Source organism: Vulpes vulpes, chromosome 2 (genome assembly GCF_048418805.1).
Source record: "Vulpes vulpes isolate BD-2025 chromosome 2, VulVul3, whole genome shotgun sequence".
In the NCBI taxonomy this organism is placed as follows: Eukaryota; Metazoa; Chordata; class Mammalia; order Carnivora; family Canidae; genus Vulpes; species Vulpes vulpes.
In genome coordinates, this window is record NC_132781.1 from 56,588,826 (window position 1) to 56,877,183 (window position 288,358).

Sequence of the window (288,358 nt, forward strand, 5' to 3'; positions counted from 1 at the left end):
TCATATAACAATACACTGAGATAACAGACAGATTTAATTAAAAAGAACACACATCCTCCTCTGCAGGGCAGCTACAGCCAGGGTGTGGGGCTCGCAATTAAAACTTAGCTCTATAAAGTCAGCGCATAGGCATGGGTGCCTGGAGCTGCCGTGTTTTCTAAAAAGAACACCCCACCCCCACATGCCCACATTATTTATCGAGTTAATTTTGTTCTGTGGCCACAGGGTGAACCAACTCTGAGCCCCGACCCTGACTTGCCTCCCGTTCCTTGTCTGTGCCAGGCCAGGACTTGCCTTCTTTGGGGAGGAGTCAGGCTGAGATGGCTAGCTTTAAAGGAGGAAGTCCCCGGTGGGACTCTCCCTGGCTTTGTGATACCGGGCAAGTGACTCACTCTTCCATCAAGAAATAGAGTCGGCCTCCTGAGGTTGGGTGAGGCCCAAATGAGCACACAGTGGACACTCGGAAAGTGTGAGTTCTTAGTATTGTTGGTATCATGACCACTGGTGGAAAGAGCTTCTGGAAGGAGACCAGGAGGCCTTGGCAAGGGGGAGGCTGGGATAGTCGAGGAGGCCCAGGCTGGGCACTCAAAGTTGTAGATGTAGCCAATGAGTGGAGCCTTTTGCGTCTGAAGGATCCAGGTTTGAATCCTGGTTCTGCCACTTTCTAGCTGTGTGGACCTGGGTGAGTGACTTCCCCTTCTGGGGCTCTGTTTTCTTTTCTGTAAAATGGAAATGATAACAGAATCTTCCTTTTGGGTTGCAGCCTGAGGAATCCACAAACTGGGTACCATACCTAGCACCGAGTAAAAGCTCAAGAGATGTGAGCTTGGGCACTGTGTCCCAGGGAGGTGACTTTGAAGGCCGAGAGGAGGGGTCAGAGATGCCTGGTTTCTTGCCTGGCTCAGAACAGTTTCTCTGGAGTCCAAGTAGCTCATAGGCAGAGAGGACCCTTCCACATTTACTCTCCAGGTGCCCGCCACTGTCAGGCTGGGGATGGAGGGGGGTGCCTGCTTTGCGACCAGATAGGTGGCCTGATAGCGGAGTCTGTGAGACAAAGCTATCGGAGACGTCAACAGGATACTGAATGGGCTTCTCTGAGCGGCGGGTACAGGATTGCATTTGGCTCAGATTTAATTAAAAAGACTCAAATCTTTCTGATAATCCTCCCAGCAACGGCTGGAGCAGGGTCTGAGGCAGGCTCCCTGGCAACGGCGCATCCTGCTGATAAAGAACTTTGTGGGGAGGCTACAGTGAGCCCCCCAGCTGGCCCAATGTTGTTGCTATCAGCCCTGCCCATCGCCCAGCCAGAGGGGGACAGCAGCTGCAGCCCCCTCCACCCCCACCCACCCCTCACCCCTGCAGTGCACATTGCTGGGCTGCTCCGTTTGTGGGTCTGAGCCCTCTGCCCAGCCTTCACACCTACTCCCCCAGTCCAGCTGCTGAGGTCGTTTTTCTCCTGCTCCTCCCCTCGTGCTCCAACATTGAGCCTGGGGTGTCCAGTTTTGGGTGTTAATGGAATGGGCAGGTGTCCAGCTCTACTTGGAGGCTGGGCCAACAGTGGAAAGGTGAGGCTGGGCACCCATGTCTGCATCCTGGTGGTACTGTTCCCCTCTCACCTACCAGGCTTTGCTTGTACTCTGCCCTCTGCCTGGTTTCCCATTCACGGATCCTGACTAGTCCTTCGAATCCCAGTCCTCGGTGTCTCTCCTAGCCCTCCTCTGATTTACATGCAAGCCCCCAGAATCCAATGCAGAGCCTGGCAGAGAGCAGGGGCTCAAGAGTTGTCTGATAAGTGAATGAATGAATGAATGAATGAATGAATGGAGTGAAGCATGTGAGCAAGTCTGAGCTTGGTACAGGAGTTCTTATACCAACTTCTCCTCATTACCAGGCCAGCGACCTGGCAGGCAAATGACTTGCCTCCCTTGCACATCAGGGGCACCCATCAGAAAGGTAGGCTGCCCTGTGGGAGGAAGATGTGTGATCCCTGCCAGTTCACTACCTCCTGCTGCTGCCCCAGTCACCCCTCAGTGGGGGCCTGAGGGGTGTTCTTGTGACACATCCAGCAACACATAGTCCCAGCCTTGCCTCCCCTAGGCCAGATAGCAGGGCTGAGCCAAATCTTTCTCTTCACCATCTCTTGCCTGGATCCCGCCTCACCCTGGAATCCATTACAAAATATTTTAAATTTAATTATTTTGATATGCAACAATCCACGCAGCTCAAAGTTATTTGTAGACAGCAGGGTGAAGCCCCTACTTCCTGCCTCCACCTGCCACAGAGAGCTACTGCTGTCAGCTTCTTGGGTGCCCTTCTCAGGCTTCTTCAGGCACACAGACAGTCGATGGGATCATAAGATGCGAACAGAACAAAGCTCTGTGTTGTGGTCTCTGCCTTACTCTTTTCACTTTTTGGGTCCTAGAGATCTTTCCATGTCGCTGTGGAAGGGTGGTCATCTTTTTGCAGCTGCATAGCATTCTGCTGAGCAGATGGCCTTGATGTATTTAACCAGCCTGCTGTGACAGACATTTTGATTGTGGTCTATCTTTTGTTATTATTAACAAAATAATAACTGCTGTGTGGGAGAACCTTGTACACTCCTCATTGGGTTGTCTGTCTGTAGAGCAAGTCTCAGAATGGAACCTGTTGGGTTGAAGGTGTAATCCATTTCAATGTGGCAACTCAGGCAGTCTGTTACTCATTTATCCATCAATAGTGTGCCTACTATGTGCCAGGCACTGAGCCAGGTGCAGAGGGCTGAATGGTTGAATGAGCCAGGTCTGATCTTTGTCCTCTTAGAGTATAAACTTCTGCTCTATGGACATGGTGCCCTCCACCCACCCTGCCCACTGATGCTGGAGGGCTCCTCTCACTCAAGAACCTGCTTTGGCTCCCTATGGCTATTGGCTCACATTCAGATTCCTAGACCAAAGGGCGAGGTTCTCTGTCCTTTCTCATCTGGCCTGTTGTGTCCTTATTTTTCCAGCCAAAGCCTTCACCAAAGCTTCCTTACTGACTTCACCTCTAGGCAACCCCAGAGAATAAGCCCCAAGCTGGGTGGGTATCTTTACTACTGGAACACCTGTGGTGTGCTGGGCTGCTGGGCTGTGTTTGGGAGCCCTGGCTCTGGGGTCAGACCATTTGGGTTCAAAGCCCATCCCATCACCTTTGAACCCTGTGGCCCTGGGCAAACCACCTAAGCTTTCTGGCCTTGGCTTCCTCATCTGAAAAATGGGGACAGTAATCTGACCTGCTTCCAGGCTCGTGGTGAGAAGGAGGTGATCTTAGGCCACTATAGCAAGCACCAAACAGGAGCATCATAAGCTGCTTAATCCCCCCAAATACCTTCTAGGGTGGGCTATTGGCCCCACTCACTTTGCAGATGAGCAAGTGGAGGCAGGGTCTGGTTTGGAGTCCAGAGTGTTGGGATCTGTGATCCTTACCTTCCATCCGTCATCAGCCTCTTCAGCCACCTGCAGGTCCCTATCTGCATAGGGATGCCCCCTCTGCCCGCCACAATGGCCTTTCCTTTCCTATACCACAATGGCCTTTGCGGCCCTCTCAATCCCTTTCCCTTCTGCTGGGCTCTGGCTTCTCTCTGTTTATTTATTCAGTTGTGCCAGGCACACTCTACGAGGAACAACATGGATGTTGCGCCCGATGACCTGAGAGTGGTGGGGGTGCAGGGTGTGGAGGGAGAGATTGGCCAAGAGAGAAGGAAGAGTCTCAAAGGAAGGCTGGGTCAAGAAGCTGGGGCAGGACAGAGACACACCTGGAAATGGGGGGTGGCTTTGGTGAGTAAGGGGAGCTGGGTGGAGGTGAGGAGCAGGGGTGCTAAGGAGTTTGCCTGCACAGGGGTCAGTAATGAGAGGGCCCAGATGCTGGTAGGGAGAGTCCAAGGATTTTTCTTTTAAGCATGGAGACCAGGGCAGTGTTAGGGCCACAGGAATAGGAAAGATAAGGAGCTTCCGATAAAGAGGCTGGAGGCAGAGCCCAGCAGGAGAGGCTGGCCCCAGGCTAAGTGGGCCCTGTGGTGGGGGATCTTCTGTTTGAAGCCCTAAGAAGTCAAGAGTACATCCCACCTGGATCCCCAACTGCCTTAGGAAGAGGAGCTTTTTGGGGGCTGGCTGGCAGGTCAGGGCCTGGTGGGGGGGCCCAAGGAGAGGACCAGATGGCCCCTGCGACATCTCCCCATCACCAGGTGAGTGCTCACTCGGAGCCTGTGCTGAGCTGAGGGCATTTACATGGACATTCTCGTTTCATCCATGTGGCAACCCAGTGATGAGGCATGACCATGATGCCCATTTACCAGAGGAGGAATCTGAGGTTAGAGAGGATGGGAGTTTGCCCGAAGCCACGCAGCTGAGGAGCCAGCCACAGGTAGTGGTGGGATTTGATGTCCAGAGGCCAGGTTGTGGACAGGGTCCCTTTCACCCACGACAGAGTCCTGGAGGACCCTACTGCTCTGCATGGGCCTTGGCACCTGCTCTCTCAGCCTTCTGCTCTCTCTTAGCCTGTGTTCGGTGGGGGCGGGCACTGGAGGTGCAGAGGGGATCAGACCCAGGCTCACCCAGGGGCTCATTGTGCTCCTCTGATGTGGAGTGCATCATAGGGGATGCCAGCCTGGCTTCCCTGCCCACTCTGGCCCTGCCGGATGCTGAGGTCTGGTTTCTAGCATGCCAAGTGCTCTGGGATGCTCTTCCACCCCTCACCTGGGGCCACGGACTCACTGACATCCAAACCAGAGGGACGGTGAGCAGAGCTGGAGCTCCAGGGACAGGACCTGTGTCACCTGGTTTACCTCACCCCATCCTCAGCATCCAGAGGCCCATCGTAATGTGGGAGTGGGGAGTTTGATAAAGACAGGGAATGAAGGGCGCTATGAGAAATGGGGTGTGCAAATGTGTGTGCCTGGGATGAGCCCACGCAGACTCTAGGGGCCTTCAGTCTCCTCTCCCAACAAATGTCACACTTTACTCCAGTCCTCCTGCACCAGGACATCCAGGGCTCAGCCCCCACCTGCTGGGAGTGAGGTGTGGGGAAGAGGACACAAGGAATCTTGTGGGGTTATGAGGCCTGGCAGAGGTGCCAGGTACTGAGCCCAGCTGGAGAAGCTTGGGTTGGTGTTGGGTTGGGTGAGGGGCCAGGGAGGAGAGCCAGAAGCTCCCCCTCTCAGTTCCAAGATGAGATTCCTGAGCCATTGGTGATTCTGTGCCAGTAGGGAAGCCCTTACTCTATGTGCTGATTGGAAGATTAGCATTTTCTAATGGGGTGTTGGACTGTTTATTGATGATTAAGAATTGTTTATGAGCCAGCAGATGAGGGGATGGTCAGGATACTACCAGCCTCCCTGGGCATCTGTAAGAGAGGAAGGTTCTAGAGCATTCTGCTTGAGCATCCTGTCTCCAGGGTGGATGTGGCATGCCAGCCACAGTTTCAGGGCTGCAGGCCATCTGCCCAGAATGGGGTTGGGCGGGATGATCAGAGTCCAGGGAAGGTGAGTTGTTCTGAAGACCCTGGGACTCCGGGCACAGGGTGGCTGCTGGCTGTTTCCAGACCCTATTTGTTGGTGGGGGTGACTCTGAATATGCATTCAGGATTGGCTCCCATGGGAAACAGTGTGCCAAGAGGCAAAGTGGGCACCACATCCCAGATTGGGAAGTTGTACAGGTGAAGGTGTGAAGGGCGAGGTGTATTTCAGGAAGAATGACAAGTTTAGTGGTGGTGAAGGGGAATGTGGTTCAAGAAAAATGGGGAGTATGACTTTGGAGTGGTAAACAGGCCTTGGATGTTTTGGGATGTCAAGGAAGCAGTAGCAGCCAGCCCTGGTCGGCGGGCTACCCTGGTACTACACCAGGCTCTGGAGGCTCCAGACCACAGTGTCCTCAGCCACCTCTGGGCCGGGGCTTGGCAATGTGGCTGATTTTATAAACTTCCAGGTGAGTGTGATGCTTGTTTGGGATGGACATCAGGACGGTGGGGAAAGGATCTTTACTGGGAGTGTGCCCTGGACAGATTATGCCTGCATGTCTGGCCTTTCCACCCCCCTCTTCCACCATGTCCCCAGACCTCAACTACTTGGCCCATTAACCAGCCTGTTAGTCACCAATTTTCTAGAGAAATGATTAAGTTCGTTTATGTTATTTTTTTAAAGATTTTATTTATTTATTCATGAGAGAGACAGAGAGAGGGAGAGACACAGGCAGAGGGAGAAGCAGGGTCCGTGCAGGGAGCCAGACGCGGGACTCAATCCCGGGTCTAACAGGATCAGGCCTTGGGCCAGAGGTCGCGCTAAACCACTGAGCCACCCGAGCTGCCCTAATTTTTTAATCAAAGTTTTGAAAGTAATGCACACAATACCTGTTAAAGTTCAGGGGAAAATGACAGAAGAAAATAAAAACTATTTGTAGTCCTATCACCTAGAAACCAGCACCATTTAAGATATTAACATATATCTTCCAGGAATATACATCTTAATTTATTCAGCAAATGTTTATGTCTCATTTTGTTGTTTTTTTGAGAGAGAGTGAGGGAGAGTGCACATGAGGGGGGTAAGGGACAGGGACAGAGGGGGAGAGAGAATCTTAAGCAGGTTCCATGCTGTGTGTGTGGAGCCCAACTGAGGACTCAATCTCCCGACCCTGGGATCATGACCTGAGCTGAAATCAAGAAACAGTTTCTTAACCAACTGAGCCACCCAGGTGCCCCTCAGCAAATGTTTGTTAAGCCCCAATTTTGTGTCCAACAAGTGAGATGAAGTAATGAATAAGCAAGATAATACAACACACACACACACATTCTTTTTTTTTTTTTTTTTTTTAAGATGGGATCATGCTATTTGTGCTATTCAGTAAACTGATAATTTTTGACAGCTTTCCCGTGTGGAAATATACACACATATTTGGCATAACTTTGTTTTATTTTTTATATTAAAACATCACAAGATAAAAAATTTGGAAGTCTAAATGGCTTATATTCCATCCCCCGTCACCATCCACTGTTAACAATTTAGGGGGAAGCATCTTTTTAGAATTTTTGTGCCTAAGCATGTAAATATACATATTTTTCCACAACTACAAATATCCTATACATACTGTTTGGCATTTGCCTTTCATATTTAACCATAGTCTTGCAGGTGGTTCCACATTAGCACACAGAGGTCTCCCTCATTCTTTTTTTTTTTTCCCTCTCATTTTTGCTGCTTAGGATGGGGGTGTAACAATTTTTTTAACCTTTTCTCTAAACATTTAGTTTGTATCCAATTTTACACATATTTACAAACAGTGCTTCACTGAATACTCTTGTGCGTGGAATTTGTTTAGTACTGTATCCTTTTTAAAAAAAAAAAAAAAAAGATTTTTATGGGACACCTGGGTGGCTCAGGGCGAGATCCTGGAGTCCCAGGATCGAGTCCTGCATCGGGCTCCCTGCATGGAGCCTGCTTTTTCCTCTGCCTGTGTCTCTGCCTCTCTCTCTCTCTTTGTGTCTCTCATGAATAAATAAAATCTTAAAAGATTTTATTTGAGAGAGGAGAGAAAGAGAGAGAGAGAGAGAGAGCACAAAAGCGAGGGGAGAGGGAGAACCAGACTCCCTGCTGAGCAGGGAACCTGATGCAGGACTCAATCCCAGGACCATGGGATCATCAGGACCTGAGCTGAAAGCAGATTCTTTTTTTTTTTTAAGATTTTATTCATTTATTCATGAGAGACAAAGACAGAGCTCTGGAGAAGTAGGCTCCATGCAGGGAGCCCGAGGTGGGACTTGATCCCAGGTCCCCAGGTTCACACCCTGGGCTGAAGGCGGCGCTAAACTGCTGAGCCACTGGGGCTGCCCCCACCCTCACCCCAAGGCAGATTTTTTTTTTTTTTTATGATAGTCACACACACAGAGAGAGGCAGAGACACCGGCAAAAGCAGGCTCCATGCATGGGGAGCCCACGTGGGACTTGATCCCGGGTCTCCAGGATCGCGCCCCAGGCCAAAGGCAGGAGCCCAACCGCTGCGCCACCCAGGGATCCCCCCAAGGCAGATTCTTAACTGGCCAATGGGATGCGCAGAAAGTTGCACAGTCATGCTGGTCCGCTGAGCCAGATTTCCGGTTAGGGTGTGTCCTGGTCATTGACGAGGGCGGGGCAGTGCCCTAAGTAATAAGGTCAGCACGAGGCAGGTGCAGCCCAAAATAGAGTAAGTCCTGCTCTGCTTGTCCAGGGGTAGGGGATTTTGTTCAATTTCCTGGGTCCCACATTCCCTCCTTTTTCAGAGGATCCTATGCAGGACCCAATCATGGGTCCAGGTTGCTCTCAGAGTGAGCCCGGGGAATGATTAAACCAGGATTCTCACCAACCTTGTTGCTGTTCTCTCTCTTATTTACATTAAAGGCAGCACATAACCCCCCCCCCCCTTTGCTGTAGGAAGACTAATTCTAATCTACTATTTTGAAGGACAACCTCGGACTAGGGAGTCTTGGAGGTGGGAAATAAGTGAGAACGGCACAGTCTTAGCTTTAGGGGATTGTCCTTGCCCGGTTGGCTTTTCCATTCTGGAACAAAGTCCGTGAGAACGGCATGTGGGTCCGCTGGCCGGACGTGGGTGTAGTGGACCCAGGGAGTAATCCCGTCGACCTTGAGAGCGGTGGGAGGGGTCAGGGTCAGGATGTAAGGTCCCTTCCAGCGAGGTTGAAGTGTCTGGTGTTGGTATCTCCGCACGTACACCCAGTCACCTGGCCGATATCGATGGGGGTCCGTGGGTGGCCCAGTCTCGTAGAGGGCCCTCAGCTTAGGCCACACCTGCTCATGGGTTCATTGTAACATTTGGAGGGAGAAAAGAAGTTGGTGATCATCAAATTCAGCAAGCACCTCAGGTTTTAAATTGGGGATAACAGGTGGAGGAAGACTGAACATGATCTCGTAGGGAGTCAGTCCCATCTTATATGGGGAGTTCCTCACCCTATATAGGGTGAAGGGGAGGAGAGTCACTCAGTCCCCGCCAGTCTCCGGGGCTAATTTAGTTAAGGTCTCCTTTAATGTTCTGTTCATCCTCTCTACCTGTCCTGAGCTCTGGGGCCTATATGCACAATGTAATTTTCAATCTGCCCCAAGTACTAGTGCCACTCCCTGTGTTACCTTAGAGACGAATCCTGGGCCGTTGTCTGATCCAATCCTTTTTTTTTTTTTAAGTCTGATCCAATCCTAACAGGAAAACCATACCTCGGTAAGATGTCTTCCAGCAGTTTCTTGGTCACGGTCTGTGCCGTTTCATGTTTGATGGGAAATGCCTCTGTCCATCCTGAAAAAGTATCTACAAACACTAAGAAAAACCTGTATCCGTATTTTCCAGGTTTCACCTCAGTGAAATCCACTTCCCAGTAGGCTCCTGGGCGGTTCCCTCGGAGCCGGGTGCTTGGGTTAGATCCATAGGCGGTGGCATTAGTTAACTGGCATGCGTGGCAGCTTGCCACAATCTGCTCGATCTTTGCTCGAGAGTCTTTAATAGTGATCTTTGCATGTCGTATGAGGTCTTCCATCTTCCTTGTCCCCATGTGAGTACTCCGATGTATTTTGGATAGGACTCACCGTCCTAGTTCCTCTGGCAAGATGATGCTGGAGTCTGTGGCCCTCCACCAGCCACACAAGCACTGGGTCATAGGCAAGTATTTGATCTAGTGTAAGTCAGCATCAGTATAGTTCGGGGTGTCAGGCAGGGTCGGTGCCCCTGGATTAGGTCGCGTGGTTGCTAAGACCTGGGTCACCAAAAGGGCTGCCTCCTTTGCTTTTAAATCAGCTAGCTGGTTTCCCCTGGCTACCGGCGTGTCTGCCTTTTGGTGCTCTGGACAGTGGATGATGGCTAGGGCCTTGGGCAGCCAGAGGGCCCTGAGGAGTTCAAGAATCTCCATTTTGTTTTTAACAGTCTTTCCCTCTGCTGTCAGGAGCCCTTTCTCCCTGTAAAGGGCTCCGTGGATGTGAGCAGTGGCGAAGGCGGACCCGCTGTCGGTGTAGATGTTTATTCGTTTACCTTCCCCCATGGTCAGCGCCTTGGCCAGTGCGATCAGTTCTGCAGTTCTGCCCGTTGGGCTGACGTTCCAGCTGCCAGGGACTCTGCCCAGACAGTCTCTGTCTCCGTGGTTACAGCTGCCCCCGCATATCTGACTCCTTCTCGGACAAAACTGCTGCCGTCCGTGTACCAGGTGGCATCCGGATTCGGCAGTGGCTGGTCCTGGAGATCAGCTCTGATTCCGTGCACCTGTGCCAAAATTTCTTGACAGTCATGCAGAGGGGGGTTCCGGTCTGGGTTAGGGAGTAGCGTTGCCAGATTCAGGGTTGTCGGTGGCTTAAATAAAACTCTGGTGGGGTTTAGCAGCAGGCCCTGATAATGGGTCAGACGGGCATTGCTGATCCAGCGGTCTGGGGGCTGTTTGAGTACCCCTTCAATAGCATGTGGGGTGGTAACATGCAGTTCTTGCCCCATGGCCAGTTTGTCTGCATCCTTGACCATAGTGGCCACTGCAGCAATAATTTTTAAGCATGGGGGCCATCCAGCAGCCACTGGGTCCAACTTTTTGGAGAGATAAGCTATGGGTCTCTTCCAGGGACCTAAGTACTAGACAAGGACCCCTTTTGCCACCCCGTCTTTCTCGTCCACTTACAGGTAGAAGGGCTTGGCTAGATCGGGCAACCCAAGAGCCAGGGCAGACAGTAAGGCCTGTTTAAGGTCATTTAAGGCTCTGTTCATGGCCTCTGTCCATTCAAAATTTTGCTGATGCCTGGTGGTCTCATAGAAGGGTCTGGCCATCTCAGCAAAACCCGGAATCCATAAGCGACAGAACCCTGCTGACCCCAAGAATTCACGTACCTGGCGGACGGTTTGTGGCTGTGGGGATTCTTAAGACAGTTTCCTTCTGTGCATCCGTCAACCATCTTTGTCCATCTTTTAATTTGTACCCAAGGTAGCTCACCTCTGCTCTGCATATCTGGGCTTTTTTAGCTGAGGCCCGGTATCCTAGGGCCGCTATGGTCTGGAGCAAGTCCCTGGTGCCTCACAGGCATGTGGCCTGGTCCTCCGCCGCCAATAGGATATCATCTACATATTGTAATAAAGTCAAATGAGGGTGCTCGGAATGGAACTCACCCAAGTCTTCGTGTAAGGCCTCATCGAAGATGGTCAGTGAATTTTTTAATCCTTGTGGTAGTCGAGTCCAGGTGAGCTGGCCATTGATGCCTTTCTCAGGGTCCATCCATTCAAAGGCGAAGAGGTCTTGGCTCTTGGGCGCTAAAGGCAGGCTGAAAAAGGCATCTTTTAAATCTAATACCGTATACCAAGTTTTGTCTGGAGGCAGGGTGGAGAGGAGGGTGTATGGGTTTGGGACCGTAGGGTGCATATCCTCTACTCGCCGGTTGACTTCCCTCAAGTCCTGGACTGGCCTGTAATCGTTAGAGTGCAGTTTCTGAACCAGCAGCAAGGGAGTGTTCCATGCCGATTGGCAGGGCCTTAGTATGCCCGAGTCCAGTAGTCGCCGTATGTGGGGTGTGATTCCCTCTCGTGCTACTAGAGGCATGGGGTATTGGCGGACCCTGACAGGGTCTGCCCTGGCTTTAGTTCTATGTATATGGCCAGTCGATGCTGGGCCAGCCTGACTCCCCCAGTTTCTGCCCACGCTTGGGGGAATTCCCGCAGCCAACGTCAATGTCAGTCATTGGGGCTGAGGGCATTTGGTGGAGATGATATTCGTCTTCTAAACTCAGGACAAGTACCTGAATCGGGTGCCCCTTCTTGTTTAGGACTTTTGCCCCTTCAGGGTGGAAGCAAATTTGTGCCCCCATCTTGGTGAGCAAATCCCGACCTAACAATGGGTTGGGACACTCAGAGATGACCATGAAGGAGTGGGATACCCGGCCCATGCCGAGATCCACAGTTCTTCGGGTAGTTCATGAGTATTGTTTGGTGCCCGTGGCCCCTTGCACCCATGAAGTTTTGTTTGCCAATTTCCCTTGGGGTTGTAATAAAACCGAATGTTGTGCCCCAGTGTCCACTAGGAATTCAACAGGTTGCCCCTCCACTTTAAGAGTTACCCTGGGCTCGGGGAGGGGTGCCGAACCCTGACTCCCCTAATTGTCCAGGTCCTCCATTTCCAAGATCTTGGAAGGGACCTTAGATCTTTTGTTAGGGCAGCTTTTTACCCAATGGCCCTCCTCTTTGCAATAGGCACATTGGTTTTTGTTCATCTTAGGGCACTCCCAAGGGGGACCAGGGCCATCCTCCTTACCGGTCCCTGAAGCCAGCTTCTTGAGATACCTCTGTCTTTCCTGTGGGTCATCCATGGTTGTGGCCAGTAGGATCTTGGCCAGGTTTCGGGTCTGCCGGTCACTTAGTTTGGTTTGTTGTTCTTCCGGAGCCCCCAGATGTTGTGCCCAAGATTGTGAATCCGAGAAACCACCAAGGAGCCGAGAAACCACCAAGGAGCCGACACCGATGCAACCACACGAGGGTTTATTTACAAGCTCGAGCTTGGGTCCAAGTGTACCCGACACAGCAGAGCAGGGACTTGGACCCCAAGACTAAGAGGCGTAGCAGCTTTATAGGGGCCAGTGGCCCATGGGATACACAGAAAGTTGCACAGTCATGTCGGTCCACACGCAGGTGGCCAATTGAATTACACCTTACCCTATAGTATCCATTTGAGCTGCCCTATTACTTTGGTCAGAATGGCGCACAGTTTTGGCGGGCACAAAGCAGGGTTACATTCTTTCCCAGTGTTTTTCTACTTCCCATCAGCTTCCTGATATGTCGTGATTATTTGAAGGGGTGGTTTACATCTGTGGACTGAGAATCATGAATAACCTCAGGTGTGGCTTCGTAAGCTGAGCACCACTTTTAACACCTGCGGGTGGCCAAGAAGAGAAGGGTATGTGAGCGTATGTCTGTGTAGTGAAGACAAAATGAGGACACCTGAGCCAGGAAAGCCGGGATGATGTGGCAACATGTTGCCATCACAGCTGTCCTTGTCAGCAACCTGTGCTGCTTGCATTGTGTGCTGCTGGCATTTCATTTTTAGGTATGTAGTGTGCACAATATTTAAATTGAGAATGGGCGTTGAATGCAATGGACAATATAAGTAGCTTTTCCTCATGTTGACCATGCATTCTGGGACCTGCATTCCTAGAATGAGTGCCCTTTTTAAAAAAGATTTTATTTATCTATTCATGAGACACACACACAAACACACACACACAGAGGCAGAGACACAGGCAGAGGGAGAAGCAGGCTCCATGCAGGGAGCCGGACAAGGGACTCAACCCCGGGTCTCCAGGATCACGCCCTGGGCCAAAGGCAGCGCCAAACTGCCGAGCCACCCGGGCTGCCCTAATGAGTGCCATTTAATCATGGTGTATTATACTCTTAATGTTCTACTAGATTCTCTTTGATAGTGTTTGATTTCATATTTCCCCATCAATATTTCAGAAGAGACTGATCTACAGAGCTTAGGGCACTGTCTTTGTTGGATTGCGGCATGAGATTTATACTAGCTTCACAGGATTATAAATGAAACTTTCCATCCTTTCTTATTCTCTGGAAAATATTAATTGCATGTGAATAATCTATTCTTTGTGAGAGCTCGTAAAGCCATGTGGGACTGATGCCATTTTAGGGTCATCTTTCCAAAACTGAAATTTGGCTAGGGTACATGTTTTCAACAGCTTCTCATTGATCACAGGATAAAGTGCAAATTCTTCAGCCTGACATTCAAGATGCAGTATGATTTAACTCTGCATTGGCTCTTATCATTTCTCCTCCCTCTCTTATACTCCGGTACAACTAACTTCTGGAAATTCCCCAGACCCTACGGTGGGAGATTCAAGAGGGTAGGAACATGTTTGTTTTGTTCAATGCAAGATCTCTGACACCCTGTAGAAGCTTCCTTTTAAAAAATATTCTTTGAGGTCTTACTGAGTGGCATTCACTCTCTTAATATTGCTGTATCTTTTAGTTTATGTCAATACGTGTCTACTAAGCATCAACCTTGTGCCGGGTTTATATGTTGGCCCTGAGAAGAAAGAATCCCAGTCGCTGTACTCAAGTTCCCATTTGGCTGTTGGGGAAACAGGTGAGTAGAAAGACCTTACACACAGTGAGGTAACTGCAGTGAGGGGGACGTGAATGGGCATCTAGGGAGAATTGGGAAGGGCTACCTGACCCAGCCTGGGGAGAGAAATCAAAGAGGCTTTCTGGAGGAGGTAGCTTTGGATTTAGACTTACCTGATAAGGAGAAGCAGAGACAGGCTGTTACAGGTCAATAGGATACCATGAGTCAAGGACGAGAAGGAAGAGCCAGCACAGCCCACATCATCTCCTTGTGACAATAGCACTTGTCTGCTAGGATATCCTATCCTTCCCCCTGCTGAAAATCTGCTAATGTCTTCTTAGCTTACTCCAGATGAATTCTAAGTCCTTGGCACAAACAAGGCCCCCATGCTTCTCCGAATTTACCAGATCATTCTATTCTAACCACTCCTGTTCCTTGCATAGCCCCAACAGTCCTAGCCCTTTGTGTGTTTGTACTATCTGCCTAATGACTCACACCTTCACTTTGTCTAGGTCTCTGCCCAAATGTCACCAACTGGTGAGGCTGTCCTCTAACCCTATGGAAAACAACCCCTCAATTACTCTCTGTCCTTATCCTGCTTTATTTTCCTCCATACTAGCAGAGCCACCTGATATTACACATACACATACATATGTTTACATATGCACACACATATACACACACCTATATGTATGTATATATCATAACCTGTGATATGTATATAATTTTTTTAAAAAATATTTTATTTATTCATGAGAGACACATGGAGAGAGGCAGAGACACAGGCAGAGGGAGAATCAGGCTCCCCATGGGGAACCCACTGTGGGACTCGATCCCAGGACCTCAGGATCACGACCTGAGCCAAAGGCAGACTCTCAACCACTGAGCCACCCAGGTGTCCCTGATATGTGTATAGTTTTTAACTTTTTTTGCCTGCTAGAATGAGAGTTTCAGTAGAACAGGGATTTTCTTTGCTCAGTCTTCTAGCCCCAGTACCCAGAACACCATCTAGAAGAATGTTCTCAGTAAACATAAGCAGTTTGGCATTGCTGGAGCAATGAGGGAGGAAGTGGGAGGTGAGGACCAGTAGCTAGCAGCAGGAGGCTGAGGCAAGCCTCAAATGATAGTGAGGAGCTTTGACCTTCTCCTGGAGGTAACTGGGAACTAGGAAAGGGTAACAGGATGAGGCATGTGCCCATTGGAAGGGAGGGACTGGAGGGAGTGAATTGGCAGACACTGAGGGCTGGTTATCCCAGTGTAGGCAAGAGGTAGTGCTAAAGGGCTGGTGGTGAGGATGGCAGACAGGGAGGGGGCAGGAGAAATGGATGGCCTGGCTGCTGGGGGCGGGGGTGGAGATGCCACTTGCTGAGCTGGGGAGTCCCAGGGGTGGGGCAGAGATTCCATTCTTGGTGTGTCACATCCAAGGGGTTCCTGGGCATGCTAGTGGGGGTATTCAGGAAACTGGGGTCAGGTGGGTCTAGAGCTCACAGAGTAGCCTGGACTGAGAGAGGTTTGGGGATTGGAGCATGGGGAGCATGATGTCACTGGCCTGGCTGCCATCACCACCACTTACACTCTTCAAAGCAACTTCTAATTGGGTGCCTAGTATGTACCAGACCCTGTGCTCAGGGCTCTAGGTAGATTCTTTGTTGATTTTCCCCTAGAATCTGGTGGTATGCTGGCACAGGTCTTTCCACCAGCTCTCTGGAGAACAAACCAACCAACCCTGATTTGTAGGGTCCACCAGTTTTCGTGGTATAAACGCTCCCACCATGGCTGATTTCAAGCTACCAACATGATGTCACCAGACAGGGAGTTGGGAAGGGATGTGCAGTGGCTCACCATCATACAGTATTTTTACAACACAGAGACAACCTCAAGAGCATTGGTGAGAGTAAAATGAAATAAATTTATAGAAATCGATGACTTTGGAGTATTTATTACCTTTGATTTTAATATCACTTATTGAATTGTAAGTTTGTATAATTTAATTTCTAATAGTGGCTGTTTTTAACAACCGGCTCACAAAATGGATTCCTGAAAATTAACAAGCAGTGCTTTCAGGCAAGTATCAATCAATGCCAGCACATTGCTGCTACAGTCTCATGATGGATCAGGGAGACGAAGTGAGGTCTGGTAAAGGAGAGAGCTGAGTATCCGTGGGCAAGTAACTTCTTGTCCTAGAGCTTCTTTGGTTTCTTAACCTGTAAAATGGGGACAAATAATGTGTCTCCTAAGAAACTATGCAGTCTCAATGTAACTAATAATGCTTGTAAAGCACCTGGCACTTGGTAAACAGCGGACAAGTAGAAATCACCAGACGTTATATAGTTATTTTGATAATAATCAACATGGATCCTACCCTTAAGATATTTATGGTTTAGTGGAAGGAGGGGGCCAATGATAAGACCTACACTTGTTCATAGGATTCTGATTCAGGCAGAAAAGGAAGTCTTCCTGGAAGAGGCTGCATTTGAACGGAGTCTGGCAGATTGGGTTCAGAAGGGGAGGCATTCCTGATTGATGATTCACCACAAGCAGAGGATGGACCCAGGATGCAGGGAGAGTGCCAGATGAGGCTGGGGGTGACAAAAGGAACATATATGCCAAGACAAAGTCTGAACTTTCCCCTGAGGGCAGTGGGGAGCCCCAGTGGCTCTTCAGCAGGGCCTGAGGGAATCTGATTGGCCTCTTGGAATATCAGTGTGACTGCAGTGGGGAGGAGGGCCGGGAGGGGGCAGGAAGGAAGGTGGCATTGACCATGGGTGGGATAGGGTGGTGGGAATGGAAGCTCACCCATCTGGGCTCCTTCTCTGTGCCTGGGTGGGGCTTGGGAGGGGGGGGTCCAAAGACACAGGCTCACTTGACCCCTCCTCTCCCATAGCTCCTGGAAGTGAGCAGCAGGGTTCCCTCCCTCAACCACTATCATCCCCAGCCCTGCCCAGGCCCAGGTCCAGCTCCAGCAGCTAATCCTGGTCACACTGGGTCCCAAGGCCGGGGCGGGGCAGCTGGGCAGCTGGCCTCAATTAGCTGGGGAGCTGGGTCTGGACAGTGTCATTAGGAGAAAACCAGAGCCCGGCCATAAACTCTAATGAATGCATTAATGGAAGACTTGTGCGCCTCAAAGGGAAAAAAAAAAGCGGGTCTAAATAAAGTTATTAACACAGCCCACCTGTGTTCGGCTCTTGGCCTATATTGTTCAAATAGCCCATTAACTCCTGAAGCATCCAGTCTTGAAAGCAAGCCCTGCCTCTCTGAAGCAGACGTTTAACTGCGTTCATATAATTCAATTAGATTCCACAGTCATGGTCCAAAGGCATTCTCTGGGCTTTCATCTCGGTAATGGCCTGCAGGCCGGAGTGGGAAACAGGGGGTTAAAAAGAGGGGCTTGGAACCTGCCTTTTGGCCTGACTCACCCCATCACCTGGAGGGGCCTCTCAAATGAGTTTCCTGGGGTAGAATTCATTCCTCATGCACCCGCCTCTCAGATGGTCTTTGGTGCCTGGAATTTGAACCCAGACCCTTCCCGCGAGTTCTGTCCAGCATCCAGGCGTGCCCCCCCCCAATTTGGCTCCATCCCTCTTGTCCAGCGGTCCAGCAGTCCAAGGACTCTGACTCCACTCAGCTGACCCTATTAATAAAGAGTTAAGAAAATTCATTAGGAAGTGGGCCTTTTATAGATTCCGTTAAAGCCTTCTTCCTACTTCTGTCACCGAGAAAGGATAAAAATCCTTTTATCACTGTACAACTTGTTAATGTTCCACCCCGGGAGCACTTCATCTGTAATAAACATCTTCACAAAATATGCATCCCCAGGGAGGAGCCGTTAATTTCCTCAAGGCCTCACACATGTAAGGGGTTTTACTGCCTGCAGGTGCTTCATGATATTGCGTGGGCTTCTAATAAACGTCCAGTAAACCGCAGGTAGCGCCTCGGAGAGGGATGGGCCCGTGCACCTGTCCGCGAAGGGCCTCCGCACGCCGCACCTCCACCTTCGGTCGCCCAGCCCTGGCACGGCCAGCTTCGGAGACGAGCCTGCCCCTCGGGACGCCTGCAGGTAGGTTCCTAGGGCTCTGAACTCCATCCAACCCCATCAGCTTGCAGAGTCTGGGGGTGGGTAGGACCGGGGAGGGGGAGCCGGGGACTCGCTGCCATGTGGCACCAGGAAAATTCTGCCCTGGAACTGACACACCTTGGCGGGAATGGCAAACACCCAGAGACAGTGAAGGCATGTTCCTTGGTTTCCTTTTCTTGGTGGCGGTGGGGGCGTCACCCCCAACAGGATCTGTTGCGGGTAATGTGATGATCGACAAATTTGACTTCCCATTTTCTTAATAACGGAGCTGGAGGGAAAAGAGAACTTGTCTCTCTTAAGTGCGATTCATACGAAATGTGTTTTGCATATCTTCAGGGCAATTTGGGGGGGGTGTTAAAAATAATTGCTAGAAAAATACGTTGCAGCTCAGTTGCTAGAAAAAAAGATTACTTAAGGAGCATTCCGCGAAGTAATTAGAAGTTTGCATTTAATAAATATCACTCTAGTCTCTGGGATTCTTTCCAAGTTGTGATCACCAAATTAATCGTGAGGTATGTGCTAGGTACGGATCTGTGCCTGCAGATATGATGACATGTGGCAGGGTAGCTGGGGACGCTGCCAGTGGCTCTTTCCCAACCTCGGTGTGAGCTGGAGAGCAAGCCCCAGGCTCCCGGGGGTCCACAGAGGCCCACGGGGTGTAGGGGGAGACAGAGGGGTAGGGCATGGCTCTGCAGTCCTGTCCAGGACGAACCACCTCTGAGGACCAGAGGGCTTGTTTCTAAATCTGACAGTTTATGCTGCTTCTGGACACTGAACAACTGGCATTTGTGGGACACGTGGTGGGTCTCTGAAGTATATGACCCAACATCTGTATGGTGTCCCGAAACTTTTGTGAGCTTGTATTTTGTTCAAGTTTGTAAATGCTGAGCGTTGGTGTTCAGCTGCACTGGACTTGCTGGCTTGGGGCACACACTTTGCCCCAGGGAAGCTGCCCAAGCGAGGGAGGGCAGGAAGAGGACCACCAGATTCAGCCCTCCTGTGACCCCTCACGCCTGTAGAAGCACCTCACTGGGGCCATAGAGGCTTTAGGAAAGGGGAGATTCTTCGAATCTTTCTGGAAGCGCTGAGGTGGAAAGCCTAACTCCACTGTGTGTAGACCCCCTCCTTCCCAGCCAGGGGACGACAGCAGAATCCCTCAGGCCCGGGACCCAGGACTGGGAGGTGAGGCAGAGCCAGGCCTTTGGGATGTGCACGTTCTTGGTCTGGGATGACAAATAATAACGATGCTGTCGTTGCCCACAGTGCCCACCGACGATACCCGTCCTAACACTCCTGAGCTCCGGAGGTGGGCCAGGACCAGGCACGTTAGGGGCATCTTCCTAACTGCTCCTTTATGGGTGAGGAAGCTCAGGTGTAAGAGGTGAGGTTAGTGGCTCAAAGTCCCCCAACAGAGGAAGAGGAGGAGTTCAGGAAGGCCTGGAACAGAAGTGGAGGGCTCTACCCATATCCCCTCCTGAAGTCCTCCCACCAAACCTTCAGGGGAGGTCCTAGAGTCCCCAATTTCTAGATGAAAAAATGTGGCTCACCTGGTGGTGGGGGAACCTGGCATAGCCCTGACATCTGCCTCCTTCCCCTGGACATGGCTGCCCCTACCACTCCTCTGGGCTGGGAAGAGAGTGGGGTCATTCACCCCCTGACCCTCCCCTTGCCGGTCAGCCTGCCCTGGCCCAGCAGAAGCCATAGGAGGGCTAAGGAACCTGGAGGGGCATCAGAGGCCACACTGGACATGATGAAAGCCCTGGAGCGCGGGACCCAGCCGAAAGGTTAGAGGAAGCAGGATTATTCCGCCTGGGGAGCGGAAGGCCCAGGGGGCAGGGGCCCTGGCTAATGGAGAGCACCAGATGCTGACCAGCTGTGCTCTGTCTCCTTGGAGGCCCAGCAGGACCAGAAGGGCTTATACAGCAGGAGGGAATTAGGGGGGATAGGAGAAAGAACTGGCCAGGGGATGGTTGGGCTGAAGGCGGCAGGCGGTCCTCTGAGGAGCTCTAAGAAGAAAACTGGATGGCCAGAGAACAAGTGGAGAGAACGTGGAAATTTAGCCTTGAGGAGCTGCACCCTCTTCCTCTACGGACAGGATTTGAGTTAATCCCCCAGCAGTGTTGGCATTCTGAGATCTCAGGCCTCAGGAGCCTCTGAGGCCATTTCCCGAAGCTCAGTGAGCAGTCAGGGGTTCTGGGGAACCCTGTGTTGGGGGCCTGGACCCACACAGGTCAGAGACAGCCAGACCCAGAAGTCAAGATCTTCAGCTGTCAAAGCCCCTAAACTGTCATGATGCCCCCACCCCCACATTGTTTACAGTTTAGTGCCATTTATTTTAATAAAATAAAGTGTTAGGAAGATCCACAGTGTCTCAGTTCTTCCCGCAGTGAATACATTGGTGCTTTAAAACAATTTGGCTAAAATTTCCAAGTGTCTCCATTTAGCTGGTGCCCTAAGCAAAGGCTCCAACTGCTTACTGGTGATCTAGCCTGGCGCTTCCTCCCTCTGATCAGGAACAGGGTCACTGGCCTGGGGGTGCTGGTGTAGGGAGGATTGGGTGAGACCCTTGAAGTCTTGCCGAGGGCTGCTGGAGAGATGATCGCTTCCCTCCTGCAGACCTCAGACCTCACCCCAACTCCCAACTCCTGGATGGGAAAGGCAGGGTACTGAGAGAGGGTAGGAGAGGCCCCTGGGGGTCACCCCAGCGGGATGATGGCAGCCAGGCATCGTTCCCGGTGCAACCTGAGGCAGTGTTTTCTTGATGGACTTGATGCTGTTTCTGGATGGGAAAACTCGGATGTCCCTGCTCAGCTTCCTCTACCCTGATTTGGAACTCAGGGCTGGCTAGGGCTATCACATAAGATACAGGGCGCTCCTTTCAAATGGAATTTCAAATAACGAGGAATAATTTTTCAGTATAATACATCCAATGCAATATTTGGGACACATACTAAAACAATTATTCCTTATTTGAAATTTCAACTGGATGATGCATTGTGTGTGTGTGTGTATATATATATATATACATATACCCCCCCCCCCACATATATATATATAACTTTTTTTTGTATTGTACTTGCATCTTTCTAAATCTGAAAATTCTACCCAGGACTCCCCCTCCATTTGGGTGCCTGTTTCCTCCTACGTGAGAACCTTCCAGGGCCTTCTCTGGCAACAGGAACCCGGGTTGAAAGCAGTTGCTCTTAACATTTAGAAACGCCAGAGACCGTAATCACCCCTTTACTGTTGCAAAGAGTAGAAAATGCATTTCCTTGTGTTCCTTTTCTTGCAATGTATATTTTTGCAAGGGAGGTTTTGGGGAGCTCCCTCACAATGAGAATGATTTGTCCCTGAAATGAAGCATTTTTGAGTTCGTTGTTTGCAGAGAATACAGCAGTGCCGGCGGCGGGCTGGCTCTGTGCTTTCTGGTTTCTCTGCGAGAATATGGAAAACAGCCGCTGTACGGGAAACTTTTCCCTCTGATGCTCTGGGAGCTTATCTCCTCGATTTTAAAACTTGCTAGGACACAGGTGGATTTTTAAAGAGGTAAAATGGAAGGAAAGAAAAAGGCAAAGTACCGGCACAAGTTCTCGGGGGCAGCTCTTGGAATGCAATTCCTTGGATCAGTGGTATTTCATTTTTCAAATTATTGAGGGCTTGTTTTAAAAAAAATTATTTACAAAAGGGCCATTGTATTTGCCAACGAATAGATTTAAGTCTCGTTCTTTTTCCCTTAAGCTAAGACAAAATGTTAAAGACAAATTGTTTGGACTTAGCAATCAGGGGAAAAAATTTTGCAGAGTCAAGACTGACAGATGTGGAAAGAAGAAATAGATAAAAAGGAAATAAAAGACATGCTAAAGGTTTTCTTTAAAAATTTTTAATATTTGACTTTATATCTTTGCATAGTACCCTAATCATATTATTTGGAGCGCCAAAACTAAAATTTCAAGTCTTGATGAGTTTTGCTCACTTTTTCAAAATATTTGGCTTTCTTTCTTTTCTTTCTTTTCTTTTCTTTTTTTTTTTTTTAACTTCTTCCTGGACCAGAAGAAATACCCCATGCGGGAAAATAATGTATTTGGTGTATTTCCTTTCTAGAATGGTATTTAAAGGCAGGCACTCGGGCCCTGGTCTTAGATGGCAGAATTGTGCAAAGACAAAAATCCTAGCTCCAGTTCACACCAGAATGGGAGCAGGGGAGTGTTTACCAACGTTCAGCCAAGCCTGAATAATGGGGAGAGTCCTTCATCATGGAGTGAAGGTTGCAGGAAGGCTCTAAGGGACCCAAACCTCAGCCTTTATCCCCTTTCTATCTCCCATCCACCCTCTTCCCTCTGGGAGCATAGATTCCAAATCAGAACCGTGGTCCCCAGTCTGGAGCCTGGAGGTGCAGCTTGATGTCAATTATGGGCCAATTCCAGAGGTGCCATCAAAGAGTTAACTAGGATGTCCCAGTGCGCAAATGTGGGATAATTGGGAAACAAATTCTACAAACATCCTGAAAGGGGCAAAAGACCTTTGATCTTTCTATAGAAAGGCAGACCTTACAGACGTTACTGCCTTTTGGGGCCTGCACACATCTCATACCAGTTTAGAGGATGGCATCTTTCGGAGAAATCAGCCGACACCTAATTCCATCGTACCTTAATTATCCTAACTGGTTTCGTATGTCTCCGGGCATTTTCCCCAAAGATTAGAGGAGAAAGAGGGACTGACAAAATAATTAAATATGCAATTTGCCAAGCGTGGGCAATATGGCTTTGAAATCACCTTTTCAGGAAGTTTTACCGCTTGTTCATGGACATGTATATTGCAGGCTTCAGACTTTTATTTAAGCTCTTTTGATTGCCTTAATGGATTAATACCTGAGTGCCATCAGCGAGGGGCTGAGACCCAAGGCTGTTTCTAATTTTGCAAATATTGTGCCTGCTTCCTCTGGTGTTATGACAAAAACAAGTATCTAGAATTTGCCTTCTCACTTAAAGCAACATGCCGGTCCCCTCAAATAATTGCCTGATGTCAGAACCTGCATCTCACAAGCGGTGTCGTCGGTTACAGGAAACTTCCATGGTGCCAGGGGCCTGGGCTGTGGGCGGCAGCATTGGCAGGACTGGGCAGGCCCGTGTCGCGCATGGGGCCTGGATCCATTTTGGGGGGGCATTCCTGAAACGAGCCCGTGTCTCCGGCCTGCGCGACGCCTCTCAAACTAAGGCCCCGGCAGCATCCAGGGGTGCGGAGGAATGTGTTACAGTCCCTGCTTATGACTCCTGACGTGGGTAAGAAACATTCCACAGGGAAGGGGCGGGGGAGGTGCTCCTCGGGATTTGGAGAAGAATCTCGGCTAAGGCTGCTGCATCGGAGGGAGGCATCCGGAAACCAGAGCCGGGAGTTTGCTCTGGGGGAATAGTTTGCATTCTGTACTCATGATGGGGGAGCTGGAGTTCAGAAGGAACTGGCTAGAGTGATGGCACCATTCCCATCTTTTGGCCGAGCTGGGTGTTCTCAGGGTGGTGTCCTGGGGCCCGTTCCAAGGGCAGGCAGGCAGGCACACCCTCCCCGACAAGTTTGGTCTGGTCTGGGACATCTGGGGGTGCCCTGGGGGCCAAAGATGGAGCTTTAGGGACACACACGGTAGCTGTTGCCCAGAGGGGTGAAAACAGGAGGAAAAACAGCCCCACAAGACAAAAGGATAGAGGGAAGATGACCCCTGCATCCAGGCTTGCTCGTGCACACACGCTCACGCACATGGAGATTGCCTTTGGAGGCCGAGGGCCCCGCCTGATTGTCCAGGGGCCGCGTGGTGGGCCAGGCCGTTTCATGGTTCCCAGAACTCTAATAAGGCCACTGTCTGTGGCCTTTCTCAGTGGGGACCCTGATCCTTGGAATCAGCTTTGATAAAGCAGATGGACCCGTCTGGGATGAGTTACCAGGTTTCCCCCTCTTCCTTTTGAACCCTGCTGCGGTTTTGCTCTTTCATGGCAATAGAGCAGGGCCAAAGTCCCTGGCCTCTGTCCTCGGGGGACGTAGGCCATCCCACCTCCTGGCTCGGGGCGCAGGGAGATGGCAGTCCCTGGATGGGGGATGCTGGCCCAGGCAGTGGGCGGGGAAGGGGCTCTAGACTTGCTGTTCAGACCCACTGGCCATCGCGCTGGCCCTTGGGGTGAGCATTGCCCTCGACGCGTCTCCGCAAATCCTGGCAGCCACGGGCTCGCAGGCGTGGGGAGCGCACACAGGCCAACAGGAACAGCCACGGCCGCGTTCATAACATTTGCTGCTCACTGAGCGCTCAGTCTGTGCCAGGCACGGTGCCAAGGGTTTGACGAGAATCATTTATTGCAGTAGCACTGTTGTGCCCCTTTCACAGAAGAGCAAAGGGAGGCTCCAGGAGTTAGGTGGCTTGCAGGTCAGAGGCAGCATGGGACCGAATCTGTCATCCCACAGTCTGGCTTTGAAGCACTAGCCTTGCCCAAGGGGCGGGAGCCTCAGCTGGCCCTCGGGCTGCATAGTTCCTCCTCTGGTGATGGGCTTTCTGAGGCCACAGCCATAGAGTCTGCAAGACCTCAGTTCTGAGGTCCCTGTCTCCTCCAGGGGTCCAGAGGAGCCTGAATGCCCTGGCAGGAAGGGGGCATTGAACCAGGCACACTGGGTGGGAGGAGAAGAAAAGGCTGCTTAGGCCCTTCTTGGCTGCCTGCTGGCCACCCAGGACCCCAGGAGAACCCCCCCCCCCAGCCCAGTGGGACTTGTCTGTGATCTCTAGCGGTTATAACCGTATACCCTCTCAAGTGGTTCCTCCTTATCAGAGAGGGACGCCAGACGTTGAGCAGCCAGAGAAAGGCTGTCCCCTCCCAGAGCCTTCACATGGGAGAGGGCCTGGTTTCTAAGGCAGCTCTGGGGAAGCTCACCTGGACACCTGGTTCTGGCCAGGTCAGATTTGTCTCCAGTCTAGCAGCCTCTCTGCCACCACCCCATGTTCTGGCCCCAGCTGCCCGCTCTTCTGGCTTTCCCATCCGGACCTCCAGACTCCTCAGGCCTGCCGCCTGCTTACCCTCCACTGCAGCTGCCCAGAAAGGCAAGCAGCAGGTGTGTGCAGTTCCCACACACCGCCAGCCATTCACCCTGACCTCTGGTCAGCTGGGTTGGGAGGAAGGACCTTAACTTAGTCTAAGTTGTGAAAAGAGAACCTCGATCGTTCACTTAGTTCATTCCATCAAGCACCTACTTGGTGGCTTGGCTCTGGGCTGGCGCCAGGAGCCAGCAGAGAGTGAGGTGCATGTGGTTTCCTGCACCCACGGAGGGGTTTCTGATTCTGATGAGCTGTGGATTCTGTGCTATGCACTTCATGGATGATTGGGACCCCCAGACTAGGCTGCGCCACGAGGAGAGAAAACTATGGACATTACTGCATACTTGGTGTCTGATGACAGTCCCGGCCATGGTCCTTTTGGGGCCTTGGGGGTGGTGTATGATGGGACAGTCACACTTCCGCAGCTTTGTGCTCCCGTCTGAACCAACTCTTCTGGCAGCTTGTGGCAGAGCCACATGACCCTCCATTATGAGATGGAGAGTTGAGCATGCCTGCTTGTGTACCTGGCCGACTGTTCTTTCCATGTCTCATCATGGATGTGTTCCCTTGTACCTCTGGGTCACATTTGTGGTGAAAATACTAGAAAAGTTGAAAGAAGAGTACACAGATGCCCGTATACCCCCTCCTAGATTTGACCCATGTAAGCATTTTACCATACTTGCTTTATCTATGTATACATCTATCTAAGAGTATGTTTTTTTTTTCTGTAAGGTTGACCGTTTCCTATGTCATCCCTAAATATTTCAAGTGTGCATTTTCTGAGCATAAGAATAGTCTCCTCCATAACTATAACAACATGACCATTTGAAGAAAAATAAGAGTAATTTGAGAGGTGAGATTTTCGTAGTTAGACAGAAGTACTGGTACCTCAGAAAAACAAAAGGCACAGCAGACTGTGATCATTTTAAAAGCTTCCTTTGGTTTCAGTCTCCATATGGGGCAGCCAGGAGGATGTAGTGACAGCTGGGGACAAAGTCTGTGAGTTCTGAGAGCGCAGGGTGCTGGCACACAGTAGGTGGTCGGGGAGTGATCCGCTGATTGACCACGTGCCAGGCCAGGACCCACCCCTGGGTGTCCCTCAAGTTCTGGAGTGTGAGGAGCCTGTTGTTCTAGCTCCCTCCATGCTCAGAGGACAGGGGCGTGTGGAGAAAGAGTCGGGGCTTGGCAGGCAGACTGGTGCTGGATTTTAATCTCTGTGAGGCCTGGGCTGACTGGGGTGACCCTAAGTCCCCAGCTCCCCTCCAGGCCATCAAAGCTGGCTGAGAGTGAGATGTGGCATCTTCCTGGGTGCTATGCGGCCCCCTCTTTTTACCCTGCTGAGGCGGAGCTTTTTTTTTTTTTTTTTTTTGAGATTTTATTTATTCATGAGAGACCCAGAGAGGGAGAGGCAGAGACACAGGCAGAGGGAGAAGCAGACTGTCTGAGGGGAGCCTGATGTGGGACTCAATCCCAGGACCTGGGGATCACAACCTGAGCCAAAGGCAGACCCTCAACCATTGAGCCACCCAAGCATCCCGAGGGAGAGCATTTTAATGTGTATCTCTGACTGTGACCGTGTCCCTGTGGAAAGTTAGAAGAAGAGCTTTGCCACCGTGAAATAGCATTCAGCTTTAAAAAGGAAGGACACTCTGATGCATGCTGTAACTTTAACGCAAGGGACAGCAAGTGAAATAAGCCAGTTGCAAAAAGACAGATGGTACGCTGTCCCATACAGGTGGCAGCTAGAGGACTCAAAATCACAGATCCAAGTAGATGAGTGGTTTCTGGGGGGAGGGAGAGGTGGGGAGATATTTCACAGGTCTGGGATTGCACAACCATGTGAATGGATTTAATGCCAGTGAACTGCACACTTAAAAGTGGTTAAGGTGGTGCATTCTATGTTATGCGTACTTTACCACAAGAAAGGAAAGTGGGGTTTTGGCGCCTGTGATCGGCTGCATGGTGAGGTTCTGTTTTAGGATGATGATGCTCCCCACCCAGCTGCCCCTCCCCTGGGGAGCACGGCTGCTCGCTGTTGTTCACCGAGAAAGCCAGAGTGCTGTCACTCAGACGAAGTCTAATGGAGCCAAAGATACTTGGGAATATCAGACTCAAGACCTGTTTGTGGAAATGGTGCCGCATTTGAAGCGAATCTCACCAGCCAGGAATGAAACAGAGGCATTTTGTCAAAGGCAAGAACTTGATGAAAAATTGTTTTATGAAACCCGAATTTTGGCATGTTTTCACATTTCAGTTTGTCAGAAGGCAGACCAATAAATGTTAAACATGTTGTTTATTATTATGCATGGTTGATTTCTTTATGATGACAATTTTATTTTAAAGTTCGTCTTAGAGGCGCTGCAGGACTGCTGGGGAAATCTAGAATAGAAGGGCCGAGGGACACTTTACAGGGTATCCCTGCAGGACTATCGAGAGAGCACTTTTTATTAATAGAAAGGAGGTGGCCCAGGCCCACTCGGGTTAGCGGGTGTGCTGGTGCCTGTGCTCGGGCCCTGGTTAGTGGGCTCCCAGCGCTGGACTCTGGGGGTCACCATGAGCTCGTGCAGGCCCCAGCTTGTAGAGCCCCTCAGCCTTGCCCCTTGCCGCTCCTGGGTCTTTGTTCTTTTGGCTATCTCCCCGTGTCGGGGCTCTTGCTGTGGTTGGAAGTGGGGGGTGCTGGGGCCAACAGCCTCCGCCAGCCTCTCCTCCTGTGGGGCGTGGACGGTTGGGCAGACCAGCCATCCTGGGGAGATGTTCCCTTTGCTGGAGTCTCCTTTACTACCCTCGCCCCCCACCCCCCCAGTCTTTACCATCAGTGGCTGGAGAAGGGGTCAGGTTCCAGCCCCTCTGGAGCTGAGGGCAAGGGGACCCAAGAGGATACCGAGGTCGTCCAGCTGGCCCTTCCTACTACCTTCCCTCCAAAAGCCTGTTTCCTCATCTGTGAAATGGGGTCTCCATACCCACCCCTGGGGGCCAGGAGCTCCCATTTCAAGGGTGTGCACCCTGGGCTGGGTGCTTCGGAGGGAATATTCCACTCACACCCCAGGACAACTGTGTGTCCAGTTCTGATCCCCATTTTCAGATGGAGAATTAGGGCTCAGAGAGGGAGACCTGTTATCCCGATTGTCCAATAGCGAGGGTGGGGCTGGGCCAGGTTCTGAGTCTGTCTGCTCAAATCTGTGCAGGAAATAGGGTGCCTGCTGTGCCCTGGCTGTCTTAGGGTGGGCACTTGGTGTCCGTGTGGTGACCTGGCACTTGGTCTCAGGCCGAGGAGGAAGGGCAGGCTTCTACAGACACAGGGAGCCCAGCTCCTGCAGAGCCTAAGGGTCCTGGCCTAACAGTGGGCAACCTGAGCCCTTGAGGGTTTCTCCCTTGCTGGATCTCGGGGCCTCGGGCTCCTGGGTCTGTATTCTCAGCCAGGTCTGGTCCACTGGTGAGAGGATGGCCTGGGCCCCACAACATGGATGGATATCCACATCTGCTTGGGTGGTGGAGCCCTCTGGTGGGCCCGGGGCTGGGAAGCCAAAGTGGGGGCAGCAGGTTTAGGGAGCCCTCCCAGGAAGAGCAGCATAGGACCTGCTGTCATCCAGAGGAGTTCTCTTGTAGGTCCAGAGCCAGGGCGGCCCTGTCTATTGTCGCATGGCATTCTGACAGAGGTCCACCTGCCCAGCCCTTCCTGAGACCACCGGTAGGGCCACAGAGGCTCGGGACAGTTAATGCTCCCACACAGGGCAGCTGTGTCCTCTGCTTCCCCCTTGGCATGTTCCGGGGAGAGGGGTTGGAAGGAGGAAGTGTGCCCTCCCCCACTGCCCTCCCCACCAAGGCTTTGTCAACATTCTGTTTTTGTTCTAGGGCCTGAGCCAGTGGCTTTGAACACAGATATTGGTTAGGACAAGCTGAGGGGGCCAGCCAGGGGCTAGTTTGGGGTCCTCTCCCTAGATTTGGCCCAGAAACACGTCCAGCCACCCTCTAGGGCCCTTGGTTGCCAGCCCTGCTGTAGAAAACACTTTTGAGAAAGGCAGGGTCGGAGGGATCAGCACTGGACCGGGAGTGAAGTGTCTTGGCCCTGGCCGCTGGCTGTTGGCAGGGGAGGGAGGCAGCTCCCACCCCTTCTGACCCGAAGCTTCTCCAGCCGCTGGCTGGTGGGGCCTCCAGCAAGGCAGCCTGATCCTCCATAAAAGGATAAGGATCTCATTCTTCACTTTTTAAGCCGCACAAAAGCTGTATGCATAATTAATGTGCAATAAACGTGAGCGGCTGGAAATTAACTAAATGAAAAAAATATACACTTAATTGTAAAAATTTAATTTTGCTTTTATTCTTTGCTTTCTCTCCCCCTCCCCCTCCATTCCCCCCCCCCCCCGCCCTTTTACAACTTGTTATATTCTAGGAGCCCCTCAGATCTCCTCGGAGATCATATTCTGAAAGAGTCGCCTCCTGACCTCTTGCCAGGGAGCCGTGGACAAGATTAGTTTTAAGCTGCAGCCCAGCTAGTTACTTTCAACGGAGGGTCTGAGTGTGCCCACAAGCAGGGTGTTACTGTGTCACACAAAGGAATGTTGTAATCATCCCCCAAGTCCTTCCTTGGGGGACCTCTGGCTGATTTTTAAGGGCTTTGGTAGATGTAATTTTGAGAGTTGCTTTTTGAAACTCAGCGCCCATCATGGTGTTTAAAATTCCTAAACATGAATTCACTGGTTAAAAAGCCAAAGGACTAAATACATTTACATATATTCAAAGTGTTTGAAGCAATACCATCTGAGGCTTCCTTTTTTCCCCTAAGTTTTTAAAGGACAAGACCTTTTCTAGATGATAAGATCGGGTGGCAAAATTTCCCAGAGGAAAAATTTATTGACGCCTTCTTATTGTCACATCTTTTAATAAAACCCAAGGATTTGGCCTCCAGAAACAACCCATCCGCTTGAAAGAATTTTTTTAAATTCTTTTTTTTTTTTTTAGGAAAACACTATTAGTGGATACTTTAAAATATGATTTATTGCATGCACATAACAACAATAACTTAAAATATCAGATCCTTGGAAATAAATCACTGCCGATCCCATCTCCCTTACATGCCAGCTGTTTTCCTGTTTCTGCCTGGTCTCTATCAGCAGATAATTTTAAAAGAGGCAGAAGAATCAGGAGACCCAACTCAGAGGCACCTAGGCTGTTTGGGCAAGCATCGTGTTTACAGAACCTCTACTTTGTCCTGGACAGTTCATAGCTGGCCCGTCTCGAAGTCTTTTCACACAGTAACCAACTCAGGGTGTCTCTTTGAGTCGCTCTATTACCAGATTAATTTACAACAAGGTCAGTACAGTTGCTCATGCTCGCTGCCACCTTTGGCCAGGTACCTGGTCTTGTTTAAGGCGAATTGCCGTCATCCCAGAGATGCCTAGTCGTCGGGGACCACTGGCGAGCCGTAAATAACCGGCTCTGTGGCTGCAGCTCACCTCTGGCCAGCCCAGCCCAGCCCAGCGGCCTCAGCAGCTCCGCCACAGCCCAGCTGGCAAATCCGGCTGCCTTTGTGAACAGGTGGCCCGGGGGCCGAGGCCAGGCACCGGGCCGGGGCAGTGGGCTGGTTTCTGCAGCAGCCTTCAGGAACCAGTCCTTTTTGAGCCTGAGACCCCCACCCACGGCTCGGCTGGGCCCCAGCCGCAGACCTCTGCATTAAACAGGTTCTGACACTAAAAGTCAAGGTCTGTCGGCTGTTGTCATAGGAATGCAATATCCTCTGGAGGTCCCCTTATTAAAAAAAACCAAGAGTTGCTGCTGCTGCCTGGGATAGATTTCTATTCCATTTGTATTGATCACGGGGAAATGTCTCATTCCCTGGCTGACAAATACAGTCAGCAGGGAGGGAGTTCGTGTTTGCTGGAAAACATTTGTTTTCACAGTGATTTGGGGGACCCTGAGCCGAAGCCGTGGTTGTGTTCCATGGGATGGTGGCGGGTGACCGCTCCGATGCAGCGTTACAGACGTGGGGGTTACCGTCTGGCAGAACAATGGAGCCTGCCAGGGCTTGAGAGATGATCCAGTGTGGCCGCTGCATTTCGAAGACTTCAGGCCAAGAGCGGGGACTTGCCGTCCCCACATCACAGGTAGTGGTATTTGTAGGAACCTGTCCTACAGAGAATACCTGTGTGTGAGAGGATATTTAACACAGCGCCGTTTTAGGTGCAAAAGGCAGGAAACCATCTAAGCATGGATCACAGGAAACTAGGTTAAAAAATATCTATATAAAGCAGAACCATGTTAAGTGGCCAGTTTTGACCTGCAAAACTGGCAAACTGGTTTTGCTGGTCAAACCTGGCTGGATATTGACCATCTCACGGTTCAATCTATTATGTCTATTGAATGGAATGGCATGCCGTCAGGGACGAGGTGGAGGACTCTCCAAGATATTTTATGAAACGAAAAAAGCGAGTTGCAAAATAGCGTACCTGTTATGCTCTACATGCGTTTAAAAAAAAAAAAAAAAAAGCAATAGACCTGTATTTGCTGGAATAAGCCTCAGCTCTGGAAGGAGACACGGGGATTTGTCCCCAGCGGCTGCTTTGAGGAGGGAACCAGGGGGCTGAGGAAGGGAGAGCCTGAGAATGACTTTGGCCTTCCCGGCCTCTGTACCTTCTGCATTGTATCCTGTGTGTGTGTACAGCAGATAGAAGATAAGTTAATTAAAATGTAACGCAGAAAGATCAAAATGTCAGTGAAGCCCTCATTTCCAGGAGTTAGGAACTCAGACTTTGTGGCCTGGGAGTTCAGGGCTGCAAGTCCCTTTATCTCACGGAGCCTTGGTTTTCTTATCTGCCAAGTGGGGGTAATAGTGGTGTTCACTTTGTGGACTGGAAATGAAGATTTCCGTGAGAGCCAAATGGGGAAGGCTTGGCACAGTGGCACAGACAATTCAGTAAATGTTACATGTTGTTATAAATGATACATAAATCATAATACGCACAGAAGTCCTTACAGTGACTTGCTCGGCATTTTTGTTTTCTTGGAAGGGAGATTAAAACTAGCTGTGTGTGCGTGTGGAGTCAGGGGCTGAGACTCCAGAGTGCTGTGTAGACCTCTGTTTAGGGGACCATTTCGTGATTCAGGAACGGCCCACGCTGCATTTGCAGGGTGCGTCTGATAATTTTTTTTCTGAACCAGTAAATGGTCTTCTGCATCTCTGTGTACACAGGCAGGTGAATAATAGAATTAAGCTTATTGGTTTAATTCCTCTGGGCCCCCTTGGTGAGGGGAGAGCAGCTGGATGAATATTTTAATTAAGCTCTGACACCCAGAAGTCAAAGTCCCCGAGTGGTCCCATCGGGCAAGGTCTCGCAGTTTGGGGTTTAATCAAGTTCGGTTTCAGAGTTCAGATTTCTTCCTGGACAGAAATATGTCATTAGGCGTCCAAGATTTCCACTGGAAAAAAAAAAATACAACTTGACTGTATTTTCTCTAGAGAATGACACCATGATTCGATTAGCCCCCTTTCCTTGACATTTTGCCCACTTTATTAACTTCTGCTTTGCTTTTAAGCAGGCAACTACTGTTTTACTTCCCTGAAGAAGCTCATAATATTATAATTCAAGTGTCAGGACAGATTAGGTTAAATGAACTGTGTAATTCCCGAAGGAAAACAAACTTCAAAACGGACGCGGTTTGCCTTGTAACATGTCATGGATTGCATTAGCGTTGAACGGGCGACTCTATCACCTCATGTGCTAAAGTTGGCTCAAATGTTCCCCACTCTGCAAGGTGAGAAATTACTTAGCTAACAAAACATTTCGTTTTCCTCTCTTTGCATTCTTTCTTTATGAGATCCTGAATGTGACATTTTCACCAAAAAATCCCTGCGCTTATTTGTGAAAAATGTATATTAAAACCAAAACCCATCAAATGGAAAGAAATCACAGATGGTTTTATTCACAAGCAGTAGAATTAATGGCCTCTCTTCTCTTTATAAATATTAGAAGCAGATGAGTTCATTACGATTTCACCCTAATAAAGAAAACCTGCTTGATTTTGACAAGACACCGACTTATCTAATACATCTCCTAAATAACAAAGCTACTTCCCGCCCGTAAAACACGGCTCGCAAGCACCGGCTTTACCTGGACCGCTCCTAAATTAATGAAAAACACTCGAATCCGAAGAGAGCAAAAGAAGTGTGTATGGGTTGGTGGGGGGGGGGGGGGTGCGGAGAGATGGAATTCGGGGGATTTTTGAAAATGTGACTGATTTTGGAAAAGGGTGAGTTTCGAAATGTTTACTTTGTGGTGGTTTGAAATTTTTACATCTTTCAACAAAGCGCGCAGAGAAGTGAAACCATCTGAAAGGGCTTTTGAAAAGAGCGAATCAGCACAAGTTGGATGAAGCTGCGGTTCCTTTATCTGGGGCGATCTGTGCCCATCGTGCAGGAGGGAGCCCCCGGCCCCGGCCCCGGCCCCCTCCGCTCCGCCAGCGCCCAGCTCGGCCGGCTCAGCCCGGGCTTCAAAGCGCAGTTGGCGGAGCGGCCGGGAGGGAACCGGACACCTCGCTGCAGGGCCGCGCGGCCGCCTGGTTCTGCTCCCCCGCACGGCCGCGCGATGCGCTCATCTGGTTGGTCATGGAAGGCCGCGGCTCTTTCTGTTTGTGCCGCTTTCACCACTTATTAAGTGAGAAGCGGGAGGCTTTAGTCGAAACTGCAAAAGATGTGTTTGTCTCCCCAGGGCCACAGCAGTTGGGGCCCGTGGCTTACCCATCACTGCCGAGATGGCCCTGCCTGGGGGGCGGGGGGAGGGGTGCGCAGCAAGAGGAGCGGCCCTGGGGCCCACTGTCCCGGGACCTTCTTGGCTCGGCTCCCGTGCAAGGGCGTGGGCTCCTTCATCTGAAAACTGCCGAGGGAACGCCTTGGGGGCGGCAAGCCACTCAGCTTAAGAAAAATGGGCAAGTCTCCGTGGCTTTCGCGTCCCATTCCACCGATCCGGCTCTCCGAGTCCTTCCTGGACTTCCCCCAGCTCCAGGACCGATGCGGACTTACACCGCAGAGCTCCAGGCACCTGGACCAGCGTGGCCCTGCTGGGGGAGGGGGTGCCGGTGAAGGTGGCATTGTTTCTAAGCAGCTCCTTGGGAGTGAACGGATTCGGGGCCGGCAGGCAGCAGGCATTGTCGAGGGAACCTGCGGCTTGCTGTCCCCTGCTCCCTTCCTGCCAGCGCGGGGCTGCGGAATCTGACAGGCCCAGGTGGAATTCTGAGTTCTGAGCTCATCAGAGTCCCTCCTTTGAGCCCTGGTTCCACAAGCATCAAGCTCCTGTGGGGAGATTTTGGGGGAAGCAACATGTTTGAGCCAAGAACCCATGATTGAAATTCTCCAGTAAATCCCTCCCAGCTGAGCCCGGAGGGCCTGTAGTTGGTTCGGCAAAGCAGGGATGGCAGGAAGGGGGGCTGCGGGTGGGTGGGTGGTGGTGGCTGCAAACTTCAAACAGGACCTGGGCTTGGGGGAGAGGCTGCTGAGGGGGGAGGCCACCGACAGAGGGCTGCAAGTTAATTAAAGAGGCTGCATTGTGGGTTCCTATAAACTCAGCCCTCTCCATATTAAAGCACCAGCAGCTTGAGCTTGGTGCGGGGATGGGGATGCCCTCTCACCTGGGGCTGAGCCTGGGAGGTGGAGGAGGCTGGAGCCACACTGAGGGTGGAGTTGTGCAGCCCTCTGGAAGGCCCCAGTCAGGAGCACTTGCCTTCCAACCAGGAGTCCCCAGGGCAGGGCTTGTGGGTAGGGGGCAAGCCTGTGCTCAGAAGCCTCCTTCAATGTGGAGGATCTGCTGTCTTCCAGGCACAGAGCTGGGCACATGACCTGGAAGATAAGTGCCACCACCCCTCCCATTTTACAGAGGAGGAAAGTAAGGTCGAGAGAGGCCGAGTCACTAGCTCAAGTCTATGCAGCTGGTGTGGGGGACAGGCAGGGTTGGGGATGGGGCAGAGATCAGCAGAGGACAGGTTATGGCTGCTGCTTCCATCCTGCTCTCACTTTAGCCCCGCCCCCTGCACTGTCCTTGACATTCAATCAGGTGCCAGTGATGTCTGGGCCAGTGGTTGAGGCTGGGCCTCCCCAGCTTCCCGGCGACAAATGGTTCTCATTTGAAAGAGAGGTTATAAAAACACATGCCCAAAGACACTGTCAGAGAACTGAGGATTAATCTCATTTCAAAGACCATTCCAAATCTTTTTTGGGGGGCGGCTCTGGGGGCAGGCAGCAGCCCTGGTTGGGAAGTACGTCAGGGTTCTTGGTGTGCCCCTCAGATTGTGGCCGGTTGGGGAACATGCTTTGATGTGGGCTGGTGGGAGTCAGGGGCCATCTCGTACCTGGCAAGGCTGAGTCTGACCCGAGGTGTTGCTTTGCTCCCCAAGTCCCAGGGCCGGCTTTGCAGGAGGCCACTACCCCCCGGGTGGAACCCCCATGCTGCATTTTCAGTACCTTGGTTATGTTTCAGGGCGGTATCAGTTGCCAAAAGGAAGGGAAGGATTAGACGCCTGGGACATTTTCATTTTTTTGGATGGGGTCAGAAAGCTGAATGCTTTTGCCCAGTGACTCAAGCAGAGAGGGCGCCGAGGCCCGTGTGGGGGGTGGGAGGTGGGCACTGTCTGGTAGTCACCCGTGAGCTGCACGGGAGTGCCCCATTGGAGGCAGGGGTGACAGGGAGCTCCAGCGGAGCTGTAGGCCAGCAGCTCCCCAACTGGGTGGCGACAAGCTGTGGGCTTCTGGAACACAGGCACGGGGCCAGGCTCTGGGGCGCTCGCTCTGCTGAGCTTTCGTGGCAACCCCAGGAGCTGCTTTTCCTGAGAGCTGAGGGGTGCCAGGCAGCTGCTGCCATCTCCTCCGTGGAGAGATCTCCTGTGGGGAGCCTTGTAAGGACTTCTCTCATCCCTATTTTATGGCTAGGGAGACTGAGGCTCAGGGAGGTGGGTGCAGGTGGCTTGCATGGGGCTGGGAAGCTGGAGGACGGTGATACAATTCCTCCTTAGCCGTCTCCGCAGCTTTCCCAAGTAGGGATTGCTGACGTCCCTATGTTAGGCATGTGGCCGTAGAGGCCCGGTGATGGGACTTGTCCAAGCCCATGCGCAAGGGAGGGTGGCGCCGGAGGCTTCCCGTCCGGCAGCCTGGGCTGGGGCTCAGGCCCTCAGCAACTCCGGATTCCAGAGCAGGGCAAGCGCTGCCCGTCCCCCCGAGGGCAGGGTGGGATCCCAGAGGGACGCGGAGGTGACTGGCGCTGCGGGCTGGCGGCCACCCCACCAAAGGCCCGCGGCGCAAAGCTGTTGGATTGATTTGCAGCGGTCAGGAGAGCTCCTGGAGCAGCGCGTCCTTTCTGGAAGGGGCCCGGCTGGGCGCGGCGGAGCGCCCCCGCGCGGCCGGACTCGGGCGTGCGCCCCGGCAGCCGGGCCTCCCCGGCCGCTGCGAGCAGAGGGGCCTTGGCTTGGGGGCTCGGCAGGCCCTTCGCCATCCCCGGGCCCGGCCCACAGCCTTGAGACGTTGCTGCCAGGATGGCCCTAGTTCTGCAGAGCAGAGCAAAATGCAAGAGACTGCCCGGGTTCCCCCGCTGGGAAATGGAACTCACAGAGGGGTTTGCCTCCCTGCAAAGCCTGGTCTTCCTGGAGCCGCTGCAAGAGTTTGTCCCAGCCCCTGGGGAGCCTGTCCAGCCAGCAGGCTGGGGTGCTAGGACTCCAGCTCGGCAGCTCTTGCCAAGCCCACAGTAGCTCATTACCCCAGCAGGAAGCTCAGATTCATACAGCAAGGCCAGTGCTGAGCCTGGAAGCTGATTCCAAACCCGGAGCGCTTGGCCTTCTGGCAAGATCAGCCAGGGAGCACGGATGGGGTGCTACTATGTGCTAGGCGGGAGCTTCCCACCCTAGTGGACAGGTCTGGAGTGGGCCATGGTCACTATAGAAACTCAGTCCCCTTTCTTGCCTTCTGGGGCCTCCCCATGGCCAATGCCTCTGGGTCGTCCCCCTCCCCAGCACTGAGCCCTGCCCCGGGCGAAGCAAGTTATGGGTCTGAGTTCAGTTCTTCAGGAAGGCATTGGGTGGCTGGTTGCTGTCATCCCAGAGCCCCAGGGTCACATTCAGGAGAGGAGGCAGGGCTGGGCACTGAGCAGGGCCCATCTGACCTCTCGGGGTTCTCCCGGCTGTAACCACCACATGACAGGACGCCTCCATCTGGGTGGACTCCATCCTGGCGACATGAGTCAGGCACAGCATTGGAGTTGGGCATTCTTGGATAGCGCACCCCACGCTGGCTCTGGTTTGGTTGGCTGTGTGCTCCTCAGCACTCTCTGGAGCTTCTTTCTCCTTACCCAGGAATCCCTGAGCGCCAGGGTGCGGTGGTAACACGGGTGAAGCGTGCCTCCCTGGCAGTGTTTGTGGATACTGTGTGGATGGGTGTGAGGGCCCCCACCACCCACCTGTTTACCCCTCACCAGGAGCATCCTACATCCTGGTGGACCTTGTATAGACTCCGTGTGCACCTTGTCTCCCCCCCCCCCCCCCCCCCCCCCCCCCCCCGGGCTTCTCCTCCCTATCTTCCAGGGCTCTACTAAGGGAAGGTACTGACAGGAAAGAAGAGCTGTCTTTGAACTTGTTTGGTGAGGGGGAGGGGAAGTAGTCAGATTCTTAAAGCAAGACATAGCACTAACCATAAAGGGAAAAGATGGACTTTATTAATAATGCCTTAAAAATTATTTTTAAAATTGAGGTATAAGATTAGTTTCAGGTGTACAACACAGCAGTTCTGAATTTGTATTTATTGTGATCACCATGATAAGGCTAGTGAACATATCACCATACATAGTTACAAAATTTTTTCTTGTCATGAAAACTTCTAAGATTTATTTTTAGCAACTTTCAAATATGCAACACAATATCATTAACTGTAGCCACTGTATTGTATGATATATCCCCACAAGTTATTTGTTTTACAACTGGAGGTTTGTACCTTTTGACCTGACCCCCCCACCCCTCACCCCTACTGCCTCTGGTAACAATTTCTGTATCTATGAGTTGGGTTTTGTTTTTTAAGGACTTTAATTACTCATGAGAGACACACAGAGGCAGAGACATAGGCAGAGGGAGAAGCAGGCTCCCCGCGGGGAACCGGATGAGAGACTTGATCCAAGGACCCCAGGATCATGTCCTGAGCCGAAGGCAGACACTCAACCATTGAGCCACCCAGGCATCTGTGTGAGTTGGGTTTTTATGTGTTTGTTTTTTATGATTCCACATAGAGAATGTGGATCATATGGTACTTCATATGTGAGATCATATGGTACTTCTCTTTATCTGATTTATTTCAGATATTTATAATACCCTTAAGATCCATCCTGGTTGTCACAAATGGCAAGATTTCATTCCTTTCATGGCTGAATAGTATTCTGTTGTATGTACATATACACACCACATCTTCTTTCTGCATTCATCCATCACTGGGCACTTGGGTTGTTTTCATGTATTGGATATTATAAATAATGCGGCAGTGAACATGAGAATGCAGATATCTTCTCGAGTTAATGCTTCCATTTCTTCAGATAAATACCTAGAAGTGGTAATGATGGGTCACATGGTAGTTCTATTTTTAATATTTTTGAGGAACCTCTATATACTATTTTCCATGGTGGCTGCACCAATTTTCATTCCCAACAATAGTGTTTGCTTTATGTCCTTGCTAACACTTGCCATTTCTTGTTTTTTTGGTAGTAGCCATTTTAACAGGTGAGGTGATCTCTCCTAGTGGTTTTGATTTGCATTTTCCTGATGATGAGTGATGTTGAGCATCCTTTCATGTATGCGTTGGCTATTTGTTTTTTTTTTAATTTTTTTATTTTATTTATGATAGAGAGAGAGGCAGAGACACAGGCAGAGGGAGAAGCAGGCTCCATTCACCGGGAGCCCGACGTGGGATTCGATCCCGGGTCTCCAGGATCGCGCCCTGGGCCGAAGGCAGGCGCCAAACCGCTACGCCACCCAGGGATCCCTGCGTTAGCTATTTGTATGTATTTTTAGAAAAATATCCATTCAGACCTTCTGGTGTTTTTATTATTTTATTTTATTTATTTATTTATTTATTTTCTGGTGTTTTTTAAAATTTATTTTTTTAATTTTTAAAGATTTTATTTTTTGTTTTATTTTTATTTTTATTTATTCATGATAGCCACACACACACACACACACACACACACACACACACACAGAGAGAGAGAGAGAGAGAGAGAGAGAGAAAGAGAGAGGCAGAGGGAGAAGCAGGCCCTATGCACCGGGAGCCCAACGTGGGATTCGATCCCGGGTCTCCAGGATCGCACCCTGGGCCAAAGGCAGGTGCTAAACCACTGCGCCACCCAGGGATCCCCTTAAAGATTTTATTTATTCACGAGACACAGAGAGAGAGAGGCAGAGACACAGACAGAGGGAGAAGCAGGCTCCCCAAGGGGAACCCGATGCGGGACTCGATCCCAGGACCCTAGATCATGCCCAGAGCTGAAGGCAGATGCTCAACCACTGAGCCACCCAGGTGTCCCTCTCTGCCAATTTTTAAATCAGAGGTTTGGTTTTTTTTTTTTTTTTTTTTTTTTTGCTATTGAGTGGAGGGAGTATACGTTCAGATCATCAAAAGACACCATTAAAAGGGAGGAAAGCCAAGCCATAGAGTACAAGGACATATTTGCACATGTATATGTTAAAGAACTCACTTTGAGAATATATTACAGAATTTAAGAAATAGGGAAAACACAGACCATATAATAGAAAAATGGGCAAGAGACTTACTGGGGTTTCACAAAGTTAGATGCTCAAATATCCAATAAACATATGAACATATGCTCAATCCTGTTAGTCAACAGGGAAATCCAAACTTCAAATGCAGTTAGATACTACTTCACATCAACTAAAATGGCAAATTGTTCAAAGTCTTAAGTTTTGTTAAGGATATGGAGCAACTGGAACTTTTGTGCATTAGTGGTGTGAGAGTAAATTGCTATGACCATTTTATTTTTTAAAAGAAGATTTATTTATTTTAGAGCACATGACTAGGGAGAGGGGCAGAAGGAGAGAATCTCAAGCAGACTCCCCACTGGGTGAGGAGCCCGATGCAGGGGCTCCATCCCACCACCCATGAGATCATGGCTGGAGCTGAAACTAAGAATTGGATGCTTAACTAACTGAGCCCCCCAGGCACCCCTTGCTACAACCATTTTAAAAGACTATCTGGAAATGTTACCTAAACTGAATATATATGCCTCCTCTGTGATCCAGAAATTCTCCTTATAGTTCTGATCTAACAGCGATGTGTGTGTGTGTGCATCTGTCAAAAGACATACGTGCTCAATGTCTACAGCACTGCTCACAGTAGCTCCAAACTAGAAACAACTCAAAAGCCCACAGGCAGTAGGGTGGATAAATAAACCCTTATATTCACACGGTGGACTACAATCTGCTTATTCAGTTTTATGTTTTGTCTTTTCCAATTTGGATGTATTTTGTGATTTTTAAAGCGCTATCATTTTGTTATAAATTTCTAATCCTACCACCATATGATCAGTGATTCTTTTTAATTTTAAAGATCTTATTTATTTATTTATTTATTTATTTATTTATTTATTGTTCAAGTGGGGGAAGGGCAGAGGGAGAGAGAAACTCAAGCTGACTCTGCGCTGAGTGCGGAGCCCCACGAGGGATCTCACGACCCTGAGATCATGACCTGAGTTGAAATCAAGGGTCGGATGCTTAACTGAGCCATGTAGGCACCCCAATCAGAGATGATTTTAGGTGTGCTGCTGATGCTTTGGAATTTACTGAGACTTCCCCAGTGGCTTAGCACATAATAAATTTTAAAAGGATATGAGAGCTATGTTGGGTCAAAAGTGCTGTGCTTCTTAATTAGGCAAATTACTCAAATCTTTAATCTGTCTGCTCATGTATATTTTTAAATTGAGGTACAGTTGCCATATAACATAGTAGTTTCAGGTGTACAACATGATTTGATATCTGTATGTCTTGGGAAATGGTCACCACAATAAATATAGAGAACATCTGTCACCCATACATAGTAACAAAAATATTTTTTCTTGTGTTGAGCACTTTTAAGATCTATCCTCTTAGTAACTTTCAAATATGCAATACAGTATCATTAGCATCATTAGCAAAATGCAGTATCATTAGCTATAGTCACCATGGTATATGTTATATCCCGATGACTTAACTATCTTACAGCTGCAAGTTTGTACTTTTTGACTTCTTTCACCCATTGCCTCCTGCCACTGCCTCTAGCAACTGCCGACTTATACCCCGTATCTGTGAGCTTTTTTTTTTTTTAAAGATTCTACATATAAATGAAATCATACAGTATTTGTCTTTCTCTGACTTCTTTCACTTAACACGAATGGAACTCAAGAGCATTGTGCTATCACAAATGGCAAGATTTTATTTTTGTAGTGGAATAATACTAAGTTGTGTGTGTGTGTAGTATACATATATAATCTTGTATATATATACATATATAATTTTGTGTGTGTGTATATATATATATATTCACCACGTTGCACATCTGGTTTATTCATTCATCTACTGATGGATGCTTAGGTGGTTTCCATGTCTTGCCTATTGTAAATAATGCTGCAATAAACAAAGGAGGTGCAGATATCTTTTTGAGTGTTTTGTTTCTTCAGATAAATACTCCAAGTGCAATTGATGGGCCCATACAGTAGTTCTATTATTAATTTTTAGGGAACTTCCATACTATTTTCCACAGTGGCTGCACCAATTTACATTCTCACCAATAGTACATGAGGGTTTTTTTACATGCCCTCTTGTACTTGGTATTTTTTGTCTTTTTTGATACTAGCCATTCTAACAGGTGTGAGGTGATATCTCCTTGTAGTTTTGATTTGCATTCCCCTGATGAGTGATGTTGAGCATCTTTTCACATGTCTGTTGGCCATCTGGATGTCTTCTTTAGGAAAATGTCTATTCAGCTCCTCTATTTTTAAATCAGATTTATTTTATCTTATTGCTATTGAGTTGTATGAGGTATGAGTTCCTTATATATTTGGGATATTAACACCTTATCAGATACATGACTAGCAAACATTTTCTCCCATTCAGCAGGTTGCCTTTTTGTTTTGTTGATTTCTTCCGCTGTGCAGGAGCTTCTTCATGTACATAGTCCACTTGTATATTATTGTTACCTTGGTGAGGCGTCTTCTGATCTGCATTCAAACTCAAAAATGGCTATCATGGGTGCTTACTGCCCTTTTCTTTTCTTTTCTTTTCTTTTCTTTCTTAAAAGATTTTATTTATTTATTCATGAGAGACACACAGAAAGAGAGAGGCAGAGACACATGCAGAGGGAGAAGCAGGCTCCTCACAGGGAGCCCGATGTGGGACTCAATCCCGGGACTCTAGGATCATGCCCTGGGCCAAAGGCAGGCGCTAAACCACTGAGCCACCCAGGCATCCCCTGCCTATGCTTTCTCCTAGGAGTTTCATAGTTTCAGGACCTACATTTTTAAGTCTTTAATTCATTTTGAGTTAATTTTTGTGTATGGTGTAAGAAAGTGTAAAGAACAATTTTGTGTGTGGTATGAAGAAAGTCTAGTTTCATTCTTTTGCATTTGGCTGTCCAGTTTTCCCAACACTATTGAAGAGACTGTACATTCCCCATTGCATATTATTGGTCATTTGACCTAATTGACCATATATGCATGGGTTTATTTCTGAGCTCTGTATTGTGATCTGTTAATCTATGTATTTGTTTTATGCCAACATCATATTGTTCTGATTACTATAGCTTTGTAATATGGTTTGAAACTGGGAAGCATGATACCTCCAACTTTGTTCTTTTTTTCCCCCCCAAGATTGCTTTGGCTATTTGGGTCTTTTGTGGCTCCATACACATTTTAGAAGACTTTTTCTAGTTCTGTGAAAAATGTCAGTGGAATTTTGATAGGGATTGCATTGAATCTGGAGATTGCTTTGAGAAGTACAGACATTTTAACAATATTAATTCTTCCGATCCATGAACATGGAATATCTTTCCATTTATTTGTGTTGTCTTCGATTTCTTTCATCAGTGTCATAGAATTTTCAGAGTACTTGTCTCTCACTTCTCTGTTTAAATTTATTCCTAGGTATTTTATTCTTTTTGATGCAATTTGCAAATGGGATTTCTTTCTTAATTTCTCTTTATGATAGCTCATTATTAATGTATAGAAATGCAACTGATTTTTTGTATATTGATTTTGTATTCTTCAACTTTACTGAATTTATTAGCTATAACAGTTTTTTGATGGAGTCTTTTGGGTTCTCTATCACATCATGTTGTCTGCAAATAATGACAACTTCTTCTTTCCCAATTTGGATATATTTTGTTTCTTTTTATTGCCTAATTGCTCTGGCTAGGACTTCTGATACTATGTTGAATAAAAGTGGTGAGAGTGGGCATCCTTGTTAGGCTCCTGACCCTGAAAGCTCTTCACCATTGAGTATGTGAGCCCTGGGCTTGTCCTATAAAACCTTTATTATGTTATAGAGAATGTGTAGGAACATATAGGTACATTCCCTTTATATCCACTTTGTAAAGTGTTTTTTCTTTTTTATCATAAGTGGATGTTGAATTTTGTCAAATGCTTTTTCTGCATCTATTTTATCTTTTGTTAGTGTGGTATAGCATTGATTTGTGGATGTTGAACCATCTTTGCATTCCTAGAATAAATCCCACTTGATCAGGGTATGTGATCCTAGTAGTGCATTACTGAAATTGGTTTGCTAATATTTTGTTAAGGATTTTTGCATCTATGTTGACCTGGGATAGTGGTCTGTAATTTTCTTGTGGTGTCTTTGTCTGGTTTTGGTATCAAGGTCATGCTGGCCTCATTTGCTCATGTTTTATCAATTTGGTTAGTTTCTAGGAGAGGTATAGTAAAATCTTCAAGTGCAAGTTTCTTTTCCTCTCTGGCCTGTTAGTATTCAAGGCTGATGGACAGGGGAAGGCTGTTTTGAATAAGACCCTAATATTTCCAGTGTCATCCTTTCTCTTGAGGGGCTAGTTTTTCGTTATATTAAACTCATGTTCTGAATGGCCCATCAGTTCTTCCTTTGGTGTTGGTCAGTGTTTTGTCTTCTTTTTGGTGGACCAGATCTTCTGCGGTCTGTTTTTCTCCTGTGGGTTTATTCCTGGGGACTCTAAGCTTGATTGCTGGTAACACATAACTGGGGGATGTGGTGAAAGCCCAGAAGTCAGCTTGGTGGTTCCTAATCTCCGATGTACACTGGCATCACCCTGGGAGACTAAAGAAGACTGGCTCATGGATCCTCCTCCAGAGACTCTGATTTCATGGACTTAGGTGTGGTCTGGCCCCAGGAAGTTTTAAAAACTTTCTAGGTGGTTCTATCATGCAGTTAAGGTTATGAACCCTCATGCCCCTTCCAGAGAAGGACAAGGAGGGCAGGGGGGTTGGATGTGCCTTGGGTGTTCAGCCATGCCAACGTCTACCTATGTGCTCTCCCCCTTCAGGAGATCCAGACCCTCATGGAAATGGCCAAGACCTCTTCTCAGCACCATTTTTCTTAAGACTCATGTCTTTGGTTGCCTCTACCTGGCCCAAGGTATGGGGAGAGGGGAGGAAAGGAGTTCAGGGGTCAGCTGAGCTGCTGTTTTGGTGGTGAAAGGATGAAATGACCCACCCAGGGAAGTGTGTGTGTGTGTGTGTGTGTGTGTGTGTGTGTGTGTGTGAGAGAGAGAGAGAGAGAGAGAGAGAGAGAGAGATGAATGAGTATAGCCAGCAGGTTGCTCCCCCCACACCATCTCTCATCTGTGGCATTGGCTATCTTTCCCTCCAGTCTATTTCCCAAAGCCAAGCCCCTCTTAGCTTTAGTGTTAGCTCCTATGATCCATTGATCATCTTCTTTCTTTTTCTGGCAGCCCTATAAATTGGGCATGAGGGGGGAGAACCAGCAGCCTACGGCTGTTCATCTTCCTGCCACACATTCATCATGGATCTTCTTGGGTGCTGTGGCTTCAGAGGTTGCCCAGGTGAAGGTCAGGGTCCAGTTATCACTCTGGTCTCTGGCCTCTTTGAGGCCAGTGTCAGGACTTGTCCAGAAAGGGCTGCTGCTGGTCATCACAGGCCCTGGGGGGGGGGGGGGGGTGTCACAAGCCTTGAAACAAGTGCCACTGGGGCCCCTTGTTGGCTTGGGGGAGGGAACGTTAGCTTTGCCTCCAAGGGATCAGATGGGACATCACACAGGTGGTGTATAAGCAGACTCTTAGAGAACGAGCAGGACTTAACCCAGCAGAAAAATGAGGGAGAAGCATTCTAGGTAGAGGGAATAGCATATGCAAAGGCAAGGAAGTACAGAGTTTGAAGTATGCAGAATCACAAAGAATCCATCAGGGAGATTTGGAAGAGGTGAGGCTGGGACAGGAGGCAGAGTCAGACTGAGAACAGTGGTGTTAGGAAACCTGAGGGACCCTGATCTCGTTCTTAGGGTGAGGGGTGAAGCACTGTAAGTGGAGGAGCACCGTTAGGTGGCTGTAAGGAGGGTGGATGGGAGGGGAAGACCCTTGAGGTGGTTGCAATGGTCAAGGGGCTGCTGCTGTAATCCAGGGGAAAAGTGTCCAGGGGCAGAATTGCTAAAGGAGCAGCAAGAAAAGGAGTGGCTGAGTTTGAGCGCAAATTTAGATGGGAGAACTATCCAGCTGGAAATGGTGTGATCACAGACGGCTCCAGGTGGTGGCAGGGGCAACCCTGTAGGAGGTGGTGGGCTTGTTTCAGGACAGGGAGTCAGGAGAAGGGGAGCAATCTGGGCTTGGGGGTGTACTGAGGTCAAAGTGTGACATCTGGGTGGCACCTCCCTCCCCCAGGGTAGTTCCTCTACTCCTCCCAGGTGGCTGGTGGAGCCCAGGGAGATTGGCCTGTGACCAAGCTAGGTACAGTTAAAGCAGTGGGGAGGATGCAGAAAGGGAGGGAAAGGTCAGGGTAAGGGCTCAGGGAGCCCAGTCTTAGGGATGAGCCAAGGTGGCTAGGAAAAAAATAGGCAGAAGCAGGGGGAGAAGTGGGAGAGACATGGTGGAGGGGCTGTGGGGGGTAGAGTGGGACAGGCTAGCCTCTCAGCTCCACAAAGGGATGTTGGTGGTGTTGGGTCACAACTGAATTCCTAAGCTGGGTTCAGGCCCTATGTGTGGAAGGTGCTCTGATAGCAAGGTTGGAAGGGACAGATGGACGGAGAGATGGAAGGGAGGATGAATGATGTTCCATTCCGCTCACTGTCTTCTCCCCACGGCACAGCTGCCGATGGAGTGCTTCTCTGTCTCCCCAGGAAGGGCTGTCACCCTCTCCTAACAGGCTTGCGCTCCCCTATCAACAGGGAGATGCCCGTCGAGGGTCTGAATGAATCTGGACCTGCTCCAGACACTCCCCCGTCCCCCAGGCCTGAGCAGCTGGCACAGGAGTCACCCGGCCCAGGCTGGCCAATCAGTCTATCCTGGGACTCTCACCTCTGGATCTTTTGAATGGAGACCTGAACTTGAGTACACATGAGTGCGTGTGCCATGTGTGCTGGTGTAGAGAGTGCGCACGAGGGGGAGGACTGGAGTGTGAGAGGACTGGGAGCAGATGGCAGGTACAGCAGATAAGGCAGTGCAGGCGAGAACAGGAGAAACAGGTGTGTGGTCTGGCCACTAACCCCGCCCTGGCCTAAGCTGTTGTGAGTAGATTTTGGTTTCTTGCTGCCCAAAGGCCTGTGAGGTGCCTGCCCCTGTGGCCCTGGGGAATCCGTTGTCTGCCTTCCCGAGTAGTACGTGAGTCCTCCTGCAAACAGACTCTGTGTCCTGGATGTGTAAAGGCCACCATCTGTACTTCCCTGGTGACCCAGCACTAGGAGGGACTCCGTGCATGAGGTGGATGGCAACACAGAGCCCTGGCCCTGAGGAAAGACCCGGCACATCACTCGGTTTCTGCTTATGCTAAGTGCTCTGCGAACATCCTCATCCCATCTTCCCAGGGCAGGCCACTGGTAGTGTCCCCATTCTACAGGTGTCAGGTAACCAGCTGAAGGCCAGTGGTCAGGAAGTGGCAGAGCCAGAACCTGAATCGAGCTCTTCAAACTCCATGTTCTGTTCTTTGTGGGTTTCTCATGGAATTCTCTGGGCTGCTTTTCCTTCCTCCTGAGAGAAGCCAGAGATTGGGGGTCCTGGGCTGGAGACACGGATGCTTTGGGGATTCTCATGGTCCTAATGAGAGCTGAGCTAAAGGTGGCCCCCTTCGGAGTCTGGCGTAAACAGCGCTCTTAGCAGTGACAGCTCAGACTGTGACGTCTAGCCCAAAAATGCGAAGGTCACCTCTAAAGGAGGCCAAGTGCTTTGATAATGAAACCTGACTGATGGGCCCTGCAAGGAGCCCTGGGCCGTGTCCTGCGGCCCTTTGGTCTCTTCCCCGGCATTCAGAGTGGTGTCTTGCAAGCAGGTGAACAGTCGGGACAGGACTGAACCCAGAGGGGCAGCATGCCCTCCCGAGCAGAGCAGCCCAGGGCTCTGAACCCTGCCCCCGCAGCCGCACATGAAAGCGCACCCCTGCATTCCTCGCTGGAGCCCCGGAGCAGTGCACGTGGTTCCCGTGCTTTCGTGGCAACTGGGGTTCTCGCCTTCCAGGGCCATTCCAGAAGGTTGTTCCCAGGGAATGGCAGGGCTCTCCCTGCCTTTGTAAGCCAGGCCTCTGTACTAACCGGGGGCAGCTTTCCACCCAGAAGGCCAGCGCTGTCTCGCTTTCTAGAGGCGGGAGGCCTGGCGGTGGCTCTCTGCCCCGAGGCCCCGGAGGCGCTGGAGAGGAGGCTGGAGGCTAGACATTCCCCTGAGGGGTGCGACGCGCTCAGGCAGTGGCGCGGCAGCCAGCCGGGGAAAGGTTAAAACAAACGTTTATTTAACAAATTATATTAAGACAGACAATCACACAGTGAAACTTCCCTTGGCCACATACAGGAGTCACCTCAAATAAATACGGTCAGGACGTGGTTCCTAGGGCGAGGACGCAGCAGCCTGACCGGGCCCGGGTGGTCACACGGTGGCTCACGTGCCCGTGGCTGGGGGAACAGAGCCCTGTCTCGTGGTGGCGGCAGGCACTACTGGGCCGCGTTCAGAACAGGCAAGAACGAGGGGCCTCCAAGTCCGCCCCGGGGTGGTGGGGGTGTGGCAGAAGGGGGCCGAGCTCTGCGGCTGCCCCCCTTGCCCTCGGGCTCCCCAGCTGTCAGGGGGCCCGGGTCGGGGTGGGGCGGCTGGACTGTCACCCCTGCTGAGCACCATGGCACCGCGCAGTGGCCGCACAATCGAGCATGCTAGAACCGCATGGCCCGGGACACTGGCGAGTCCGTGACTGGACTGGGCACGATAAAGGTCAGGGTGAGGCGTGTGCTTACGACGGGCCAGCTGGCACGGGGCACGGGGCCGCCGAGACGCGTGTCCCAATCTTCTCTGCCGCTTGGCAGCTCTGTGCCCGTGGACGAGCCTCTGCCACTTCATTTGTAACGAGGAGCGTCTAATACCCACTTCTGGGTTATTTGCATTTTAAGGGGGAATAACGGGAGAAAATGTGCTTTGAGTGCCGGCCTAGTGCCTGATTTGGGACACAGCTGTCCTTCTTGTCACCTGCCCCTGCTGTCTTCCTGAATGACTCAGGGCAGGGGGATGCCCGTGTCAGGGGCTCTCTGTTGCCAGCCATGCAGCAGGACACCCAGCAAGAGAGGGGGGCCAGGGCAGGCTGGGAGGGGGTCTTCAGCTGCTCCCCACCCCCCTTGCCAGGCTTCCTAGCTCTCCAAGTGGAGGCCAGTTGTGGCCCGTATCACATCCTGGACTTGGGGTAGGAAAAAGCCTTGATGCAAAGTTGCGAGTGAACCGCGTCAACGGCTTACTCCTGATTACCACTGTGCCGTTCCAGGGGCTTTGGAGACACCCTGCATTTCCAGAGGGAAAGGACAACAGGGAAGCTGTGCTCTGGTTAGTCTTTTTTTGGGGGGGGGGGGGGAATGAAGGCCAGGCCGCCACCTCCCCTCCCCATGTGGTCCCGGGGTTGAACAAACACCTCTCCCAGGCACGAGCTAGGGGTCCGGGCTGTCCTGGGGTCTGCATGAGCCCCCACATGCACCCCCTTGCCTATGGTCACAAGGAAGGAGGGCGAGGAGCAGCCTCCAATCTACCACAGACACCAGCCTTTCCCCACCACGGTCACTGTCCCCTGATCCGCAATTAGGCAATCAGTCACCATCACACGATACAGTGGAGGTGGCCGCAGCCTGCCCTAGCCCCTGCTGGCCTGTCTTCTTCCTGGTGGCCTTGCCTTGCTCTGGGTCTTCCCCTAACTGTGGGACAGGACAGCCCCGGGGGGGGGGGGGGGCTCGGGAGGGCATACAGCTCCTCCTCTGTGGACAGCCTCCCTTCCTATCCCTGCCCCCCACCTCCCCACCCATGCACCCTGACTCGGGTTGCAAGTGCTCTCTCCAAAGATGTATGGTTCTCAGTCAAGGGACAAGGGCCATCGGGCGCTACCTGCCAGATGATAATCTCTCAGGCCATGAGCAAAGTGCCCAAACCAAGTGAACAGAAGTACTCAGAGTTGCCCCTCTCTGTTGGGCTTCAGGTCACACAGGTCACTTGGTTTTGGACCAGCCACCCATTCAAAAAGCAGCAGTAGACACAGGTTCTCTGGGCCCCACAGGGCTCCAATTCCCCAGAGACACAACTAGCTTGTGAGTGGTACAGGTGAGACCCGTCCAACAGCTGTCTCCTCTCCTGGTGAAGCACCAGTCCCCAAGGTCCTCAGACGGACTGCTGGCTCCAGCCCATGACCCCCGGGCCCCAGGGATTCCACCAACTACCTGCCTTTTCCTACCCCTTTGCTGTGTGGAAGGCCTAGGAAGGCCAGCCCCCCCCCCCAAAATGTCCTGTCTGGGCAAAGGTAGGGAGAGGTGACTGCTTCCCTAATGTGCAGACATCAGGAGCTATCGAGTGAAGATCGTGGGGCAAACAAGGAGGGAGAGTGGAGCTGCTGGAGATGGCGGGGCTCGTGAGGGTACATGAGGTATTTTTGCCCGCCCCACCGCTTAGCTGGCCGCTTAGCTGGCCCCACCCTCCTCGTGGCATTGGCCCGATCTGCCCCAGGCACCATGGGGAGGCAGGGTCCGTGCCTGGCTGTGGCTCTCTAGGGCTCCCTTTGTGGTGGGGGACCCTCGCTTCTCTCCATGCCTCCCCCCCACCCTCCAGACAGTCAAGCCTCAAGTCCAAAGCTCCCACCATCTGGGGACCCCCAAGAGGGGAGTTGCCAACATTCTGTGGAATTAAGACCACTCTCGAAAGCTAGACCAGGCAGGCCCCTGGGTGAGGGCCTGAGCCCCCAGGGAGGGCTGCAGCCCTGTTCTCGTGGCAAACACGCCTGGAGCTGAACCTGGCAGCCAGCATCGTGAGAAGTACCAGTACGTCCACTGGCTGGTCGTGGGACAAATGTCCATGCTGGCCGCAGTTTGGTGACCTGGCTCAGATGGACTTTTAAAACAACTGTGCTGTTAGCAGAACCCAGTGAGACACAGCCTGGCTCTGAGAAGCCGACGACCACATGCCCATGTCCCTCTTGGGCTGGGCACTGGCCAAGAGTCTTCACCTGTGGCCCGGAGAGGGCCCATCCCTGGGTCAGGGCACCGGGCCGAGGCAGCTGGGGTGGCAGTTGGCACGTGGGCATGGCAGAGATGAGCCCTTTGGGAGGGATGGGGATGTGTGGTGGCTGAGCACAATGTCCCGGGCAGCACAACTCCCCTCCAAGCAAGCACCAGGTCCCTCCGCCTTCTTGCTCAGAAGGCAAGTCCTCTGTGTGGGCAGCCGGGCGGCTGCTCCCCGACCTCAGCATGTCCAGTGTGTGAATCGGGGGAGAAGTCTGAGAGATGGCCACCAGTCAGGCGGGGACCCAGGCTCAGGGCTCCTGGGGGACCACAGGCTTCTTCCTCCCGTGTGTCCTCTGGGTCGCCGTGAAATGCTCAGGGCGCTTGCTGCTGTTGGTGTGGGGGACTTGCTTCACAGCAGCCCCTGTATGGGGCACTCAGTGAGTCTGGAGGGTGCTGTGCAAAGCGGTCACCCGCCTTGGGTCCTCCAGGAGGAACCAGATAGCTAGAGGCAGGCCACAGTCAGGAGGGAAGGGAGCCCGTAGCATCGCTGGGCAGCTCCAACAATTGTGCAGGGCCCTCAGGGGTGACTCCCGTGCTGGGTAGGGTTGTCTGTAGGAGGGCTGGTCATCACACAGACACGTTAGGAGCTGCTGGTCACTACAGCAAACACAGATTAGTCGAGATTATGAACAGTATCCCCGGGGAGGCCGGGGTGTCACGTCAGGCAAGCCGATGGCCGAAGAGGTAACAGCTCAGCTGCCCAGAGTCTCCCAGATGAACCCCACCGTGGGGCAGTAAGAAAGGGTGGGCAGGAGGGACCGGGCAAGGGAGGGGCGCTCAGTAGTCTGGGCAGCTGCGTCTTCTCCCCACAGGAACAGGGTGGTGGCTGGCCCCTCAGGACTGGGGGATCTGCTGACACCGAGTGGGGCTGGGTGGGAGCCGGGCCGCAGCGCTCTGCTCCGTGCGGAAGCTGTACTCATACTGTAGGAGGGAGGGGACAGAGAAGCATGGTCAGTGCATGAGGACAGCAGAGAAAACCATCCCAAGGCCTCAGGCCCAGCCCGCAGCGGCCCCTGTGCCACCTCACTGAGCGTGCCCACGCAGACACGGTGCCCTCTGGGCACACACGTGCGGTGCGGGGGGTGTGTACAGGTGCACCTCTGCTGCTGCAGGCGGCAGGCCAGTTTGTGATGATGGATGCTATGTACCGTCCTTGCTTGTTTTCCTTGAGGGGGACTGCAGTGCCCAAAGCCACCGGCTGACCATGGGCCAAGCTGCCTGCCAGGAGTAGAGTCATGTACATGGTGAAGGACAGCTCTGGACTTCCATCCCACACCTGACCTGAGGCCAGCCACAGCCACCAGGCCCAGGGGACCCTTTGACTCCGTGTTTCCTGCTGTACCCTGCGCATGCGTACACCTTCCTCTGAGTTCCCAGAGACGCTCCCTGAAGTGGGTGTGACAGTCTTCCTTAACTGACAATGGCCCCAGGCTTCAGGAGGCAGCACCCCACAAGCCCACCTTACCTGGGCCAGGGAGGTACCTGGAGGGGCATGCCTGTCCCCTGTCCCACCTTCAGTAAGACTGAAGCTTACCTGACCCTAGGTCACTGTGTAAAGGTAGGTTTGGAGTCTGATGCAAATTCAGAGAGGGGGGTACCTCTGTTGGGGAAGGGGGAGTGCACCTCCCTCTCAGAAGGCCGGTGCGATGGCACCGTCCGAGTGGGGGGTGGGGGGGGGAGAGCAGCCTGGTCCAGCATATGCCAGAGCTGCCAGGTGGTCCTAGGGGTTTAGGAATGAGGAGCTTAGATGAGGTCAGGGGTGGGTTAACATTAAAAAAAAAAAAAAATCTCAGGACTTTTAGCAGTAGAATGGCCCTAATAGCCAAGGGAAGTTTAAAAAAGAAAACCATAGCTGGGGGCCTCACAATGTCAGATTTCAGGTTGTACTACAAAGCTGTGGTCATCAAGACAGTGTGGTACTGGCACAAAAACAGACACATAGATCAATGGAACAGAATAGAGAATCCAGAAATGGGCCCTCAACTCTATGGTCAACTAACACTCGATAAAGGAGGAAAGACTATCCATGGGAAGAAAGACAGTCTCTTCTATAAATGGTGCTGGGAAGATTGGACATCCACTTGTCAAAATGCAGAAGAATGAAACTAGACCACTCTCTTGCACCATACACAAAGATAAACTCAAAATGGATGAAAGATCTAAATGTGAGACAAGATTCCATCAAAATCCTAGAGGAGAACACAGGCAACACCCTTTTTGAACTCGGCCACAGTAACTTCTTGTAAGATACATCCACGAAGGCAAAAGAAACAAAAGCAAAAATGAACTATTGGGACTTCATCAAGATAAGAAGCTTTTGCACAGCAAAGGATACAGTCAACAAAACTAGAAGACAACCTACAGAATGGGAGCAGATATTTGCAAATGGTGTATCAGATAAAGGGCTAGTTTCCAAGATCTGTAAAGAACTTATTAAACTCAACACCAAAGAAACAAACAATCCAATCATGAAATGGGCAAAAGACATGAAATCTCACAGAGGAAGACATAGACATGGCCAACACGCACATGAGAAAACGCTCTGCATCACTTGCCATCAGGGAAATACAAATCAAAACCACAATGAGATACCACCTCACACCAGTGAGAATGGGGAAAATTAACAAGGCAGGAAACAACGAGTGTTGGAGAGGATGCGGAGAAAAGGGGAACCCTCTTGCACTGTTGGTGGGAATGCGAAATGGTGCGGTCACTCTGGAAAACTGTGTGGAGGTTCCTCAAAGAGTTAAAAATAGACCTGCCCTACGACCCAGCAATTGCACTGCTGGGGATTTACCCCAAAGACACAGATGCAGTGAAACGCCGGGACACCTGCACCCCGATGTTTCTAGCAGCAATGGCCACAATAGCCAAACTGTGGAAGGAGCCTCGGTGTCCATGGAAAGATGAATGGATAAAGAAGATGTGGTCTATGTATACAATGGAATATTCCTCAGCCATTAGAAATGACAAATACCCACCATTTGCTTCAACGTGGATGGAACTGGAGGGTATTATGCTGAGTGAAGTAAGTCGATCGGAGAAGGACAAACATTATACGGTCTCATTCATTCGGGGAATATAAATAATAGTGAAAGGGAATAAAGGGGAAAGGAGGAAAACTAAGTGGGAAATATCAAAGGGAGACAGAAGAACATGGAAGACTCCTAACTCTGGGAAATGAACTAGGGGTGGTGGAAGGGGAGGTGGGCGGGGGGTGGAGGTGACTGGGTGGTGGGCACTGAGGTGGGCACTTGATGGGATGAACACTGGGTGTTATTCTGTATGTTAGCAAATTGAACACCAATAAAAAATAAACTTATTTAAAAAAAAATCCTAAAAAAAAAAAAAAAAAAAGGGCTCCTCCATGTAAAGTAGAACCACGTGGAACTGCCCTGGTTAAACTTGGCCACCAGCTGAAGCTATTTCCTCAGGGATGTGGTGGTGGTGGAGGAGGCTGATAGGAAGCCCGGCCTGCCTGCTCCCCCCAACCCAGAAGTGAGCTGCCTGCAGCAGGAGAACAGCTAAGAGTGGAGGGCTTCAGGGGTCAGCCAGGAATGAGGGGCAGCAGCAGACCATGGAGAGTTTTTTCCCCCTTGATCAGAAATGGTGAAGAGGCAGCCAACAGACCACCACTGCCCAGCATGTGTCCTCAGTCACCCCTGCCCGAGGGCCCCACAGCACTGACGCAGGACAGGCAGACACAGATCTGGGCCAGCCCCGTCCCATGGCTGTGTGAACAAAAGGAGCAAATAGCCTCAAGTGACCCCTGAGCCCAGAGCCAAAGGGCCCGGCAACGCAGATATGACTGTGGTCCCTACAGACACTGCCACCAGAAGGGGCAGGAGGGAAGGACTTGACTTTGGAGGGTGACCTCAGGCAGGTCTTTGCCCTTCCCTGATCCTCTGTGAACTCCTCCTTGATCCTCCTGAGCTCCTCTCGGAAGTGGGGCTATGTTAAGAGATAACAAGTGTCAGCGAGGATGTGGGGAAAAGGGAACCCTTGTGCCCTGTTGGGAACGTAGCTGCCGTGGAACGTGGTATGGAGGATCCTCCAAAAATTAAAACTAGAACTCTCCTAGGACTCAGCAATTCCTCTTCTGGGTATTTGAAGAAAACAAGAACGCTAACTCAAAAAGCTACCTGCCACCCCCATGTTCACTGCAGTGTTGTCTCCAACAGCCAAGACCTGGGAGTCCATTAGGTGTCTGATGACCGGTGAAGGGATAAGGAAGACGTGGCATAGAGATACAGTGCGATCTTATCCAGCCATTGAAAAATCAAAATCTCGCCATTTGCAACAGCATGGATGGATGGTGAAGGCACTTTGTGAAGTGAAATAAGTCAGAGAAAGACAAACACCCACGTGACCTCACTTATATGTGGAATCTAAAAAACCCCTATAGTTAAAGAGAACAGACTAGGGGTTGCCAGGGGAGGGGATCTGGATGGGTGAAGGGGGTCGAAAGGTAAAAATTCCAGTTGTAGAGTCGTGGGGATGTAATGTACAGCAGGTGACCACAGTTAACGCTACGTTGCATGTTTGGAAGTTGCTAAGAGTAAATCTTAAAGGTTAAAAATTTTGTAACCATGGCGACAGATGTTAACTAGACATCGTGATCATTTTGCGATACGGACAAATATGAATTCATTATGTTGTACACCTGAAACTAATGTTATATGTCAATTATACTTCAGTGAAACGTGGGGTCACAGTCTCTACTCCCAGGGCTGGCTGTGAGGGTGGGGTGAGCGACAGCACATGAAGGGCCTGCACATCGCCAGCACCAGGCGAGCACTCGCTGCACTTTTCTTGTCTACTTGGGAAAATCTATCAAAGCGGCTCCCAACCTGCTCACTTTCCTGCTCCCAGGGGCCATGGCTGGACCCCAGCTCCGGGAGGCTGGTCCAGGGGAGCATCCCTAGAGGCGGCGGCCTTCAGGCAAAAATCTGAGACAATACCGCCACCTGGTGGCTGCTCGGGTGCATCACGGCAGGAAAGGTTCCTCCGCTCCATCAGCACCCGCCATGCTCACCCGCGCTGGACCCTGGGCAGCGCAGAGGGGCAGAGGGCGGCAGGGCAGGGGCATGCCGCCACCATTAATCCAAACGAGCAACACAGGAGGCAAGGGTAGGCTGGGGGGTGGAACATGAGTGCATTTCTGCTGGTGGCTCAGGGGCAGCTGCCTGGCTGAGGCGATAGGGAACCAGGGGTAAAAGGTTGGGAACTGGAAGCATCTGGGGGAAGGCTAGCTGGAGTGATGGATGGAGAGAAGTTTCAGGAGGAGCACGCAGGGTCAGAGAGTGGAGGACCTGGAGATGTGAGCCAGGGAGGACAGCATGCTGGAGTGGCACAGGCTGGGCTGTGGTCGGCGGAACCACCTCGTGGCCTCAGCGGGGACCGTTCTAGGAGAACGGAGTGGGGTGGTGCGGCCGCCCCTCAGGGGTGGGGAGAGGAGGCACAAGGGGAAGAGATGTAGCAGGTGGACCCACCCCTAACGCACAGAGTCCCTGGAGGTCGTGGTAAGATGCAGATTTGGACTCAGAAGGTGGGATGGGGCTCAAGAGTTTGCATTTTCAAGCACCTCCTGGGCAAATTGCTGCTGCTGTTCAGAAGGCCAATTCAGACCATTCTGTGGCCCAACCGGTGGGATGTGGGTGGGAGTGGGCAGAGGGCTAGAGGCATGAGGGCTGGGGGCAGCTGTGCATTGGAGGAGGCTGGGGGGCTTTACCCTGGCTGCTCTCAGGCCAGGCCTGAGAGATCCTGCCTAGGGCAGCAGACAGAAGGCACCTCCAATGGAGCTGCAAGAAGTCCCGAGTGCACACACTGCCTCTTCCGGACACACAGCCTGAGCCCAGTCCTCCCTCTGCCTGCCCCCCCCCCCCCCTGCACCGTCCCCCCCCCCCCCCATGGCCAGGACTCTTGGCGTGGGGCACAGATTGCAGTACCCCCCCCCCCCCCTTGGGAGCTTTCCCTTTTTAGGTTATCTTGGCTGCAGAAAAGCACTACTCCCCACCCCCCCCACCTCTTGTTTTCTCTAACTCCCCAAATGAAATTTCAACATATGTCCCCAGACATAATCCCCCTTAGGCTGCGGATAACCCTTCCCACAGACACTGTCTTCTGCCCGGGATTGCCGGCCCCAAAGTGTTTGCCCAAGAGACTAGGGCCGCTTCTGGAAGGCCTTTCACTCCCTTGGGCAAACAGCGAGTACCTTTGAAGGTGGATTTGGGCCCGGATCTGTTTACTCAAGACATTAGTCTCCTGCATAAGGAAAACCTGCACTCGCGTACAAACAGCAAATCCTTTTTGAATTAAAAAAATTTTCAATTAAAAAGCATTTGGGTTCGCAGAGCCTAGCCCAGCGGAGCGGTGCTGGGCCATGGCGCCCTCTGGTGGACACTAGCCTTCACAACAGCTGCGCCTGGCGGTCTCTCCAGGAGATGTCACCGCCAGGGGTTATATCTGGGGCTGTCCCTCCACCCCAGAGACCCTGCAACTGACACATCGGGCCTCTCTAGCTCTGGGGTATGAGCTCCCACACAACTGTTGTCCTGGTAAGGGGGACATGTGGACCTTAGCTTCCAGCTGCACTGTGGTCGCTTGGACTCTGCCTGACTGGTTAAAAGGGGGCAATCAAACCCTCCTCCACTCACAGAGACCTGAGACAATTTGCATGAAAGACCCAGTCCTCCTTATGCACCAGAATCAAGGTTTTTAACCAAGCCACTGGTGCCTGGGGCCCTGGCTGGGGTGGGGTGGTTCTGGCTCACCTGGCGGGGCAACAGTTTTCAAAACGCCCAGGAGATCTTATTGGTTTGGCGAGTGAGAAGCACTGTCTGAAAACTTTAACCAAACAGAACACAGATGGTCCCAGATTTACCACATTTCGACTTTAAAACAGTGCAAAAGCGACAAACGTTCAGTAGAAACCACACCTCAGATTTTGCATTTGATACTGTCTTGTGAGGCTCAGCAGCCGCAGCCTCCAGGCAGCCATGTGACTGTGAGCACCAACAACTGATATGCTGACAACCCTACTGGCCCCATCCGACCACCCTGTTTTTCCCTTTCAGTACAGTACTCAATACATTACATGAGATAGTCAGCATTTTATTATAAAATAGGCTTTGTCTTAGATGCTCCTGCCCATCCGCGGGCTACTGTACGTGTTCTGGGAGTTTAAGGCAGGCCAGGCTAGGCTATGTGTTCGGTAAGTTAGGTATATATTAAATGCATTTTTAATTTACAGTGTTTTCAACTCATGGTGGGAAGTAACCCCACTGTAGGTTGAGGAAGGTCTGCAGAGGGGGGAAAAAGGCCAAGCATATACCCTCCCTCCCTGGATCTGGTAATGATCAGATCAGGGACTCCAGAGGAGAAAGGGCGGTAAGGGATTATTTTCAGCACCCAAGTTTTACAGACATGGAAGCTGAGCCCTGGGGCAGGATCAGACGTCCCAAAGGTCTGGAGGGAGCTAGGGCAAAGCTGGACTAGGCCCACTGTGGTCCCAGGGGTGGGGGGCAGTCAGTGTCAGGAGAGAGTCTGCACCCACCTCTCATGCAGGTGCAGCTCAGAGGTGGGGGCAGACAGATGTGAGCCAATGAGTCGACCTAAGTTGGCCCTGGGGTGGATCATGAAGAACCTGGAAAGCTGTCAAGAGCAGGCCTACAGGGGCCAGGCTGGGTGAGAATAGATGGAGAAGTAAAGGGGCCAAGGTTTAGGTCCACAAGTCTGGTTCAGGGGTGTACTGACACTGAAGGGTGGGCTTTGGCCATCATGGAGGGTCCTCCAGGCAGACAGATGGGCCTGGCCCCATACAGTTAGGAGGGTGGGTGAGGTTCCTAATGGTCCTGCCTTCCCCAGAGCCTGCCCCCTCAAGCCTGCCCTGCACTGGCTCTAGTTCCCCACAGCCCCAGCTGTGGCCTGGGCTCTGCTTATCAGCTGTGCTTTAACCTGTTCCGGAATTTCAGCTGTGGGAAGCCTCCACTCCTCCCTGGAGGGCTCCACGTCCTCCCTCTCGGTGTGCAGAAGCCTGGCTGCTGGAACTCGGCCCCTGGGGAAGAAGAGCCAGTGCCACTGCAAGAAGCGGCCACAGGAAGAGCCTCACCTCCCCAGAGGGCAGCCTCATCTGTGCACCTGGAGAGGCCTGTCTGCTGATTTGAATACATCCCCCTCCCTTTAAGCTCCCGAAGGGGAGACTGAAGACTAACGCCTCATTGGACAAGCTAAGACTGGTGACACTTTGTGATCTGAGGCTTCTTACTCCCCCCACCCCTGGGGAGTCCTTGTTTCATACTTGGATTGTGGTTCCACAAAGATATCTGAAAAATTGGGTGAATGGAGGAAGTGCTGGGGTCCAGACGAGCATGTAGAAGTGCTTTACCTGGAGGAGGTCTGTCCACATGCACATGGGGGCACAGGGGAGTGACGGTGAATGCCAGGGGTGCCCTTCCCATTCCACAGGAGGTTCTAGAACACCCCATAGCTGGGGAGTACAGGCCTGGAGCTCTAAAGCCCATGACCCCAGTGGTCCCTAGTAAGGTGAGGTGGCTCCTCCTAGGACCAAATCTGTAACACCCCGTGAAGCTGGTGTTGCTGTCTTTCCACTACAGGTGAGCACACCAGGGCTGTGAGAGGTTGAGCAGCTTTCTGATGCCACCAGGGGTCAGGGGACAGCAGGAACACGTCTTTAATGCCACAGTCAGATAGGGATGCTCTCATTTCACACAACTGCACAGAGCAGTTGGCATGGCTCCTGCAAGCCCTCAGGGAAGCCACGTTGGTTTCCGTTCTGGCTTTCCCACTGGATTCCTGGGGTTGAATCTGAGAGAAGTAACCCTGAGTCGGGGCCCTGAGCCCCACCCAGGTCCACTGCTGGGCCTTTTCCTGAAGACCCACCTGCTCCAGCAGGAACCATGTCTGTCTGGGCACCGTACCTGGCTTCGAAAGCAACTGCTCAGTTCATGACATTCATAGCCTTCTGCTGGCTCAGCCCCTGCATCCTTCCACTCCCAGGGGCATCCAGGCCCTTTCGGGGATCCTCAGCACCCAGCTCTAAGCCTGGAATTCCCAGGACGAGATGGCGACCCCTACTAGCTGCCCTGTATGGCCTGCCTCCTGGGCTCAGTGCCAGGAGAGCCCCCTGTCAGGGCACCCTCAGCTCACAAAGCACCTTCCAGCTAGGACCCGGACTGAAGAGCATCCAAGAGCTTCTGGGATGGTGGAGTGACTCCTGCATCCCTGCTCCACCCCGTGGCAGAGCCCCAGGCACCCCCCCCCCCCGCCCCCGCTCCTCTGGACTGAGGTTTGAATGGGTTCTGCAAAGACCTTTCCCCATGCCATGGCTCGTGGATCTTTCCTCCCTCCCTGCCCAGCACCGAGTCCTAAATGGGCCTGGGCCAAATCTTTGTGCCTTTCCAGATGCTGTTCTCCCTAGAACACTTTCTCCCTTGGATGGATAAAACCTTACTGTTCTTAAAGGCCCAGTTAAAGGGGCACTTTTTCTGGGATATGTTCCCTCCTCCCCTGGGGAGAATTCATCACAACCCCCTCCACAACACTTCACATATCCTAAGTGCGTGGTCAGGACAGGCTGTGGCCACTTCTGTAGCTCCAGAGCCTGGTGGAGGCTGTGGCCTAGAATGGATGGATGGATGATGGGTGGACAGACAGATGGACAAGTGGGTGGATGGATAGATGGAGGGATGGACAGATGGGTGGGTGGCTGGCTGGACAGATGGGTGGGTGTATGAGTGGGTGGATGGACGGATGGATGGGTGGACGGACAGTGCAGGAGAGATAAAACTCTGGGCACAGCTCAGCACAAAGGAGAGAGGGCAGCCAGTTTAAGGGCTACATTCTGGAGCAGGTGGTAGGTGATTCTGACATTCAGTTCAGCCCTGTTTTCTGACATCTCACAGCCTTTGAGGCATGACGGTGGGATGAGTCCTATCGTGTGGTATTTAACTCAGCATGAGTTAACTCACAGTCCTGAGCCCAGTGCGTGTCCACATCACCCCTGTGAATGCAAGATTATGAGTCTGAGTGCACTGTGTATCTCCAGACACATGCTATGTGCAGGCTGGGTGTTCACACCTTGTTGACCTGTGGGGTGTTTAAAAATAAACACCCAAAAGTTGAGAGATTGCATAAAATGCCAACATTTTCCAGCTTTTCCAGAAAAAAAATAGGAGGCTATGGCAATTCTGGATGTTCATTCCTGCGTCTGGAGACTACTTCCTTTAGAGAACATGTGCTTTCCCATTTGCCACACTCCCCACCGTTCCCTAGAAACTGTCCAACCAGGCAGCACCAACTGCCATGTTATCACCACAACTGTATTTTGTGAGTGTGTGGGGCAGTGGGAACTGTGTAAGCAAGAAAGTGAAATATTCCTGTACCCATGACTATCAAAAGTAGGAAAACAGATTGAGAAGGTCGTGCAATTTTAAGGAAAATGGGGAACAGCACATTTTGTGGTGGAACTGAAGATGGCTGGGTGGCTGCTGAGGACAGGGGTGTACTGTTGTCCTTGGCCTCTCCCTCACTGTGCCCCCAGCTTGCCTGCTCTGCTGTGGGCATGGCTGCCATCCCCATGTCTCCAAGCAGCCGTGGGGGCTTCCCCTTCATTGGGTCAGCATTTTAGAGCTCACCTGAATATTATCCCCTCCCCCCCAAAAAATGGATATGTGTATTTTCCCTCTCTGAGGCTCTCTGTAGGAAATATGGGAACCACCACCACTTTCTGGTGCTGGAGAACGAGGAGCGTGGTCGCTCTGGGAAAGTGTGCTTCCTTATTCTTTTTCATCCTTATGCTTTTTCCCTATGTGAGCGGCAGCCTTCTAAGAGTTTAGCTTGGGGAGGTATTACTTTAAAACTTGGGGTGATAGGGATCCCTGGGTGGCGCAGCGGTTTGGCGCCTGCCTTTGGCCCAGGGCGCGATCCTGGAGACTCAGGATCGAGTCCCATGTCGGGCTCCTGGTGCATGGAGCCTGCTTCTCCCTCTGCTTGTGTCTCTGCCTCTCTCTCTCTCTCACTGTGTGCCTATCATAAATAAATAAAAAAAAATAAAATTAAAAAAAAAAAACTTGGGGTGATAGTTCCCAAAACATGAGGAGGGAAAAATCCTTTCGTGAAGAACTTGTGGAGGACCACATATTTATTTATCTTGACTTCGGTCTGTGGGAGTGAGTGTATGACTCATGATGGCAACCAGGGCAGGTGATTCTGCTGCCAAACATCACCTCTGCCTCAGCTTCATTTCCACCTGCTCAGCCTGCTTCTCTCATTTCTATTATGAATGCCCTGGGCTGCTGTGGGAGCAGGCTGGGGGGTGGCCGCCACTGGGGTGATGCTGCTGGGGGGACACTGCTGCCTGCAGAACCAAAGGGGCATTGGGGGGCTTGGAGACTCTCAGAATTAGGAACTCTTAATATAATCTAGCACATTAATATGCCCGTGGACAAAATATATGATCATCTCAATAGATGATTAAAAGGCATTTATCAAAAGCCACCATCCATTCCTGATAAAAAAACATTTAGAAAAATAGAAATGGATGGCTAATTCTTTAGCAGGATAAAGAGAGAGGTCTATATATAACAACCCAAGACACAGTATTATGGGTTAATGTTGAAATTTGAAACTTCTAGTAATGCACAGGTAAGACAAGGAGGCTCTGTGGCTGGAAAGCGCCAGGCAAGGTGGCGGGCAGAGGCATTGGGAGAAGGGACAGATTCCAGATAGGAGGCCCCGTCAGGGTTTGCAGATGACATAACTGCCTGCCAGGGACACCAAAGCAAAGCAACCGAGAAAAACACCAGAAAAACAGTAACAGAAATAGGTGAGGAGCTTGATATATAATATATATAATCACTTGATATATAATTACTCAGTCTACTCTGCTTGGTGACAGAACAAACCTCCAGATGGAGACTCTTCACCTAAATGACACAATAGCTCCTCTGTTAACCTATGTAGTCACTGCAGTTACAGTAAACACCTAGTGGGGACGCCTGGGTGGCTCAGTCAGTTAAGCATCTGCCTTCGGCTCAGGTCATGATCCCAGAGTCCTGGGATTGAACCTGTGTCAGGCTCCCTGCTCAGTGGGGAGTCTGCTTCTCCCTCTTCATGCCCCCCTGCTTGTGCTCTCTTGCTCGCTCACTTTCAAATAAATAAATAAAATCTTTAAAAAAAAGAACCCACCTAGAACAGAGCTTTTGGAACCCTCTTCCAAAAAAGGTTCTAAAGTGAAGCTGGAAGAATAATCATGTGAATATAATCAGAAAAACTGGGGGTTATAAAGAAAGAACTCTGTTGTATATTAAAGCTTATTATAAAGCTATAGGATTCCAAACAGTGTGGCAATAATATAAAAAGAGCAGAGAAGAACAGAGTCAAGAGAAATGTCCACAGATCCACTTACATAAGAGAACAATATGGTAAAGACAGCACTTGAAGTTCACTGAAGAAAGTAATCAGTGTTAAGAAAATTAGCATTAAAATTAGCATCTCCTAGAGCATTACTCTAGGAGAAAATAAGGCTTCTAATTTCAGATGGATTAAGTAGTTGAAAAGAATATTAATATATTAAAATATGAAAGAATGTAAGAAAACAGGACTGATTATTTGTACAAACTTCTGACACAAAGCCCCAAATAAATAAAATGTTAAAACGTAAAGACAAAGGAGTCCATGAAAAAATGAAAACAATTGTATAGCAGGACACATTATTAACAGGAATAAAAGCCACTGGTTAAAGTGTTCTTTAGCCTGCGACAGGGAGAACGTTGTTATAAAGACCATAAAGCATTCTTAAAAACACATGAAAAAAAATCATGAACTATGCCAATGGAAAAAAACATGGCAAAGGGCCCAAACAGAAGAGATTTACAAAATAAATACAAGTGGTTGATAACCATATGAAAGAATGTTCCCCTTCAGATGCTGGCGATGCTCGGGCCACAGCGAGAACGTGGGAAGCAAGGGCCCCTCGTACACTATGGGGCGCAGCAGGGAGGTCTCAGTGTCCGCGCCCTTTTTGGAAGGCAGAACCCAAAATGGGTCATATATATTCTACTAAAGACAGACCCCGGGGAGCAAAGACACATGTACAAGGAAATCTACTGTGGCTGTGTAATAGCAAATCATTGGAAACAACTCAAAAGTCAATCAATAGTGGACTGCTTGTATAAATTATGGCATAATCATAAAAGGGAAGTATGTGTAGTCATTAAAAAGAATGAGGCAGGTCCGTGTGACATGACACAGAAGGTTGTGGAAGTGAACAGCACGGCAAGAGCCAGCTAACACCTACACGTGTGCAGGTGTCCACTCTTTACATGTTTCGGCGACATTTGAAGTCTTATAAACACGTGCAACCTTTGAACTCAAGGGGAAAACACTAAATTTTAAATAGCTGATTCTGATCGGCAGGGCAGCTGGTTCAGATGATAAAACCGCCCGAGAGACCCGCCACGATTTACAGGGGAGGGAACTAATCTTGTCTGTGGTCATACTCCTGACGAGTCCTGTGCTGGTCCCCAGCACAGTGCTGGTCCCCAGGCCACAGCCCATATTTCAAGAGAAACCTTACACTCCTCCTGGGCCTTCAGAAAGGGCATCCCTGAGACTAAGTCATTAGGTTTCTTTGTTTTGGGCGGGGATGATCTCAACCCAGTGTGTAAGGATTGGGGTGGCAGCTCGGTGCCTCTGAGCAATATAAAAAAGGGGCGCATGATAGGTTAACATAGATATTTTAGCCAACGTTTATTTAATAGATAAATTAGGCAAGTGTCTTTCCCCAGACGTATCTGCTTCCTGACTGAAAAATACAAACGATTCTAGGTGGTGAAACAAAACGGTCAACCTCGGCGGAGAGAAGGCTGCTGATTTCCCGTTGCAGTGGGAGGCCTGACCACTAGATGGTGCAAAGGGACCACGAATTTTGCGACCTCTCCCTCCACAAAATTCTTTAACGTTAATAAGCACAATGAAAGCTTTCCAAAAGTAGAAAGAATGAACAATTGTGCTGGGACATGAACATTCTGCTTTTATAAGATTGGGACTCTGCCACTTCATTACTGATACAAAAATCTTCCGCTTCACTTTCTTCCCGCATATGCAGGTCCCAAGTCTACTCTCATCTCCTGCATCTGAAGGGGCCCAGAAGCCCCTGCAAAGTGCTTGTCCAAAAGTTGAATTTGAATTTTTTTTTTTTTTTTTTACCTTGCACTGCCAAATGTGTTTCCATTAATTTCACCTCAATGTCGTGACGTAAATGCTAGTGGAATCGGCCCCAAGCTAAATAAGCAATAAGCCCCATTTTTCAACACACAAACACATAAAGATGTCAGCTCAAACTGTTTACTAATTAACACTTAAAAAGACACAAATTAGATATGCGTGGCTAAGAGCAATTATAATCAAGACGAATTTCTCTAGTCATTTGGGAACTGAGAAAAATGCCTAATTGCTGGAACCAATGTTTTAAAAACTGAAATCACGCCAGTTAGCAAATATGTTCATTTAAAGAACATTCCACGTGACTACACTCTTGAGGATTGACTACAAACATGAGAACAAGGAAAATATTTAGGTATAAAATTAAAATTTTAAGCTCTCTTAGATTTATAACTTCTTCATTAAATATGTCTGCAAACAGCAGCCCATAAAAACCTGTAGCAATTAAGTGGTTAAATGAACTGCCTCCCTTGTCAATTTTAAGGGAGTGATTAATATTAGATCGTCCCTTTACTAATTAGACTCTCCCGTGTCTTTCAGCTTTAAAGTCGAGTGAAAATGGAGGCTGCGTGTCCTACCAGGAAGCATGGTGGGCTAATGACGCTTCCCCTGCCAGGCTGAATTCTCAGCGTGGCACCCACACAAGGCAGGGCGAGCACCGTGGTTTCCTGTGGGAGGCCGGCGCAGGGGGGAGGTGGCTTTGTCCCGAGATGGAAGGCGCTAGGAGGCTGGGTGCCGCTTCATCACAGGCATTGTTGGCTCCTGGTTTTAAAAGGCTTGCAGGGTGCTATATGCACGGGCGGGAAATCCACAATCAAGGCCGCCGTCTCTTGGCCATTATTCCTTGAGATGAGGGACAGGGACGTGAGACGGGGGTGGCCCGGCCACAGGGCGGGTGGGGCGCTGGGCGGGGAGGAGGGAGAAACAGTCGTGGCAAAGGGCACAGAGACACCGGAATGATTTTAGAAGCTGCAGCCTGGGCTGTGGAGTGGGGGGCGCTCCCACCCTGGCTGTGACGGGGGATTCATCAGATGGAGAAACGGGGCAACTGCTTACAAGGGAAATAAAGAGCAGCAGAGACGGAGAATATTTATATGCCCATCTTCTCACTCCGAGAGAAGACGCTTCATCACAGGGGTCGGCTGCAAAATCACACTTTTCCTGACTCTTGGATAGAGAGAACCTTTTGTTTGGGCAGCGGGTTGGACAATGAGGGTTTCACCGGGACACGGTCCCTGGGGTCACCACCACGCTATGGGGGAAGGGCAGGGGCCAGAGAGCCTCCCCATCACTCCCGAGGCCCAGGGGAGGTGAGGAAACTCACTTTCTCACACCTCGGGCACATTTTTGCGGCAGAGGCCCTGCTCCGAGCACGGACGGACGCGGGTGGCACGGACAAGGGCTGCGGGAGGGCAGGTCGGGCCAGAAGGCGGCTGCCATCGCCACGAGAGTGACAGCATTCAAGGGGGGGAATTTCTTTATTAGCCACAGCTTTGCTTATTTTCAACACCCACACCCGAGAGTATTTCTTAGTTGCGAGAGGTTTCACGTTTGTCAAGAATCTATTCCCTCTGCAATCTGCTCAATGGCAGGCAGAGAGATGTTAATCACAACCTTAAAACAGGACCTTCCTTGGGGGTCTTTCAAGAAACTTAACCAAGTGCCACATGCCATAGCTTCTGCGGGGGTTGCCATGAAGGCAGGAGCAGCAGCTGCCAGGACGAGTGCTCCACGAGGGGTTGGGGCCATCAGGCCTGTGGAGCAGGAGGCCAGGGCACCTGCCTGGAGTTGAACTTATGCGGCAGATTTGGTGTGATACTTCAGGCACCCAGACTCAAGGTGTATCCTCTACCTACCCTGCTGCCTCCATCGTCCACATGGTCCATAAACATCCTTGTGAGCACCCGATATGTGCCCATCAATGTGGCAGGTGGCTCTGGTCCACACTGCCAGCGGCCTCGTCCCGTCTTCCTACTGGCAGGGCCCAGGGTCATGCTTTTTCTGAAGCTTGCCTGGTTTTGGGGGGCCTGGAGGTGTACTGCCCACCCACACCTAGGGTGATACTTTGTTTCTCCCCATCTTTACTTGGGCAATTCTTGGGTGTGGCAGGCTGAGGTGCACTGTGGGGCCCTGCTGTGGGGTGGCCCCTTCTTAAACTGGCATGTTCCCTTTGATCCCTAACCACCAAACTCAAGTATGGCAGGGGCATGGGGTTCGTTCATGGAGTACACTGGGTGATGGGGCACAGGCTTAAATTCAGAATCATCCCCCAGGCAGAGCATGGTCAGTAAAGTTGGCAGGAAAGCAAAACTACCCAGTTCTGGGCAGACAGAGGAACGTGCTGGCATCAGCAGCATGCACTTCAACTTCCTTCATGGATGGGACCACCTGAGCCCAGGTCTCTGCCGTAAACCAGGGCAGTATCACTTCTCCACACAGGGTGCATGCAGGGTGTGTGGGGGGAGGGAAGCACCTGCCTAGCACAACGCAGCCTCCGTGGACGCTGGCCTCTCCCTGCTGCTCAGGAATCTCAGAGACCCAGGAGGTGTTCAGGATGGGCAGAGAGATGTGGTTCTGGTCATATGTCTGCCCCTGAACCCAGAGGCCTTTTTGTGGGGAAGGGGTTTGGTTTAATAGTGTAAAATATGACAAAATAATACATAGAGAGCAAAGGAAAGTCCTTCGCCTAGATCCCCTTCACCCCCCCGCCCCCCAGGGCAACCAGACTTGCTGGAGATGGAAAGGAGCAAAATCATCCTGACCCAAGGGACATCCAGCTACTCAGGCCCAACCCTTGGAGCTGAGAGCCGGGGCCTGGGGGATGGTGGGTCCGGCTTCTCCTTGGCCTCCGGCTCATGAGCAATGTAGAGATCAGCAGCGAAAAGGAGGAACTTCATGTTTATTTATGGAGAAAATTCTCTGCCATTGTTGCCGAAGCCGCAGTCCGTTCACCAGAGCGTGATATCAACATACTAATCACCATGAAATGCACGCCGATGGCCGGGGCCAGTAACTTCTAAATCCTCAGATTAAATGAGGAACCGCGGCATCCTTGACTGTGGTGGTATCTGTGATGGTTTTACAGCCTAGTTAACGTTTCTAACCTTCTCTGTTCCCTTTTTAACTCCACTTTAATTTCCTTCAACAGAGAACAAGACCTGTGTTTTTAGCCATCATTGAAACAAGAAGTAAAGTGAGGCATGGTCATCAGGGATGTCACTGCTTGGCCTCCAGTGGCTGAGTGGCCAGCCAGGCTGACCTAGGTCAGATGTACACTCACTTGCCCCCCTTCCTGCAGGACAGTAATAATGGTGATCACGACCGAGGCGGTGGCCCTGGCTGGCAGTCCCTGAGCAGCAGCACGGCAGACCCTGTCCCGGGCCCTCTACACGACCATCTCAGTCAAACTTCCTAAGTGCTGTGCGGGCAGTATTTTCATTACTCCCCTGATTTACAGAAGGGAAAACAGAGGTTCAGAGCAGTTAAGTGGTTCTGCTGAGACCCAAGCATGGGTGGCCAAGTCCAGAATCCATCTGTACCCTGCCAGGCTCTCTCAGAATGCCGGACATCAAGACAACACATTCTAAAGAATTGCACGTTTGAATGGCATTTCAGATCTCAGCATGAGAATGTCAGTTTCTAGTGGCTTCTGCAGCCAGCGCTGAGCCCGACACAGGCCTCACCTACTTTGCCCCATCCCAGGAACTCAAAGGCCCAGCCTGTGTCAGGTGGACCAGCCTTCCCAGCACGGTTGTCTCCATCAGCCCCTTGGAGGGATACGGAACCACGGGCTTCCAGGCATAAGGGGCAGGGTTTGGAGTGTGACCATGGGTCTCAATCTTGTCTTGGGCAAGACCTTTCACCTCTAGAGTCTCAATTTCTGCCCCATGAGATGGGGAGGAATGGTACCCACTCGGCCAGTGGGAACCTGTGGAAATGTAGGGAGATCCCCCAGCTGAAGGTGAGCACATAGCAGGTGCTAAAATAAAACATGGACAGATGGCAGATAAGAGAAAGCACAACATCCAGACAGCTGTCTGCTTGGTCCAGCACACGCTACCCCACAATCTTCAACCCGCGATGCTGGGCACCTGTGGTTACATATATTCACATACTGTTCCTGAAAACCTAGGAGATACATTCTCCTATTATCCTAGCTTTAAACAGAGAGAGGACGATTTGCCCCTAGTCAGCATGGAGCTGAGTTGGACATCAGTCCATATGACCTTGTCCATCCTAAAGGGGCCATAGGCTGTGCCCCTGGCTTTACCCCTGCAGCCGCAATACGCCACTCTCAAAGGCCTTCTACACATACGCCACCCCACTTAGGACCCCACGTGAAGGCTGTCTGTAGAACCATCTATGGCTACCTTGCTTTGGAGAAGGGCTGACACAGAGCTCCATGGGCACAAAGATCTCTAATGTAGGAGCTGGCCACTCTTTCCCCCACATCCCCCACCCCTGAAACCTACAGATGACAATCAGGTTGGTTTTTATGATTTACTGAAATCAAAGACAAAGGGGGACTTTTTTGTCTTGTTTTTTGCTATGACAGGTTTAGAAATTTGTTGTACTACATTGATTCAATTTTCCTTGATTTCAGCCATCTTTCAATAATGCAACCTGCTTTTGCTGGCTGGGTATAAAGGAGAAAACCCAGAGGAACTGAGAATATTGAAATGGTTCTACCATTTCCATCTTTGAGACAAATGTTCCTCTCAGAGGAGAGCCAGTTGCAAGCATGTGACTGCTTAACAGCCGTCTATACATGAAAGACAGCACACAGATGCTAATGCTGTCTTATGAAACACGCAAGACATGGATGGGTCTGACCTCCAGTTTTGTCCCAATCTCTCAGCTCTTGTTCCTCAGAGTTGTCACATGTACTCCAGTCTTGGGTTTCTTTCTGTTTTATTAGGAAAACATCCCAACTATGTTGAACCAGGCTGCCAAATGGGGTCTGGCTTATCGGGTACAACGGAACGAATCCTGATCCTGGCTCTAAATTGTGAAGAGGTTCCTCGGACGTGTCCCCAAACCCCTACTGGTGGCAAATAATAAAGCAGAGAAGGGAGGGAAAGGAGATTTCATGCCCAGCCCCCAATTACCACCTTTTAAAAACAGGGGCATGTTAAAACTTGGTTTTCAGATAACACAGGAGGTGTTGGTCATAACTATCTTGAAGCAATAGACACATTAAAAGTGAGTTTCTTTTTCTCAGGCATAAATTTGAGTGACATGGAAGTGTTTTCCTCAGAGGGGCACCCCACAGCTAGGTCCTCCCCATTCCTGGGACAGAGCCGTACAGGGGGGACCGGAGACCCCATGGTGAGCAAGCAGGCCCAGGCCCCACCTGCCCCAACTCTGGGCAGCTTGCTTACCTCTTTTTCAATTTCTGCCAGAGATTTGATGGTGATTCCCAAGAGATCAAAGGGCTGCATCTGCAAATACGGATCAAGTCATTCTTTTAAAGGGCTGGAAAATGCTATTTCACATTTGCTTTTATGCAAAACAATTGTGACACCTCAAACCACCCTATGTGATCTAGCATTTTCTCTGCCCTCTTTCAACGGAAACCCACCAGTGCAAGTCTGTAGTGATTACAAGCAACATGAGCATACATTCCAGAGAACCTGGCTGATAGCAGGGCTGGTCCCTTCTGTTGGGGACGCCTGCTGAGTCATCTGTCAGTGGCAGCACCCAGGAGGGTCACAGCCCTCCTGAGAGACAGTGACAGTCACTACTGATAACTTCTGTCTTTCCTTTCTCCCTGCCTTGCTCTTTCTGCAGCTGCAGGGACAGAAGAGCACAAGACTTTGCCACAAGCCATCCTGACTGCTGCATCTGTATGGTAGAATGGGTCTAAGGAATTCTAGGAGGGAATTCTAGGTCTTCGAAAATGCAAGGTGAATGAAAAAACTGCCCATCAATTATCATTTGAGAACTCAATGGTGGTGAAAAATGGTATCACTGCATTTTAATGGGTGTTTCTATGATTTCATGACGATGGGAGCCTACTCTGCAAATGCTGGCTTTTCCACAGACAGCAGGAGAAATGAAATACCCATGGTAATAAGTCAGCTGGAGGCCAAGAGAGGCCTGGGCTGGATGCACAGTGAGACGTTAAGAGGGCAGTGGGCACCCTGTTCTTCCGGCCCTTGCTCTGAGCCCTCTCTGGGCACCTCAGCATTCTATATTCCTGAGAGAGGCCAGCAACTGGCAGCTGTGGATAAACAGGTGAAACTGGGTCCTGGAAAACCTGCAGGTGCTCGTGGTTCTGAACCGCAGCCCAGAGGTCGGGGCAGAGCTACAGCCAGAGCTGAGCCAAGCAGGGGTTTCCTGCAAGGTATGGTAGAAAGGCCAGCTCCCCAGTCCATGGGCCTGGATTCAAAAGAGGGCAGCTGTGAGTTAAATCACCTCATCATTTCCTCTCTTGCTCAGAGCAGTGTGGCTGGGCTCTCTCTCCTGGCCTGGCTGCCGGGAAGGTCGAACGGTAGAAGCGTGTGGAGGTACCCAGCACCAGACTTGGCCTGAGCTGCCCGCCTCCAGCACTTGCTGAGTCGGCACTGGTGGGCAGCAAGCAGCACATTTGCGAGGGCGATCTTGGGACAGGGCCACCAAATTAGGCACTCAGCTCTCAGGGCTGCTCTGCCAGTAGCCACAAAACAGTTTGGCTCTCCTGCTGCCAGCCCGAGTGGCGAGAATGGGGCTGCTTGCCCGTGATCCAGCAGAGGTCCAGCTGTTGCATCATTAGGCTCTAACTGCCCCACTAAACTTTCCCGATTGGAGCTGGTGCGCAGGACAGAACAGCCTCTTGGGGGGGTGGGGAGCGGAGGGAGAAGGGCGGGAAAGGCGCCAGCGTCACCATGGCAACATGGCCAAGTGGCATCCGCTGAAGTTACTCATGCTCCGCGTGTCACGTCACGAGCATTTTTCAAGATTAAGCTGCTTACCAGAAGGGTTCAGAGGAGGCCTATTATATTTCATGGAAATGGAAACTACAGAGCAGGTCAAATCGCAAGCCGGGTGGTTTTAAGCCGGATCCAAGAAATACACTAAAAGATTCTTTAGCTGGTGCCCAAACTGGGGCCCTCACGGGGTATTAGCTACTCAAAACAAACTTCTGCAAAAAGGACAAAAAACACTCAGAAACAAGTCTTTCGAGCCAGCATGGACCAGGCCTCAATCGCTGGGGAGGTGGGGGCAGGTGCCATCTGAGAGAGGGTCCCTGGAGTGCTAGGTGGGGTCTGCAGCACCAGCCCACAGCCCCCAAGGCTGTGATGGTGGGCACCCCTCATGGTCTGGTTCTAGCCTTTAGGCCCAGCCAGCTTATCAAGTCCCTGTGTCATCACAGGTAGCTCAGGGGCCCTGGCTGGCTGGTGCGTGTCCTGGGGTCCCTGTGGGCCTGAGGCGACTGGGCAACCACCGCTGTGGGCATGCTCACTAGCAGGCCAGCCCTGCCTTTTGGAGGCCTTCCTCCAGAGCAGAGAGTGTGGTTATCACAGAATCCAGCAAATACAATGAAAAAAAAAATGAAGCAGCCTTCTTTCTGCGAGATGTTGTCATGGTTAAAAACAACAAAATTCATAAGTTGAACTTGGAAGCCAAGAACATTCACAACCAGTGAAGTTCAGCCCAATTTACTGTCACATTGGAAACAAAACAGCTCTGGGATGGCCAAATCTGAGTCTGCTAGTGTGTCTCTCTCCCTCCCCGTCCCTATCCCTGCTCTTCTGTTGCTCCTTGAGCACCTACTGTGTGCAGCGTTAGCTGGAAGGGACCAGAGAAGAAGCCCTGTCACAGGGACAACACGAGGGCAGGGGTGTGAGGGCCGCCAGAAGAGCCCTGTGTGCTGAGCAGAGGGAGCGCAGGCTGGCGGTGGCAGAAAGAGAGGGCCATCATGCATAACACTTACACTTTCTGGAACGCAAGAAAACTTCTCTGAAATCATAAAAGGTACACCATCCATTGCTGTAAAAGAACAGGAGAGAAAACGGCATTGAGACACCAGTGATGTTCAGTGACTGGGGACGGTGACAGTAACAAGTTGACATGAGCAGAGGCACCACCCTTGCACCCAGGACATGCACCTGCTGGTGGAGGCCAATGCCTAGCATGTCCTCTGAGCACCACACAGAAGTGCACACAGAGCCATGGGGTCAGAGAAGCGTCTAGAGCCTCCCCCTGGAGTCTGGCCTCTGACCTGTAAGGGGTGGGAGCTATCGGAGCTGGCAGCAGGACAGACGTGCATGCAGGTGGGGAGGTGGGATGGGACAGAGCTGTGCTCTGGGAGGTGGGCAGGGAGCACGGTCAGAGATATTCTCTTGGCTGGGAATGACACTGTATCCCAGGCTGCTGGCCCCACAGGAAAGGTCTAGGTTGGAAAAGAGAGTGACTTTGGAGTCAGAAAAACTAGGTTTGAATCCTGGCTGGGTGTTGGTGAGTTTAAGTAACGTTTAAAAGGAGGATGGTAGGGGGGCACCTGGGTGGCTCAGGTCATGATCCCCGGGTCCTGGGATGGAACAAAAAGAGGAGGATGACAGGGCTGGTAAGAAGGGGTGTGCGTGAGCCAGAAGTGGGTGGGGCAGCAGCACAGCCACCACGGTTCACTCTCCGTCTCCTAGTCCTAGGTTTTGCAGCTAACTCAAGGCGCCAGTCTGCTCATTTTAACAGGACACTGGAAGAAGATGGGAATGGGTCCTTGGAGAACGAAAACACCAGGGCAGAGGGTGCAGTTCCATTCCCACAGCCCTGAGGGAGGTAGTCTTCTGGCCCATCCTGGGTCCTGCCTTAGGAGGACCGGGGGTAGGCCTGGTGATACGGTTCCCTGGAAGGGGATGTTCTCTGCTTCCCCCAACATCTAAGATGGGAGCTTTTCTGGTATACAAATGGCAGACAGTTTCTTTCAGTCCTAAGAAAGAAGCATCGCAGAAACAGAAAGAAAAGCAGGAGAAAAATAAGACAAAGAGAAGATGTTTGGGACAAATCCACTCTGATCAGCAAGATGAGCCAAATGGCTCATTTTAAGAACTGTTCATAATGTATTTCAGGCAAGGGAAAATGAAGCCGCCTCTGGTAAGTCTGAAGTAAAGGAAATAGCACAGCCGGCCCCAGCTGCTGCCCTGGAAGTCTCCTTTCTTTGGAAGGCTGCTGCCCAAGGCCTGGCCCTGGGCTTGGACAGAGACACCCTTGGCCAGGGGCCTTCTCCCATCTTCGGGCCCCCAGGGCCAGGAAGTGTGACACCTTTCCAGAAAGGACAGAGTAGGGGAGGACATGGTGATCTTTTACAGTATGTCACACGTTCAGACATATGAGTGACACTGGGGCATGTGTTCCTGTGTCCTCATGGATGGCTGGGAAAACCCATCCGTGAACAGACGACCCTTTAAAGACCACAAGCTTTCTAGATAGGGACAGGATGGGGTCCTACCCGAGATCCAAGAAGAGGCCATGCTCCCTTCTCAGCAATTGCCACCATCTGCCCAACTCAGGGTGTGAGCCAAGGCCTATAGCCACGGCACTCTGAGGTCTGACCCCTGATCCCATGACCCTTCCTGTGCCATGGAGACATGTGGGCATGTACCACTCAGCACCTGCCATCATTTCACAGATCAGGGCCTGCTGAGGGCACACAGGTAGTAAGCCAGAACTCCAAATCCCTTGGCCCTTCTATTGGGTATAAAATGGAATTTCTGAGAACAAATCTGCCTCTTCCAGACCAGGACCTTATGAGGTTTCGATGAGCATTATCACGTCCTCCTGAAGCCTCCAGGTGTCCCTTCTACGAGCTCCTTCTGATCAGAACTACAGGCCAGGAGGTGGGTGTGTACTGGAACAGTCCAGTCAGAACTGCCATAACCGTCTCCCCAAACCCGCTCTTCCCCGGGCCTTCTCACTCACTGGTCAGGCGCCACCCTGCTCCTGGCCATCCTGAGTCAAGAGCTGGAAGCCATGCCTACTTTGCCTCTCCTTTAAATCCCCCAAGTCCACCGCCGTCACCTGCCAGGGCCATGTCACTCTTTGTTCTCCGTACACACATCTGCACACACACACACCTTTCCCACGTCTCTCTGCCTGCTAGACAGATGGCAGGGCCCCCAGCAGAGCTCCCTTTGCACACCCCTGTATTGTACTCAGGAAGCACCTGACCAAATGCTTGGTGAGTAGCTTTCAGCTAGTGCATCTTCAGCATGCATCCCCAACCTGAGCACCCCTGATCACTCATTCACTAGGCTTTCTGCCTTAAAGACGATAGGTCAAGAACTCCCCCTTGCTGCTGACAGTGCTTCCATCTGAATGTCAGTGGATGTTCGGAGAACTTGTATCCTGAAGGGGAAGTAGGGTGACCTTCCACAGCCTAACCACCCCCTGGGAATGAGAGGCGTGGGGAGCAGTGAGAGCAGGAGTGAGGCAGAGGTGGCTCCTGTTCAGTCCAAGGCCGGCAGCCACACCAGAACCCCACACAGAGGGATTCCCAAGATGGGGGTCCTCCCTGGCATGTAAGGGCTTGCAACCGCTTCACCGAATGCCCTTTCCCCTCCTACCCTGGATGCTGACATCTGGCTGCTCTCACCTCCAGTTCCTTCCTCCACTACCTCATTCCTCAGGTGAAGTCCTCACTCCCAGACCTGGAGAATGGTGGAGGTGTGTTGGGGGCCAAGGGCCAACCCCCATATGAACAAGCAAGGTATTTGGCAAAGGCATGCCTTCTGGCCCTTGGGTAGGGTCAAAGGCAATTTCTTCACAGAGCAACTTCTTGAGGAGGCTGAAGATAGAAGACCAGAAGCGACATCCTCACCGGCCCACACCAAAGGCAGCCCTTTGGGAGGGAAGAAAGTACCCTCAAGACTGTGAGGAGAGGCAGCAGTGGCCTCAGGGTGGCCTTTGGGGCTATGCTGGCCTGGCTCAGCTGATGGGGCTCAGCAGCAGAGGCAATGGGGGCAAGACCACTCAGATCCAGTCTGACCCTCAAAGGATGCTGCCTGGTAAAGGGAGGGAGATGGGAACTTTGGGATAAATTTCTGCTTTCTCTTAGGGTTCATGATGGAAAGATGAACACAGTCTGATCCTTTTCATGTTCTCTCAGAAAAGAGACACAGGAGGCTGTGTGAGGGTGACAGCGACTGCTGTCACAAAAGAGGGGAGGCCCCTGGCCCACAAATGGTGGTGTCCATTCGGACCTACGTGAAGTGGGAGGAGTGCCACGGTACGTGACTGTGCTACAATCCCGGTGTGAGATGAGGGAGCTGCCATCTTGGTCTGCTCTGGGCTTGAGTATCAGTTCAGTGCAGGGACCAGTTCTCGAGGGTCCTCCCATGTGGCCTACGGGGAGTCCCAGGATGGTGGAGGATCTAAAGTCCCCAGGAGATGGGAGGAAGCCATCAGGCCTGATGCTCCAGGAAGGGGTCATCCTGTCCATTTTTGTTCACCATCACCCCCTGCCTGGCACACTAGAACCCAGCACCGTACCAGCACATGGAGAAGTGCAGTAAGCTGGGGGCCCTGGTCCAAATAAGACTCGAAGGTAAGCGTAATCACATGTCTGCCCATATTCTCATAGCTGCCACAGGGTGAGGGCTAGATGCACGGTTCCTTTCTTTGGGGAAGACGAAAGGGAGGATGAGAAGAGCTGGCCAAGCAGGGTCCCAGCAGAGGCCATGTGTTGGGGTGCTAGGGAGGGATCTGGTGTGTTAGGTGGAAAGTGATCCGTGGGACTGCTGAATCCCCTTCTAATTTCAAAACATCCTTTTCTACTCTCTTTATCTGGGAAGCCATTCTATATTTTAAAATATCTAGAGATTTGCCAAACATAATTCTTAAAATCAATGGCACACATTTTTCACGTGTTCTGCAGGAGTGTTCATAAATCATCTCCATCCTGGCTTCTCATGGGGGGAGCCACGTTTACTTCCTTCCTCTCTCTCTCCCCTGGTTGAAGCCAGTATTTTGTCTTCACTATTCTTTAGCGCTCCAAGACTGTGACACTCGCTCTAGCCTTCAGTATATTGCTGATTCTACTCAGAGGGACGTGTGCGGGGGAGCCAGAGGAAGAGCCATGAGTGAGGGGTCCTTGCTATCACAGAGTGACTTTCATCTCCCTACCTACCCTCCCCCTGGGGTTCACATGGGGGATCCCAGATGGACACCGCCAGACTAGTCCATGGTCATAACCCAGAAGCAGGGACAGTGCCTGTCCTTTCCTCACTGGCACCAAAGGTGGCATTCCTGGGGCACGCATCAGTCTGCTCTCCAAGTCCTTCAGCTCCCAGTGTGACATGACAAAGGCCACCCCCAAATCTGGGAGGTAACAGAGCTGTTCCCGAGGCCCAGTTCTACAAAAGAGACAGGACAGAAAACCCACATTTGCTGGCTGCGTGCTAGATAATGGACATGTGTCAAGTCACTTAAGCCTCAACGTGATCACTTGCAGGTTATACTCAAGGAAGCCGAGGCTTAGAGCAGTCAAGTAGCTTGATGGAGCCAGGAGTCCAGATAGTGGGGGAGGGGGCGCTGCAGTAGGTGTGGTGGGAGGGCCTGGGAGGCCTGGCAGCTCAACAGCCTGGGCCTTACCTCCCACTCAGCGGGCATGGGCATGTGGCCCGGCAGGCTGCCCCACCACCCTGAGCCTCAGCTACCCCTTCTGTGAAATGGAGAGAAGATGGAGCTCCCAGGAGGCTGGTGTGAGGGTGACAGCAATTGCTGACAAGAGAGAGGAGGCCCCTGGCCCACAAATGGTGGTGTCCTTTCGGACCTAAAGCCATGTCCAGGCACGCTTCCTTTTAGTACTAGGACACTTTTTCCTCTTTTTCAAAAATTTTCTTTTTGGGATCCCTGGGTGGCGCAGCGGTTTGGCACCTGCCTTTGGCCCAGGGCGCGATCCTGGAGACCCGGGATCGAATCCCACGTCAGGCTCCCGGTGCATGGAGCCTGCTTCTCCCTCTGCCTGTGTCTCTGGCTCTGTCTCTGCCTCTGTCTCTCAAGAATAAATAAATAAATAAATTAAAAAAAAAATTTTCTTTTTGGTGGCAGTTTTAACAAAACGCTGATCCACGGCACAGAGCAGCGTACAGCAGATGAGAGCAAGGATGTGCTGTGGGCTCCGTAGTGCAATTAGCATTCTCCTAAACAAACGAGCTTCAACAGAGCTGTAATTAAGCAGGCCTGTAATTAAGTATATGCCCTTTATCATAACGATCATGCTTAAAAATGGCATGATGCATGGAGCTCTGTTATTAATGCTGTAATCCCAAACTGAAGTGCGAGTACATAGAAATCAGTGTGTCAGGCCTGTCACCAGAGTGTTTGTAAAATACATTAAAGAAAAAACCCAGGAAACAATGAGCTCATTCAACTGTTCTTTTTACAATCAGGCACTACAAGTCAAGAGGATTGTGAATGCTTACAGAATCTGCAAGGTTTAAATAAATAAAGCTCTAATCTGCTACTGTATTAATACCACCCCTGATTTTAAAGAAAGAGAAGAGGGGGGTGGATTTCTTTTTTTTCCCCAACTGACCCGAATACCTGACTTTGCTGTTCTTGAGGAAGTAGTTCAATTTGCATGCTGTATTTGTTTGGACATAAAATTGGACTCCTGCTGGCAGAGACAGCCCTGCCACAAATCTGTAGGAATTCTGCTGGCAATGGGATAGGGTTATAGTTCCTGCATCTTTCCTTCGTGTGGGAACTATCATTTTACTTGCCAAGGCGGTCCCCTCAGAGCCCCGCCTTATTTTTCAGACTTCTCCGGGCTCTGCTCAAACCCACCACTGACTAATCCCCACGGGCTCCAGACCCTGGGCCACCCCACTGCCTCCGGATACCCACAGTTGCTCCAAGCTGCCAACCCCTTCCCTCACGGACATCTCAACGAGGAAGCACTCCAATCAACACATGTATTAGTTTCCACATGCTTGATAAAGAGTCTTAAAATCATGTGGCAAAAACATGTGATACTAAAACAAAAAGTCTCCATTACCAGCATCTCAACTGTCATCTGCTTATAGCTGTCATGTGGTGTTATGTGAACTGGAGTCATGGCACCTCGAAAGTACTCACAGAGATAGATGGTGGTGAATGATGTGGCTTTATTGGCAGGTAGTCACTTTCAGAATAAAGTTAAATGCAGCTGGAATGGAGGGAAGCCTTTAACCCTGGCTACCTGCTTGTAAATAATCAGCAACCTGAACCTCTCTTCTCTCCTGTCCCGTGGCTTCAAAAGGCCTTTACAATTTGTGACGGGAAAGATGCCAACAATCTTAAGATCTCAAGGCCTCAAGACCTCAAGGCCATTGCTCAAAACTCATTTGCAAACCAAAACACCAAGCCTGATTTGCTTTCTCAGTGATTTCACTTTGGGGATATTCCTTGGAAGATATTTGTAGATATCTCCAAGACTGTCTGCTCGGTGACATTCCAATTGAGTCCACACCAGGCCAACAACTTTCTTCTGGATCCCCAAAGTAATTTGTTCTGCCAGTTATTCAAAGGCCAGAAAATAGACTTAGCAGCCACAGTAACCTCCCAAGGCTGTCAGTACTGTGGGGAGGAGGGAGTGGGCACCAGAGTCAGACACACATGAGCCCCGGCCTGGCTCAGCCACTTGCTGGCCCTGGGGCTTCGGGCAAGTCACTCACCTGGGTTGGGAATTGCACCTGTCAAGGGATATCCATGGCCGCTCCGTGGCACGAGCGGGCCGAGGGGATGAGCCTGCAGAGGAGTGAGGGCTGAGCACAGCCGAACCTGCGGCAGGCACTCAGCAAGTGGTAGTTACAGGCAATTGGCAGACACCAAGCAGGCACTGCTCCTCAGAGGTGTGATTCAGGCTGGATCCACCCTTGACTTGGGACAAGTGTTTAATCCCTCTGTGCCTCTCTTTCCTCAACTGTAGAAGGAAGGAAATAATCCTACCTGGATTGCTGTGATGTTTAATGGGGGGTAAGAACATAAAGCCCCTGGTCACTCCCTGCTCACTCTCACCATAATCGTGCCCTTCCAAGGAAGTAGACCCTTTCTAGTTTTAACTAGAATAAACAGCAGGTGGAGAGCCAATGAAGGTTTGCTGCTATTAGGAGCAACCACATGCCTCTGGAACACAGCTGTGGCCTAAACAAGCAGTTTAATCCACAGCCAGTCCTGGATGGAGGAAAAGTCTTGATATAGGACAGGACAGGCCTGGCCTCTAGCTGCTCAAGGGTCTGTGTGGCTGGTGGAACATCAGGTACCATCACCTGCTGGCGGGGCCTGGCTGCATGGGCACGAGGGTCTGCCTCCTCTTAGAGGCCCTTCATGGTCTCCTCAAGACTAACATGCAGGCAGGGTCTGACGGACGAGTTTTCAACTTTAGGATGGTGCAAAAGTGATACACACTCAGTAGAAGCCGTACTTCAAATTTTGAATTTTGATCTTTCCCTGAGCTACCGATGAGCCACTGTATGATCCTTTCTCTTGGCACAGGGCAGTGGCAGCTCCTAGGCAGCCAAGTGACCACGAGGGTCGACAGCACATCCAGTGACAGCCATTCTGTCCCCGGATAGCGATCCGGGGGACATACGGGGTTTTTCATTTTCAGTACAGTATTCAGTAGATTACAAGAGACATTCAATATGTTAGCATAAAACAGCTTTTGTTAGGTGATTTTGTTCAACTGTGACTGGTTCTGGGTACGTCTAAGGTAGGCTAGGCTAGGCTAGGCTAGGCTAGGCTATGATGCTTGGTAGGGTAGGTGCAGTAGACGCATTTTCAACCTATGATGGGTTTGTTGGGACATACACCCATAGTGAAAGGAGGAAGATCAGTATATTTTTAAGTTGTATTTTTTACCCCCCTCAACAAAGGAATACACTTCCTAAACAAACAGTTCCAACAGTACAGCTAAGTTAAAGTGAATCCAGAGTCCTGATCCCAGACTTTGCTCAGGGCTAGCCCTGGATGTGGTCTATGCACAGTTCCTGGGGACAGTCCCCAGCCTGTTGCTATGCATGTACAGATGTGTTTGCATATACGGAAGAAATATAGAATTTTGCTTTGTATGTGTCTGTCCTTTTCACAAAAATAGTATCACAGCATAACTGTTCTGCAATTTGCTTTTTTTTTTTTTCCAGTAACTATCAGAGAGTTCCCTGTTGGTAGCTATAGATGTATCTCAATATTTTTAACAGCTGAACAGAAGTAAGAGTAGAGAGACAACCAATGGCCAGCTGATAAGGAGCCCTGTCTGCCATTTTAAGTAGCCTGTGAGCCATGGTTTTTGAGCTGGAGAGAGACATGTTCATGTTTATATTTTAGGAATGGCTCCCTGGCTGTGGAGAGAAGCATGGATTAGAGGGAGTGAGGCTGGAGGCAGGACCACCAGCGAGGAGGTTCTGGTAGTCAATCAGGTGAGGGATGCTGGTGGTGGTGTTGAGGACTGTGACAGTAAGAATGGAGAAGAGGGGACAGATTGAGGGGTATTTAGATGTACGTGGCAAGTGGTTGCGGTAGTGGAAGGGGGAGGAGCAGAGGGAAGAGGCAAGGGTGAGTATGAGATTCTGGCTTAACCATCGAGAGAACGGAGGCTGGGGGAGAAGTGTGGGGTAAGCCGGTGGGGTCCCTTGGCTATGTTGGGTTTGAGGGGCTTGTGAGACATCCCAGAGGAGACAGATACTAGTTAACATGGTTGGGACATTTTGAGCAAAATGCACAATTAGTTGGTAAGGACCACCTGAATGGAAATACAGAAGTGAGGTGGCCTGGGAGGATTTGGGGCTTCCAGCCTGCTAGTGATGGAGGCATGAGAGAAGGTGAGCAGCTCTGGGAAGAACACGTGATGAGAAGAGAGCAGGCCCAGGACAGGGTGATGAGGAATGTTAACATCTGATGCTCGTGCTGAGGAAGAGAAGTCAGCCAAACGACGGGAAGAAGATTCAAGCATGCTCTGTGATGCTGGATCAATACTGGAGGTGTTGGTATAAGCTTGGTTTTAACAAGCAGATATAGATACATGAACACACAGGTATGTATGTGTTCACACACACACACACTTATATGCATGTGTACACCCACATATACAAATGGTCATAGATTTCTATCTATCTGCTGATGGCCCAGAAGCCATGAGCACACCTAGTGTCCAAATTTGTGGGTTCTAGTATTCTCCTCTGAAAGAAACAAGGGCTTTTTACAGAAATGGCTGATGGGGGGACAGGCAGGGAAGGAACAAGCCTGGGACATGTTGTTGCACCATAAAGTAAGACATCCTCAAAGAATCCTCAAAGAATACTGGGAACTCAGCAGAAGTACCCAGGAGCCAACTCGAAGGGGCACCCACTAGCTAATATGGAACAAATTGAGTGTCCAAATAAATAATGACAATAATGAATTAGAATCAGCCTCCCCTCCCCTCCCAGTCCACACCAACATGCATACACCTGGGATAAGGGGAAGCTCTTCCTTAAAATAAAATGCCAATACATATTGAAGGAATGATGGACTTATAAAAATCAATGGGTAATTTGATGAGGAATGAACTATTTCCATAGTCCCGAAGTGTTTCCCACTAAAGACCTTATTAATTACAAAAAAGGAAATAGTAACTTTATGGTAAGGAAACCTGGCAAGCAGCACAGTAAGCAGGTGACCCCAGCTGGGTCATGCCAACAGCACAAACTTCCAGATAGGATGTGTGTAGGACACAGTTAACAGCTGACACAGTGACCGTGACGAGGAAGAGAGCTGGCCTTGAGGCTCATGGGCCTGTCAGCACTTGCAGCTCTGTGTCTTCATGTGAGGGTGAGGGGCTGGGCTAGACTCAGCTGGTGCTGATTGGTGACTTTCTTTTCTTAAAGATTTATTTATTTTAGAAGAAAGAGAGAGAGAGCTTAAGCAGGGGTTAGGGCAGAGCGGAAGGCAGAGAATCTCCAGCAGACTGCCTGCTGAGTGAGGAGCCCAACACAACACGGGGGTTGATCCCAGGACCACAGATTATGACCAGAGCCCAAGTCAAGAGTCAGATGCTTAACCGACTGAGCCACCCAGGAACCCCCTGATCTATGACTTTCAAAAACTGCCTGCTGCTGCCTGCTGTTCCTCCCCCAGGAGGTTCTGATTTCCTTGGTCTGAGCCATGGCCCCAGGCATCAGTAGCTTTTCAAGGCTCCCAGAGGATTCTCAGGTGTGATTAGGTTAGAGTAGCCCTGGGCTAGGTGAGGTCTAAAATCCCTCCTAGCTGGACATTTTTCTGTCTCAGAACCCTCGTATTAAGTATGTGCTGGTGGGGCACACAGGTGGCTCAGTGGTTGAGCGTCTGCCTTCGGCTCAGGGTGTGATCCCAGGTTCTGGGATCGAGTCCCACATCGGGCTTCCCTCGGGAAACCTGCTTCTCTATCTGCCTGTGTTTCTGCCTCTGTGTCTCGCATGAATAAATAAATAAAATCTTAAAAATGTACTGGTGATCTGACACCTTTGTGAAGCCCCAGAGATGCAATTTCCAAACCCATCGTAGGTAACAGCTGGTTTCTAGCTGACTTCTTTAGCCCTCCTATGGGTTCTACTCATAAAACCTTCTGAGAAGCAACAATCACAAAGGGTAATAGTAGGTTCTGGTCAGATGCCTCCCTGTCTTGGCGTCAAGGAGCAGGGAGAGAACGGGTCCCAGGCTTCTGTATGTCTGAAGCCAGTCCTGACCCACCACCTCCTGGAGAGGGCCGCAGCGGGGTGTGTCTGGGGGAAGAGGGGCATGCCAGGGTGTGTAAACCTCCGAATGGCCCTGTGAGGTGTTGCCACAGCCACTATGAAGTGCAGAAGGGAAGGGACCTGTTGGGGCCACAATGCTGGCAAGTGACAGAGCTGGTGTAGAGAGGGAGATATTCCAGGTCCACTGCCTTCCCACTGTGTGGAGGATGAGGTGGCGATGCCTTCCTCCAAGGAATGAAAAGGTCCTCTACAGATGGCAGCAGAAAAGCCTAACTGAGAAGAGTGAGAAAGCGGATGGAAGGTGTGTGGAGAGGGAAGGTGTCTGGGAGCCACCACCTGCAGCATTTCTGGGCACTCTCCCAGGAACATGCTCATGGCCAGGACAAATACACCCGCTTCAGAGGTCTCGGCAATTCATTTTCTTATTTCCTTTTCTTCCTTCCTTCCTTTCTTTCATTCAAGATTTTATTTGAGACAGAGAGAGAACAAGTAAGGGGAGGGGCAGAGGGAAAAGCATACTCCCCCCTGAGCAGGGAGCCCAATGCAGGGTTCAATCCCAGGACCCTGGGATCACGACCTGAGCTGAAGGCAGACACTTCATTGACTGAGCCACCCAGACACCCGGCAGTTCATTTTCAAATGTCATAATTCCATAACCAGCAAATAAGCTTTTAATTGTCTAACTGCTCAAGTACTTTATCAATAGGATGGTAGCCTTGAGTATCACCCAAACGGGAACAGCAGAACCTTATTATACATTTTATTTAAGATTTGAAGACAGACTGCTTACCAGCTAAAGAAAAATGGTACAAAAAAAAAAAAAAAAGAAAGAAAAATGGTACAAAACATAACAGCACAGAGTTCTTCTGACCTTGACCAGTGGGATCAAATTCCCCAGGACCCCCAGGGTGGCTCAGCGGTTTAGCACTGCCTTCAGCCCAGGGCGTGATCCTGGAGACCCAGGATCAAGTCCCACATCAGGCTCCCTGCATGGAGCCTGCTTCTCCCTCTGCCTCTCTCTCTCTCTCTCTCCGTCTCTCATGAATGAATAAATAAAATCTTTAAAAAAAAAAAATTCCCCAGGACCTGGACCTGGTCATCCCCCCAGTGCATAAGAGAAGCTTAGACAAGAGTCTTGGAGCTAAGGAGGGGGGGCGGCCACCAGAGGCTGCCTGAGCCGGCCCCAGGCTTCAGCCTCTCTGTGCTGCCAAGCGGTTCCAAGAGACCAGGTACAGTGATAGGCAGGTAAAGACCAAATAAAACGGGACCTCCAAGAGAAGTCTGACAGCAATCTAAACCCAACTTATGTTTGTGTAAGACTGCGTTGCTCGTGTGCATTCAAACGAGGTCATAACTTAACAATTCAACTTAATTTGAAGAGGAAAAAAAGGCATTTTTATGTCTTGTATTTTTCTTGATTTTACAGAAGGCTGAAATACTGAACTTCCTGGTTCAAAGCCAAAGGCCTAGCCATTGTTCCCCTCATGTAGCTGGACCTGTAAGATCCACCTAAGATCTGGTTGAGGTGGGCAGGTGCTGCCGATCCCCATGGCTGGGCATAGAATGCCTCAGGCCTGGAGTTGGGGCAGGGCAGAGGAGCACACACACTGGACCTCCACAGCAGGGCGTTTCCAAACTGCATCGTTTTCAAGAAACTCTGCTCTGGGAAATAGCTTCTCTCACAAGCAGCCTATCACCTTGTGAGAGTGGACACAGCTCCAGTGGACAAGCTCTCTGGACCACAGTGATGCGAAGAGAAAGTTCCGAGACAGAACTGATGCCTGAATGGACACCCACCTTGATTTGGAAATACTGGAGAGCACGTGGTCTCACTTGCTGCGTCTGTGAAGCACAATGTCATAAATTACCCAGATCTCAGATTTAATATTAACCTTTAAAGGGCATGTCACAAAAATGTATTCTCTAAATATTGGTTGTTAGTTCACTTTGTAAGACTGTCGTGGAGAAGAGGTGTGAGGCTGCTACCCTTCTCTGACTGCACCTGTCACGGGCACCTCCTGCCACCTGACAGTAATTCCAACTGAACTCAGCAGCCCCACGAACGAACAATTCAGCCATCCACGCGAACCACAGCCCAACGAGCTCAGCCTCAAGATTTAATAATAGAGCCTGCGAATATTACTCTAATTTCTAGAGCTGATGAACTTTCAGAGGCAACGCGAGTTCAAATAACAAGCACACACATGACAAAGAACTTGAATCCGAGGTTCTTTGAACTATCCGGTCTAATAAGCACTTGTTCCTTCCTGACAATGGGCATGTACAAGAGGAATCTAAATAATAATTGCTGTAATTATCGTGAAAAATATGCAGAGATTAACGGTGATTATGAAAATCTGTATAATTGTTCTCTGAAATTGTCGCCTGATCAAGTGGTATCTTGAGATGGCCGCTGCCAGAGAACTTTCAACACCGAACAACATGTGGGCACAGAAATGTGACATTTTGGCTTTCTCCCTGTAAAATATTACCCTGTGTTTACGAAGTTGGTTTTCATCATTTCCAAGACCCTGGCCTGCATTTTAACTCTTCGTACCAGGGCTCTGCAGAGGTTCCTAAGACACCCTTAATGGGATGCGTATGTCATTGTGGTTCAAAGCCCCACGTTCAACTTGTTATTTATTCAAATAATTAATTACTCTTGTATCCATCGAGCAGTTTGTCATGACACATTAATGACTTGATAGACTTCTATGAACTGGTGAACACAGAACAGCAGAGCGTTTTTATCGCCATTTAATTTTAAAACGATCCTGTGTGAAATTATCTAGTCGTGAGTGATGGGAGCATAAAGAACAGACTCAGCAAAGCCCCTTTTGGATCATTGCTTTATTAATGGTAACGTCAGGGAAATGAAAAATGCTAACATTGTCATATTCCGCTGCTGGGCGGAGACGGATGGCTGGGGGACCGGGCGGGGGCTCCCAGCGCTCACTGCCAAGAGCACGAAGCCCCTCCAGGCGCCGGGCCGGCGGGACCCAGCCTCATGCACCCACAGGCTCTGCGAAACCACCTCCGTGCCCGGCTTCCTTTCCAGTTTATGGCTCTCAACATCTATTACTTTGCGTGTGTGGTCTTTTTTTTTTTCCTTCACTTGAATTTTCCACTAGTGATATAAAGCACTCTCACGAAAACATTTCACTTTATTGCTTTGAACATTAAACGTTATTAATCCAATAGAAAAACGTTAAAGATATTGCTGTCACCTTTAAATGTGAAATGATATTAGGCGCTAAAAAAACGCTGGGTTAGTAGAAAAGATGTTCCCTTAGTTTTCCTTTCAAGTCTTGAGATAACCGTTTTGGGTTGATGATAAAATAATATTTCTACATGGCTCACAGCACAACATCTGCTTCAAAGACACTTCCTTTTCAGCTATTCTTTTTTTTTTTTTATAGCGAAAATTGTTTCTCAATTGTTTTAATTACAAACTTGGGAATCTATGCAAACTACTTCCCAGCAGTGTGATTCAAAGACAATAGACAGCAATCCCTGAAGGGCCACGGAGCCAGCCAGCGGGCAGAGGGGGCTCTCTGCCGGCCACGTGCTCGCTCCGCTGGGTACACAACAGAAGAGGCGGCAACACATTGTTCCCGCCCTTTGCTGAGAGAGAAGAAAGGGTGGATGGATCTCTCTTCCCTCACAAGCTTCCTGCTTCTGTTTCTGATCCCAAAGAATAGCTCTGCCACCCACCTGGATGTCTAATCCTGGGGCCTGGGACAACAGGGGCTTGTTTTCATCCCTCGCACCTGCCATCAGTCCTTTAAATCCCGAAGAGGGTGGTGATGGTGGCGGTGGCAGCTCACAGTTAATTAAACTCCTACTCTGTGCCAAGCCCTGGTCTAGGTGCTTTCTGTCTACTGACAGATTTCTCAGGACAATGCTGGGTTACGTATTGTTATTCATTATTGTCATCAAACCCCCCACCTCTCAATTTCACAGAGAACATTCAGGCTAAGAGCAGTTAAGCAACCTGCCCAGGAGCTCACGGCCAGCAAGATGCAGAGGTGGATCTGAACCCAGGGAGCTGCCTCTTCCCCACAACACTACCGAGCCTCTTAATTCTCTCTGTAGCATTCTCTCCACAGCTCTGCACTTGTGGGATGCCCACCCCTATGGCTCTGACATCAGCTGCTCCATAACTCTATTCTCCTACAGAAGGGGATTTGGAAAGGAATGGGGCAAAGCAGCTGCTTCCACAGTAGATAGAAGTACAAAAATAGTTTGGGGCATAAGACCGGCACATCTATCTATCTGGTGTGAGCTGAGATGGGGTGTCAGAATTCTGAGGATAAACAAATCAAAGGATCTGAGAAGGTCCAAGCCAGCAATTTAGTTTCATGGAAATGCTTAGTTTAGTTCAGTTCTGTGGAATGCTTTCCTTTTCCAGGTGGAGATACTTGGGTCTGGGTGCTCATGACTTCCACACAGACATGTCCAACAAGGCAGCAGCAAAGTGGGAGCTCAAGCCCTGGTTGCCTGAGACTCCAGGCTGCCTCCACCCAAGACCTGCCATCTTATGCAGTAAGCGCTGGTCCCCGCATGGGAGCACAGCCTCATTTTGCCCCATCAGCAGAGTCCGAGCAGAGCAAGCAAATGTAGCTAGGTGGGGATCTGCAAGTTCAGAGACTAAGGGTCACAGATTCATGTGGGAGACTGCTAAGGGGCCTCTCAAAGAGACAGAAATCTTCCAGAGCAGCTGAGACAGGTATAGGAGACAACAGATGCCACAGGCAGGAAGAACAGTGGTTTTAAGTAGGAGCCCCAAATGTAAAGTCCAGGCAGATAACCCAAACTGCAGGAGACACTGCTTCTCAGCCAGAGAAACTCCACTGTGAAGCCAGCCCATGGAAAAGAAGCTCTGACCATAGGAAGCCTCTGTCTGGAGAGCAGTCACATCCCTAGAGATGACAAGTGGCATCTCTGTGGGAGAGGTGCTAGTCCAGACAAGTGAGGGAGATAAGGCAGGCGCTGGTAAGCTTGGCTTCTGTTAGTACTTTAGAGATGGGTGTCTTCAAAGCTGGTGCCCCCACTCTAGAGACACATCCTTTCTCTCCAAACCACAGGTCCTTAAACTTCCAAGTGTGTCAGAATGGTCTGGGATGCTCATTAAAAATGCAAGTCCCGGGCAGCCCCGGTGGCGCAGCGGTTTAGCGCCGCCTGCAGCCCAGGGAGTGATCCTGGAGACCCAGGATGGAGTCCCACGTCGGGCTCCCAGCATGAAAGCCTGCTTCTGTCTCTGCCTCTCTCTCTCTCCTCCCTATACATTCTCATGAATAAATTAAAAAAATCTTTAAAAAAAATGCAAATCCCTAGCTTCAAACCTCCAGACTTTGACTCAGGAACTCTGGGACACCATGAGAAGCTCAACTCTGTGCCTGGAGCCAGAGGGTGCTTCAGTGAGGTCTTGTGGGCACAGTTCTGTGAAGCTTTTATCCACACACACGACTCTTTGTTGCCTGTAAGGACCAACTGTGGCATGGGCAGGCAGTACCGTAGTACCGGTCACAGCTGTCACTTGGTGAAAGGCTTGGACTTAGTGCTAGACACTGTGCTAGACCACATCACAACCCAGAGAGGCAAATGGGGTCACTGTCTCGTGGCCATGAGAGGCAAGGGAGTCATGCTTCCAGGTCAAAGGGAGGCCAGCAGTGTTCCACTTAGAAGGCCAGGTTCTTATACACTCCAAGGTAATTTAAGACAAGATATCAAGAAGTAGCAGGGCCAAAGCACAACCAGGTACTCCACTAAGTAATTATTTATCACTTGTTAGGAGACCTGACCACGGGTTTCTCTTTGTTTATATATTTGATATTTTGCAGACTGAACCTCTAAAACTCATAAGATGTTAGGAACCCAGGGAGGTCCTTGGTCTGTCTCTGCATCTGCAGTGAATTTCCTGAGCACTCAGGGTTTCTATGGCTTTTACCTTCAATTGTAGGAAAAAAAAGGTAACATTCAGATAGCTTGAGACTGTCTTTTCTGGAATCCAGACAGAAGGCTTTCTTTTTCCCTCTCTCTCTATACCTAACTCAAATTGAGCTCTTCATATTTTGAAGCTAAGGAACATATTTCTAATGTGGGCTCGATTCTTGAGTTTCCTTCTTAAACCTTTCTGGGCGTCCCCGAGTAATGACTTCCAGCCACTTGAAAATCTGCCCTGAATTTTTCAAAGGGACCCTTTGGTCAGAACAAAGTATGAGAAGATACATTTCAGTGGAACCTAACAGCTTCTTAAAAAGACACACGTCAGTAATTTCTCCACTATGACAGTTTAGGAGCTGCAGCCCTGCGGAGGAGGAACTATAGGGAGGAATTGGGGATGCCTAACAGGAAAGCAGGGGCCTGTCCTTAAAAATACTTTCTGTAAAGCCCCAGGAAAGCGGAAATGTTACGTGAATTTAAAAACCAAAAACCAGGAGGGGAAACAGAAACCATGAGGGTTGGCAAAGCTAGGGGTCTGCATGGAGTGAGGGCCTCAGCCCAGGGGAGGAGTAGCCAAGAGAAGAGGGAATTCAGACTCTCAGAGTTTTAAGACTTACCCGGTGACCACATGCAGCGCCTTTTGACTTCCTTTTGGGATTGACTGCACACCCATTAACTCCTTTTATCCTAGTTTCTACCCTCTGCCAGTGAGGGCACTGTTCCAGTGTCACCATGACGACACCGGAGCTCAGAGAGGTATATGGGCTTGCTCAATGTGGCTCAGTGGGCCCGTAATGGAACTGGGTGTTGGATATGGGCCTCCTGACTGCGGTGTAATCATTTATTGGGTCAGTGGAAAAACCACTTGGGCAGAGGTCTGGAAAGGACCCCAGATCCCAAAGTCAAAGGCTGCCTCTCCATGAGAGAATATTCAAGGCTGCTGGTCTGGGGGCTCTGGGGGCTTCAGAGGGCAAGGGGGTATTAATAGTTTGCTCAGTCTTTATTAAGAACAAGTTTGCAAGTGGTCTTCAACAGACACCCCCTGAAACCACACCTCTTTTTTGGCTTTTTATTGTTTTGGTTTTGGTGGAGAGGGGGCCCCAATCGGTGGTACTCTCGGCTCCATTCCGTCCAGGCTGTTGGACAAACACCAGACTGTGACTTCATTTTCACCTGAGGTTGAGAAAACATGAGGTGGCTTTCAATGCTGCGCCTGTAAAATCCCACGTGGCTGGGAGTAGGGGTGCTGCTCCAGCACGCCTTTTTCCCATCTGTAGGATGAGATGCGACACTCCTGTAATCTCCATGAAGTCCCCACCACCCAGGGCTACCTAAGGTTGGATAAAATATGGAGAAGGCAAAGTATGGGGAGCCATGTGCTTACTCCTGAAGTGGGCTCTCCCTGCTGGTACCTGAGGACACATTTGTAGTGTCTACTGTTGGTGGAAATCCTGAAGGTCACGACATGTAATAATTTGTCATTTTGCTAAAGCAAAAACTGCAATTCCACGTGTGGGGAGTCTGGCCAGTAAGTCAGCCCAACACATGCCTGGCACCTGAATTCAGCCCAACTGGGCTACCCACCACTTCTCTCCTGCAAAAGCATTAACTTTCTTGAAACGACTATTTCTTATTTTGTAAGACTGATGCCACCAAGGAAGAAGGGGAGATTGAGAGAGGTAGAAGAAAATGAAGGGGTGTGAGCAGAGTGTGGACTGCTGACTGCAAGCCGTGCGCTGGCAGTATGGAAGGAGGGGCGGGGACCTGGGATGGTCTGGCTTCTGGACCTGGTGGCTGGACGGCACTGGCCATCCGTGTTGGTGAACCTGGCCTCCGCTAGAAGCAACAGCCTTCTCAGATGGAGGCAAGGCGGCCCCAACAGAGGGCCTGATCTCCTTCCTCCCTAGTTCTGAAGCTGTCTTCACTTTCAGCCAGGTTCTTGCCAACGTTCTGAACATCCTGAGGTGGGGCGGGGGGTAGCGCAGGCAGGGGTAAAAATGGGAACCTCAGCCAAGCACACTTTATAGCCTGATTAGAAAAAACTTGGGTCTTGGCTCAAATCTTTTTGACATAAACAGAACTCCCAGTTAAAAATTATTAACAGTGATGTAATATATGGAAGAATTTATTTTAGTGACAAAATTTATTTAAATAACTTTATAAGTGACATCAGTTTTTATTTATAGAATCATTAGTTCTAAAGGTTCACCCAAATGGTTCACTTTTATGTTCCTACATTTCGTGCAGGGAATTATGCGCTAAAGAGCTGTTTCTAAATTTCGGCACTTGGGAACATCTTGGGGAATCATCCTGTGAAAACATTTATGGTCTAATTATTGTGTTAGGAAGAGACATTCAAGATGACCTATCAAAGTTTATTGTTCTAGAATCACCCATGACAGCAAAACCATAACAGAATGCATTAGAGTCTCAAAAATGCTCTATACCCCAATTATTCAGTGGGGTCTTCTTGGGGCTAAACACATGCAGCCGTTAAAAACCGACCATGGCCACACTGCCAGCCTTTGCAAGGTTATCCTTGCTTACAGCTGGGAAATTCCTTTGGTTCTGACCAGGACCGCCGTCTCATCAGCCCAGCCTGAGGCCACGGGTGCTCCCAGTTGCACAGACTGTGGTTTGCAGGAGTGGCTGAAGAGCTGTGAACAGTGCCCCACCAGGGAAGGTTTTCCTCCAGAAGAACAGAAAGGCCAATTTGGCGCCCCACCCCCACTGACCAAGACTGGGAAGGCGATGAAGAGGCTGGAGCCGTGCGCCCTTGCGTGGGCTTGAAGTAAGCTGGGAGAATATTTAGGAGGACAAACTAGAGGCAGCTGCAGAGCTTTTGTGGTTAAGGGGATCAAGGGGGCAGAGCAAACACATTTTAACAGCCAGACTCCTCCCTTTACACATGTGTAAAACCTTTGGAATTTCACTGGAAAACTTTATTTCAGAGGTAACTTTGAAGTTTGGAAATAAAAGCAGAGAGGCTATTTTTCAGTCCAGAAAGAATGGTTTCAAACTGAAGGGCCCAAAGGAAGGTGCTAATGGGTGTAAGTCATACTGACTCCAGGGGATGTGCTCTGTGCGTTTGTCTCTGGAAGCTTTTCCTCTGTTACTGCGTTTCTTTCTCAGATTGGTTTGTTCTCTCTCTCTCTCTCTCTCTCTCTCTCTCTTTCCTATCAGGGCCTGGTGATCCTGCACCCCAGGCCTGGATGGTACCCGGGTTGATAATGATGATCCAGAGAGAAGCAGAGGCTGTGTGCGTGTGTGCGCGTGTGTAGAAAGAAACTACATGAGCTTTATAGCTGAGCAGACACCAAACCCGTGTGCCTAACTACCTCCTCCATGAAGCACACACAGGGCTAGCGCTGTTGGAAATAGGGTTCCTCCACAGCCCATGAGCAGAGAGGAAACGGTCACTGAAATGTCCAACCTTAGAGTTAAAAATAAAACTCCTAATTTGAGAGCATCACATGGACGAATGGTGACTCTGCCGTTCTACCTCTGAGCCCTTGGATCCCTGTCCTGCCCCACCAGGACCCTGGCCCACCCCCTCTTCAGCTGGCTTCCCTCATTCACCAGGGACCAGCCGCCTCATGGGCAGGGATGCCGAGCGCCAGCTGTTCAGGGAGAGCTCACAGGGAGGTGGCATCCTTGTGGGGTTTGTGTACATGACACCAACACCAGCAAAATAAGATGCTCAATAAAAACTTCTTGCATCGAAGAAACAGGGGTCTTATTTTTCATTGTTATGAATCTCACAGCTGATAAGAAAAGACACACTAGAAGTCCCTTAATCAGACTTTCCTATAATCCCTACTTAACAAAGACTGACCTGAAGCTCAAAGGCAGTGAAGGGGCTTGTCTTAAGGGCAGAGCTGCTACTTGGGTCCCAGGGCTTTAAAATGAAACTATCTGCTGCTAGAGTTGCCATCCCACACCCCATCACAGGCCACTTGTCCCAGAGAAAGAACTGGAAGTTGCTGAGCATTCCACAGCTCTTTTATATTCCGTGTCGGTTAGCAATTATCCCTGAACATCCCCTCCTTTCCTCCCTCCTAAGAGATTCCAATTATTCTTCCAATCATTTCAGCCAACACACTTACCCCAACCCAAATCACACTCCCAAACAACACACATCTGAAAGCAAAGGCACTGGCAAACGGGCTCGGACAACTCTTTCCTTCCTCTGCCGGGTGGGGCACTTTCTACCTCTTAACCCAGCACAGAGAGGAGGCTGGTTGAACAGCCGCCAGGTTATTCCCAGCAATATTCAGAACAGAATCAGTATCCAGTACCAAAAAGCTGGAGGCCCCCAAGTCACCAAACAGATCTGCCTCACTGGGGAATACCATTCCCTGGCTCCCCTACCAACTCCGAGGACAAGTAGGCCTACATGCACCTAACAGCTGAGTGCTGGCTTTGTAGATGGAGGGAGAGTGCCCTAGGCTAATGGCAAGGGCCTGTCTTCTGTGCCTTTATGGCTCAAAATAAAGCAGAGTGACTGGCAGGAGGCAGGCCTCAGGGTTTAATAAATGGCTGGCTGAAGGGCCTACATCCCACTCTGGGAACCATGCTTGGTCTGTTTTTTACACTGCAAATTCTGCTTGGAAGTCTTGCACGCACGGCCAAATGGGTGTGCGTGCATTTGCACGTGTGTATGCACGCCTACAGGCGGGTGCACCCACAAAACAAAGATCCTCCTGGGCGCTTGGGAATGACTTTCCTTTTTTTTTTTTTATTTTATTTATGATAGTCACAGAGAGAGAGAGAGAGAGAGGCAGAGACATAGGCAGAGGGAGAAGCAGGCTCCATGCACCGGGAGCCCGATGTGGGACTCGATCCCGGGTCTCCAGGATCGTGCCCTGGGCCAAAGGCAGGCGCCAAACCACTGCACCACCCAGGGATCCCTGACTTTCCTTTTTTAACCTGCCTGAGCAAAAGAAGGCACCTCTGCTGGTCACTGACACCTCAAAAGTCTGAACGAGGCTTGGGCTGGTGGACCCCTTGCTTCCCACACATACAGGGGCTGCTGGGAAAGGAGTTTCCCAACAACGAGTGAAGGGGGCTGAGGAATGAAACACTGTGACTTTCATAACCACCCAGCTCTTGACATTCCAGGTATCCTCAACCAGCCCACATGGAATTTACACGGACTCTGCCAACAGTGCAGGATCAGTCGCACGAATTGCCTAATCTGTTCTTTTTATTCTGCCTGGCTTGTCATTGCTTACCTGTGCCCCGAGGCTGTGAGTTCTGGGGCATCTTTAAAGCTAAATCGTTAAGATAAATAAATGCTTTCCAAGGATATGTGTCCTGGGCACCCAGGCCAGGCCCTCCAGCATTCTCTCTTCCTACCTCTGGAAGGCAGGGGACGAGGGCAGTTCCACCCCTGAGTTCCCTTGTGCCCCCTCCCCCTGCTTCTGCTCCCTCATTTGAACTCCTGCTGCTTGCAGGGCTTGACCACATCTGCTCCTCTCTGAGCCGTGGTCTGGTCTCCTCTGAGCATAGGGGTCCACTGGGTGCAGCTCTCAGGACCTTCCCCTCAACAAGTGATCACAGCCTGTCCTGACCACTCCTCCACCTACAAGGTGCCCCAAAGGGCAGACCCCCTTCAACCATTCCCCTCTCCCTGCTTCCCCAGCTCACTCTGAGGATGAGCACCTGCTGTGGACCAGGTGTCTTGCAAGTTCTATCTCACAGAATCTTCGCTGTGTTCTTGGAGAAAGCTTTTCACGCCTGTATTTCTGCTTCTACAGGAGAGGAAAGAGAGTGTGGCAGTTGAGAGGAGGGCTAACCTGTGTAAGTGGTAAGTGAACTAAGTTGTCTGTGCCTTTGTTTCTGGAGCTGTGCACTCGGATTAAGGAAGCCTCCACCTCTTAAGGTTGTCAGGGCAGAAGAGACAGTTTGGGGAAAGCACTCAGAACAGGAACTGATGCTATAAATGCTAGGTAAGTGCTATTATCATCATTCACTTTCCAAATGTGAGCAATGTCCATTCTGGAAACACTCCATCACTGGGCCCTCCACCCCAACCCTACAAAAATCCGTTTCCTGTAAATAATCCTCATATGGGAGAGGAAGCAGGGCAGGTGCCCCTGAATCCACGAGGCTGCCGTGACATGACAAATAAGCTGCAGGCTGACAGTGTCTCCAAGACATATTGGAGTTTACTTTGTCGTTTGGGCTTGCCATCTGTGCCACCCCAGAGGGGGCTGGCTTCCCAGGCTGCTCTGGGAGCAAGTGGGAGAGTCCACCAGTCCCTGGACAGATCTGCAAGCTCAGCTGGCCATCCGTTAGGCTGCCTAATGAGAGAAAATGGAATTTGCCCACTGCCTTCCTAGGAGCCAGGCCTTCCTTCCCAGGGCAGGCCCGGGTCTGTGCCCTGCACAGTGTAGGTAACCAGCAGTGCTCAGCACCTAATGAGGCTTCCCGCCTGTGCTGCTTTGCAGCTGCTGCTGCTGCTGCTGCTCCGGCCTGGCCCAGGCTGCTGGCCAGAGGGGAGACCAGACAGTGATATGAACTTGACTGCAGAGCCTGCAGTCAACTCTGATGCTTGTATCAGGAGGCTGGGGTTGTGAAGACTGATGAGGCCAAGCACCTCCCTCATGGAGGAGACCATCTAGGAAATAAGGAAACGTAAAGCTGAGAGCAGGGCGTGAAAGGCTAGGATGGGATTCTGTGGAAGCCAGAGTGCAGGCACTGTTGAGATTTACCGTGTGATCTTGGGAAATCCACTCACCTCTCTAACCTCCTTTATAAAAATGGGGATAACAGGAACACCACCTGCTTCCCAGGGTGGTTATACATATTAGGTAAGTTCACACAGGAAGGCGATTTAGCTCAACAGAGACCTTTATGCCCGAAACCAGACAGACACACCTATCACTTGCTCTTTCAAGGCAAGGCTGGTCAGGAGAGGACAGAAGCCAGTCCTCCTCACTGCAGGGAATGAGTCCAGCAGCCCCTAGGATGTAGGGCCTCCTGGGCCTTGGCCAGCCCTTCCAGGTTCAGAAATACTCCTCAGTCTCTGGGCAGGAAAGGTAGGAAGTGGCTAAATTTGCCCAAATTATAGGCTGTCCTTACTTTTAACCATGAAGAATGACTTTCTGTCTTCCTCTGGAAATGAGCCTTAGCAAGAGGGGCTGTGGGTATATTCACTCTCATCTGAAACCATGCTAATGACAGGAAACCAGGGAGGCTGTGCTATCAGGCAGACAGCCCAAGAGAAAAGGGCCTGCAGACCTCTGTGGCCCAGGATCACCCTGTGGATGCTGGTACCGTATGTGACCATGGCCAACGGGCCTTCTCCAGTGACCCACCTCAACACACTGAAGGGCAACATGATTTCTACAATTTGTACCACATGCTTTTGGTGGCAGGTCACAGCAAACTGGTGTGCAAGGGGCCTCATGCTTTCTGAGCCCCCAACCATTGTCCCCAGGCTCCCTGCTGGCACTGTGCACATAATCAACCACACTTGGCCCTGTGCTGGCACACAGGAGGTGCTCAGTAATGGCCGACTGAATGTGCTGTTGAACCTCACAGCCCCATGTGTGGGAGGAGTGGGGAGCCCTGCCACGGACGGAAGGATGGCAAGCCTGGGTGAGAGCAGCTGCAAGTGCCAGGAATGGTGTCTGGCCTGGAAGGCAGGTGCTTCCAACACCCCTGCTGCTTCTTCTATACTATGCCGTCCAGTGTTCTGTGTCTGTCCCTGGAGAATCACCAGGGAACATGGGAAAGCTTTACAATAGGACTTCTAGTGATCAAAATGTTGGAGTAAGGTTGTTGAATTTTTTGTTTTTAATGAATTACTTGGTGTTTCATGATGAACTCTTAAAAACAGAGTAGTCTAGTAGCAGCGATTGATCCCTTTACAACAAAGTGACTAGGTGGCAGAGAAAGACTGAGCAGGCCTAGACTTGGTACCATATGCTGGGCTGGGGGAACTCTGAAAGCAGAGCTTCTGCCCACAAGGGGTGGATGTGGGTGGCTGGCTGCATACGAGGGCACTTGAGAGGTATGTGTTCATCTTGGGTACGAGGGCGGGCTGGAGCCACTTGTGGAAGGCACAGAGGAGTACAGGCATCACCAGGGATGACTTCCAGGAAGAGCAGGACTACAGTGTAGGCTGGAGGCTGGGGAGGATGTGGGCGGGGAACAGGAAGACCTTCTGCAATGCAAGGAAAACCAAGCAAAGGCCTATGTGGGCAGCACCCTAGGAGGAACCTCAGGTGGCCAGAGTAGACGGAGGAGTGAGAGAGCTCACAGCCATGCTATGAGGCCCCTGCAAAGCACCTGATAGCCAAATGGGACAAGAGCCTTCTAGAGCATAAGGCCCCAAACACAAATGGAACAAAAAAGGGGCAGATATTATTTTGATGGAAGGTAAAATACACAGTCACAAACCTTCATGGTCTGAATAACACTACATTGAAACATACAAAATAAAACGCTCAAAAATGATTAGGACATCAGAAGAAATTATAAAACAGTAAAAGCTAGCATTCTTTGGCCAAGTAGGGGATGGAGATATGGATGTGGATATATCCATCCATCCTACCTGATCAAAGAACTGTTGCGTGTGTATCTCAAACACAGTGCCTTATAGAAAGAAGACGTATTTTCAAGTGTCAATTGAATACTTACTGAAACCGGTAATACATTAGATGACAAGCTCCACTGATTTGAAAAAATAAAACATTACAGAGATCATGTTCTCTGACCAGTGTGCAAGAAAGTTAGAAACAAATTAAAATCTCACTCAGAAAAAGTACCTGAGTCAGAGAGGAAATCAAAAGTAAAATTATTGTGTATTTATAAACATGATGACTATATATCAGACTATATATCAGATTTCACCAAAGTGACACATAGACATACTTCTATAGCTTTGAATACTTTTGTTAAAAATCATAAACAAATCAGAGGCACCTGGGTGGCTCAGTTGGTTACGCATCTGACTTTTGGTTTTGGCTCAGATAATGATCTCTGGGTTATGAGCTCAACACCAGGCTCAGCAAGGAATCTGCTTGAAATTCTTTCACTCTCCCTCCCTCACTGCTTTCTTCCAGCTTCCAGGTACTCTCTCTCTCCAATAAATAAAATCTTTAAAAAAAATAAAAAAAATCATGAATAAATGAGGTGATGATCCAACTCAAATATATATATAAAGAAGCCAAAAGAAAGTAGAAAAAGGAATAAAGATAATGAAACAGAAAGACTAATGCCTTTGTAAATAGATTAAAAACTGGTTATTTAAAAAGATAAATATAGCAAATAAATCCTTAGCAAGACAAAAGGAAAAAATTAGGAATATATATGACTGCAGGTATATTAATTTTAAAATCAAGACAAACTCTTAGGTAGAACTTTATACCACTGAAGTTTATTTTATTATTATTTTTTTACTTCATCTTTTTTAAGAGGGGGTGAGGAACAGAGGGAGAGAGGGAGAATCTTAAGCAGGCTCCATGCCCAGTGTGGGGCCCAATGTGGGTCTCATGGCCCTGAAATCATGACCTGAGCCAAAACCAAGAGTTGGACCCCTAACCAACTGAGCCACTCAGGCACCCCTACACTACTAAACTCTAAAATTTAGGTGAAAGGACAGGTTTTTCTTTCAAAGAAAATACAAATGATGAAACTAAGTCAAGAAAAAGCAGAAAGCCTGAAAAAAAATCATTGTGAAAGAAAGTGAAATAAATTGGTCCTCCTCCCGGGATGCCTGCGTGGCTCAGTGGTTGAGCCTCTGTCTTTGGCTCAGGTCGTGATCCTGGGATCCAGGATCGAGTCCATGTTGGGCTCCCCGCCAGAAGCCTGCTTCTCCCTCTGCCTGTGTCTCTGCCTCTCTGTGTCTCCGAACCTCCTTTATAAAATGGGGATAACAGGAACACCACCATCATGAATAAATAAATAAAATCTTTAAAAAAACAATGTTCCTCCTCCCAAAGTACTTGCTAGCTCCCTAGGTCCATTTAGTTTTTACAGGGAAATTTTTTTTCACCCACTCCAACACTCCAAGGAATAGAAATTATAAAATTTAAGAATATTCTCATATTTGAAATAAAAATTCTGATTCTTAGATCACTCAAAAATAATACCTTAATAAGCATTAAGCCCAATCTTGTATAAATACCAAAATCCTAACTTAAATAACAGCAGCTCAGATCTAGTACTTAAATAATAATGCACCACAGTAAAGAAGGATTTATTTTGGAAATAAAGCAATTTTCTCAATGTGAAATCATCAAAATAAAATGATTCGTACCAATAAGTCAAATGAGAAAAAATGCAATATTGTATGGATAGATTTTGAAGTGATTTTTATTTGAAATTGAAATTAGTGCCTGAATTAAAAAAAAAAAAACAACCCACAAACTCCCAGGAAAGTGGGAATAGAATTGTTCCTTTAACATGATCAAACTCTCTCCTACATTAACACCCTACCTCAGTGTTGACCACAAAACGCTAGAAACATTCATCCCTACTAAAGGCAGGAACCAGGTAAGAATGCAAACTACTGCTACTATCATTTGTTGCTTTGGAATTTCTGGCCAACAATATAAATAAAGCAAGAAAAAGAAATGTATAAATGTTATCAAAGAGACAAAATTGTATTTGCAGATGATAATGTCGTCTACTGAGAAAACCCAAGTAAAGCAGTTGGAAGCTACTAGAAATAACATGCATAGAAGACAGGGAACCAGTTATAAAATGAAAGAACCAAGAATACTTTAAAACATATGTATAAGCAACTCCTGGATAAAATAAAGTGAGCAAGACAACCACAACAAAAATTTGAAACCTAGGAATTCGATAAATAGAAAGTAAATGATAATATTTTACTAAATGATATAAAAGAACATTTGAATAAATGGAGAGTCATGTTACACTTCTAGGAGAAAAGATCAAGTATTTTAAAGATGTCTATTCTTAAATTAATTTACAGCTTTGATATTTTCTCAAACATAATCTTAAAAGTATTTTCTTTGGAACTTAAAGTGATTTTTAAATTTCAACTGGGTAAAAATTTGAGCTAGAATTACATTTTGAAAACTACTACAAAGGGTAATAAGACAGGATACCAAAATATATACGTTTATAATTGTTAAAATGTGTTGAAATAATAAATATAATAAACTAATAGCTAAAAATATGACCCTCCCATCAGAATATGTACTCAAGTCAATAGGGACACAAGCCACAAAATATAATATATATTCGATTTATGTAAGATTATTTTCAAATGAGTTGGTTAAAAAAAAGATTTAATAAGTTGTGCTAGGACAAAGATGATTTGGAAAAACAGACCCTTACCTCAGGTTATATATCAAAACAAATCACAGATGGATTTTAGATTAAAAAAAAAAAAAGTAACAGAAGTACTGTGAGCTAGAGAAGGCCTTCCTAAAATGTGAAGGTGCAAAACATAAAGGGGAAAAAAAGCAAAATAAAAGGAGAAACCAAAAACTGGGGGAAAAAAAGTAGTGGTGACATGAAAGCAGAAAAAGACTGCTCCATTAGGAGCTGCTACATTCAGCTTGAACAACAAAAGCCAGATGACTTTAAGAGAAAAAGCAGCAAGGGCATGAACAGGAAAGGTCCAGGGGGAACCAATGGCCACCATGCAGCACAGGGAAATGTGCCCATGTGGTGAGGTACCATGACCTCTTTCAAATGGATCAGGATTTTGGAAAGTAAGGCTAACCTCTCTCACATTTGCCTAAGTGTAAATGGATTCAACCATTTTGGTGGGTAATTTGTCATTACATATGGAGAGGCCTAGAAATGCACACTTACCCTAAGTGAACAAAGATGTATCTGAAGGAAAGTATTTTAGCAGTGAGGACAACGTAAATATCCAGCCTTAGAGGACCTGTTAGATAAAGTACACTGCATACAGGAAGAAGATTACACAACCGTTAACCTTTGCCTTGGGGAAGGTGACGGAATGGCACAGAGGAAGCCTGTGACCAGGTCTCAGAATGGAATGGAAACTCTCAGCAATAAAAAGGAACAAGCTACTAGGGTGCCTGGCTGGCTCAGTTGGTGGAACATGTGACTATTAATCTCAGCGTTGTGGGTTCGAGCCCCATGTTGGGTGTAGAGATGACTTAAAATAAATATTACAAAAAAAAGTGCAAGGTATCAAGATATGCAGCAAGGATGAATCTCAAAAACATGATGCCGAGCAACACACAAAGCTACATCATGTAAGACTCCATTTATGACACATGAAACACATGGGTGATTATCATGGACTGGGCATGGGATGGGAAATGACCAGCAACAGGAATTGGAGACCTTTTTGGAATGATGGAAAAATTCTGTATCTCACTTCTGGTGGTGGTTACATGATATTTTCATGGCAATGTGACATTTACATTTGTCAAAACTCACTGAACTATACACATTAAAGGGGTGAATTTTATTGTATGTAAATTATACCTCAATAAATCTGACAAAAAGCCAGAATGGACAATTAGGTAGAAATGTACAGTAAAATATTATTAGAAAAAAAGGTTTGAGATATATCCTAAAATATTGTCTGAATTTATAATCAGAAAAGTTTGTGTCTGTTTTTGATGAAAAATATTTATCAATGAACTGTTCTGTATAGCAACAAACTTTTAAGGTTCTTATAGGAACTGCTGAGTCCCATAAGCCCTGAGGCAAAATTTTCTAGAACACCTCTGTTTCACCCCTGCAAAATGCCTGGCTCTCAACAGGTGCTCAGAAGGAGTGGTGGGAGGGCAGAGCAGCAAGAACCACCACCTAGTCCAATAGCTTCATTTTACAACTGGGAAAACTGAATCCAGAGAAAAGGAATGACTTTCTCAAGTTTGGAAGAGGTCAAAATGAGCCCTAAACCCCAGGGAACAGCACTATTTCCACCAGACTGGAACACCTGTGAAAATCCTGGTGCTAATACCTAACTATGCCAGGAGAATCAAGCTCCTGATGAGTTGAAATAAGCTACAGAAACTAAAGGAACGGGATCCCTGGGTGGCGCAGCGGTTTGGCGCCTGCCTTTGGCCCAGGGCGCGATCCTGGAGACCTGGGATCGAATCCCACATTGGGCTCCTGGTGCTTGGAGCCTGCTTCTCCCTCTGCCTGTGTCTCTGCCTCTCTCTCTCTCTCTGTGACTATCATAAATAAAAAAAATTAAAAAAAAAAAAGGAACTATAGGCCAATGTTTTCTGAACTTTAGGAAACATCTCACATCCCAGCGTCACTCATTTTTTTTCCAGTATAATGATTGACTTTATATTTTTCTGTATATCTGAAAACCTACTTTAAAATTTTAAAAAATATTTTACTTTTATTTTGTATTATTTTTAATTTTTTTTCTGAAACTCTTTTTTGTTGAAGTTGAAGCTCACTTTTTAAAAATTGCAGTATAAGTGACATACAGTATTTTATTAGTGTCAGGTGTATATCATAGTGATTTGAAATTTTTATACATTATAGAAATGATCCCCATATGTCTAGTTACCATCTGTCACCATAGAAAGTTTTTATAATATTAGGAACTATATTCCCTATGCTGTACATTACATCCACATGACTTATTTTATAACTGCAAGTTTCTACCTCTTAATCCCATCTATTTCACTTACCAACTCCCACCCAACCACCATTCCCTCGGTAACCAGAAGTTTGCCTCCTGTATTTACGAGTCTTTTTCTGGTTTGACCTTTTTTTGTTTTGTTTTTTTAATTCCACGTATAAGTGAAATCATGATACTTGTCTCTCTCTGTTTGACTTATTTCACTTAACACAATACCCTCAAGGTCCACCCATGTTGTTGCAATTGGTAAGATTTTTAGTATTTTCTTATGGCCGGATAATACTATATTGTATGTATATACCACACGTTTTTTATTCATTCATCCATCAAGGGACACTTGGGCTGCATCCATATCTTGGTTATTGTAAATAATGCTGCAATAAATGTAAGAGTACATATATCTCTTCAAATTGGTGTTTTCATTTTCTTTAAATACCCAGAAGTGGAACTGCAGAATCCTATGGTAGTTCTATTTTTAATTTTCTGAAGGACTTCCATATTTTCCATAGTAGCTGCCTCAATTTACATTCCCATCAACATTGTACAAGAGTTCCCTTTCTCCATATTCTTGCCAACATTCATTATTTTGTGTCTTTTTGATAATAGTCATTTTGACAGTGATACCACACTGTGGTTTTGATTTGCATTTCCCTGAAGATCAGTTGAACATCCTTTTATGTGCCTGTGGGCCATGTTTAAGTCTTCCATGAAAAATGTTTATTAATATTTTTGCCTGTTTTTTAAACTGGGTTGTGTTTTTGATACTAAGTTGTATACCTTCTTTATATATTTTGGATATTAACCCCTTATCAGATGTATGATTTGTGAACATCTTCTCCTATTTAGTAGGTTGCCTTTTCATTTTGTTGATGTATAAAAGTTTTTTTCTTTCTGTATAAAAGCTTTTTCAGGGACCCCTGGGTGGCTCAGCAGTTGAGTGTCTGCCTTCAGCTCAAGGCATGATCCCAGGGTCTGGAATCGAGTCCCATATTGGGCTCCTTGCAGGAGAGCCTGCTTCTCCCTCTGCCTATGTTTCTGCGTCTCTCTCTCTCTCTCTCTCTCTCTCTCTCTCTCTCTCTGTGTCTCTCATGAATAAATAAATAAATAAAATCTTTTTTTTTTTTTAAAGCTTTTTCATTGGGTGTTTTAGTTTTTCTTGCCCTTGCCTGAGGAGACTGCCTCCCTCCCCCTAATATTGCTAAAACCAATGTCAAAGAGCTTACTTACTGATTATGTTTTCTTCTAGGAGTTCTGTGGGTTCAGGTCTTAAATTCAAAGGTTTTAATCCATTTTAAATGTGTTTTTTGTAGATTATGTAAGATGGTGGTCCAGGTTTATCTTCTATATGTAGCTGTTCAGTTTTCTCAACATCATTTATTAAGGAGACTGTCTTTTCCCCCACTGTATATTCTTGCCTACTTTATCACAGATTAGTTGACTTTCTATGTATGGTTTTACTTCCAGGCTTTCTATTTTATTCCACTGACGTGTGTCTATTTTCATGCTAGTATCATACTGTTTAACTACTACAGATTTGCAGTATACTTTGAAATCAGGAAGTATGATACTTTTATTTTGTTCTTTTTCAGTATTCCTTTGGCTATTAGGAGTCTTCTGACTGAAGGCAAATTTCAGGACTCTGTTCTAATTCTGTGAAAAATGCCATTAGACTTTTGATTGAGGGCAGCCTGGGTGGCTCGGCAGTTTAGCACCGCCTTTGGCCCAGGGCCTGATCCTGGAGACCCGGGATCAAGTCCCACGTCGGGCTCCACGCTGGGAGTCTGCTTCTCCCTCTGCCTGTGTCTCTGCCTCTTTCTCTGTCTCTCATGAATAAATAAATAAAATCTTAAAAAAAAAAGAATTTTGATTGAATCTGCAGATTGCTTCGGGTGAATTTTAATTCTTCCAACCCATGAGCATGAATTATCTTTCCATTCTTCTTCTGTGTCTTCTTCAATCTCTTTCACCAGTGTCCTATAGTTTTCAGTGTACAGGTCTTTCACCTTGGTTAAATTTATTCCTAGATACTTTATTCTTTTTGATGCAATTACAAATGAGATTTTCTCTTATAGCTCATTATTAGTTTGTAGAAACACAAGTTCTATATATTAAGTTGGTATCCTGTGACTTTATTGAATTATTTACTAGCTCTAATTTTGTGTGTGTGTAAAGCCTAGGGCTTTATGTATATAAATAATGTCATTTACACATAGTGACCATTTTACTTCTTACTTTCAAATTTGAATTCCCTTTATTTCTTTCTATTGCCCAACTGATGTGGCTAGGGTTTTCAATACTATGTTGAATAAAAGTGGTGAAAGTGGGCATCCTTGTCTTGTTTCTGATTTTAAAGGAAAAGCTTTTAGTCTTTTCACTACTGAGTAGGATGTCAGCTGTGGCTTTGTCATATATGGTCTTTACTATGTTGAGATAATTTCCTTCTATGTTTACTTTCCTCAGAGTTTTTATCATAAATTGATGTTGTATTTTGTCAAATGTTTTTTCTGCATCTACTGAGAAAATTATATGATTTTTATTCTTCATTTTGTTAATGGGGTGAATCACACTGATTTATGGATGTTGAGCCATCCTTGCATTCCTGGAATAAACTCCAGTTGATGAATGATGTATGATCCTTTTAATGTATTGCTGAGTTAAGTTTGCCAATATTTCATTTAAAAATTTTGCATCTATATTGCCATGTAATTTTGTGTGTGGTGTCTTGGTCTGATTTTGGTATCAGGGTAATGCTAATACCAAACTCATAAAATGAGTTTGAAAGTGTTTCTCCCTCTTCAATGTTTTGGAATTATTTGAGAATGGTAGGTACTGACTTCAAATGTTTGCTATAATTCACCTGGGAAACCTTCTGACTCAGACTTCTGCTTTTCAGAAGCTTTAAAATTACTGACTCAACTTATTACTTGTAATCAGTCTATTCAGATTTTCCATTTCTTCATGATTCAGTGTTGGAAAGCTGGGTATTCCATTTTTTTCCTAGGCGTTTTAATTTCTTGGTATATAATTGTTTGTAATAGTCTCTTATCTCTTGTGTTTCTGTGGTGTCAGTGGTAACTGCTCTTTCATGTCTGATTTGGGCCTTTTTCTTGATGAGTCTGGCTAGAAGCTTATTAATTTTGTTTATCTTTTCAAAGAATCAGCTTTTAGTTTCATTGGTACTTTTTATTTTTTTGTCTTCATTTATTTTCATTCTAATCTTCATTATGTTCTTCCCTCTAACTTTGGGCTTTGTTTATTCTTTCTTTTATAATTCCTTTAGGTGTAAAGTTAGATAGTTTGAGATTTTTCTCATTTCTTGAGGTAGGCCCTGAATCACAATGAACTTCTCTCTTAGAAATGCTTTTGCTGTGTTCTGTAGATTTTTTTTTTAAAGATTATTTATTCATGAGAGAGAGAGAGAGAGAGAGAGAGAGAGGCAGAGACACAGGCAGAGGGAGAAGCAGGCTCCATGCAGGGAGCCTGATGTGGGACTTGACTCTGGGACTCCAGGATCATGCCCTGGGCCAAAGGCAGGCGCTAAACTGGGATCCCTATTCCATAGATATAGATTTTGGACAGTTGTATTTCCATTTGTATCAGGATATATTTTGATTTCCTTTTCCACTTTTATTTCTCTGTTGACCTGTTGGATGTTTAGTTTCCATGTATTTGTGTTTTTCCCAGTGTTCTTCTTGTAACTGATTTCTAGTTTCATACATTGTGGTCAGAAAAGATGCTTGATATAATTTCATGAACTTTAATTTATGAGACTTGTTTGGTGGCCTAACATATGACCTAGCCTGGAGAATGTTCCACGTGCACTCAAAAAGAATGTGCATTCTGTATTTTTTTTGGATGGACTGCTCTGTGTACCTCTATTTCACCCATCTGTTCTAATTTGTTGTTTATGGCCAATGTTTCCTTATTGATTTTCTGTCTGGATTATCTGTCCACTGATGTAAGTGGGAATATTAAAGTCCCTTATTATTCTAGTATTGTCAATTTTCTCCTCTATGTCTGTTAATATTTGCTTTATATATTTAGGTGTTCCTACATTGGGTGCATAAATATTTATGAATACTATATCCTCCTCTTGGATTGACCCTTTATCATTATATAATGCCTTTCTTTGTCTTTTGTTCAGTCTTTGTTTTAAAGTCTATTTTGTCTGATAGGAGTATCATACTCCAGCTTTCTTTTCATTTCCATTTGCATGGCACATCTTTTTCCACTCCTTCACTTTCAGTATGTGTGGGTCTTTAGATCTGAAATGAGCTTCTTGTAGGCAGTATATAGATGGATCTTCTTATTTCTGTATCTTTTTCAGTCACCCTGTATCTTTTGATTAAATGTAAATGGACTGAATGCCCCAAAGTACTTGCTGACAGGTATGTACTTACTGCTATCTTGTTACTGTTTTCTGGTCATTTTGCTGAAACTCACTTTTTAAAAAAATTTTATTATTTTTTAAAAGCTTATTTATTTATTTATTTATTTATTTATTTATTTATTTATTTATGAGAGAGAGAGAGAGAGAGAGAGGCAGAGACACAGGCAGAGGGATAAGCAGGCTCCATGCTGGGAGCCCGACGTGGGACTCGATCCCGGGACTCCAGGATTGCGCCCTGGGCCAAAGGCGGGCGCTAAACTGCTGAGCCACCCAGGGATCCTCTGAAACTCACTTTTTTTTTTTTTAAAAGACGACTGCAAGTCTTTTTTTTTTTTTTAAATTTTTTATTTATTTATGATAGTCACACACAGAGAGAGAGAGGCAGAGACATAGGCAGAGGGAGAAGCAGGCTCCATGCACCGGGAGCCCAATGTGGGATTCGATCCTGGGTCTCCGGGATTGCGCCCTGGGCCAAAGGCAGGCGCTAAACCGCTGCGCCACCCAGGGATCCCGAAACTCACTTTTTAAAACTCAAAACCACCATTTCTGTGTAAATGCTCCCACTTCCCTGTGAGAGTCTGACCATTCATTGCCCCCACTGCCATGGGCAGGTCAATGTCTCCTGGGGAAGAGAACACACCCCTGCGTTCTGATGTTGGCTGGGCTAGATGCCTTGCCATGTCTGACCAGAAACTTTTAGAGCCACTGGGTGTTACTTCTGGGGCTCTTGCTCTTTCCCTCTATTCTGACATCCATATACTGCAGATCGGGGTTACCTTTAGTCTGTGTCCCAGAACACAAAGACCTACAGAGCAGGACCCCACCAACCTGCAGTCACCGCCTGAGAACCTGAGTAGCATACAAAATGGTGTCATTGTACTCTACTGAGATTTGGGGGATTGTTTGTTACTGCAGCATAATCCAAAGACTAATTAACATACCTACTTTAATCTTACTCTAAACAATGCTATCCACTGATATGCTGTTATGGCGAAATAAAAAGTTAAAAAGGCCTTTCAGATCTCATACTCCCTCGTGGGCACATGCCCCATCTTGCAGGAAACACTAGTACGGCCTGAAGGAGGTATAACAGATGGGTACCAGAGGAGATATAGATAAAGAAGCAGCTCTGATTCCAGGGCCACACAGATAAATTTCAGAGCTTTCTGAATTTGCTCCCAAGAACTGTAAGCTGCACCATCAATTTCATAATTTGCTGTGCTCATATGTGTATATAACTACTTTAAAAATACACATCAATTGTAAGACAAATCCAATATTCAGAAATGTCAAAATATGTAGGGAAAGTACAGCTAAGATTCAAGGCAAACTGGGAAGCATGGAGAAATCATAGTCAAGGAGAGGACCATGTGGCCAACTCTTTCCCGAAGCAGTTAGCTTCATTACTTAGCCCTCCAGGTACTAATTCTTCCTTTTTTCTTTCTTTCTTTCTTTTTTTTTTTTTTTAAGATTTTATTTATTTATTCATGAGAGACACAGAGAGAAAGGCAGAGACACAGGAGAAGAAGAGGACACAGAGAGACACGGAGAGAAAGGCAGAGACACAGGAGGAGAAGCAGGCTCCATGCAGGGAGCCTGATGTGGGACTCGATCCCAGGTCTCCAGGATCATGCCCTGAGCCAAAGGCAGACACTCAACCACTGAGCCACCCAGGCATCCTGGTTCTAATTCTACTTAAAATCCACTCTGACCACCTAAGAATAAAAATGTCCATACCTGCTTTACCACTTAATAATTTAGATACTTGGCATAATGGGTACCATTCAGCTTTCTAGAACTTCCAGTCAGCTCTATCACACTCCAATCACTAATGGTCCACTTGCTTGGTTCAGGTAAATTACATTTGCATATGCAAATTATGCCTAAATACTCTGTACTATTAATGTTATCACTAATTACATAATAATAGTTACCAATTTCCACACGGATCAAACTTACAGTTTTGTAGCTATTAGGGAAATTGTGCTTTGTAATTAAGATAATCCTCATTTCCAGATGCTAATTAACTATATAATAATTAGTCTCATTCACTAATGCAAATTAAGGATTTTCATCTTTATTGATAGAGGAATTGCTTCTTATCGGTTAAGGAAAGATAGCCCCAGAAATCTTGCAGAGAAATACTTTTCCCTTTAGAAAGGTTAAAAGGTAAATCCATTTTTATCAGTCTCATTTGAGAATGCAAATTAGGCCTGATTAATCAAGTCAAAGATAAATGTGCTAGTCTTATTTCAGGACAGAACGTATAGCTTCCTGAGTTCATCTCTTTTCCCCTTATAAATACTCAGATAAACAGTCCACAAAGCAGAAGTCTTCCTAACGGGAGTAATCCATCTATGGTCAGAGGAAAGAGTTGTGATAGGAGTGTCAATTACACTACCTTTTGTTTCCCTTTCAAGTATCATGGAAGCATCTTGAAATAGCTGTGTCTTCATGGTTAAGCCATGACGGGAATGAGTGAGCAGAGATTTTTGTGAGTAAATAGAGGAAAAAGGGAAAGCCACATTTGCTTGGATTATTAAGTTTTCTGTGCTCCAAACACAATACAAACTGGCACCTCCCATCGTGACTAATGAGGGCTGCCTCGGCGAGAACAGAAGGGCTGACAGCCAGCAAGGCCTAGTTGGCAGGCCCCAGCCTGGGCCGTGCAGCATTCATCATCCGCTAAACCAATCCACCAATTCGGTACCACCATTTGTCATTAATTATGCTAATCAGCACACCATTACTCTCTGATGACACTGTAGCTGTTATTAGCTAGTTATGGCTTTTCAAAAGCACAACTTATTGTGCATGCACGGGCTGTGCATGCATTAGCCTACAGGGAAGAAATGTCCAATTATGAAAAGAAGAAATTTGCTATTATCTTTTTATAACAAACCAATTTAGTAATTAGAAAAGTCTCTGAACTCATAGGTTGTTTTTCTTCCCACAACAAAAAACTTGTGCTTCTCAATATTTCTCCGAAAGACCAGGAAATACCAACACAGATTTTTTTGGTGACCTGTCTGAAAAGTGGGGACCAGGGATGTGACCACGTGTGAGCATGGGGCACAAAGAGATTCCTGTTGGGCTGGGATTTTACTTTCTAATTTTAAATTAGCAGGACCACTTTATTATGTACATTTCAGTCACTACGAATGCCTGAAAGATGAAAGCACACCCATGTGACCTTTTACAGTTCACTTATGGCAGATCGAAGCTGTTCACATAACGATGCCAGACTGTGCACACCTTACCTGGCAGATGCTTACACAGGAAGCACAGTGACAGACTCCTTTAACCCTCCCGTGCCCCAGCGACACTGCTAAGAGTGTCAACGCCACTCAAATGACCTTGGAGAGGTACAATTTGGCCAAATTAGCACATGTCTTGTGCCTGGTTTCAGGGGAAAGAAAGGACTGCGTGTAGAAAAATGGGAGTCCTCTGGGGTCAATGCACAGACCAAAGCAGGAAGGGGAGACCCTCTTCCAGAGCTCAGGGCTCATCAGAGAGGCTTGCACTGGCCCCTGGAATGTCAGCAGGACTAACCTGTGGGCTCTTGTCCAAACTAGGCACTAATTCCAAGTTGTTGTTTAGGCTGGAGTCTTTACCACTAGTTATAGAAGCTTAGTCTGTATTAAGAGCTCATTAATATCATCAGAGTAAATGGGCCTATTAAAACATCTTTAAGCAATATCTGAACATAAATCTCCCTAAACTATATTTAATGACTGTACTTAAGATACATTATATGCAAGTCTTAATGAGACATTAGATAGCATTTTGAAGATTAAAATTAGAGAATCCATATAAAGTCTGTCCACTTAATGTAGCCTTAAGCTGTACTGATGAAAGCATTACTACCAAATTATTACTGCATTAGAACAAATATTTTTAATCATGTCTGATTTATGCATTCTCTTTTTCACATAATTTTCATTTTTGCAAAAATACAGTTTGAGATTACAAAAGAGGGTATGTGAAAGGTTCAAGTTTTTGAAGTACTCTAGAGATAGAACGAATACAGAATTTCACTAGTATTGCCTTTTGGAAGTGCTCTGGGCTCTGAATCACACTTCTTTATGTTTGGTTTAACCAGTCATTCTAGTACTATGGGTAGCTAAATATATCTACCTTACAATAAACCTCCTTCAATGCTGGACTAGATACAACACAGAATTTAACCAAAGATATTTTGAAGGCAAGAATATAGTAGAGTATACACAGTACAATCTATAAAACACTGGTGGTGGTAATATCTGGGCATCTGACTGAATCTGTTTTTCTGGACTCTATGGAGACGCCACACTCCCAAGAGAGCACCGGTTGCCCTGCACCCCGAAGCCCCAACCCTAGAAGACACAGGCAGAAGCTGTCCTCTGAGTTCCAAGGTTTGTGACCTCCTGCTTGTTTCCCTAAGGGTGTGCCATGGAGGTGTCAATTTCCACTCTGGGACCACTCTGTGAAGAACAATGTTGCTGGTGGATTTAAGAAAAAAAAAAAGGCAGCCCGGGTGGCTCAGCGGTTTAGCGCCACTTTCAGCCCAGGGTGTGATCCTGGAGACCTGAGATCGAGTCCCATGTCAGGCTCCCTGCATGGAGCCTGCTTCTCCCTCTGCCTGTTTCTGCTTCTCTCCCTCTCTCTCCCCGCCCCTCTCTCTTTCTGTCTCTCACGAATAAATAAATAAAATCTTAAAAAAAAAAAAAAAAAAAAAGAAAAGAGAAAGAAGTCTGACTCCCCTGGGAGCTAAGGGAACTGAATCCTTTAAACAGATCCAAATCTATCTCGAGTCCATTTAAGCAACGAAGAGTTATCAAGGCCTGTGGACGACTGATATGGGTGGGAAAGTGCTGATGTGCAGGACTGGGCTATCTGGAGCAATGGGTTGGGCCAGCCACATAAAGATCTGTGTGTTTCCATATATGAGATTCAACTCAAATAGAATTATGTATCTTGAATCTATAAAAGTCCTGATAAGATTTAATACACAGAGGTCTTTTTTGAAAACAAATCAAACTTCAGATTATATACATAGAAATATTTTTCTTTATCTGCTCTATTTAAAATACTGCACATCCGGCTGGGAATTGTGGTGTAACAGAAAAATCTACCTCCTCCTGCCCCCTTGGAAACTGCAACCATCCTCACACCAAGATCACAGCCCTCTGATCCCATTCTGGGGTGAACCTGCTGAGTCCTTCATATCCTACTACCAGCTGAGGTGTAGGGAGAATGTTATCTGAGAGTCTGGACAAGGATAAGCCTAGATTAATGTCACCTGGTAGCACACACAACCTGGACTTCGACCTGACATTGGCACGGGACATTGCAAAAATCAACACTTTGGGAAATGTTAGAGACGAATTATCATTGAGGCTTTTTAGACTTTTTTTTTTGATACTTCACACCAAAGTGTAACCACCTTTTATAAATGCTATTCAATTATGAAAGGCTTCTGGGATTATGTAAATCAAGACAAGTCAACTGATGACACCTCTCTTAATAGAATGAGATTATCTGGGCTTTTTTTTCCCCCCCTTCAAAGAAGAAGAAAGTAGCACAATTTAAACAGTCTGCTCATTAAAGACAATCCCTCCTTCAGCATGTAAAATCTGCAGCAATATGCCTATTGCCATTTGCTTCTCTCAGATACTCCCTCCCCAAAAGGAACTACTTCATGGTACAATTTTGCATTTTTAACTGTATGAATTAGGCATTCTTCATAAATAACAGCTATGTTCTATACACAGGAGCTCCTTTTTATTAGGGACACAGTAATGAACAATGAGCAATGTGTTCTATTATTCTTTGTCAAATCACAAAATGCTACATTAGAATAACTGTGCTGGTCAATGTAATATAGTAGATTAAATTCAACTTCTGTGGAAAAACCACTGTAAAACAGCATGATAAGAAGGCTATAAAAAATTTAATTTTACTCCAAACTCCATCACAAAAAAAATGGTGTGAAAAGTAATTTTGCATAATCAGTACACGCCATCTGGAACAATTAACCGATTTCTATAGAACTATGAGGATCAGTCATATCTGCTTATTAAAGATCAGAAATTATACAAGTAATAAATCCTTGAAAAAACTAAGCGTACTCCCGCCTGTCAACGCTATTTTAACTTCAAATACTGAAGAACGCCTGATAAGGCTGAAAAGAAGAGATTAATATATGCAAATTACATCCAGCATTTAAAATCCCCACAACTGTCTCTGGTTTTCTGTCCCTTATTGCTGCCTTTATGTTTTATTCATACACCAACTCACCTGTCACTTCATAAGCTATAATATTATGGGGGTATTATTAAACAGCATAAAGCCGTGCTTTAATTGGAAAGCTTCATTGCATTTTCCAATTATTTGGAGTAAATTAAAAGCAGATGCACATAGTTTAATAAGGAGTCTAATATCAGTTCCGGGAAATCAAAATTCATTGTCATTACTATGCCGTGATAGTTTTGCAAACTGTACTCAATTTCAGAGGTTTTCAAAAGAAAATCTGTCTATGCAATCTGTTAATTGTCATTCGGTTAATAACTGTTTAAATATCCAAACTACACAGCAGCTTCCTATTAAAAAAAAAATTAAACTATGGGGTTTATGCAAGCAAACAAATGTGGCGTGCCACTCGTGGGCTGGACTTTTCAGACTTGCCTGTGCACCTTAAAACAATGGAGGCTGGGAGAAACCCACCCACGCGCCAGTTTCGCCCGAGAGGAGGACAAAGAACGGCGGCTCGGTACTGCCACGAGCGCCAGAGGTTACAGCGCTACCAGGCAGCTCTCATTGGAAAAGGGCAGAAGCCATGCTATAAATTGCGTTTTCAGAGGTCTGTGCTGCTCAGCGAAAAATTAGCTTCCAAAGTTTTAATTGGTCCACCTAAAATAAATCCTTTTAATGAGTGAATTAACTGATTCAGGACACAAACATGGAAAAATCAAAGAAAGCAAATGTCATGAGCAATTTGTTTTGAAAAAATTGACCCCCGAAGGGCCATTTCCTTACTGGTTCTCGACCCCGGAATGGAGCGTTCCCTAGGCTCCGCGGGGGGGGGGGCTGGCCACAGTGCCTACAAGTGGGTTGCACCGCAAGACAAAGGACTGTGTTCTAAGCCATTCTATAGATTTTAAGGCACTGAATCTTAAAGGTTACTCTTCATAAGGAATCTTGCTCACAGATGTAGTTAGATTATAGCTCTGCTGCTACAAGTTGCATACATACAAATACGTGTAGCTAAAGCATTTACAAATGAAAAGTCATAGGTATTCTCCAACTAGTAACGTAACCTTTTCATTTTCATACTAAGTGACAGACTTTTTCAAATCTTAGGTGTGTAAATTATAATAGGACAAGCAGTAATTGACTTTTAAACTCCACCCACTGTGAGGGCTACAATTAATCTGTTTTCAGCACCAGAGCTGCTGCTCTGCAAAGTTCATAACTTGTAGGCTCTTTTCCCCAATCCAATTAAAACCTAAGAGTCTTTCTAAAAGGTAACAGCATAGAATGTACTCTTCATCTCCCATTTCAAAAGGCGCAGTGGCTAACACCCCAATCATCCAGGGCAAGCCCCTCCAGACCAGAGAGGACACCAAATGCTTGAACGCGAGAGCCTTCTGGCAAAGCAATGAGAAACTGTGCTCAAAGATGAAGATAAAAGCAATTCTTGTGCAGTGATCCGAAAAATAGCATCTCTTTTTTTTTTTCAAAATTACCTGTTTTAATAAAGTAGACACACTGTGCCAACTGAACCATTTAATTATCTGCAAAAATGATGAATCAAAACAATAGTTTGCAAAAATAAATGACTAACCTCTGATTAAAATGTCTGTCCTCATTAAAGCCAAATAAAATGTACAATATCTTAAAAAAAAAATGTAGCCTGAAGAAAGGAACAGTTCCTCACCATTGATAGATAGTCTGGTGTCCTCCAAGAAGATGGGGACATCTAGGAAAGTTGTTCAATCCACTCTCAAAACACAGAGAAAGGATGCCTTGGTTGCGGCTGTCTTCAGTATAGGCCTTAGAACCTGGGGCCCTGGCCTGACAGCCAGCTTTGGAGCAGGGCACTTGGTGATGTGCTCAGTGGGTGGTAGGATTCTGATGTACCCTTAAGCTAAGCCCTGGCTCACAGATATGTAAGGATTCTGGGGCAAGGAAAGGGTTGGGTTTTTTCTTTCCTTATTTTATTTTTTTTCTTTTCTCTAAAGTGTCCTGGGATAAGAGGGGCAAGAAAGAGCGAGCCACAAACCAAAAGGCAAAGATAACATCAAACCATTTCAAGGGTGGAACACAGATATTGATCCTTTGTCAATCAGAGCTAATTTGATGTGAAGGGATAAATCAGAGGCTGATTTAAATGTTGAGTTTTTTTTTTTTAAAGATTCTATTTATTTATTCATAAGAGACACACAGAGAAAGGCAAAGACACAGGCAGAGGGAGAAGCAGGCTCCACACAGGGAGCCCGACGTGGGACTCGATCCCGGGTCTCCAGGATCACGCCCTGGGTCGAAGGCAGGTGCTAAACCGCTGAGCCACCTGGGCTGCCCGAGGAGTTTGTTTTAAAATTATTTTACCCAGTAAGCAAACTAACACCTCAAGCAATTACTGATTTCTGAACTGGGATGGAGGGTTTGCCTTATGTTTATACCAGAAAGTCCCCTGTACCGGGCAGGGTCCCTGCCACTGTGAGTTCCCTTCTGGTTCTTCCCTAGTGAAGCAGCTGCTCCCTTGTCCAATTGCATTTTTAGGTGGGGTGGCTGGGGTTGTGTATCTAACTGTAGGGTGAATAAGACCAGTGCTTCCAGAATATTAAGTAGCACTATGCTGGAATAACAGTATTTATGACAGTCATACTTGCTACAACTTCTGGGGTGCCCATTCAGTATTAAGTACTGCACAAACATGATCTCTGATCCTCAAAATTACAGAAGAGAAAATTAACTGAAATGTCACATAAACTGTCACATATCTAGAAAGGGTGGATCTCAACTGATCAAACAGCAGATAGCATTGAATGCCTCCTGCCCAACCCCCCACCCCCCACTCGCCCCAAGTTGGGCCTTAGGTACATACTAGAGCATGAGAGGCATCGTTGTGCTAGCATCCCAGAAGGGATCCTGAACTCCAGCAGAGAACCCAGCACCGAACAAGTTGTTACAACCAAAAATGAATCTACTTTCTTAGAACTGGGAAACCAATCGGATGGCCAGAGTTTCACAAGAAGCATAAATAGCCAAGGGCTTGTGGCCAAAGAAGCCACCCATCTGGGCCTACAGAAGGCACAACCCTCTTTGGCAGGATAAGAGGACTCTGTAATTCATGAGCCAAAGGACCTTCCGATGGGAGTGACACTGGCATTTTATCAGCACAAGGCTCACTTACGGTAAACACGCAAGGCAATGGAACCTAAGGATGGGTGCGTTTATTGCCTCTAGGTAGCAAGCGATTAACTACCTCTAAGTGTGTCACCAGAAGCGATGCTTAGGGCCAACGAGGCAAGCTTTACTCTCTCATTCAAAATTATGGATGTTGTCTCGCCAGTGGATCATGAGATCGTTCATGCTATAAAACAAGTCAGGCGTGAGAAACCGCTCCCTGACAAAGGATCTCAGCCTTGAATGAGAGTTCCACATCGTTCATTGTCTTAGAGACAATCGAAAGACAAATCTGAGGAAGAAGGAGCCTCCTTCTCTGGGATAAGTGATAAATACATCCCATCCAAATTCTAGGCTGTAGCACTGAGATTTTTTTAAAAACATAAACAGGTGAGGGCCACCCTTGGCCATTAATAAAAAGAGGGGAAAAATGCACTGGGTATTCAGCACACCAACACCAAATGCACGACAATGGACAGATGTGGGTATTCCATCCACAGGAAAGGTGGCTTTGTTGTTCTAAAACAGATCAGAATTTCTTTTGTCCCAGTGTTAGCAAAATAATGCATTTGTTCTGCCACAAGTGAGGACACTTAGATCATGTGACAAAAGACAACTTCTGATCTCATCCCTAAACCCTATGTGGTTGTCCAACTTCCCCAGGTTCTGCCAATGCCCACATCTTTACTCACTAAGCCATCAGGAGTTTAAATGCGTTCAACACTCTCCTGGAACGTGACCCCATGCCTATCATTGTAGGTCAGCAAGGCTGATGGGTGCTTAGCACTGGTGGCAATGGCAGAACCTGGGGAGCTGGAATGAAGCAGGAGAGGGATGTGGCCTGGGTGCTGACAGGAACTCTCAGAGTCTGCAATGGCTTGGTAACCTCAGGCTCGGATGCATCCTAGGAGGCCCAATCCAGAGAATGATACTTCAAAGTAGGGGAGGCTCTAAAGTGACTGTCGGTTGAAACAAATGTCCCATTGTGGGCACAGCCAGGACAGCTGGGGCAGAAGAGGGAGAGGAGCTAAGATTCAGTTCCAGTAAGGGAAGTGGTGGGTTTGGGTCACCTTCTCTCACCACAGGGCTAAGAGGAGACCATGACATGGGAATATCCAGATGCCCAGAGCTCCCTAGACAAAGATCTCCAACAGCAAGAGCAGTGGTAGCTCCATTTACTAATGGGAAGGAGGTTCCTTGAAGCTCCTGGAATATTCCCTTTCCTGGTTGAGAAAGCTCTAAGAAGATGGGAAGAAGGAGCTCTGAAACCGTTACAATCACAGCAACACTTCTATGGCACTTTCCATGTACCAGGCATGATTCCAAGCCTTACCAACAAACCACTGTCATCCCCATTTAAGATATAAGAAAGCAAAGGCGCAGAAAGATTAAGCCTCTCACCTAAGGCCGCTCAGCTTAAGTATAGGTGCTCCATGCTCATCCCTTCACAGTTCTGCCCAGAAACAGCCAATGGGATCCAGATGCTCTGTGGCCTCAGGCCTTGTCATCAGCCCAGCATCAAGGGCCTTACTCTGATGGGGTTCCAGACAGGATGATCCAGGGAATCGTCTGAGATTTAAGCAACGCTGAGACCTAATATTCCAAGTTAGTCCCCATGTGATTCACTCTAGGTGCCATTTTCAACTTCAATTTGACGAGGGGAGGGAAATGGTCATGTGCAACCTGGAGCTGCATCTTTGGCATGGGGATTTGGAGCTTAGCAGCTAGGTCAGAGAGACTTGGGTTCGAATCTCAGGCCTCCTCCTTACTAGCAGAACTGTGGAGAGATCAAAATCTCCCCAAATCTCATTTTATTTCTCTGTAAAATAAAAATATTTATAAAGATAAAATAAGGATTTATATATAAGAGATTTGTTTTATAAGGTTTGAGTACGGAAGCTCAGTGCCAGTGGCAGCTGTGCCATACCTAAGAACTAAAGATAATAATAGTAATGGTACAAATCCTAAGGCTTTTTTGTAGGGTTTTCTTGGTAAGGATTTGTCGCAATTAAATGACAAAATGCATGCAGACTGCTTACTACAGAGTCTTGTACATGCTAAGTGCTGGAGGAAGGTTAGGTATTATTAAAATAAATTAATATAATCCATTTTAATAAAAGCAAAAACAACTTCAGCTCCCTAACTGTGTTTAAATTAAAGAAGTTGCCTTAATTATAGCATCTCCCTCTCCCGGCCAACAGTCTATTAGTGTGAAAGAGAAAGAGCTAGAAAAAGAGAGGAAAGGCTGATGTGATGTCAGCTGCCCTGAGGCAGGACTGTGTGTTTGGCCACCCAGGCTACTTCATTTACCCCAAAGAGAGACTCTGAAGAGACACTAAGAGCAGATGAAGAGCGGGGATTAAGTGTGCCCCCTTCATTGTCAGCATTTCTCTGACTCGGCCCCCAGAAAAGACCCTGTTGCTGGCTCCCGGGGCATGCAGCCTGCCAGAAAGGGAAGTGGGACAGGCAAATGCAGGCATATTTCTGCTTGACAACTGGACAAGGAAGATAAACACACAGGGAGAAAGGGGTCAGGAGGCTGGTTTTTCTCAAGTTGTTTCTCTATTCAGGGTCTTCACCATCAAGGTGGTGTTGGGATGGGATGCCTGTGAAGTCTGGGACTACAGCCACACATTGGTTGGTGACATCCTGAGCAACCAATTAGCAAACCTGTGAGGCTCCTTCCCACAGCACCCTCAACCCAGGGAGGTGGGTAGGATTGCTGCCACCTTAGATACTGGACCATGTCCAGACCACATCTGGAAGATTCTGGGAAACATTGTTCTGTTTAAATTATTGATGTTCTTGTTGCAATTACGGACACTGGGAGATTTGGGCATTTAGATCCAGGAAGCCATCATGGGGCTGGTCAGTGGGGAAACGGGGCCTGAATCTGGTGTTCCTGGCTTCTGCCCTAGTTCTTCCTGCTGCCCCTTGGCTCCTCTCCTTCCTGCCCAAGCCATCATTCTGTCACCCTCCTGAGAAAGGGCTCATGGGCTGCCAGCCACAGAAAATAGCCCACTTCTAAGTGACCATGTGTGACAGAATGTCTGTTTCCAGGGGGTGCCGAGCTAAGCCAGGCCACAGAGCCTTTACCGCAAGTTTGTTTGGACTGAGGAAGAGATTTTCTCAGAGCACACTAATTAGAGAGAAGTAATCTTATATATAAAAAGTATAGAAGAGAGGGTTAAGAAGGTGAGGGCCATGCGGGAAAGAGCCAGCATGTCCCAAGTGATAATTCTCAACAAATCTTTGGGCTCCTGCTCTGATCATAGCCCCGAAGGGGAGGTGAGTGTGGAGAGAAGGGGGTACTCCTGCAATGCTTCCTGGCTTACAAAATGTTCTTACACACCCTAGATCCTCACTCCAATGGCAGGAAGGCAGCAGTAACTACAGAATCATTTCATAGGCAATGTAACACTGGACTGTGGCATGGCTCTGACAGGGACCTGTTCACATGTGTTGTGTGGTGCACAACCTGTGTGGTCATTCACGGTGGCTCTGGTGTGATGGCCACACATGCTTCTGATACCAAGTGTACCATCAGTCCACGTGCTCATCTGTCTTCCATGGGCTTCCTATTGCCCTCGGGAGGGAATGTGGGGCTAGGCACATGGAGGCTCTCAGTGTCTTCTAAGGGAATGCAGGAGTAAGCAATATTTCTCTTTACCTTAGTTTAATTACAACCTCTGTGGTTCAAAAAGGATTGAAGGCAGTCTCCTTCCTCACTATACATGAACCTTTGCCATCTCCAAGTCTCACAGGTGAAATGTCTTCACCACGAAGCAGTGTGGGTGTACACCAGGCAGGGAGCAAGCAGTCCCAGATTGGGGTGGTGGGGGGGACTGCCTGGAAGAGGCAGTCTAGGGACAGACCTTCAAAGATGGATCCACAGAGAAGAGACGTTAGGTCAATCTGGCAATCTGGGCCATGTGACTTTAGGCAGGGGCAAGGTCACAAAGAGACAAAGGTGAGGACACAAGAGTGACCCAGGTTAGGGAGCACAGGTGAAGAGAAATGGAGAGAAGACCCTGGAAAAGTAGAGACTGGCCACCAGACAGTTTCAGTGATGGGCAAATGAGGTGTGGATTAATGCAGCTGGCCATAGACTGGGCAGGCTGATGAAGACTTTGCTCTGTAGAGCAGACTACTTTGGGGAGATGAGTCTGCTACCTGGGCAACTAGACTGAGGATAGGTGAGCCATGTCAATGAATACAGACAAGTTAAGTACGAGGCATCAAAGCCTGGTACCGCCAGGCCTGAGCCCAGCCAGCTCCGTAAGAAGGGATTTAGGAAAGCCAAGAGAGGACCCCTTTGACGTTCAGCTCCCAAAGACTCACTGGGGCCACTAGCAATGGCTGTGGATCCATATTTACTCTGAAGTAAGATGATCCAGAGCCCAGCTAAGGGGTTTTGGGAGGTCTCTCTCTTTCTGTGAAATCTGTGAGGAGGCACTTGCAGAGTGGAACACCTCCAGGAGGCGAGAGTTCCCCAAGCGCCCTGTGTGTTTGCCCGCACACGCTGTTCATTAACTTCAGTGACACAGCCATCACAGCGGATGTATAAAAGCACATCCAATTAGCCAGGCCTACATGAATATTTGCACTCTTAAATCTTTTGCATTTCGAAAGGGTTAAAGCTTATTATTAGCATATAATTTATAGTCCTTTCTCCCAGGAAAGGAATAATGCACAGTAAATGCCACATTCATTTTAATAATACATGTTACAGTCTGTGCCCAACATCTGCACAAAGGTAAAGGAGGCAGATTTTTTTGACATGTCCCACTCTGCCATCTAAACACAGGCTTTTTGTTTCTTAAGTGACGGAAGGTTTAATCAAGAAAGCAGGCAATTCATCAATCGAAACAAGGCAGCGTGCGCGCGCCTGACAGCACACACATGGTTGTGTACAGAGCGAACCTGGCCACCTGTCAACTGCACCTTTTACATCAGGATCTACAAATACACTCTGTGATCAATTCCCCATCCGCTCCCATTCATTTCTTCTTTTTCTTATTATATTTTTCTTTGCACTCGATTTTGTTGTCAGTCAGGGTGAGAATAGATGGATAGACAAGGGACGCATGGCTGTTGGAGGTGATGATAAAAATTTATATGCCTCTAAAATGACTTATTTCCTCCCTGATTTGAGCACCATTATTATAAATATTTTTTCGCTTCATTCAGGAATTTCCTCCATCTGCTATTATCTATGGCTGCGTCAAACGGATGCTTTTTTCTCAGATCCCTGCCACCCGCCACCCGCGCTCCCCCACTGAGTCTCCAACCAGTCTTTGGTGGTTCTGAAAAATCCTCTTTGGCAGGCAGGGGTCTGGACGTGAGGACACGTAAGCCACGTGAACATGTCCATGAAAGACAAAGGCCATAGTGTGGGTGGGGGTGGAGGGGGTGCCTGGGAATGCAGAGGTTGCCTGGCATTTTCACGTGTGGGACTTCCACTGCAAGACAGTGGCGTTCCCTCATTTGTGGTTATCAGTAACATCGTCACTCAACCCACACACGGCTGACACTCACCCAAACACAGGGGAAAAGGAGAACCATGGACATGCACACAGAAAATGCAGACGCAAATTCTGCCAGAATACCATAAACGTAGTGTGTGGAGCAGCTGCTGGTTAGAACACCTTACACAGAAAAAACCCACAAAAAAACAACCAGTCTTTCTCGAGCACCCTATTGTTTTGCTCTTTTAGCCTTCATTTTCTAGCCTGGCCATGCTTTATGATCATGAAAGTATTAAGTTTACTTTCAATTTTTCAGGTGAGATTTTTTTTTTCCTAATTAAAAGAGAGAAATAATGTAATCACTACAAATGAAAGGAAAATATGTTTATAATTGTTTGGTGTGCTGCAGAAGAGTTTTTAAATGATCGCACTATAAAATATACAGATTTCTTCTTTTTTTGTAGTAAGATGAAGAGCTGATGGCAGAAATTTTATCCAATTGGATGAAACATATAAATCATGAATTTCATAATACTGATAATTAAATGTCCATCTTCCAATTTAAATGAGGACTAGATTAAAACTGCATGGAGAAGGCTGATATTCAGAAATCATTAATTATTTTTAATTGCTTTGTGCTTTCCTGGTCTGATGTCAGAGTTACACACAGCTCATACACAGTTCTGTTTCAGAGGAAGCCCTCCTCCTCCCTGTACAAGTGTTGTGAGCCGACACGACAAGCCAACGGACTCAGGCTTGTCCATGCTCACAGTCCTGGCCCAACATCTTGAAAGGGGACTGGTTTTTAAGAGGGAACATCTGTGAAGGGCAATAAAAGGGTTTTTCCAGCCATGAGAAAGAACACTGGAAAAAATGAAAAGATCAAGAAAGCTAAAGGCAAAGTGACCATAGCTTCCCTCCCCCACCCCAACCCCAGCATCCCCCGTCTGCTGGGATGGTTCCAAGTTACAGCTTTTGTCTGGGTACAAGTAGGTGCCTCTTTTACTCTCAGAAGGGACAGTGTGGGCAATCAATTATATGGTCAGCCTAATACTGATGGATAAATGAAGATGTCAGCAAGGCAATCTGCCTATGTACTAAAGTGAAGAGAAGCTGGACCCCTCGGCTCCCTGCACTGTTTCAGCATTGTGGCTCAACCTGAGTTTATGGGCTGTTTGGAGATTTTTGGTTTTATTACATGCCAGTTCCAATATGCATTTGGCTTAATTTTACTATTTTACACTACTATGCCAATTTTTTCAAAAGGGAGAAAAATAATATTTTTCTTTGGAAAAAATCTTCACATGGAGATATAAATTAGTTGATAACAACAACAAAAGAATAGCACAGTGTGGTTTCCCATACCTATCGCTTCCTGTTCATTAAGTAAAACTGCCCTAAGACAGATGGCAGACATTCCTTGCTTAGAAAAAGCAAACCTGGGCAGCCTGGGTGGCTCAGTGGTTTAGTGCTGCCTTTGGCCCAGGGTGTGGTCCTGGAGACCCGGGATCGAGTCCCACGTCTGGCTCCTTGTGTGGAGCCTGCTTTTCCCTCTGCCTTGTGTCTCTGCCTCTCTCTCTCTCTCTCTCTCTGTGTGTGTGTCTCTCATGAATAAACAAAATCTTAAGAAAGAAAGAAAGAAAGAAAGAAAGAAAGAAAGAAAGAAAGAAAGAAAGAAAAAGCAATCCTGGGCACCTTGTTCATGGCTGGCTGAGCTGCTCCATTGGGGAACCTCTGGCACAGGTGTGTCCTCTAGGTTGGACAGGAAGCCAGGAAGCCAGGAAGCTCCTCATTCCTGATATCCCCCAGGTCTCTAATCCCTAAGACATGTGACACTCAACACAAGAACATTTAAGAAACATTTCACTTAGCCACCAAGCATCTTAGGGGTTCAAAGAAAACCAGATCCCCCAATACATGGGCACCTGGGCTGTCTTCCTCAAACTCACTGAAAAGTGGTTGTTCTGTGGTCCACAGCCTTGTACAGGGTCCTGTTTATGAGGACAAATTTCATAAAAGGAATAGTTAGGTTCTTCCAAAGCAATCAGCTTGGTTTTACACTTATCTATACAGATTGTCCTGATTTAGAACCAAATCCAGACCTCCTTCGTGCAAAAGCTTGCCCACAGCCCACACCTGCCTTTTCCACCCTATATTTTTATTTGCTTTTATTTTTTCACTTCCATTTTCATTTGATTACATGCATTTTTCGAGCTGCCTCATATCTTTCTGGAGTAGGTGGACTAGAAATAAATGGTCATCTAGACATCTAAAATAATTTTAAAGGAAGGAAAAGCATAGGAGACTATCATTCAGGACTAAAGCAAAGACTTTCCAGGACAGAGAAGATATGGTTTTCTTCCTCTCTTTTTTTAAGATTTATTTTATTTATGGGGTGGATGGCAGAAGGAGAGACAGGACTCGATCCCATGACACTGAGCTAAAATTAAGAGTTGGCTGCTTAACTGGGCCACCCAGGCACCCCAAGAAGAGAGAAGATATTCTTAAAAAAGAAAACTAATAGCCCCCAAGAGGCCTGACAAGGACACTGAGGAATAGGGCTTTGGGGTAGAATCTAGAAAATCAACTAGGCCCCGAGGAAAGACCTCCCAGGAGGTAAGGTCTTAAGAGGGACACACTCGTTAGAAAGTTGCTGGGGAAGTATGAGCCGGTAAGCTGCCATTTGTCAAATGTAAGAATTAAACTTAAAAAAAGTGGTTTGCCAACTCTAACATACATAGATACCAGAGTGAGCCAAACCAGGCACCCATCACTTGATTTCTATCTCCTCTTTCAAGGAAAACAGTCCTTAAGCCCCAACAAGTAGAGCGACAGGGTGATGTGGGGTTTGGGGAACAAGACAGGTGAGGAGATGGCTTGAGCAGCTGGGCTGTCGCAATCTGTGTCTCTAACACTGGCAGAACAGGCCAGATGGTGTTAGGCTGGCGGTCAGTGGTCTTTGGGGGACATCAATGGACAGGAGGTTCTAGCAACTGGACAAGAGGGGAAAAAAAAACCAAACCTATCTTCTCAAAAAGGGACCATAATAAAATTATTGATCTGTAGCCTGGAAGTGATTTTTAGCAGAATTCAGAAACCTACTGAGTCAGGGGGCTTGGGAGCACACAGAAAAAGACAAGGTGATCATGGGGCCCAGCAGGGCTTGCCAAGAGAGCATGCCAAATGGACTCAGGGTCTAAACAATTTTCTTTCTTTCTTTCTTTCTTTCTTTCTTTCTTTCTTTCTTTCTTTCTATTTATTTATTTATTTATTTATTTATTTATTTATTTATTTATTTATTTTTAAGATTTATTTGAGAGAAAGCATGTGAGGAGGGGGAGGGGCAGAGGAGAGAGAGAGTCCAGGAGTAGACTCTGCACTAAGTGGGAGCCTGCTGTGGGGCTTGATCCCAGGACCCTGAGATCATGATCTGAGCCGAAATCAAAAGTCAGCCACTTACGACTGCACCACCCAAGTGCCCCCAAACTTGTTCTTATTATAAAAGTAACACTTGCCAACAAAGAGAAATGAGAAACTGCAAAGAAGGAAAAAAGAAGAAAAGAGCAGGAAAGGCTGGTGAAAACCACTGTAAACACTTTGGGTGGGTACATTTCCAGATATTTGGATTGTTTTTTTGTTTTTTGTTTTGGAGAGACAGAGAGAGAGAGACCATGTGCAAGTAGGAGAGGGGCAGAGGGAGAGAGTATCTCAAGCAGACTTCATGCTGAACACAGAGCCTGACATGGGGCTCAATCCCACAACCCTGAGATCATGACCTGAATGGAAATCAAGAAGAGTCAGATGTTCAACCAACTGAGCTGCCCAGGCATTCCTGGATATTTTTAAAAATGCGATCACATTGCACATTCTGGTTGTCACTTACTAACATTCACCCACACTTTTTTAACCAAATCATCATTTTCTGATGCCTGAAGAGTTAAGGCCATTAGAAGGACGTTTCATAATTTAACCCTTTGCTTTTGTTTTGGACATTTAAGTGTTCCATACCCAGGACGCCTGGGTGGCTCAGTGGTTAGGCATCTGCCTTTGGCTCAGGGAGTGATCTGGAGTCCTGGAATGGAGTCCCACATCAGGCTCCCTGCATGGAGCCTGCTTCTCCCTCTGCCTCTGTTTCTGCCTCCGTCTCTGACTATCTCTCATGAATAAATAAAATCTTAAAAAAAAAAAAAGGGTTCCATCCCTTAACCCTTTTTTCTAAGTATTATTTTTAAGAAGGAACAGTGCTCATCCTGTGGATAAACCTTTTCGTACACCTCTAAGTATTTTTCAGAAGGAATTTTTACTGGTGGAAGTGTGAGGCAAAGGCAGGCTTTGATGAGGGTATAAGGGACATGAGCTTCTCTGGATTTGAGCACTGAGTTAGCAGAAGCCCCTCACACCACTTCTGTGGGCAACAGAGAACTGTTGGCCCAACGGATGGCACATTTTGGCTGATGGAACGCATCTATACCCCAAATGGCTGGATGGATACGAACATGCAGAAAGAGCCCAGCTGAACCAGAGAGGGCCTTGCAGAGATGGAACAGGCTGGTCGGAGGTGATGGTCCCAGACACTGAAGGCATGCAAGCAACAGCACATCAGGATGATCACCTGCCCCAGAGGTCAGAAAGGGTATTCCTGGGCAGGGCAGACACTGAGCTAAAGACTCTCTTCCTTCCCATCAACAGTTCACGAGCACCTCTGCGTGCTAGGGCCTGAACTCTGTCATGTCTCCTCCCCTTAATCCAGCACCTCTGAGCACTGTCCCTCCTTCTGTAGGCCTGACAGATGTGAACAGTCTCAGTGGAAGATATAGGAGAAGGACCAGATTAACAAGTATGCCTTTGAGAAAGCACTGAAATATAAATATTTAAATAACCACACATACAAGTTAAATGTGGGCTGCTCACTTTCCAAAATGACAGTTTGGAAATCTACTTAACTTAGGAAGGGCCTGCAAATGAAGGGAGCCCTAAATAAATGTTTTCAGGAATGATCCAGAGTGTACTGGGAGCATGTACCAAAGGCTTAGCCCTTGAAGCCTGTGGCAAATGTGTGCCAGAGCTGGTTCATAAGGAGAACAGTTTGATGATTCAATTTAATACCAGCAGAGCTCCAGCTACCACGCATCAGGCACTGGGCAAGGGCTAGGGCCTGGGGCACACTTTTGCCTTGACTGCTTTTGGAATAAACCACTGAAACCTTAACTTTGCAGTACCAAACTGAGACGTGCCACTCAATGCCAAATACTGCTTGGGGTGGGGGGGAGAGGTGGTCTCTGTTCTCTTCGAGCAGAACGGCTCGCAGGCAGGCAGCCGGTGGTGGGTGGGCAGGCTTCCCAGCTATACCAGGATTGCCCAGTGCTGAGCTTGCAGCCTTATGGAGCCGGCAGGTCCTGCGGGTTCTTTCTGGCAGCATGACAACAAAGCAGTCTCGAGCCCTGGTGGAGCAATTTGGTGCCTACAGCCGCTGAGGAGCCAGGGGCTGCCTGCTGATGTGAGGCAGCCTCAACTACTTCTGCTTGGAAGATAAAAATCCAACTGACTGCCACTTACATAAATGTAACAGGAAGTTTCTGAATGGCTTCCCCTGTGTCTTGAGGCTGTTACCCTGGTATTGCTAAACTAACAGCTGAAATGAATGCAGACAACACCTCATCAAAGCTGCGGGACGAGGAGGCCATGGTCCAGAGGCAGACAGGAACATTCCTGCCAAACCAGAGGAGATTTCACTCTGTAGGCCCTTTACTGCAGAAATGCCAACAGCTGGGAAAGCCATCAGAGAACCCAGGTAAGGCGGGGATAGCTGAACACTGTGGCTGGAAGAGAATTTGCAAGCTGGAGGGAAAAAAATCATGTTTTGATTGAGCTTTCCTTATGTGCATTCGGAACGGGGTTGCCCTGCTGGATTTCACAGACCTGTTTTGCACCACTATGTCACAAAGCATCTGGGGAAATATTCAGCTTTTCTAGGTCATCTTTCCATACTTGTTATGCTCCTTGTCAACTTTGCTGAAATAGCCACAGCACAGAAGAAATTCTCCCTAGAGGTGCTTTTCTGAGACAACATGCTCCTGGAGTGGGGCTGGGTACCAAGTTCTTTGAGAACATCCCAGGTCTTCCTTTTCCCCACCCAGAAAGGGAACAACTGGCTTTTGCTTATACTTCCAAACCTATTAGGGAGTGATCATAACAAGAGAAACTGATACTGACATGAATTATACCATTGTTCTATTTCATCTATTTAGTAACCCCAAGTTGCAATTTTTAGAAAAAAGATTATCTTTTAAATAACGGATTCATTATGGTACATGAATGAATGCCATGTTCCCGTGTTCAAAACGTCACTCACCATTAAGGATGTGCACTGGTAAGTGGCACCGATTTGCCACTTCCCCCTTAGATACGAATGCCCCTGACTAGAGGCCAAGGATAATCAGAGGTGAGCCGGTGGGTTTTCTTGGCTCTTAGCGGGTCACCTGTGCTGCCAGGCATCTAATGAATCTCCCCCCTGCAATTGGGCCCATAGGTGTTCCCCTCCCTGGGTGAAGGTGGGAGGGCAAACTTGTACTGCTGAGGTCCCTGCCAAGGTAATGCCATTAATTTCAAGGCTGAGTTCAGAAATCACAAACCCCGGGATCCCTGGGTGGTACAGTGGTTTGGTGCCTGCCTTTGGCCCAGGGCGCAATCCTGGAGACCCGGGATCGAATCCCACTTCGGGCTCCTGGTGCATGGAGCCTGCTTCTCCCTCTGCTTATGTCTCTGCCTCTCTCTCTTTCTCTCTCTGTGACTATCATAAAAAAAAAAAAAAAAAAGAAATCACAAACCCCTACAATGGGGGTCAGAAGGGGAGACCACCACCATCCCTGCTAGCTGCAAACCTCGCTTTGGGAAATGAGTGGTAAGGACAGACCTGGACACAGGTTGGGTGGGCGGACTGGGCCTCAGCTCTGTGCTGCTCCCAAGATCCTTTGGGAAACCTTCCCTGGCTCTGGCAAGTGAACGATGCAGCGGCTATTCTCTGGAAATTTCCCTTCAAGCTTGTGAAATCCACACAGTTTTTCATCATTAGTTTCAAAACACAGAGTATCTGGCCCTTTGTTAAGTGCTGAGGTGACACAAGGGAAAGGAAAGGGCTGATCTCCACAGGAAACAGGCTCCTTGCAGGGTGAAAAAGAGAAGTAAGAGAGATGCCACTCAATGCCAGGAGACAGGCGGAGGGAGGTGGTGCCCGAGACATAGACACAGTAGCTGGCCGTTAGCAGAGGCCCCACATACCTGATATGGCATACAGATTGGAGTGCTGGTACTCATAGTCAGCCCGAGTGCTGTTTCTGCCTCGGAAGGTAGCAGGGAGCGTTAGTGAGATGTGCCTAAGAAAGAGAGGAGAAAGGAAGTTAAAGGGCGCACAGAGCATTCCCCAAAGGCTCAGAAAGCACCCGTGCCACCAACAGCCCACAGCAGCACAGAGCAGGAGGTGGTCCCCCCCAACCCCAAAAGTTCGAATCCCCCCAGGGAATTCAGAAGTTTCCAGACATCAGCAGCTGCCTTTTTCAATTCTAAGAAGAACATCCAAGTGGAGGAAAAGGCTTCCCAAGCCTTATGGCATGTGCCAAGCTCTTGAAGGAGCCTGGCGACCTCGTCTAGATCTCTGCCCACTGGGCAAAACACACCAACAGGAGCAGAACACTTGGGCTCGGAACAGGAGCCCTGGTGTATTCTGATGTCTTGCTTTCATTATCCATCCAATGGCTCTCATTCCTGTCCTGCAGGGCCACTGAGGAGGAGGCATGAGAAGTACTTTGCGAATGAATGTTATTGTTACCATGCAAGTCTACGAAAACCACTGCTGCTGAGACTCAGAATGGCAGGCTTTTCCGTACTGCTATGTGTGTATGTTTGCCCTCCGGCAGGAGCGCACAGTAGGTGTTCAGGAAATCACCTTGGACTGATCCAGCACTGCCTTTTATGGTGCAGGTGTTGGCCATGAAAGCTCGAGGCGCCCACAGAGCGTGAGTGGGTATTCAGTCAAAGTAAAGAATACATTTGGTGTGGTCATCAGCTGCCATTAGCAAATGCAAAAAAGATGAAAATGATAGGGAACAGATTTCAAACCTATCAGGTCTCAGGCAGCCCAGGTGGCTCAGCGGTTTAGTGCCGCCTTCAGCCCAGGGCATGATCCTGGAGACCTGGGATCGAGACCCACGTCGGGCTTCCTGCATGGAGCTTGTTTCTCCCTCTGCCTCTGTCTCTGCCTCTCTCTCTCTTTCTCTGTATTCTCATGAATAAATAAAATCTTAAAAAAAAACCCTAGTATTTTTTTTAATTAATTAATTAATTTATGATAGTCACAGAGAGAGAGAGAGAGAGAGAGGGGCAGAGACACAGGCAGAGGGAGAAGCAGGCTCCATGCACCAGGAACCCGATGTGGGATTCGATCCTGGGTCTCCAGGGTCACGCCCTGGGCCAAAGGCAGGCGCTAAACCACTGCGCCACCCAGGGATCCCCTAAACCTAGTATCTTAAAAAAAAAAAAAACAACAACAACAGGTCTGGGCGACAAACAACAATAAAGCCTCGCACTGGTGGGACTGGGGATTGGCTTGAACTAGCTTGGTAGCCTGAGTTTTGGCCACACTCAGTCATTTCCAGAAGGGAAAGGTCCGAGGAAGGGAGCATTTATTATATAAAGAAAGTTTTATATTGTACGTGTTATTTTACATACAGCCAATACATGAACTCTAGGAATGACTCTTGTACATACAGGCTCCTGGGAGGGAAGGTTCTTTAGGCAAGCTCTGGTCCCACAGAGCCAGGAGTGAGCAGAAGCCTCTCGGAGACAAGATGAGCACCAGAGACTGTAAAGGCACATGGTTTCCCATGCTGCAGGGTGAGCAGCAAAAACAAACAAACATCTGTGCCACAGAACAGCCTGGCTCAACCAGGCAGGGGCAGGGAGCTTTGCCGAGCACTGGTAGTACTCAGGGCTATAGCAGAGCTAGCAGACCTAAGGATAGGGACACTCTGACATGTGTGGAGCAAATCTGAGTGTCTGCTCATTACTGATGCTAGCTAAGAATGTGGAGGTGAGTTCCCTGAAGGAGCTTCCAGGCTATAGGGGACCAAGGTGCAGAAATAAATCACCATATCCAACAGGACATACACCTGGGTGCTGAGTGAGCACATGGGTTCCAATGAAGGGCCTGGGTTTCTAGTGACACCTTCTCAGAGGAGGACATGGGTACTAATGGAGTAAAAGGGACTCGCTGGGGAGTCAGGGAAAGCCAACACTCTGGTGCAGGGTCAGGGTACATGTGGAAGTGAGACTGGAAAGGCAGACTGGGGCCCAGTTGGAAAAGATACCCACCAAGGCCATGCTGTAAGACTTCATCCCCTAGGATAAGGGTTCCTAACTCTGTTCTGCCCATCACAGCACAAACGAAGGCATTAGAGCTGCCTGGGAACTTGCTAACAATCCAGATTCACAGCCACAGCCCTGGGGAGTCCGGTTCAGTGGGCTGGGGGTGCAGCCAGAAATCTATTTTTAACAAGCTCCAGCAGTGACTCTGAAGGTTGGCCAGGTTTGGGACCCTGAGAGGATAAGGAGCAGCTGCAGAGGGTTTTACACAGTTGATCAACGCCTCTGACCACAGCACTTAGTCAATGAAGCCAAGCAAACAGAAGAATGAATTATTGACTGTGGTTGTGGTTGAGCAGAGCTAAAATGATGACAGGTGACCCTGCAGAGGGTGCCCACCATGTGCCAGGCCTCCAAGGATGCAGAACTCACACAGTCTCTTCTGGCTCCTCGTGCTGCCTTACAGATGAGTGCAGGGCTGGCTGCATGACGTGCAGGGCCCAGTGCTAAATGAGAATGTGAGGTCCTGGTTCAAATATTCAAAATGGTGACAGCAGAGCAGTACGCCAAACTTAGGGCCCTTCTGAGCCTGGAGCCTGGTGGGATGGTGCTAGCTGCACATCCGTGAAGCTGGCTGAGGTGGATGGATGCTGCTATGACACCCAGTGTACCACAGTGAGGGGACTTGCAGAAGCCATGGAAGAGCTACACTCCAGGGCTGGCTGCCATACCTTAAAATCTCTAAACCAATTTCAAAAGGTGCATCCAACCAAACTAAGGGCATCACACATCTATCCAGGGCAGTGGCTCCTCCAGTGGCTGGAGGCATTCAGGAAGGTGGGTGGAGCAGGTGGGTGTTAGCAGAACTTTGGAAGACAGGCAGACCTGAATGATGGCAAAGAAGCCACTCAGAAGCTAGAAAACAGGGTCAGCCCAGCTGTTCAGCAGTTAAAGATGGGCCGAGAGTGTGGCAGGAGAAAATGCAGATGGGACCTTAGACTGGCAGGACAGGCAGGGCCCCCTGTGTGCACAGAGCTGGCCCTGCAGTAGGGCAAGTGGGGCATGAAAGTGCCCACAGAGTTACAGGAACACCTGCTTACAAATGGGATCATGCATGGACAACAGGAAGTGCTGTGCTGGGGGAGAACTGAGTATGGCCAGGCTGGGGGCGAAGGGGGGAATGGGAGCAGGGAGCTCCAGGCTCCGCAAGGAGCCTCCTAAGTGGTAGGAAGTCTGGTGGAGGGAAAACCTGGCAGGAGGTGGAGTAGCCGGAGCCTGAAGGCCAGAAGGAATGGGACCAGGCTGAAGATGGCTGCGAGGCCACAGCACAGTGGGGCCCTGCATGAGCTCTGACTTGATCCAGAAGGATTTTTAAGTAGACATGTGACAAGATCCAATTTGCAATTTTAAAAGGGGATCCCTGGGTGGCTCAGCGGTTTAGCACCTGCCTTGGGCCCAGGGCATGGTCCTGGGGACCCAGGATCGAGTCCTGCATTGGGCTCCCTGCATGGAGCCTGCTTCTCCCTCTGCCTGTGTCTCTGCCTCTCTCTCTGTGTATGTGTCTATCATGAATAAATAAATAAAATCTTTAAAAAATAAAAATAAAAGATTGTCTACCTGTGGCCAAGTGAGGAAATAAAACTGAGATGCCATGGTAGGCAGGAATGGAGCAGCAACTTACAGTAGGGATTCTCATGAAACTGCAATTATTGAGCACTTACTGTATGTAGACCCTTCACAGTTCCTGTCGAAGTGTTCAACTACAACATTCCGAACAAACAGTCTGGGGGAAAATTCTATGGTATACAGGACTTAAAAACGAAGGCTATACCAGAGAAATCAAGGTGTCTGGCCCCTTAGCTGCCCCACCCGATGTGCAGTCCCTGGTCTCAACTTTCCTGCTTCTCTGGGGCATTTGACTGAGCCTGGCTGATGTGCTCTGCAACCCTCCCTCCCTTTGACCAGCCTCTCTTCCTTGCAGATGGTCCTTTCTGGCTCCTTCAAATTTTTAGACATTGCAGTTTATAAGGGTTCTGGCTGAGCTTTCTCCTCATTCCACATGCCTTCCCTTGGCACCCTCATCCCTAGCCATCCTCTGACTTTAGCTGTCCTCACACAACAGCCTGTCTCTCCTGACTCTGCCTCTTGTCACTGTCTACTTCTCCCTCAACCCAGAAGAGGGAAAGTCCTGTAAATCTCTGATTATGCTGCATGTTGTTCATGCATTTGCCTTTTTATCCAGGCTGCTCCCCTTCCTAGACTCTCCATTTCTTCCTTTTTTTTTTTTTTTAAAGATTTTATTTGTTTACTCATGAGACACACATACATAGAGGCAGAGACACAGGCAGAGGGAGAGGCAGGCTCCCAGTGGAGAGCCTGATGCAGGATTCCATCCCAGGATCATGACCTGAGCCAAAGGCAGGTGCTCAACCACTGAGCCACCCAGGTGTCCCTCTCCTTTTCTTCCTTGCCTGCTTTCCAAACTCCCATTCATCCCTCAAGACTCCACCTAAACATGCCTTCTTTAGTACAAATTTCCCCGGGCTTGTTCCAGGCTCACTGGGTGCCTGCATGTCCCCCTTCTCTCCAGTTTGCACAAGATACTTGAGCATTTGATACAAGCCTGTCTTCCTAACATGACTGTGACCTCCTCAAGGGCAGGGACAAAGCTCTTCAATTTTGTACCCCATTTTCTAGGACAATTTTTGACCTAGAGCAGACAACTATTGAACATGTGTTTACCAAATCAAGTGTTGAATCTACTCCATTAAAACCTCTGTATCTTTTTGATATAAACTACTATAGCATCTATTATTCCATTTTTGCACATATGTGTTTGCCAATCAGACTCAAGAGGTCTCTGTATTATACCATGCACCCCATTCCTCTCTGCACTGGAAGAAAACAGGTATGATGTAAGAAGAAATCAGTGGTGGCAATGGGGAATGGTGGTGGTGGGGCATAGAGAGCAAGTTTCTGATCTCCTATAGACAACGTGTGGTTGACAGAGTACATGTGAAATTAAAAGAGATTTGAGTTGCAGACCTGACTGTATCTTTTATGGAGTAACAGCTCAAGAGGAATGTGGTGGGCTAAAATGAAGTCAACTCAAACTCCAGCTTTAGTGGGACTATGATGCCGCATCCAGAGAGGAGAGAGGCCCTGGACTAGGGACAGCATTAGAGAGAAGAGTTGCTATGCTGCAAACATCTGCTTTTCACTTGTGTTGTTTGGACACAGGAAGGAGGGGACACAGAGACGGGAGGATGAAAAAGCACAGCAAAGCCTCCCTTAATGAGAAAGGACAGTTGGAGCTGAGGGGACAGATAACCTGTGGTTAAAGAGGAAGAGAGGGTCACCTGCTGAAGGAGAAGTGGCCCAGAGGCACTTCAGTGTCAGATTAGCCTGAAAGTGACAGACAATGGGAACCAGGGAGGCTCTGCAATCAGCAGAGTCTCAGAGCAAAAGGAGATTCTAGTTCCCCGGAGTGGGGGAACCCCATGCCAGGCACTGCACTGGGTTCCTTCACAGACACTCCTCGCCTCATCCTCTTGGCAACCTTTTCAGATAGGAATAGTTAACTCCACTCAATAGAGCAGGGAACGGGGCCCTCAGAGGTAAAGCTGACCAACAGAAAGCAGGGAATTAGTGAAAAGGTTCGTCCATGTGTCCTCTGGGGGTTGTTACTATTATCTGAAAGTTACCTGTTGTATCATCTTGACTGTCAGGTATACAGAGTGAGGACTGCACAGTCCATCTCAAGACTCTTTTGAAAGGGATGATGCCAAGGACTCAACATCTCAGCCACCTACTAGCTTGATGACCCTGGCATGCAGGCCACAGTCCCTCTGATATCATGTCATAAAGGGAAAAGCAACAGATTTGGATGACCTGTGGCTCAACCACATACCCAGGAGGTAGAGCAGTGGTGGCAGTTAATAGTACCAACCCTAGAGTCAGCCTGGCATAGGTTCAAATCCCAGCACCACCCCCAGGAGCCGGGTGCCCTTCAAGTGACAGCATGTTGCCTCCAAGTGCACACCTTGCTACCATGTAGAGCAGCCCATCCCTCCTCTTTGAATTTGTCTTGTTCATGGTCCCTGTACTCACATCCTCTAACCTTATCAGCTCTCTATACTTTCATTCCTGCCTCAGGGCCTTTGTACTTATTTCCTCTGCCTTTAACACTCTTCCCCCAGCTCTCCTGGCTGGCTCCTCCCCCAGGCAGGGTACCCCCTAGATGCCTTCTGGGGTACCTTGCCTCCAGTTGCTCTTATGACACCCCACTTTCCTCTCTGTAGACCCCTCCCACTCTACAGTACTATCAATTTGTTCACAAGTCACCAGAACATGATCTCTACTACACTTTTCAACATACCCCAGTGCCTAGAACAGTGCCTTGCACACAGTGGGTACTTGAGAAAATGAGAGCCATATAAGATTGCCTAATACCTGAATGAGTGAATCCAACTCGGTCTTGTACTTTGAGATCATCTGAGGAAACCTACACAAAAAACTCCCACTTGTCTCTTTTTCATTCCTAGGACAGGATTGGATAATTGGAAAATGCGGCTATTTCCGATTCATGAATATTTTTTTAAAGATTTTATTTATTTATTAATGAGAGATACAGAGAGAGAGGCAGAGACACAGGCAGAGAGAGAGAGAGAGAGAGAAGCAGGCTCCATGCAGGGAGCCTGACATGGGACTTGATCCCAGGTCTCCAGGATCACGCCCTGGGCTGAAGGCAGGCGCCAAACTGCTGAGCCACCCAGGCATCCCTGATTCATGAATATTTTTACTAAAAGGGTAAATATATTCATCATGGCAGTGCTTATAATGCCAAAAACTGGAATCAAATATCAAACAACAGGGAATTGGTTAAAAAATTAGAATACAGCTGTCTAAGTATTTTAAGTCATTTCAAATATGAGGACTAATAGCCAGAGCCCATGCCTGTTACTGTAGCATCTAGCAAGAAGAGATATAATATCCTCATTTTTCACACTTGAAGCTCTGATTGGTTAACCCAACACCTTGGCTTCTTTCCCATAGCCTAATCATCTAAAGAGATTAAAGGAACACACCATTAATGATGCTGGGTGCTAATGGCAAAGGAAAGAAGAAAGAAGCCAGGTACTGCAGCAGACCATGGACACGAGATGCTCAGCTCTTCTGAAGTACCCAATCCAGAGGGGCTATAAAACGAGTAGGTACTCCATGGCTTCCAGCCAAACTGAGCAGTCTAAGAGTGTGGTGGTTGCTGGTGCCCTGTGGACAGTAAGTTCAGCGAAATCATGTCAATGGGCCCCAAAGTTGTTGATTACTCCATAAGCAGAGCAATGTGTTTCAAATTTTAAGAGAGTTCATGAAGATTGCTAGCATGCCAAGAGATAGACCCAAAGACTCCGGAAACCATCTCTACCTAGGGAGGTATTTAGAGATGAAGACTTTCTAGTACCATCTCCAGTAGGCCTTGGTCCACTGGAACAAATTGACCACCAGAGGCCAGAGTTTTCTGCCACTTGACTCAAATGATGGCTTACTATTACAAAATCTGTCTGGTAACCAGAGAATTACAAGAAGAGCCCCTAAATCTTGCGAGGGTGGGGGCTGAACCAAGCTCCCCTCCCCATTCTCTACCCAGGGAACAGGGCAGAGGACAGAGGCACACCCTGCAGGGTGATCACTTCTCTCTGCAGGAGGGACTGGCTTTTGTATAACAAACAGGTCAGCATCACACATGCTCCTGACAACAGCTCTGGCTAAATAGATGCTGAGGGAAATTTCATTTTTTCCCCCAAGTCAGTTTTAGGCACCTTATTCAATTAACATGGCCACTAAGCTGCAGACAGCTCTGTATAAAAGCCCTTCAGTTATAGGATACATTTTATTAGGTGACAATAGTTGCCAGCACGATTTATTTCCTTTGATGGGATTCTGCTTTTTCCTTGTTAATTTAAATCTGTATTTTCTAGTGCTGACTCCAGGTCTGTGTGAATTTTTAAAATGTTACCATTAATCTTCTGGACCCAGTGGCCACATATAATGAAGATGGCTCTGCCCAGGCAGCAGTGATGCCTGCTGTCCTCTCAAACTGTCAGAGGGCAGCATGAAGGGAAGGGTGGCTGGTAAGGCAGAGGCAGACTCATGGTTAGAGATGGATGTCACTTTTATATCTCATCTCTTTTTTAAAAAATTAATTTGAGAGAGAGAGAGGGAGGGAAGGAGGGAGGGAGGGAGGGAGAGATAGCGAGAGAGCGAGCACATAAGTGGGAGGCAGGAGAGAGGGACAGAAGGAGAGGGGGAAGCAGACTCCCTGCTGAGCAGGGAGCCCAACGCAGGACTCGATCTCAGGACCCAGAAATCATGACCTGAGCCAAAGGCAGGCGCCTAACCAACTGCACCCCTAACCTTTCACCTCTTATACACACACATGTGAACATACATGCATGCACGTTTACAAAGCAAGCTTTGTGGTGAAACTACAATTTTCATTCTGTTTTTCTGGGGCTGACAGTTATATTAAAATCACCTTGGTGGCAGCAGTTTTCAGAGTGTGCTCCAAGGACCTCAGGAGGTGGGGGGTGGGGTTTCCCAAGATACTTTCAGGGAGTCATAAGGTGATGATTGTTTTCATAATAAAACCTAAGATATCGCTCATCTTTTTTGCTCTCCTCTCACAAGCAGAAAGAATTTTTTTAAGTTTATTTAATTATTTTGGAGAGACAGCATGAGTGGGAGGGGGCAGAGGGAGAGAATCTCAAGTCAACTCCTTGCTGAACAGGGAGCCCAATGCTGGGCTAGATCCCATGACCCTGAGATCAGGACCTGAGTCAAAACCAAGAGCTGGATGCTTCACCAACTGAGCCCTCAGGTGCCCCAGAAAGTTTTCAGAAGCTGCGTGACTTATGAGATCATCACTCTGAGGTCTTGCATACTTGTATGCTTCACATTTTTCTCAATTTTAATTTCTAATAAGGTACTTCTAGATGAACACAAGCCATGTAAACAAAAGCTCTTTGGAATCCTCAATTTTTAAAGATAACAAAAGTCCTAGACCGAAAAGTTTGAAAACCACTATTATAGGGCAACATGTTGAACCTAACTTTGCAAAAGCCTGACGTCTGAAGTTGGTGAGGTTGCCCTAAGAGGAACAGTAAGAAAAAGAACAAAGGCTTGGTCTCAATGGTATGCTCCATTAAAGAAAAAGGTGCTCCTGGAGAAAGTTAATAAAGTTTCACAAGCGGGAAAAAAAAGAAAGACGAGACTTACTTGCAAAGGCCAGGCAAATAACTATTACCAAGAATTTAGATCAGGAATAAAATAGTCTAAGATATTTGAAGATATTAAAGTTTGAGAACAAAATAGGCTAAGATATTCACCTTGCAGGGCTAATGGCAGAGGTATAAAGTGTTTGTCAATATATATAAAGGAGGGCAGCCCTGGTGGCTCAGTGGTTAAGTGCCGCCTTCAGTCCAGGGCTTGATCCTGGAGACCCGGGATCGAGTCCCACGTCAGGCTCCCTGCATGGAGCCTGCTTCTCCCTCTGCCTATGTTTCTGCCTCTCTCTCTCTCTCTCTCTCTCTCTCTCTCTGTGTCTAATAAATAGATTTTAAAATATACATATGTAAATATATATATTTATATATTTAAAATATATATGTGGCAGGAATAAAAATATGAGATGACCCAAGAGATTCATGTTAACTGTTCTGGACAAGATGAAAGGAAGAGACAAAATTATTAAGTCCAGAAGGCCTAGGGTTTGATACTTTCTGTTTAAATGAATCTTGATTTAATAGAAACAGCATGGTGGGAAGGTGACAGTGCCCAGATAGCCAGCCAGGAAAGAGTCATCAAGTGTCTGGCTATCCTCACTGGATCGTGATGTTCCTCATGGGAAAGCCACCTCACAGCTCCCTGCAGAGCCTGCTCTTTTCTGAATGGCATGACCAATCCCTTAGAGAATATAAACTTGGGTTTGGCAAACACCAAACGAGTGGCAGACCGCTCTAGAAAGAACAGTCTATCCCCAAAATAATGAGCAATAACATTTGTTTATTCACTCTCACTGGTACAAAGAATCAATAGTTGAAAAAAATCAAATCAGGAGGAGGAAGTAATATACGCCCTGGAAAAATCAAGGCTGTAGGATTTGTGGGGCGGGTGATGGCCCTGGCCAGCCTCTTGTCACTGGGACTCTACAAAAACTAACAAGAACAGAGAAAGGTAATGAAGATTCAGAAGATTATCTACCAAATTATGAGCACCTAAGTGAGATGAAGGGATAATTCACACATCCTGCCTTTTGACCAACACCCAGTCTAGAAATATACATCCTCACACAGGTCTATAAAAAGTATCACACAACAATATAAGAACATTAGCTCTAAAAAATAATTTACTATAGGAAACAGAGAAAGTTATCTGCATTAGAAATAATACAGAAATGAAATTTAAAAAAAAATCGAAAAGCCCAACATTTTCCAGAATGTAGAGAGAAAAAGAACACAAAAGAGGAAAAATTATGATAAACACAGAGAACCAACCCGAATATATTAAGTGTTGGAAAGAAATCACAATTAAAAGAGAAGAACCAGAAAAAAAGAAGTTTAAAGCTTGTCTAATTAAAACAACTAAATACAGAAGTCAATAAGACTTCCAATATTCCAAGCAAAATCAATAAAGAGACTCACAGCTAAATAAATCTTGATTTCCAGACTCCCAATTTCAAGACTTAGTGTAAAGCTACAATAATCAATATGGTGTGGTATTAGGGCATAAAGATAGACATATAAATCAATGCAACAGAATGGAGCATCCAGAAATAGACCCACACATATATGATCAATCAATTTTCAACAAAAGGGCCAAGACAATTCAATGGAAAAAGGGTAATCTTTTCAGCAAATGGTGTTGGAACAACTGGACAGCCGCATGCAAATAAATGAACCATTTGATGCTTACCTCACACCACACATAAAATGACCAAAGAGGTTCACAGAACTAGTTTTAGAAAAGAGGAAAGAGAAGGAGTAAATTATTAGGTAAAAAAAAATTCTGGAGATCCTAGGATTTCATACTTTTTTATTTCAATGTATCTTGAGTTCACAGGCATAGCACCGCCTCTTCTAGAAGAAAACAAAGTGGAAAATCTTTGTCACCTTAGGTTTGGCAAATATTTCTTTTTTTTTTTTAAGGATTTTATTTATCCATGAGAGACACAGAGAGAGAGGCAGAGACATAGGCAGAGGGAGAAGCAGTCTTCCCATAAGGAGCCCGATGTGGGACTCAATCCCAGGATCCCAGGATCACACCCTGAGCCAAAGGCCATCAGATGCTCAACTGCTGAGCCACCCAGGCATCCCAAAACTCTTGTTCTTTAAAAAATTTGTTACATAAATGAAAAGATAACCCACAGACCTGAAGAAGCTATCTGTAAAACTCATATCCAATTTATAGCTAGCATTTATATAGAACTCGTACAACTTAATAGAAGACAAACAGCCCAATTTAAAAAAAAAAAAAAATGGCCAAAAGATCAGAACAGACACTATACTAAAGAAAATGTACCAATGGTAAAAGCAGCACCTGAAAAGATGATCAACACCACTGGTCGATCAGCAGGGAAGTACTCACTGAAGCCACAGTACAATACTACTACAGATCTTCTAGAAATGGCAAAGATTAAGCAGGCTCCAAATATCAACTATTGGTAAGGTTGAGGAGCAGTGGGAACTCTTCTGCATTGTTGGTGGGAAATGGCAGACCCACTGCAGTAAAGAGTTAGCAATTTCTTAGAAAGTTAAACATATCCTATCATATGAGCTAGCCATTACACTTTTAGGTTTTTACCCGAGAAGGATGAAAGCACAGATCTGTACGAAGATCTGTACACAAATGTACCGAGCAGCTTTAGTTGTAATGAAAAACAAGCCAAATGCCCAGTAAAAGGTGATTTGATAAATATATCAAAGTATATCCACACAATGGATACTACTCAACAATAAAACAGAAACTACTGATACACCCGAGGTAGGTAAATCTCAAGATAATTATGCAAAATAAAATGTGCAAGGTAAAAAGTACATATGGTATCATTCCATTTTATTATGTAAAATTCTAGGAAATGCAAACTAACCCACAGGGATAGAAAGCAGATCAGTGGTTGGCCTGAGGAGGGAGAGTGTACTACAAAGGAGCACAAAGAAGTTCTGGGGGTGGCAGATACATTCATGACCTTGATTTTGGTGACGGTATCATATATACATATATATGACATGACATATATATTTATGTCAAAGCTCATCAAATTCTACTTTGAAAATGTGCAGTTTATTGTATATTGATATACTTTAGTAAGCCTGAAAATATTTCCCTCATCTAAAAAGCATTAAAAAAAAAAAAAAAGGCCTAAAGAAGGAAGCCAAGAGGGATAACAATACTCCAGAAATGGCAATGAAAGGAGACCCACCACTTGATGAATCCTGGAAGATACTGCCGGTGACTTCAGACTTTTCCTCTATCATACTACCTGCCTGAAGACAATGGAGCCACAGAAGTTTAAGAGAGAGAGGGCAGCTTTTCAGAAACTTATTCCTTCAAGTTGTCTTTTACATGTGAAGACACTGACAAAAAAAGATCATTCCCATCCCTTCCTCTGAGAGAAATACATTCAAACATGTTCCAGAGGATTTGAAATTAAGACTTTAGAAAGGGGAAGGAAGCAGACAAAAGGACCAGCATTTTTGCTTTCCCTCTAGAAACGTTGCCTGAGGAAATAACTGGAAATGTGGGAAAGGACTTATTTAAGATAAAAACAAGCAAGTAACATTAGCTGACATTTTCACAGGGCTTATCCTTCTCATGCATCACGTAACCCCCACCCAGAATCCTACAACTAGGTGCTGAGATCATCTCTATTTGACAGATGGCTTCAGAAAAGCTCTGCAGCTTGCCGGAGGGGATACAGCTTGGATCTGAACCCTGATGGGGAGAGTCACAAAATTCATCTTGGAAGCATGATGCTTGACTCAAAAACTGGAGCATTATAAAATGTTATAAACATGATATAGTTTACATATTATATTATAAAGTGTCTGATTCAGAATACCATACAGACATAATATGTTTACAGGTTTTCTAGGTGGGATTGGGGGTGTGTGTTGATCATATGGTGCAGGGAGAGTGCACTCAGTCACAGAAGAGGCGTGAGCTGGGTCTTTTCAGCAGTGTCCGTAGAAGCAGCAAACTGGGAAAATGTTCATGATACTAAACTGGGATGGAACAAGAAGGAACGAGTCAGACAGTTTTTTGTTTATTTTTATGTCACCACAGCCAAACCTGCAAGATTCAGCTATTTGGTCAAAACAAAATGCAACAAAACAAAACCTGAGTACAGAAATAACCATACAAACAATATATTTCCAGGGTAAGCATATATGTCCACACTGAAGAATAAAAGGGGCTTGGGAGGATACACCAGCTCACAGCAGAGATGGCCCTGGGCAGGCGGCGGGACTGGGATCATGATGTGGACCACAGACGTCTGAGGTGAGAGTGTCAACACCCCTCCCCCCTCCATATATTTTTATGTGTTAATTTTTTCTGATGAGATGTTATTTTTCTTTTTATCAGTAAGAAGAAGATGGCAGAAAACAGAAGTTGCTGCGAGTGTTAGCAGGGCAAATGCATATGAAAGCAAACAGCACAGCACTTGGTGCTACAGGAGTATCTTGTTTTCTAGACAATCTGTCTGCTGGTGGACAAGGACCAGAGGTAACATGCAAAAAAAAAGTAACAGAAATGGGAAGCAGCGGTGGTGGTGGTGGAGGAATAAAATATGCAAAAGCCACCATCACTGAGTGAAGGTGGTCAGGTGGGGGAAAGAACACAGCCAATGGCTACGTGAAACTCCACTTTATTCCTCAAAACACCATTGGGAAGAAGTCATCTGTGACACACAGCTTCTGTGCCAGGTGTAAGGACGTGCTTAATGAATGCCATTTAATGAAGAAAAAGGCTCTTATAAAACACCTGGCACAAGCAGGGTGAGGGAGTCACAGGAAAGGGGACCCTTGCCGCACCTGCTGGCATTTTAATAAGCACTTCTAGAGCATCCGCTCTCCAAGGCTGGTCAACAGTGTCAGAATGAGGTCCCTGACCATTGCCCACACTTGCTGACAGTTTGGGCAAGCTTATTTCTTAAGGACCATATGCTCAGGTATTGGATTGCCCTGGATGGTAATTAAAATGAATCATTTTCAGCTGGAAGGCCTGACCAGCACCATCATCGTCCTCAAAGACTTCACAGAAAGGATTCCAGCTCCAGGTCCCCTGCACTTCCAAACTGAGTTCTGAGTTATGATTCAGATCTGTGAAGACTCAGAGATAATGTGAGATAATGTTGCAAATTTTTCTTGTAACTGCATTCTACTAAAACCTGTCAGTTATTTTAAAGACCCTAGGCCCTAAAAATCAAATAATTTTTGGCATAGGGATTTTTCTTTTCTCATTAATTTTAAATGAGCAAATCTTGGAAAGAAATTACCATGTGCAAAGTTTACTACCATTCTTCCTGGTCTGATGGGACATTTTTGTTTTGTTTTGTGATTGATACCAGCGAAGTCAAGTAAGGTTTTGAAAAACCTGAAACAGACCCATTTCCTTTACAGTGATATTCACTATTTCATAAACTTTCTATGCCCAGACTTGAAACTCAATTTCAAATATACCCAATGAATTGATGCCATCCAAGGGCAGATGGATTGTGGTATCAGCAGGCACACAAGGCTATGATAACCCTATGTTGTGACTGATTCAGTCCACCAGTTTTTAACTGAGTTCCCACCACATGCCAAGTACAGGATTTGGCACTGAGATCATTTAAAAACCCAAATGATAAATGCATATTATCAAGTGAAAGATGCTAATCTGAAAAGGCTCCATACTGTAGGATTCCAACTGTAGGACATTCTGGAAAATGCAAAACTGTGAAGACAGTAAAAAGACCAGTGGTTGCCAGGGGCTGGGGGAGAGGCAAATGGGCAGGACACAGAGGATTTTTAGGGCAGTGTAAATATTCTGTGTGATTTTTATAATGATGGATGTATGTCATCATACATTTGTCCAAACTCACACAATGTACAACACCAAGAGTGAGCTCCGAGGTAAACTATGGACTTGAGTGATTATGAGTGTCAATGTAGTTTCATTCCTGATTACAAAAAAAAAAAAAAAAAAAGTACCACTCTGGTGAGTCATCTTGAGAACAGGGAGGCTATGCTTATGGGAGGGTAGAGGATATATGGAAAATCTCTGTACCTCCCTCTCAATTTTATAGTGAACTGAAAACTGCTCTAAGAGAAGAAAGTTTTTAAAAAAATGAAAACAAAACAAAAAAAACAACAACAAAAAAAGAAAACAAAAAAAGAGCCAAAGGAGACTTCTATCTGTCCTCTTTAGGGATTTATCTACAAGTAAACTGAAACACATATATTACCTAGATCATAAAGTAAAAAGCTCTAAATATAAGTTATATAAATAAGGTTATAGGTTTCCATTTTAAACCAATGACAAAAAACAAAAGAAAACAACAAACATCTGTTGAGTGCCTACCATGCACCAGGTGCTTCATCAAACCCTAGAAAGTGGCCAGTCCAGGGCCATGGAAGCTGTGGTTCCATCTGCCAAGAGGAAAGACTGCAGGGGGTGCAGAAGAGGCCCAAGCAATGAAATAATAATTTGAGCTAGGAGAGATTACAGAGTAAGAGACAGCAAGGGAGGCTCCCACAGTCAGAGAAGTGGGAGATCTTTTCTGACTCAGACGGTCAGGAGGTGGGGGATGGGGTGGGGCATGTAGCTAGCACTGAAGGCCCTGTTCCCATAATCATCTATTACTATGACAATTACCACTTACTGAGCACCTGAACTATTCCTCATGATTCATACTCACCTCTAAGCAGCCCAGCCCAGCAAGGTGTTATTCTATTGATCAGGGGAAAGGAGGTTCAGAGAGGTTAGAGGATTTGCCCAAGATCATACAGCTAAAGAAACTGTCCAAGCTAGGATTTGAGTTGATGCTTTTTCCACTAGAACATGTTGCATTGCCAAGATAATGCAAAGCACAAGCTAAATGTAAATGCAGACTTGTTCATTTTCCATTCAAGCAACCCATTTACCGTGATCAATACAGTTTCAGCATACCAACTTGACTACATAATGAGTTTTCCTCCTGGGCAAAATAGACACCCCCCCCTCCCAACCAAATCACTCTGCACTGGACAAGAAAACTGCCACTGGAAGACTAAGGAAATCAAAATTCCAAACTCCCCAAGTTCCTAAACGCACAGCTTTAAAGTATGTGCAGCTCAACAGCATATGGCAAATCAATTACTAGTTTAAATCTTAAAACAAAAACATGGCAAGTGTGGTACAGAAATAATCAAGAACAACAGTTCAGTTTAGATTACAGTGGGCCACTAGAGTTTTGAATACAATTAATCATCATTCCAGGCAATGGGAAGCCATATTGACACTTATTCCTAATTTGAATATTTAATTAGGGTGAAGTTCTTCATCAAATTATCGCAGAACTGGGAGAAAGCCTGGAAGACTTACACAATTACTATCTTAACCCCTCACCAGCTGCTCACCTGTGAGAACAACAATCCCGCCCCAGCTCTGCGGGGCCCCTGCGCCCACTGTCTGGCTCTGTGAGAACTAGTGGGCTGGGGTAGGGGGGGTGGGTTGTGATTGAAGCTACAGCTGGGGCAGGAAGGAGCCAAGTGGTGGCAATAGAGAGGTCTCTATTGGAATGTACTGCTTGGGCTCAGACTGGACTCAACTAAATCCTGGACAAAGAATCCACACACGAGTGTCCACGGTGTGTCTGTTGTGGCACTTTCAAGTATCCCCTGTTTATTTCTCAAAATAATCTGCAAGGGAGATATGTTTATCTCCCCTTTACTGAAGAGGAAACTGGGACTCAGAGTAGTGATATAACACACTCAAGAGAACACTGCTTGTGAATGGTATAATGAAGGCCAAGTTAGGGACATCTGGGTGGCTCAGTGGATGAGAGTCTGCCTTTGACTCAGGTCGTGATCCCAGCATCCTGGGATCAAGTCCCACATGAGGCTCCCCACAGGGACCCTGCTTCTCCTTTCTGCCTGTGTCTCTGCTTCTGTCTCTCTCACGAATAAATAATAAAATCTTTAAAAAATTAAAAAGGCTAAGTTACTCATTATACTGAAAAAAAAATTCAAAGCTGTATTTTGGATATCCTGTATTGTATATATGAATTAGGGGTGGGGGGAGGGTTGAACCCAAACTCCAGGTACACTCAACAAGCACTGTAAAATTTAACTCTTGGATTTAAAATGTGCCATTGAGCTCCTCAAACTGGGGAATACCAAGGATACTGTGGCCAGCTGCTCAGGAGAAGAGGGCGTGATGAGGGCAGCAAAGCTCAAGGAAACTTTCAGCCTGGTACAGTGGACTTGAGGCCTTAGGGGAGCCTCGTAGAGGTGGGCACTGCAGAGCCCTACTGGTGTTCAAGGGGAGGGAAGTCAGTAACAGCATTAGAAAATGTGGATTTTTCTTCTTTCAAAATGACAACAGCTCGACAATTGCATTTTTAAAAAATTTTATTATTTGAGAGAGAGAGAGAATATGAGCAGGGGTGGGAGGGGCGGGATGGAGACTCTCCAGCAGACTCCACATCCAGACTGGCGCCTGACTGGGGAGCTCCATCTCACGATCCCGAAATCACAACCTCAGCCGAAATCAAGAGTTGAACGCTTAACCAACTGAGCTGCCCAGGTGCCCCTCAACAGCAGCATTTGTAACTACCTATCGGTTTAGACAAGAGATAGCATTCCCTTAAAGTACTCACTTTCACTGTATGACAAAACTTTTGACATTTCACAGATGTCATGTGATCCTGCAGGACCCAAAATAAGTTTTTTTCATGAAATCTCCCCCAAGGCCCCTAGGACAGGACCAAAAGCTGGCTTCCCACATTGCGCGTGGCCATGGTAGGTCCTGAGCTCTTTCTGCTTCCAGACTCCACAGGTGCTTTGGATGAGGGACATCCCCATAAGGTCAGATTAGCAGTTTTCTGTTAAAGGCTTGAGATGGGTTCATTTACCCTCTTGTGGAAATTGTCAGTACTCCATCTGCGATGGCCGCTTTAACAGGAGGCCGATTACCGGATGGAGGGATGATGGGCTCCGGGCAGCGCCAGCACGGCCCCCTTTGGCCTCAGCCCCTCGCTCCGTCTCCCACTTGGCCCCCTGCCTCCTTCAGGCCTGCGGCAGCAGACCCAGAATCCATCAGCCCTGCTCCGAGGCTGCTCACTGCGGGAGCAAACGGCGTCGGGAACTTTGAAACTTTCCTTTGTATATTACATTAATCCATATAAGAAAATCTCTTTTAATGAGGAGTGATGTAGTTACAAACTCTCCAGAGCCATAATTAGAGCAAACTAATTGAAGTTGTGTTTTGACACACTTTCCAAATTCACGGGTGCCGGATGACATATTCACAACACTGGCTGCCGCACAACCATGGCGACGGCAAAATCATTAGGCTAATAACACTTATTTGCATTCTTATCACGCCGGCAGCTCTCCCTTAAATACTGTTTCTACTATTGCTCCTTTACTGTAAGTTTCCACTGAAAGATATTAACAGTAATTATTACTACTTTAGTGGAATTTTAATGTTAAAGAATAACAATGTGCATTAACATACATTGAATGCCAATCCTTTCAACCACCTTCAGCAGGTTTAGGGGTTCTTCCCAGCCCCCATCCCACAGCCTGAGGGGGACTGAGATGCTACTGAAGTTTCTTTTAGGACAACCACTCAGAGCCCACACCCAGTGAGATACGAAGTCAGGGTTTCTCAACTATTTTGTTTCAAATATTTGATGAGAAAAATCTTTCTTCCTTTTTTTTCTTTTTTAAAAGCACATGAAAATGAAACAGTTAAGGAGAAATTTTTTCCAAGCAGTTAAAAAAAAATCAACAATTTACAACATGGCCTTTGGTAATAATATTAATGAATTCCAGGAGGACGTGCTTTAACCATTCGGCCGCCACCCTCTCGGTGATTAAAGACAGACTTGGAATAACTAGAACGTGAGAAAGGCCAGTGGGGGTGGGGCGGCCCAGGATCTGTCAATACGGAGGCCCTGTTTGCCACCAACAAGGCCAATTTTTTGGATGCTTAACTCAGACACACACAGAGAGGAAGGCTCGACAGTTCTAAATAATGGTTATTAATGACTCCCTCCTCTAAAGTGACAAATTACTCCTGAAATTTAGAATCGAAGAGGTATGAAGAGTGAATGAACATGACAGGAAATGCTGGGGAACACAGAGTTCCCACTTACTCTATGTGGAGGAGGGCGGGGCTGCAGAAAACAATGAAGGTCCAGGTCCCTCCTATTTAGGTATGCTGGCGACCACAGCCCTCCCTCTGCCAGGAGTCTCCCAGGACCTCATGTGGGGTAAGCAAGGGCAGCAAAAGGTTGTCTGTCCCACACATGGCAGAAGTGTAAGATGCTAGGTGCACCATAGCTGGAGGTGACACCTGGTCCCAGCCCTGCCTCTCTCCATGTGCATGGCATTGAGTCACCTCCAAGGGCCCCTCATTGGAAACTTGGGGTTGGGATAGGCAGTTGCTCAGATTCCCAGCTTCTGCAAATATTGTGGGATGGAGACAAACCAGCACCATTTCCCAATCCTAATCCAAGAGAAAATGAGTGCAAAGGTTGGCATCGTTTTAACAAAATGTACGATTATGTACAATTTCAAAGTACTCAAACAGACATTTGAGGATGGATGCTTAATCTCAACCCGTGAAGATTTAACTGAATGAAGAAAATGCTTCTGTAGAAAAATGCCAAAGACTATACTTTAAAGCTTTGGAGTTTTCAGTTAACCAATCGGTTATTTTTCAAGTCATGGATTACTTTAAAAAAAGAAAAGGAAAGAAAGAAAGAAAAAGAAAGGAGACTAGCTTCATAGCTGCAGCAACACTCCAAATCATGGTATTTATTCACTACACTTAAGTTTTATTACACTTGAACCCTGCAATGCCAAAACACCTACCTCCCATATAAAAGAAATGAAGAAAAAAGCGAAGTCTGGGACCCAGGGCACTGCACTTCCATTCCAGTTGATCTAGTCTAATCTTATAAACTGAAATATTTAAAGAGTCTCTAAACCTCACTGACCCTACTTTTAAAAACGAGGAACATATGGGCACTTCTAGCTTTTCATCTTCTTCCAGCCTACTAAAATATCCGCTTTTCCAAAATTCAAGAGCAGGGAGACTGCCAAACTCAGATCCATAAAAGGCTACGTGCGTGAGAGTGCAGGGTGGGCAGGGAACAGTCCGAGCAGAAAACAACAAACTCTAACAAAGAATCAAAGGCGCATTCTTCTTCTTGCTCAATCTCAGAAGCTGTGGAAAACAATTTGTTTAGCAAAATAAAGCAATGACTAATAAGGAGGTGCAATGCAGACCATGGTCTGGAATGGCTTATGGCTAACGTTTGGTGCCTGGTGAGGCTGCAGGGGACACTGAGGTGAAGACCTAAAATTCAGGCAGGGATGGATGGTGGGACCAGGCTCCAGCCCTGGCTCCTCTGAGTCCTGATACTCTGCCCTTGGGTCAGCCGCCACCTCTTCCCGATGCAGCTTGCCCATTTCTTAAAGGCTTTGCTCATTCCCATTATGCACCTCATTGCATGATTATAAAGATGAAAATGATATCTATAAAGTGTTTGTACAATGCCTGGCACAAGACACTAAAAAAAAACTGTAGCTGAAATGATGATAATAATTTTATTTATTCTAATAATTATTAACATTATTATTCAACTGGAAACAAAACATCTGCTCAAGAAAGATATTCAAGTTGAATGTTACCCTACCCACAGGCAAAAACCCGACCCAAATAAAATTCTAGGGGCCTTTTAAAAGTTACTGCAAGCAAAGGATTTTTATTAAATATCCAAATTAATAATTGAAACCCTGCCTTGAAATAGAATAGCACTGGGATGGGAGTGGGTGGGTAAAATGGGAAATTTCACTTAACACCTATTTTTACTTTGTTCAGTGGCTAGATTTACACTGAGAGATTCAGGTGAAATATTCCACGGAGCTACCTGCAAATAGACTGTCAGCTTCCACTCTGATAAAAGGTAAAATATCCTCCTCTAAATGGCCTGGTTCACAAAACCGACCCTAAAGTGAACTGATAAATCTGTTCTGACACATGGAAAACTATTTTCATAATACTGAAAAAAGGCCTTTCTCCAAACCCTGGAGCTTAAACCTGTATAAAGAGCCCGCGCGTGCTCGCGGACCAGGCACGGGAGATCATTTCACATTTACAACCCTGCTTCCAGGACAACAACAAAAGCACACATCACCATCATAACCACAGAAAAATAAGACACAGAGTCGCAGAAATTACAAAGATACCACGTTTACGAGCAGCAAATACCTCATCAAAACCTGATGTGTAAAAGTGAAAGCCAGGAAGGCCAGCTCTGAGGTGGAAGCTGTATTGACTAGTAGTCAATTCTTCATTAAATAGAAGCTCTGACTTCCCAAGAAGCCATATTAAAAATTAATATCAAAAAGTGTATTGCTCAGCCTAAACTCATCATTCATATCCAACAACACCAAACTGCATTCTAATGAAATTTCCCCTTCAAAATTATTCTGACACCACAAGCGAGGTGGGATCCTGTTGCAAACGCAGTCACAGCTCTGTGACACAAGCATTTTAAAGATATTCTGAGAATCCTCCCCAGGAGGTCTCCTTCACACCGCTCCCATGATCACCAGGATCAAACTGCTTGTAACCCTGCTTCTTTGAGGGCTCTGAAACCATTCGAGGGAGCTGTGCCACCAGGACCCTGTCGTGTATGGCCTCCACAAGTTCTCTTCAGCTACTCTCTATTGCCCTGGTGGGCTGGGCCCTGGCCAGCGTTCACACGTCTCCTAAAAGGGTGTCAATGCAGACAGCATGGGCAGCTTCCAACCAGAGGAGGCTAGAGAAGACTATGGGCTCCTCCACCCACACCTGCACACTCCGGGAAGTCCTTGGCTCCCAGCTGCTGCTCAGGAGCCTGGAGAGGCTGAGTGTGAAGACAGCTGGGACACCTGGGTGGCTGCTTTACAGCCAGGGACCCTGTGGCCAGGAGCATCAGGGCCCAGTCTGTAAGCCACAGGCAGCTGAGGGGGGGGGGGGGGGGTCAAATCCTCACTCAGTAGCTGTGTGACCTTGGGAAAGGATTTAACCTCCTTGGTCTCAGTTTCCTCATTTTAAAGTGGATGTGATGATAGTGGCCTACTTACAGAGCTATTATGAGGATTAAATGAGCTCTTATTTGTAAATCACTGGAAAGTGCTGGACACTTAGCAGGTATAATGTAAGTCTCTACTGGCTGGCTATCTTTCTGGCAGAATAGATGGACAGAGGGATTGACAAGTATATGAATATCTGGTTCTTTGTCTCTAAAGCAGTTCACTTTATATATTCAACAGATATTCCAAGTACTTCCCATGTGCCAGGCACCTGGTGTTCAAAGGTCACTCCACCGAACACTTGCAGAATTAAGAGAGAGGACACAGTTGAAAGTAAGTTTCATACTAAGTTTCCATACACGGGAGCACGATGTTATCATCTGTATTTCTGTGTGACTAGCCTTTTTCTGAAACTTTAAAGGACAGAAAGGAAAAGGAGAATCCCTGTCATCAATAAGCCAGCAAACCTATTCGTAAGACCAAACATAAATACACGTAGCAATGACAGAAAAATGTGAAATGCCAAATTGTCTGATGGGAGCAGCTGGAGGAGGGGAAGGGAGAAAACAGCCTGGGCCGGGCTTTCTAGAAGGGGTGAAGGCTACCCCCGGCCAGAAGGTGGACGGGACCAAAACTCTGATTTCTGGAGTCTGGTTTGCCCCTTCCTGGAGGACAGGGGCAGGCACGGGCCGAGATACATAGCAATGGCCACAGCAGAGATGGATCCTGTCCTCAGGAGTCAAGAGGAGAATCATCTGATTAATGCAAGATGATGTGGGAGGTAAGTCAGATAATAGGAAGCCAGCAAAGGTTCCAGAAAGAAAAAAGAACATGTGCAAATCTGGAAACCCCAACAGGACAGGAGGCAACCTAGGGCTTTAATGTTCTTGGCAAAGAATGTAAAGGTGAGCTACTGAAATAAAGCCTCAGCCCCAGGAAGTTCAACCTCGAGTCTAACTTTGACTTAAATCAGTGTTCAGGTCTGACCCCATGGACAGCCCTTCTCAGAGACACCCCTGGCTGCTGGCACTTGTGAATGCACTGGATTGAAAGTGCCAATGGAAAAGAGAAGGGAACTCAAGTGTACAGTGTTGGTGCTTGGGCTGTGTGAAAAACATCTGCATTAAGTCTTCATCTTCAAAGGGGTGACACAGCAAGGAAGGATATGAAAATGTGTATCCCATCTTCAAAGCTAAATAAACAAAAAATATGTGTGGTTTTCGTGTGAAGGAAAAGAAAGTCTAATGATCCCAAGGGAAGCCAGACCCACAGTTGGGCCTGGGCATGTCGTGTGGAGGGGCAAGGGTCTGAAGGCCCTTGCAGGAAGAGCCAGCCCCAAGCCCTCCGTCAGTGGGCCACAGCAGAGGGTTCCCCTGAAGCTCCCATACCCCAAAACTGTCTCTCATTCATATGGGAGTGAGCTCGGAATCCAGGTCACACAGTGTTTACTACTATGGGGGAGGAAATGAAATCCCTGGAATCGGCTCTTGGCTTCTAATCTCACCTTGTTGCAGGACAAACAATCCTTCTCATAAATGAGAAACTTTAAAGAGAAGAGCTTTCAACTCTGGAATCCCCTTCACTCCCCTAGGCTAAGGCTTCTCCTCCTCCATGAAACCTGTAAGACAGGAAAACCGGCCGAGCCTCCTAATCGGCAAGGTCTCCAGTGCCAAGCTTTCCACCTCTCCTCAACAGGGAAAACCTGGCCTCCCTGGTGGGTGCCATCCCGGGCCTCCGATTCAAGTCCTGCAACAACAGGGCAGGTGACACATGTCCTCTGCAGCACAAAGCCCATCTTTTCACTGAACGCTGACAGGAGCTTAGCCAACAGGATGCCAGTCAGTGCTCGGAGGCTCTGTCCCAGTTGCTGGCTTATTCTGTGGGTTGATCAAGTGGCGGAGTTGATCCCATGTCCCCAGGAAGGTGGGGTCAGGGAGGCTGGCAGGGACACATAGTACAGCGGCTCATGGGTTTCTGATGACAATGGCTGTGATGGGGGGGGGGGGGGGTGGCGAGCCTGGGCATGCACAGCCTGAATTCCAGATCCTCGCAGTGTGATTGTCTCTCTCCTTTAGGAAGAGCCATTAACCTTTCAGATGACAGCCCCAGGATTGGAGTGACGGAACGGTTTTTGAGGTCAGCAAGGATCTATGTTCTCAAAACCTGACATCGACATGCAAAAGTTGTGACTGAATCCTGGTGTCCCTGAGAGAAAGACTAAATGCATGTGACAGATCTTCTGCAATCAAAATGCCCCATTTCCCAGAGTATCTGTCACAGATTGATAACATCCACGCAAAAAGTTAAGAACAATTATGTCTGTCACTAAGAAACATACTTTGGAACCTGTGACTGACAACTCACTGGGAGCTGACAAATCACCAGAAGATTACCGGAACAACTCAGGGCAGCGCCATGTGCCTTGTAAAGGAGGCTCAGCCCCGCCTGGCACCTGAGAAAGGCTCCCCCGAGGCTGCACTTCTCAGGTGGAAGCTGTGGGGCAGGACTCAAGAGCTGGCAAAGTGGTGAGTGCTATGCGACTTTGGGGAGGAGGGGGTGGGACACTTTCTCCTGGGGGAGGGACAATGTATCCAGCAGGATCATAAGACCTACCAGTAGCCTGAGGTGGCAGCTTCTCCTACAGAAGTGCAGAGTGCAAGACTCATGCCAACGTGCAGGCCTGAACTACTAGTGGAGCTACTAGAACCACACACTCCCATCTTTTCTAGGATAGCCCAAGCCCTGGGTCCACATAAGGTAGAAATGCCAGAACTCTGGAGTCCAGACTACCTATTTTGCATGGACTCTGAAAGGGGCAAAATACATGCCAGACATGGGGTCAGCACAGCCGGGGGCCCTCTGTGCACCCCACCCCAGGGAGGGGGCCACACTGCCCTCTGCAGCTCTCTGAGCCTCTTCCCAGACACCAAGCACTGATGAGCAGAAGGGGACAACGGCCACAAGTCAGATGATGAGGAAGTGCTGAAAGCTGCACACACAGACCCTGGTGACAAGCACCCACCAACTCTGCACCCTCCTCACCGGCTGGAGCTTCTGGAGTCACCCTTGGCAAGATGTCTGCAGGACCTACCATGCAAGTCTGTGGAGTCTGAATTTTTTTTTTCCTCAAGTAGGCTCCACACCCAGCGTGGAGCCCCATGCAGCGCTTGAACCCATGACCCTGACATCAAGACCTGAGTTGAGGTCAAGTTTCAGACATTTAACCGACTGAGCCACCCAGGCACCCCAGGAGTCTGAATTTTTGAGGGTGGGGATAAGACAAATCTAAATAAGGCTTATAAAGAACCCCTGCAGGTCTAAAAATCCAACTGTTTGAAAGCTGCTGGAGGTTGGGAGCACACAACCTCTGGAGTGTGCTTCTTCAGTGCCATGGGATTTTTGCCTTTGGGAAATTCTTTCTTAATTTTTGGAACATGTTAAGCCTAAATCTACCATCTTAAAACTGCTGTCCATTTGATGTAATTTTTTTGTCTTCTGGGGCTGCCTAATGACCCATCCCCACCTGGAAACACTTCTTTCTCTTCTACAGCTTGACTATATAAACACCTGAAGCCAGCTGCCCTATCTCTCCTCAGGTCAAAACAGCAATTCCTCATACCCAAATTCAGTACTTAATTTGGGTAACTTTTACAAGGTGGTGCATGGCAGTGGATGTGACCCTCCCAATGAACCTGACAGGTGTGGGACACTACCTCCTGGACATGCTGGGCAAACTGGGCTGAGTTCCACGCAACCCCAGTTCATGCCCAGCCTGGTCACTGCACACAAATCACCGCCTTAGCAGGTCTCCTCATTGCGGTTCTTGTGCAATTGATTTTTTTTTTTTAACCTGGGGTGGGGGTGGGGTGTGCTGTCTGTTTCCACCCGTCACCTTTCATCTCCTGGTTCCAGTAGGATGTTCTAGCTGTAGAGGAGATGCAGGGTATTGATTCTGTCATTCAGCACATCAGCTCTCCCTAATGGCTCTTTGTCATCTGCAAATTTGATAAGTGTACCTCTGATGTCTTTATCAAGGCACTGGTTCCACTGTTCAGCAAGCCAGGGGGCAGCAGTCCACTAGGGGCCCCCTCCTGGGATGACATGAAGCCATTCATTTATCCACACTCCGGGGCAACCGGTGCTCTATCAATTGTGAATCCACCTTCCTCCCAGAGATTTTCCAAACCTTGGAACTAGTAGCAGCAGAAGCACCTTTAAGAGCTGGTGTGTGAGAGAGGAGCGGGGCTGCTCTGGTTGAAGCGGGAAGATGTTTCTTGTACCTACACTCTGCCCCAAGGCAGCAGCATGGAAGAGAAGCAGAAAAGCCTGGATCTGCCGACCAACTGACCACTTGTATGTAACAGGCTGACTTGCAAGTTGAGGCCAGCTCATCAGACAGATGGGGAGATGGGACCATGCCTCAGCCCCAAGGCCACTCCTTGCTGATCAGGGTGCATGAAGCAGAGAGGTAGAGGGTGGAGCAGCACTGATACCCAGGGAGAAAGGTGGCATGCCCTTCTCACTGGGAAGTGGTCAGGAAAGTTGTGCAGAGATGTATGCAGGTGAGGTGAAGAATCATTGAATGAGGAAGAGCTCTGCCGAGATGGGTCATCCTGCCTTTTGCCATGAGCTTTATCAAACATTTCGTTTGATTTCCTGGATACAGCCAAAGGGGCTCCCTCACCTCTCTAGGGGCCCGGCCATTCTGAAAGGACAACCCCCGAGCTGGCATTCTCTGCAGCAAGAGAGGAAGGAAACAGGCAGAAAGCACTTGTTCCCAGGGCCGACACTTGCCTCTGAAAGGAGAGGGCAGTTCTGCTAGGACTCATCTACTCTGAAAAAGTCCACCTACTGAGCCTTTTGCCTGAAATAAGCTGGGGATAACAGCTCTCCAAAAAATGGCATGGAATTCTTTGAAATATGAGTGACAACGTGAGAAATGGAGGCAGAACACGTTTTTAACTTTTGAGACAAAAGCTTGAGTTCAAGCAGGCAACAAGGTCTGCTGCTGGCCCTTCTGTTGGTCCCTTGCAATCTGCAGAGGGATATGCTGGGAAAGGGGCCTGTAGTCCCTTGCTCGGAACAAGCAGGCCAGTCCTCCTGGCCACCTCCAAATCTGGTCAGTAGAGGGCACTGCATCACCACACTCTCTCCAACCCCTGCTTTGCCACCGGATCCTTGCATCCACACAAAAGACCACACTTGGAAGTATTTCTAATGCTTATGCTCTAATCAGAGAAGGACCCAAGGAGTGCTTAGGGATTCACGAGTCATCAGGGGCAGGGAGGCTGCAGCAGAGGGTCCTAGGCTGTTGGAGAAGCATTTGCTGCAAGACTGAATGCATGCCTGGATCTGGATGGAGCGCTTAGGAGGTAACAGGAACTGGACACGGTTCCTGACCTCAAGGAGTTCATGATGTGACCAAAACCCAAGGTGAAGGCATGATGGCTGGGAAGAAGCATTCAGAGAGGAAAACCCAGCCCCAAGGTGTTCAGGGAAGGCTTCCTGGAAGAGGAGGCATTTGAGCTGACATCTAAGGCAGGTGATTTGACACAGTGTTCCACAGGTGTCCACATGAGCAAAGGCACAGAAACATGAAAAAGGAAGGGCAGAAGAGACAACCAGTTGAGCTTAAAATCTGAAACTTAGGAATGGGGGAGAGAAGAGGTCTTGGGGGCTGGATTTGGAAGCCTATACCCTATGGGCTCACTGCAGACCCCCACACAGGATAACAAGCAGCTCACCACCAGAGAGAAAGCGCTCCGATTCCTCTGCTGGAAAGAAGGCAGACCTCAAGCTTCAAGAAGTAAGATGCTCATCATTTCATAAACCTTCAGTGTAAATTGAGTGAAACATCAGCACTTCATTTTTAAAAGTCAAAGGTACTGAGTAGGAAAACAATACAAAAAGCAAAGACGTCAAACCTCCCCCCAAGGCATTAGGAGGGCTCACAGAGATGTGCATGCCACCTGGAAATTATTGCCCAGTAATGGGAGAGGAGAGCTTGGGGCAGACAAGTGGTGTTTACTGGGAAGCATTAGTGTGACATTTGATGATCCTACTGCATACTGTTGGACTTAACTCAGTCACGTGGGAATACATTTTATATGGACAATTTTAACATGTGTTTCATTTGGCAAGTAAAGCAAAACTGATCCAATTCCCTTGGAGCCATTGTAAACCACAAACTGTATAAGTTTTGCATAAAATATATAAACCTTATAAACCCCTTGTTCTGACACACTACCTTCCATTCTGCCCAGCTCCCTGTGGCCTGTGTTCTAGGGCCCTCTGGCTGACTGGCAAGCTTCTGAGGAAGTTGCTCTTCCTGCTTTAACAGGGAGAATCAGTGCTCTTTATCCAACACAAAGTTATAACCTGCCTGGAGGTGGGGCCCACATCTAGGCCCTTCCAGGCCATGTGATGTCAATGGGAAGCAGCTGTGACCACTCTGGGGCTATGGTTTGAGCTGGCCCAAGCACAGGTGACAGGCCTGAGCTGACCCCTAGCACAGCTAACAGTGACAGCAGCTGTGCTGGTGCCCTGGGTATTGAGAAAGGAACATGAAAATGCTGAGTTGAGCAGTGGTAAGCCTTGTACTCTGAAACTGGAGACACTCCACTGCTCAGTCTGACTCTGAGGAGCTCAGTGGCTCTTCCTACCAAAGTGAGACTAACAACTACTTGTCAAGTTTCAGGAGACTCAGGGTAGTCAAGTTGAAGTATCATTCTGGGTTGGTGGAAACTGTCACGAGAAAGACCAGACTGTCTTTATGGGGTATGTCCCAAAGGACAGAGTCCTCTGAGTTGCTGGCTCATGACAGTGGCACTCTTCTAAGGTGGGGACATACCCTCAATTAGAGGAGCAGCCCGAAGAGAATCTGTGGCTTCCCCACCCTCTCCTCTACACTTCCTGGTGCCCGGGAGGAGCTCCACAGTCTATTCCTGACAGACACTGTTCATCTTTCTTTATCCACGTGGAAGCTTTCAGACTCATTCTCATGTATGTGGTATCAGCCCCCAAACAGCACTGCCTTACCAATTCTTGTTTTATTTACTTTTGTAATCCATTTTTCAAATTTAATCCCTCATTGTTGTTTGTTTCTTGCCCTCAAATAATTCAGTACTAGTAAGGCAGTGGATATTTTTTATTATTGAACTATAGTTGACATATAATGTTGTATTAGTTTCAGGTGCACAACATAAGAAATCAACAATTCCCGACATTATGCAATGCTCACCATGATAAGTACTGAGAGGTAAGAGGTCTTTTTTATTTGAAAAGATTCTTTTTATCACCTGCTTTTTTGCAGAGACCATTACTACCTCTATTAAAACTGAAATCAGATGCAGAGTGACCAGTTTGCTCACCCAATTTCTTTGTGGAATTACTGAAACCAACATCTCCTGAAAACCTTCTCACAATTCTCTCAAACCCAAATTACCCATTTCTTGGTCTGTGGCTCCCTGGGAAAAAAAAAACGATATGAAAATGAACAAAATTACTTACCAGACCTCCAATGAGCTGCTGACCAAGGCAGAGAAGGAACTCTACCTTCTTATGGCCAGAGTTCCCAACCACATGGCTACAAATCATGTATTTGTGTGCAGCTATGAACTCTTTAGAATAAATTGCAAGCCAATTTAAAGTTGCATATTCTGCTGTCTTTGGAGCCCGCAGAATACGTACAAGACAGAATACAGAATGGCCTTCACATTCATGTAATGCAAATATTTCTAATTGGATTTTTAAAAAATCTCCTCTAGTGGTGTATTGCTTCTGCAGTTTACAGTAGATAGGAGGTGAGGGTGTTTTAAAATGTTCTGCATTGAGACTCAAGACCACATCACTGTGACATGCATAGCAGCACAAGACACCACTGACGAGGCCTCACCTGGGGAGGTTGGGGGCTGGGGTGGAAGCAGCTGATGACTGGGAAGGTGTTGTGGGTTGAGATGAGTCATGATTCCTTGGTACTTTGCCCATTCGATACCAGATCCCCATGCTGTTCAGTTCCCTATAGGAGAAAAGAGAAATATTCACGGTGCGGTTCAACACAAAGCATTTACCTGAGCAATAAAGCAAACCAACTCATTCAAAAGAATCAGAGCCTCAAACACTAAGGAGTCGACTCTTGCCCACCAAGATCAGTTACATCACCTCCCTTGGTGCTCTGGGTATCAGGGTTCAGAGCCTGAAGGGAAGTCAGCTGCCCCAACAAGGCAGGCTCTCTGATATGCCACTTTACCTACCCTGGTGCCTGCCTTCCTGTATACTATGGACATTTTCCTTGGTACTCAGTCTTCAAAATTCTTTTTATTTTGCGACTTCATTATAGGTAATTATGTAGTAATCCACTTCAAGTACTTTATATGGTTAGGGTGAGACAGGTGGGGAAACAATGGGTGAATGGATGCATGTGTCTGTATTGTTTTTGTTTTTGTTTTTTAAGATTTTATTGATTTGAGAGAGAGAGAGGAGAGAGAGAGAGAGAGAGAGAGAGAGAGAGAGAGAATGAGAGCCCATGAGTGGGGAAGGGAAGGGGCAGGGGGAGAAAGAGAAGAAGGCTCCCCGCTGAGCAGGGAGCCCAACTCAGGGCTGATCCGAAGACCCCAGGATCATGACCTGAGCAGAAGGCAGATGCTTAACTGACTGAGCCCCCCAGGCACCCCCATGTGCCTGTTTTTGTTTTTGTTTTTGTTTTGTTTTGTTTTACCTGTTGGGGAATTAGCTGCACCCTGCTCAAGGACATGTCCCAACTTCTGGATAAAGCTCCTACTGCCTGGATGTCAACTGCAGTTGGCTTCATTCTTGGGGGAAGCTGAGGAGACCTCTTTGAACCACAAAGCCTGAGGCATGTGCCCCACAGGCCACTAAAACCAAGAGTGGTCACAAAAGGGCTTAACAGATGTCACATCAGGTCTCCTGTTCCCTGATGTGCACCCTTACCTCACCCTATTAGGAGTGTTTATGAGACAGGTTTGGTCTTAGGAACTGGAATGGGATTATTGTAGCTACATCCAACTTGAAATGTCTCAACTGCCCCATAAAACTGCATCTCATCAAATGATGAGGACATATTTATTCAGTGGAGACTTTTGGTAGCTTCTCAGGAACTATCCTAAACCATGATCATGTCTCATCAGAGGGCTGATTCCCCTCACTCTCTGTTCCATCACACCTCAGCATGGCCACAGGGTCTCAACCTGGGAGAGGCTGCTCTCAGACTCAGATTTGGCTCTTCCAGTGGACAACCCTGAACTCTTGCAGAGTAATGTATGTGCTCATTTAAAAACAATTTTTTAAATTTATTTTTTCATGAGACACACACAGAGAGGCAGAGACTCAGGCAGAGGGAGAAGCAGACTCCATGCAGGGAGCCTGATGCAAGACTCGATTCCAGGACCCTGGGATCACAACCTGAGCCAAAGACAGATGCTCAACCACTGAGCCACCAAGGTGTCCCTATATGTGCTCATTCTTAAGAAAAAGGTGACTCAGAGTTCTGGAGACTGTTCTTTTTTCCTTCCTTAAAAATAACACTGGAATCGTCTTCTTCTGGAAAGGAATTTTTGCCCTAAGATGATGCAAAATGTGCTTTACTTAGCAATCTTTTTAAAAGATATAAAAAAAAAGATTCTAGTTTTGACTATCAAGACATATGTGGTAACCATCTATTCTTCAGAATTGTTAATTGTTAAAAATGGAGTGTCTTAAAGCACGATAGCTTGTAATTAAAAATACATATAGTAACTGAAATTAGACTTTAAAAATTCATTATTAAATTGTTGGTTTCTACTATTTCTATGTAAATGGCTGCTTCTAGGTACCTGAAGTACAGTCATTCTCTTAACTATTTCCTCTTCCTGTAATCCTGTTTATATAATTAGTTTAAACCATGTTGCAAGACTTTGGAGTGTGTAGGAAGGGGATGATCCCAGAATCCTGAGACATTCAGATTTCACAGCCAAAGAGTCTAAACAAACTATCAAGCACCAGGATGCAAATCATCTGTTTATGTGACACCTGCTCCCCAGGTGCTTCATGCAAACACACCTCTGGGCCATCACCCACGGGGAGAGACCCAAGGAGAAAGGTTCAGTTTGTAGAGTGAAGACCTGGGATCAGGTGAACAAGAAACAAAACAGCACAACCCAGATCCAGAGGCCACTGCAAAAGCCAAGCAGGAGAACACACCCATGGGGACCCATGAGGAGGAGCAGGATATCTGCAGGGCTGGCCAAAGAGAGAGGGATGCTGAAAACCATCTAGGGGATTCATGAGCTTGAGAGATCTGAATTTCACTTGACTGAATATAATGAATATCTTTTATCTTCTGGATATCCAGCATCATTTAGCTCTCTTTCTGACTCTCTGCCTTCCTTCCATATTTGGGGGGCAATCAGTGCCTCAGTCTTAGCCCCTTGGTTCCAATGGAGCCAATCCTATTTCCAAGCTCAGGCCTGGTTTCTCAGACAATGACACCTTTCCAAGGAGCAGTGATGGGTTCAGGGTCCACAGGATCCCAGTGAGATCAATCAACAACAGTGAGACTGAATTCTAGAACCTGTTTGAATTGTGAAGAACATAGACTTGCTCTTTGCCTCAGAAATTGAACTTGGAGGAAAAGTAGGTGGAGCAATTTCACCACCATTAGTCCACTAGGGGAGAACATGTGGAAGAATGGGATCCACCACATAGAATCAGAGCAAGGAGGTAAACGGGGAAACTAGAACCTAGTGATGTCTCCTGAGCACTTACTTTGAGCCACACCTGAAGCCATCTTGCCCCTGAACTCTGCTGTTATGCCACCCAACAAATTCTTCCTTTTGTTTGAGCCAGCCTGGGTTTGGATTTCCTGCCACTTGCAAGCAAGAGTCCAGAGTGAAATCCTGACATTCCCTGTACTTCGTATTTATAAGACAGCTACAGAGTTGGGCCTCTGTGAACAAGACACAGCGGGCCTAGCCCTCAGCTGTCCTCTACTTATGGAAGATGAATTTCAGACCAATGAAATGCACAAGGAATTATCATCTAGTCATGTGATATTCATGTTTCTTCCTGACTCAGACCCTCCAGTGGCTCTCCAGTGTGCTTGGAATAAAATCCAAACTGCCGCCATGTTGTATGAAGTCCTGCTAACTGCTCACTCCAAAGCCCAACTCATCCTCGATCACCCATGTCAGCCACACTGAGTTTCTTTCTGCTCCTGAACACACCACACTCAATCCCACCTTTACACTTGCTCTTCTCCTGAACTTAGAAGGCTCTGCCTTCAAATCTCTACATGGCTGGTTTCTTCTTGACATTTGTATCTCTGCCACATGTCACCTGCCTCCACTGACACCCTTGCTGAAGTAGCCTCCATTCATTGCTGTTTCATTTTTGCCACTGACTGAAATGGTCTCACTCATTTGTTTCTTGTTTGTTGCTTGTCTCCCCTGTTAGAATCTAACTCCACAAGAGCCAGTCTTTGCTTGCTCATTCACCACCATATTCTGAGTCTCTGGCCCAGAGGTACAAATGGGTGCTCCTCAAATTCTAGTGGGGTGAATAAACAATACAGAGAGTTGAGGCTGAGTGGTCAAAAAGGAGAGAACACCTAGGCCTTTGGGTATGTGGAAAGGCCCCCGAGGAGCCTAAGGATGAACACAGAAAAGGACAAAGGAAGGAAAGATTGTTAGGTGGAGCAAGCAGCATGAACAAAAGCATGGAGAGGTCAAGAGCTCCGTGTCTGGACTGGCAGCACCATAGCAGAAGGGCAGCGATAAGAGGCAGGTGGCCAAGAGCCTTGTAGGTCACCCAGTCTAAGGACTTCATCCCCAGGAGCGACCTGAGCTCTCTCAGCAGAGAGAAGAGATGACATCTGTGTTACTAAGACTTACCCAATAAACGTGTACTGAGGAGGGGCCTGTTTGGTCCGCCCCATGATCCGAATGTCACAAATTGCAGCTTCAGTTGAATCCCGTGGGATAAATTTAATGCACAGCCTCTTTTTTCTAAAAGCCACTTCCTCTGAAGAAAAGGACAAGAAAAGGTATGAATCTTCCACAGATGCCAACATCTCTATTCTGAATGCTGTGTCTCCTGTCACGTTCCCTTCCTAGCGGCAGAAGCGACTGGCCATCTGAGTCGCTGGGCTGTACCCCTCCTGCTCTCCACAGAGTGCAGAGGCCATGACTGCAGAGTGGACACCAGTCACCCTGCCCTGCATCCGGGACCTGACCTCCAGGCACCCCTGCCAGGAAGGGCTCCCAGGGGTACACACATCTCTGTAAGGAGAAGCAGCTTGGAATAAACCCATAGGGCTGGTTTTTAAATGCCATAGCCACCATCTGCTTGCTGCTAAGGCCATCAGGGACATACACACAGACCCCTGAGTATTAACACTTTTTGCCATGTGGACTTTTCTTCTTTTTTACTTTTTATTATAGAAATTTTCAAACATTCCCCAAAGTGGGGAGGACAACAGAGGGAATCCACTTGTTCCCGTCAACCAGTTTCAACACTGTCAACAATGGACAAGCTGCTTTTGTCACCTTCCCCCACTTCCTTGTAGTTTTGCTGGAGGATTTAAAACAAATCCCAACACCATGTCATGTCACCCCTCAATATCTCAGTAGGCATCCATAGCAAACAATTTGTTTTAATATGACCAGCAGGCTATTATCATATCTAACAAAATGAACAATGATTCCTTAGTATCACTCAGTAGATAGTCTATATTCAAGCTTTCTCCATTGTCTCAAAATTACCATTTAACTATTGCTTTGCCTGGATCAAGATCCAAATGATGTCTATGCACTGGATCTGGTTGTTAGGTCTCTTAAGCTCCTTTTATTGTTACAAGCTCCCCCACCCTCCTCTTTCCTTTAGGTTGCTGCTAAGTTGGTGAAATTGGGTCATCCTCCTTTATTTCCTGTGAAGTAGCAGTTAGAGCAAAAGGCTTGATTAGATTCAGGTTAGATTATTTTTTGGTTAGGTAGGAATTCTTCACAAGTGGTGCATATGTGTCCAATGGCATCCTGTCACGAGGCATGGAGTCCAGCTGTGCCACCCTGCATGGGTTCGGTGGTGTTGGTCGAGTACTTGGATTAAAGTCCCCAACAACCATTCTTTGAGCAGTGTTTTTATCCCGATGACTGTTGCCTAGATCCATAATCTCATCAAAGTTTTCAAAATGGTGATTTCTAGTTCTGGATTCCTTCTGTATTCATTAGCTGGAATTCTACATAAAAAATAACTTGTCTTCTTCAACTACTTGGTCTCCTTGAAAAAGCTTTGGTATAGGAAAGAGAAATATGTGATTCTTTGCTCTTATTAAGTTTTAGAGCAATGAGAGAAGTGCATTTAAGGCCCTAGCAATCTCCAATGGTGACCTAGCAATCTCCAATGGTGACCAACCAGGTGTTTTTTGTTTGTTCATTTGTGGTTTTCAAGTATGAATTTCAATCAACTGCAGCCACTAGATACATGAGTCAGATGTGCCCGGTTGAAATTCCAACTCTGCCATCAGCTCTATGATCTAAGGCAAGTGACTTAATTTCTCTGAGTCTAGGTTTCATTATCTATAAAAGGAAGTTAATGAAACCCCATTCCAAAGGGATGTTGGGCAGATGAAATGTGATAACACATTACATGCTTCACTTAGACCAGTGCCTGGCACATAGTAAGTGCTCAATAAAGCATAGCCATGAATGCTCTCATCATCATTATTACCAGTAAGCCTCCGGTACACAATTAATGGCAGTGTTTGGCATTGACTTTCAAGACCTTTCACTTCTGGAGCAGGAAGTAAGTTCACTCAAATCAGATAACAAAGGGGCAGGGAAGGACAGGCATGCCATTGGTCTTGGCTTGACCAAAGAGAGATGACCATCTGTGGTGTTATCTTATTGTTGACTGGGGGGAGGGTGCTTTTTAAAGAGCCAGGCAGAAACTCAGAAACTTGGTGGGTTCTTTTCAAACCAGGCAAGGAAACTGAGGGCTAGGGGATCAGATCTATGAGCTATGAGTAATAATGTCCTGAAGCCAGACCCCAGACATTGAACCCTACGAGACATGGATTGCATTCTGGGGGAAAACACCCAGGCCAACATTGCACCTTCAAAAACTATTAGCTGGTAAGACCAGCTAATAGACTTTCCAGACTTTGGAAAGTGTGAAGGTGAGAAAATGCAGGTATATTACTTGCTTTTGCCATGCTGCTCTTTGCTCTATTCCTCCATCTACAGCAATGTGGGGTAAGAGATGGAGCCACTAATTACACATGCTTAAACAAGGCCTAATTTTAAGTAAACATATTATACAGAGTCAATAGAAATGTGTTCAGTCATGCTAATGAACACAGAGAAAGGATACAGCACTTTACTAAAACAAACAGTCTTCCAGTTTTTAAGTACTGTGTGGATAGCCACAAACTATTTTAAATTCATTACAGGAGTCTCATCTCTTTGGCTGACTTTATGAAATCAGGGCCTTAAATGCACTGAAACTGCACAGAGCTGACCACAGGTTAATCTGGTCAGCCTGGGCTCACCTGTGCCCTGGGGAAAGGCTCCAGGAAATGACCATAAAACCCAAATAAACAGGCTCCCCTAAACCCACTCTCCTTGTTAATGAGACACTTCTTGATGATGCCAGGTCCTGCCCTGAGAATGTCCACCAGCAGCAACTGTCATGGGGAAGAGGCTTCCTACCTAGGATCACTGGGGCCCCATCACAACTAGACCACAGGCCCAGGCAGGATGCAGCCCTGGCCTCCTCACTTAACTGGTTCAACAAATTAAGAGGAAATGCAGAATGGGAAATCCCTTGTGGCTCTAGAGTATATCAATATAAAGACATTATAAGTCAATTAGTTGTCAAAAATGAACACCAATGCAAATTTTGAAACTAAGAAAAGCATGAAGGAGAAGTGGGAAATTAACAGAAGTCTACAAGGCAATTTTAGTTCCTAAGCAGGCAAGTCATACAAGAATAAGCAAAAGCAGCAAGCAAACACTTTTGAAAATGTTCAGTCTGCTAATAAATGACATGAAAATTAAATAAAATTAGAACAATAAAACTGAATAAAAATTTAAAACCTATGCTGGCAGGCCTGTGGAAAACAGGCACAAGCCTGTATCATTAGTGGCACTGTGAACTGGTACTTCTGGAAGTTAATTTGGCAACAGAGATTAATAAAGCTTATCTTTATGAAGCCCATCCTCTGAGCAAGGCACTACATACAGTAGGTGTCTCTGGTGCCTCAAAAATGAATTAAATGCAGATCTCACCCTCAAAGAAAAAGGTTAAGTAGTGGAGATATGTGGAAAACACGTAAAATGCTATAATGCAAGCTAAAAGCAACATTATGAGGTAGGTACCCATTAAAATGGGTAATCCCCCATTTTACAGATAAGGAAACTGAGACCCAGAAAGATGAAGTCAGTTGCTTGGGGTGCTAAAGCTGTGAGTGGCAAAGCCAGACTCAGAATTAGGGGAGTCTGACTCCAGGGCCCAAGTGCTACTCACCCTCTGCTGAGCCGCAGTGTGTCCTGACAAAGTCGAAGTATGAGGTGAGAAACAGAATCTATGACTTCCTTTGGCTTCTGGGCACTCTAACCTGCAGTGCTTACTTCCCTCCCTCCCTTTACTGAATGTGTGCTGTGCCAGGTGTGATGAAAAGCAGCAAAGAAGGCAGAGGGTCCCTGATCTCTGAGGAGAGCTCCATCTGATTACATTGTAATGCAACTTCCTGTTTTCAGGTCACCCACCAAACTAAGTGCCTGGAGGGAAAGGCCAGTATGTGAGTCAGCCACCATGTCTCTTGCAAAGCCTGTGGTGTTTACATAAGGCATTTATCAATCTTCACTGACTGTGCAGAAGAGCTTGCTTGAAACTGGCATCTAGGGATCAGAGATAGTTTCACACAGGGGGTGCAGAATGAAAGCTCACCCTTGAAAGATTTGGGGTGTGGACACTCAGAGTGGAAGCTTTCCTTCAAGCATTTCGATCAAGCAAATAAGTAGCATCAGGAAAGAAACAAGTGTGAAGAGCGCACAATGTGTGCCTTGGTTTGCGTAAAGTATAGGGTGCTTGAAGATGAGGAAAACGCTTGTAGAAGAAGGCGGAAAAAGGCGGGAGGAGACCGTAGAGTCCCCGAGACCCAGGAGCCTCCAGTACTTGGAAACTCATCACAAGAAAATCATTCAGAACCTATGTGTACCCAAACTGAGCTATAGATTCAACACCACTTCTATCAAAATCCTAGGTAGCTTCTTTGGAGAAATAGACTAAGCCTAAAAATTCATATGGGAATTCAAAGGAATAGCCAAAATAGCCAGAATAGCCAGAATAATCTTGAAAAGGAAGAACGAGGGTGAAAGAGTCATACTTCCTGGTTTCAAAACTTGCCACAAAGCCACTGTCATCAAGACTGTGTGGTATTCCACCATTTGCTTCAACGTGGAACTGGAGGGTATTATGCTGAGTGAAATAAGTCAATCGGAGAAGGGCAAACATATGGTCTCATTCATTTGGGGAATATAAATAATAGTGAAAGGGAATAGAAGAAAAGGGAGAAGAAATGGGTAAGAAATATCAGAAAGGGAGACAGAACATGAAGACTCCTAACTCTGGGAAATGAACTAGGGGTAGTGGAAGGGGGGGAGGGTGGGGGGTGGGGGTGAATGGGTGACGGGCACTGAGGGGGGCACCTGACGGGATGAGCACTGGGTGTTATTCTGTATGTTGGCAAATTGAACACCAATAAAAAATAAATTTATTATTAAAAAAAAAAAGACTGTGTGGTATTGGCATGAGGAAAGACATATACAGATCAATGTTTAAGAGAGCTCAGAGTCCAGAAACAAACTCACATTTATGGTCAACTGATTTTCAACAAGGATGCTGAAACAATTCCATGGGGGAAAGAATAGCCTTTTCGACAAATAGTGCTGGAACAACATGACATTAACATGCAAAAGAATAAAGGTAGACCCCTATCTTATACTATACATAGATGTTAACTCAAAATGGATCAAAGGCATAAGTGTAAGAGTGAAAAATATAAAATCCTCAGAAAAAAAACGCAGGTATACATCTTAGTGACCTTGGATAAAGCAATGCTTTCTTAGGTATGATACCAAAAACATAAGCAACAAAAGGAAAAAAGTAAATGAATGGAACTCCAACGAAATAAAAACCTTATGTATTTCAAAGGACATCAAGAAAGGGAAAAGAAAACCCACAGAAAGAAAGAAAATTTTGTGAATAATTGATACAGGGCTTTTATCTAGAATATGTTAAAATATTTATAACTCAATAATAAAAAGACAATCTAATTTAAAATGCCAAAGGATCAGAAAAGACATTTCTCCAGAGGAGATATAAAAATGGCCAACAAGCACACAAAAATATGCTCAACACCATTAACCATCAGGAAATGCAGATCAAAACCATGAGAGACTTCATGTCCTCTGAATTGGCCAGAGTAATAACAACATGTGTTGGTGGACATGTGGAGACACTGGAAGCCTTGTGCACTGTTGGTGGACAGGTGAGGTCAGAGAGAAATGGGGAGTGACTGCTAATGGGTACAAGTTTTTTGGGGGTGTGTGTATGAAGAAATGTTCTAAAATTAATTGTGGTAGTAGTCACACAATTCTGTGAATACCCTAAAAACCACTGAATTGTGCACTTCAAGTGGATAAATTAATGGTATATGAGTTATATCTCAATAGAACTGTTATCAACAACATCTGATGCATAAATATATAAAATCTATCTGTAAAAGGCACTTAACCACATGTGATGGACAGGGTGGCACTGTGATTAACAGTATGGCTGGAGTCAGACTTAGGCGTGTCTTCTAGTTACTTCCCCACTTCCAGAAGTGTGATCGTGGATTAGTTCTTCAAACACTCAGTAGTTGCCGTGTCCCATTTTCCTCATATGGGACAGGTATAACAATACCCATCTTCAAACAGGGGTTTTCTAGAGATCCAGTGACGTCAGGTACTTAAAGCATTTACCTTGGCAGTTAGCATGTGGTAAGTATTGTACTACATATCAGCTATCATGATTATTAGCTAATCCATATAATAACAAGTAAAAGCAAAATGTCCCAAAGTGAGAGCACTAGAAATATGCAATATGTTTTCATGTTGTTTCATGAAAATAATGGCTGTGTGGCATCTATGTAGAAATGCAAAGTCTAGTCTATATGAAATGCTAATGAGAAAATAGCAAAAGATTATGGACGCAAAATGGGGCTAACTATGGAAAACTAAAGTGTGCATGATGACCAAGACTGAGATATAGGATTTCATAAATGAATCAAGTGTAATAAGGAAAGGATGCTCTGTATTTTTCCATTTACTGCTTCACTGTTGGTGATATCCTAAAGTTGGTGACAGTAACTAAAAATAAAACAAGTTAAGTTATATCAAAATGAGGAGGTTCAACTATTCAGGGATTTTCCAGCATAATTTAATAATTGACAGGTGTGACAAGAGCTTCAAACTCTCCAGGATCCTGAAGAAGCTTTGGTGTGTCAGTGACTTACTTCTGCTGGGTGTGGCTCGGGGTCAGAGTATTTACTGAAATTCGATCCTGTGTCCTCTAACATGCAGTCTTTCTGATTCTGGCTTTTCTTGTGTGTTCCAAAAGCCAAAAATAAGGACATTATTGCACTTATATTCCTTTGGCGTCTTTGATTTTTTTTTCCTTTTGCTTCTGGGTTTTGTGCCAAGCTTGGCTTCAACGACACCAGAGGATGGACTAAGTAGAAACTATACCCAGTTTCACCGTTCTGTTCTTGGGCGAGCCGATTCAGCAGGGAGCCCATTCTAAGAGAAAAGGACATTCTGCTCATTTTCATGCTGCTTCCCAGAACACCACAAACTCCTTGGAGAACCAAGTCAGACACGCATCAAAAGCAGCAGGGTTTATTCATGGGCATGCAGCAAGACCTCCTAAAATGTTCCCAAAGAAAAATGCACATACAAAACATCTAAAAATACACCTGGAGGAAGAAAAAAATCCCATTGTGATGAGTGGTACTAAAAGGAGACTCACGTGTGTCCACTGTCTCCTGAATTGGGATGAAGCCTACAGGCAGAGTGTCCTTGATGTCAATGAGCTTCATATCCACTAGCACGTTCCCTAAATGACTCTTGGGAAGAAAGAAAAGAGATACAGACTATTAATCTGAACACCCCTGTGGTGGGTTTGCCATTTTGGCTTTGAGATGCATATTTAACACAATGACTCATGCAGCTTTACGACAGCAGGTTAATTAGAGTAGGTACCACTCTATGTTTCCCAGTGGCAACACAGGGACTCAGGTGGCCCCCGGGAAGGAGCTTCTCTGTGGCACCTCAAAGCCATTCACTCAGATGCTGCTTTGGTTAGCAAGACTGAGACCCAGGAGACGCTCAAGACATCACCCAGCAGAGGGCAGCTGTGTGCGCTCGTCCTGGGACCAGGCTGCCACTCAGCCAGGAGCTTTGGCTCTGGGGCCAGCTGGCTTTAGACAAAGCGCATTCCTGGGGCAGTCACTGCAGCAGGAGAGAGCTGCGTCTAAACCTACCAGAGAAACCAATCACACTCTTGAGATTGCCTGTCTGCATATCGACATACATCTCGGTTGCCAGACGTTCTGTAAAATCCCAAGAATTATAAACTGATACAGACTGAAAAAGTGCTGCTGCCTCAATATTACACATCTGTTAAAATGACATGCAGAAGGGCCTCTTAAAGTTTCTATTTAGTGGTAGCATAGGGGGTCCAGAGTGCGCAGTTTCTGTAACCAGCGCAAAAATATCTTCTGAAGACAGCACACGCCATTCTGTAATTGCAAGAGAGCATCCTTTGAAAACACTCCAGCACTTTTAGCCCACATCTCTGGTTTTGAAATGCTCAGTGCCAGCACTAGCTCACAGAGCCAATCAGGGAATTCTTATCATCCAAATTCTGCACTATAATCTCTTGTGGCCACCCCATTTTCCTTCCTATTGGTGTATAATGGCACTTTGGGAGGTTCTTTCTTCAACATCTGTCTCACCACAAGAGTTCCAGAGCCACGAGGACCAAAACTATCTGTTACTGCTATATATCCAAGCTTAGCATACTTCTTGGCACATAATAGGTGCTCAATTATTACCTACTGAATAACATAATGTTTTGGGGTACGTTTTAACCTGGGTGAGCCAGAGTCAGAAATCAAGTTGGATTTGCTTGGATGAAACAATCTAAGCTGTATCAGTAAAAACAAAAGTATACTAAATAAAAACATTCTAAACCAAAAGCACACAAATGAAATAAATTCTTCAAACTTCACTATGAAGGTCAATGTGTCAAGTATCAACTATGACCAGGGCTTTTATGGCGCTATTGTCACAAAACCATTTCTTTCTCTCAGAACCATTGTGTTTGCCAACTATTTTTTACTATTAAATTTCAGGTAGCTGGGTCTCGTGGAAACAATGCACAGTGCAGTGCGGCTCAGCATGTGGAAACTGGAACGTTACTAATGCAGAATAAATCTCTGATTGTGTAGAAAAGGTTTGAACCGTTAACCTAACTTGAAAACATCAGCTGCTTTCAGAATTGCCTGATCTAATCTATCATAATTTCTTTTTTCCTGGCAGTTGCTTTTCCGTGTCATCACTGCTCTCTGCATTGCGAAATTAACAACTGGGTATGTTTTCCTGCCCCAGAGATGGATGGGCATTCATCAATATCCTTCTCAAATGTCTTCTACTTGACAAGTTGGGTTTTACACAAGTCAACTGCAAACCACTTAGCGACCTCACCCTCCACACTCTACAAATGTCGCTGATCATAAAACCAGAACGTCAGTGGTGTGGCCATTAAAAGAAAAAAAAAAAGCATCAAGAATCGTCCCGTGCATACAAAATGGGAGGCTGTACTGTCAAAGCTTCCCGCAGCCCAAGTGTGGTCCCTCTCTGCGCACAGGGCTGCTGCTGTACGGGGTTTAATACAGTAGGTCTGCGACACCATTAATTTTGCTTGTTCCTCTCCCCTCCCCCATCCCGTGCTCTCTTTCATTTCCTCCTCATAAATATGAAGAACATATTCCCAATCCTTGTTGAGCAAATGATTCATGCCAAAAGCCCAATATGCACTGACTAAGGGTATTTATACTGTCTCTGGTAGCCAGTATTTGCTAGTATACTGTAATTATTTTTGACAACCTTGCATTTAAGGTAGCCACAGATAACCAACTTAATATTCAAATGTTCATAAATCCTTCTGTTTAATATCCTCCCTACCTAATCTATGTACATTATTATTACAGGTAATGCAGAAAGTACAGGGCATGAAAAGTGCAATTAATCTCGATCCTTCCCCAGGAAGCAATGTCATTCCAAAGCCAGGTTTCTCTATTAATAGCATTAAGGGGGGAAAGGAATTTCGGTTCCAAAGGAGTGTCCCAAAACTCCTACCCTGGGAGTCTCAAGCCGCCTAATTAAGAATCTGCCCAGTCTTGAGATCCCACATCCCTCCTCTACAGTTGTAAAAATATACACTGTGCAAAGTCCTGGCTGTGACAGCAGGGCCAGGATAGACTGGCTGGAGTAGACTGAAATACACCCCATTCCTACTGTGCTCCTGGGCTGGTGAGTAGATCCCTGCTAGTCCCCAAGTAGATCCCTTTGGATCTCACTAAAGGACTTAGTTCTTCTGAAAACAAGATGCACTGATTTCCCATATTCCTTCAGAGGGAGAGGCAGGTGCTTCTTCCCGCCGCCCCTCATCCTCCTCCCCGAGCCCTTCTTCACACCCTGCCCCACCACACTCGGCCTGCATGGAGTAAGGCTTACAAAGCAGGCACTCCATAATCTCTCTTTCATGTTCAACAAATGCCAATGAGCCTGGTACAGTTTCTATGATACATTTATCCAGGACACCCAAAATTCACAAGTACTGGTGACTGCTCTGTCATTTTTAAGACTTGTCACCATCCCCAACTCCAAGGGATCCAGGACTCTTTTGGCCTAGACTACTAATACCCCGCCACCTTCAGGGGAAATGCAAAATAAACAAACTAATAAACACAAAAAACCCCAACCAGAAATAAAAAACAATCAAAACGATGGTGGCTGTCCTCTGAGGCCATAGTTTCAAACTGTAGCTTCAGTCAGGGAAGCTGGGAGCTAAGCAGAGGTCAGGAATGAACACTTAGAGACCACTGGGCACAGTGAGTTAGCTGTTCCAGTCCTCGGGAGTTCATCCTCAGTGCCCTGAGCAGCACTGAATGCACTGCAGGAAGGGGCAGGCAGCACACAGAACAGAGGTAACAAAAGCTAAAAGTATAAAGTTTAAAAAACAGGTTTAGGTCAACTCCAGGGACAAAGGGGCGTGAGAGCACAGGGATGGAGGAATGGAGCATTGGGGGCAAAAGGCAGTCTACCCTCAACTACATGAGGCCACATCCTGAAAGGCGACCCATCCTCCAGATGGCCCCTCAAGGTCTCCTCGGGCTGCAAAGTGAGCCCCAGGGACCTGCGCACACTCATTACAGGCTCAGCTGCCACATTCCTGCCTTTATGAGAAGGATTTCTAGTGTTTAGCGCCGGGACGGTGGTCCCCGCCCCATTAGAAACTCTGTACTTCACAACAAGCATATATTACTCTCATAATTGGGGGGGGGGGGAAGGGGAGGATTAAAGCAATGACTTCTCCCCTAGTCCTAAATACATTAGGAATGATTTCCCTAACAAAGACTTATCAATAAACAACAGGAACGGCTGGTGGAGGGGTGTCAAGCCAGTGAACCACATGACTGTCTACATCCAGTCAACACCAAAGGGACACATAGAACCCTAGGATAGGATCACAGGCTGTGTCATATGTGATGGGGAGAAAGACTTATTGTTCCCCTTTCACACTTCTGAATGAGGATGTTTGAAAAAAAAAATGTTTTTTAAAACCATGAGCATAAATTACTATTGCAAGAAAATTTATGAAAATGAATTAATAAAAACATTCCTCTCCCCATTTTTTTTTTTTTTTTGGTGTGCCTTAGAAAGAGACAATAATATTTAGGCCCAAATAAAACATCACCTCTGAAAATGAAAATCTGACTGCTCCCTCTTTGGGGCTAGGGAAGACAAGGGACACTGTCGGACAAGCACAAAAACTCTCTCATTTCAGGAAAGGAGCTAATACTTCAAGAGACTGACTGTCTTTGGATGGGAGAGATTTATCTGCAGAGTGCCTAGGACATGCCTCGCTCAGGGTAGACTTGTGCAGGTCCTTGTGAAAGCTACTTCCCTTTTTTCCCAAGCCACTCATTAGAACATTCTGCTGGAAAAGCCTTAGTAGATAGCTTTAAAATTTCCTGATTTATGGGCCCAAGAGTTAAGGATAGCATTCTGAGAGAAATCTGCATATGTGGTAGAGACCTACCTGCAGAAACAATGAAATGTCAAATGTTATAGAGACTTAGGGAGAAAGGCAGTCATTCTGGAAATAAGGCCATGTCTGGGGAAAGAGATGATCATGGAGCATCTTTCCAGCTACACTTCTGTGTGTTGGCTGGTTAAGCCCAGTCGCACTCGCAAACACTCACATCCATACCACTGTGTGACTTGTGACTTACATGAAAGCTAGGCAAATTAGGGTTGGGAGAGAAATTTCCTGGTTCCCTTTGGAGAACACATTATAATGGAATTCACTGTACACTTGGGCACATGGTTAATAATACTGTTAATAAATGAAACACAGCGCTAGCTGCTGATTCTACCCAGTTCACTAAAACCACACATTAATATGGCAATGAAAATAAACCACCACCACCACCACCACAACAACAACAACAAAGAAAATGAGGAAATTTCAACCAGCACGTAAATGCCTTGTGTTCGCTCAGCAAACGGACACCACTCCTGGACTTACATTTTCTTTGGAAAATGATCTCGTGAAACACAGGTATCTGGTAACCTTGGATTTAAATAAGCCGTCTTTCCAGAGGTCAGCATCCACACCATCTGCTGTCTGTGCAACCTGTACCAAAGAGACAGAGAGGTGCGCAGGTAAGGCAGGCTGGAACCCAAGGTGTGTGTGAGCAGCTTCTCCGTACCTGCGCCAATTAACACTGGCCCGAACTCTCATGGCATCTCATTAGTTCATTTCACTAGGTGCCAGGAAGGGGCTTTCCAAAAGGGGGAAAGGGAGAGTGTGAAAAATACAACTTCTAAAAATACTGTCCCCTGGGAAGCCATTGATTAAAGATGCCCTGACAAAAACGGTTCTAATGAGAAAAGAGCAACTTTTGTCGCAATGGACCCAGGGATTGGGGAAGTCAGCACATTGAGTTGCTCATTATCACTCACTCGGGGGGAACAGGACAGGGTGCAGAGAAAAGTCCAGGGGAGTGTGAAACGCCACCTGCTCCAGGACCCCAGGGCCAGCCAGGGTGCCTTGTCAGTGGGACCCCAGTGGGGAGTAGGGGGCAGGTGCCAGAGAAACTCGCTCCTCGCTGTGACTTCTCTGCACAAGCTCTGCGAGTGGTACTCAAGGTTAGAAACTGTATCATGATGGAAAAATAAAAAAGATTCAGCTACCTGTTTATGGTCTCACTAAGAAGCCATTTTCCCGTGTGTGGCTATAGAGGTGTTCCTAGCAGAAGCACTCAAGCATGAAGCCAGCCTTGATTTGAGTCTTAAAGGACCTGTGTACTGGGATGGGGGTGGGGGAGGCCACTGGTCTTAAGGCCCCTACTTTGGGGCAAAGAGTCAACAACCAGACTGGAGAGCAGGAGAGAAATGGCCAGACAAGGACAGCACTTCCCCCCACTGCTCCCCATGTCTTTCCAGACTGCTCCATTCACCGACTGTCGGGACTTGTTTTGCCTTCTCACATCGCAGCCCAACAGGACAGCATTCCCAGCACAGTGCCTTTGGCTGGCACCCGGAGGGAGCACATCTGGGAGGACAGAGGGAGCAGCACCTCATTTAGGGATGCGCTCCAGAGCAGTCTGCTCTCTGCCACCTCCCTGGCTGTCCTGTGGAGGTTTAGACTTTGGGATGCCGTCCTTGATCTGACAAACTGCTGAAATGAGATCTTTGCACAATAACTGCCTTGACTGGGCCCCATCCCAAGTACACATCCCACGAGCACGCCCACAGCCTCTGGCTGTCACATGCGCAGGGTGGGGGCACACAGGCCCCCTCTGCCAGGACACCCCCAGGGCCCCCCACAGCCATGCTCTCTGAGGCTGCCTCAGAAAGACCCAAAGGCCAACTGGCAAAAGAAAAAGGCCTTTTTTCCCCCCAAATGGAACAATCGTAAATTAACAAATACAACACAGGAAAAAGAAAGATCCTTATGCTGCATATGCAAATATATTTGACCTGAAACCTGGAGGACAAATGGTATGGGAGTAATTTTAGGAATCTTTGGCTCCAAATACGTTACCCCCACAGAAAGATATGAAATAGAATGGCATCAGGCCTCATCAGGACTTTTCCCTGTAATGGTCTTACATCAAGTTTCTTGGAAAACATGAGATTTAAGGCAGCAGCACTAACTCTCTGCCACCAAGGATCCCTTTTGCCAATTTTCTCCTGTGGATTCCATGTTTTGAAAGATTTTTTTCCCCCAACTGTCCTTTTACTTTTACTGTACTTCCTCAATTCTAGGATGTAGTCATTTGGGAATCGCCCATGGATTTAAAGAATAACACTTTAAGAAAAAAAAAAAAAGAATAGAATGTCAAAAGGTACAGATTTATTTAAAGATGCATTCCAATTTCAGAACTATTTAGATGTGAAAATAAAAGATGCTATAGGAATAAAGAAGTAAGGGAACTTATATGGTTTCTCTATATTAAATACATTATTTTGGATAAATAAAGAAAAATAGTCTGCAGAACACTGGAAGGCTGCAGAACCGCACGCTGGGACCTCAGAAGACAGAGCTATCTTTAACCTTCCACCAGAAAAGGAACAGAGTTCAGAAGGGCTCTCCTGAATATTTGCGAATTCCACTGGGGGGGCGGGTATACCCTAAATCAAGGCTATTGTTTCCAGGGCTTAAAAATGATTTCCCTCCCCTCACCCCACTCTGCTTGCCCCACTGTCTAAATTTTCTTTTTTCTGGGTGAGAAGACACCTCACTGTAATAAAGAGGACGGGGCAAGCATGTAAAGAGCAAAGGCTCACAGCCAGGCCTGCCCCTTCCTCAGAGGCCCAGGCAGCAGCAGTTCTCCAGCCCTCACTGGAGAAGCGTTAAAAATGGACAATAAAAGGCCAGGCTTTGCCCTGAGGCCACAACTCATTTACAATGAAGTAAATATGCGCAATGCCTTCCAACCTCAACTAAGAGAAGGTGAGGAGGATAGTGAGAGAGGAAGAGTGTGAGTAAGCACAAGCACGAATGTGTGTGTGTGTGTGTGTGTGTGTGTGTGTGTGTGTGTGTTTCTGGGCAGAATGCAGAAGTGCCCAAAGCTCGGACCCACACAGGGGATGGACTGGAGCAAGGAGTGAGAATGTCTGAGGTCCTGGCTTATCAGGAGCACAAGGGAAGTGGCCCTGGCATCACAAAGCCAGGCATTCCCAGCTTTGCCTTCCCCGTAACAATAAGATATACCCAGAAGCTTCTTTCCAATCTGGTCACATAAAGGTGTTTACTAACCTTAACTCTTCCCGTCCCAAATTAGATGAGCTAACGACCTACAAGATTAGTGATGTATGAGACAGGTAGCTGCATGTGCACCCCTGCAGAAATTCATGTCTCAACTCTGACCATGAGGATCCAGCAGCCAGCCTCTAATCCCGGGACAGGAGAGGTTGTGGGAAGGTGGGCCGAGGGCTGCAGAAATAGGTGCTCCAGGTGGAGCACAGCCCATGAAATCAGAGGCAGACGTGAACTTGACATCGGATGGCTTAAGCAAGCCACCTCCTCCTGGGAACACTGTGATTAGAGATGATATACATGCAAAACGTCTGCCTCAGTGCTCACCAGGGAACACCCACAAAGCAAGGGTAACACATCTAAACTAAAGATGAAGATATCTGGTCTGACATCGGACCAAACCTTTAAAGTGATGTCATGCTACATCAAGATTCAAAAAGTCCTCAATTGCCACACTGGGGTTGAACTGGTCCTCTGGGATTCCTTCCCCATCTCTGGAACTAGATTTGGTCTCCAAACACCAATTATATACATGTGCAATTAATGTTTACCTGCCCACCCTGCTATCCTGCCACTGGACCATAAGTTTCACAAGGAAAACACTGATCCTCATCTCCCTGCTGCAGTAAGCATAGTGCCCAATATGTATGGGCTCAACTAAAACTTGTGGAAGGAATGAAAGAATCAGCCATTCAATCAGGAGCAAAACGTAAAGAGCTACCCAAGTAAGGTCATCTCAAAAAAATTTTTAAAGATTTTTAAAATTAATTAATTAATTAATTTATGGGGGGGAGTAGCAGAGGACAGGGAGAAGCAGACTCCCCACTGAGCACAAAGCCCAACATGGGGCTCAATCCCATAACCCTGAGATTATGACCTGAGCCAAAACCAAGAGTCAGACACTTATCCGACTGAATCACCCAGGAGCCCTGGTAATCAAACATTTTTAAATGAAGTTTCCAGGATGTAATCCCTTGAGCTGAGTATAACCCCTTCAGAATCCCCACTGTGAAGCCACATACCCATTTCAACAATGAGGTCCCTTAGTCTTTTGGTCATCTTGCTGGTACCCTGTCCTGTTTCCCAAATCACTATAGGATGTCCAATGCTGCTGCTATGCCTCCAGAGTATCTGACATGGGGCTTCACATGCATACACCCACACACATACACTCTCACACACTCTTATTACATACTCACATACACTCATTCTTCTGTCTTATAGCCACTCACTTTTGCACACCTCCCCTGTCTTTCCAGTGTCTCCCTGGGTACAGGAGCTGCCTCTGGGGAGGAGTAGGTGGGCAGCGACAGACTGAACACATGGGTTTGTCTCCCTACTCTGCCAATATTCCTCTCAAATGACAACCATGTGAGAGAACATACGAACCCACTAAAATAAAGATCAAGAGAAGGGTATGATGCAAGAGAGATGCCAACAACTGTCTGGAGATGTGGAGAGTGAAAGGCTGGGATTTAGCAGAATGGAGGAGTGGACGTCTAAGGACCTAGAGAGACAAATGATCTGCCCCCACCCACAGGCCCTTGGCCCCAGAGCCACCAGATTCCACTGGGGTGAAGGTGGGGTTGTGGGGGTGGGTACATGTGAGTTTAGAGCTGAAAGAGGAAGACTGGAACAAGGTCTATGAACACAGCAATTATACTCCCAGATCCCCACCCCCATTTCAGATGTATTTTCTGCAGAAATGGAATCAGTAAGGCTCAGGACTCCAGAACACCAGGAGGAAGTAGACTCCGGACTGGAAACGGGGGTTACCATGCACACTGAATGGTGGGCCCCTTCCCCTGCTACCACCAGTCTTATCCTCCTTTCTGCTTCTGGCACTGTGGCAGCCAGGTTTATCACCTAAATGCTGGAGGTCAAAGAATTTGTCTTTGGAGACACTAAAGAATGCCAGAGAATGGATTGGCACACCCAGACTCTGGGGGTCTCCTGCTACAAAGCTACTTCCCTGCTACATCACCCTGTGTGCCGCCCACCAGCAACAGGCCCCACCCCTACCCTTGGCGTTCCAGCCTCACTCACCAGTGCCTTGCTCTTAAATAGAAACTGGCCACAGAAGATCACCAGGGGCTGGGGGTAAGTTTCAAATACGAAAGACAGGCTCCAAATTAGAAAAACTGGCATTTGAGGGTAGCACAGAGAGTAGGAGAAAACAAAGTTAGGGAGCAAATAATCAAACCTATAATTTATATAACTGCATCCACCAAATAAAATGGAATATTGTGAAAACAATTCTAAAGGATCAATTTAAGAATAATATAAAGAGCTTAGAAATAAAAGTGTTATAGATAAAATTAAGAATTAAAAAAAAATACTGGAAGATAAAATTGAGAAGCTCTTTCAGAAAGTAAAATGCAAAGACAAGATAAGCCATGGGGAAGAAAAAACTAAGAGGGCTGAAGGGTCAGGACAACATCCAATGAATGACATAAAAAATGGAAGAGAAGGTGAGGATCCATATTAAAGAGGCCCTCGGTGTTCCAGCACAGGGAATGAGAAAGTCCCACCCAAAGCAAAACAGGAGAGAACCACACCAAATTTGGGAGAAATAAACCATCCTGAAAACTTCCAGAGGGAAGTAACAGGTCACATACAAAGGAGTGCGAATCAGAATGCATTAGACTTCTTGATGGCAACATAGAACGCTAAATAAGATGAGAAAATGCCTTTAAAATTATGGGGAATTCTAGAATTCTCCACCTATGCCAACTGTGAGGGCAGAATAAAGACCTTTGCAGATGTGCAGGGACTTAAGAAGTTAATCTCCCACCAGCCCTTTCTTAGGAACCTACCAGAGGATGCATCAGCAAAACTGGAGATGATATCAATGAAGAAGAAACCACGAATCCCAGAAAACAGATCCTGCACAGGATGGCGATGAGAGGGGCAGCGTACCTGGACCAGTGTGCCCGGACCTAGACCCAAGGAAAAGAAGAGAAGGCCATGGCAGGCCACCTGCAGGAGGGGACATGACAGTTTTTGGAACTGTACTTAAGCCCTGGGAAGAAATATGGATGGGTGTGGAACAGATGTACTGGAGCATGTAGAAAACTAAAAACACAGGAATAAAGCTTTTTAAAAACATATTTATTAAATAAATTAATTTTTTAATTAAAAAATTTGAATGTAAAAAATCAATAGGTCAATAGGTCAAATCAATCAACTTAGTATGGAGGTTCCTCAAAAAGTTAGAAATAAAACTACCCTATGATCCAGTAATCACATTAACTACCCAGTGGTAGTTACCCCCAAAATATAAAAACACTAATTCAAAAGGATAGATGCCCCCCAATGCCTATAGCAGCATAGATGTATCACTATATTCTATATACAACAGCCAAGATATAGAACATTTATAACAGCCAAGATATAGAAGCTTCCCAAGTGTCCACTGGCTGATGAATGAAGAAAAGGTGATATATTATATATTATTATATGTATATTATATATTATATGTTAACAATTATTATATATATAATGGAATATAATTCAGCCATAAAAAGAATGAAATCTTGCCATTTGCAATGACATGGATGGAGCTAGAGAGTATTATGCTAAGCAAAGTATGTCAGTCAGAGAAAAGTACCATATGATTTCACTCATATGTGGAATTTAGAAACAAAACAAATGAGCACAGGAAAAAAGAGAGAGATAAACCAAGAAACAGATTCAACCACAGAGAACAAACTGACGGAAGGGAGGTGGGTAGAGGCTTGCATTAAATAGGTGATGGGGATTAAGGAGTACACTGGCAGTGAGCACCTAGTGGTGTATGGAAGTGTTAAATGACATATATATTATACACCTGAAACTAATATAACACTGTATATGTTATACTGGAAATAAACAAAATAAAGTAAAATAAAGATAGGAAAAAATTAGAAAAATTAAAAATTCAAATATAAAAATCAATAGATACCTACACAATTAAGCAAATGAAAGAAGTAAGTTAATGACATTCCAAGAAAATGAAAAAGTTGTATAAGAAAAGCTACCCCCCTGTACATGACCCTGATGGAGTGGTACCTCATGTTTGCCTTGTCATAATATGTAAACACTGACAATCAATTTACCAAAAATTGAGATGTTGTCTGATGGGGGAGATTATAAGAGAGCTGAATGTGTAGGATAGGTAAATCAAGAAATAAGCAGTATACTCATACTATTTAGAAACATGGAGATAAAACACCAGAAGTGAAGAAATGTAAGATCTGAAAGTGACTACCTCTGGGAGTGAAAAAAGAAGAGTGGAACTGGGGGGCTGCTGCATGGTCTTACCTGCATTTGGTACTCTTTGATTTTCTTTTTAAGTAGGTTCCACATCCAGAATGATGCCCAGCATGGAGCTTGAACTCATACCCTAAAATCAAGACCTGAGCTGAGGTCAAGAGTTGGACGTTTAACCAATTGAGCCACCTAGGTGCCCAAGTACTCTCATTTTTTCACTTAGTTAAAAGTGAATTTTAATTTAAAAAAAATCAGAGAGCTGGGAAAATAGATCATGGAAGACCGTATGGGAAGGTTCTATTTTAGGGCAATACCTCAATACCAATTACCCCCTTGGTGTGTTCCCAAGAGTGTGACAATGTCCAAAGCTGTGTGCAAGAAGATTCCAGCCATCTCTACTGTTAGAGTCCACCAAGAGTCACTCCCTGGGAGAGTCCTGTGAGTGGTGGCCCCTGGCCCTGCAGAACCAACTGCAAATGACCTTTCAGGAAGCTGTCTAACCAGGATCCTGGCTCAGCCTCTGTCTCCCAGCCCAGGCCTCTGGTTTTCCTCTCTGGCCCAAGTTTAGAAGTCTTATTCTGGACTACTATGCACCAATCACAGAAGAAAATGTGTGCCCAGGAGGCCAAATAGCCTAGTATGCAGGGGTCTGGTTACCTGCAGCTAGCCTATGAGGATTTTTTTTTTTTAAGATTCATTTATTTATTCATGAGAGACAGAGAGAGAGAGAAAGAGAGAGGCAGAGACACAGGCAGAGGGAGAAGCAGGCTCCATGCAAGGAACCTGACGTGGGACTCGATCCTGAGATTCCGGGACCACGCCCTGGGCCAAAGGCAGGCACCAAAGCACTGAGCCACCAAGGGATCCCAGCCTATGAGGATTGACGCTGTAAGGAAAACCTGATGTTAAATGTGAGAAGTCCTCCTGGTTTCAGAGCAGGTGGCTGGGCTGGAATCTTTGCTTTGAGGAACTCCTGTCTGCCTGGCATAGGTCTAAGAAGGTCATGTGCATTTCTCATTGAATTCTCCCAATGATCCAATGACATAAGTTCCATCTGCTCCGCAGATTACAGATCAGGAAATGAGGCTCAGAGCATGGAGGTAAACTCGGCAAAGTCACTCAGTGCTAAGCGAAGAAGAGGGCCTCTTGGATCTCTAGCCCCGACTGTGCACTCCTGCCTCTACCACATCAACATTCAGGAAGCAGTCGCCCTTCACTACCCAGGAAAGGATGGTCGGCCTGCCAGGACCTGACTTTGGGGCAGTTGAGAAGCCACATGCAGGCATACCTGGAATATACCAGAAGGACAAGACCCAAACAGAGCCTCTCAGGGCCACTTCAGAGACCCACCAGGACCACAACTGTGAAAGGAGAGCAGCATAGCAGCATAGATGTACCGCAGCATCTCAGTGCCATATGCCATGGAAAAGGTAACACTTACAGACACTTCTGGAAGCACTGAGGTCTGGAGAGTTTTGCTTTGAGGATGAAACTTATGGAAAACGGTGAAATTAACGCTGAAATGCCTTCCTCATTTTGTGAGACTTAAGCCTAAGCTATTAACTCTAATTTTTTTAAAACGTCCTCTGCATCCAGGCAGGGACCCATGATTTCACTGCATTTCTCTGCCTGCGAAACACAGAAGTACTGGAGCTCGCCTGCGTGAGAGGGAGGGTGGGGAAACAGAACTAGAAATAGGACACAGGGGCCCAGAAACCAAAAAACGCAGAGCAAGCAGACCTCCCTGAGAGAGAGTGCTTCTGGTTCACTAGAAGGTCAACAGCTGGCTCCCTGGAGGCAGGGCAGGGGCGGGGTTGCTGAACTTTTACCCAATGCCACACCACCCTCGCAGACAGAGTTCCTGTCCAGCCACTCCACTGTGTCTTCCATGTACTGTGGATAATAATAACAGCTAACACTCACTGCATGCCAGGAGCCTAAGTATTCGCCCTAAGTCATTGCAAGTAAGTTTAATAAATGCATTTACACAGCAACACTAAGAGTTATGATAAACAATGATCAGTTACCATCTGATTTTACAGGTGAGGAAACTGAGGAATGAAAGGGTCTTGGCTCAATCAATTACGGTATGCCAATACCACAGAATATTTATTCAGTTCTTAAAAAGGATGAAGTATATTTATAATTATATCCCTGATATTAAGTGGAAAGGGGGAATGTTACCAAGAAGCATATGAGAGAACAAATGGCACAAACCGGAAGTTCACAGAAGCAAGACCAACGGCCAGTGAACATGAAAATATGTTCCACCTGAATAATTAAATTCAAGTGCCAACAACAAGATGCCACTTTCTTTGTCAAAGAAAGACACATTTTAATGGGGAAAGATGGCAATAGTGCAGAGAGGCTATGGGGGAATTAGGCACCTTGACTGCTGCTGGAGTGAGAAGAAAGTAGTATAACTTTAACTTAGATTAATTTGGTGCTGCATATCAAATACCTTAAAAATAGACATGCCCTGGGGCGCCTGGGTGGCTCAGTTGGTTAAGTGTCCAACTCTTAGTTTCAGCTCAGGTCATGATCTCAGGGTGCTGGGATCAAGCCCCCCATCAGGCTCTGAACTCGTCAGGGAGTCTACTTCAGGTTCTCTCTCTCTTTCTCTCTCTCTCTCTCTCTCTCTCTCTCTCTCTCTCTCTCCCTCTCTCCCTCCCTCCCTCCCTCTGTCTATCCCACCCCCCTGCACTTGTGCTATCTCTCTTTCTAACATAAATAAATAAATCTTTAAAAAAAATAGACATGACTGTGACCAAGGTTTTCAATTAGCAATAATCGCGCCTCGGATAAACCTCATTGGCTATGATACTGCCACTGCGCAAAGCCAGACTGTGACCAAGGAATTCTGCTCCTGGGCAGAGAGCCCAAGGAAATGATGGGATGTGCACACAAGAGTGCAGCGACCATTTGTTCATTCATATTGAGTTTCTGGGGGCCCAGCTCTGATGACATTGCAGATGACAGACAGCTGAATAAGACCTTAGACCCAGCACTGACCCCACAGGGTCATAAACTTGATGGGGGAAGACACACGGTAAACACATAAACAAACATATGAAGATAATTTTAAGGAGGAGTAAGTGCCTTGTATAAAATAAAATAGAGTCATGGGAACAGAGACTGAAGAGGAGGTTGCTTCAGGTGGGGTAACCAGGGAGGCCCTCTCTGAGGATGTGCCTCAGTCTGATATGTGGATGACTTCTGGAAGCATGGAGGTCTGGAAAGTTTTGCTTTGAGGATGAAACCGTCACGTGAGATCTGGAGACACAGCCTTGCAGGGTGAGGGTGGAAACCAGGCTGATGAGGTAAAGGGACAGGAAGGGGGGAGCTCCGTCACCAGAGCCTGGTCACATGGGAAGAGTGTTATCTGTATGTCCCTTGGGGCACAGTGTTTAAAGGCAAAAGCAGGGAGTGATAAATTTCTAACAATCAGAGAACACCTTTACAGTGGAAGACTCAGCAGCAGGAAACAATTTTGAGGACATGTAGCTAGGAACACAGGAAGTTTAGGGGGAAAGACCAAGTTACAAAATGGTTTACATAGTACAATTTTATATTTGTTTCTTTGGAATAATCTATATGGAAACAGATATAGACAAATGTAAAGCAAAGCATTAACTACTGTTTGGTTCTGAACAGTTGAGATTATGGGTATTTTTTGGTGTTGTCTTTCTTAATTAAGGTATAATCGACATACAACATTGTATTAGTTTCAGGTGTACAATATAGTAATTTGATATTTATCTATACTGTGAAATGATCACCACCATAAGCATAGTTAACATCTCTTGCCACAGAGAGTTACAGAAATTTTTTTCTTCTGAGGTCTAGACTCTCAAATATGCAACACGGTATCATTAATTCCACCACTTATAATTAAGTCACCACTCCCCATGACTGCTGTATTTTATAACTGGAAGTGTGTTCCTTTTAACTCTATATAGCTTTTTTTATAATAAGAAAAACAACAATCTAGAAGACTTCATTTGATGGGGTGAGAAATAATGATCTATCAGATTTAAACCTGAGAAACACTTTGTAAATCAGCTACCCATATGAGCTGCCCAGAGGGGCTGTGCAGTAAATCCTTACTACTGGCAGTATGTCTTCAATGTCAGCATTGAGTACTCCTTGCCCAATGAAAGGTTCTTGAAAGACACCACAGCTAATCACCAGGCTAACTAGCAGATTGGTCAACCCGTTCACACCCTGGTGTTTTAAGGGAGCCCACCCACAATTCAAAGATGTATCTGGCAGACACAAAGCAATCAAAGGGGCCAGGAAATTCTGCAGACATTCCAAAGGAAATATCTGGCTGACACTGTAAGAATGAAGTTCAAAGGGCTCTCGATGTGTTAGATCATCCACTGTGGAAACACAGACACTTAGCCCAGGTCAAACAGTGGCCAACCGTGAAGCCATTTCAACTCTTAATCAGAGCAGTTTAGGCACCACATGGAGACAGGGAGCCTAAGTAACCTCTCTTCTGAATCCCTAACAGAAGGTGTGCCCAAAATGCTTTTATCTAAAACTCTGAAGTGGAAATGAGCCATCTGACTGAGTCCAGAAATTCTTGGTTGTTGTTTGGTTCTGATTTCATTTGCATTATTTTATTCATTCTGTATCCTAAATGGACAGCTCAAGTCCACCACAGATTTTCGGCTGAAATGTCTAATATTTCTTAGCAAAAGAAATGGATGTACAACCCTGTCCCTGAGACTGCTCTATCTCCCTCAGCCTGTGATTTCCTACCTCCCTGTCTTCACTCATGGAGTTCCCTCTGGAACCTCATTGTGTGGAATGTTCTTATCACTTTGGGCCTGGCTGAAGGAAACCTATGACGGCAAAGTCTCCTTGAGGATACCAGCCAGAAGCACATGCTCTTCTTCCAGGATCTTCCCTTTCCTTTAGCTTCTTTTTTTTTTTTTTTTAAGATTTTATTTATTTATTTCAGATAGAGCACAAGCGAGAGATAGAGCATGAGCAATGGGAGTGGGGGGCAGAGGGAGAAGGAGAAGCAGGTTCCACGCTGAGCAGAGAGCCTGACATGGGCTCAATCCCAGGACCCTGAGACCTTGACCTGAGATGAAGGCAGATGCTTAACAGACTGAGCCACCCAGGCACCCCTTCCTTTGGCTTCTTGCATGAAACCTCTAAGATGGAGAAAACCATAGACAAAAGAAAAGAACTCAGATTTTTGGAGTCAGGTAGATTGGAGTTCAAGTCCTGGCTTTGCTACTTCCACACTGCAGTTTCCCAGAAGTCATATTTTTCTTTTCTGGCCCTCATCAAAAAATGAAAATCATAGTAATACCTAACTCATGGGATTATTTGTGAGGATTAAAGGAGAGAAAGCACAGAAAGTACTAAGCCATAATGAGATATCACTTCATAACTGCTAGGATGACTACAATCAAGAAGACAGACAAGAATGAATTTGGGCAAGGATGTGGAATTTGAACTCTTGTCCACTGCTAGACAGATGGTATTGGGGTGCAGCTGTTTTAGAAGCAGTTTGGCAATTCCTCAAAATGATAAACACAGAGTTATCAGAGGATCCGACAATTCCAATCCTAGGTATAACCCCAAGAGAACTGAAAACATAATCTACACGAAAACTTGTTCACAATGCTGCTAACAGCATTCTTCATAATCGCCAAAAAGTGACAACCCAAATGCCCACCAACTGACAAACAGAATGTGGTACATCCAGACAGTGGGATATTTTTCAGCTGTTAGAAGGAAATGAAATACTAACACCTGCTACAACATGGATGAACCTTGACAGCATTATGCTAAATGAAAGAAGATGGTCACAAAAGGCACATACTGTATCACATCATTTACATGAAACATCCAGAAAAGGCAAATCCACAGAGTCAGAAAGCACATTGGTGGTTGCCGGGGGCTGGTGGGCAGGGAGAATTGGGGAGTGGCTACTAATGGGTTTAAGATTTCTTTCTGGGGTAATGTAAACATTCTGGAACCAGACAGTGGTTGGTGTAGTTTGCACAACTCTGTGAAAACACTGAGAACTAGTGAACTGTTCACTTTTAAAGGATGAATTTTATGCTATGTGAATGATATTTCCATAAAGCTATGATTTTTTAAAGCTCTTTGCCTAAGATCTGGCATGTAGTGTACACTTAAAAAATTTGAGCTCCTTATTTTTATTTCTGCTCCTTAAAATAGGATCCTATTTTATCCAGTAGGGTCTTTTTCAGAATACCCTGTCCAAGGCCCTACTGGTGGTCCACAATCAGATATTTCCTAACTGGCTGAATGAATAAGGAACAGAGTACCCAGTAAGAAAATGCTCAAAGACTAAAGCTGGCACACGAGGGGTTACACAGACACCCTTCCTCACTCTACCTGCTGCACAGCTGCTGTTGCTCCAGCAGGCATAGAGAGGACCCATTCCTGAGGCTGGACAGGGTGGAAGAAAACAAAGGCCCCTGGCGACACTCCCAGAAATCAATGACCCTGCTTCTGCACCTGCTTATGGGGAAAGGCAGATACAAAGGGAAATCAGTTCCTGGAGACTGTGAGGCCATGAGTTGGGAAAATGGGATGTAAATGCAGGCAGGGCATTTGGCTACATCAAAGAGGGAATATCCTTTCCATTCCTGGTCATCAGGAAAGATGGCTTGGGGACACAGCCCCAGATCTCCACAGATCCCAAGAGTAGCGAAATGATAAACACAGTGGCTGGTTGGCACCCATGCACAGAGGCAGGTTCCTCTCCACCACAGACAATCTAGGGCAGGGCTGTAGATAACAGAGCAGTGGTCAAGCACGAACCTTTGAATCAATACTACTCGGACACATGCTGGTCACTGTGAAACAAAAATCTAAATAAAAACAAATCCTGGATGGATTAAAGATTAAAGGTGAAAAGCAAAACTTGAAAACTTTTCAGAAAAAAACATTAAAAATATGTATGGTTTTAATTGAGGAAATTGTTAAAGAAATAGACACAGGCGTAGAAAAAAAAATCCATAAAAGAGAAAACTGATGAATTTTACTACCCTGAAATTTAAAACTTCGGTACTATAAAGGACACTCAAAACAGTAAAAAGACAAGCCTCCGACTGTGAGCAATGCATAACTGGCAGTGGATTAATTTCCCAAATAAATAAAGAACTCCTACATATCAATGAGAAAAAATAATCTAAAAGAAAAAATGATATACAATATGTAGCAGCCTTGGGAGAAAATGTTCAACCTCTCTAGGAAATGTAAATTTAAAATGACAATGTTACATCGTGCAAGGCAAATCATGGGCTAAACTGTAAATATCTGACAAAAATGAGCAGGGCGCAACCTGGCACTATTGGTTTGGAGAACACATTTACTAATTTTAGTAAGGTGAAAATGACCCAGCAATCCCACCCCTAAATTGTTCCCTAGAGAAATTCTTAGCATAAAGAGATGAAGGTATTATTTGCAACACTTTTTATAATAGCAAATGATTAGAAACAACACACATCCTTATCAACAGGAGGATGAATCAATACATCATAGTATATTCATGTGACAGATTTTGATATAGCCTTGAAAGTACATGAACTGGAGCTGTAAGGATCACCAAGGATAAATCTCAAAAACAATGCTCAGCCAAAAGAGCAGGTTGAAAAATAAGTACAGTATGATAGTAGATTGCATATGAATATCATCTATATATAGTTTGAAAACAGGAAGAATATATAGGAATGATAAACACCAAACTCAGTAGTTACTCCGGGTAAAGACACATGGCCTGGAGGGTGTGCAGGCACCAGTAATAGTTTATCTCTCTCACTGAAAATAAACTTCATATAAACTTAGTGAGACATTAATAACTGAAAAAGCTGCATGGTAGTTACGTGGGTATTTGTTCTGTTATTCCCTATACGTTTCTTACATACAGTTGATCCTTGAACAGCACAGGTTTGTGTAGGTCTACTTCTTTGTGAATTTTTTGGCAATAAATATAGTATGGTACTGTAAATGTATTTTCTTTTTCTTATGTTTTCCTACTAACATTTTCTTTTCTCAAGCTTACTTTATTTCAAGAAGACAGTATGTAATACATGTAACAAAAAATAAGTGTTGACTGTTTATGTTGTATCAATAAGGCTTCTGGTCAATAGTAGACTTTTAGTAGTTAAATCTTTGTGAAGTCAACAGTTATACATGGATTTTCAATTGAGACAGTTGGGGGAGGCTTAGCACCCCATCCTTCTTATTCAAGGACAATTCATATGTGAAATGTTTAGCAATACAATTTTTATTTATTTTTTTTAAAGATTTTACTTATTTAGTTAGAGAGAGAAAGCGAGAATAAGCAGGGGGAGGGGCAGAGGGAGAAGGAGAGAGAGAATCTCAAGTAGACTCCATGCTAAGCCTGGAGCCCAAGACCTGAGCAAAAATCAAGAGTCAGATTCTTAACTGACTGAGCCACCTTGGCACCCCTAGTAATACAATTTTTAAATAAAAAAAAATCAGATTTTAGATACCTTAAGAAACAAAAGAGGGGATCCCTGGGTGGCACAGTGGTTTAGTGCCTGCCTTTGGCCCAGGGAGCGATCCGGGAGAGACCCGGGATCGAATCCCACGTCAGGCTCCCTATATGGAGCCTGCTTCTCCCTCTGTCTATGTCTCTGCCTCTCTCTCTCTCTCTCTCTCTGTGTGACTATCATGAAAAAATAAATAAAATTTAAAAAAATATTAAAAAGAAAAAGAAAAAGAAAAAGAGTGGGGCCTTCAAACACTTGTAAATGTACACAAGGAAGAGAGTTGCCAGAGAAAAAAACACAGACACCTGATTAAATTTGAATTGCAGAGGAAACAGTGAATAGTTTTTTCAAATTTAAAGAATTTTCAGCTCTCTGCTCCTCCCTGCTCGACAGACAGCCTCATCTTCTAGTGCAGTGCCAGCCACATCTCCAAGACACGATGGTGAAGGTCGGAGTGAATGGCATTTGGCTGTATTGGGCGCCTGGTCACCAGGACTGCTTTTAACTCTGGCAAAGTGGATATTGTCGCAATCAATGACCCCTTCATTGACCTCAACTACGTGGTGTACATGTTCCAGTATGATTCTACCCACGGCAAATTTCACGGCACAGTAAAGGCTGAGAACGGGAAACTTGTCATCAAGAGGAAGTCCATCTCCATCTTCCAGGAGCAAGATCCCGCCAACATCAAATGGGGTGATTGATGCTGGTGCTGAGTATGTTGTGGAGTACACTGGGGTCTTCACCACCATGGAGAAGGCTGGGGCTCACTTGAAGGGGAGGGCCGAGAGGGTTATCATCTCTGCTCCTTCTGCTGAAGCCCCCATGTTTGTGATGGGTGTGAACCACGAGAAGTATGACAACTCCCTCAAGATTGTCAGCAATGCCTCCTGCAGCACCAACTGCAAAGTCATCCACGACCACTTCGGCATCGTGGAGGGCCTCATGACCCCCGTCCATGACATCACTGCCACCCAGAAGACCGTGGACGGCCCCTCTGGGAAGCTATGGCATCACGGCCGAGGGACTGCCAGAACATCATCCCCGCTTTCACTGGCGCCACCAAGGCTGTGGGCAAGGTCATCCCTGAACTGAACAGGAAGCTCACTGGCATGGCCTTCCGTGTCCCCACCCCCAACGTGTCAGTTGTGGATCTGACCTGCCACCTGGAGAAAGCTATCAAATATGATGACATCAAGAAGGTGGTGAAGCAGGCATCAGACGGCCCCCTCAAGGGCATCCTGGGCTACACTGAGGACCAGGTTGTCTCCTGTGACTTCAACAGTGACACCCACTCTTCCACCTTCGATGCCGGGGCTGGCATTGCCCTCAATGACCACTTCATCAAACTCATTTCCTGGTATGACAATGAATTCAGCTATAGCAACCAGGTGGTGGAGCTCATGGTCCACATGCCCCCAAGGAGTAAGAGCCTCCTGGACCACCAGCCCCAGCAAGAATAAGAGGGAGAGAGAGGCCCTCAGCTGCTGGGGAGTCCCTGCCCCAACTTAATTCCCCAACACACTGAGAATTTCCTGACCTCCAATTTACATCCCAGACCCTGAGGAAGGGGAGGGGCTTGGGGAGCCCTACCTTGTCATGTACCATCAATAAAGCATACTGTACCGAAAGAAAGAAAGAAAGAAAGAAAGAAAGAAAGAAAGAAAGAAAGAAAGAAAGAAAGAAAAAAAGTATTTTAAAGATTTTCATATTTAATTGGGCATCTTATTCTTATTTGCTAAATCTGGCAACCCAAACAAGAGGGTATGCTCTGCAGTTCTGTCCAGTGAAAAACCATAAGAAAATCATACACTGAGCATCAGGAGAATGCTCCCGTAGCACATTCAGCATGCTGCGGATGCCACACGGACATCACATACCAGGGAACGAGAACGTGTTAGTCCTATACACACTAACCTAGAAAGATCTGACCAGCATGTGCATTGTTTGGGAATAACGAAGTAAGAGCTTACTGCATGATCTAATTTATATTAAAAAGTCAAGTTATAATGACATTGTTCTGTAAGTCATTTAAACACGTAAGTGCTGAAGCAAAAGGAAGAAAATGAGCAAACTGAGGACAGTGGCTAATAGATATTAGGGGTGTGGTAGAGAATTACTTGAGCCTTGGCTGTATTATTTGATTTTTTAAAATAAGATTCTTGTATCCTTTATTTAATTAAAAATAAATAAATTTTTTTTTGCAAAAAGAAAAAAGTCTAGAAGGATACTTCCAAACTGTTAATAATATGCATAGGATTAGAAGAAAGGAAAGGTAGTAATATTTTCACTCTTCAGTTCATATAATTCTATATGATTTGGATTTTCTGAAATGAGCCTTTATAATTTTTTAAATATCATGAAGATATTTTTAATTTAAAAAAAGGGTTCAGGGATCCCTGGGTGGCGCAGCGGTTTGGCGCCTGCCTTTGGCCCAGGGCGCGATCCTGGAGACCCGGGATCGAATCCCACGTCAGGCTCCCGGTGCATGGAGCCTGCTTCTCCCTCTGCCTGTGTCTCTGCCTCTCTCTCTCTCTCACACTGTGTGCCTATCATAAATAAATAAAAATTAAAAAAAAAAAAAATAAAAAATAAAAAAAAATAAAAAAAGGGTTCACTAATCCCCTCTCTACTACAGGATCTGATGAGTAAGAGAGAATTATTATGGAGGATGCATCTGCTGAACAAAGTTTATAAGAGAGAAGAAAAGAAGAGACGCTCACAAGGTTATTCCTGAAGACCATCCTCTCTGTCTCTGCTAACCATGGCAAAGTATTTCAAAGTTCTTTTCTGGCAGGACTCTGGGATAACAACTTATGCTTCACACCACCCAGTCCTTACTCTCCTGGGCCAGGAAAGCAGAAGAAGGCAGTATTTTAGAACACGGGCTTTGATACTGCACAGAGAGATGTGGGTTCAAATCTTAGCTTCACCACTTGGTAGCTGTGTGACCTTGGCTGAGTTCCTCAATTTCTCTGAGCCTCAGCAAATGGAAACAGTAGATTTAACCTCATACAGATGTAGTAATCATTAAAAGAGAATGCAAACCAAGTGCTTTACCCATCAGCTGGAACACAGTAATCCCTTATCAGTGGTAAATATTGATGTTTATGTAGCAGAAACACTCCTTCCCACACCCAGGTATGCAGGCTGACCTGACCTTAAACAGAGACCTTTACCTGCCATGTGCAATTCATCTCTTCTGGCGACAAGTCTTTACTTTTCTTTCAGCAAGTATTTACTAAGTGCTTAGATTCACAAGGCAATACACCATGCTCTTCAGCATAGACAAATATGAGTAAAACATGGTCTCTTCCTCAGAGGAGGGCCAACAGACGAGTGGAATCAGCAGTGAAGGTGCAGTGTGTGCACGCAGGAGACCTGGGTGTGATCTCTGCTCATCCACACATGTTGTGTGAGCTCAAGAAAAGCCCCCAAGCTCTCTGAAGCTTTGTTTTCCTATTGTAAAATAAGATTATAACTGTAACTCCACAGGGTCATTGTGTGAAATAAACACTGTCTATGGAAACAACTAGCACAGGGACAGACCTAGCAGGGATACTCGGCGTTACCAGAAGTGCACACCTGGTGGGGCTACTTGGAGCTACAGGAAGTGCAGACCTAGTGGGGACACTTGGAGTTACCGGAAGTGCAAGGAGAGTTACCTTAGTAATAGAATAGAGATAAGTGTTCAGAAGAACAAGAAAGTACTTCAGGGTGCAGGGACGGGGGATGAGATAGAAAATGGAAGGAACAGAGCAAAGGCAGCTTCAGGTGGGATGCCACGAGGAACGGAGGTAGGAGGAGCCAGAACCTGGGGGAGCAGAGTAGGTACAGGAGTTAGGACTCTGCCTGATGCTTCAAAGAGAAAACCCTGGAGCTGAGAAAAAAGGGATCAGAGTCTTCTTGGAAGAGGCCACCCAGAACATGAATAGTGAGGGCAGGCCTTGGTAACAATAGAAACAGAAAAGGAGGGATGCCTGGGTGGCTCAGCGGTTGTGTCCAACTTGATCCGGGATCCAGGATCGAGTCCCACCTCGGGCTCCCTGCATGGAGCCTGCTTCTCCCTCTGCCTGTGTCTCTGCTTCTCTCTGTCTCTCTCATGAATAAATAAATAAAATCTTAAAAAGAAAAAGAAACAGAAAAGGATGGTGTGAAAGATGACGCCCGGGGAAAATCCCAAGACCCTGACAGCAGGGGGCAGCGAGAGGGGAGGTGGCACCCAGGAACAGTCTGGCCTCTGCTTGGTAGAAACAGTTGGGAGCAGGGGCGGTTGTGGGTCCGGGGGCTGGGTGAGCGGTAGGAAGGAAACAGAGGACTGTTCACTTTGATGTCAGTGTTACAACCGTCATACGTGGACTAGTGTGGCAGGCATAAGGAAACGTGTGTCTGAGTACGGGCTGTTTGTGTGAGGATGCGGCCCAGCCTGAGGTGGTTGGGACCCAGGCTGGAGGAGAACACACTGAGAAGGAGGCTGTGATGCAACCGGGGGATGTCATGGTTGCAGGAGAGGCAACACAGGAAGAGGAAATCAAAGGACAAGGCAGGAGAAATCACATTTCAGGGATAAGAGAGCTCCAAGAAAGAAGGGCTATGGACGAATATTTGATGACCTAATAGTGCAATAGAAAAAAACATACAATGTAATAATAAGCATAGTATATATTATAGACAGTAGAAAAAGAATATGCAACAGAATCCTATTATTGCTGAAACACCTGCCTGCCCACACAGGAAAAAAACTAAAGGATACAGGCCAAAATGTTACCAGCACTGTTTCTCTGAGTGGTAGAATTATGAGCCACTTCTTTTCTTCCTTGTGTTTTCTATCTTTCAAATCATCTACAGGGAGCTTGTGCTAGTTCTGCATTTAGAAAATGGGTATCTTCAAGAAGAAAGGAACTGGCCAACAGCATCCAAAGTTGAGACAAGATCAAGAATAAGAATTAGGAAAAAGCCATCGAATTAGACAATTCGGAAGCAAGGGATGAGTGGAGATAATGATAGAAGAGAGGCAAGCAGAAACAACCGGGTGGGGGCGGGGGCAGGTGAGGACTATTAAGACAGCAGCCAGAGGGGCTGGTAAGGCAAAGGGAGGCAATGGGGGGGTGGTGCACCTGTTTCTAGGAGCAGAGGAGACAGCAGTATGTCTGTGTGGAAAGGAAAGGGGGAGAGGAAAGAAAGAGGAGAGGAATATTCAAGCAAGAACCCAGGCAAGACGACGAAATGAGAACTCCCCTGGGAGGATTACTCTTGGGAAGGAGGCAGCTACCCGAGGATGCACATCTCTTCCCTTCTGCCTGGGTCTCTAAATTGCATGCAGACAGGGACCACATCTGACATGCACAATTCCCAGTACCCAGCACACGACCTACAATTGGTGAGGACTCAATTAGTATATGCCAGTCAGTGAACGCTTCCCATCCTCTTCTGCTCCATCTCTAAAGTTTCAGAAAACCTCTGAATCCAGCTGAATGGGCTCCTATAAAGGAAGCCCTTACATAAAGGGCTTACAAGTCAGTCGACTTAGGGAAGCCATAAAAATACTCATTAACAAGCAACTGCATAGGTCCAGAAAGATTCTGGACCTTGAGACTCCAAGACATCTAAGTGCCTTCTTAAAAACAAGAAAGAAGTTTCTCTATTCAACCAATTGAACTGACATCAAGGAAGGTCCAGTTACAAGACACAATTTCTTTTTTTAAGATTTTATTTATTTATTTATGAGAGACACAGAGAGAGAGGCAGAGACACAGGCAGAGAGAGAAGCAGGCTCCATGCAGGGAGCCTGATGTGGGACTCGATCCTGGGACTCCAGGATCATGCCCTGTGGGCTGAAGGCAGGCGTTTAACCGCTGAGCCACCCAGGCATCCCTACAAGACACAATTTCTGAGTACAATTCAATAAAGCCACAAAAAACAAAATAGGTCTAAGATAAGCAGGCAAGGTCTTTTATAAATGGCACTGTTTTTGCTTTAGCTAGGGCTCTCGCAGGATATGGTAAAGAAAACAGCACACACTAGCAACCTTGGGCTCCGCATGGCTTCCCTAGACCTTGAGGGAGGAGGCTGGCCTGCACACTAGCCCAGGCTCCCCTGCCCTGGCTCTCAGCAGAGACCACCGGCAGCTGGCAGGACAGCCTCCTGCTGGAGCCAACCACCTCTAACTGCAAGGCCTGGCCCTGGGCTTCTGGACAGTCTGGTGTCTTCCAAGGGGCCCTTGGAAGAGACCAGACAAGACCAGGAGGATGGGGAGAGTTAAAGCAATGGAGCATAGGGGAGGACACTTGAACTCACACCACTCGTGTGTCATACTCCGTGACAGGAGGCAGGAAAGCAGAGGAGATGAACTGGCACTTGTGACTAAGTCACCCTTCTTATTTACTCTGTTACTCGGTTCTCAAACCACACTGCCAGCTGTAATTGCATTTCAATTCATGTTTAACACAAACATAATGTAGCTGGATGTTGGCATCCAATATCGCAGCACAGAAAGGCAGAACAAAGGAGCCAGGTAATTCAATTCAATAACTATTCTTTGCACGCCTGATGGAGTATGTATACACTCAGGCACTTTATGGGGGGTTCTTGGGTACAGCCACATGAAAGACATCATTCTACAGCCTCCAGGGGCCAGACCAGGCAGGGTTGGGGTGGTAGTAGACCTGTGCAATTAGAGTGGTAGGAGCTGCAAGAGAGGAAAGTAAAGGCGCTACCAAAACACAAAGAGCCGGAACATAATTCCCCTAGAAAAGGAATGCCATGCACACCCAAGAGCACACAGGTGAGAATGGAAACAGCCCATCTGAAGAGCTACACAGAGCTGAAGGGGATAACAGGGGCACTGGAAAGGTAACGAAGGGACAAATCAAAAAAGGTCTTAGATTCCAGTGAAGTCCATCCATTGGATGAACACCTACTCTGCACTAGTTCCTGGGTATTTAAGTAAAACAATGAATTTGCCTCTGAATCTAGACACAGATTGCTGGAAAACAATTCTTTTTTTTTATTATTTTTTTTATTTTTTTAAAGATTTATTTATTTTATTTATTTATGATAGAGAAAGAGAGGCAGAGACACACAGGAGGAGAGAGAAGCAGGCTCCATGCCGGGAGTGAGCCCAGTGAGCCCGTCGTGGGACTCGATCCAGGATTGCGCCCTGGGCCAAAGGCAGGCGCCAAACCGCTGAGCCACCCAGGGATCTGAGAACAATTCTGAGCAGGAATGTAATCTGATCTTTTAAAAAGCTTCTATCGGCAATCACGTAGGGAAGACTGGAGGTTAGAATCGAGCTAGGGAGACTTGTGAGAGACAATTCGATAGGCCTTAGCAAAGGACAGAGGAGATGCACTTAGTAGGTATCTGCTTAGTCTGCAGGCCAATCCCTCCTTTAAACTCTGCCCCCCTCACGTGCTCTGCTCCACACACACCGTGGAATTTGCAATCTTGTAACTTTTTACTGCATAAACTGTACAAACTTGTCATCTGTGTCCTAAAGGGTAAGGGAACGGCCAAGGGACAGAAGAGGAAATCAGAAACAAAAGAATTCAATGAGGTTGTTGGACATAGATAAATGTATTTTTTAAAAGCTAGTTTTCCTTTATACAAAATATGCAAACCAAACCTAATAATCATTTAAATAAAATGATAGGAAAAAAAACAGTACCATGCACAAAAGCAGTATCAGCTATCAATTAAATTAGCTCTATAAACAACCTGAAAAGGTTCCCTTGCTATTTTATAGCTTTAAGATAGTTTTCAGGATGTTGGAATTACTTGTTTCTTGACAATTTTAGGGAATGCTACCTTAAACAACTGGGCCTGGTACTTTTGTTAGAAATAATTCTCTAATGACTTTTCTTATTTCTTCCTTCAACACACACTTTTTATAGGATTTCTTCTTAAAACACAGCAGAAATGATCTACTTCATCGAGATTTTCAATTTTAGTCACATAAAGCTGCATATAACATCTATGCACCACATTCTCTTATAATTTTCAAATCTCTTTATACTCTTGCTTTCCTTTTCTCAATCTAAATTCCGCTTATTTTTATTTCTGTTTACCACTTTATTTGCCATAAGTTTATTTATTATGTGTTTTATAAAGAATCAATTCTCAACAATTCTCTCCCTCCTTTTACTTCTAATTTCTGATCTTATTTTTGTTATACTCTTCCATGTGTTTGTCCAGCTACTTGAGCTTTGGGACAATACCAAGTAGTCCAATATATGTGTAATTAGAACCCCCAGAAAAGGGAGAGGTAAAGAAGAACTATATGAATAATTCCCCAAAATTTCTAACTGCAACAACAGCAGAATATACATTCTTCTCAAGTAAACATGGAACATTTACCAAGACTGTAGTCCTGACTGGGGTTGATGAACTACAGCCCCAAATCCAGCCAGTAGCCTATTTGTGTACAGTCTATGAATTACAAATGGTTCTACATTTTTAAGGGCTAAAAAAATAAATAAATAAATATATGATAGAGACCATATTTGGTCCATGAAACTTACAGAAAAAGTTTGCCAACTCCTGTTCCAGGCCAAAAAAATGAGTTTGTTCTCTAATTACTTAGAATTAAGTAAGATACCAATAACAGAAATATAGCTAGAGAATTCACAAACACATGGAAGCAAGGTGACACATATCTAAATAACCTATGGTTCAAAAAAGAAACCAAAAGGTAAATTAGACAATATCGTGAACAGAATTAAAACTTAATACAAAATATCAAAATTTGAGGGATGTAGCTAATGGAGAATTTAGAGGGAAATTCATAGCACTAAAATTCTTATATTAGAAATGATGAAAGGTCTCAAATCAATGACTATAACTTTCACCTTAAAAAAATTGAACACTAAATCCAAAGTAAGCATAAGAAAGAAAATAATAAAGAGAAAACAATAAAAAGAAAAATAATAGAGAAAATCAATAAAACCAAAAACTGGATCTTGAACCATTTTATGGCTAGGCATCAGGAAATCTAAGTTAAATGGAAAAATTTCTTCACATAAATTACCAAAGCTCATTCAAGAATAGATAACTTAAATAGCAGTAATATCTATTTAAAAACTTAAACTTATAAAACCTTCTCCTGACCAAGCTCAGATAGCTTCACTGCTAAATTCTATAAACACTTAAAGAAGAAATAATACCAATCCTACATTAAATATTCCAGAAAATATATGAGGAAGGAACATTTCTTAACTTATTATATGACACTAGCATTACCCTAATACCAAAACCAGACAAAGACATTCTAAGAAAAGAAAACTATAGACCAACCAATATTTCTCATGTTCTAACACAATTCAGGAAATTGAATCTAACAATATATTAAAAGGACAACATATTATGTCCATGTGAGGTTTATTCCAAAAAATGCAAGTTTGGTTTAACATCCAAAAATTAATCAGTATATTTCATCACATTAAAAGATTTAAAAAGGGAAAAATGATATGATCATCTCAACATATATAGATAAAGCATTTGATAAAATTCAACATCCATGTATGGTAACAACTTTCTGGAGGGCTACTTCCTAAGCCTACAAATAGTATCTACAAAAAGTCAACAGCTAACACTATAGTTGAGTGATGAGACGCTAAATGCTACTCTCCTGAGATCCGGAAGGAGGTAACCATGTCTGCCTTCACCATGTCGGTTCAGTTGTGTACTGGAAATTCTGGCCAGTTCAGTAAGGCAGAAATAAATAAGCAAATAAAAAGACATACTGATTGGACAGGAGGAAGTAAAATTGCTTTTCTTCACAGACAACATGACTGTTTATGTAGAAAAGTTGTGAGGAATATTCAAAAACCTACCAGAACTAATCAAAGTTGCAGAATACCAGGTTGATATACAAAAATCAATTTTATTTCTATTAACTAAAGTGGAATTAAAATGAAAATAAATGCCATTTACAATAGCATCAAAAGTATGAAATTATTAAAGGATAAATTTGGCAAAAGATCTGTATGACTTGTACATTGAAAACTAAAAAGGACTGAGAAACTAAAGAAGACTTAAATAAATGAAGAGATATATTAGCTTAATAAATCTGAAGGTTCAATATTGTTAAGATGTTCATTTTATGCAAATGGGTCCATACATTTAATACAATTCCAATCAAAAATCCTACCAGGCCTTTTCTACAGAAACTGATCTGCTGGTTCTAAAATTTACATTAAAATTCAAAGGATCTAGAATAACTTAAAATAGCTGGAAAAGAATAAAGTTAGAGAATTGATGTATTTTAAGAATTAATATAAAGCTAAGGTAATCAAAGGGTGCAGTTTTAGCATGCAGACAGACATAAAGATCAATGGAATAGAATACAGAGTCTAGCAAAATACCTATACATATATGATCATTTGATATTTGACAAAGGAGCCAAAGCAATTCAATGAAGAAAGGATAATCTTTTAAAGAAAAGATGTTAGAATAATTTGACAGCTATATGTAAAGGTGATCCTTGATCCTTACATCATACCATATATAAAAATTAATCTCAAATAAGTTTGATCTAAATGTAAGAGCTAAAAATATAAAATTACCAGAAAAGAGTATAGAGAAAAATCTTGACCTTTAGTTTGGCAAAGATTTCTTAAATGTTACATCAAAAGCACCAGCTATAAAATAAAAAATTAATAAGCTTGGCTTCATCAGACATCACCTTTTCAAATATACTGTTAAGATAACAAAAGGCAAGCTACAAACTGGGAGAAAATATTTGTAAAACATATATCCAACAGAGGACTTGTATATAAAATATACAAAGAACTCTTTAGGGGTACCTGGGTGGCACACAGTCTGTTAAGTGTTCAACTCTTGGTTTCAGTCATGAAACCAAGGGTTTTGAGATCAGGGCCCACATCAAGCTTTGCACTCAGCACAGAGTCTGCATCAGACTCTCTCTACCTCTTTCCCTGACCCTCCCCCAGCTCTCTCTCTCTTTCTAAAGTAAATAAATCTGGGCAGCATTAATAAATCAGCTCAGCGATTTAGTGCCGCGTTCAGCCCAGGGTGTGATCCTGGAGACCTAGGATCAGGTCCCACATCGGGTTTCCTGCATGAAGCCTGCTTCTGCCTGTGTCTGTGCCTCTTTTTCTCTGTGTGTCTCTCTCATGAATAAATAAATAAAATCCATAAATAAATAAATAAATAAATAAATAAATAAATAAATAAATCTAAAAAAAACTCTTCAAACTGAGTAGTAAGACAAACAACCCACTAAAAATGGGCAAAAGGGCAGCCCAGGTGGCTCAGCAGTTTAGCGCTGCCTTCAGCCCAGGGTCTGATCCTGGAGAGCCAGGATCGAGTCCCATGTCGGGCCCCCTGCATGGAGCCTGCTTCTCCCTCTGCCTGTGTCTCTGCCTCTCAATCTCTCTCTCTCTCTCTCTCAAATAAATCGATAAAATCTTTAAAAAAAAAAATGGGCAAAAACCTCAACAGACACTTCACCAATGAAGATATATACTAATGGTAACAACAACAACAAAAAAGCACAAGATAAGATACTCAAAAACATTAGTTACCAGAGAAATCCAAGTTAAAACTATAATCAAATGCCCCTGCACACCTACTGGAATGGCTAAAATTCAAAAGACTGAGCAAATCAAGTACTGACAAAGGTACAGAACAACTAGAACTCTAAGGTCCTGCTGGTAGGAATATGCAATGATTGATGTAAACACGTAAACGTATATCTACCATTCAATCCGGTGTCCACTCCTACATGTTTACCCAAGAGAAATGAAAGCATATGTTCACACAAAGACTTGTATCAAACATTCATAGCAGCTTTATTATTAACAGCCCAAACTGGAAACAAACCAAATAATCATCAAGTAAATTATCTAGAAGTATTCAATGAGGTTGAATACATTACTACTCATTAAACAATCACACAAAATCTCTTGTTACAGTCAACAGTATGGATTAATCTTGAAATAATTATTCTGAGAAAAGAAAGCCAGACCAAAAAAAAAAAAAAAAAGATTTATGTAAAATTAAAAAAAGAAAAACCACAACCTAGTCTATAGTGAGAGAAAGTAGACCAGTGGTGGGGTGCCTGTGTGGTTTAGCCAGTTAAACATCTGACTCTTGATTTGGGCTCAGGTCATGATCTCAGGGTCCTGGGATCAAGCCCTGAGTCAGGCTCCACACTCAGCTTGGAGTCTGCTTGAGATTCTCTCTCCCTTGTCCTCTGCCCCTCCCACCTGTGCTCTCTCTCTCTCTCTCTCTCTCAAATAAATGAAGAAATAAAATCTTAAAAAAGAAAAATAAAAGTAGACCAATGGCTTTCTAGGAATGGGGCTGGGATGGTGAGGGATATGTTACTAAAGGGCATGAGAAAATTTCTGGGGGTAATGGACACACTCATCATGTTGACTGTGGTGGTTTCAAAGGTGTAGACATTTACATGTCAAGACTCATCAAACTGAATACTTCACATATATGCAGTATATTATAGGTCAAGTGTGCCTCAATAAAGCTATATAAAAAAGGAACCTATGCACAATAAACAAAAAGGCACATGGGGAAATGACAAGACGTATAAAGAACACTTAAAACTTCACATTAGGACATAAAATAAGACCTAAATACATAGAAATGCATACCATGTTCCTAGATGGGAAAACTCAATATTGTAAACATGGTGATTCCCCTCAAATCAGCTTATTAATAACTCAGTGCAATTGTACTGAGAATCAAAACATAGTATTTTGTGGAATTTGACAAGGTGATTTTCAAGTTCTTTAGAAAAGATAAGATGTGGTAACAACCAAAACTTTTTTGAAAAAAGAGCACAAAGGAAGGAAATGGATCTATCAGATATCAAAGCATGCTGTGAAATCTTGAAAACATCATGCTGAGTGAAAGAAGCCAGACAAAAAAGGTCGTAGAGTAAATGATTCTATTTATACAAAATATCCAGAACAGGTAAATCCACAGAAACAGAACCCAGACTGGTGGTTGGCAGGGGCTGGGGAGAACAGCCAGCAACTTCTTGATGAGAGCTGGGTTTCCTTTTGGGGTCATGGAAATGCTCTGGAACTAGAATGAGGTAATGGCTGCACAACTTTGTGAGTGTACTAAATGTCACTTAATTGTTCACTTGTGAAACTCAGTGATTTTATTCACCTCAGTTTTTAGAAAATCAATTACTAACTTCGAAAAAACCACACATACTACAAAGATAGAAACAGTGCGTTGTTGTGGAAGAGTAGGTTAAATAAATAAATGGTAAGGAACAGAACCTGGAAATAGCCTGGAAAATTCCTGTCTTTGGGGCTCAAACAAATGCCACCCTGCAATAAGATTTCTACCTCTGGTCACCAGACTGCTTCCTAAATCAGCTGATGCCTGAGGCCTTACATTAACAGTGAGATGCTGCACCATGGTCATAATACAGTAATTTTAGATTTACTCACAGAAGCTAAGGTTGAATGTTAAGGGCATGATTTGATGTCAGTGGTACAATCTGACCTAATTGGAGGGTTTTTAAAACCCCTGGGCCTGGGCCTGCTGTCACGTAGCCGCTGTTGTATCTGCTGGCAATGCACAGGGGCCTCGCATCCCAGCCCTGAAGGCAAGGCTTACCCGGCATTCCTTGCAGATCCCTAGGATCAGCTCTCTCCCTTCTCCTCTCCCACGCCCCCCATCTCAGGGGGCTGGCTGGGAGTCAGTAGGAGTCAGAAGGGCAGCAGCAACGGGGCTTATGTTTGTTTGCTTCATGTCCCCCACTCTGCATGAGAGCCCTATCCCTAAGGGAAAAGAAGCTGTTCAATTCCCCTATCATTTGGGATAGGAAATGAGCCTTCGACCAGTCTAGAACACAAACCTGTATATATGCAGGAGTCTGGTTTATGACGAGAGCAGTGCATCAAACCGATAGGTAGAAGATGGTGCTCAAAAAGTGGTTACATGTTTACAGTCCATATTGTACTATAATCCAAAACAAGAATCTGGATGCTCTAAATGCCCAACAAACAAAATAACATGAAGTTTTGGCCAAAAATATAGGATACTACTTCTATAATCCTGGGGTAGGCAGGCTTTTTTGTGGCTCTTTAATTTTTTTATCTTTGTTTTGAAATAACTTATTTTATTCTTTTTAAAGATTTTATTTATTTGAGAGAGAGAGACAGTGAGCATGTGAGACAGAACACAAGCCGGGAGGAGGGGCAGGAGGAGAAGCAGACTCCAGGCTGAGCCAGGACATGTGGATCATGACCCCATGATCATGACCTGAGCTGAAGGCAGACAACTGACTGAACCACCCAGGTTTTGAAATAATTTAAGATTTAGGAATGTTACAAACATAATACAAGCAATTCCTATATAACCTTCACCCAGATTCCCTAAAATGTTAACATTTCACCTTTGTTTCTTCTCTCTCTTCCTCAATCTCTCTCACATATATGTATGTAACACATATACATTCCCATCTTTATTTATATGCTATGTCTTTCACAGTGTATCATATCAAGAGGCACATGAGTTCTGTTTGTCTCATTACTGGTAATGTTAACTTGGATCACCTGCTTGAGATGATATCTGCTTGGTTTCCTCACTTTTGTTCTTTTGTAATTAATAAATATTTTGTGAGCCATGCTTTGAGACTACTTAAAGGTACTGTTTCTCATAAAACTTTCACCTACGAGTTTTAGCATCCAGACAAATCTCTTAAAGCATTAGGACAAGAAAACCTGACATGTGTTGAAAACCTGATATGTGTTTACATAAAAACCAAAAATGGACCACATGAACAAACAACTAAATTTGATACTGTGAACAAACCTAAAAGACAATGATGGTCTGAGAGAAAAATATCTGCGACATATGTAATAGGCAAAGAATTGATAAACAGAATCAATGAGGGACTCCTACAAATCAGCAAGAATAAGCCAACTACATGAGTCAACTATGAAAACAGGAAATTAATAGGAAAAAAAAGAAGTGGCCAATCAACAGGAAAGATGCTCAACCTAAATATAAATAACAGCACATACAGTCACATGGTGAGCTCCTAGTTTGGGAAAATAAAAATAAGAAGACATAAGAGTGACAGTAAGGATGAGGATAAATAAAACTTCTATATGTCATTCACTGGGAGTATACAAAAACTGGTAAAACATTTTTGAAAAGCTATTGGCAGTTAACTACTAAAATTTAAAATGTACATATCCTTTGATTCATCAGTCCACGCCCAGGCATGTATGTACTTATCACAGCTTTGCTTTTCAAAGAACAAAACAAAAAAAAAATAAATTTTCATCTGCAGGGCACTGGCTAAAAATAAATTACTATACAGTAGAAAAAGAGCAATGAAAAAGAATGAGCTTGATATATAATATAGGTTAGGACATGGAATGATTTCCTACAAATACTGTTAAGGAAAAGAGAAAAGCCAAGGAATATTATGTATATAGAGCTTATGTATAAATATTAATATACTAACAGCTACATAGCTTAGAATAATGCAAAGTTACTATTTTAATCAGTTTATGAACATTAGCTCACTTAATCCCCCCCACACACAATTTTATGAGGAAAGTGATTTATCCACACTTTAGAGTCAAGGAAACCAAGGCACTGAGAGATAAAGTACCTTGACCAAGGTCATGCAGCTAATAAGTGGCAGAACCAAGATTTTTTTTTTTTTTTAAGATTTTATTTATTTGAGAGAGAGAGAAAGCACAAGCAGGCGGAGAGTGGGGAGAGGCAGAGGGAGAAGCAGTCTCCCTGCTGAGCAGAGAGCCTGATGTGGGACTGTATCCCAGGACCCTGGGATAATGACCTGAGCTGAAGGCAGATGCTTAACTGACTGAGCCACCTAGGCACCCCCAGAACCAAGATTTGAACTACTAAGCAATACACCCTCTCTCTTTATAAAGAGTTGATCCTTGAGCATTGTGGGGGTTAGGAGCACCAATATACCCCTCTGTGCAGTGGAAAATCCAATATAATTTTCAACTCTTCCCAAAACCCTTAACTACCAATAGTCTGCTATTAACTGGAAACCTTACTGATAAATCACCGGTTGATCTACACATATTTTATATGTTGTATGTATCATATACTGTATTCCTGCAATAAAGTAAGCTAGAGAAAAGAAAATGTTACTAAGAAAATCATTAAGGATGAGAAAATACTTTTAGTGTACTGCAGTGTATGTGCTGAAAAATCCACATATTCATGGATGTGCACAGTTCACACCCATGTTGTTCAAAGATCAACTATATTTGCAAATTCACAGAAAAGGGATTGGAAGGGTAGAGACCAAACTATTAACAATTTACCTGCTATTAAAACTAAGCAACACTTTACAAATAACTAACTAATTAATATAACTGGATGCTAGAACCCCTGGATGTTTGCCTATTTCAGGAAACATAATAGAGCCTTCTACTCTCACCTCCCCTATTTGGAGACATTTCATGGACTTTCTTCTGTTCCAGTGATCCTCAAACTTTCAATAATATAGCTCACCACCCACAATTCTCAACTCCAGCTACATCTTCTCTTCCAAATACATACCATCCTTCATGCAAACAGTCTCTAAATACTGTAAGTGTGGACCACAAAAATTGAGAAAGGTGGCCCTGAAGCATTTTGAGTCTTGAAAACATTAAGGAGTAACTGGCAAGTATTTTACAAGCATGTAGTAACATATTTCTTGCCTATAAATATAATAAGGCTGAGACATAAACGTTTTAGAAAAATCTTTCTAAAGGCAAAGAAACAAACAGATTTTGTGGCTAACCCTGAATTAACATAAAAGTAAAGCAAGCCAGGAATATAGGGTGGATATACTTTTCCCTATCCCTCCTGCTAAGTACAACTAAAAACCCTGGACATTATATGTAACAAAAATAAGTGATCCCTGAAAGATGACAGAAGAAGGCAGACAGCTATGGACCTTAAGACCCAAAGAATACCATGGTGGTGGTAAATTCTGTGGATTTCTTTTTGCCCTACATGCCAGTCTTGGAGCTAAAGAAGCCAGCTACGCAGAAACAGCAACAGACATAAACCAAAGAAAGCCCCAACAAAAGGCTGCTTTCTCCAGCCAAAAGGGCATCCTAGCAAGATAGAGACTTTTAGACATTAATTGAGTGATTCTAGACAAACACCATATAAAATACTCTGCCCCCTCCCCTCCGACCAGCAAAGCCAAAGTAGGGAGCCTAGGCTTCCACCCTCACCAGGTTATAATGGGGCATCCTAATAACTCTGCCAAGATGATGTCAGGAAAGGCCAAGTAGGGAGCCAGGACTTTCATCCCCATCTCAAAAATTGATAGAATACCAGAAAATCAGCAAGCACACAGTAGAATACAACAACACTCTCAGCCATGAGGATAAATAATATTTAAAGGAAATTTCTCTCAGTAACAGCAAAGTACAGAGTCTTTTTGAGTGACCATGGAATATATGCCCAAATAGACCATTTCATGGGCTATAAAAACAAATCTCAACAAATCTAAAATAATTGAAATCATATAGATTGTGTTCTCCAACACAATCAAATCAAAATAGAAATCAATTACAGGAAAATCACTAAATGCTTGTAAACTAAACAACACAATTCTAAATAATCCATGGGTAAAATAAGTTTAAAGGGAAATTAAAAAATACAATGAACAGAATGAAAAGTTTCAAAAATACGAAAATTTGTGGGACATAGCTAAAACATCAAGGGGGAAATTCATAGCACTAAATGCATACATCAGAAATGAAGAAAAGTCTCAAATCAACAATCTAAGTTCCTTCCTCTGGAATCTAGAAAAAGAGCAAAATAACCCCAAAGTAAACAAAGGAAATAATGACAATAAAAACAAAAATCAATGAAATTTAAAAGAGAAAAATAGAAAAAAGTCAATGAAACAAAGAGCTGGGTTTTTAAAAGATTCATAAAATTGGTAAACCTCGAGGAAAACTAACAAAGGCAAAAAGAGGACACAAAATATCAGAAGTGGAGAATACTATTACAGACTCTACAGACATCAAAAGGGTAATGGAGTGCTATGAATAATTCCACTAATTTGACAACTTAGGTGAAATGGGTCAATTCCTCAAAAATGCAAACTACTACAACTTACCCAATTTGAAATGAATTATTTGAACAGCCCTATAGCTAGTAAGGATATTGAATTCATCATTTTAAAACTCCCAAAAAAGTAAATGTCCAGGTCCAGTCTATCTCATTAGAGACTAAAGAATTCTATCTAACATTAAAATCCTACCTAATATTTTATTAATAACAATTCTACACAATTCCTTCCAGAAAACAGAAGAGGAGCAAACACTTTCCAATTAATTTTATGAATCTAGTATTAACAAACCAGATAAAAATGGTATCAAAAAGAAAACCACAGGGATCCCTGGGTGGCGCAGCGGTTTAGCGCCTGCCTTTGGCCCGGGGCGCGATCCTGGAGACCCAGGATCGAATCCCACGTCAGGCTCCCGGTGCATGGAGCCTGCTTCTCCCTCTGCCTATGTCTCTGCCTCTCTCTCTCTCACTGTGTGCCTATCGTAAATAAATTAAAAAAAACAAAAAACAAAAAAAAAAAACCACAGATCAATATCTCTCACAGATACAAATATAAAATTTTAACAAAATATTAACAAAGAGAATTTGTCAATAAATAAAAAGAATTATACGTTACAACCAAGTAGAATCTATTTAACTTTGCAAGGCTGGTTCATTACTAAAAAAAAAAAAAAAAAAAATCAATCAATGTAGTACACACATTAATAAGCTAAAGAAAGAACCACATGATCACATCAATCAATGCAGAGAAGACATCTGACAGTATTCGACACCCATTCACTACAAAAGTTCTCAGAAAAACAGGAATAGAAAGGAACTTCTTCAACTTGATAGAGATCATCTACAAAGAAACCTACAGCTAATATTATACTTAATGGTGAAAGACTGAATGCTTTCTCCCTATGATCAGGAATAAGGCAAGGATCTCCACTCTTACCACTTTTATACGACACATCACTAGAAGTTCTAGCCATTGAAATAAGGCAAGAAAAGGAAATAAAAGGCATACACAGGTCAGAAAGGAAGAAAGGATGATGTGATAGTCTACACAGAACATCCCAAGGAACATACACTAAGTGAGTTCAGCAAGGTCTCAAAGTTCAGCAAAGATAAACATACAAAAGTGAGTTCAGCAACAATAAACACACAAAAATCTATTGTATTTCTATATAATAGCAATGAACACACAGACATCAAAATTATAATTACAATTTCATTTACAATTACTCAAAAAATGAAGCAGTTAGGTTTAATTATACCAAAACATGTATGGAGCTTGTCTGTAAAACATACAGAATGCTGGTGAAAATAATCAAAATACTAAATAAATGGAGAGAATATTATGCTCATGAATTGGGAAACTCAACACAGTAAAGATGTAAATTCTTCTCAAGTTGATATACAGATTTAATATTGTGACACTGTGATTTATAATAAGAAATATATATTTGTTTTTCACCCATGGTTCCTGGCTCACAGCTCCCACCCAAGGCCCTTGGAATTTCCTGAGCAATAAGAGTAATGGAAACATCCTTTGTTATAATATTTGGTCTCTTGCCCTCAGTTCCTGAAACTGTTTCAGAGCCATAAAGGTCAAAGAGGTGTCTTATTGTCCATAACAAGCTCCTTTCCATCACAACTGGGTTTATGTTAATGAGGTGACTTCTGAAAAGCACCTAAGGATGGGGGCCTCTAGGGGAACCAACCATGAATAAAGCACTGGAACTTTTAGTTCCACTCCTTGTATTCTGGGAAAGGAAGAGGTGGTGGAGGTTGAATCAATCAGCAACTGCCTATGATTTAATCAATTGTGCCTCCACAAAATCCCAAAAGGATGGGGTTTGGAGAGCTTCTAAGTTGACAAGTACATGGAGATGTGGGGAGAATGGTAAAAGCCCGACGACCTTTCCCCACACCTTGGCCTATACATCTCTTCCATCTGGCTACTCCTGGGTTATATCCTTTTATAATAAACCAGTGATTTAGTATGTAAAATGTTTCTGTGAGCTCTGTGACCCACTCTAGCAAATTGATTGAACCCAAGGAAGAGGTGGTTGGAACCTCTGATCTATAACTGGTAGGTCAGAAGCACAGGCAACAACCCAGCCTTGTGATTGTCATCTGAGGTGGGGAGAGGATAGTCTTGTGGGACTGAGACTTTAACCTGTGGGATCTGATGCTATTTCCAGGTAGACAGTGACAGAATTGTTTAACTATAGTACTTCTAGAGCTGGTGTCTAAGAATTGCTTGTTGCCAGTGTGAGGAATCACCCCCCACACTGGACTTGGGTCAGAATCCCTTTTAAAGGTTAGTTCCTATCTAAATTCCAGCATGCTATTTTTTATAGCTATGGACAATATTATTCTAAAATTTATATGGAAAGACAAAGGACTTGAATAGCTGAAACAGTTTTTAAAAAGAAGAAAAAAGTGGGTGGAATCTTTCTACTCAATTTCAAGACTTATTACAGAGCTGCAGTAATCAATACTGTGTGGTATTGGCAGAAGGCTAGACACACAAAATGGAACCTAAGAGAGAGCCACACCAATATGCCCAATTGATTTTTTTCTAAAGGCTTAAAAGCAATTCAAAAGAAAAGGTTACCTTTCCAACAAATGGTACTGGAATAGTTGTTCATCTGTAGTATAAAAAAGAGAGAACTAAGTCCACACCCTGTACAAAAGTCAAAATGTACCACAGACTTAAATGTTAAATGCAAAATTATAAATCTTGTAGGGAAAAAAAAAAAGGAGAAAATCTTCAGGATCTAGGGCTAAGCTAAGAGTTCCTAGACATGATGCCAAAAAATGGAAAAATTGAGAAGTTGGACTTTGTCAAAATTTAAAACTTTTGCTCATATAAGACCCTGATACAATAAAAAGACAAATATAGACCAGAAGAAAATATTTTCAAACCACATAATCAACAAAAGACTCCCACCTTCAGTATACAAGGACACTTTAAACAGTAAAAAAAAACAAAAAACCCAAACAACCCAATTAGAAAACAAATAAGAGGTAAGGTGGTATTTCAGTGGAGACACAGAGATAGCAAATACAAGCAGGAAACGTGTATCTGACGACGTCATTAGCTGCTAGAGTAATACAAATTAAAACCAAACAACTTGTCACCACACACCTAGCAGAATGGCTAAAACAACAACAACAACAACAACAAAACAGTGACAATAATAAATACTGGAAAGAATGTAGAGAAATTGGATCCTATCTATATTACCAGTAGAAATGTAAAATGTTACAGCCACGCAGGAAAAGAATTTGGCATTTTCTTAAAAAACTAAACATGTAGCTACTATGTGACCAACAGCCACACTCCTGGACAATTATCCCAGAGGCATGAAAACACGTTCACACGTAGACGTGTACACAAGTATTTACAGCAGCTTTATTCAAAATAGCTCCAAATTGAAAACAACCAGGATGTCTTTCAATAGGTAAACAGTTAAGCACACTGTGGTGCAGCCATACCAGTTAATACTATTTGGCAATAAAATACACAATAGATAAAACTCCAGAGAATTACGCTGAGTTTTTTGTTTTTGTTTTATTTTTTTTTAAGATTTTATTTATTTATTCATAGACACAGAGAGAGAGAGAGGCAGAGACACAGGCAGAGGGAGAAGCAGGCTCCATGCAGGGAGCCTGAATTGGGACTCGATCCCGGGTCTCCAGGATCACACCCCAGGCTGCAGGCAGCGCCAAACCACTGCGCCACCGGGGCTGCCCTACGCTGAGTTTTTGAAAAACAGAACAGCAAAAAAGCCCAATCCCAAAAGGTTACATGCTGTATGATTCCATTTATATAACATTCCTGAAATGACAAAATTATAGAACTAAAGAACAAATTAGTGCTTGTCCGTGGTTAAAGAGGTTAGTTAACTCCTAGAGATAGTAAACAGCTTGTCTACAAGCAGTGTTTATATGCAAAACAACCAATCCTGAGTCCATATCCCCACCCACCTCCTTTTTAGCAGGCTCCTTCTGTCCTCCCTACCCTAAATCACCTGAGGGCCAGGTATCTGACCACTAGACTACCCCTTAGAGCCCAGTGCCTGCTGAAATTATTTCAACTAGACTGTCCTAAGTCTGCTCACCTGACCTGTCTTGCCTTTCCCACAGAAACCACAATAAAGGTTCCCTGCCAGGCTTCCCCCTCATTCCCTCTGCCTCCTGCCCAATGCTGATATTTCTGTGTGCGGCCCTGCATGGCATGGCAGCATGTCCCTCCTCCTGGGAGCTGGGAGTGTAACAAACTACCTTTTCAATGGCACTTGTCTCCTGATCTGTTGGCCTCATCATATCTGAATAAAAATAAAATCCCAGGGACAGTTTAAAACAGAAATGTTCTGTATCTTGACTGTATCAGTGTTAATATCCTGATTGTGATGTATTAGAATCTGCAAGAAATTAACACTGAGAGAACATGAGTCAAAACAAGATCTTTCCATATTACTCCTTGTAACTGCATATGAATCTACAGTGATCTCCAGATAAAAAGTTGAACTGAAAAAAGCAAAATTAAAGCAAGTCCCTTGAATCCAACTCATTGGGGCTGCTTTGTCAGAAGCCTTTCTAAGGGTAGACAGGAAGTTTAGCAAACAGGAGGAAGCACCAGAACCCCAGAGCACTGCATTGTGTCTCAAGTCCTCTCCACTTTCCAGATGAACCAACCATGGAGCAAGTCATTCCTGACAAGAAAGTCTTTGGGTCAAAAGCTAAATGCAGAGTTGGCAGGACAGAAGCCTAGAAGGGTCAATTGAAGCCACTCTTTCTGGTACACTTGTCCTCACAGCAGGCCACACATGCCTCTCATACACCTCCTGGATGTCTGAGGCCTAGGCTCTGCGGGCACAGGCAGACCTGTGGGGAGAGGCCAGTGCCACCCCAAGCTTGCTAATCCAGGCCACAGGAAACACAGGCCTGAGGGCTGGTCACAAAACCACCGTCCCTGTTTTCAGTAATTTTCAGTTTAATGTATTTTCTAACAAAACAAAAAGGAGGAACACCTGGTGCTTTTTTTTCCAAAACAAGCTCTGGGTATGAAAATAAACAAACTTGGGGGTGGGTCTCTGCCTGAGGTGGTTTCCGCTCTGGACAGCGAAGCTGTGGGGAGGGGACTGGAGGCAGCAGGAAGAAGCCACGGCCCCTGGCTTCTGCTTTTGCTCCTTGGAGGCAGAGCCTGGGGAGGGGCTCTCGCTGTCCTCTGGCCATGAGGAGCACTTCAGCTTTCCAGAGGGCCACCTGACAGCTGGGACCAGATCGGACACATGGTGAAGTCTTCCACGTCCTCCACCAAATGTTTTTAATAAGATATTGTTACCATCTTCACATACTTCTGTGACTTTTTAATAATTTCTAGCGCTGTCTAAAGACACCAGCTTGATGAAACCTGCTCCAGCATTTAGCAGATTATTCTTTTTCCACCGTTTTGCTACATAGGACCTCATCTGCAGGCTTGGGACTTTTAACTTTCCCCTCTGTGTACCCAAGATGCAGCCCACTAGCCCAGAGGGGAGCTGGTCTCTTGTAGTCCCCCCAGTGCCCCTCATGTTTGATAGTTCAAGCATTTGAAATGTCCAATTATTTAGAAAATCCCAAACACATTTAGAGCATACGTAAATTATTCAGGTCCCATAGTTTTTAAGAAAGGTTTTATTGTCTAATTAGTTTCAGAAATAAGCAGCAGTGTTAAGAGAAAGGAGACGGGAAGTGCAGACTTAAGGCATGACTGGCCAGTGTCTGCCCACAGGGCCCACTCCCTGGTCATAGCCCCGTGACCCAGGCTGCCGGCTTCCCAGCACGTGGGGCCAGGAGGGAGCAGGAGCCACGCAAGCACCCCTTCCAGGCTCTTCTCTGGTGGGTCCTGGATGCCAAGTCCTCTGCCCCTTGTGGACCTTGCTTCCTCAGATGGCCCCTCCTCTCACATATCCTCAAACCTCCATTACTCTGGTTCCTTCCCATCGGCAGCTAAGTGTGTTCAACACTCTCCTATGTTGAAACAAAGGAAAAAAGACTTCTGACCCCATGTCACCCTCTGGCTGCCACCTCCTCTCCCTCCCCTCATGCAAGGTCCCCTCCCACTTCAGGTTAGGCTCTCCAATGCCACACCTGTCTTGCTTCTGAGCCCACTACCAAGTCCATGACCACCTCCTTGGCATTAACTCAACAGAAACCTTCCAGTTTCATTTTACTTAACCTTTTGGCAACCGTGAAAGTTAACAACCACCCCTTCTAGAAAGACTCATTTTCCTTCAGTTTCTTACTAATTTTCACCCACTTCTCTGGATGCTCAGCCCTGGTCCCCGCTTTAGGTTCCCTCTACACCCAGTACTCATGACACTCCAGGGGCCTCCGACAGGGACTCTGCTGTGACAGGACCACCTCCCAGGAATGCCTCAGTTATACCAGGGGCTCTGCCGGGTGCTGATGACACCCAGACTTCTCTCAGGACCCTCAGCTCTAGGTCACCCAACATCTCCACCTGTACATCACACAAGCACTTCAGGGTGCCCCAAACCGAGCCAATCGCCCTTCTCCACCCACAACCCACCCGGCTGTCTGCATTCCTTTCAGCTAGAGAGCATGGGCATCCACCAGCTGTCCAATAAGACACTTGTGTCATTGGGGCCCTTCCTTTCCTCACCTCTGTGCCCACCTCCCAACACTCAATCTGTGTTTTCCTGTGGAAGAGTATGTACTTGGATGCCCATGTCCCTCAGATCCATGTACTTCCTGTTTCCACAGTTACTGGTCAGGCCACTACTCTCACACCCGGTGGTTGCACAGGGGGCCTCCAAACCCACTCCCCAACTCCAGTATTTGCATCTTCCAATTTTTCTCCTCACTGCATATACCACGTGAACTTCTAAAAATACAGACCTAAGAATCTCTTCTTCCTAAAGTCCTCTGACCACCCCCACCATCCTCAGAATAACAGAAACTCCTTTGTGCTGTGATCCAGCCTCATCCACTCTCCCAGCCTCACCTCTGACCTCAACTCCAACCTTACCTCCAACCTTCCACCTGATGGAACCCAACCTTCCCAGACCTCGGATTCCCAAGGCCTCACACAATAAGCAGCTGGTTGACAAATATTTGTGAAACCAAGGCATGAATAAGTCAAAGAATGAGTAATGTCAGGAAAAAGTGTCACCAAGGAGCTACTCCAATGGGGTTTTAAAGGAGAGGTAAAATTTTACCCAAAGAGTGGGGTTGGGTGCGAGGTACAGGAATTCTGGCATTCTGGAAAAAAGCAGACTCAGAAGGACAATGGTACAAAGTTTCTGCTTATTCTGGGTATGAGAAAGTGAGAAGTTCAGCAAGGCCAGGGAAGAAGTGAGTAGAAGGAAGTGAGACCGGAAAATACATTGAAATCACGTGTACTCAATGAAAGAGATGAATGAATTAATAATAGAGCTATCTATGTCCTCAATGTGTTATATTTTAAAAGTTAGGAAAGTGTGAATAGTACCATTCCATTTATATTTTTAAAATAATATATATTTTTGGGATCCCTGGGTGGCGCAGCGGTTTGGCGCCTTCCTTTGGCCCAGGGCGCGATCCTGGAGACCCAGGATCGAATCCCACGTCAGGCTCCCGGTGCATGGAGCCTGCTTCTCCCTCTGCCTGTGTCTCTGCCTCTCTCTCTCTCTCTGTGTGACTATCATAAATAAATAAATAAAAATTAAAAAAATAAAATAAAATAAAATAAAATATATATATTTTTAAAAACTGATAGATATACACATCCTCAGAGACTTTTTGAAGTCTAAATCAGGAGAGGCTGAAAATAGCAGAAAAAGCTAGCACAGTCCTCCCTGAGGTAGACCTGCGGCCACATGTAGAGATTATTTAAGAGTGACTTGATTAGACCAGTGGTTCTCAAAGTGTGGCCCCTGGACCAGTAGCATCAACATCACCTGGGACTGGTTAGAATGAACTCCTCAGGCCCTGCCCCAGACCCACTGCAGCACGAATTTGGGGTATGGGGTCTTCCAGAATAGTGAGGTCTAAAAATGCTTGAAAATTCCCCCACCTGGACATCTGAAAATAGTCACTGAGCTAAGGGATAATTTGTCACTCTGGGGTGACTGCACCATAAAGACTCCTGTGTAGAGGGTGAGGTTTTTCTGGAAGAGAATGGAAGAGGTCTTAGACTGAAGAGAGGGAAAAAAAAAGTCTTCTGCTCTCTCTGAGGCCAGGATTCAACTCTAAACACTGTTCTGGGATAGGCAGAATGAAGGCAGAGTCTGGGCAAGTAGGAGGTCAAAGGACATGGGGCCTCAATAGCATACTGTCATATTCTCTGAGTTTTATTCTCTCATTCCCCTCATCCTCAGGATTCCCAAATAATCTCATTAAAAGTGATTCCTGTCTCAGGTATTCTATGGGAAACCATGGCAGGTCCCAGAAGAAGGGAGTAGCAGGGAATGTCAATCCCCACTCAAGCCAGAAAGGTGGGAGCAACCACTGCCAGGTTAGCAGGGAGCTGCACCCAGCCTAGGGCAACCTCATAGATGTCACCAACAAAAATGGCCCAGGACAGTAGCAGGGGAGAAAGCCAGAGCCGAAGAAAGCCAGTAGCAGGGAAGAAAGCCAGAGCACACTTGACGTGGTGCATTGGGAGAGGTGCAGAAAATGCAGGATAGACACTTGGCAGGTCTGAGAGTAGAGAAGGGAGGGAGGGATTTCTAGAGGTAAGTTGGAGTGAGTTTATGTTGTCATAACCTGGAATTTAGCAAGAAAGGTGGACAGGTCTGGAAAGCTGGATCTGACAGATAAACAGGGTGTTAGGATTTCCTGTCCAAGCACTTAACCACAATTTTATTTTACATTTCTTTGTGTGATCATATAATTATCATCCTCTCCCTCTGGACTGTAAGCTTTGTGAAGGAAGGACCCTGGATGTTTCCACTCACCACTTAATCCCCAGTATCTAGTTGGCACATACTATTTACTCACAAAAGGGGCTGGATAAATAAACAATTTAAGTTAAAACTCTATAGAGCATTTGATTCTTCTTTCTCTGTATTGTTGACTTTTTGTTAGTTTTTGCCCAAACAGCATATTATCATATGAAAATATATTACCAAAAAGCATTACATCAAAGGGATCTACTTCCGTTTGGGGGGAGAGTCATGTTATAAATACAGCATCAAGGCTTTAGTCTGAGTTGCAAACACTTGGTTAGAAAGGCAAAAGAATGTAAAAGTTAGAATGTATTAGAACGTATTTCACCAAATACATAGAGATACACCCACGGTGGTCGTCAGCTATGGCCAGCCTGATGCCCTCAGATGTTGCTGTATCTCAGAGTGACTTGGAAATCAAAGATTAATTCTGCACAGAAGAGTTTTAGCATAAAGTGCTTCTATGGCATTATGATTCACTGAAAACTGACCATCCACATATGATAAAACAGCATGTACTACCTTCAGCAAATGCCAGGCGTCTACAATAGAGTCAGCATGCAGGTGCTGTGACGTCACAAGGACACAGGCGACTGCTCGCCCTCTGACAAAAGGAAGGATCATCGCCAGTCACTCTAAGATCTGAGAGTATGGCAGTGGAACAGAAAGGGCAGGCTATTTCACAGAGGATTGCAGACAATGAGACAATAAATTGAGAAGTTTAGCAAATAATCCCCAGTCCCTCAACCTAAGAAGCTTCCCCTGAACTGGAGAGAAGAGAAGCTATAAAATTAAATTTTTATAAACACACATGTGGCATCTTTGACTTCAAGCAAGCAACAAGGCCTGTGGTCATGCTACCCCGGGTTAGCAGTCCATCCATGCTAAACTCTTGGGGCTGTATGGTCACAGTGCTGAACATACTCTGTACACAGGAGGGATTAATCCTGCAGCAGATGTGACAGGCAGAGGGGGCCTTGCCACAATCCACAGCAGGTTCCTTGCCACTGCGGTTCAGTCTAAGCATCTCAGAAGCCCGCCACTATAAAACGCCTTACATTTCGGTTTGGAGGTTGACGTTCCATGAAACCCCAGATAAAAGGAATGAGAAGTGCCTCTCTTCGCCCTGGCCTCCCAGCCTACCCTGGAACTCAGGGTCAGACCTCTAGGGAACCAGATCCTATCTGAGAACAATCCAGTGGTCAGTACCAAGAGACATCTCGCACCCCTCTCCCCTGAAAGGGCTTTCAGAGGGAGCTCGGACACTCTCCATCTCTGCGTGCAGAGGCTGGGTAATTGCCGGGCTGACCCTTGGAGCCTCTTGCCCCGCTCACCTTTCACTATAATGCGTGGTAGAGCATAATCATGAAATGTGCTTATTAATTTTACTCATTTGACGCTGCGCTCTTCTGCCCTGAGCTAGATGTTAGGAGAAAATGATAGGGATAGATTCTGCTCCTGTCAGACTTACCAAGACTTTCAGAAAACCAGACTATCAAAGGCCATCTGCCACCCACTAGCCAAGCTTTCAAGATGACCCCAAAGGTACAAGCAGAATGTTAAAGACACAGATCAACAAAAGAGAACAGAAAGAAGATGTGGAGACCCATGCCCTGGGTGTGAGCCCCCCACATGAGCCCTCCCAGGAGAGCAACCCCAGAGCCAGTCCTCCCAGAGATCACGAGCATTGAGCCCCTGCCCTGATTCATGACTTGCTGCTTCATATCTAATTCATCAAAAGACACTTTGGTTTCTCAAATCAGGAACATTTTTATTAGCTTCCCCAAGAGTTTTATGGCACAAAGCCATATCTAATGATTCTATTTTACAGCAAGTTATACATTCAAACAGCACTTTGAAGTCAGACAGCAGGTAAGACTCAAATCTTTGTCAAAAAAGATTCCCTTGTCCTTTCACTTTTAAAATGTTTATAAGCTTTCAAACAGTTGGGAAAGTGATGTGAAGGATTTTAACAGGCTTCTCCTTCTCTGCACAGGACCCAGCGCTGGCTGACTCAATATATACTACAGTGTTCTCGAAAGGGTTTGCTTTTGCCCCTCTGTTCCCTCCACCTAGGGACATCTGGCAATGCCTGGACACATTTTTTGTTGTTACAACTGCAGTTGCGCTACTGGCATCTAGTAGGTAGAAGCCAGGGATGCTGCTAAGCACCCTATGTATGTGGCAATGGATAGCCCCCCAACACAGAATTACCTGATTGTCTAGTCTAAAATGTCACTAGTGTCAAGACTGAGAAACCATGCCTTAGGGCTTCTTCTGGACCAGGTGTCATATCACCCCCACCCAGGACATTAGATGTTAATCTAATCACAGCAGCAGGTTTTCAGTGCTGCCTAATGAGACTTGTATTCTTTTATTCGTATGCATTCTTGGTGCACATTTTCAATAAATGGAATAAAATGCTGTCTTAAACAAAATGAGGAAAGTGAAAATAAGACCACCTTAGAATCTCAGACCATAGTCACCGGTAATCAAACCCTCCTAATGTTATTCTGCACTTTTTAAGCCTGATCCAAATCATAATTTATCTACTGAAACAACAAAATAACCAATGCCAGCCATCAGTACTACTGAACACCACCAGAGACACATGCTGAAAAGCAGAGCAAGTTCTCTGTTAAACTTAACCTGTCGTGGTATGATCAGTCAGGGCACTGGACTTGGAAGGGGGTCTGCTCCTGAGTCACTACTTCCCAGGACTGGGACTCTGTCACTTCACTTGCCAGAGCTTGGATTCTCTTAATCAGCAAAATTGAGAGGATAAGATACTTGCCCTTCTCACGTTCCAGGAGGAGATAAAGACACTTGCCCTTCTAGAGTTCCAGGGAACTGTGAGAGCCAAATGAGTTCACAGGTAGGAAACTGCTCTGTAAACTGTAAAGAGCTATAAGAATGTATGGCAATATGCTGATGACACTTACACATCCAGGACAACCTATGACAAGGATCTTTCAGACTCCTGGATCCTTTTCATGAAATTTCATAACTAGAAGTGAGTTTAGAATCAAGGGAGCCAGGAACGCCTGGGTGGCTCAGCAGTTGAGTGTCTGCCTTTGGCTCAGGGAGTGATCCCAAGGTCCTGGGATCACCACAGGCTCACCACAGGGAGCCTGCTTCTCCCTCTGCCTACGTCTCTGCACTCTCTCTGTCTCTCATGAATAAATAAAATCTTTTTTAAAAATTAAATAAAAAAAAAAAAAAAAAGAAATCAAGGGAACCAACCCTTTAGTTTCACAGAAGGTGAAAATGGCCATCACAGATGCCAAGTGACTCTGCCAAAGCCAGGAAACAGCCCAAGTGGACTCAGGTCCTCTGACTCCCAACCCAGGACACTCTCCACCCCCTCCCACTGGTGATGCTTCCCCTCCCTGTTTAAGTTCCTAGAGGAAAGGAGCACATTTATGTACAAGGCTCAGGGGGTCTTGAACACAGGAGATAAATACTGGTTGAATCAAGGATCTTGACTTACTACATCATAGCCTGTTGGGGCTCGGTTCCGAGAAGCCACCACCCCCACTCCCGTGATGGGATCCATCGACGTCTCTGGCAAAGCTTCTGAAAGGTCTTTGACTTCAGGCATGGTGGACTGGTCCTAGTTCCAAATAGGAAAAAGAAAGCAGAAAATTCAAACTGACCATTTAAAGTAAATGATACAGTCTCAAAGAGAACCAGAATCTTGGGACAAATATCCTAAGCTAAGCTCCATATACTGAACTGGCTAAAGGAACCCTGACCTTACCTGACCCTTTCCTCAGATCAAGAATTCAAGTCATCTCTGACCCCTGCTCTTCTCAGGTTGGCTCTGAACACTGGGCTCATGTAGTTAATGCAGGCCTGTCCCTGCTCGGAGAGGTAACTTTGACTCAAACCCATTCTTAACTCTCTCAACAAGCTGCCTGACTTCTGAACAGATACCAGTAGCTTCTCTGAGAGTAAATCAGACACACCTAAATCTAATACCACTTTTCACTTCTGTCCCTTACAGTATTCCTTTGTGGAGGTGTAGACCTCCAAATCCACAGCCTCTATATAGCACAACAGAGTGTGGACTGTTCAGTAGGCAAAGCTTTGCAAACACATGGAGGAAAGTGTTCTGGAAATGGAGGCAAAGGGATGGCATTCAGGTCCAGGCTCTACGGCTTACTGGCTGGTGACTTTGAGTAAGCAAGAGGTCATGATACTGACAGTCAAGAGAGCCATCATGAGATCTAAGGGAATCACATAAAGCAAGGGCCTGGAGCAGTCCCTGGCACACAGTAGGCACCCAACAAAATGCAGATGAGACTGGCAGATTTGGGGCACACAGGTCCAGCATAAATGGCCAGAAATGTGGTACATGCCCTTTCTGGGAGGACTGGCAGGCGCCTTTGTTGTGTTTAATCCCACAGGTCATGTGGGCACTTACTCAAAGCTAAACACTAACAATGACCATAATTCTTGCTGGGCACTTTGGGAGAAAAGGAGGGGAAATGGAATTATTATTCTGCTGCTGACTGCCTCTTGATGTGACTAGAGGAGACAAGGAGAATATAGAGAGCACTGGGTCTGGGCAGCTCGGAGTAGCAGTGCACCAGAAAGCAAATAAAAGAGGTAACACCTTATGTAAATGACTTTTAGTACTTTTAAAAGGACAAGCAGTGAAAAAGAGCAAGTTAAATTCCACCTCCTTCTGCAGTAATTAAATTCCACCGGCTGTAGGTCCACCAGATCTCTCAAAGCTGGTTACTGCTTCTAAAGCAAACCAAACACCATGCCTAACTAGGCAAGGAGAAGAAATATTCTTAATTCTCAGCCTTGAATCAGAAAAGGCAGAGGCTATTAAAAATGACTGCAGCCTTCTACATGGGAACAATCAGAATGCCATATGCAAGTCACCCATGTAATCAATGTCCCCTGAAGCCCACAAAAGGCTCCGGAAACGGACTCAGCAATGAAATTGAGCCAAATATCCAATCAAGGCTACGAAGTGCCTGGCAGCAGCCACACTCTCAACTTCTGTTTATGACAAAAGCCAAACTAAGTGATGCTTTACTTAATTCTACTGAAAATGAACTTCTAGAAGCCCAGGCCAGGGGGTAGGATAATACCATGCCACACCACTGCATCATTCTCTTTTTTCTAATTTTATTTGTCAAGCAGGTTTGTGTAAAGCACAGGGCTCACTGCTTCCTGCACACAGTAGGCAGGAAGCATTTACTGAATGAATAAGCATGCATGGCCTCCAAAAAGAAGGCGTAGGGTTAAATATCTGCATCAGCCCAGTCCAAAGCTAGTGATAGTCCAAACACTAATCAAACAGTATTGTCACTTGGAAAATCCCATAGTATCGGTAGCATGAAAATAACACCGCTGCAGTTTGAAAAATATGGGTACCTGCTGTTGGTTACCAAAACGCTTTGCAATTAACAACTCATTAACAGAATGTACAAATTCTGCCAGTGCTAAAATATCACGCTGTGAATTTAATAAAGAACATCCGAGGTAAGTTTTTATGATGATGATGATGATGATGGTGGTCCTGCCTCTACTATGTGAGAGGGAGACAGGAGGCAAGTGTGGGAGGAAGTAGGAAATCGTTGATTCGCCGACAGACTCCGGTCCCCGGGTCACGACGCCCGCGCGGCGCGGGTGACCACGGCTGTCCCCGGCCCTGGGGAGACTCGCCCCCGGGCGACCCCGCTCCCACAATGCACCGGGGAGGCCGCCGGGCCGCTCGCTCCAAGATGGCTGCGGGCTGCCTGCGGCTGAGGCAGACAAAGGAGCCGGCGGCCTGCGCCCAAGCGTGCACGGTGGCCAGCCAGCCTGCAGACGGGAGGACGCGACAGCAGAGCATGAGCACAGAGCATCTCGGATGCACGCCTCCTTCCTCCCTTTCCCCCCAGTTGCAGTACCCTGGGGATCAAGGCAGCCTTTGTGAAATACAGACAAATGACTCCTCGCGGCGCGGGGCCGCGGCTGGCTCGGCAGTGGAGGAGGCCCCACCACCAGCGAAGGAAGCTTTTAATGAGAAACGCCCAAGATATCCATGGCAGAGGCAATCACTCAAAGCAGCTTGCCCTGAATTACATATTTTCTGACTGCAAATTACTTTTAACAGCGTCTCTACCGTCACTTCAATTGACCTTCCTAACAAAAGGCCATTTATTAACTAGCACTCCACGTTTCCGGGCTGCGTGGAGCCTCGAGCCAGAGGGATGGCACCGCGAGGACTCAGCCGCCCAGGGCCACAGGCCAGGCCTCCGAGAGGGGAGAAGAGGCCATTAACGCAGCCTGCGGAGCGGAGCTGCCGAGGGGCGGGGCGGGGCGGGGGAGCGGGCTGTTGAAGACCAACATTAACCTGTCTGGCAGCTGGCAACAGCCCCTCGGTTCATCCTCAGCAGCTCCGCAGCAGATAGGGAGAGACCCACCTCTGTCTCAAAATCCTCACTGCACACTAAACACACTAACACACCTCCCCTGCATTTGTACAACGCTTTGCAATTCTCAGAAAGCTTTCCCAGGTTCCTTCTTGACGGATGATCATACCAAACCTGGGAGGTGGCTGGGTCTTATTACCCCTATTTTAGAGAAGACAAAACTGAGGCGCAGGGTGATCAGAAGCCAGGTAACTGGCAGCCGCCAACCTGAACGGAACCTCTCGTCCTCCTCCCCAGGTCTAATCTGCTTTCCATGACACTATGCAGAGAGACCAACATCCCACCTGATACCCGACTGAGAAAGCAGTTTCAACACTAATTATATTTAAAAATGCCAAAGCTCCTCTTTCTCCAGCCATAGCCCAATAAGTAAAGCAAAGGGGAGACAAGTACAGAAAGATAAAAGTAACATGGGATTAATTTTCCTCACACCTCAGTTTCAAGATTCAACATTTCCCTCATAAATAATTTACAACAATAAAAATGAGCTAAGGCCATGTTTGTGTAGGACGGAGGTAAATTTAGGCCTAATGAGGGAGATCCGAGCACTGCACAGGAGGGAATAGGTTGATGTATAGCACTGTGTGAGCACAATCGACAGCACACAGGGGCTCCATTACCAACTGGAAGTCAAGAGGCCGACCAGGAGGAGGGGCGGGCAATTTAGGGAAACTTCTACCATCCCAGCTGGGGCTGCAGGGAAGGTCTCTACAGGGAAAGCCAAAAGTTGCCCAGGATTTTAGATAAGACAACAGAGGCAGAGATTTCTCAGAACTCTAAGACTGAACCAACCTGAAATTCAGTCAGTTCTCAGTAAATGCCAGGTGAGGAACAGAGGTGGTGATGGCACCTGGGAGTCTCGTCTACTCGCAGGCACGGGGAGAGCACAGTGGCAACACGGACCTTGAGCTGGTCCTAATTTAACCCCATAGGTCACCTGGCCCCAATCTCCATCCCAATCTCCACCCACGGCACATGGCCATCATTTCCAAGGCTGGGGGCTGCACAGCCTTACTCTGGGCAGGTATTTGAGTCTGCCCGGAGAGATTTCTCCACCAGGCAGGAGAATATGTGTGAATGTGCTGTGGGGTGTGTGTGTGTTCCACGTACATATTGGGGCTACATGGGATCAGTTAGGAGGATTTTTTTCCCTGTCATGCCTGCTGAATGCTATGCAACAAGGCTGAATCAGAGAAAACCCGTCTCCTGCTTCTGCCTGCAATACTGCAAACAGTGCCTGGGGAAGGCCCCAGCCCCCAGCTCTGCAGCACCTTGGCAATGCCGTCATCCCAGGTTCACAGAGAAATGAACTTTAACTATAAAGCCTCTCATACAGACAGCACACTGCTCCCTTGTAGCTGATCAAAGAATTACTACAACACTGTGCTTAATCCCTAAAAGTCAGCGGTGCTGGGCTTAACTGATGCTGAATATTGTTTCAGAATCAAAGGCATGCCTCCCGGCTCCAGTCTGGGAGAAAACTAAGCTACTGTATCACAGTTGAAAACTCAGGGGAACTTTGATATCATCTCTGTTTAATTTCCCCGGCCCTGTGAGCCGGGGGTTTATCTCGTTTTATCAACTCCTATACTGAAATCAAAACCCAACTAACAGAGCTCAGACCTCTCTCCACTGGGGCCCGTCCAGCGGCGGGGTGGGGTGGATGCAACAACTGCAGGGGGGTGGTGGGAAGGGGGCGCTGCCATCAAAGGAGGCGCAACAGGAACCCCAACTCGGCCTCCCTGCAGGGTGAGGAAGGCCAGCTCAGAAGCAGCACCAGCGCTGCACACCGAGGACCCAAGGCGTGACTCGCACACAACTTTAGAGGAGAGAAATTTCAAAGTATGGGGTTGGGGGCAGGTTAAACTGGACTACTATAATTGAAATGACAAAAACAGTAGATTAATTAAGTCCCTATAGAAGGATGAACTTGCAATCAGCGTGTATGAAATGCAAAGTCAAGGGCACAAAAGACACAAACTGTCTACCCACATCCACCAAGCTTGCAGGGCTAGGGAAGAGCAGAGGATAAATATTTCACTTGCCATGGGAACCTTACTAAAAGCAGGGTCCAGAGCTGAGAGCAGGCTGTCCCCCAGTGAAAGCTGCCCCTGTGCCCGTCATAGGGCAGCTCTTTGCCAGTGGCAGCGGCGGTCTGCAAGAACCCACTCCCCCCTTTTGCCCCATGGTTACTGGCACCTTCTTGTAACAACTCTTTAGCAGGTAGAGAAGGACATGGCCCCATTCCTGTTGGAGGGAGCCCATGGCCAGGTTTCACCAACACACACCACAAGGCACACAGACACACAAACTAGGCCACCTCCATGCAGCTAAGGTGCAGGGACCTACCTCCTCAGGAGATGGCAGGCTGAGGCCTGAGTCCATGCAGCACCCAAGCGAATGGCTACTCATGGGGGACAGCACACAGGCTGAGAGGCGTCCACCGTGGAACCTCGGAATGGCAGCCTGGTGCCTCCTGCACTTGGTCTGGACCACTTACCTAGTCAGAAGCCAAATCACTCTGACAAACACTGTTGAGTATGGTCAGGTGGCAACAGGCCACAGGCTGCTGGGAGAGCTGCTAAGATATTAGGAAACTAAAGCAAATATTTTTCTAAGCTCTCCTAGATCACAAAGAATTTTCCAGCTAGGGAACTAACAATGGTGAGCACTTCCTTTTTCCCCAGTAAAGGCCTGTTACTTCTAATAAAGAATCTGGTGTATAAATGCATCCATTCTATCTGACCTATGCTTAGGTTTCTATTAACCATTTGTATACCAAACAGATTTTACGTAAACTGTGATATAGGCATCAAGTTATTGCAGCTCATACAGTGCCATGCTAGATCCTGGAATTCACTCTCCAAAAATAAATTCAGGATCAAGTTCTATAGCCCTCCTGTAGCCAAAGCCCTGCCTCTTACAGGCCTGACTGCAAAATCAGAGAACCTAGTGCTGGGAGTGAGGAGCAATCTCCAATACACTCTGAGCCTCACCCCAACCTGCCTACGAACACCACAAACCAGGGTCAGCCCTGCCCACTCCCATCAAGTCTTGCTGCCATGTTGTCCCCTGGAGAGAAGGAAGGAGGAGAACCCCAACAAAAGGCAGATGCTCTCCAAATGGAAGCCATCTCAGGAGGACACAGAGACATGCTCTCCTGATGTTCAGTGATATAAGGTAAGTCATATCCTTCCCCTGATGGCCAGTGTCTACACACTGGCCAATATGTCACCTCAATGCCACACAAATGGGCTGTAAGGCTGGAAATCCTCAGAACACCTGGCTTCAGGTCAGCCATACATGTCTCATCACCAACACTCTCCTCTCTGACTTTCATAGGGATCTTGAGAGATTCTTTTCATACGTGTGGTCATCTAATCATTCTACCTGTATGCTGATGACTTCCAAAATACCTCCCTCACCCCGAATTTTCTCCTGAGACTCAGAGGTATGTATCTAGTCTCTTGCTGGCTCTTGCCATCTGCATGTCCTGGCTGACCATGCCATCCTCCCCCTGAACCATCTCCCACATTCCCAGTACCTGGCAGGACCTGGCACACAGCAGAAAGTCCACAAACATTTATGGAGAGCCTTTGTGTAAGCAGTGAGGGAGAGTATGCGATGATGACGATGGACAATCCAACATTCTGGAGCAGATTCCAACTCTAGCCAGTATGAGTCACCTGCAGAGTCCATTAAAAGAGATTCTTGAACCCACTCCCAGAGATACTGATTAAGTAAGTACAGGGTGGATTCTGAGAAGCTGCATTTCTAACAAGTTCCAGGTCTGAACTCTGAGTACAAGACAGCAGGTTCTCATTAGATGTTTGATGAATGAATGAACAGGGGAAAAAAAAATAACTGGATGTAATCATCCATGGGAATAGCCTCAGAATGAGTCCCTCAGACTCTCCCTCCCCCAAACAGGTTGTCACCAGCCTACCATTCAAGATCTCGGTCACATTCTCCCTAAACCTTCCCTGACCACCCAGCCTCACAGTGGCTGTCACTGAGAACCCTGCTCTTCATGGGGACATGGCCTTAGCACACACGTGTGTACAGGTACACATGTAAATACACAGAGAAACACACAGCCTTGCCTCTCAGAAGGTCATAGCACACTTTCCTTAGCAGAACAGTAGTTGTTCAAAGGCATTATGTCTACCCTGTGCCTAGCTCACAGTGGATGCTCAACAAATGCATTATGGGATTAGTGGGTGGGTGGGTAGATGGAAGGAAGGGAGAAAAAAGGAAGAAAGGATCAAGTTACCATCATCTTTTCAAAACTGCCCATCTTTCACTGTATTAAGAAGGGTACACAAAGCAGCAAGGGCCAGAGCAGAACCATGGGCCCCTTCCAATGACAGCGCCAGGCTGGGCATCAGTGAGCCCAGGACAATCACCATAATTCTGGGAATAGGCGCTGCAGAGGAGGGGAGGCAGGACTGCAGCACTCCCAGTGGCTCCAGAAGTGATTATGACTCGGTCCAAGCAGACTGGATGAGGGCCTGGCAGGGGCCAAGAGGTCTCCAGGCTGGTTGCATAGAAGACTCCCGTAAGGAATTTGTAAAAACCACAGCTGCCCATTCCAACCCCTAGGTTGTGATTTAACTGGTCTGAGCTTGGGCCAAGACTGAATAGTGCACAGACCAGGCGAAGTGCTACTGGGCTGGGTGAGTACGGCGACAAAAGACATGGTACCACCTGTGGAGTTCAAAGACTGGAGTCCCAAAAGAAAGGGACTGCAAGTGAGGGGACACTTCCTTCGGCCTGGTGAGTCAGGGAGATGTGAGGGAAGAGCAGGCGCTGAAGCTGGCCTCCTGGAAAGACAGTGGGTATAGAGTAATGAAGGTACTGAAGGCAAGAGATGCCATATCAGCAGTGGCGTGAACAAACACAGGCCATTGGGGGAACTGTGGGTGGCAGATGGGCTCTGAAGCAAGCTTATGAAATGCTTAAACAAACAAACAAATAAACAAAACCGTTAAAAACCTGTCTGCATTTCTCTGCTATTCCTAAGGTCTAAGCAATGACATAGAGCTTCAGGAAGGAAGGGATGTGCAAGCCTCATATTTCCTCTCCTGTAACTGAATGCTTCTCGAACTGATGCCACTTCCTGCACACTGCCATGGGCCTTCTTGTTAGCTCCATAGGGGAATGGGAAGTAAAGCAGAGAATAGACAGGGCTCAAGCTCTGGAGTCAGGGATCTGAGCTTGACTCCCAACTCTCATGCTACATAAGCTGTGTGACCAGAGCCACATTAGCTAAACTGGGCCCAGGATTTCACCCCCCTAAAACTGGAATAGTAGATAATAATTTGTTCTCTACAGGGTTATACTGTATAAAGAACTTGTAGAACTTGCATCAGAAGAAACAAGTGATAGAGTGAAATGAACAACCTATGGAAGGGGAGAAAATATTTCCAAATCACATATCCCATAAGGAGTTAAAATCCAGATCTATACAGAACTTCTACAACTTAACAACAACAAAAACCCAACTACTTGATGAAAAAATGGGCAAAGGACTTGAGTAGTCATTTCTCCAAAGATGATATACAAACGGCTGACAAGCATATGAAAAGATGTCCAACATCACTAATCATTAGGGAAATGCCAACCAAAATCACATGAGCTATCACCTCATACCCACTGGGATGGCCACTAACAAGAGCCATAAAATTAGTGTTGACAAGGATTTGAAAACTGGAACCCTGCTGCACTGCTGGTGGAAACGGAAATGTAGCCACTCTCTAGAAAACAGTATGGTGAGTCGTCAAAAAATGAAAAATAAATTACTATAGGGTCTGGCAATTCCACTTCTGGGTATGTAGCCAAAAGAATTGGAAACAGGGTCTCCAAAAGATACTTGTACATCCATGTTCACAATAGCATTATTCACCAGAGCCAAAAGGTAGAAGTAACCCAAGTGTCCACAGACAAATATGGATAAACAAAATGGGTATATACATGCAGAAGGATATTATTTCAGCTTAAAAAGCAAAGAAATTCTTGCACATGCTACAACATGAATGAATCTTGAAGACATTGTATGGTGTGAAATAAGCCAGTCATAGAAAGACAAATACTATATAATACCACACATATAAGGCCCCTGAATTAGTCAAATTCATAGAAACAGAAAGTAGAATGGTGGTTGCCAGAGCCTGGGGGAGGGGATGTGGAAACTGTTTAATGAGTATAGGGTTTCAAAAAAAAAAAAAATGAGTATAGGGTTTCATAAAATGAAAAAGTTCCAGAGATTAGCCGCATGACAATGTGAATGTACTGAACGCCACTGATTTGTATACCTGAAAATGATTAGGATGGTACATTTTATTTTCTGTGTTTTTTACAATTTAAAAAGGGCATTTGTAATTGTGGTTTTCAAGTTTCAGTAAGCAGAAGTACAACCCAACGGGCGCCCGAGTGGTTCAGTCGGTTAAGCGACTTCCTTGGGCTCAGGTCATGATTTGGGATCCTGGGATCGAGCCCCATGCTAGCCTCCCTGTTCAGCGGGGAGCCTGCTTTTCCCTCTCCCTCTGCCTGTTCCCTGCTTGGGGCCTCTTTCTCTATCAAATAAATAAGTAAAATCTTAAGAAAAAAAGAAGAAGAACAACAACAACCCAAGGTTCTTACTGTAAACACCGAGTCCCCAGGGCCCCTTCCCCAGATACTCTGATTAGACGATGTAGGTGTGAGGCCCTGGAATCTGCATTTTCTTAAACATCTTAGGGATATTTAGCATACTAAGAATTCATTTATTCTGTTCTGGTTCTAAAGGACCAAGGGATATTCTTTTGGATATTTTGCTTTGTTGATCAGTTTATGTTTAAAACACACATACACACACACACTATGCTTCTCTGTGTGTGTATGTGTGTATAGAAAGATCTCATATTGATTCTAGCCACAGCCCAACAAGATGGTCTTCCAGTCCTCAGGGAAGTCGGAGCTACCAAGCTTCAGCATGTGACTTCTAGGCTCTAGGCCCATGGGCCTCTCACATTTCAGCCTGCACAAGCTCCACATCTCACCAGAAGTGTGTCAGGTAAACCAAGCCTGTGCCCACAGGATGTTCCCAACAAGGGAGGTAATGTCAAGTACACCCTGCAGTGGCTCTACCTCCCAAGCAGCAGAGCGGAGGAGAGCTAACACAGGCAACCCCGCTGCACACAGTGCAGACAACGCAGGGAAACCACAATTCTCAAGGGCAGCCCAGCAAGCAGAAGGCCAAGGATAGCCATGAGTGGGGCCAGTAAAACATGGGACTGGGAGAGTCTCAGAGAGAGCAAGAAGAGCCTGAGAGAGGCAGCTCATTCAAGGACCTCAGGCCTCCCCTCCCACAACCCAAATAGCAAAGGAGACTCTGCTCATTCAACCACAACCTACTAAATACAGTGTTCTCAGTCCACCACATCCAGCCATGTAGTCATTTGTTATCTTCATCATCATAATAGCACCTTTGACATTTCCCATGCTTGGCTCCAACTCCATCATTACTTTCTAGTGTAGCAAGGATGCTGCTCTCTGAGCATGAAGCATGGAGCACTTGTAACCTGCTAAGGCAGCAGGGCCGACAACTTTTGGATTATGACTCCCCCAAAAGCAGATCTGCCACAAAACTAAGAGCAATTAACCTTCAGCCACCCCTTTACCCCTGCCAAGGTCCTGAGAGGGGACCCAGCAATGTGTTCACATGGTCATGTGGTTTTGTAAGATGTACAAAAGCAAGATATTCTTGTATTCCTTTTCTTATAACCCCTCTCTACTCCAAACTGTCTAACCCAGAAAACCAGGGTCTGCCTCTGGATTCCACCTAAATTTAGTGAGGACTCCCCCACACCCTCTGTAGTGCCACATGCATTCACATACATCTCATTCAGCCTTATGGGGTAGGTTATATTCTTAAGCCACTTTTACACTGAAGGAAATCAGGATTCAGAAAGGTTCCGTGAGATTCCAGGACCTGCCTAGGGTCATCAGGACTACAGAAAGAAGACTGAGATTCAAATCCAAACCCCTAAATCCAAGCCCTGTGTTCTTTACCATTCTTTCCTAGTTGCCCTAAGGAAAGCTAAATAATAACCACAAACAGAAAGACCCTCTAAAGAAAAAAAAAAATGAAGCTACTCTTCTGATTAATAAGTTAACAATAATAATCACTAACTTCTACTGACCCACTTGCCCTATGGCAGGCACAAAACTAAATGCTTCTCTTGTAATATTTCATTCACTGCTCACCATAATCCTATGAGATAGATATCAGCCTCACTCTACCGATGAGGAAAGTGAGGCTCAGGAAAGTCTACTAATTTACCCAAGAATACACAGTAAGTAGAAAAGCCAGGGATTAAGCCGAGGTCTAATTCTAAAGTCCTTGCATTTAACCATGGTGTACTGTTCCAGCTGCAAGTAGGGAATGCCTGCCAGTGGGATGGAGGCAGGCAGGGAAGATGCCTTCAGCATAAATCAGGAGTGTGGCCTAAGAGCTAGAGGGAAGGAAGGAGAAATGTTGATCAGAAAAGATGATTCTGGGCTCAAATGAACCAGTCAATTGCTTCACATGGAGCTTGATGCCCAGATCCCAGCAGAGGTCCCATCTCTCAGAGGCCCCATTTAAATATTCTCTGCATGGCCCAGTATCTCAAAAGACCACAACAATTTCCAGTGAGCAAGAAAGGTGTCACCTGTGTCCCATAACTAACCTTCAGAGTACCCTGAGCTTTTTGGTTTGTCTAGGTTTCCGCAGAGCTTATCCTCTTTTCTAGGCTTATCTGGTGCAGCTGATAAAATGAGATGAGATCCAGCCAGCTGTCAAGAAATGTACAATGAGATTATGCTGAGAAGGAACCACCAGAGACAAAGGCCCCTAAAGAGTCGCTGGCCTGTTGTGGCATTTGTGGCAGAAACCTGAGTGGGCCCTGGTTCTTGGTCGGGGGCAGGGAGCAGAGAAGAGGCAACAGCCATTTGTCTTTTGCCTTCCTGAGGCCTTCCTCTGTGCCTTGCTGAAGAGGCTGCTGAGAGGCAGGGGACAGAAGAGTCACATCTTTAGTGGTGAGAAAGGCTGATAATTTAGGAAAAGTTGTCTGCTGGTAACAAAGGTAAAAGGTGCTCATGGCTTTGCCCTCTTCACCCAGAGCCTGTCGCTGGGGATCTGAGGTCCCCTGGTGCTAAGCCATAGCTCTTGTTCCAGCCCCTGCCCCTGAGCCTCATTAGGCTGAAGTCCTTGCGGGGTGCTCATCAACACACGCACCACACTTGCAGAATGGGTACTCTGGGTCTCGGGTGCTCAGGCCCGGCACCACACCTTCATACAGGTGCCCTGGCATTTGGGTGTCCTCTCTGCTGCGACCGGGTCACAGATGAGGCCGGCCCCCCCGATGATGCTCAAGGCTCAGGTGCAAGCTGGTCTGCATCCACGTGACCACAGAGAGCTGGACCCCAGGCCGGGCCAGCGAAACGACTGTCCTCAGCCTGTGCAGGTGCCCGCAGCGGCCTGGGCACAGGTGGGCCGCCTCCCCTCACCCGTCCCGCACCCAGGGAGGAGGGGAGGGTACTGCCGGCACTCCGGTCCCCGAGCTCCCTCCCGCCTGCCCGCGGCGAGGCCAAGCCGGTGTTCGGGAGCCGCGGCGCGGCGGGCTCGGGCAGAGGCCGCCGGGCCTGTCCCCACGGCGGGCCGGGCACGGGGCCCGCAGGCCTCGGCGCGGGCCCAGCTCCGCCCGCCCGCCCGCCCGCCCCTCGGCCCGGGGCCCGCGCCCGCCCGCCCGCCCGGCCGCCGGGGCAGCAGGGCCGGCTCGGCCGAGCCTCCGCGGCGCCCTGCCCGCCCGGCCTCACTTAACTGTTCCCCGTTGGGGCGGCGGCGGCTGCGGCGGCGGCGGGTCCCGGCTCCGTCTCACGCAGAAGCAGCTTCTCATCGCCCGGGCGGCGCGGGAGGGGCCGGGCCCGGGGCCCAGGCGGCGGGGCCGGCGCCGCAGCTCGAGCGCGAGCCTCACCGGGGAGCGGCGGCGGCGGCGGCGGCGGCGGCGGCAGGGGCGGGGCGCGGCCTGGCGGCGGCGGCTCCCTCGCCGGGCCGGCCTCCGGCCTCCGGGCTCCGGCGCTGGCTCCGGGGGAGGAGGGGGCGGGAGCCCCGGCGTCCCGAGCCCGCGGCGCCTGTGCCGCCGCCCCGACCGGCACCCCGCCTCCCCCACCCGGCCTGCCCCACGGCTCAGCCCGCGAGCCCGCGAGCCCCCGGCCCGCCCTCCCCGAGCGCGCAGGCGGCCCCCCGGCCCGGCCTCGGAGCCCGGGAGCCGCAGGCCTCTTGGCGCCTGGGCACCAGTTCGTTGTTCTCGGGCAGGGCCCGCAGCCCCCCAGCGCTCCTAGGCCTCACTGGATCAGCCCCTCAGCACAGCCTAAGAACCCCGGACGCCCCCAGGCCTCTTGGCGCCTAGATGAACACCACACGCGGGGGCGCGCGCGCGCACACACACACACACACACACACACACACACGTTGGCCTCTTGCAGGGACACCAGACCCTCCTCGGCTTTAGTGAACATCAGGCCATCCCTTCAACTCCGCTCACTCCTGTTCAGGAGACCCCACTGTCTCAAATGACCCAACACAAGCTTAGCCAGGCCTCAGTCCCCTCTCAGGATGACCCCAATCTCCCAGCAATTCTCTGCCTCCCCTCTATGCTGGGCAAATGACCCACCCTCAGAGACCCAGATCCACGGTTATGGAACTGCCCTCAGGGAAGCATCTAGAGTGAGAGGTTAATAGAAGTGATGCCTTACAGTACTTGGGAAAAAGTACAGGCCAGAGGATAAGATAAAGCTGGATGGGAAGTGGGGTCCAGAGCTTGACTCTCAGCTAGACTGGCTGGTACCAAAGACAAGAAAAGACTCTGAACCCTTAACCAAAAATGTCCTACACAGCCCCAGCAAGGCATCCCCAGACAGAGGCTGGCCTGCTATTTGGAAGAATTGTGGTCCGAAGGCTAGAGCCTTTAGGGTTGAGGACCGTGCAAGAGTGATTGGCATCAATTTGCTAATACATCAAGTCTAATTTTCACACATTCTAAGCTTTTTTAAAAAAAAAATATTTTATTTATTTATTCATGAGAGAGAGAGAGGCAGGGACACAGGCAGAGGGAGAAGGAGGCTCCATGCTGGGAGCCTGATGTGGGACTGGATCCCAGGACCCCAGGATCACACCCTGGGCTGAAGGCAGGCGTTAAACCGCTGAGCCACCCAGGGATCCCCACATTCTAAGCTTTTCTCAGCAGAATTGGCTGTTGGGAAAATGTCCTGTGGAAAGCCAGGCAAGTGTATGCATTCTGAGTGCCTGTCTCACTCAGAAATGCCACTGGCTCAGATGGTTTTATAGACAAGTTCTTTCAGACCATTAGGGGACACACAATCCTTCTGTTATTTAAACTGTTACACAAAAGAAGAAAAAAAAAGGGGGAAATGTTCCATTTCACTTCCCAAATTTAGCATAACTCTGATACCAAAATCTGACAGAGATTACACCAATAAGGAGAACTACAGATCAGAATAGAACACTGGCCTCTGGATAATTTAATATGGGTTATTCAAAAAAGAGGCTGTACAGTTAAATAATTTGAGAAAGTACTGCATGCCATTTAGAACCTATTTTTTAGAGAATCACAGTATTTGTACATTAATGTCTCTGTGAAGCCTAGGAGTAAAGAAACACATTTAACCTGGCATTTCTCAAACTCATCTGAGCCAGCACAACCTTTTTGAAAATTCACCAATTATTTCTAATATGTGAATCATTACTATAGACCAACCTACATAAGTATATAATAGTTTTAAAGCTATGAAACAATATTTTAGCAATTTGAATCCAACTTGTAAAACAACTCAAAATCCACTATGATTAAGCAAGGTTTATTCCAGGAGTGCAAGAATAATTCAACATCAAGGAGCCTGTAAATTCAGTGTATTGTTAAAGAAAAATAAATCACAGGATACTTCAACAAGACAGATGCTTTAAAAGTATTTGATAAACTTCAACACTGATTACTTATTAATTCTTAAAAACCTCTTAGTAATCTAGGAAGAAAATGTAAACTTAATATGATAAAGTAAAGTCAGAAGCCATCAACAAACATCTTTAATGGTGAAACACTAAAGGTATTCTCATTTAAGCCAGAAACACAACAAGGATCTGCTATAGCTGCTACAAACTATTTCCAATGCAATAAGATAAGAAAAATAAATAAGAAACAAATATTGGAAAGGAAGAGACAAAATTGTCATTACCTGTTCATGATTTAAGTGTGTACCTAAAAACAAGAGTTGAAGAGAATCAGCCAAAAATCTTAAAGAATTTGGCAAAATGGCTAGTTATAAGATAAACACCAAAATCAATGGCTTTCCTAAATATTAAGGGAAAAGACTTTGTTTCCATAGAAGGAAACTTCTGTGTTCTTTTTGGCTTCTGGCTGATTGCAGAGAGCAAATATTTTTATGTGTTCTCTCCATGTGGCAAGTGCACCTGTTTCTAATGCAGAGAGATGCTATTGTCCAGCTACTATAGAGGTAAATCTATCCAATTCGGGGGAAATATAGCAAGTTGACTTGGATACAGATCAAAAGCTACACTTTCCTATCAATTTCCAGGATTCTTGTCTCCTATGTCTCTTTTCTGTATCTATGCCTCAGTTTCTTCCCAATTCAGAAGAGGGAGAGAGGTATTACTTATAAGATCCCCTAAGTACAGCACTAAATAACCAGTGATTTCTACTTAGAAAGTATGATATTTTTTAAGAACATTATATTCACATTAGGAATTCATACTATAAAATACCTGGGTTTAACCTTTACCTTTAACAGGAAATGACAAGGCCCACAGAAAGAAAACTATAAAACTTTACTGAAAAACATATAGGTCCTTAATAAAAGGAAAAATAATAAATCCCTGGGGTAGAAGTCTCAATATTGCAAATATGTCATTATCCCCCTAACTCAATTTATAAATTTAGTGGAATTTAAATTAAAGAACCAATATGATTTGAGGGATGGGGTGTAATGGAACATGACAAAATTATTATTTTTTTAATATTTTATTTATTTATTCATGAAAGACAGAGAGAGAGAGAGAGAGAGAGAGAGAGAGGGAGAGAGAGAGGCAAAGACACAGGCAGAGGGAGAAACAGGCTCCATGCAGGGAGCCTGACATGGGACTCAATCCCGGGACTCCAGGATCACGCCCTGGGCTAAAGGCAGGCGCCAAACCTCTGAGACACCCAGGAATCCCTGAAAAATTTATTTTAAAACTGATTTTGATAAATATGGGAAAATATACAGGAAAATTTTGAAACTGATAATAGTATAGTAAATTTATTATAAGAATATTAATAATGAATATAAAATATAATGCAAAACATTATAACTCATATGTCATATATTTTATACATTAATATAGTAACTTATATTTTAATATCTGTTAGAGCAGTAATAATACTGGTTATCTAACATATTAAAATGTAACATAAGGGAACTGAATGACTCAGTTGGTTGCGGGTCTGACTCTTGATATTGGCTCAGGTCATAATTTCAGGATCCTGGAATCAAGTTCCTTGGTGGGCTCTGAGCTCAGTGGGGAGTCTGCTTGAGATTCTCTCTCTCCTTCTCCCCCTGCTCCCCTCTCCAAAATAAATAAATCTTTAAAAAAAATATACAACTTTAGCAAATAAAATTGTGGGCCACCAGTGTAGGAATAAACTTTTATCATATATTGAGTTCCCTGTTTATAAATGCTTTGTTATATCCACTGATCCATTTGGATATTCCTAATGCTCCACTCCAAACCATATTATCTTGCCCAGATCACTTCAATAACATCCTTACTGGTCTCCTGGCTTTGCCTCCATTCAAACAATGGAAAACAGCAACCAGAGTGATCATTAAAATAACAATAATAGCAATAAAACGGCAAGTCACTTCCTTTCTAAAGGCCCTCCAGTGACTTTCCAAAAAATAAAATAAACTCAAATGCTCCAGACTAGATCTCATGCTCTCTGGACCTTGTCTGCCCCTCTATCTTCTTAGCTGCTCTAGCCATACTGGTTTCCTTTTAGATATTTAAATATGAAAGCTCTTTCTTCCCTAGAGGATTTCACCTACAGCATGCCTCCTCACCATATTTACAGCATCTGAGCCCTTCTCATCCTTAAATTTTCAGCTAAATATCACCTCTTTGGAGGTGTTCACTGGTCATCTAAGTAGCTTCTTTTTGTATTCATATGACATCTGTTCATTTGCCTTTTTTTAAAGATTTTATTTATTTATTCATGAGAAACAGAGAGAGAGAGGTAGAGACACAGTCAGAGGGAGAAGCAGGCTCCATGCAGGAAGCCTGACATGGGACTCCATCCCAGGTCCTCAGGATCATGCCCTGGGCTGAAGGTGGGGTTAAACCGCTGAGCCACCCAGGCTGCCCACATCTGTTCATTTCCCACTTATCACTCATCATATTATGAACTATTTACTATTTGTTTACCTGCTCAATTCTCAGTCTCCCCACCAGACTAAAAGCTCCACCATGGTATCTGTTCATCAAGCATAAATGTGCCCCATGTACTAGCCCCTCAATAAACATTTGTTTAATATATAGATGTGTCAACATTTAATATGTGCATACCCTCTGTCCATGTCTAATACTTATCCAGAGTAAACAATCAGGCAAGTGCACACAGATGTATGTTCAAGGATAATTATTTCAGCATTGCTTATAATGAGAAAATATTGGATATATCCTAAATGCCTAGCAATGGAAGATTGAGCCATTAAAAAAAGCTGTATTGACATAGAAATATACCATGGTATATTGTTAAGTAAGAAAATAAACCAAAACAGGATATAGAACAGAATGCATTTATACTACATATAATAAATAAATAAAAAAAAATAAAAAAAATTATTAATTTTATATGTATTTATGCATATTTATATGTATTAAAATGCATTAGATACTTGGAAAATGTATACCAAACATTAACAGTGGCTATCTGTAGGAGAGGATAGAGATTTTCATTTTCTATTTTAGCATATCTGTATCTATATTTTAGCATTTTAGGAATATGGACACAAATTCCAGAACACCCAACCAACAGTAGCTTGAACAATAGGCATTTATTTTGCTGGCCAGAAGTCATCTACCTTCAGTCTTCCTGTTACAGGAGGATGAAGACATTAAGAACACATGTCCTATCCTTTGCTGACATCCTTAGGTGGTTGTCGTTTATGTTTTACTTGTGACCTCCTGGGCACAGAATGGCTCCTCCAGCTTCAAATGTCATGGCTTCCTCTTTCACAGCACAAAATCAGGTGGGGAGCAAAATCTTTCCCAGGAATTCCCCAGCAGATCTGAAGATCCCAAGGGTCAGAAATGGGTCATGTGGCCACTCCTAACTGTAAGGGAAGCTAGGAAATTGGCTTTGGTAATCATGCTCACCTCCTGAGTTTGGTCATATTGACATGCCATTTAAAAATCACTGTTTCCTTGGAAAATAGGGTGGAAGTTCCTCAGAAAATTAAAAAATAGAACTACCATGTGATCCAGCAATCCCACTTCTAGGTATACCCAAAAGAAATGAAAATAAGATCTCAAAGAGATACCTGCACTCCCATGTTCACTGCAGCATTATTTAAATAGCCAAGACATGGAAACAACACAAGTGTCTTTTGAGGGATGAATGGATGAAGAAAGTTCAAGATACACACACACACACACACACACACACACACACACACACACACACAGAGGAATATTATTCAGCCATTAAAAAGAAGGAAATCCTGTCTTTGTGACAACATAGGCAAACCATGAGGACAATATGCTAAGTGAAATAAGTAAGACAGAGAGGGACAAATATTGTATAATCTCATCTATATGAGGAATCTAAAAAAACGGACCTGATAGAATGAGTAGATTGGTGGTTGCCAGAAGCACTGGGGGGATGGGAGATAGATGACAGTGGTCAAACGGTACAAACTTCCAGTTATGAGATGAACAAGTCCTGGGGATCTAATATACAGCATGGTGACTACAGTTACCTATACTGTATTGTATACTGAAAAGCTGCTAAGAGACTAGATCTTAAAAGTTCTCACTCAACACACAAAAGCTACTATGTGAGGTGATGGGTATGTTGTTAACCAGCCTTCTTATGGCGATCATTTCACAATACATATGTATATCAAATCATCATGTTGTATATCTTCAAACTTAAGCAACTTATATGTCAATTCTATTTCAACAGATCTGGAAAAAGAGGGACACCTGGGTGGCTCAGTGGTTGAGCGTCTGTCTGCCTTTGGCTCAGGTCCTGGGATGGAGTTCTGCATTGGGTTCCCCATAGGGAGCCTGCTTCTCCCTCTACCTGTGTCTCTGCCTCTCTCTCTGTGTCTCTCATGAATAAATAAAATATTTTTTTTCAATCTGGAAACATAAAAAATAAAAATAAAAAACAATCAGTTTCCTTATCAGGGACTAAGGCAATTCAGATTTTTAAAAATTTTAATAATGAATATAATCAGGAAAGAAAAAAGTCAATGTACGTAAGACATAATGAGATCCCAGAGAGTGTTGAATGAAGTATGGCTAACAGTTTGGAGAGCAGGTCCTTGCTGCTTAGAAGGCCTTTCCCATGCAGGCCAAACACCAACTTGGTCAGCCTCCTGAACCTGAGATCACTACCACTCACTTCTGTCTTCTTTGACCCTCCCTTAAAGCTCTCTCAATTAATAAATACATCATTACTCTTCAGGCTAGTTTCTGGTATTGATCTGTGGGAGCTATAATGGAATGATTCTGCCTTAAGAGAGTGAGGGTAAAATCTCATCGATTATCAGTGTTGCTGGCTAAAACAGAACTTTGCCCTAAACTGTACAGTTTTTGATCTGGTCTCTGCTCTCAGAGTGAACACAGATACTTGTAGGAGTAGAAGGTAGGCAGGTGGGATAAATGTGCTTGTGGGACAGGTGTGCAAATGTGGCTGGCTTTCTTTCACAGAGTGACTAGAAGGATGTGAAAAATAAATACAGAATAACCACAAACAGTGCTGTTGAAACTCAGAGATCATAACCATGTGCAGAACTGCTTTTATTATACAGAGGTACCACATAATGACAGACCCAAGTTGTGATTCTTTCAATACCTTTCCTAGTCAGGAGGAGCTTGCTCCAGAGACCTGGCACAAAGAAGGCAGCTTTCTTTTATTTAGATTGTAGGCTTCAGGAGGGCATGCACCTCAGGAGTCTTGTCTCTCTTTTCACCACTCCAGGACATAGTAGGTACTCAACAAAAATTTCTTGGATGAATAGTGTCATTCTCTGTTTTTTTAATTTTTTTTAAAACTTATTTATTCATGATAGTCACACACAGAGAGAGAGAGAGGCAGAGACACAGGCAGAGGGAGAAGCAGGCTCCATGCACCGGGAGCCCGATGTGGGACTCGATCCCGGGTCTCCAGGATCGCGCCCTGGGCCAAAGGCAGGTGCCAAACCGCTGCGCCACCCAGGGATCCCAATAGTGTCATTCTCAATGGCAGTTAGAAATCCAGATAATTTCATTCACAGGCATTTCCCCTGTGCCAGGCACTGGGCTCGGCCCCTCTGCATAAATCATTTTCATATCACTCAATACTGATATGGATCCCATGATATAGGGATTATGATTATGACAACTATGGAGACCAGGGCTTCCTAAGGCACATTGTGGTAAGTGGGGCCAGAGGCGTCAAACCCCACACTGAATGCTTATAGTTTTGCTATGCAGAACTCTTGAACAGGATTCCCAGAGTCCTGGAGAACATTCTGTTGGATGGAGTCCTACTCTTTCATGGACAGCGGTTGTTCCTTCAATCCCTCACTGAGAGTCCTGCTACGCTTCTGGATTTGGAAAGTTGGTTTGGCCCTCAAGATGTGCATAATCTGGGGACACCATGGTGGCTCAGTTGGTTAAGCATCTGCCTTCAATTCAGGTTGTGATAGTAGGGTCCTGGGACGAGTCCCACATCAGGCTCCCTGCTCAGCAGGAAATCTGCTTCTTCTTCTCCCTCTGCTGCTCATGCTTGCTTGTGTTCTCTCCTCTCTCTCTCTCTCTCATGCTTGCTTGTGTTCTCTCTCTCTCTCTATCTCAAATTAATTAAATAAAATCTTTTTTAAAGAAAGATGGGCACAATCTGGAGGAGATTCAGATTTTGTTGGTAATGATTATCTCGTCAGCAATAGAAATGCACTCTAGCTTAGGCAAAAAAGAAAATTCGTGGAACAAATGGGGATTCTCATGAAAGCAGACACAAGGCAGGAAAGTTCTGAGGCTTTTCCAGGGTCACACATCCTCCTATTACACTTTCTCCTCATGTGTCTGCCTCTGTTCTTCACCCTTTCTAACAGATGGCTCTTCTCTTCTCCTCTCCCTGTCCACAGTCTAATGTGGCTGCCATAATGGTACCCTCAGTTGGCTATGTATCATGTAGTTCCAGTGACCCAAGACATGGACAAGTGTCTCTACATTCTAATTCCAGATTTAGGGGGAGAGAATCTGAAAAGCCCACTAGTGATTAGGTCCACCCTGGACCAAATATACTGGACACAGGGGAGGATCACATCTATTTACCCATGTGCTGGCACTGTTGTCTGCAAATATTTCTCCCAATGTAGCTTGTCTTCTTATTCTCTTGATGCTATGGAATTTTTTTTACAGATTGTATTTATTTACTCATAAGAACACACAGAGAGAGGCAGAGACACAGGCAGAGTGAGAAGCAGACTCCCTGGGGAGCCTGCTGTGGAACTCGATCCCAGGATCCTATGATCAGGACCTGAGCTGAGGGAAGATGTGCAACCACTGAGCCACTCAGGTGCCCAATGCTGTGGATTTTTAATAGTGAAGTTGGAAAACTGGAAGCCAAGAAGTTAACCTTTATTTTTGTTGTTTGGTTTTGGTTTTACTTTGTATCATTTCTTCCCTAAAGAACTAACCCTTGGGAAGGAGGTTTTAGGGAGGGAAGAGGCTCGGGTTGAAGTGCTAGAAGGAATTACAAAGGAGAAAACTCATCGAGTAATCTTCTAAAATATTTATCAACAATGCAGGTATATTATAGTGTGAAGCAACCTGCCCAAGGGCATCAATATATAAGGCCGAAGTCCTGTTGTAACAGTGAAAAGAGAAATACTCATTCTTCCAGGAAGAGGCTCCAGAGAAAAAGGATGGACACTGGTTTGTGAAGAATGAGGAGCAGTCACCAGGTAGACAAAGGAGGAAAGCTGTGGCAACAAGCAGAGTAAGGAGGACGGTTAGGGATGACGGGAGCTGTCATGAAGGGTAAGTGGCCAGAGGGGTGAGGGTGAGGTTAAGTGGAAGGACCAGCCAAACCGGGCTCCAGGACAGTAGTTAAAAGACATACATTGGGGATCCCTGGGTGGCTTAGCGGTTTGGCGCCTGCCTTTGGCCCAGGGCACGATCCTGGAGTCCCGGGATCGAGTCTTGCATCGGGCTCCCGGCAAGGAGCCTGCTTCTCCCTCTGCCTGTGTCTCTGCCTCTCTCTCTCTCTCACTCTCTCTCTGTCTATCATAAATAAATAAATCTTAAAAAAATAAAAAATAAAAGACATACATCACACAAAATCTCATATCCAAAAACCAGTTTTAAATATCAGCCTGTACTGAAGACTTCCAACTCTGTCTCTCGCCTGGTCCTCTTCCCTGAACTATGAAGTTTTTTTTCTCCAACAGCCTACCAGACATGCACGTCTGAATGTCCAGTGGGCATCTCCAATGTAACACTACCCCTAGAACCCAGCACCTGATGGCACCTTCCAAACCTGCTCCTCCCTCCATCTGCCCCATCTCACCTGTTAGAAACTACATCTTTCTAGGTGCTCAGCCAAAAACCTGGGAGCCCTCTCTGCCTCCTTTCCTTCTTATATACCTCACATACAATATTTCAGCCTCAAGGCTCAGAGCAGTAAAGGAGGTGTGTCGACTGAAGGCCAAGTTTCTTTTTCTCTGTGTGTAAGAAAGCTGAGCATGTTCCATTTGAAGTGTGCATATGAGCTGGCTAGGCAGAAAAAGCAGGGGGCACAGGAAGGAGGTGCTCTAGGCAGAAGGGATATACACAAAGGGCATAAGAGGAGACAGAGGTCTTGTGCAGGGGAAGGGGGGATCAGTCCGACTGGAGGAGGCTGGGTAAAGTAAGACTAGACAAGCAGGTGGGATCCAGCCAGTTGGTACAGTTGTCAGTGTCCCTTTGCCCTGTCCCCAGTCACCAGGACACGTGCTTACCCCCTGTGCATTCACCCAAACTTCTGCCCTTTGCCTGTGTGGGCCCTTGGCTCTTGGCATCCTGATTCCTAAACCTCTGTGTTTGGCTCTGGCCCTTGGCTACTGTTGTTTACTCAGCCTAGCAGCCTCCAAGACTTCTTCATGGACCAGTGCTTATCAATGAGGCAGGAAATGCAAGTAGGGAAATGTGAAAAATAAAGACAATGTGGCATTATATAAGCAGAACTGCATTTCTGGGGGGCACCTGGGTGGCTCAGTCAGTTAGGCATCCGCCTTCGGGTCAGATCATGATCTTAGGTCCTGGCATCAAGCCCCACATTAGGCTCCCTACTCAGTGGGGATCCTGTTTCTCCCTCTCCCTCTGCCCCTCTCCCCTGCTTGGTGCTCGCTCTCTCTCTCTCTCTCTCTCTCTCTCTCTCTATCTCATTTTCTCTTTCTCAAATAAATCTTTTTAAAAATTGAAAAAAAAAACTGCATTTCTGTCTGTAAATTACAGACATTCCAGGAAAATAGCTGGACATACTGAATGAACGCAACACTGAGAATGCTTAAAATTTAGGCTACAGGGTAAGCACAAAATTCATCTTAGGAGCCGAAAGGGAAAGAGCTCTCCAACAGGTAAACAGTTTTTACAATAAGAAGCCTGTCTGGCTATCAGTTGAGAGGGGCATGATGTAAACTCTAAGATACCACAGTAAAAGAAGACAAATAGTGATTTCAAATGTTGACTTGCAAATTGAAAGTTTTGAGGGTGATTCTTTGAATGAAAAGTGGTAGTTTGCCTCAAGCAGCTTCTCATATAGGCAACTTGAAACAGTTCCACAGTAGGTCATGGCACAGATTCACTTATTTAATGATGATAAAAGGTCCTCACGGGTAATTCCAGGAAGCCAACAAATGTACATTTTCTGTGCATGTTGGGCTCGTGTGACAATGCACATGCATGGTGCATGTGTCCATGTGTATGATCTGTCTTTTCTGTGAAAGGAATGTTCTTTATTGTGCTATTATTTTCTTCTGACTTATAAATATTAACATACCCTTTATTTTCTGAAATAAAGTGACAGTACATACTTATGAGACAAAATAACTTTTATTGGCTTCCAGATTTTGGAATTTACAAATCCATGATCCCAAAATCTAGGAATCAGGGCCTCCCCGATTAAACATTTGGTTTTGAAATCTTGGCTCCAGCTTTGACCAGAGCATCCTTTCAATATGCAACTTTCCATGGGTTTTGTTTTTCTTTTTTCTTTTTCTTTTCTTTTCTTTTCTTTCTTTCTTTCTTTTTCTTTTTTTTTTTTTTTTTTTTTTGGTTTTGGGTTTTTTTGTTGTTGTTGTTCCAGGAGGCAAAATTTGCCCAGTATTAAGGGTCACAAGTGAGAAATCCAAAAGGAGAACTGGGCTATAATTTTGGAACCTAATCATAGCTGGGGCTCCCACTACTCATGGTTAACATGTGTCTTACAGTTGCCAGAAGTGCAGCCTTGAAATCAAAGACAAATCAAAGTCTATTACTACCTGTGGTAGAGACTGCTGGGAGCTCTCAGGTGTATCTGTGAGCTCTTCTATGTTGCCAGCCTCCCTGTGGTTAGCTTGGCCCCCACTAGTGCTGGCCAATAGGATGTGAGCAGAGCCATTTGCATCACTTCAGGCTAGCGTGGATAAGATCTGGTGTGCCTTCTCTCCTCTCACCTCCTTCTACCAGTCCCTGCTTAGATGACGTATGGTGACTGGAAGCTACAAGTTGATGGAGCTATAAAATGGAGGCAGCCTGAGGTCCTGAGCTGCCATGGAGAGGAAATTCTCCAAATACACAGTTGCAACTCAAGAGAAAAGTAACTCCCATGGTGGAAAGCCACTGAGATTTTAGAGTTTATTTTTTCCTTATGTATAACCTATCCTACTCTGACATATCATCTTGCTAAAATTCCCTCCAGGGCCTTCCTCTTCCATTTGGACAAAATCCCACCATCTTTTCCTTGGCCTGCAAAGCCCAACATGTGCCCTGCACACCTCTTGATGTCCCCCTCCTGACCCCTGCTCCCACATTCACTGTGCCCTAGCTACACCGGCCTTCAAAGGATGTCAGAACATGCCAAGCCATTCCCACCACAGAGCATTTTCACTAGCAATTCTTTGGCTTGGAATATGCTGCCGCCAGCTCTTACTCTCTCTTGACATTCACCTCACCCTCGAGGTAGCAGAGAAGCCTTCCTTGATCATCTAAGTTGAAGAGATTCCATTTGTCACTCTGTGTCACCATATTTTATGTTCACCCTGGCATTTATCACTCCCTGGTTATTTTCTTGTTTATTTAATTGTTTGTCTGTTTCCCTTCTTGTCTTGTTTACAGCTGATTCCTCAGTGCCTAGCAAAGAGCTGCCCCAGGGGCAGATTCGGGGCTCTACATGTATTTGCTTTATAGATGGATGAACAAAGAAATGCCCCTGATACTCTTGCCCTGTGTCTGCCCAAAGAGTTCACTGTGCCTAGTAAGCAACTGAACGGTGGTCCTGTTGTCTACTGCTGTGCTACAAACCTTCCCAAAACAGTGGCTTACACCAACAGCAATCATTTGCTTTGCTCATGAATGGGGGATGGGGGTGGGGGTGGCTGGGTTCTGCTAGGTATTCTCACCTGGGGTCTCTCATGAGAATATAGGCAGATAGTGACTGGGGCCCAGCTCATTTTAAAGACCTCTTTATCCTGCTCTGTGACTGGGAAGACTCAAACATCTGGGGTTTTACTCCGCTGACCAGCTGTGGGACTTTAAGATTACTTAATCTCTTTGAGCCCATGATCTTTATATAGAAAATAGGAGGAGAAGTAATAATAACATCTACTATTTATTTGACACCTATTATATTCCAAGCACCATATATGTTAAACTCTGCATGCCTGTTTTCCCGAATCCTTATAACAACCTATTTGTAGATATTCCTATTACAAAACCAACTTATTTTATAGATGAAGAAGCTGAAGTTCAGAGATGTTAAATGTCTTGCTCAAAGGCATGCAGCTAATTGTGCCAGAAACTTCTAGTTAATGTAGTGCATTGGGTCAATATGGGAAATCCCTACTCCTACTTTACATACAATAAAATGCAAGATAAAATACAACCGAAAAATGTAAAGGTATAGCTGAGTACAAAGCCAAGAAAGAGGGAGCCTCAGGAATCAGACAAAGACAGGGGCAGTCCTGGTGGCTCAGAGGTTTAGTGCCGCATTCAGTCCAGGGCCTGATCCTGGAGATCCGGGATGGAGTCCCGCGTCAGGCCCCCTGCATGGAGCCTGCTTCTCCCTCTGCCTTGTGTCTCTGCCTCTCTCTCTCTCTCTCTCTCTTTCTCTCTTAATCTCTCTCATAAATAAATAAAAATCTTAAAAAAAAAAAGTCAGGACAGTGAGCAGGATCTGAGGTTGAGGGGCTCTCTGGGATGGGGCAGGTGGGAGCCAGGAGTCCCAAGGAGGTTGCTTGCTAAGAGAAAGAGGCACCGAGACAAAGCTGCCCAGATCTTCCTGCCACCTGTTCCTGTGAGCAGCCACGAGACCTTTAATGGAGCCGGGGTGCCCAAGTAGCCTGGCCAAGTCCAGCCTGGGGCAGGGGTTCCAGCTGGCCACCTGATTCCTTGCCTGTGTTGCTGACGGTCAGGCACTGTCAATTTATTTAAACATTCAACCTAATAAACCATCTCCAGCCACCTCTCTAGTTGTCCTTTCTAGTTAACATCCACTCTAAAAGTCTGTTAGAACTGACAAAAGATAAAGAAGAAAAAGGAAACCTTGGGAAGGAAACAAAACACTCGTAAATCCGAGAAAAATCAAAGCCGAAATTGCAATTGCCGTTAGAATGCGTGAGCTGGAAAACACTTGTTATCAAAAGGTGGAGACTAATAGAGCCAAGGCCACAGTTACGAGGGGCCTTTTGGCCTCCCAGAAATCTGTGGTGGTAGCACCGGGCTGCGAGTTTCCCGCAGGAACACTGCTGAGGCTGCAGAGCACCGCTAGGTGAGACGATGGGCAGGACGGGCAGGGGGCTGGAAGGGAGAAAAGCAGCTGGTCCCAAAGACAATTCTGGGTTATGGTGGCTCCCAGAAGAAACTGTCACAGAAATGGGATAGTGCCATACTTATAAACAGACCAGGACAGAAACTCCACCTTTTGGGGATCCCTGGGTGGCTCAGTGCTTTGGCACCTGCCTTCAGCCCAGGTCGTGGGCCTGGAGTCCTGGGGACGAGTCCTGCGTCAGGCTCCCTGCGTGGAGCCTGCTTCTCCCTCTGCCTGTGTCTCTGCCTCTGTCCCTCTGTGTCTCTCATTTAGAAAAAAGAAGAAAGAAAGGAATAAAGAAAGAAAGAAAGAAAGAAAGAAAGAAAGAAAGAAAGAAACTCTACCTTTCAACATTACGGGGGAAAGTGTCTGCCTGCTGAGCCGTGAAAGAGACAAAAGGCTTTGCCATCAACCTGGGCACAGACAGACAAGTAAATGCAGGGCCCAGGGCCACACCGAGCTCCAGCATAAAGCCTGGAGCCCGGGCACTCAGCCCGGGAAGTTAATAAAGCAACCTCACCTGAGACCAGACAAAAACTGGATCCCCAGCGGAGGCTAGCTTCAAACTGCTCTGTTGATGCAACCCAGGGCATGCCGGCCCCCGGGGGCAACAAGCCCTGCTGAGTGCGAATTTGCAAACATCAGTTACAAAGCACACAAGAAACAAGTCCCTGAGAGAAAGGTCTGGTGGGTACAACCGAGGGGAACACTTGCCTCAGGACCTGGAGATGAAAGAATGACCTGAGAGCATGTGCACTGAAGCCTGTTCCATGATATGAATGAGGGGTGGAAGGCAAGGGGAGTAAGGGAAATGAATGGGCTTGCATGCAGTAGGGCTGATATTCAAACCCTGGTCTCAGCTGAGCTGATGCTGCCACTTAAGGTCTGTGTACTGGGGAAGGAGAGGGGGCAGAGTGAAAGAACCCCTGTCCTGACCATCTCCTTCCCCTTTGTTTCCCAACACAAAATTTGCTCCCTGGGTTAGAAGCCACCAGCGTCCACCATCTCTGGACTGCCACCGATTTTCCAAAAAGAAAGCACTCAATCCCATTTATCATAGGACCGATGGGTATCGTAGAGAAAGTGAGGCTTAGCTACTGCCCTGCTGCTCTGGGGCTTAGGGTGCAGACTGTGGGTGGAGATTGAGAAAGGGTCAACGCTGGGGGGGTGGAAGGGGTGCTGGCTGTGTGTTGACCCTGGCCTTCGTGAGGACACCCCCCCACCCAGACACTGCTGCTTCTTCCTCCCCACCCCCACTGGGATCCAATTCAGTCCCATTGTTTTCCTTCTGTATCTCCTCTGCTGACAGTTTTAAAGACACCAACATGCCACCGCACCCACCCTGCAGCCAGCCCAGCTCAGCTGCTGTCCGCTTGCCGTCATCACCAACATATGTTTAACCCGCTGTTCTTTCACTTTTGTAAACATACTGTCTTCTTTCAAATCTCAAATTAATATGATCTTTCCCCTCTCCTTTCAAATCCTGCCTTGCAGCCACATGCTTGATCAGATTTCACATTTACGGATACATGTGAGATGGGACTCACGTGCGCAGGGCCCAGTGGCGGGCGGATCCTGCGCCCCCAGGCCCCGAGGCCCCCAGACCTCTGCTCTCCTAGAGGACCTACCATGCTGTGGACACCCTCACAGCGTGGTCAGGTTGACTCCAAACACTGTGGAAGCCTCATAAACACAGGTACACCAAGACCCAGGAGCCTTGAATGTCAGACACCAGGATGGACGTACACACGGTCACTGACACAGACTCACAGGTGTGCAACCAGCAGTCAGCAGAACCCACAGAACAGCCATGCATTCACAGACATTGTTATGGACTGAACTGTGTCTCCCAAAATTTACATGTTGAAGTCCCAACTCCCAGTACCTTAGCATGTGACTGAATTTGGAGATAGGGACCTTAAATTGGTAATTAAGGTCATGAGGTCATTGTGTGGGCCCCAATCCAAAATGACTGGTGATCTTTTAAGAAGAGAAGACTTGAATACAGATCCACACAAAGGGAGAGCCTGGGAAGACACAGGAAGAAGGAGGCCATCTGAAAGCCATGGAGGGGCCTCAGAAGAAACCAGCCCTGCCAACACCTTGATCTCAGACTTTCAGCCTCCAGACGGTGACAAAATAAATTTCTGTTGCTTAAACTATCCTGTCTGTGGTATTTTGTTTGGCAGCCCTTGAAAATGAATACAGACATGGAAACCAAGAGATCTCCAACATCCTTCCACTCCAAGACCCACTGCCACCTTCCCAGCCTCACACGGAACCCCCAGGTCAGCACACCCCACATGCACAAACCTGACGCCCAGGTCCTGCTGGGGAGCCCCACTCCTCACAGCCCCTTCCTCAGCACAGGGACTTTGTTTGGTCCCACCTTCCAGCATCACCGAGACACAAGAGGGGAGGGCAGCCAGGGACTTCCTCCACCAGATAGTGAAATTGTAGAAAATGCTAGAATGATAAACACTCACCCATACTGAGTGAGTCCCAACTGCTGGTTCCAAGGGCTGTTCCAAATACTCTGCAGGTATAATCTCATCTAACCTTCACAATACTTTGAGGTAGGTGCTATTATCAAAATCCCCATTCAAGAGATGGCTCAAGTGGGACACAAAGAGTTTAGGTAAGTTGCCTGACACCACATAGCTGGCAAAAACAGAGCTAGGGTTTGGGCAGATGGGCTCAAGCCTATTTCTGAACCATGGGCCAATTTGCCACCAGGATCAGAGACAGAGCCAAGTTACAGAGGAACTCAAAAGACTAGGTCAAGAAATAAGTGACCCAAAACATTTTCCCCAGAGCAGACATTCCTTGGGTCTTGATGTCCTAGGCAAACCTTGCATTCAGCGCTGGCAATGTAACTGGCAGGGTTCAGGGCAAAATGAAAACATGGGCCCCCTGTTCAAAAAGCAGAAAAAGGGATCCCTGGGTGGCGCAGCGGTTTGGCGCCTGCCTTTGGCCCAGGGCGCGATCCTGGACGACCCGGGATCGAATCCCACGTCAGGCTCCCGGTGCATGGAGCCTGCTTCTCCCTCTGCCTGTGTCTCTGCCTCTCTCTCTCTGACTATCATGAATAAATAAATAAAATCTTTAAAAAAAAAAAAAAACAAAAAGCAGAAAAAAAAGGCAGAATAAAAAATGTTAAAATACCAAGTTTTTCTTTTTTTGACTTATCATAACTTTTTTTGAGATTTAATGCCACTCTAAGAAATAATTTTAAATGATTAACATGAATTTTATTTAATATTAGGCAATATCAGTGTTAAATGCAAGTATAAGAATCACCAAAACTACATACCTATTTTGTAGCTCACATAAGATATATAAACATACATATTCCTTCTCACCAGAAGAGCAGGAATGCCACACAAAATGAACTCAACTGTTTTTATTTCACTTCTTGATATATGCACATGCTACTAATGCCATCTGCCATTAGCTTACAGATGAGTAAGAAGACTTGAGAAGAAAAGGAACCAGGGTTGCTCTGGTCTTTTCCTTCTGTGTCACGGTTTGCAACTTAAGTGGTTGGCTAATACAGGGAAATGGCATGAATCTGGAACGGTATGAAAGGGCTGCTTGGTAGCTCATGTTGCCTTCTTTTTACTGCTCCAATTGAATCCTTAACTGAAGGGCAAGTATGGCCACTTAGTAGGAGAAGGGTCACGTTTACCTTCTAATTTTTCTGAGTCTCACTGGGCTCCCACGTGTTGTGGGCCCACTGGAATTCTGTGCTCCAGGAGCACGGCAAACACCATACACCAACAGGGAGCCAAGGAGTGGTGGACACAAACATTGTGCGTGTTGTCTCCTCTGCTCATGTGCATGCTCCATCGTCCCATTGGACCTCACTTACAAAATACATGTTCAAAGATGCAATTATTGGGACACCTGGGTGGCTCAGTGGTTGAGTGCCTTCAGCTCAGGTGTGATCCTGGGGTCTTGGAATCGGGTCCCACATCGGGCTCCCCACAGGGAGCCTGCTTCTCCCTCTGCCTAGGTCTCTACCTCTCTGTGTCTCTCATGAATAAATAAATAAAATTTTAAAAAACACAAAAAACAAAGATGCAATTATTCAGAACGTCAAAATGACAACAGGAGAGCATCAAACTAAGCACAGGGTTCTCCTGAGCGTGGGTACAACTGCATCCAGTTCTGCCTGCCCTGGCCATGTGCCTGGCCCCAGGACAGCCTTAGCTCACAGCCTCTCCTTCCTTGGTCTAGCTGCTCCCTCTCAGAAAGACTGTGGCCCATGCAGAGCTTTCCTCTGCCACCAGGTGCTTCCTCAAACCGGTCCAGCTCCTCTGCCCCCTATTAGAAATCACTCGGTGTCTGGAAGTCTATCCTTTTTGGCTGATCTAATTTCAGGGTGCTGGAATTACAAGGATATGCTCTTGGGATGCCTGGATGGCTCAGTGGTTGAACGTCTGCTCTCGGCTCAGGTATGATCCTGGGGTCTTGGGATTGAGTCCTGCATCGGGTTCCCCACAGGGAGCCTGCTTCTCCCTCTGCCTGTGTCTCTGCCTCTGTGGGTCTCTCATGAATAGATAAATAAATATTTAAAAAACAACAACAACACAAGGACATGCTCTTTGCCTTTGTTTTGAGGGGGAGCTGGGTGTTTCTTATTCTTACGATGCAGACTTACTATGATCCAATTACTTCAAGCACCATTTGTAACCCCCAAACCTTCACCAGGAACCCATGCCTTGCTTCTGTGCACCCAGCTGCCTGCAGGATGCTTCCATCTGAATGTTTCCAGACATCTCAGGCCTGGCGTTACTTACCCATCTCCTAACCCAAACCTGTTCCCCATCTCTCAGTGTTAGGGTTTACTGTTCTGATACCAGGGAGCCATCCTGTGACCGCTCTAAACAGCACCCTCCACATCCTACAGAGTTTACCTCTATAAGACCTGTCCCCTCTACCCCACACCCCATTACTGCCCCGCCATGGCACAAACCTCATTGCCCATCACTGGGACCATGGCAGGACCCCCTCACCCAGTCTATCCTCCTTGTCTTTCTCAAGCATGTATTTTATTACGTCAGTGCCCTACTCAGAAACTTCTCAGAGCTTTCCATTGCTTCTGAGTGAAATCTGCACTCCTGAGCTCTGGGTAACAAGGTGAACATTCGCCCAGGGAAAATAATGCCCCAGGAACTAAAAATAGAATGGATGGATCATTGGACAATGGTGGGTGGAGAAGGATTTCCTCTGCTCTCTACAGATGGCTCTGAGGTGGGGGTAGAAGGTGGGTTTAAGCTCAGAGGATGGTCAAAGCTGTAAACTTCTCCAAAGCTGACAGGGTGAGGTTGCCTTGGGGAACGTGGCATGGTGCAGAGAAGTGTGGAAAGGTGCTGCAAGAAGGTGGGCCAGTGTGTCCTGCAATCACCATATAAATGGAGCTGGAGCACCACAGCTGAGTGAAGCAGAGATTGCTATGTGATCTCTGAGCTGGTTTCCTCTTTCTGAGCACATGCTCAGACTACATTTCCCAGCCTCCCTTGCAGTTAGATGGGGCCATATGACTACGTCCTGGCCAATGGAACATGAGGTTTGGAATGACCAGAAGTCTCCTAAGCAGTCCTCCATGCTCTCTCTTGTGTCCCACTTAGCAGAGGCAGAGGAAGACAAGGTATCACAAGATGACAGACCCATCACATGGAAGGGGCCCAGGCCCCTGAGTGACTATGTGGAGCAGAGCATCCCCTCCTCACCACACACACTGACCTGTGACGTGAGTGAGAAATAAACTTTGGTTGTGTTAAGGCACTGAGATGTTGCGGGTGTCAGTATAGCAGCTACCCGATCCTGACTAGTCTAGTTTCTACACACACATACACACACACAACTTGAGGAATGACTGTCCATCAGTGGTGTTCCTGGCTCCCCACCATCTTTCTGCCAGTGAGGACAGAGGTTCACAAGCCAGACTGCCTGTTTCTCTACATAAGACTGCCTGTTTCTTTACATAAACAATTCCTTTTCAATTACACAAACATTCATAAATACCTTCTCCTTTTTTCTCTTCTGTAAGACAGTATGGAAATACAACAAAGTTCAGTCGCCTTTGACTCCTTCCTACTACCCCCGCTTACCTACCAGCTTCCTGCCAGCGCCACCACACGAGGTCCTTCCCTCAGTCTCAGAGGCTGTTGCTCTTGTTCTCCTTTGAGTCATCCTTTCAAATGTTTTTTATACCTCTAGCCCTATAAACAATTTTAAAATTATTGTGTATGTTTCTGGTTCTCCTGTCTCCACAAAAAGATGTCCGGCTCGATGTGTTTTCTGCCACTTTCTTTATTCACCAAATGATATTTCTTGATGTTGTGCCATAGATTCATCTCATTCCTGTGAACAGCTGTATAGTACTTCATACCACAGTCGTGCTAAGGTTTATCTGGCTAGTCCTCTGCTGTTGGACACTTAGGTTTTCTCTGAATTTTTACTCTTCTGAACAATACTGCGGTAAACATCTCTCCACAGACCTCCTTACACACACGCACAAGCATTTCCTCTAGGGGTGATACCAGCGAGCGGACTTGTCTTTCAAAGCAATTGTGCCAATTTACACTGTTACCAACAATAGGCAAAGCCCCTATTTCCCACAGCCTCACCAACATTTAGCATCAAATTTAATTTTTTTCACCAATCTGATGAATGAAATATAGTTCATGGTAGTTTAATGTTTTATTTCCTTGATTACTAGTGAAATCGAACATTCTTCAAGTTTATTGGCCATTTGAATTTCCTTTTCCATAAATCGACTGTCTTTTATCATTTGCTGAGTGCTCTATTAGGCCATTTGTCTTTTTCTTATTGATTTGTTAGAATTCTTTATATATTCTGGATGCTAATCCCTTATCTATTATATAAATTGCAAATATTTTCTCCCAGGCTATAGCTTGTTTCTAACTTGTTTTATGGTGTCTGTTGTCACTTAGAAGTTTTACATTTTAGTGTAGTGAGATCTATCAATTGTTCCTTTTATGCTGCTTGCTTTTGGCCATTCTGTTTTCAGCAGTGACACCATGAGGCAGAGAAATCAGCAGCCGGGAACACAGGCCCTCCCTCTGGTGGACAGACTAGATTTTCTGATTCTCTCTGTGAGCAGTAACTTCAACAGACTCCACATGAGGGGAGAAGGCAGAGGGAGGCAGGTGCTGTGAAGAGAGAAGAGAGACATCTTTCCTCTACGGGGAGATGGGATCTGAGGGTCACAGAGAATAGTAAAAGGTGACTTTATTTTGTACCCCCTAGGCTGGTTCAGCCAGACATATGGCTTCTATTTCAAGGTCTCCATGAGACAGTCCCCCTTTTCACTTTTATTGTTAAAAGTAGCCTTCCCACCAGTTACAATAAATTATTTACCAAACCGCAATTGTACTTTGTGTCTCCTGGCCTCTTAAGAGACAGGAGACAACAATGGCACTTATTCGGAGTCAGACTCTGTGCTAAGCTATCTGCATACCATGCTAGTGACGGGAATAAGCCAGCCGTGTTGCAGTAAGAAACCACTCTAAGCTTCCTGGGTCTCACGACTGCCAAAGTCTGTCTCCCACTCACACTACCTGTCCAGGACACACTGGCTGTGACCTGGCCATACATTTTCTTTCCTCCAGGATGTAGGCTGCTAGAGCATCTTCTGTCTAGAACTTGGCTGGTTATGGTTATTTCAGGAGGAAAGAGCATGGAGAATAACAAAGAAGCTCTTAAGAGTTTCTGCCTAGAGCAACATGACACTTCTACACATTATCTCATAGGCCAAAGAAAGTTACATGGCCAAGACTGACTTCAAGGGGCTGGGATGTTAGTGACCAATAAAATAATAGACATGGTCTGCCCTTTTGGCCACCATGTATTTAATAACCTCTATACCTACATGTAGAACCTGCTCACCTCTAAGCAAGGAATCCAAAGTCCCATCCAAACACTGCTGCGACTCAAAGTCCAATATTTCTGCATGATGCCTAGAATACCCTTCAAAACGGAGAAGAGAACTGGCTCATTTTGGTTCAGAGATCTATGAACCAAAAATTCTAACTGCCTCCCACCCACTGGTTCATACACTGTAGGTGAAATGGGACAGGGCATTTCAGTATTTAACTGTGAAGTTAAATACTTCATTCTGGAAAGACAAGAAGATGGGACACATGGCAGTCACAGCTCTGCAGATTTTGAAGTCACTGTGGGCACACATTTCAAGGGGTCTATTCCAAGGCATGGGGGATGTTCTCTGAGTAGGCCCCAGTTTCATCTCCTGGTGGTGGTGGTGGTGGGAGGGGCCCCAGTCTAGTGCTCTCTGTGACTCTTGGGAATCCTTCTTTTAGAAGATTTGATCACAAGGAAATACACTTTTATGGATCAAAATGTCCATAGAACATTGAATTGAATATTGACAACTTCAAATGTCCGACCTATCTTCTTCCTCACATGATGAGAGCAGTGGAGAATATGCCCAGTGTGGGGGTTGAACAGATTTCTCAGCCTTTTTTCCTTCCATGCCCAAAGAGTGAGGTTAAGGCTTAAGCAGTCACAACCTTTAAATGAGGCTCGTTTTCCGTAATGAGGAAGTAATCAGCGAACAGTAATATAATCTACTCTATCATCTCATTCAATCTACATGACTTTCTGAGATAAACGCTTTAGTGATTTCTATTCTGCAGGCAAGAAAAGTGAAGCTCAGAGAGGTGAAGTTCTCTTCCGAGGCCACACAGCTAACACATCTTTGAGTGAGAAGTCAGATGTACTTGTATTGCTATACTCCCTCCCTAAAAAGAAAAAAAAAATTAAAACCTCTATCACAAGGTTACAGATGGGCTCGGCACAGCGGCACCCAAGGAAGGCATCTCTCTGATTCCTTGCGCTCAGTTATAATTTCCACTTCATTGTGCACTATTTTTCCATCATGGTTCTCTCAGCTCTCTTGCCAATTCTTCCCAAGTCTCTTCAATCAAACACCCCAGAGAGGAAATCCGATTGGCCCAGCCGTCAGTCACAGGTCGCTGGCCAGCCCATGATGGGCTCTTGCTGGGTCAGACCCTCTCCCCAGGTCAAGTAGGTCAGGCTAAGGTCAGGAGATACAAAACATGGCTTCCAAGGCAGCAGGGAATCAAGTGGAATTTTCATCCCTCGTAAACACCTTCACACATGCTGCTGCCTTTGCCTGGAACCACCAAGTGCTGGCTACATTCAGTAGTGACGCAGCTTAAGCAATTCTGATCACAGGCACTATGCTAACTACATTTAACCTTTATAAAAACTACCTGATGGAAACACCATCCTGGTCCCATTTAAAAGACAGAGAAGCTGAAGCTCAATTAAACCAAGGGACTAGACTTCTGACATCTAGACATCTTAACCTTCAAGGCTGGGGCTTCTGAATTAAAGTGCTTTACCATACCAAGAGGTCACATAGCACCTCTTCCTGGATTCTCCCTTGCAGAAGTGGCTTCTCTTTACTGAACACCCACAACAAACCTTTCTCCTGCTCTTAAGATCTGAGTGGTTTGCCTTGTGCCATATCTCAGGGCTGTGTGGGTTTTGTCTCCGCATCTTCATTTGTTCTTTCATTTGTTTCTTCATTGAATATTTATTGAGTGCCAGGCTCTGTGCAAGGCACTAGGGATACATTCAAAGAGTCCCTGCTTTCATAGAGTTTATTGTCCAGGGGGAAAGATAGACATTAAGCAGATAATGACGCCAATAATTATGTAATTACAATTGTTACAAATGTTATGAAGAAGTCCAGGGAGGGTATGAGCATTTATAACCGGGGACACCTGACTCTAGAGGGTGGGGGGTGATGCCTCTAAGAAAGCAGCATTTCAGCTGAGTTTCTGGAAGGGTAGGTATGAACTGGCCAGGACTGGGGAAGATGAAGGCAGGGTGCTGGGTGGGTTTCAAGACAGAGAAAACAGCTGGAGCCAGGCCTGGAGGCAAAAAAGGCCTGGTTAGCTGAGCCTGGGCACAGCAAGCCTGGAGGGCAGGGAGGAGGAGGAGGCAGCCAGCACATGCCTGGCCCCGCTGCTTGGATGAATCTCCCCGCATCCATGCAGCCAGCCCAGCTGGAGGCTCCTGGCCAGGGTTGCAGAAGCTGGAGCCAGGGCTTGTGGGCATTTTGTCTCTAGCGAGCCTGCAACCCCACGCTCTTGGGTCAGGAGGAGGGAGGTAGCAGAGGACGTGCACAGCACACTTTTTATATATGTAGGGCCATAATATTTAAGTGTCTTGGCTGTAAGCCTGCGACTAGGTCCCCCGACAGCCAAGCCTTGCTCCACACGCTCTAACAGCTGTCTGTAAAACCCGTTTATGGAGCCTCCATAAATTTCCCAGCTGCTGCAAACACAGGGCTGGGGACAAAGAGTCGGTAGGAGGGAGGCGTGAGAGAGCTGCGGCTTCAGCGTCTCTGCTGGCTCGTCGTCTGGGCCCCAGCTTGCCCCCTGCCCACCCGGGGCTGCCTTACCCTAAATTCTTTTATTGAAGCTGATCTTAACATCGACCCCGTGGGGCCTGGCTGGGCAATCTGGCTCGGCACGGACGCAGGCACTTTCAAGATTGCAGCAAAAGGTACAGTAAATCAGAATTAAGTGTCATGATAGTGATTTGAACTGACACTGTTTTCACCTTGTCCATTTACTGGGAAATATATAACAGGAATAGATTGAGCCTGTCATATTGTACCTGAAAAATACAGCTGTTAGGGTAGGAAGGCAGCTGGCACCAAGGCAGGGTCCCAGGGGACAGCGGGGTGTATGGTCGGGTGGAGGGGACTTGCTGTCAGCGTCCTGCTGCGGTGGACGCTTGTCCTGGGAACACCGAGCACCCAAGAGTGCTTTCCCAAGAGCCTGTTTAAGGCAGAGCCAGCCTGACCAGCCTCCCAGGCTGTGTCTCAGCTGGGGCCCCAGGGACCCGGGGCCATCTTTGTTTCCCTGAGGGCCCTAACTGCTCTGACTACAGGACATTTTTAAAAAGAACTTCCTATTGAAGTATAACATAGATACAGAAAAGTGCACAAATCACAAGTCTAACACTTGATTTATCTTCACCAACTGAATACATCTGGGCACCCAACAGCATATCAAGAAACATTACAGAAACCCCCAGATGGGCCCCTGTGCCCTTCTTCCATCCTCTGTCCTCCCTCCTCCCACAAACAGAGACCACTATTCTGATGTCTCAAGCGATGGACTGATTTTGTACATGGCATTTTAATGAGGACATTTTGAAATTCCCACCCTTTTTTTTTTTCTTTTGGCCCCCAAAGAAAACAAGAACCTCTCAGCTTGAAAATAACTTAACAGGAATATGAGTAAGGCAACCTGAGCCCAATTCAGAGGCAGGGCAGGGGTGGGGGGAACAGTGGGGGAAGGATCTGGGATGCTTGTAAGATGGCAGGGGTGGGGCAGGAGTCAGAGACAGCGTTAAGTGAGGTTCAGCACTGGGGTGGGATGAAGTGGGGGTGGAGGGTCCAGGAGGGGCTCAGGCTCAGAAATGGAAGAAACCTCGGGATTGGGGTAAGGCTCAGGAATGGGGGTCAGGGACAGAAGAAGGGTCAAGGGCGAATTGGGGAGTCAGGTTCAGAAGCAGGGTGGAGCTATGAGCAGGAAGGGCCCAGGGAGAACCAGCTCTTTGCAGCCAGGACTGGGGCTGATAGCCCCTCCATCAGCCCAGGCCCTGGCAGCCCCAGAATGGGCTGGTTCTGCCTCCTTGCCCCTCCCAAGGGTGGCCCTCCTCCCAGAATCCTGAGTGAAGAGCTGATTGGTGGTGATAGTGCCTCCTGCAGGTGGCCTCAGGCATTATTCTTACTGCCCTGCACTCTGGCTCTGTCTGCTCAGATTTGGCTACCACCACCCTCAGCCTCCTTTTTCCTGTTGAACTTTGAACCCTGCCCTGAACCCACCTTGCTTGGCTGGGGCTTGAGCCTCCAGGATAATCCATCTCAGGTACCATCCCCAAAGGTCACAACTACTCTGGGAGCTTCTGGCTGCTGGCCGGAAACCTCCCGTGAACCTATTGTCCTGGTGCTACTGTCTACCTGTTGTTGAAAGACATCTCTCAGGCATGGACAACTGTCCTGCTTGACCTCCACCTTCAAGCCTATCCAACATGCCACACAGTCAGGGACCACACAGCTCAGATCACAATAGCTGCCTCCTTTACACGGGAGACGCCTCACTTCCTTTTGGTTATTTCCTTTCCATCCACATCCACATCCTGCCCCTGTCTCCTGCTCATGGCTCCACAGGAGGACAGCTCTCTTTGCCTCAGCTTTGGCCTTCAGTGCTTTGACCTTTAACCCTAGATTCTTTCCACCTTTGGCCACTTCAAGGAGGAAATGTCCTTAACACCCAAACTGGAGTGTTGGACTGGCTTCTTCTCTCTGTATTAGGGTGAGACAAGACACTCTCCTTCTCCTTGACAAGCCCTCTCTTGAGCACCTATCCCCGCCTGCACTCTCACTGAAGCACTGGAGTCACCTTATTTGATGTCGGTTCCCCATGAGACCACAAGCCCCATGAGCACAGGGATGGTGCCTGGCTCATGTACTCTCAGCACCCTCCTTTACAAATATCAGTGGAAGGGTCTGATGATGAATGGCTAAAAGCACAGGTTTGAAGGTATAAGTATCTAGAGTTGAATCCTGACACCTCTATTTAGATTATCCTTTAACTGCTCTTGGCCTCACATTTTCCCTCTCTAAAATGAGATAATGCCACCTTATTCCACATGACTCTCTGAGGATTGAAATAACGCATTACCCACGCCTAGCACCTGGTGAGCATTCAATAAATGGTACTGGTTATTGTTTCTTTGTTTCTCTTACTATGGCAATGACCCTTGTGTTTCTATTCCTAGAATCACTTGGTTCCAGCATCCTTCACAGAGGTTTTGAGGTCCTCTGTTGCCTTAAACAGACATTTGCTCACAGCCTTGGGCTACAGGCCTATACCCTCTTGGGGCTACATGAAATGTTAGCAGACCCTATCCCTTCCTTCTGGTCCCCAAGGACCCTGAGTTCTGCAGCAGGGCTGGAGAAGGCCTGGCCCTCCCTTCCCAGGGCCCTCCCCACTCATCTGCTGGGCATTGACCTTGCCTCCCCATTTCCAATGGACAGTCCAGGACCAGCCAGGGAGCAGCATGGCGAGGGGAACCAAGGCCTGCTGGCCAGTCGGGAGAGGGTGCAGTTCTGCTGATGGAGCCTTTATCGACCTCCCTCTGCAGATATGGGCCACATCATTCACAGGCCTCAGGACGGGAGCCCATTCATCTGGGGCACAGAATGAGAGGGGGCTGGGATTTCTCCTTCTAGGGCAACACGGAATTCACATCGGGAAATATTAGTCTGATGAGTTCCCTGTGAGTAGAAGGACTGTCAAGCATTAATCACAAGCTGAGGGGGAGGCAGCGCTGGGCCATCGGTCCAATCCTCCAGGGTCTCATCCTTTCTGGGAACTTCAGAGCCTCACAGGGCCTGAAGATGAGGGCGGAAATGACCCTTGAAGTGCCTCTGGCTGCTCTCTATCACTCTCCAAGCCCTTCTGCCTGGGGCCAGCGCCTTCTGTAAGCCCTTGGGCAGGTGGCTTCACTCCCTGAGTCTCAGTTTTCTTGCCTATAAAATGAGATGGGAAGGACCTCTTTCACCAGATGACTGTGAGGCCAAAAGATCTTGCATGTCAGCTGCCTGACTCGGTGTCCTGCATATAGTTGGTGTCCTGTAAATGCAGACGCCAGCTTCTGCCTCTTCCATTTCCTCCTCTACCAGACTGAACACCCCTGGATGGTAGGACCTGGTTTATTTCTCATCTCCATGAGGCCTACGTGGTGATGGATACATGAATGCCTAGATGGATGGATGGACGGACAGATGGATGGAAGAAATCAAGCCTCTTGGTTAAACACTGGTTGTAGGCAGTGTTCCTTTGGCACAAAACAGGGCTGGTGCACAGACCCTATACTCTACAAAATGTCTTCCCTCCCTTTGCCTGTCCTGGTCCACCTTTGGACCCCTCTAATGAAATGACGTGCTGCATGAGATGGCAAGGGACACCATGTCAAATCAGATCACATCACTCCTTTACTCTAGACCCATCTGTGGCTCCCCAGTGCCTTTAGGTTCAAATTCCAAATCCGTGTCTTGAGCTGCAGGGTTTGGGCACCACCTGCCTGTGGTCCCCCTCACCATTCACTCCCTCACTCTCTCTTCCAGCTGGGCTGGGCTTCTCTCCAGTCTTGAGCACACCACGTCCTCCCCAGCCCCAGCCCTCTGTGGTGCTGGGCCTTGTTCACAGTTATGTCAGCGAGGTCACAGCTATGCCTCCTGAACAAACCATGTCCTGTCCAGCTCCCAGGCTTTCAAACATATCATCAGGACCCCTGGGGAACCTGACCCTCCACTTGCAGAGCCTAGCACAGAGGGTCACCTGAAGGCTCCATATGAACAGGAGCCTGTGAGAGCTGGCCGTGAAGGTTTCCTCAGGGCTTCCCATCTGGGCATCTGGGGTAACGGAGACATCCAGCCCCCGAGACTTCATAAGTTCAGACTGGAGTCCTATGTGGGCCAGGCAGGTAGTGGTGGACAGTCTGGACTGTACCAGCTACTGGGTTCTAGGACTGGTTTGCTATTCAGGCTCTGGCACTGAGTATGCCTTGGGAGTTCCAGGCACCAGCTGAGCCCACCTGAGGGGCCAGGTGCCCTCTCGGCCCCTGCCCGGGTAAACCCCAGCCACCTCCAGACTCAGGCCCTGCCTGTCTAGCTGTATGGGCAGAGCACATACCAGTTTACTTCGGATTTCTGGGACCACTACCCTCTGCCTCTTCACAACCCACAGGGTCATTCTTGGTCCAGCCATGTGGGTAGACACCTTGGGAGCCCCAAGGGCTTTCCCTGCTGCCCTTGTCTCCTTAGTGTGTAGCTATGAGAGGTCACCGCTTCCAGTACTGAGGTGCTGCCCCGGGGAAGCAGGGTGACTGCAAAGTTGAGTGGGACCAGAGCAGAGAGTGCCAATCCAGGTATGTTGTACAGCTCTGCTCAGACAGCTAAAGGCCTCTGGGACATTGCTGCTCCAAACAGTGGCCTTGGGGCAGTTATAAATCAAGGGGTGCCTGCCCAGCAGCCCTGACCCTCTCCCAGATCATCTGTCCTGGGAGGGGAGCGTTACCAGGAGTTTCAGGACCTTTCTGGTCTAGGGATGCTGGGTGGCTTAGTGGTGTCCACACAAACCAGCTTAGCAAGGATGCAGAAGCCCAGGCCAGGCAGAGGCGAAGTGTGCATACACACACTTGCAAGAGTGTGGGAGGTATTCTTTTACATCCCTACACCTGAGAGTATCTTTGTGTGTATGTGAAAGAGAGAGAGAGAGAGAGAGAGACTACGTAAGCCTGTTTGTGCCTGTGTTTGTCAATGTTTGAAATACATGGATTAGTGGATACAAGTTTAAAGATAAGTGCGTATCATCATGTGAGTGTACCTCTGTATGTGCTGTACAAGTATGCATAAGAACGACATAATTGTTATGTCTGTTCATGGATGTATCTATATGTTTCCCTACATGTACCTTGTGAGCATTTCTGTGTGTTCCTCTGTGAGTGTGCATTTGTTGCACACACATATCTAGGTATGTGTCTCATCATTTTATTCAGTATTTACTATATACCTACTGTTTGTTAGGCTTTGTGCTTAGTGCTAAGGATACAGTGTGGAGACCAGACACCACCAGACAAGGTCTCTGCTTTGTGGGAGTGTTCCCTACCAACAGGGAAGACAGACAACAAACAAGCACTAAGAAAATGAAATTAGGTCAAGGACAGAGTCTGACTAGGTGGGAAGCTAAATTAGAGTAGACAGAGAGGGCTTCTCAATGGAGGCGGCATTGAGCAGAAGTGTGAATGATGAGAAAAAGCCATGTGAAAATCTGGGGTCAGAGTGTTCAGATGGTGGGAAGGGCCTGTGTAAAGGTGTTGAGGCTGGGTAGAGCGAGAGGGCAAGTGGTAGGAGGTGAGGAAGGCAGGGAGGCCTAGACCATGGAAAGCTTAGAGATCTTGGTAAGAAATTTAGGTCTATTTCATGAGGCAAGAAGAGCTTTAGGCAAGGCAATGGCAAGCTCTGATTTAAGTCTTAAAACACTTCCTTTGGAAGGTCTTTGAGAATGGAGTGTGGGGTGGGAAGAAGTGGGGATCAGGGAGAAGGTGTGCAGGGCTCACAACAGTGGTGACGATAAGCATGGCAACAGTGGAGGGCATGACCAGTGTCTCCAGTCTTTTGAAAAGCTGGGCCTGTCTTTTTCCATGACTTTTATTTTAAAGACATTCAAATACTCTACAAAGAGGTTGAAAGAAAGGTATGGTTTTACTATATGTCAGCTTCACCAATTATTGAAATTTTGTGCCATTTGTTTCCCTCTTCTCTTTTCCTATTTGAGAGTTAGTGGTAGACATCACTGTGTTTTGCAAGACTGATGAGGACATGTCAAAAGACAGCTTGACAGAGATGGCCAACTTTTGAAAATCTGAGCGTACAAAAGAAAGATGATAAAAATGCATTATCACACATTGAATTAAAAAAATAATACATGAATCTGCATCAATATGCAAAAAGAGGACAGGAAGAAAAGTTCTTCACAAAATAACATAGAATAAAAATACAAGAAATGATAATATGAGAAGAATTACCATTTTGCAACCACCAACATATTAATTGATTCAAATAAGGCTCACTAACAGATGCTGAGATCATTAAATGAAATGCTGGGGACACAGAACATTCACACAATTTCAAAGTATCATTCAACAGGTTATTTTTCTATTTTGAATAGGAGAAGTTGCCTTTACAAAGGCAAAATATGGCAGACAAGAAGGATCGGGACTAACTTCTAACATTTGATCTGAAAGGACTTGACCAACTGGTTAAATGGTGGTGGGATGTGAAAGACAAGCAAGAGCCCATTGAAGGGGAGAGAATCGTGCCATGCTGGCTCTGTCCCCTGTGAGAGAGATACCCCTATGGGTGGAGCTGGTGAATAGACATCTTAATCTATGGATATGTACCTCTTGACCATGGTTAGGAGTAGAGAGAAAAACTCAAGAACCATCAGCATACAGGGAACCATGGATAAGATGACATCATCTAGGGAAGAAGTCAACTTCTGTAGTTTCAAAATCTTTCTTTCTTTGTTTCTTTGTTTCTTTGTTTCTTTCTTTTTTTTTTTAATTTTTATTTATTTATGATAGTCACAGAGAGAGAGAGAGAGAGGCAGAGACATAGGCAGAGGGAGAAGCAGGCTCCATGCACCGGGAGCCTGATGTGGGATTCGATCCCGGGTCTCCAGGATCGCGCCCTGGGCCAAAGGCAAGCGCCAAACCACTGCGCCACCCAGGGATCCCCCTTTCTTTCTTTTTTTGATTTTATATTTATGTAATCTCTACATCCAAGGTGGGGCTTGAACTCACAGCCCCGAGATCAAGAGTCACATGCTCCACCAACTAAGCCAGCCTGGTGCCCCCAAAATCTTTTTCATGATTAAAATAGCTATATGTTTTCTATTATGTGATTTATACATACTTAAAATATTTTTTATTTTTTTAAAATATTTTTTTAAAATAGAATTGTGTAAAGAACAAACTAATGATCCCCCCAAACCTAACCATCTACATTTTGATGATCATGTGTCAAGCACCTTTTTTTCCCAAAAGATTTTATTTATTTATTTGACAGAGAGAGAGCACGCACACAAGCAGGGGGAGAAGCAGACCCCCAACTGAGCAGGGAGCCTGATGTGCGGCTTGATCCCTGGACCTGGGATCATGACCCGAACCAAAGGCAGACACTTGACCAACTGAGCCACCCAGGCACCCCGGTTACTTGACAGAAAGGTGTCAAGCACCTTTCTGTTACTCTGCTTCCACATATATTTGTATATAAATGTATCATATCATACATGGGTTCCCCCCACAGAAACTTTATTTTTTAGAAGTTTTTTTTTTAAAGATTTTATTTATTTATTCATGAGAGACACACAGAGAGAGAGAGAGAGAGAGAGAGAGAGAGAGATTGAGAGGCAGAGACACAGGCAGAGGGAGAAGCAGGCTCCATGCGGAGCCCAATGTGGGACTCGATCCTGGGACTCCAGGATCATGCCCTGGGACAAAGGCAGGCGCTAAACCGCTGAGCCACCCAGGGATCCCTCCACAGACAGTTTAAACATTTTTTTAATCTTACCTCCTTTTCTATCTCCCTGGTACTTCCCTAATATTCCACCAATAGATGTTAAAATCTGTTATGAACACTTTCATATCCTTTTCATACCCATGCAGTCATATACATATAGGGCTTGCAGATCAGTTTGACAAAATGACATTACATATATTTCTTTAATTTCTCAATTAATAATATTGTGGAAACCCTAAGTGAATCTATTGTTCTTAATGTCTTCATCTTATTTCATAGCATAAATGCATCATGGTTTAAACACTCTCCTCTTCTCTTCATAGATACTTTATAATTCTATGGGACAAATCCTTTTTTTTTCTTTTTGAAGGAAGGGGATAAATTCTTATGAAAGAATCAATGAGATGGTTGGGTTAAAAGGTACATATATTTAAATTTTTCAACAGATTTTTTCCATATTGCTTTCCAAAAAGGTAGCATTAATTCTCTTTCTCACCAGTTAAATATGAAAATATACTTTCCCTCCCACCCCCATCAGTAGTAGGTGTTAACATTCTTTTGAATTTTTGCCAATCTGATGGGCAAGGAGTTAGTTTAATTTGCATTTCCCTGAGTACTAGGAGGTTGAGCCATATGTTTATTGGCCATTTGGGTTTACTCTTCTCTGAGCCTATTCATATCCTGGGAACATTTTTCTATTGGATGCTTCATCTTTTTCTTAACAATTTCTAAGAGCTAGAAATTAACTCTTTATCTATCTTGCCGTGAGGCACAGCAAATACATTCTCCCAACGTATTGTTTCCATTTCAATTCTGTTTATAGGAATCTTTAGCCACCTAAAAAAAGTTTAAATTTTATGTAGTCAGGGATCCCTGGGTGACTCAATGGTTTAGCACCTGCCTTTGGCCCAGGGCGTGATCCTTGAGTCCTGGGATCAAGTCCCATATTAGGCTCCCTGCATGGAGCCTGCTTCTCCCTCTGCCTGTGTCTCTACGTCTCTCTGTGTGTGTTTCTCATGAAGAAATAAATAAAATCTTAAAAAAAAATTTTATGTAGTCAGAGTACCACCTCTAGTAATGACAGAACATCTTGTAAAAGATGATCTCTCTGGCAGGTAATAATGAACTCTGGACAAAATATTTAAAAGGCTGTATAAAGGTACTGTACTGAAAGTGATCACAACCAGGTAGATAGAAACTAGAGAGACTAACACTTAGAAGGGAACAATATTAATTTGAGTTTCTCATGTTTACATCTTTGTATCTAAGGCCAGCCCCAGGCAGTGCCATGTGAGTCGGCTAAAACTCAGATAGAAATCTAAATTCTTACTTGTTGAGGAATCAGGGGACAAAATGTGGGGCTTCCATGGCAGATGGAAAGTGATCCCAGAAAGCAGAAACCCATGAAAGGGATATTCCAAATTCTGCTTATATATTTTACCCAGATATCAGGGTATTTTCTGAACTATGAATTCAGTGGAGAAACTCTGAGAAGCCTAACTGGGGCTTCTGAAAAGAGATTTCAGCTGCTGCCTCCATAGAGGGGCATGAGTTTGGAGTTTGAGCTCAACCAAGTTAACTGCCTGAAAAAATAAAAAATCAGCAGTCTTCCAGAGGAACATAATGGAATCCAGAGTCTCTACAACTTACCATTGATAGTACCCAGGATACAATCCAAAATTACTAGACATATGAAGAAATAGGAAAATATGACTCATATTCAAGAGGAAAGGCAATCATGGAGACCAATCTCCAGGTGTCTCAGATCTTAGAACTGAAAGACAAGACCTTTTATTTTATTTTTATTTTTTTTTAATTTTTTATTTATTTATGATAGTCACAGAGAGAGAGAGAGAGGCAGAGACACAGGCGGAGGGAGAAGCAGGCTCCATGCACCGGGAGCCCGATGTGGGATTCGATCCCGGGTCTCCAGGATCGCGCCCTGGGCCAAAGGCAGGCGCCAAACCGCTGCGCCACCCAGGGATCCCAAGACAAGACCTTTTAAAGCAGCTGTTACAACTACGGTCAAGGACAGGAAGAAAATATGCTAGTCATGAAATGATCTGATAGAAAATCTCAGCATAGAAACAGATGATAAAAATAAGCAAATGGAAATTTGAGAACCAAGACATACAATATCAAATAAAAAATTAACCAGATGAGATCAAATTTTATGTTAAAAATGAATCTTTTTATAGACTGTAGGTTTTCTGAAATGGGTAAAAAATGTCCCCTCTAATCCCTGGATTATACATATATTCACCTAAATTTTCTCCTAAGGTTTTTTTACATCTTATTTTTACATTTAGGTCTTATTAATCTATAGGGGTTCAATTTTTTATATGGTGTGAGGGGAGGATCCAACTTCACTTTCTTACAAATAGTTAAGGTGATTTTTCCAGCATCATTTATTAATTAACCTTTCTTTTTTGTCCTCATTGAGGCAAAATATTTATTATGTATTGAATTCTCATATATACTCAGATATATTTGTGGGCTTTTTATTCTGTTCCAAAGTTTTCTGTCAATACAATAATCCTATGCCAATATATTTGGATTCTGGTGGCTTTATGGTATATTTTAGTATCTCTAAGGAAAGAGGCTAGTACATACACAGTGAATTTTTTTCAGACAATGCATAAAACTATAGAGAAGGAAATAAATGGCATCTAAAATTCCACTAACCAGTGAAAACCACTCAACTGTTAATTTTTTTGTCTATTTAGTTTCTATTTTCTTATTTATTTGTATATACACAAAAACACATGCAAATATGAACAAACATATGCAGGTATATGATTTTTAAAGCTATGTATATGTACATGCACCTAAGATGTGTGCAAATATCCAAGATATGTATGTATATGTTCCTATGTATTAGATACATACACACACACACATGCATGCCCACCCCCAAATGGATTCTACTGTTACAATTTCTAATAACGGCTTTTTTTTTTATATGATATATCATGAACATCTTTCCTTTTCCAAACATACACATTATTATCATTGTTAGAACATGCTAAGATTCTTTTATATGGATGCATAATATTTTCCTTAAATCCATTTTGCTTTTTGAAAATACCTTTACAAAAAAAAATGAAAATACCTTTACTATTGGACATGTAAATGTAGATTATTTTCAATTTTCTACCATTGTAAATACCACTATCAACTTTTGCCTTCTTGTCCTTCAGCACCTATAGGTGAATTCTTAGAATTAATTTCTAGGATTCCCTACCTGTTCTTGAGAAACTCTACAATAGGACAGTGGAGGTGAAGAAGTGGCCAGTGGGGGCGGGAAGTCTGATTACCTGCCAATTCCAGAAAATTCTCCTTAGGATAGCCAATGCTTGATGGGCATCAGTAGTGGTAGGCCAGAGTAAGGTTCACAAATGTGCCCTCCAGACTTTCAAAGAATTAAAAAAAAAAAAAAAGGATAAGTACTTTTTCTTGAATACTTAACTATATTCCCAGAAGTTTACATTCATTATTTCACTTAGTCCTTATAACTACACTTGAGTTTGATACTATTACTAGACCCATTTCAGAGAGAAAGAGATGGAGGACCATAGAAATCAAGACATTTACCCAATGTCATTTCTTAGGATTATACTGGATATTGTGCTGCCATAGTCGGCCCAGTAGAGCCTTCGCCTGGAATTATGAGGACAAAGTCAAGAGAGATACTCAGGATCTCATCCAGGGCCAAGAAGAACTAAGATTGAGGTACTCTGGAATCTTCCAACCAGCAGGCCCCCAAACAGGTGGGTCATTACATGGGCCCAAGAGTACCTTCTAATGGAGCTGTCCCAGGTTGGGCTATGGTTTCTGTCCACTGCTGTCTCCTACATGCTCACTGGCACCTGCTGAATAGCTGGCCCTGCCATGGGGTCCAGAAATAGGCCAAAGACAGACTTGTATCTAAGGAACTCCCAATCTGGTCAGAATTCACTGGTCTCTCTCTGAGGCCAGTGGTTTGGCATCCACTGGCCAAAGAACCTAAAGTCCCTCCCAAAGCCCTATGGGATGGCAGTGTCTGCCTCTTCCCATGGAATTTCAGGCAGCCATTCCCAGGAAACTCAGTGTCTGCAAGTTGACCTCCAGGAAGGGGAGCCTGGGGGAGGTGTTGCTTGATGATGAGCCCCAACTCCTACTCTAGTTTTTTTTTTTTTAAGATTTTATTTATTTATTCATGAGACACATACACACACACACACACACACACACACACACACACAGAGGCAGAGACACAGGCAGAGGGAGAAGCAGGCTCTATGCAGGGAGCCTGACGTGGGACTCGATCCCGGGACTCCAGGATCATGCCCTGGGCTGAAGGCAGGCACTAAACTGCTGAGCCACCCAGGCTGCCCCCTACTCTAGTCTTTTAACCTTCTCCTGCTGCCACACCACACAGCTCTGGGGAGAGGGCTTCAGGGACTAAAGGGACAGCCTCCCCAGGGGAGGCCTCTCCCCTATGACTGCTCCCCAGGCCTCTGGCACAGAATTATCCCTTAGTCTTGGCTTAGCCCCTCAGATAACTACAGGGAGGTGAAGAAGGCCTGTCCTTGAGTCCCCCTAAAAGTACCTCCCCTCTGGGTTCCCTCCCTACCATCCATGCTTCCTCCAAGAACTGGTAACATCACAGGTCCTCTATGTTAGTTTCCTAATGTTTGTAGTCATTGTGACAAATGACTACAAACTCAGTGGTTTAAACAATACAAACTTACTATCTCACAGTGATGGAGGTCAGAGTGTGGAATGGATTTCACCAGGCTAAAATCAGAATGTGGACAGGACTGCATTCTTCCTGGAAGCTCTCAGGGAGAGGCCTTTCCTTGCCTTTTCCAGGATCTACAAGTTACCTGCATTCCTTGGCTCATGGCTCCTTCCATCTTCAAAGCCAGCATCACATCACTGCCCCCTGCTTCTGTCGTACTAACCCCTTCTTGAGTCTCCTAGTTCCCTGTTTCCCTTAACTATTGCAGGTACACTTGAGACCACACTGTTCATCTCAAGATCCTTTGCCTGATCACATGTGCAATGGCCCTTTCCCAGAAGGTAACATATTCACAGGTTCCAGGGAACAGGATGCACAAATCTTTGGGGGACCACTATTCTGACTACCATAGCCCCCAATTCCTGGCTTGTTTGCTCAGGGTGGGACTGCTTTGATGACTGTGACAGACCATGTTTCAGACTTGGGGGCACACCCATGGCCCAGTAATCTCAGGCTCACTAGCTCAATTCTTGGTTCTGGACTGAGAAGACCTCTTTCCCAGAGAATGGGTGCCAGTTCAAGAACGGAACACTCCTGGGGCACCCTGCTGGCTTAGTCAGTAGAGTGTGCGACTCTTGATTTCATGAGTTGTGAGTTTGAGCCCCACATGGGGTGGAGAGATTACTTTAAAAAAAAAAAACAGAACACTCCCTTAGGACAGGACCAGCTCAGTGACTGGAGCGTCTGAGAGCAGGCATACACACACTTGCATATGCAGATATGTGGACACAGTGTGTGGTGCAGTTATGTATGTGCACCTTTGCATGTGAGTGTATATATGTGAATGTCAAGGTGAGGGTGCATGTCTACATTTGAGTGTACGTGTGTAAGTGCTTTTTAAAGAACAAACAGAAGGCAGGCAGTTTACCACTGCAGAGGACAAACATAATTCATCTCAGGGGAGATGGCTCTTTGTTTCGAAAAGTACATTGCTGACCCCCTGAGTGTCGTAAGTGGCCTGGCAAGGCCTGGAACAAAGAGAGAGCTGGATTTCTCTGCTGCTCTTCTGGATTGATCCATTGTTTCTGGGACATTATGTACTCCCTTTCCTTGGTTTATTCTGTTATTTTATTGGAGCACATTCTCAAGCAATTGCTTTTAAAAAGGATGCACTGGAGGTAACTTTCTGAGACGATCTCTTTTCTTACATCGATCAAGTTTGGCAGGGCATACAAATTCTTATCAAAAATCATCCTCGAAATATTGAGGACATTGAAAATATTGCATCTACTGTTGTTAGGAGAAATTTGATGCCATTTTGGCACTCGATCCTTTTCGGGTAACATGTGTTTCTCTTCCTCGAAGGTTTTAATGGCTTCTGTTTGTTGTGTTCTGACATTTCACATCAATGTGTCTACATGTGGATTTGTATGCATTCATTTTCTCAAGCATTCAGTGGACCTGTTCGGGAGACTCAGGTCCTTCCATTGTGGGAAAATTTCTTATATTATTTCTTTGTCAATTCTTCCTCCTGCACCTCCCCCATTTAAATTAGTATTTTTTGGACCTACCATTAGTCAGTTATTGAAATCCTTTATTCCTATTTTCTTCTTATATTTTCTGTCTCTTTTACCTTGCTCTTACATTCTGGGAGATCTCCTTGAATTTATCTTTTAATTCTGTTGAATTTTTCATTTGAGCAATTCATTGTTTAATTTCTCAGAGTCTCTTCTCATTATTTGCTTGTTCTTTGCATTCTGCGTGTAGGTGGAGGGTGGGAGGGATAGAATTCAGTGGCTTTCCTGCCAGCTTGTTTTAGGCTCCACCTGTCCCACCTTCCTTTGCACGCGGTGGCATCTCTAGAACCAAGCCTCTCCCAGGTTCTGTGGGATTGAACCCTTATGTAAAGAGAGCTCTTGGACTGCATGGAAGCTGTAGATCCCTTGAGCAGCTCCATCAACACCTCTCTCCCACCATTCTAGAAATTCATGGAAAGGTCTGCCCCATGATATCTCTTTTCCTGGCTCTTTTTATCACCATAAGTGTATAACCTTTTTATTTCATGCATTTTGGCAGCATGAGGAGAAAAAGGAGATAAATGCACATGATCAATCAGTCATCCGTAAACAAAGGTCCAAGCTGATGTGTGTGAAATACAAAACAGATCACATCACCCCCTTTCCACCTTCCACACCCACCCAAACTTTTGTTTAAAACCGTCTAATGGTTTCCCACTGTTCCCTGACAATGGCCTGCGGGCTCTGCTTGGTTATCCCCACTTACGCCTTCAGCCTCCTCTCACTGCAACCACACTGGCCTCTTCCTCCTTCATTCCTTCACACTTTTTATTGAAATACATGCAGAGAAAAACGCACATGTCCTAAGTATACAACTGCAAGAACTTGAACAAACCAAAAACACCCATGTGACCAGTCCCCAGAATATGAAACACAATCAAACTTGAGAAGCTAACTTTGTGTCCCCTTCCAGCCTCTGCTTCCCCAGGGAGAACTGTTCTGACTTCAAACAGCGTGGGCTAGTGTTGCCTGTTTTCATACTTGATAGAGATGGAAATCCAGTGTCTACGCTTTTGTTCTGTCTGCTTTTACTTGTAAATAGATCTATAAGATTCATGTGGGACGTGGTGGGTATTATTTATTTACATTTCTGTGTAGCTTCCCAATATGAATATATCACAATTGATCTATTTTGATAAATTCATCCATGCTACTTACAAGCACTTGGGCAGTTTTGAGTTCTTGACTATTGTAGGTGGTACAACAAGGAACATTTTAGTACATGCCTTTGGTAAACATTTAATATACATTAAGGTGTGGGACTCTGGATGTCTATACATTCAGCTTCAGCAGACAATGACAAGCAGTTTGCTGAAGCAGTCCCAATATACATTCCCACTTGCAGTGCACCAGAGTTCCCGCTCTTTACAACTCTTCAATGTCTGATAATGTCTTCAATGTCTTCTTAATTTTAGCTACTCTGGTGGCAGTGGTAGTATCTCATTGTAATTTTAGGTTGCATTTCTCTGATGACTAATGAAGTCTAGTACCTCATCATATGTTTACTGGCCTTTGGAAAATCTTCTGTGAGGTGCCTTTCTTTTTTTAAGAAAAAAATTGAATTCTCTTGTTTTTTATCTCTATTGATTTGTAGCCATTTAAAAAAACATATTCTGAATCCAAGTTCTTTGTGACATATTTGAGCTGTGAACATCTTCTCCTGCTCCATTACCTTTTCACTCTCTTGCTGGTATTTTTTAGGAACAGAATTTCTTGATTAGTATGTCCAATTTATGATTTTTTTTCTTATTTAGTGTCCTCTTTGTGTCCTGTTAATGCAGATTTGCCTATTCCCAGGTCATAAGACTGGTCTCCTATGTTTTTCTCTAAAAGCTTTACTGTTTTCCTTTTCACATTTAGCTCTACAAATCGTCTGGAATTGATTTTTGTGTCTAATGGGAGGCAGGAGTCTAGAGACACTTTTTTTTCCATGGATATCCAATTGCCCCAGCACCATTTATTGAAAAAGCCACCTCCTTCCCACTGGACTATAGCATTACCTTTATCATAAATGTAATCACCTACGTGTGGGTCTTTCTCCAGACTCTCTCCTCTGCTCCATTGGTAATTTGTTTACCCTTGTGCCAATGGCACAATGTCTTAATGATTACAGCTTTATTAAAAGTCTTGGCATCCAGTTTTGTTTTAAGGTTGCCTTGGCTATTCTTGGGCAGTGTATTGGCCATGCCCCCTTCCCACCTCAGGGCCTTTGCATATGTCCCTTCTGCTAAAACACCTTTCCCTCTTAGGGGGAGGGAGATCGTATCTCAGTCATCACCTCCTCATAGAAGCCTTCCCCGAATTCCCTGACCGAGTTAAATATCCCCTGAAAGCCCTCATGATATCACCCACCTCTTATTTGTAACAGTGATCATTGTTTTTGTTTTTGTTTTTTAAAGATTATTTATTTATTTATTCATAGAGACAGAGAGAGAGAGAGAGAGAGAGAGGCAGAGACACAGGCAGAGGGAGAAGCAGGCTCCATGCAGGGAGTCCGACATGGGACTCGATCCAGGGTCTCCAGGATCACGCCCTAGGCTGCAGGTGGCGCTAAACTGCTGCGCCACCGGGGCTGCCCTGTAACAGTAATCATAATTCAATTTTACATTTATCCTTGTGGTTATTTGATCAATAGCTTATTATTCCTTCTCTAGTCTGTTGAGCTCCATGAGGAATGGGATCATGTCTGCTTTATTTGTCAATACAGTTCCAGGGATTAGCACAACTAGTTGCAAAATCAAATCAAACTAGTTGCTTAGTATTTTTGAGCAACTAAAGGAATGCATCCCTTATTTATAGCAGTTTGAGTGTATGTGTCGTGGTTCCTGTGTGTGTGATGTCTGTGCACGAGTGTGTGTGAGTGGGGGCGCAATAATGAGGAGCTACAGGTCAAGGGAGATGGGCCCATCCCCTCCAGTTGTCCCTCCTCCTCCCCATTCCCTCTCCTCCTGGCCCTGCACTGTCCAGCACTCCCAGCAGCCACTCTCCTTTCTGAGTGGCTGGAGGAAGACGCTGGTCTCCAGCTGCCTCCGCTCGGCTGCCCTTGTGCAGTTGTCTGCCAGTTGTGCACGCCGATTACTATGAATGCCACCATCTGGTACGCCACGTGGACATCATAATCTTTTCTTAATTACATTAGCAGCGCAATCAGTTATTGCATTACAAGGCCGGCGATGAGCTTTTAAATCTTGGTGGAAATCATAAATAATTGCACTAAGTACCAGGCGCCAGATGTGTATGCCAACTTTGGTTGCACTAGATAAATAGTAACCTTACAAGAGTGTTAGACAGCAGGCGGTCTGGCCGGCCACCAGGCCACACCACACCTGGGGCCCCACGGCAGGAAGGCCCCCACCAACTGTGTACCTGAACAGAGGCAGGGGAAGGGCTCAGGAGCACTCTATTGGGTCAGGGGGTGCCGGGCAGAGAGAGTCATTCTCAGAGCCAGAGAGCGTGCAGGAGGAATGTGGAGAAAGACAAAGGGAAAAATGAGGTGGGTGGACAGGAGAGAGAGAACATGAGACAAAAAGGTGGGAGGGGAGGAAGAAGAGAGAGACTAGTGGGGAGAAAATAAGGGCCCAGACAGAGCAAGGGAGAGAGACACTCACAGAGAGACAAAAAGAGACACACAGAAAGACACAGAGGAATGGCTGAGACCCATTGAGTATGACAGAAGCAGAGAAAAGCAGAGTGTGAGTAAAATGTTCCGGATGAGCAGGGAGGCTAAGAGGACAAAGGGCAGACCTTGTTTCTGCTGACCTTTCACTCTTGCCCAGCAGCTGGGAGGGAATCTCAGGCTCAGCTCTTAGGGCAGCTGCCATATGGTCAGAGGGTGGAAGAGGCTATCGCCAGGCCTAGAGGCTTCCAGTAGAATGTTCAAGGCTCCGGGAGGAAACTCTCCTTCCTTCTTTCTTTGAGTTCTCTTCCTGAAAACCTCCTGCATCTATGAAGGAGGAAGTGGGCCACAGCGGATCCAAAGGAAGAGTTCTAGTTTGTGCAAAGGTAGCTACTGGAGTAGCTTTAGATGACAGAACACTCAGGACTGGGGAAGTCTGTCTGACGGGGTGACTTTTAAGTTGAGATATGTATGGTAAGTCACAGCCAAATGAAGAGCAGGTGAAAGAAGGAGAGTGTGTTCTAGGAGAGAGAAAAGGGTGTGTGCAAAGGTCCAGCAGCAGAAAGGAACTTAACATGCTTAAGAATCAGAGAGAGAGGGGTGCTTGGGTGGGCTCAGTCAGTTAAGTGTCCGACTCTTGGTTTTTGACTCAGGTCATGATCTCAGGGTCCTGGGATGGAGCCCTGCATTCGCTCTACACTTAGCAAGGAGTCTGCCTGAAGATTCTCTCTCTCTCTCTCTCCCTCTCTCTCTCTCCCTCTCTCTCCTTCTGCCCCTTCCCTGCACATGTACATGCACTCTCTTTCTCTCACTCTCTCTCTCAAATAAATACATCTTTAAAAAAAAACTTTAAAAAATTTTTTTTATTTATTTATAATAGTCACACAGAGAGAGAGAGAGAGACGCAGAGACACAGGCAGAGGGAGAAGCAGGCTCCATGCACCGGGAGCCCGACATGGGATTCGATCCTGGGTCTCCAGGATCGCGCCCTGGGCCAAAGGCAGGCGCTAAATCGCTGCACCACCCAGGGATCCCCCCACCAAAAAAAACTTATACAAAAAAAAAAAAAAAAGAATCAGAGAGAGAACAGATATGGCTCAAGCAAAGAAAACGATGGAGAAAGTTAGGGAACTCTGGATAAAATGGATGGTCAAAGACGTGTTTATTTCTACTCACTCCTGAAGTCTTACCAAAATGGACTTTAGTGGAATTTAAAGATGTATAAAACCACAAGAATCAAGAGAACGGGAGAGGAAACAAAAGCAGATGGAGTTATTAACTAAATTTTGGAATCCAGGAAAACAGCTGATGGCAACTGACTTACAGAGCAAGGAAAGCTGAAATCTGAGCCTGCAGGAAGGGAAGCCAACCAGGAGCAAATCAACTGGCCCCAGGGACCTGGGGCCACGGAGGGAGGCTGGGTGCTTCCGAAGGGGGCTGGGAGAGAGTAACTCAAGAGGCAAGGTTCAAGCCTCAGTCAGCCAGGGGACCAACGACACCTCCCAGCACAGCTAAAGACATGAAGTTTACACTCTGAGAGTTTGGCCGGAGGCTCTGGACTTGGAGCATTAGCTAAGCAAAGACTGAGGCCTACACTAAAACTAGCATCCCTGTCCTCCCCTGGTGCTCACAGGATCCTGGCAGATGGACTTAGAGCTGTCTACATGTCTCCTTCTCCCTCCAGGTCAGGCAATTGGAAAATTTCTTTTCTAGGAAAACTGCCTGGCACAAGGGAAGACGTCTACAGAGAACACCAAGGGCTGCCAATGAAATAGTCAGTGTCTCTCCAATCACCCTTGGGTGAATCCCATCCATATACACAGAGCTTCCAGTCAAGTCAGTACACAATACTTTGGAATATGAATGACACCCAATTATCATCAGATATTTATATAAAACTCTAGAATGAAAGACAGAGACCAGAGATTTAGGAAAATGGGAAAAGGCATGTTGGAGGAAAGAGAGACAATATAGGGAGCCAGGAAACATTTGAATAAACCTTTATAAATAATATCTTCTCCAAGATAGACTGCAGCAATAAAATGAGATTAGAATGCTACCTATGTATTTTTTAAGGGAATGTTGAGAGAATATGAAAAGGCTGGAAGATGAAACTAAGATAACCCAGAAGTTAGAATAAAAAGACAAATATGTTTGTTTTTTTTAAAATAAATATTTTATTTATTTATGCATGAGAGACACAAACAGAGAGGCAGAGACACAGGCAGAGGGAGAGACAGGCTCCATGCAGAGAACCCAATGTCGGGCTCAATCCCGGGACCCAGGATCACGCCCTGGGCTGAAGGCAGGCGCTAAACTGCTGAACCACCCAGGGATCCCCAAAGATAAGTTTTTCGAAATAGAATATGAGAAAAAAAAGAAATAGAATATGAGGAAATTAAGCATATTGTTCTGAAATTTTAGAACACCAAGAATACAGATCCTAAAAGTTTCAGAAATGGAAAAAGTTGTACACAAGGAATTGGGAAGCAGAATGGTACTGAATTTCCATAAAACAACTCTGGAAGGTGGAAGATATAGAGCAAAGACTTACAATGTATAAGGGGAAATAATTTCCAGCCAGGAATTCTGAGTCTTACCTAGTTTCATCAATTAACTGTGAAAGAAAAATAAATACATTTTCAGACACACAATATTTTAAAAAATATATCCACTCCTTTGCATTCCTTCTCAGAATGTTACTAAAAGATATGCTACAGCTAAATGACGGGAAAAAAAACAAGAAAGAGAAAAGTATGGAATACAGGAAATGAGAGCCAACATAAGGGCAAATGGAAAACCTGGAATGATAGGGAGGAAATGTACCACAATGTCAGCCATATGCCATGGAGGCCTTAAGAAAAATCACCTTGGAGCATCGCAGGAATATGGAAAGTCACAGGAAAGCTGTGTCCAGTGGAGAAAAAAAAATATGGTAGATTACATGATGAATTTGACCATAGTGGGAGGGGTATTTTAGTTCATTGGGCAGTTTGAGGCAGAAGTGGCCAAGAATCAGAAGACCAGGCAAATATAAAACAAATGAATTATCAACTCTGGGAAAAACAAAAGTTGTACAGGAAAAAATATATTAATAGTACACTACATGGTTCAGCTGTGACCAATCTTTACTTAGCCCTAATTATAGAAATATTGAGTATTTGATTCACAAAAGTTGTGATGTAATCATGTTGGAAGGATGAGAAGAAGGGAAGTATGTGATGTGATATAAAAGAATTAAATCTTCATCTGGTTCTCACTAAAAAGTCAATAGATCTTTCTTCAAAAATGTGGAACTAGGGCAGCCATGGTGGCTCAGTGGTTTAGCGCCACCTTCAGCCCAGGGCCTGATCCTGGAGACCCAGGATCGAGCCCCACGTCAGGCTCCCTGCATGGAGCCTGCTTCTCCCTCTGCCTGTGTCTCTGCATCTCTGTTTGTGTCTCTCATGAATAAATAAATAAAATCTTTTAAAAAATGTGGAACTAGCAGCATAAACTGTTGCCTTGAAATATAAAGGCAAATAGCAGAAGAGATCACTAAAACCTGAAAGTTGCTGTCTCATAGGAGGGGAAACTGAGGATGCAGCAGGAACTCTGATTTTTTGTTATAAACCTTAAGCTGCTATTTAACTCTATATCATGTATGTAAACTTTTATATACAATTTAACAATCAATTAAAAAAAAGAAATTGGGAGGTGGCTTGAAATGAGGCTAGCGGTACGCCTGGGTGGAGTAGCTGAGCCTTCAGCTCAGGGCAGGATCCCGGAGTACCAGGATCGAGTCCCACATTGGGCTCCGTGTGGGAAGCCTGCTTATCCCTCTGCCTATGTCTCTGCCTCTTTCTCTGTGTCTCTCAAGAATAAATAAAATCTTAAAAAAAAAGAGAGAAAGAAATGAGGCTAGAAAGATGAACAGGAATCTGACCCAGCAGGGCCTCAGAGGCCATCTTAAAACAGTTAAATCTGCTCCCAAGAGCAACATGGAGCCATAGAAGATTTTCAGTAGGGGAGTGACAATGTCAGATCTATTTTATGATCTAGATAACCAGAGCTAAGAGGCAGCCTGACTGTGCTCTGTTGGGTTTGCACACAGGAGTAAATATGCTTTTTGCCAAGCAGTATTCTCCTGCCCTATCTGGAAGTAATATATTTTGCCAAAGCTATGCTCTGCTCCATTCCATCCATTCTTTGTGCCACTGATTTTCCAGGCAGTGATGAATGTGGACATGGAATCCCAGTTCTACCACTTTTTAGCTATACGACTGTGGGCAAGTTGTTACTCTTTTTCCAAGTCTCAGTTTCCCCAACTGTAAAAGAAGGATAATAATAGAATAGAACCCGGGCTGCCTAAGTGGCTCAGTGGTTGAGTGTCTACCTTCAGCTCAGAGTGCGGTCCCAGGTCCTAGGATCAAGTCCTGCATCAGGGTCCCTGTGTGGAGCCTACTTCTTCCTCTGCCTATGTCTCTGCCTCTCTCTGTGTCTTGAATAAATAAATAAAATCCTTAAAAATAATAATAATAGAACAGAACCCGAGTGGTTGCTGTGAAGACACACATAGCGCAAATACAAAGCACACAAATTCCTCTCTACTGTGAGATCAGAAAATATGCACAGGAGAAACTGGTGGAAAAACTTGAAAGAGATCCCTCAAATGACCTACCCACTTGATGTGCCTCTGCTCAGGCTTACGTCACCTGTTCTAAATGAGATCGTTTTTGCCTTTAAAAAAAAAAAAAAGGTGTATTCAGATATGTGGGTTTGTATCCCATTTCTGCCACTTACTACTTGCAGAAAAACGGCCTCACTCTTCTAAGTCCTACTTTACTGGATGAAAATGTGAAGACACTCCACTCCCACGGAGTGTGGTGGCTGTGGGGAGCCAGTGACGTGGGCTGCACGGAGCTGCAGGATTCACGCCAAGAAACTACCATGACCCCCCTCCTGGCATTTCCACAAGGTGTAACAACGCCACCCCTCGGCCCCTCCACTCACTTTTCCCGCAGAAGCCTGGGTGGGACTTTCTCTGGAGGTGAGCTCGGGGTGAGGAACAGGGTGCACCATGGCCCCATCCCCATTCTGTTCTCCAGAGCCAGCTGTCCATGGGAAGCCCCCATTCTAGACATCTCCTCCAAGCCTAAATGTGCAGACTCGGGCTTGATCCTCCTGGAGAAGGAGGCTCCACTGCAGGTGGGTAGGTCTGCTTGTTCAGGGGAGGGTTATTATCTGATGTATCATCGGGCTTACATCTATTGGACCAGGAGTGGAGTCAGGGGAACAAATTAATATTTGAGGGCTGAGGTTTTGGTGGGGCTATGCCATCAGGCTGTTCCCACTGGCAAGGTTCTGCCTTTACATAGGTATAGACCTTGGCAAAAGTGGGCTGTGCGGGTACATCCAGGCCACAGGGTAAGGGCTGCCACAGCTCCACCTGGAATACACACACTTCAGCAAGGGCCATGCGCTCGGCTCTCAGCAGGTGTCCACAGGCTGTGCGACCTCAGAGACAGGAAGAGCAGAGGGAGTGCTCTCCTTAGAGGGAAAAGGAAGCACTTGATCCATACACATATACTGTATTAATTTCTTACTGCTATTCTAAGAAATTAATACAAACTTAGTGGCTTAAGACAACACAAATCTATCATCTTATACTTCTGGAGGTCACAAGTCCTAAATGGGTTTCACTGGACTAAAATTGAGGTTTGGGGAGGGCTGAACTGCCTCTGGAGGCTCTGGAAGAATCTATTTCCTTTCCCCTTCCAGCTTCTAGAAGCTGTCTGCACTTGGCTCATGACCCCCTCCTCTATCTTCAAAGCCAGCAGCCTAGCATCTTCCAATCTCTCTCTCTCTCTCTCTCTCTCTCTCTCATTCTGCTTATGTTGTTATGCCAACTTTTCCTCACCCTGAACTTCTTGCCTCCTTCTTATAGGGACTCTTGGGAGTACATTTAGACCTCACTGGGATAATCTATTCTGATCCTCCCATTTCAAGATCCTTCACTTACTACATCAGAATATACCTTTTAACACGTGAGGCAATATAGTCACAGGTTCTGGAGATGAATACAGGCACCTTGGGAGGCCATTATGTACCTACAATGTTAACCTTTTGGAAATTAAGGGGAGGAACAGCTACTTTTTGTTTTTACTGTTTCCTTTTTTTAAGATTTTATTTATTTATTCATGAGAGACAGAGAGAGAGAGAGACAGAGAGAGAGAGAGAGAAGCAGGCTCCATGCAGGGAGCCCGACGTGGGACTCGATCCTGGGACCCCAGGACCACACCCCGGGCCGAAGGCAGGTGCTAAACCGCTGAGCCACCCAGGGATCCCATTACTGTTGTTTTCATAAAATGTATACTGTGCCCAAGTTCCATGCATGCTATATGCTGTACACACAGGAGCCCCCACCTTCACACCCTTAATATGAGAGTTGGGGAGACAGCACAGGTAGGCAGCCAAAATTCCATGCCCTTCTATGTTGTCTTATGGTACATTCAGGGTCAATGGAAGCTGTGTATGTATGTGGCTTGTCCATAGGCTCTTATGGGTCACACTCCACCCCTGCCCATGTGGTCTAAACTTGGCTCTGGAATAATCAGAGCCTTGGATTTTAGAGGTCCAAATTGAGACTTCACTCTAAGGAGAACAGCATATTTTATTAATGTACAAGGAAAAAGGAAAATGGAATCTGTTACAAAGAGATGTGCTGTCTTCTTATGTTCATAGAGAAATAACTCAATAAAATGATTGTAAACCCAAAAAGTACAGAGAAGTTAAAAAATCCTGTCCTTGGAGGATCCTGTTTCTAAGATTTAAGCTATCCAGAAAGTTGAGGTATGCAGAGAAGAGTATACTTCAGACCAGCAGAGCAGCAGCAATGGAAAAAACAAAACAATTAAAAACAGCCCCTCGGAGTGGAGGAAGAGAAACACTGAGAACTTTGGACCAGACTGGTTGGCTACAAAATGTCAAATGGGACCTTAAAGGCAGAAGAGACTGATATGAAAGGGAAAGGTAGACAGAGCCTTAGAGAAGGGGCCACCACATCTTGGCTGTTACTATGCCAGAAATGAACACAAGGAAATATGCCAAAGGAAGAGAAGCAAGAGAAGACTGGAACAGGGCAGCCTGGGTGGCTCAGAGGTTTAGCACTGCCTTCAGACCAGGCCGTGATCCCGGAGACCAGGGATCGAGTCCCATGTCGGGCTCCCTGCATGGAGCCTACTTCTCCCTCTGCCTGTGTCTCTGCCTCTCTCTCTCTCTCTCTCTCTCTCTCTGTTTCTCATGAATAAATAAATAAAATCTTAAAAAAAAAAAAAAAGAAGACTGGAATGATTCTCCCCAAGGGAACCATATCCGGGGAACGAGTGGGAGATGGCCTCTTTCACATGCACACATGGGTATATGTACATATGTGCACACACACCCACATGTACATGTGTGCACACATGTGCGTGCACACAGACATGTGCACGTGGGTGCACACAGGTATGCACAGGCATGCACACACAGATACACACGGAGTGTATCATATCATTGAAGCAACTGGGAACTCTCAACTTAAAATGCCAGGGCATCTAAACCAAGGAGCTACAGAAAATCTGGACAAATTTGAGAGGAAAGAGGAAAAGATCAGTACAAAATACTAGAAGTATTATAAAGTGAATTTCAAGGTGATGGAACCATTGTAGCTGGAGATCAAGTTATTACTTGGCCCCTAAGAGAATGGCCTGATAAATCTAAGGAATTAGGACTCTCTAAGGCAGTGGTTCATAGCCCTGGCTGCACATGAGAATCACCTGGGGAACCTTTTCAACACAGTGATGCTTGAGCACCACCCCCAACGAGATAAATCAGTCAGCATCTTGGGCAAAGGTTCTCAACTTGAGTAGGCATTAGAATCCCCTGAAGGGCTTGATGAAACACTGATTTCTGGGCTCCACCCCCAGAATTTCTGATCATAACACTGGGGTGGTGCTTGAGAATTTCTAACTAATTCCTGGGTGATGCTGAGGCTGCTGCCCAGGGGCCCCACTTTGAGAACCACTTTTTCTAAGGAAAGGCACTGCAAAGGTATGACAGATGAAACGGGGACCAGGCAAGACAATGACAGATGAAGGCAGGCCTAGGTTAGATCTCCCAGGCAGGATTATTCTATTTAGGAAGTGAGAACTGGGCAAAATTTGTTTGCTCGGTGGATGCTTCAGCATGTCCAGACTGTCTGATTTCATTCTCTCTCACTCTGGGAGATAGGATAAGATACAAATAGTGCCTTCCTGAAAGGTGGAACGTATGAGGACATGAAACTGCAGTGAAAAGTTTCCTTGAGGCACAGAACACAGCGAACCTGCATCCTTTGAGCACACAGTGAGGATCTTGGTCCTTTCCAGGACCCCGGGGAAACAGGTTTACAGGAGCTTTAAGAGCAGTTTTAGTGCAGGCATCTGCCAAGAGCAATTTTGTAGCAAAAGTGAAGTGTGGTGATGAGATGAGAGCTTCTTCAGAACAGTGGTTCTCACAATTTGCTGCACACTGGAATTATCTGGAGAGCTTTTAATCTGCCCTGTGTAGACCATGACCCATATCAATTAAATCAGAATATCTGGGGGTGGTACTCACTCAGGCAGTCATAGTTTCTAAAACTCCCCAGGGAGCTCCTAAGGGCAGACAAGTTTAAGGACAGGACCTTGCTATTCAAAGCATGGCTGATGAACTAGCAGCCCGGGTTATTACCTGAGAGCTTGTTAGAAATGCAGAATCTTAGGTCCTATCCTAGATCCATTGAATCAGAATCTGCTTTTTATCAATGTCTCCAGGGATCTGGGTGCACATAAATGTCTAAGATGCACTGCTCTAGAAGGCCTAAGCAGTTCCAAAGCAAGAGGCATTGGCAGCAGGAGCTACAGGCAGTCCAAAAAACACCTACTCCAAAACACATGGAGACTATATCATTAGAGAGAGTTCTGTTCATCATGGCATTCCAGAAACATGAGACTGTGGAACAATGCTGGAGAGAAAGAAGGTGATCTCAGACAAAATTTGTGAAGTTGTTAACAGTGGCTGCCTTCAGGAAGAGGGTCAGTGAAGCAGGAAACCTGAATTTTTGTTTTCCATATTATCTGAATTTCCTAACTCTGTTTGTGCGTGTGTGTGTGTGTTTGGGGAATTGATAAAGACTATGTTGATGGTGAGATTATGGGATATTCTTTAACATTTTCTTTATTAAAAAATCTAATAAATGGTAGTATTTTTTAAAAAGCAATATACAAAGCAAAAGCTATTAGAAACACCAAGATGAATTTGGCAAAATCATAATCTTAATAGGATACCTTAATATTATTGCATTGCTTTGTCAAATCAAGTAGGCAAAAAGAAATAAAAATATGGAGGACATGAATAATTTCATTAATAAGGTTATTTACTAGATCTGTTTCAAAATCTATAATCTACATACATAAAATACATAATCTTAAACATTCCATTTGGCATTTTAAAAAAATGAAATATTTTTCTAGCCCACAAAGGAAATGTTAAGGAAGTTTAAGCCACATGAGGGCAGAGAACATGACTGTCTTATCACCACTGATCTTCAATATCTAGCACAGTGGCCTCTATAATGTAGGTGCTAAATAAATATTTATTATAGGAAGAAGGCTATATTTTCTCATCTAAATATAATAAAATAAGTTCCTGAAGAAAGTTTAAACAAATAAAAAGCTTAAAGCATCTGGAATATAAAAGAAACCCTCCCTCAAATAATCTTTAAAGTCAACATAAAATCAACTGCAACTCAATAGGATTTTTCATGGAATTTTATTTTATTTTATTTTATTTTTAATTTTTATTTATTTGTGATAGTCACACAGAGAGAGAAAGAGAGAGGGAGAGACACAGGCAGAGGGAGAAGCAGGCTCCATGCACCGGGAGCCCAACGTGGGACTGGATCCTGGGTCTCCAGGATCACACCCTGGGCCAAAGGCAGGCGCCTAAACCACTGCGCCACCCAGGGATCCCTTTCATGGAATTTTAAAAGCTGACTGTAAAATTAGTATGGAAGAGCAAATGTACACGAATTGATCAAATAAATATCAATGTATATTTTAGTCTGTAAGATTCATAACTTTGTAAAATTAGAGAAATTAAAGTGGTCTGACACTGGTACAGGAAAAGACAAATAAATAGAACTGAGTAGAGTTCAGATATATCTTATCCATTGACTTATGCTAAATAAGATGCAATATCAAATGTGTGAGGAAGCTATATACCACTTGACAAATCCTTCCCATATGAAAAAAAATAAAATTAGATCCTTACCTCACACTATCCGTAAGGAAGAAGTTCCAGTGGATTAAAGTCCTAAAAGCAAAACACAAAACAACTGTGTTAGAATAAATGTAGGAGACTGTATGATCAACTTGGGGTATGGGAAGCTTAAATAAAGCACAAAATCCGAATGCCAAAAAGTCTAGTAAATGCAACTTCTTATCAAGTTGACTACTCTATAAGCCATAATTCTTACAAATCATTAAGAAAAAGACAAACAATCTAGAATAGGAAATGGACAAAGAATATGAACAGACAATTCACAGATAAAGAAATGCAAATGGTCAGTAATCATATTGTAAAAGATGTTTCATTTTACTAGTAATCAGGAGACTAAATGCAAAGTAAAATAAAGGGATAATTTTCAACCACTAGTTCAGCAAACTTTTTTCAAGTTGGAGTATAACAAGCGTTGACAAGATGGGGGTAATAGATTT

At 46.1% G+C, this 288,358-nt stretch overlaps 1 protein-coding gene, 1 long non-coding RNA gene and 2 pseudogenes across 13 annotated transcripts; 2 read left to right on the forward strand and 2 right to left on the reverse strand.

Moving 5' to 3' along the window:
- Positions 1-349: 349 nt before the first annotated feature.
- LOC140596065 (uncharacterized) lies at positions 350-16,110 on the forward strand. The gene is made up of 3 exons (XR_011998097.1): positions 350-469; positions 13,981-14,097; positions 16,078-16,110. It is a non-coding gene; the product is annotated as an uncharacterized lncRNA (long non-coding RNA).
- Positions 16,111-48,123: 32,013 nt separating this feature from the next.
- MVB12B (multivesicular body subunit 12B) lies at positions 48,124-235,489 on the reverse strand. 12 transcript variants are annotated; one of them, XM_072748594.1, is made up of 12 exons: positions 234,994-235,133; positions 233,860-233,965; positions 222,202-222,324; positions 181,768-181,890; positions 176,213-176,320; positions 171,365-171,461; positions 164,188-164,317; positions 160,197-160,319; positions 129,891-129,985; positions 73,090-73,145; positions 70,556-70,615; positions 48,124-51,851 (listed from the first exon to the last, which is right to left on the reverse strand). In XM_072748594.1, the coding sequence occupies exons 3-12, from the start codon at positions 222,310-222,312 to the stop codon at positions 51,765-51,767; spliced, it is 990 nt and encodes a 329-aa protein (XP_072604695.1). In that variant the 5' UTR covers positions 222,313-222,324; positions 233,860-233,965; positions 234,994-235,133; the 3' UTR covers positions 48,124-51,764. The 12 variants fall into 12 exon arrangements, with proteins under 12 accessions (XP_072604695.1, XP_072604699.1, XP_072604701.1 ...); XM_072748598.1 differs by lacking the exon at positions 233,860-233,965 and having other exon boundaries at positions 234,994-235,489; XM_072748600.1 differs by lacking the exon at positions 181,768-181,890 and having other exon boundaries at positions 234,994-235,154.
- Positions 185,916-186,043, reverse strand: LOC112928046 (U4 spliceosomal RNA; annotated as a pseudogene).
- LOC112927888 (glyceraldehyde-3-phosphate dehydrogenase-like) lies at positions 192,155-193,239 on the forward strand (annotated as a pseudogene).
- Positions 235,490-288,358: the final 52,869 nt, after the last annotated feature.

Excerpts from the sequence above, each read along its gene's own strand:
- MVB12B (XM_072748598.1), bottom strand. The coding sequence starts at position 235,068 with ATGAGAAGCTGCTTCTGCGTGAGACGGAGCCGGGACCCGCCGCCGCCG. Across the intron at positions 129,986-160,196 it reads CCAGCCCCCAACCTCCCCAG|GCACATCTCACTAACGCTCC; the intron begins GTGAGGCCTCGT and ends TCTCTTTCTTAG. Across the intron at positions 51,852-70,555 it reads TGGCAGAAATTGAAAAAGAG|TATGAGTACAGCTTCCGCAC; the intron begins GTAAGCAAGCTG and ends TCCCTCCTACAG.